General features: G+C 41.8%; 1 protein-coding gene and 2 long non-coding RNA genes across 5 annotated transcripts in view; 2 read left to right on the forward strand and 1 right to left on the reverse strand.

The window, feature by feature from the left end:
• tvp23b (trans-golgi network vesicle protein 23 homolog B (S. cerevisiae)) overlaps positions 1-11,957 on the forward strand; it is a 22,345-nt gene extending 10,388 nt beyond the window's left edge. The window contains exons 6-7 of the mRNA XM_060844248.1: positions 1-41; positions 8,040-11,957. The exon at positions 1-41 is cut by the window's left edge and continues 88 nt beyond it. Coding sequence (XP_060700231.1) covers positions 1-41; positions 8,040-8,069 — 71 coding nt within the window. The 3' untranslated portion in view covers positions 8,070-11,957. The remainder of the gene's footprint in view (positions 42-8,039) is intronic.
• A 46,656-nt stretch (positions 11,958-58,613) lies between these two features.
• On the forward strand, positions 58,614-206,372 carry LOC132827834 (uncharacterized). 2 transcript variants are annotated; one of them, XR_009646050.1, is made up of 3 exons: positions 58,614-58,733; positions 205,218-205,425; positions 206,237-206,372. It is a non-coding gene; the product is annotated as an uncharacterized LOC132827834 (long non-coding RNA). The 2 variants fall into 2 exon arrangements; XR_009646049.1 differs by lacking the exon at positions 58,614-58,733 and adding an exon at positions 202,642-202,777.
• Positions 180,404-232,923, reverse strand: LOC132827833 (uncharacterized). 2 transcript variants are annotated; one of them, XR_009646048.1, is made up of 3 exons: positions 232,784-232,923; positions 202,600-202,786; positions 180,404-180,706 (listed from the first exon to the last, which is right to left on the reverse strand). It is a non-coding gene; the product is annotated as an uncharacterized LOC132827833 (long non-coding RNA). The 2 variants fall into 2 exon arrangements; XR_009646047.1 differs by lacking the exon at positions 180,404-180,706 and adding an exon at positions 193,011-193,052.
• Positions 232,924-288,358: the final 55,435 nt, after the last annotated feature.

Below are 288,358 nucleotides of genomic sequence, written 5' to 3' on the forward strand. Positions count from 1 at the left end.
GCATGGCTACCTCCTATCTGGGCCGCCAGTTTTTCAAGACGGTGAGTTTATTCTGACACTTGTTGCTTCATGACATTACTGGTAAGTTTACTGTACTTATTATATTTAATTCGACTACTAATTATGACTATTGGTACAACTATTGACGGAGAGCATGAACTTTAGCAAGTACTTTAATTCTTGGTGACTTCCTTAAAGGAATCATACAAAAGGTTATTAAGTTTGCAGAATTTTACTGTAAGAACAAACTAAAATTACCATAGTCTAAGCATTACGTAGTAGGTAAGAAAGACAAGGACTAATTAGGGATAGTCTACGTGGCTTTGTACGTGGGAAATCATATCTCACAAACTTGGGTTTTTTAGGAAAAGTAACAAAGAGGATTGATGAGGGTAGAGCAGTGGATGTGATCTTTGTGGAATTCAATAAGGCATTTGATAAAGTTCCCTATGAGAGGCTGGTTAGCAAGGTTAGATTTCATGGAATATAGGGAGAACTAGCCATTTGGATACAGAATTGGCTCGAAGATAGAAGACAGAGGGTGATGATGGAGGGTTGGTTTTCAGACTGGAGGCCTGTGACCAGTGGAGTGCCACCAGGATCGGTGCTGGATCCACTACTTTTCATGATTTATATAAATGATTTGGATGGGAGCATAGGAGGTAGAGTTAGTAAGTTTGCAGATGACACCAAAATTGGAAAGGTAGTGGACAGCGAAGACTGTTACCTCAGATTACAACAGGATCTTGATCAGATCTGCCAATGGGCTGAGAAGTGGCATTAATTCAGATAAATGCGAGGTGCTGCATTTTGGGAAAGTAAATCTTTGCAGGCCTTATATGGTAAGGTCCTGGAGAGTGTGGCTGAACAAAGAGTCCTTGGAGTGCAGGTTCATTGCTCCTTGAAAGTGAAGTCACCGGTAGATAGGATTGTGAAGAAGTCATTTGGTATGCTTTCCTTTATTGGTCAGAGTATTGATTATAGGAGCTGGGAGGTCATGTTTCACTGTGGGAGGCAATGATTAGACCATGTTGGGATATTGTGTGCAATTCTGGTCTCCTTCCTACCAGAAGGATATTGTGAAACTTGAAAGAATTCAGAAAAGATTTACAAGGATGTTGCCAGGGTTGGAGGATTTGAGCTATAGGGAGAGGCTGAATAGGTTGGGGCTGTTTTCCTTGGAGTGTCGAAGGCTGAGGGGTGACCTTATAGAGGTTTATAAAATCATGAGGGGCATGGATAGGATAAATAGACCGTCTTTTCCCTGGGGTAGGGGAGTCCAGAACTTGAGGGCATAGGTTTAGGGTAAGAGGGGAAAGATATAAAAGAGACCTAAGGGACAACTTTTTCACACCGAGGTTGGTACCTGTATTGAATGAGCTGCCAGAGGAAGTGGTGGAGCCTAGTACAATTGCAACATTTAAGAGGCATCTGGATGGGTATTGAATAGCAATGGTTTGGAGGGAAATGGGACAAGATTAGTTTGGGATATCTGGTCAACTTGGACGAGTTGGACCGAAGGGTCTGTTTCCATTTTGTACATCGCTATGATTCTATGACTCTTAACGAACTAAGGGCCTAAACTCAAAGCCGCAAAGGAAATAATCTGTGTTAATATGCTGACAGTCCAATAACCCTGTATGATGTATACATGTTCCACAGGATTGAAGTCTTTCACAAAAAAATGTCCAAAATCATTCCCAACTTCCAATGGATTCATTTCTTCCTATTTGGCTGAAAAAGGTTGTGTGGCTTACTGAGGATTCAAAAACAGCCTTTAGCAGAAAAGCCCATTCAGGTGATTTCTTATCTCTGCCATGCCAGGATGAATCTCTGCACATGCCTCTTCGCCCAGAGGACAAAGTTTCATGAGCCCTTTGTCTGGTAGCTCACAGCGAAGAACATTTTCCCTGCTGTGCATGCTCTCGCTTGCTCTCTGCGCTTTCCCTGCTTTCGCTCGTTTTCTGCGCTTCTCTTTCTTCCCCAGCCCCCCCCACTCGCATGCTCACTGTGTAAGTCTGCACAAAACAAGAATATTTGCCTCAGTTTGTAAACCTATCCACATTAGATTTAAATGTTTTGTACTTAGTTTTCAGTTGTTAACCATGGCAATAACATTTAACCTGAGTCCCTGCTCTTGTTGTAACCTGGCCACGTGAGCTTCATCCTGCACAGAGTTAACAGGATGTTAAATGTTTGTTTTCACTTTGCCATTTTACTTTGAATTTAAAGAGACAGTCCAGTACAGCTATCTCATAAACTTTGCATTTTTGACACCAATGTATACTTTTGTTTAATAACATTTTTATGCAGCTAAGTTTGCTGGAGTATTTGTAACTTAGGTGATGTAACAACATTTTATTTTGTTAGTACCTGTTCATTTGGCAGGACAACAGTTACACCTCAGCAAAATTAAGATAAACTTAAATTCAAAATAAGAATTTCCACCATCAGGTGGTATTATGAAGTTAGAACCTCTTCGATGTTTGCTGCCTTGCAATGCACTGTAATTGATACACTAAATGTATTGGAGACTGCACATACGATACATTCCCTTTTGTGAATCTGGGTAATACTGAGTCACAGTAATGCTAAAGTTGAACAAAAGTAGAAAAATTCAAGATCTCACATTGACCAAAAATACTTGTTCTATTAATTTTGAAAATGGTCTCATTTACTCCCTGCAATCCAATCCTTTCTGTCTCCTAGAAGCCACCTGGTCTCTTGTTTAAACCTACCTACAGTCGTATCCCTTCCAAACTGTTGCGAGTACTTCTATCACATGGACTGTAGCTCAACTTCACTTCTGGGACACCTAAGTTTTTGGAAATAAATGCAGATATTTTAGCAACAGCCATAACCCAAGAACCAGTTTTACAAATTTCTCAGTTTTTAAAAAGACGCAGAATCATTCACCTTAACACCCTGATTGGAATCAGCTGCTGTCAACAGGACTGATTGTGGTGAATCTTGTTATATGAAACTGGAAAAAAAATATGGAAATAGAGAAAAGGAGGTGATGTTGAAGGTAATCCAATTTCTTGATTTTTGTCTGTTTTCATGAAAACTGGTGGTTTGATAACACTGAACCATTTTGTTACATTTGATTTTTTTAAAAACACTGATGCAAACATCAGAAGAAAGATTGCCATATCTCAAATTTTTTTACGGTCTGTGCAGTTTGTCCACCTTCATGGATTTAAGGAGCAGCGTAAATTGTTTTCGGATGTTGCTCGAGCTTGCAGTGCAGTGGAAAATGTACAGTGACCATTTGTTATCCAAAATGTAGCAGATTCCCCAACATGACTCAGCAGAAGATATTTGAAACATTTTTGGTTATAACTGCTTTTAGTTGTTTTCACATTTTGAATGTTTATGTAAGTGCAGTTACAGGGTATAAAAAGGGAAATTTGAGCTGCTTACAAAACAGAAAGCACAAGGAATTTTTGTTTTTGTTGAAATTATGATTTTTTTCCTTTCTTCTTTTCACCAGGCCAAAATGTGCTGGACTGTGACAGGTGGACCCTTCTTGTGTTCCTTTTAGGTTTTTTATTTCACTCATGGGATGTAGATGTCATTGGCTGGGCCAGCCTTTATTGCCCATCCCTAGTTTTGCTAGAGAAGTTAGTGTGAGCTCCCTTCAGTTTCTGATTCTCTGTGAGAGACATCACAGGTGAGCTGGTCCATGACGTTTGTTTTGAGACTTCTTTCCAGATCTTGTCTTGAGGTCAGTGCCATCAAACTTGCTCCCAACAAATCAAAGCATTAATTTGGTTGTGTTATCTGTCCAGCATTACCCGAAGGTTTAAAAAGCTTGTGTTATTCTAATGGCTTCCTGTGATTGAGCTATCCTCCTTGTATGGTTGTCTTTCATTTATGGAAGAAGAAACATTGCAAAACCATGGAACTTCGGCTGTGAGGTATTAATTAGCTTGCTAAAAGTAAACTGGTAATGTGGATGCAAATCATTAGAACAGATTATGTTTGATTTCATCATTAATTAGCAATTGCTTGATTACGTGCAGTGTCTCAGTGCCATACTTTGGAAAAAAAATATTTGTGGGTGTCTTTTTTCTGAGCTGCAAATGACCCCCAGCAGGAGGAATTCCAACCACAATTCTTCAGTGAGAGGTTTATTACAGTTTGATTTCAGAGTCTGCAGGCCTGACTGTCCACTAGTTTGGTTCTGTTGCTTTAGAAAGTGTGCCATTTATACTGATTGGATGTCATTGTAATGCCATGGATGATGCAGGTGCCTATGTCCAATGTAGTAAGAATCCTATTTATCGGATAGGATGTGAGATGGTCTGGTGATTGGAGTCATTAGTGCTGTCATGGGTGAAACTTCTAGGAGAAAGTGACAACTGCAGATGCTGGCAATCAGAGTTGAAGAGAATGTTGCTGGAAAAGCACAGCAGGTCAGGCTGCATCCGAGGAGCAAGAGAGTCAGCATTTCGAACATAAGCCCATCGTCAGGAATTTGATGATTCTTGGAACTTCGGCCCTATTGTAACTGCTAGAAACCTTGGCTTAGAATTTTCCTGAGAGTTGAATGGGCCATTGGATTTGGGATAGCTCTTACCCATCACATTTAGGTGTGCCTGATATCCAGGCTTTCTGAAAAGGCTGTTAGGTTTTGATCAGGAGTGGAAACACTGCCTGCTTTTTCTAAAACCCCTCTCGCCTACCCAGTTTTGCTGAGGTTTGTCCAAGCATCTCCAGTGCTGGGATTGTTCAGTCCTAACTCGATGCAGTGCAAGCATGTGGAGTCCTGGTCTGTGTGGCTGCGTATCACAGTGGACAATGCTTTTGATAGACTGAATCATATGGTGAAGTCCAAATTCCACTTTGTACATTATGGGTAAAGTATCTCCAGCAGGGCAGTGATGTGATGGTAATATCACTGGACCAGCAATTCAAAGGCCCAGACTGACACTCTGGATTCCTGGGTTCAAATCACATCATAGCAGCTGGTGTTAATCCGTCCAGAATAGAAAGCTAATTTCACTAATGGTGCCCATGGTAACTATCATCATGCATTGTAAAAATCCTTCTGGTTTCCTAATGCCTTGTAGGAAAAGAAATCTGCCATAGTTGTGTGGTCTGGTCTGCATGTGGCTGGTTCTTGAACCTGAAATGGCCGAGTGCCTCTCTAATTGCTGGAGTAATTAGGGATGGGAAACAAATGCTGCCCTTGCAGAGGCAGACACATACTGTGAAAAGATTTTTAAAATGAAGGAGGATTGCAATAGTTGTTAAAGCTGAAGACATTTTCACTAATAACTGCAAGCTGACTGCTTTAAACTGGTTTAATATGGTTGGACAGTTTCGAATTACACCTCTCCAACTCCTGAATCATAAGCTTGACATTATGTTGAGTGGAACAGGTCAAATTTAAATATGCCTTACAACTGCGTTCAGAACTGTTTCAGTATTGATGGGATATGATTACAGATGTGGAGATCAAGGTTGCAAATGATAATTTATGAGGAGTATATTTAGATCTATTGCAGCAACGGCAGCCCATTAATCTAGCAGTTACAGTAAATGGTTATTCTCTTATCCAAGGGATGGCACAAGGTCTGTTTAATCTACATAGACAAAGCATAACTGACCTTGACTGGATGCAACATGATGAGTAATATGCAGTTTACTTTTGAGAGCTAACCAGGTCAAAAAGATCTGTACAGCGTCCTATGCAAATAATCTGGAGTATGTGCATTGATATCCTCATTCTCAAAATGACACAATAATTGATTTATCCTGTTATAAGTGGTCCGGTCATTACTGGAGGTCAGCACTACTTATCTGCAGTATTCGCATAAAATGGCTCATAGAACTGATTTATTTTGCATCTTGTTGCCTGATTGAGGAAATCTGAAAGTGAGAACCTGACAACACCTGATGATAGAGCTGTAATAGATGGAGACATAGTCTGGTTGAGGTGCTTGTGGTGCAGTGGTAGTGCCCCTACCTCTGAGCCATGAGGCCTAGGTTTGAATTTCTCCTGATCCAGAAGTGTGTAATTCCTGAATAGGTTATTTAGAAAGTAGCTGGAGACAGTGTGTGCCAGATTTTGTTGTTTGAATGAAATAAAGGACAACATTTGTGTATTCTCATGAAAATTTGCCCTAATCAATGCCACTGGATAAGTAGGATGAAGGCTTTTTATTAAATGTTCATAGGACATGGGCATCACAGGCTAGGTCAGTATCACTGCCTTTCCTTAAATCCCCTTGAGAAGGTGGATTGTTGTGACCTTGAACCTCTTATAGATAAGAAAGCTACAGGTTTTTTTACCCAATGACCAAAGAAATCGCGATGTAGTTCAAGTCAGGATGGTGTGTGACTTGGAGGGGAACTTAGAGGGTGATGTTACAATGCATATGCTGCCATTTCTCTCCAGGTGATGTAGGTTACCGGTTTGGGAGCTGCTGTGAAATGAGCTTTGGTGAATTACTGCAGTGTATCTTCTGGCCATTACACATTGGAGCAATCTATATCAGTGGTGAAAGGAGTGAATGCAAATGGTAATGAATGGGATGTTCGGTCAAGCCAGCTATCTTGTGTGAATGGTGTTGAGCTTCTTGTGTTGTTGGAGCTGCACCCATCCAGGGATTGGAGAGAATTCCATCACACTCCTGACTTGTGCCTTGAGGATAGTGAACAGGTTTTGGGGAATTGGGATGTGAAAGACTCTTAGCCTCTCACCTGCGCTTGTTAAATTTATGTTGATAATCCAGTTTCGTTCAATATCTGGTCAATGGTAACCTCAGTATTTAAGACTTTGCAAGGTTAACACCATTAAACTTCAAAGGGAGATAGTTAGCTTTTGTCTTTTTGGAGATTATCATTGCCTGGAACTTATGTTAGGTTCTTCTCCAGAGGTTTCTCACACAAGCTGCAATTCGCACACACCAACTTCTGCAAACGTTTTTAACGTTTAATAAAGCTTGTACAAACTCAGTGACTCCTCTCAAACTCTTTGTGGGCGTGAAGTCGAGTCAGAAGAGAGATGCCGAACAGAGAAAATATATCCCCTTTATACAAGTCAGTTGGCAATGCTACAGCTATTCACTCTGTCACTCCCCCATAGTCACATGCCATTCAAGACCGCCCCCAGCCACTCTCTCACAGTTACCCCAGGTACAATGACAGGATAGGAGCATCCTCAGAGATGATGCTAATGCCCTAATCCTGGGGAATCGTTATGCAGACGATTTCCTGACTCTTTTGATTTCCCAAGACAATGCAGATGTGACATACCTTTGGACAGAAAGCATTTCTGGATGGAAGAGATTGAATTATAGTTAACTTGACAATAGCGCGGGTGTAATAGCAAATGACTGTCTGTCTAAATGAAGTGTGAATTACAATGGATGGTCATCCGAATTCTGCGTGCGTTTTGTGAGACAGAATGTCGCCTCCACCCACTTCCAGAACGTTCAGCTTTGCAGTCTAACTCTTTAATGTCCAGAAAGATATTCCCATTTAATCTTTTAACGTTATACTTGCATGTTGTGAACGTTACTTGCCATTTAGTCTAAGCCTGGACATTGTCTAGGTCTTGCTGCACACAAACGCACTTGCACCTGTACCTGAGGAGTTAGGAATAGTGCTCAACATTTTGTAATAATCAATGACTGAGATGATTAACAACTCCCCAACAACCATCGCCCTTTGTGTCAAGTGTGACATTAAATGGGAAGCTTTCATCTCTGATTTCCATTGACTGCAATTTTGTTAAGGCATTCTGTCAAATGCTCCCTCAATTTCACACAGTAACTTGCATCTCAGTTCTTGAGTTCATGTTTGGACCAAAGCTATATCAGAACTTAGTGGCACTGGCTGAACCTAACCTGAGCATTACTGAGCTAATTATCACTTCACAGTATGGTAGTGAAAGTGACTGTCTAGTTGTTGATATGGTGCTAAAAATACGAGATTGTATTCTGATTGCTACAATTTGTCCAACCAGCAGTAGAGTGTTTGTTTGAGGAACCTGACTGATGACTTTCTTTTCTTGTTTGTCGTTATAGGCCATGAAGAAAGAAAACCCAGAATCTTAAAAGAAACATGGAGTTTTGGAAAACCAGCTTGATGTGTCTTTTGTATTGTGAATTTTGGAACTCCTTTTGAAGACTTGCCTTTTCTCATGTTTTCCCTCTTTAATATTCATTTTGGGAAAATACAAAGATCAGATAAAACTGCAGTCATCTTACAATTTGTAGCTTTTCTTCCTTTCTGTTAATTATGAATCGGAAGCTACTGTTGTCTGTCCTAACTCAAACTGATTTAATTGTGCTCACGTCTGAAATGAGCAAAATTTAATTTTAGAATAATTCTGATTTTGTTTCTCTTGGTTAATAAAGCATATCCGGGGGGAAGATTGGATGAAAGGAGGTGACATCTTAATGTTCCTTGGGGTGGGGGAAAACTAGCTTAAGTTTTAAACTTTTATAATAAGCATCACAATGATATTTTCATGAAGGAAATTTTGTTTAGAAAATGTGCTTTCTAATAACATGTCAGTCTAAAGAGATCTGTGAGCATTTGAGCTCTTTAGGGAGAATGTATATACTTAAATAAAGAATATCCTTTATACATACATAAAACAGACAGAGGAAAGCAGTTTCCAATTTATAAATCATGGCAATAAGTTCATGTTTAAATGCAAGACATGTAATACACCACAGTAAATGGAAAATATTTGCTTTTATACAGATGTAATGATGGAAAAATTAAAACAATTTAAATATTTTTGACTGCAATTGAAGCTATTAGATTTAGCTGGGAAATGGCCCTCTCAAAGGGCATGCAATGGAGTTTCAGCTGATGTCCAGCCTAAAGATGAGTACCAGATAGTGTAAATCTGACACAAAAATAAAGTACTGCAGATGTTGGAAGCCTGGAAGTACTCAGCAGGACAGGTACCATCTGAGGAGCAAGATAGAGTCAAGGTTTTGGCTTGGCATGACCATTCATTAGCCAAGTTTATAGCAAGGGAATTTCAGGATGAAATTCTGGAAGAGTCAGAGGCCAAGCCAGTCCCTGTCCTTCAACACCATCTTCATGGCTGAATCTATCATGGTGAACAATTTCTCCATCAACTCCATGCACTTCCTCCAAATAAGGCATTACTGTGGGAACCCGCGTGCCTCTTGGTTTGTCTGCCTTTTTACAGAATGTGTGGGATATTCCATAAGTCCTATTCAAGCTTCCTCCCTCACTTCTTTCTCCAGTAGATTTGTGACAGAATTTATTTTGCCTCCTGTTCTTGTGATGAGCTGAGCAATTTTACTGATTTTCCTAATTCTATCCTTCCTGAACTTTCTTCTGTCTCCATTTCTGGATATTAGTTGATAACTTATCTTCACAGTGACCATGGACCTGACTGCATTTCTACTTTTGATTTGTTTCCTCACATTCCACTTCCTATAAGGATTTCTCACCCTCCCAATGGACTGAGGTTATCAAAAATACTGACAGGACTATATTCAATCTATTCTGTGCACTTCCTTTCTCATCCTTTCCTCTCTGTCCCAGAAGCCATAAAAGTAAAAGAAAAGGCTGAGAGATAGTCGACATGACTTTGCAGCTGCAATAGAAATGTGATTGTATATTATTGAAAGGGAATAGGATAGAGGGCATGAGAGATTAGAAACAAAGTCATGGAACAAATGGTAAAGGTAGTGTTAATGGTTGCAGTAAAGAGGCAAAGCAATCAACCAGTGTCAGTTAATGGCAGAATGGTAGACAGCTCTGAGAAAAAACCTACATGTAAGATTCCAGAGCAGAAGGAACAAATTTGAAAGAATAAAAGGTTTGTGTTTGGTTCTGTTGCTTCTAAACTGCCACTATTGAAATTAACTTTATAAAGTGTACACTGTTTAATGGAGTGTGTATTGAAAGATGAGGGTTTGTTATGCATCAATGATGGTTCACAGCACTAATTTATGAACGAGGTAGTGAGGCTGGAAGTGGGTCGAACTGTACAAATAGTTTGTACATTTATAGCCTGTTCCTGAACCTTACTGAGCCTACAGCTTAAACAGACTCCCTCAATCTACCTGAATGAAGAGAGATACTAAAAGAGCCCATTTCACTTCCTGACATTTATATGAGCAGTTTGGACCCAATGTTAGAAAAGTCAGTTGCATACTCTTAAGAGCACAAGGCACATATATATGCTTCTAGCTTAAGGGCAATTCCTCCTCTCCAACGAAATCTATTTCACAAGGGCATCTGTAGTTTGTACTTTTTCACCGGAAGTGATTGAACCTCAGTGAGCTATGCTGTCCTGACATCAACTCAAACGGAAAAATGTATCACCTAATTTAGTGGTTCTACATATGCCAACTGCCCCCATGAGGCTATTCTGTATGAGAGTTTGGACAACATTATCTGGCAATCAGCTCAGCAAGTAGAAGCAGCTGTCAGATCACCCATGTAATTAAATCTTGACAGGCTCTTGTTCAGTGTTCCCTCTGACTTTTTAATTCTTCTGTGCTGTCCTGTGAGGTCCATGCATGGACGTGATTTCAGGAAACTGAAGTCAATCCTGCGACTGACGTCGACTCACTGATCACTGCATAGAAATATACAGCAGCCTTGCAGAGCAGAGGGAGCTTTACACTCTTTTATGTATTGGTAGTGTTCCTACCTCTGAGCTAGGAGGTCCAGCTTCATGTCCTATTTGCTACAGAGATGTGTCATAACACGTCTGCACAGCTTGTTTAAAAAATATCTTTAATTAAAATGACACTTCAGTGTTGTATGATGGAAGTGCTGTTCTGTGGGAGGTGCTGCCTTTGGCACTGCCTGGTTGAAAAATATCCCATACCATTACTTGAAAAGAAATGGCAAAGTCTTCTTCATCACCTGACCAAAATGTGATTTTTTTTCAACCAATATGATCAAAATGGATGGCCTTGTTATTCACTTTGCTGTTTCTTATATCTTGCTGTGTCCATATAGCCCGTCAGCAAGTCCAATTCTTAGAAATATTTCTTAGCTATGAAGAATGCCATGATAATATTGCTGTACGCAGCTCTGACAAATTGCCAAGTGTGGACTTTTAAAAAGGCTTAACCCTCTTCCTTTGCAATGGGCTTCATGCCTGTTGAAGCAGGCTAGCAATACTACCAGAATACATCTGAGACAAAATGACATTGTGCCATAAAAGATTATTTTGTGCTCATTTTAGACATAAGCATCAGAGTTATTCTGATTGTCATTACCTGCCAATTGTTAGCTGCATTAAGGAAAAGAATTTGCCAGTGGGGTGCCATAAAACGGGCAATAGTGATCAGACGCCCATTTTAACCTTGTCTGATATTCTTTTCCATTAAGAGAAAAGCTGAACAAATTGAATGAAATAATTAGTTAAATATTCAGCTAAAATGTGGATTAACTGATATTAAAAACTATTCATGATGATATTCATTGTTGTTAAATAATCGCTAGACTGTTCTAATTAAAAGCTCAGTCCACACAGCGACTGCAACAGTGAAGATTCCAATTTAATGAGTCCTGCTTCACTACAAACACTAAAGAATGTATTGAACAAAACTAGAATGCATCATTAATATTAACATCAAAGAATTACAGTGCAGTATGGTTTTCCTCCTATTTATATTGTAAGGTGATTGAAAGTAACTGATGTGATTACAAGAGGCTGCAATCATCTGAAACACCCACTTCTTCGAGAATTTTTGAAATGTTGTTAACTCTCACACATATCTGAAAAATTGAGCAATCAAATGTCTTGTCGTGAGCCTGGTATAATCCTTGTTCTTGTGTGGTGATGTATATTGTGTACAGGGTTCCTGATTCTGCATTGAGCACATGACTCCAACCACACTGTTATAGTCTTTTAATGTGAATTGGCTTTCAACACCTAATGTATCACCAGGAAAAACATGTTAGTAATTACAGATAAAATTGTACATGGCTGATGAGTGAGTAAACCTGCTGTTATGTCTTTTTTCCACCAGAGTGCACTAAGTGAGTGGGTTCAGTGGCAAGTATGTCAGGTGAGAAAGATCCACTGGCAGCAATACACAGAGACTGTAGGTTAGACCGAACTTTCCAAGAATATGGCAGTACATTAGCGTGTGAGCAAACAGTCATTCAAAGGAGGACAAAAGCTACTCTTGGAATTGATGTATTGTATCCTATGTCACAAATATCCATGTTATCTGCATTTCATCATTTTAAAAATAACATCACTTCTTAATTGGATAGTCCCTTCAATTTACTTCCAAACAGAATCTTAAGATGCATTGTTATGGAACTGCTGTTTTTAACTTGGTTACAAGAGTAGGTGACAATCTATTAATAAAATAATAATTGAACAGTCCTCCAATACAGATTAAAGGATAAATATTTATATCAATGGAGGTTAATTGTGGAGTTTTCTGGGAATATGTTTGTGAAGATATTGTGTAACTTTATATTGGGAACATTTATTGTGACAAGCAACAGTTATATGTTGGCAGGCCATTGATTTGCTATTACTACAAACTTACATTTTCTTTATCTAACCATGGGATATGAATGTTACAGACAAGGCCCTTCCCTACATGGCCTGGACAATGTAATGGTGAGCCATCTTCTTGAATCTCAGCAGTCCATCTTGGGAAGATACACCCACAATGGTGTTGGGAAAACAAATTTAAGGATTTTGACCCAGCAACAATTTGAAATGGCGCTGTACTTGCACGTTAGGCTAGTTTGTGACTTGACAGAGGCTTTTCAGGAAGTTGTGTTCTCACGCGTCTGCTACCCTTATCTGTGCAGGTGGTAGAGCTCACAGATTTGGAAGGTACCATCGAAGGAGACTTGTTTAGTTGCTGCAGTGTTCTTTGCAGATGGCACAGACTATTGCTATTGCACATTAGTCCATGAAGGAATGTGATAATGTTTTCAAGGAAAATGTCCATTTTACAGATGAAGAAGTGTTGGATGACTTGAAACACATAAAAGTGGATAAATCCCTAGGACCTGATCAGGTGTACCTGAGAACTCTGTGGGAAGCTAAGGAAGTGATGACTGGGCCCTGTGCTGAGATATTTGTATCATCGATAGTCACAGGGAGGGGCCGTGAGACTGGAGGTTGGCTAATGTGGTGCCACAGTTTAAGAAGGTAAGAACAAGGCAAGGAACTATAGACCAGTGAGCCTGACGTCAGTGGTGGGCAAGTTGTTGGAGGGAATACTGACGGGCAGGATGCACATATATTTGGAAAGGCAAGGACTGACTAGGGATAGCTTTGCGTGTGGGAAATCATGTTTCACAAACCTCATTGAGTTTTTTGAAGAAGCAAGATGAGGGCACAGCAGTAGAGGTGATCTATATGGTCTTCAGTAAGGCGTTTGACAAGATTCCCCATGGGAGACTGATTAGCAAGGTTAGATCTCATGGAGCAAGGAAAATTAGCAATTTGGATACAGAACTGGCTTAAAGGTGGAAGACATAGTGTGGTGGTGGAGGGTTGTTTTTCAGACTGGAGGCCTGTGACCAGTGGAGTGCCACAAGGATCGGTGTTGGGTCCTCTACTCTTTGTCATTTATATAAATGATTTGGATGGGAGCATAAGAGGTATAGTTAGTAAGTTTGCAGATGACACCAAAATTGGAGGTGTAGTGGACAGCGAAGAAGGTTACCTCAGATTACAATGGGATCTTAATCAGATGAGCCAATGGGTTGAGAAGTAGCAGCTGGAGTTTAATTTAGATAAATGTGAGGTGCTGTATTTTGGGAAAGCAAATCTTCGCAACACTTATACACTTAATGGTAAGGTCCTAGGGAGTGTTGCTGAACAAAAAGATCTTGGAGTGCAGGTTCATAGCTCCTTGAAAGTAGAGTCACAGGTAGATTGGATTGTGAAGAAGGTGTTTGGTATGTTTTCCTTTTTTGTCAGAGTATTGAGTTCAGGAGTTGGGAGGTCATGTTGCGCCTGTACAGGACATTGGTTAGGCCACTTTTGGAATATTGCATGCAGTTCTGGTCTTCTTCCTATCGGAAGGATATTGTGAAACTTGAAAGGGTTCAGAAAAGACTTACAAGGATGTTGCCAGGGTTGGAGGATTTGAGCTATAGGTAGAGGTTGAATAGGCTGGGACTGTTTTACCTGGAGCATTGGTGGCTGGGCCCTGGGGTGGGATAGTCCAGAACTAGAGGTCAAAGATTCAGGGTGAGGGGACAAGACATGAAAGCAGCCTAAGTGGCAATGTTTTTTTACGCAGAGGGTGGTATGTGTATGGAATGAGCCGCTAGTGGTGGGGGCTTATACAATTGCATCATTTAAAAGGTATCTGGATGGGTATGTAAATAGCAAGGTTTTGGAGAGATATGGGCTGTGTGCTTGACAAGTGGGACTAGACTGGGTCGGGATATCTGGTCTGCATGGGCGAGCTGGACAGAAGGGTCTGTTTCCACACTGAATAACTCTATGACTCTACGTGGTGTTGAGTTTCTCAAGTGTTGTTGGAGCTGCATTTATCCAGACAAGTGGAGAGTATTCCATAACACTCCTGACTGGTGCCTTGAAGGTAGTGGACAGGCACTGGATAGTCATGAGTTGAGTTACTTGCAACATAGGTCCCAACCTCTGACCTGTTCTTGTAGCCACTATATTTGTGTGGCTAGACCTGTGCAGCTTCTTTTCAATAATAACACCAAAGATGTTGATTGTGGGGGACTCAGAGATTGTGATGACATTAAATGTCAAAAATAGATTGCTAATATCTGTTTTGTTTGATGTAGTCATAACTTGTGAGGGTTACTTATCACTGATCATTCAAGCTGGGTGTTGTTTAGGTGTTTCTGCACATGGTCATGGACTGCTTCAGTACTTGAAGATTCATGAATAATGCTGAACATTGTGCAATCATCAATGAACATCTCTTCTGACCTTATGAGCAAAGCCTATGGATAAACCAACTGAAGAATTTTGGGCTTCAGACACTACACTGAAGTGCTCCTGCACTGCTCTCATGGAAGTGAATTGATTGGCCTCGAATAACTCCAAACATCTTCCTTTCTGTTTGTTTTCCCTTCTCATTCCTATTGATTCTGGTTTTGCTAGGACTCCTTGACACCTCACTCGATAATTTAGTTTTCATTTATCCATGAGATATAGGCATCATGGGCTCAGGCAGCATTTGTTGCCCATCTCTAATTGTCCTGTAGAAGGTGGTGGTGAGCTGCCTTCTTGAACCACTTCAGTCCTTGTTGTATAGGGACACACACTGTGTTGTTAGTGTGCCAGGATTTTGACCCATTGTCACTGAAGGAATGGTGATATTGTCCGATGTCAGGATGGTGAACACTTAGGAGGGAAATTTGCAGGTGGTCATGTTCCCATGTATCTGCTGCCCTTGACCTTCTAGATGGTGGAGGTCATGGGTTTCAAAAGTGCTGTCAAAGGAGCCTTAGATTCAAAGATAGTCACCCTCATCTCGCTGCTTGAGTTCAGCTCTTTTATCCACGTTTGGATCAATTTGTAATGAGATCAGGTGCAGAGTAGCTCTATCAGAACAGACATTGAACATCAGTGAGAAGATATAAGAACAGACAAAGGCTACAGAAATTCAGCAGTTAGGCAGCCTGAAGAGCACGAGAGTTAACTTCTCAAGTTGTTAACAGTACTGCTAATGTTTCTCTCCACAGATGCTGCCTGACCTACTGAGTTTCTCCAGCATATTTTTGTTGTTGTTTTAGTTCAAGCAATGGCAGAATTTTGCTATTGTATTCGTGAGTAGGTTATTGATGAATAATTACTGCTTGATAACACCTAGCATCACTTTATTGATGATTGAGAGTGGACTGATGAGTGGGTTGTACAATTGACTGGATTGTATTTGTGCAGCTTTCAGTGCATGGGATTAGGCTCAGATATGCTAAATGCTGCTTCCTAGCATTCTGCTTTGTGTGTGGGTTGTGTGGCACACAAAGCAATCTTGACAAAAAAAACCTGTGAGAATTATTTCCTTGAGTTATTGAAGTAAATTTGGTGCCCTTGATGATGCAGGAGGCTCTAACTAACTAGCACAGCCATTTCTGTCCCATTCCTGGAAGGGAAGTGCATCTCCTTTCAAACTACCTGACTTCCCTGCCTCCTGACTAATTATTTGAAATGAAAAGTAGTTAAAGTGATATTGCCCTACCATCCTAAGTGCTTTGAATGTGTTTATGTGGAGCACTTTTCAGTCACATGTTCCTGCTCTCCTGAAGCTTGTTAAAATTGTATGAGGAGTCCTGTGGCCAACATTGCTGTGACTCTATCGGAATTATGGCAGGCTGGGATTACATTCCCTAAAAAATATATGTTCTTTAACCCTTCCTAAATCTGGCTAACGTCAGAGTTACACACTATTTTGGAAATGATCTGAAACCGAAAATTGCCTCAAATGTAATCTCTGAAAACAATGTATGCAGTTCAGTTTGCAACTGTTGGATTTCTGCCAATACAAGCTTCAAAGGCTGTCTCTACATTAATGCACATTAATTACGTCAATCGTTTTTACAAGCGCTCTTTCAATAGCTTGACCTCCTCTATATTTTATTGCTGCCCACTGTCACTTGGCTCATCCGCTTTGGTGCCTATTGCTACATTTCCAACGTCAACAAATTTTGAAGTTTCATCTTTGCTTGTAAAACTAGAGTGGCAACAAATAAAATTACAAATAAAACTGGCATGATGCTATTCAACCTTCCCAACTGCTTTAAACGCCCGAGTTTGAATGGGTCTCTGTGTAGCAACAGATTAAATTGGAACTGACTCCCAATGACAGAATCAAGCTGAGATCTCAGCCTCAATAATATAAACTTGGATTCATATTTCATTGGCTTCAATAAGTTTTGGTTATTCGTGGAGATAATACTTGAGGTGCAGCCTCTTCCTTCTTGCCTTACTCGAGGTCTTCTTGTTGATCGGCTAAGAAGAAACATTGGTGCCATCTCTGGAGTGAGCATCTTGTGGTTTAGACGAGTATAATTGAGAAAGGGAAATGTCAGCCTGACTATGAGGTACACTGAAGTGTATAGTGAAACAGAATGTATCATTCATGACTCAGTTAGTAGCATAAAGTCAGAAATTTCTGAATTTAAGTCACACTGCAAGGCAGGAGCACAAAAATGAAGGTTGAAACTCTGGCACAATACTAAGGTAGGGCTACACTGTCACAGTTTGTAACTTTTAGATGAGATATTAACTGAGGCCCTACAGATGATGCCACCCTCAGGTGACTGTCTGCATGCAACTTGCACATTCTCCTCAAGTCTGTGTGGGTTTTTTCTGGGTGGTACAGTTTCCCCCCCACAGTCCGAAGATATGCAGGTTGGGTGGATTAGACCCGGAAAATGCAGGGTTACAGGGGAAAGGGTAAGGGGCTGAGTTTGGGTGGGATGCCCTTCAGATGATCAGTGTGAATTTGATGGGCTGAATAGCCTGTGTCCACATTGTAGGGATTCAATGGTTCTATGATTCTGAGCAGTTCTTACCAGGGTGTAAAGATCTCAGGACATTGCTTAGAAGCAAGTCGAGTATGTGAGTTATCCTTGGTGTCCTGGCCTTAATCAATAACACAAATACTGGCCATTATCATAATGGTAACTGCAGGAGTTTGCTAAGTAGCAGAGGTTCTGCTAAGGGAGTATGAACAGCCAGGAGCTAAATTAAAAAGCAGAACCAAAAAGGTAATAATCTCTGGATTACTACCTGAACAACAAGCTAATTGGCATTGGGTCAATAAGATTAAGCAGGTAAATGCGTGGCTCAAAGATTGGTGTGGGAGAAATGGATTTGAATTCATGGGACATTAGCACCAGTTCTGGGGAAGGAGGGAGCTGCTCTATGGAATGGGCTTCATCTGAATCGTGCTGGGACTAGAGTCCTAGCAAATTGTATAACTGGGGCTGTAGGTGGGGCTTTAACTTAAATAGAGGGGAGTGTTGGTGGGGAGGGCTCAGTTATAGGGGAAATTACAAAACCTGAATTAAAGGAGGCGGTAAAATTGCAGAACTCAGGAGAGGTTATTAAAATCTCTAGCACAGACACAAATAGAATGGAGTGTATGGAAAGGGCTAGCAATCAAACTTCAAGCATGCTGGACAAACGAATGACAATGAGAAGAGGGGTGGTGGTGAAGGTGTTATATCTGAATGCACGCAGTATAAGGAATAAGGTAAATGGTCTTGTGGCACAGACTGAAATTGGCAGGTATGACATGGTGGGCATCACGGAGACATGGCTGCAAGGGGGGGGGGGGTCAGGATTGGGAGTTGAATATTCAAGGATATATGTCCTAACAAAAAGATAGGCAGGTGGGCAGAGGGGGTGGGTTGCCTTATTAGTAAGAAATGAAATGAAATTAATAGTAAGAAACAAAGCAGGGTCAGATGGTGTTGAATCTGTATGGGTAGAATTGAGGAACCCCAATAGTTAAAGAAAAACCATAGTTGGAGTTATGTACAGGTATCCAAATAGTAGTCAGGAGCTGGGGCGCATGATACACCAGGAGACAGAAATGATGTGTAGGAAAGACAATGTTACAGTGATCATGGGGGAATTTCAATACGCAGGTGGACTGGGAAAATCAGATTGGTAGTGGATTGTAAGTAAAGGAATTTGAGAAATGCCTGTGAGATGGCTTCTTGGAGCAGGTTGTGGTGGAGCCCACTAGGGAACAGGCACTATTGGATTTAGTGTTACGCAATGAGGCAGACTTGATAAAGGAGTGTAAGATGAAGGAACCCTTAAGAGGCAGTGATCATAATATGATTGAATTTACTCTGCAGTTTGAGAAGGAGAAGATATAATTAGAGGTAATGGTTTTACAGCTGAGTAAAGGCAACTACAGAGGCATGAGGGAGGAACTGGGTAGAATTGACTGGGAGAGGAAAGCCAGTGGAACAGCAATGGCAGGAGTTTCTGGGTATAGTTCAGGAGACACAACAGAGATTCAGCCCAGGGAAAAAGAAGCATGGTACAGGGAGAATGAGGCAACCAAGGCTAACTAGGGAAGTCAGGGATAGTATAAAAGGAAAAGAGAAAGCATATCATGCGGTGAAGGGAGTGGAAAACCAGAGGATTGGGAAGCTTACAGAGACTAACAGAGGGCAACAAAAAAATAAATAAGGAGGGAGAAGATTAAATACGAAGGCAAGCTAGCTAGTAATATAAAGGAAGACTCTAACAATTTCTTTATATATATAGAGCAAAAGAGAGGCAAAAGTAGACATTGGGTTGCTGGAAAATAATGCTGGAGAGATAGTAGATGGAAACAAGGAAATGGCTGTGAAACTGAATGATTACTTAACATTAGTCTTCACGAGTAATATCTCAAAAATTCAAGAAAATGAGGGGGCAGAGCTGTGTATGGTGGCCATCACCAAGGAGGAAGTGCTAGAAAAACTGAATGGCCTGTAGTTGGATAAATCACCTGGATCAGTTGGACTACACCCCAGAGTTCTCAGGGAGATAGCTGAGGAAGTAGTGAAGGCGTTAGTGGTAATCTTTCAGGAATCGCTAGAATCAGGGAGTGTCCCAGAGGACTGGGAAATCACTAATGTGACACCCCTGTTTAAAAAGGGAATAAGGCAAAAGTGGAAGATTACAGACTGATTCGCCTAACCTCAGTCATAGTTAAGATCCTGGAAACCATTGTAAAGGATGAGATTTCTGAACACTTGGAAGTGTATGGTAAAATAGGACAAAGTCAGCATGGTTTCATCAAAGAGAGCTCATGTCTGACAAATCTGCTACAATGCTTAGACCAAGAAGAGCCAATGAATGTTATTAAGAAAGTCTTTGACAAGATGCCCCACAGGAAGCTACTGAGGAAGATAAGGGCCCATGTTGTCAGAGGCAAGCTACTAGCATGAATAGAAGCTTAGCTGTCTGGCAAAAATCAGAGAGCGGAGATGAAAGGGACTATCTCAGGATGGCAGCTGGTGACAAGTGGTGTTCCACAAGAGTCAGTGTTGGGACCACAACTTTTCACTTTATACATTAATAATCTGAAGGAATTGAAGATATTTTGGCTAAGTTTGCAAATGATACAAAGACAGGTAAAGAGACAGGTAGCATTGAGGAGACGGGGAGGTTGCAGAAGGGTTTGGGCAGGTTAGGAGAGTGGACAAAGAAGTGGCAGATGGAGTACAATGTGGGAAAGTGTGAGATCATGCACTTTGGTACAAACAACACAGGCATGGATTATTTTCTCAATGTGGAGAAAATTCAGAAGTCTGAAGTACAAAGGGACTTGCGAATTCTAGTCCAGGATTCTCTCAAGGTAAAAACTTACAGGTTGAGTCAGTAGTTTGGAAGGAAAATGCAACGGTGACATATATTTTGAGAGGACTTGAAAATAAAAGCAGGATTATACTGCTGAAGCTTTATAAGGCTCTGGTCAGATCACATTTGGAACATTGTGTGCAGTTTTGGGCCCCATACCTTCAGGCATGATATACTAGCCTTGGAGCAGGTTCAAAGGAGGTTCACAAGAATGGTCACAAGTTTAACATATGGGGAATGTTTGAGGACTCTGGGTTTACACTTGATGGACTTTAGAAGGATGAGGAGAGAATCTAAGTGAAACATACAGAATACTGAATGGCCTGGACAGAGTAGATATTGGGAAGATGCTTCCATTGGTAGGAGAGACACAGCCTGAGGGCACAGCCTTAGAGTAAAGGTAAGACCTTTCAGAATGGAGATAAGTGGAAACTTCTTCAACCAGAGAATGCTGAATCTATGGAATTCATTGCCACAGAAGGCTGTGGAGACCAGGTCATTGAGCTTATTTAAGGCTGAGATAGATAGGTTCTTGTATATCAAGGGGATCAAGGGTTATGGGGAGAAAGCGGGAGAATGGGGTTGAGAAACCCATCAGCCATGATTGAATGATGGAGCAGACTCAATGGACTGAATGGCCTAATTTCTGCTCCCACGTCTATGGTCTTATTTGGTGTTCCATTAGCGACTTTAAAATGGTGACTTCAAACGTGCTACATAAAGTCCTGACTCTTTGTTTGTGCTGATGGTTTGACCCTGGCTTTCCAGACTGAAGACTGAAAACACTCACTGAGGCTTCATGTTCCTGAATGCCTACTTCAGGAAATGGAGACATTGACCATATGTTGCCAGCTTTTCATCTGAGCAACTCGAAATCTTGGGAAGATCTTCACATCCAGTTCACACCACATCAGATCACTCAACTATGTCCAAACTATAAAATATCTTGACATCATTTTTGCTGGTACTGTGGCCTACTGGAACAGAACACAGGGTGTCAGGCTGAGAATGTACTTTATATAGAAACAGGCTGATACCCCCTGGGGCAGCAAAGCCAACACATTATGCAGGACTGCACTCACCCTGGTCTTTCCAACAGCTACTGTTTAGCCTGGTCCAGGAACCATAATATAAAACAAAACAAGCTAGACATCCATCTCTGGGAATACATGAGGATTGTTTCTGGAATATTGGAACAATGCAGCTCAAAAGGCTTCCTGTACTCACATTCAACATCTTGATGTCCACAGGCAAAATATCCTCCTCAAATACAGTGCCAATTGACAGCTGCTGAAGCATCCCCTTTGACACAATAAAAAACCTGTGCATTCAACTGAAATCTCATAGTGTGGGCCAGAGAGGACATGGAACATGCAAAACACCTCAAATGATCATTGTCCACTGCCCTCATTCAAAACTCCTGCCATGGGATGTCCATTTATCAGCTGGAATCCTTTGAATGGAAAGGTAATTTTGACATTGAAGTATAACTGTTCCCCAGAAATAATAAAAAAATGTTCACAGCATCAAAGGTGAAGGCATGTCACATGTTGTTATGCATAAAACCATCCAACATGCTAACGGTGACAGTCACTTAGTGAGGAAACTGTAACTTGGATTGACAATACCTGGTTCCTATCAAGACTGAAAAACAATCTGCTGAGACCCCCTTATAAACAACTGATGAAACAATGGTTTGATGAATAGACAGTGTGAATTCAAGCTCTGGCCAATATAATGGCAGATGTACACTAATGCATGCTGAATTGTTCTATTCGTCACATTACCTGTGAGGAATCACAGTCTCGTGAGGGACAAAACCCTAATTTTTAGTTGTTTAATCTGACCACTAACTACCCACCTTGAGGCAGGAGGTAAGGGTATTCTGGATTTCCTGAAGTATCCTTACGTATAGGTGCAGCCATTGGTCTGGGACTCAAAGTGGGTGGGATTTAAGAATTGGGATCAAAGAGAGTGGCGCTGAATCTGCCTCTTTGGTGACATTTTGAATTTTCAGAGGACTGGGAGAGAAGGTGTGTGGAGGTGGGGAATGGGAAACAAGAAACAAACTTGTCACCAATGAGCACCTCCATAAGTTCAATAAAGAGCTTGGCAACTAGTCTGTTCCGTAAAGAATTCAATTTTCAGTTTATTTTGGTGCACATAAATCTTCATAATATGGTGGTAACATATTAGCATAGTTAGACGATTGGCTGGCTTGCAGAAAACCCAGAGTAATGCATAAACAGGCTTCAGTCTGATTGGCAAAATCAGCAAGAGGAGTCCCACGGGGAATGGTATCAGGGTCTCAATGTTTACAACTGACATGAATAACTTAGGTGAGATAGATAGGACAATACGTTGTGAAGAAGACACAAGGATTGTGCAAATAGATGTAAATCAGTTGAGCGTCATAGAGTCATAGAGATGTATAACACAGAAACAAAGCCTTCGGTCCAACTCATCCATGCGAACCAAATATTCCAACCCCCAAGCCAACACCCAGTCCATATCCATCCAAATCCTTCCTATTCATATACCCATACACGTACTGCCCTCTGTGTGAAAACTTTGCCCTTAGGCCTCCTTTATATTTTTCCCCTCTCAACCTAAACCTATGCCCTCCAGTTCTGATTCCCCCACCCCAGGCAAGAGACTTTATCTATTTATCCTATCCATGCCCCTCATGATTTTGTAAATCTCTATATGGTCACCCCTCAGCCTCTGACGCTCCAGGGAAAACAGCCCCAGCCTATTAAACCTCTACCTAAAGCTCAAACCCTCTAACCTTGGTAACATTCTTGTAAATCTTTTCTGAACTCTTTCAAGTTTCACAACATGCTTCTAATAGGAAGGAGACCAGAATTGCACACAATATTCCAAAAGTGGCCTAACCAATATTCTGTACAGCTGCAATATGACCTCCCAACTCCTGTACTCAATACTCTGACCAAATAAAAGAAAGCAGACCAAATGCCTTCTTCACTCTAGGTTCTCCCTGCGACTCCACTTTCAAGGAGCTATGAACCTGCACTCCAAATTCTTTTTGTTCAGCAACATTCCCTAAGACCTTACCATTAAGTGAATAAGTCCTGCAAAGATTTGCTTTCCCAAAATGCAGCACCGCGCATTTATCTAAATTAAACTCCAGCTGTCACTTCTCAGTCCATTGGCCCATCTGGTTAAGATTCTGTTGTAATCTGAGGTAACCTTCTTGCAATTCACTACACCTCCAATTTTGGTGTCATCTGCAAACTTACTAACTATACCTCTTATGCTCACATTTATATAAATCATGAAAAGTAGTGGACCCAGCACCGAACCTTATGGCACTCCACTGGTCACAGGCTACCCCCGGCACCAAGTTGGCAGCTCCCACCTTGACAGTTGGTCTTTGAGGCTATAAATCCTGGCCTTTAACATCATGTAAATATAGTACGCAATGCTCTACAGGGAGCCTGAATGCATATCATGTGAATAAATACAAACCTGACCTAACTGTCTAATAATAATCTACTAGTTTGATTGGTGACATGGAAGTCAATTTCTGTACATGCCGAATTTTGGTTCAGGAGGAGTTTAAAAACTAAACAGAAACTTTTTTAAAGAAAACTTTTTGTGAGATGGCTATCATGCTTATTCTGCTTTTTTTAGTATCCATTCCCCAGCTGTAATCTTTTAGTGACCTGTGCTTTCACTTAGATGAGTAGTCTGGTCATTGCCAATAGGACACTGAAGTTTCTTATTAGTTGCAAATTAGATACAGAACAAACGCCAAGAATACATAAGATTGCAGAAGGGTCGGTAAAGATCAAAGTTGGCAAATAGTTGGCAGACATGATTCAATGTCAAAAGTAAGACATTTTGAGGAAAGAATAGAGTCATAGAGTCGTACAATATGGAAACCCTTTGGTTCAACTAGTTAACGTTGAGCAATTTCTCAAACTAAACGAGTTCCACCCCCTGTGTTTGGCATCTATGCCTCCAAACCGTTCCTATTCATGTACTTATCCAAATGTCTTTTAATGTTGTAACTGTACCTTCCTCTGTCAGTGCATTCCACACGTGAATGACTCTCTGTGTAAAAAGGTGAACTTCAAGTCATTTTTGAATCTTTCTTCTCTCACCTTAAAAAGTTTTTATCTCCCCCACCCAAGGGAAAAAACCCTTGCTATTCACCTTATCTCCACTTTCATGATTTTATACAAGTCAATAAGATCGTACCTCAACCTCCTATGATCCAGTGAAAAAGGTACTAGCCTAGTTTTATAACTCAAACCCTCCATTCCTAGCAACATCCTGGTAAATCTTTTCTGAACGTGCTCCAATTTAATAATATCCTTCCCATAGCAGGGCGACCATAACAGCTTGCAGTACTCCAGAAGAGACCTCACTATAACATTCCAACTCCTAAACTCAAGATCTCAGCAATGAAGGCAAGTATGCTAAACACCTTCTTAACCACTATATCTACCTGTGACACACATTTTAAAGAATTATGTACCAGAACCCCTTGATCTCTCTGTTCTACAACCCTACCTAAGGCGCTACCATTAATTGTTTAATTCCTGCCCCCGTTTGTTTTGTCAAAATACAAAACTTGCATTTATCCAAATTAAATTCCATCTGCCATTCCTCAGCTCATCGACCCAATTGATCAAGATCTTTTTGTAATCTTAGATAATCTTCTTCACTGTCCACAATACCACCAATTTTGGTATTATCCACAAACTAACTAACCATGCCTCCTATATTCTCATCTAAGTTGTTTATAGACATAGTGAAAGGAGCTACCATAAAATTGCAATGAGTTGTATCACAGGATATCTGCCCACAAATTTGTGTTAAGCAGAGCTTCAAGATAGCCAAGGGTATTAGTATACAAACATAGATCCCTTTAAGGGTCAATCAAAAATTCTCAAGAGTTGATTGAGAGCAGGCAATACTCATTGGACTTTGTATTTAATAGCTGGGTTCTTGGAAGGAAGCATGTGCTGTCCATTGACACACTTCTGAAGCTTTTTGCAATAGATGGACACTTTGGAGGATAGAGGATGGGTCAAAAGGGGAAAGATGGAAACTGATGAATGTACTAAACTATAAATGTATAATAACATCTTTGTAAACCTCTGAAATGTGATGGCCTAGTAGTATTATTGCTTGACCGTTAATCCAGAGGCTCAGAAATATTCTGGGGATCTGGGTTTGACTTCTATCATGACAGATCATGGAATTTGAATTAACCAAAAAGAAATCTGGAATTAACAGTCTAATGATGAATCATTTGTTGATTGTCAGAAAAACTTGTCTAGTTCACTAACATCCTTTAGGGAAGGAAACTGCCATATTTACCTGCTCCGGCTTATGCATGACTCCAAACCCACATCAATGTGGTTGATTCTTCAAACCTTCAATGTGGGATGATTAATAAATATTGGCCTAGCCAGTAACTCTCACATCCTGTGAATGTATAAAATAATTTTATTGATATAGACATTGGCAAGTTAAGCAAGGAGATCCCTGTCTAACAAAACTTGTCTACAATATGCTTTATGTCAAAAAAAATCCCAAATAAAATCACAGTTTAGAATTTTTTTTTACTTTTCAATTGGTTCACACCTTGTAATGGCCTGATCTTGTAAAAGGCTTTGTAAACATTGGAAGAAAATGCCTGCTTGTTGATCTGTTGCAAGATATTCTGTTTGTTTCAGAATGATTGCTAAACTTCATGGTGGAATTTCCTGCTCCCCAGCACTGTCTGCTTTTCACTTTGTACAGCAGTTGTCCACGTGTATCACCCCATTTCCTCTCCAATCAACAGTGCATTTAACTTGCTCACCGTTATAGCCATATTCGCAAGCTTTGTACATCCTTACACTGGGACATCTTGAGGTGCAAGATGACTTGCCCAGACCTCCACAATTTCTCTTCTGGCTTAACTCTGCTCTGATTGCATGGAGCATTCATATGACAAGTGTTCACGGATTTGCTAGTTCAGAGTCACAGCCCATGAAATCAGGTTATTATAGGCCTCAATCAGTTGGATGTGATATTCTGCCAATGGAATTAGTTAATAACTTTGAATTACTGGAATTTTTGTTCTCTGAATTTAACTCATTGTGATTTCACTAGTTATTCACTATGACAGAATTTTTTAACACTGTACAGAAAAATGCGTACGGTTCTTTAAAAGGTGTAGCAGGAAAATTCTTCAAAAAGAGAATTGGGATCCTGCCTTTTATACATGCAATCATTGAAGGATAAAACAAGAAATTTCGAGTATTGATTTGGTACATTGAATGCAGTGAAGTCCATCTTTCAGGAAATATATATAATTTGAACTATAGCCACCCTTGATGTGTAACCAAATGTCTGATGGAAAACAAAGCACAATTTGTGATGAATTGATTTGATGTATTTTGAAGTTATTAAAACAATTAATTAGGGGGCTTCAAGATGGCGGCGACTCAGCAAGTCTGAGTCTGTAGTGCTCTGCCTAAGACTCAGGCAAAGTGGGGCACCTGTCTTCACCATATCTTTTAATTCATTTAAAATAGTTTTTGCCCAGCATACTTAGTCATTTTGCATCAAATTGAACAGTTTGGTGTTGTTCTTAAAATGACTAAGGGCAAAAATTCCCCAAGTTTGGAATAAGCACCCCTTCCAGCAGCAGCAGAGACGCCCGCAGCCACCTCAGGGGACTTACCTGCAGCGGTGAGCCTGATCTCCGTGATCAACAAGCTGCAGGAGAAGATCGATGCTTTTATCAAAGAATCCAGGCCAGATGGGGGTTGTTCTCGGAAGTGCTGCAGAAGCATCACAGGAAAATTGAAAAACTCAAACAAAGCACTGGAGGGGCAGAGCAAAAGGTCGCAACCTCAGAAACTGCTGCCGAGTCGGTTGTGGGCTGGGTCCGGGCTCTCGAGTAGCGAGTCCGGACCTTGGAAGAGCACATTGATGACCTAGATAATCAGGGTCGTCAAAAAAATATTCAGTTGCTGCGCCTTCCCGAACGGGAAGAGGAAGGCCATCTTGCAGTATTTTTGGAGCAATGGCTCCCTGAAATTTTAAAGTTGGAGTCCGGATCAGGCCAGATATGGGTGGAGTGGGCCCACTGGGTTGCTATATGCAGGCCTGGTCTGGACCAGTGCCCCGCCCAGTTTTGTTCTGGCTCCAATGCTATAAAGAGAAGCATTGCTCTTGGAAGCCTCCAGAGTCCTGGGGAAGGATCTCAAGGCCATGATGCACAAGGGTTCCAGGATTAGGTTATTCCAGCATTTTTCTCCAGCCATGGTCCGCAAGAGGAGGGCATTCAATGAGGCGAAGAAGTGCCTAAGAGACCTAAATATCCAATATTCCTTGTGTTACCCAGCGTCGCTGCGCTTCAGCCACGAAGGATCCATATACAACTTTGGATTTCAGGAGAAGGCTAAAGAATTTTTGGACTCTCTTAAATAGACTGTAAGATTCAAATCGTATGGATAATGATTTTGTTTTGCGCACCCCCCACCCCAGTTTACCCCTTCTTTCCTTCTCCGCCCCTTTTTTGTTCAATACCTTTTCCAGGGGTCGAGGGAGGGGGGGGGGGCTTATTTGTTATTCACTATGTGCTTTCTCTTTTTACAGGCCGTGCAGCATATTTGATTTGTGTGGGAGGGGGGTTTGTTTGGTCCTTTTTTTTAGAGTGGGGATCTCTTCTTCTGTCTCTTACTTAGTTTTCTAATAATTGCCAGGATTGTAACTTTGTAGTTTTATATATTCATATTTTGTATTATATTTGCTAAATGCACCTAGGTGTTGATGCCGATGGGTGGTGGTGGTAGGGGGGGATGTGGGTCACTCACTTTTAACTTTAGTTTCATAGATCACTTGAATTTGTCTACTCCATTTTATAATGCCTGGGTTGAGGGCAGGGCACTAGTTAGGAGAGGTTATGGTGGAGCCATTGATAGGTAGTTATGCCCCCGGGAGCAAGGGGGAAAACCTCCTTTCAAATGTGTTTTGTTCTTTTTTTACTTAGGAATAGTTTTTAATTGTATTGGTTTAAACGTCTTGAAGAATTTTTGCTTTTGTGAATTTTTCATGGTCTTTACTCAGGCTGTTTTGGGTGGGGTTCTTCCTCCTTGGAGGGGGGGGAGCGGTTCTTGGCCTTGCCTGGACGATCATGGCTAGCCATTCGCTTAGGTGGTGCACCTGGAATGTCAAGGGGAGTAATTCACCACTCAAAAGGAAGAAGATACTATCAAACCTTAAAAAAGAAAGGTTGATATAGCTCTTTTACAGGAGACACATCCACTTGACAAAGAGCATGTAAAATTACAACAGGGTGGATATGACCAGGCCTTTTCTTCATCTATTAGCTCAAAAAGTAGGAGAGTAATCATCCTCATTCGGAAGAATCTTCCTTTTAAAATCTTAAGCCAGATAAAAGATGAATCTGGACAGTATATACTGATCAAAGCCTTAATAAATGGAGAGGAGTATGGGATTTTGAATCTTTATTGCCCCCCCAGCACACTCCTTCAAACCTGTAACAGAAGCGTTCTCCAAGTTGATGGGTTTTGGGGCTGGCCATACAATTATAGGAGGTTTTAATTGTATTATGGATTCTGAGACAGATGGGATACCCGAGAGTGCTATGGGTATATCTCTTAGATGCAGGCAATTGGTGGATCTGAATAAGGAGCTAGGGCTAGTAGATGTGTGGAGGTGCCTTCATCCCAAGGGCAGAGACTTTACTTTCTACTCTAACCCACAAAAGTGTCATACTAGAATTGATATGTTTTTTTGCTTCCTTGACCCTTTTGAATTCCATATTGTCCTGCAAAATAGGTAACATAGCAATTTCTGATCATGCCACAGTATATATGGAAGTTAAGACTAGGGACGATGGGACAGGTTCCCGACATTGGTGTATGGATTCCTTTTAAATGAAGGATAACAAATATTTCTCTCAAGAACTCAAAACCTTTTTGGAAATTAATTTGGGTATGGCCAGTAACCAATCGATGATGTGGGACACCATTAAGGCCTATGAGCGAGGTTTGATCATCTCATATTCCGCGCCCCAGAAAAGGAAAAAGGGAGAACAACAGCACCTACTCGAGGCTTGCTTGAAAGCAGCTGAGATAGCGTATATTGATAGGCCCTCTATTACTAAGCTACAAAGGATCGCAGCACTTAGGACAGCCTTGAATACCGCACTTACCCAAACAGCAAAGAGGGAAATATTATTTGCAAAGCAAAGACTATATGAATATAGGGACAAGCCTGGCAGATACCTAGTGTATCTTGCTAGAAACAAAAAGGCTCCTCAAGCTATTGCATCCATTTGGGAAAGTGATGGTACTCTGACTTGTAATCGTAAAAGGATCAATACAGCCTTTAGAAAGTTCTATTTTGAACTGTATAAACCACAGGACTATGATTAAAGTCTGGTTGAAGATTTGTAGCTCGGGTATCCGAACACAGGACTATGAGGATAGAACTAAGAAGATGGAGTCCTTCTTTAAAAACTTGGCCTTTCTGGATTTAACCTCGGTGCAGGTGTCGACCTGAATGCCCCCCTGGTAACCCAGAAAGTACTCGATGCAATTAAACAGCTTCAGAGTGGCAAAGCGCCTGGACTAGACAGATTCCAGGTTGAATTTTATAAAGAATTCATAGGGGAACTGGCTGGTCCACTGCTCCTCAGATGCTGCGTGAACTGCTGTGCTTTTCCAGCACCACCCTAATCTAAACTCTGGTTTCCAGCATCTGCAGTCATTCTCTTTATCTGGTCCACTTACAGACATGTATAATTACTCACACAGTCAAGACTGCCTCCTGCCTTCATTGAGAGAAGCAAATATTTCTTTCATTCTTAAAAAAGGAAAGGCCTCAGAAGATTGCTCATCATGTTGTCCAGTATCATTGCTAAATATAGATTTTAAATTCCTTTCTAAAATGCTAGCATTAAGTTTGGAGAGGGTCTTACCATATATCATAAAAGAGGACCAGACAGGGTTGATCATGGGCCGTAGATCATTTAACAACACTAGAAGGGTCTTAAATATGATACAAGCCTGTCAACAGGAAAGAGTAGTGGGGATAGTTGTCTCCTTGAATGCAGAGAAGGCATTTGACTGGGTTGAATGGTCATTTCTTTTTTACACACTGGAAAGGTTTGGTGTTGGAGAGGTATTTTCTAAATGGGTCTCAATACTATACAATGACCCCAAAGCAGCCATAATTACCAATGGTTTAGGTTCGGATAGCTTCAGCATGGGTAGGGGCTGTCATCAGGGTTGTCCTCTCTCACTGTTATTATTCACGCTAATAATTGAACCACTAGTGGAAGCTATACGTACTGACCCTAACATAGTGGCTCCGAGGGTTGGTTCAGGTAAACATAAAATCACTCTCTATGCAGATGATGTCCTTCTGTTCTTCAGTAATCTGATATCCATACCCAGCTTAATTCAAGTAATTAATCTATTTAGTATGTTCTCAGGCCACAAAATCAATTTTACGAAATCGGAGGCCATGCCATTGGGTGGTCTCGCTAGTATATTCAATCTGTCGGATGGATCTTGTTTTCCCTTTCGGTGGTCACTGAAGGGTTTTCTATACTTAGGTATTTTTATCACACCCAGTATTTGGTCAGCTGTATAAAGCCAATTTTATACACCTACTAGAGAAAATAAGGATGGAATGTCAACGCTGGGGAGATCTCCCAATATCCTGGTTAGGCAGAGGAGCTCTAGTTAAAATGAATATTCTGCCTCCTCTCTTCTATCCTATGGGAATGCTCCCTTTGATGTTGCCGAGAACGACGTTACGTAAACTATATGGCTGCCTTGGTTCCTTTATTTGGAATCATAAACGGCGCCTTATCAAATTAGAGAAGCTGCAGCTTCCATTAGCAAAGGGGGGACTGGATTTTCCAGATTTTAGGGGGTATTAGTTGAGCTCTCTATTAGGCTATGTAGCTGATTGGCTCTCTTGTCATCCACAATCAATTTGGTTAGACATCGAGACCTCCCAGGCAAAGTGTCCCCTCATCAATCTTTTATTTTTAGATAAGATGAGAGCTATTATGGACTATTGTAAAAACCATATTGTATTAAATACAATTAAAGCCTGGAGGATAATGTGGCAAGATGAGAGTAATTTACAAAAAACCTCTCCTTATGTTCCTATAATGGGAGCATGGGGTTTTCAGCCAGGGCAGACAGATGCTACATTTAAAACCTGGAGTCCAGAGGTGGTTCTTGCTTAGGGGACCTGTTCGATGGGGAGGTTATGATGTCTTTTGAACAGTTGCACCAGAAGTTTGGACTGCCTAAAGGAGACCTTTATTGGTATTTCCAAATATGAGATTATATACAGAAGAAGACCATATTATTTGAGAGTCCCTACAAATCGGATAGGGAGAGAAGAGTACTATGGCCAATAGGTCCATTCTCGGTCAGTACGCTTTATCACTCATTACATAAAGAGGTATCGAAAAAAAATGGAACAACTGTTTAAAATCTGAAACTAGAAATTGGGGTTAGAAATCCCATCAGAAATGTGGGAGGACATCTGGGAAAATGCCAGAAAGATCTCTATTTGTAATAGAACTCAAACTATTCAATTAAAGATATTCCACATGGTTCATATAGCACTGGAACGACTGGCAAAATTTAGGGTAGGAATATCCTCAATGTGTCCTAAATGTAAAAAAGAAGTGGGCACTCTCATGCACTGTTTATGGACATATCATAAGATCCGCAAATACTGGGAATAGCCAATGCTCTGACAGAAATCTTGGAAATGGAGATTGGATTGGATCCAGTGTCTCTTCTCCTGGACTTTTCAAATTTACCCTCCCTGGATGTGCACGGGAGGAAATTATTCTCCATTCTCTCTTTCTGTGCAAGGAAAAATATCTTAGAACATTGGGTAGCTGAGGGCCCTCCAGGACTTTCGAATTGGCAGAGGTTAATCATGGAATGTATCTCCCTTGACTTCCTCACAAACATGGTGTACCAAAAAACTGAATTATTCTATAAAATATGGCAGCCCTTTTTGAACTATATAGACACAGATATTTCAGCCATATTGTCAAGTACTTTTGTCCAACTGTGGTAGTGGTTCTGGCTGGTCCAAGGCCCCCCCCCCGGGGGAGGAATCCCGTATAAATATGGATTTTATTATGACTTGATGCTAATCCATTTTGAGTACATAGTTAGTTATTTAATTATTACGTTATTTCTTACTAGTAATGTAAGATATGTTATTTTATGCTTTGGTTGTTTGTAGGATAGATTAGTAGTTAGCTGAGTTTCTGTTTCTCTTTTTTTCTTTTGTTGTTTTGGTTATTATTTATTTCTTTTTTTATTTATATTTAATTGCATATAAGTGTTTATATTTGTTTGTATTACTTTGTAATTTTGTAAAAAAATGTTAAAAAAAATCTCTTTTTTCTTTCAATAAAAATACCTATAAAAACCAATTAATTAGCACTTATGCATGAGGATTTACTTAACTAATAATCCAAGTGTAAATGCCAAGATTTATGCAGCATCTTTAAACTATTAGTTCCTTAGAAGGAACAGAATAAATTTGATGCGAACCACGTAAGAGTGAGATGCTGAGATGTTGCTCAAAGAGGTATGCTTTAAGAAGCATCATAAATGTGAGATGAAGATGAGAGAAATGTTGGTGGGGAGGGGGGGCTGGGGGGGGGGGGGTTGGGTGGGGTGGGGTGAAGGTGTAGGGAAGGGAAGTGGTTAATGGGAGATTTCCAGGACTTATATCAGGCACCAGACACCTGGAGGCACAGCTATCAATGAGGAAGCGCTTAAAATCATGATGTTCAAGAGGCCAGAGCTAAATGGGAGCAGAGACCCAGAAGGTTGAGAGGCTGCAGGACAACTCAAATAAATCTTTGACAGGAGGAAGTGATGCATTTCACCATCAGAAATGTTTTTGCTTTTCTTCTCAAGTCCCTGGTGTTAGCATGTATTGAGCATTGTGATTTGAAGCAAACAGATCTGTGGAATATATAAAACCATTTTGATTTCTGCTTGTAATTCTTTCTCTTGTGCTGCTGCAGTCATGGTTTTTAAGTAGTGGATTAAATTTTAGAAAGATGACTACAGAATTGGCAGCAGTAACAATACACATGGTGTTGGGAGGGAATTGGGTGCCTTTAGGAAGTTGTGTAAACTACTCAGCATAGTTTCCTGTTATACAGAACATACTGGAACAGTGCTGCCTGGGGAATCAGCTCAATAACCCCTCCCAATATGACTGACCTGACTAATCCTAGAGGAATGTGCTGTAGCAAATGCAATCTAGGAAAGTGACTCATAACATACAAATATGTAAACTGCAGGCTAAGTGTCATCAATTCAACATTTAAAACAATAGTATTTATTCTATTGCCTTTAATAGGCTGGGATTGCACACTACAGATGAGATTTCCTGCCAGGTTAATGGGAAATTGTTGCTCATTTAAAAATTGCAGTGATGCAAAAACACAAATGATTTTCGATAATCTGATCTGTTTTTGATCAAAGGTCACTACCTGAAATGTTAACTGTTTCCCTCTCCACACATGCTCCTAGAGCTGCTGAGTTCTTCCAGAAATTTACTTTCTCATTTCAAATTTCCAGAATTGATGGGATTTTGATGTGGTTTTAAAAATTGGGTTATCCATCTATTCCATGCATTTCTGCTGAAGTCAATGTCTCCAACAGAAATGTTGCCACTGCAATATTTTCCATCCACTTGCAGCAATTCATCTTGTTTATTCCTGCCCTTTAACCTTTACCACCAAGAAAACCAGGAGCAAAGCAGCTCAGGGAACTCCATCATTTCTTGTTCCTCTTCAATCCACTCACAATCTTGGCATGAGTCTACCTCTGTCTGTTTCTTTGTTCTTGCTGAGTCACAATGATGTAATTGTTATTCATCCCCACCATAGGGGCCAACACGACAATATTGCTGTTCAAGGAAACTTAATTCTGCTTTCCCTGGGCAACCAAAGATGGTTATAACGAACCAGAATTGGTCAGGGACCTCGAAATGAAGGAACCATTGGGAAGTAGTGACCATAATACAATAAGCTTCAATCTGCAATTTGAGAGGGAGAGGGTACAATTGGAAGTGACAATTTTTCAGTTGAATAAAGGGAACTATGGAGCTATGAGGGAGGACCTGTCCAAAGTCCAATGCTGCAATACCTCAGCAGGGATGACAGTGGAAGAATAATGGCGGATATTTCTGTGTATAATGCAGAAGTTGCAGGATCAGTTCATTCCAAAAAGGAAGAAAGATCCTAGGAGGAGGCATGGGTGGCGGTGGCTGATGAGGGAAGTTAAGAAACATATAAAGTTAAAAGAGAAAAAGTATAACATAGCAAAGATAAGTGGGAAAACTGAGGACTGGGAAGCTTTAAAGAACAACAGAGGATTACTAAGAAGGAAATACACAGAGAAAAATGAGGTACGAAGGTAAACTGGCCAATAATATAAAGGAGGATAATAAAAGTTTTTTTAGGTATGTGAAAGGAAAAAAAATGGTGAAGACTAAAATTGGGCCCTTGAAGACAGAAACAGGGGAATATATTGCGGAGAACAAAGAAATGGCAGAAGAATTGAATTGGTCCTTCTGATCTGTGTTCACTGGGGAAGACACAAGCAATCTCCCTGAAGTAACAGTGGCTGAAGGACCTGAACTGAATGGAATTTGTATTTGCCAGGAATTGGTGTTGGAGAGACTGTTAGGTCTGAAGGTCGATAAGTCCCCGGGGCCTGATGGTCTACATCCCAGGGTACTGAAGGAGGTGGCTCAAGAAATCGTGGATGCGTTGGTGATTATTTTCCAGAGTTCGATAGATTCGGGATCAGTTCCTGCGGATTGGAGTGTGGCGAATGTTATACCACTTTTTAAGAAAGGTGGGAGAGAGAAAGCAGGAAATTATAGACCAGTTAGTCTGACCTCAGTGGTGGGAAAGATGCTGGAATCTATTATAAAGGATGAAATTATGACACATCTGTGTAGTAGTAACAGGATAGGTCAGAGTCAGCATGGATTTATGAAGGGGAAATCATGTTTGACTAATCTTCTGGAATTCTTTGAGGATGTAACTCTGAAGATGGACGAGGGAGATCCAGTAGATGTAGTGTACCTGGACTTTCAGAAAGCTTTTGATAAAGTCCCACATAGGAGGTTAGTGAGCAAAATTAGGACGCATGGTATTGGGGCAAGGTACTAACTTGGATTGAAAGTTGGTTGGCTGATAGGAAACAAAGAGTAGTGATAAACGGCTCTATTTCAGAATGGCAGGCAGTGACCAGTGGGATACCGCAGAGACCATAGAACATAGAAAAATATAGCGCAGTACAAGCCCTTTGGCCCTCAATGTTGCTCCGATCCAAGCCCACCTAACCTACACTAGCCCACTATCCTCCATATGCCTATCCAATGCCCGTTTAAATGCCCATAAAGAGGGAGAGTCCACCATTGCTACTGGCAGGGCATTCCATGAACTCACGACTCACTGAGTAAAGAATCTACCCCTAACATCTGTCCTACACCTACCACCCCTTAATTTAAAGCTATGCCCCCTCTTAATAGCTGACTCCATACATGGAAAAAGGTTCTCATGGTCAACCCTATCTAAACCCCTAATCATCTTGTACACCTCTATCAAGTCACCCCTAAATCTTCTTTTCTCCAATGAAAACAGCCCCAAGTGCCTCAGCCTTTCCTCATACCATCTTCGTACCATACCAGGCAACATCCTGGTAAACCTCCTCTGCACCCGTTCCAGTGCCTCCACATCCTTCCTATAGTATGGCGACCAAAACTGCACACAATACTCCAGATGCGGCTGCACCAGAGTCTTACACAACTGCAACATGACCTCAGGACTCCAGAACTCAATTCCTCTACCAATAAAAGCCAGTACGTCATATGCCTTCTTCACAGCTCTATTTACCTGGGTGGCAACTTTCAGAGATCTGTGTGCATGGACACCAAGATCCCTCTGCTCATCTACACTACCAAGTATCCGACCATTAGCCCAGTACCCCATCTTCTCATTACTCTTACCAAAATGAATCACTTCACACTTACCTACATTGAACTCCATTTGCCACCTTTCTGCCCAACTCTGCAGCTTATCTATATCCCGCTGTAACCTGCCACATCCTTCCTCACCGTCAACAACTCCACCAACTTTTGTATCATCCGCAAACTTGCTCACCCAACCTTCTAGCCCCTCCTCCAGGTCATTTATAAAAATGACAAACAGCAATGGTCCCAAAACAGATCCTTGCGGAACACCGCTAGTAACTGCACTCCAAGATGAACCTTTACCATCAACTACTACCCTCTGTCTTCTTCCAGCCAGCCAATTCCTAATCCAAACCCCCAACGCACCCTCAATGCCATACCTCCGTATTTTTTGCAGTAGCCTACCATGGGGAACCTTATCAAACGCCTTACTAAAATCCATATACACCACACCTACTGCTTTACCCTCGTCCACCTCCTTAGTCACCTTCTCAAAGAATTCAATAAGGTTTGTGAGGCACGACCTGCCCTTCACAAAACCATGCTGACTATCCTTGATCACATTATTCCTATCCAGATGTTCATAAATCCTATCCCTTACAATTCTCTCTAAGACTTTGCCCACAACAGAAGTGAGACTCACCGGCCTATAGTTACTAGGGTTATCCCTACTCCCCTTCTTGAACAAGGGAACCACATTTGCTATCCTCCAGTCTTCTGGTACTATTCCTGTAGACAACGAGAACATAAAAATTAAGGCCAATGGCTCTGCAATCTCCTCCCTTGCTTCCCAGAGAATCCTAGGATAAATGCCATCAGGCCCAGGGAACTTACCTATATTCACCCATTCCAGAATTTCCAACACCTCTTCCCTACATACCTCAAAGCCATCCATTCTAATTAATTGTGACTCAATATTCACATCGGCAACAATGTCCTGTTCCTGAGTGAATACTGACGAAAAGTATTCATTCAAAGTCTCCCCAATCTCTTCAGCCTCCACACGCAACTTCCCACTACTATCCTTGACTGGACCTATTCCTACCCTAGTCATTCTTTTATTCCTGACATACCTATAGAAAGCCTTTGGGTTTTCCTAATCCAAAAAACTAAGGACTTTTCATGTCCCCTCCTTGCTGCTCTTAGCTCTCTCTTCAGATCCTTCCTGGCTACCTTATAACTCTCAATCGCCCCAATTAAACCTTCATGCCTCATCTTTACATTGTCCGCCCTCTTCCCTTTAACAAGGGATTCCAATTCCTTATTAAACCACAGCTCCCTCACACGACTCTTTCCTCCCTGCCTGACAGGTACATACTTATCAAGGACACTCAATAGTTGCTCCTTGAACAAGCTCCACATATTGATTGCACCCTTCCCTTGAAGCCTACTTTTCCAAGCCACACATCCTAAGTCATGCCTCACCGCATCATAATTTCCCTGCCCCCAGCTATAACTCTTGCCCTGCAGTGCACACTTATCCCTCTCCATCACTAGAGTAAAAGTCACCGAATTGTGGTCACTGTCCCCAAAGTGCTCACCTACCTCCAATTCTAACACCTGGCCTGGTTCGTTACCCAGAACCAAATCCAGTATGGCCTTACCTCTTGTTGGCCTGTCTACATATTGTGTCAGGAAACCCTCCTGCACACATTGGACAAACACCGACCCACCTAACGTACTCAAGCTATAGCTTTCCCAGTCAATATCTGGAAAGTTAAAGACCCCATAACAACCACCCTATTCCTTTCACTCTTCTCCTGAATCATCTTCGCAATCCTTTCTTCTACGTCTCTAGGACTATTAGGAGGCCTGTAGAAAACTCCTAACAGGGTGACCTCACCTTTCCTATTTCTAAGCTCAGCCCAAACTACCTCAGATGGCGAGTCTTCATCCATCGTCCTTTCCACTGCTGTAATACTATCTTTGACAAGCAATGCCACACCTCCCCCTCTTTTACCCCCACCTCTGACCCTACTAAAACATTTAAACCCTGGAACCTGCAACAGCCAATCCTGTCTCTGTTCTACCCATGTCTCCGTAATAGCCACAACATCTAAATCCCAGGTACCAACCCACGCTGCAAGTTCACCTACCTTATTTCGTATACTTCTTGCATTGATGTTTACACACTTCAAGCCACTTTCCTGTTTACAGGCACCCTCCTTCGAGATTGATGTCATGTTCCTAACCTCCGTACACTCCAGGTCCTGCACCCTAAAGCTACAGTCTAGGTTCCCATGCCTCTGCAGAGTTAGTTTAAACCCCCCCAAAGAGCACTAGCAAACCTCCCCCCAAGGATACTGGTGCCCCTCAGGTTCAGGTGTAGACCATCCTGTTTATAGAGGTCCCACCTTCCCCAGAAAGAACCCCAGTTATCCAGATACTGGAATCCCTCCCTCCTGCACCATCCCTGTAGCCACGCATTTAACTGTTCTCTCTCCCTATTCCTCAACTCTCTAACTCGTGGCACTGGTAACAAACCAGAGACAACAATTCTGTTTGTTCTGGCTCTGAGCTTCCAACCTAGCTGCCTGAAAGCCTGCCTAACATCCTCAGCCCTCTTCCTACCTATGTTGTTGGTGCCAATGTGGACCACGACTTTGGGCTGCTCCCCCTCCCCCTTAAGGACCCGGAAAACATGATCAGAGACATCATGTACCCTTGCACCTGGGAGGCAACATACCAAACGTGAGTCTCTCTCGCCCCCACAAAACCGCCAATCTGTGCCCCGAACTATTGAGTCTCCAATAACTATTGCTCTGCTCTTCTCAACCCTTCCCTTCTGAGCAACGGGGACAGGCTTTGTGCCAGAGACCTGAACCCCATTGCTTACTCCTGGTAAGTCGTCCCCCCACAAGTATCCAAAACGGTATACTTGTTCTTGAGAGGAACGGACGCAGGGGGACCCTGCACTGGCTGCTTCCTCCCAGTCCCCCTCACTGTCACCCATCTGTCTACAATCTTTGGAGTTACTACTTCCCTAAAGCTCCGATCTATGACCCCCTCTCCCTCCCAAATGATCCTAAGTTCATCCAACTCCAGCTCTAGTTCCCTAACACGGTCTTGGAGGAGCTGGAGATGGGTGCACTTCCTGCAAGTGTAATCAGCAGGGACGACCATGGCATCCCTCACCTCATACATGTTGCAAGAGGAACATTGCACTGCCTTCACTGCCATCCCTCTAAAAGTAACCTTTTATATAAAAAAAACTAGGTCTAAAGAATAGAACAAGCAAAATGCAGTACTTACCTGCTTACCACAACGGGTCTTATTATTAGGTTAGAGGAGGAGGGCGGGTGGGAGACACTACCTCTATAGTGCCTCGGGTTTCTCACCTGCGCGCTTTTATAGGGCAAAAATCCTACCCAGGTAAGCTTGCGCTACACCAGCTTCTGGGTCCGCTCCGTGCTTTTTTTAAAAAAAAACTTTCAAATTTAAACCGTTAAACAATGTCACCGAGCCTACAAGCAACCACTGCCAAACAGCCCTTACCTGCTCCGCTGAGAGATCAGTACTGGGACATCAGCTTTTTACAATATATGTTAATGTAGAAGATGGTATTACTAATAACATTAGCAAATTTGCTGATGATACTAAACTGGGTGGCAGGGTGAAATGTGATGAGGATGTTAAGAGATTACAGGGTGACCTGGACAGGTTAGGTGAGTGGTCAGATGCATGGCAGGTGCAGTTTAATGTGGATAAATGTATGGTTATCCACTTTGGTGGCAAGAACAGGAAGGCAGATTACTACCTAAATGGAATCAATTTAGGTAAAGGGGCAGTACAGAGAGATCTGGGTGTTCTTGTACACCTGTCAATGAAGGTAAGCATGCAGGTACAGCAGGTAGTGAAGAAGGCTAATAGCATGCTGGCCTTCATAACAAGAGGGATTGAGTATAGAAGCAAAGAGGTTCTTCTGCAGCTGTACAGGGCCCTGGTGAGACCACACCTGGAGCACTGTGTGCAGTTCTGGTCTCCAAATTTGAGGAAAGACATTCTGGCTATTGAGGGAGTGCAGCGTAAGTTCACAAGGTCAATTCCTGGAATGGCGGGATTACCTTACACTGAAAGACAGAGGGACTGGGCTTGTATACCCTTGAGTTTAGAAGACTGAGAGGGGATATGATTGAGACATATAAGATTATTAAAGGATTGGACACTCTGGAGGCAGGAAACATGTTTCTGCTGATGGTGAGTGCTGAACCAGAGGACGCAGCTTAAAAATACGGGGTAGACCATTTAGGACAGAGATGAGGAGAAACTTCTTCACCCAGAGAGTGCTGGCTTTGTGGAATGGTCTGCCCCAGAGGGCAGTGGAAGCCCAGTCTCTGGATTCATTTAAGAAAGAGTTGGATAGAGCTCTCAGGGATTGTGGAATCAAGGGTTATGGAGATAAAGCAGGAACAGGATACTGATTAAGGATGATCAGCCATGATCATATTGAGTGGTGGTGCAGGCTTGAAGGGCAGAATGGCCTACTCCTGCACCTAATGTCTATTGTCTATTGTCTGTAAATGTCTTCCAGCCAGTGACATGCACATCCTGTGAACAACTAAAAGACGAATTGGCATGAAACTATCTTTGCTCCTAACCAAATAAGAAGTCCATATAAAAACAGAACTAAGTAATTCTGAGAGAACTGTGTAATCGTGAGGATAGGTTACCACTTGATTGTTGTTCCATTTCACAGTTTGAATTGAAAATGTGAGTGGGTTTGAACAATAGGATGACCAAGAAAATGGATAGGGCGTTTTGGTTTCATTGCTCTTAAGTTTCAATTATGTCACAAATAGATTATTTTTGCCTTATTGCATATATTTCCAGCTACCAATTGATATGCATATATAGTGTTCTGCCTGTGCAAAGGATATAATCGTGTTGTACAGCAATTTAGAATAAGATTAAACTTCCTCAAAATTCTTGTAAATATTTTTTTCCACTCTATTTTAATGTTACCAGTTAGTCAATATTCCTGCCTCCATTTTTCCAATTCCCTTCAACAGCTTGACATTTCAATTTAGTATCTTCAGACTTTATTTAAATTGTCTAAGATTCCTTTTTTTTAGATTAGATTACTTACAGTGTGGAAACAGGCCCTTCGGCCCAACAAGTCCACACCGACCCGCTGAAGCACAACCCACCCATACCCCTACATTTACCCCTTACCTAACACTACAGGCAATTTAGCATGGCCAATTCACCTGACCCGCACATCTTTGGACTGTGGGAGGAAACCGGAGCACCCGAAGGAAACCCACGCAGACACAGGGAGAATGTGCAAACTCCACACAGTCAGTCGCCTGAGTCGGGAATTGAACCCGGGTCTCAGGCTTTGTGAGGCAGCAGTGCTAACCACTGTGCCATCGTGCCGCCCACTGTGCCACCGTGCCGCCCACAATAATTCCAATGAGTATAACTAGATTCTTCAAATTCCATTCTTTGTCCAGTAGATGAATAATCTGTAAAAGCTCCAAAAATTTTAATATTGAAAATAACTTGGGAATAAATTGGAGCAAATTACTGCAGATGCTGGAATCTGTACTGAAAACAAGGAATGCCTAGATCACAGTGAGTCAGGGAGCATCCATGGAGAGAAAGCAAGTTAATGTTTCGAATCCAAAAGATTCTCCATCAGAGCTCTGATGAAGAGTCATTTAGACTCGAAATATTAGCTTGCTTTCTCTCCATGGATGCTGCCTGACCTGTTGCGACCTCCAGCATTTCTTGTTTTCAGTTGAGAAAGAATAATTTGGAATCTATTATAACCAAACCGGTGAAAATGGAAACATATTGGTTTTACTTGTTTGGTTAGGAGGATATGACCTGAAAAATTGGTAGGATGGTTTGGCCTTGAAGCAAGGATCTAAACATTAAGCTGGAAGTGTAGGTGTGCAAACTGTGTGCTAATGACATACAGATCTGGACATAATCTGAAAACATTAATTTAGGGCCTTCTTCTTATAATCTTGCCGATATAGGATAGGTCAATTATGTCACCTTCTACATAGTCAGACTTTGGCATTCTCAGTCTTCAATGATGTGATTCCTGCTTGGTGATATCATTGCTATTTTTAAGAATATAAAGGCACTAGATAATATAGGCTGTGACAAATTGTATTACCTTGATCAGGTCAGACATGTGAACACAAAAACCCTTTGGCTGAAACATTGGCTGGAATGTAATTTCCTAACCCAAATTAAATTTGGTGTTGGGGTTGGGTGGGCACTTGAACTGGAAGGGCATGTGGGGACTCAGGGATGGATTCCACTATCCACTGCTAACTGCAACCCTGAAATGGACAATTGATGGATTCACCCAATGGCAAACCTAATGGATTTTCTTGTGGGCTTTGAGGGGCAGGGAGTCCCTAAGGGACCTGACATTGAGACAGCTTAATGTTTAGATCCTTGCTTCAAGGCCAAACCATCCTACCAATTTTTCAGGTCATATTCTTCTAACCAAACAAGTAAAACCAATATGTTTCCATTTTCACCGGTTTGGTTATAATAGATTCCAAATTATTCTTTCTCAACTGAAAACAAGAAAAAGTACTCCCTTGATCTTGCTACTGTCACTTGTGATCCCCACGCTATACTGCCCTCCTTCTTTGTGGTCTGTGTCCCTCAGTGATTCTTGGCCAAGGGATTGATGTTTTACCAACTGCTGCCACAAACTACTCAGTCAACAACCCCATTATTGTTATACAGAATTTTACAGGACAGAAAAAAGGCCATTCAGGCTATTAGGTCTTTGCCAATGTTTATTCTTCACAAAATCCTCCTCCACATACTTCATCTGACCCTGTCAACATATCATACTACTCTCACCTTCATGTACTTACTTGGTTATCTTTCAATTTACCAAAGTTTACAATTTACCTCAACTATCTGATGCAGCAGTGAGCATGTGAAACTCAATTCTTGGTGAGTAAAGACATTCTTCTTGAATTTCTTAGTTTCTATGTAGGACTTGCTTTTGGACTTTGCCCAAGTGGAAAAATCTCTATATGATCAAAATATTCATAATTTTATAGATCACTATTAGGTCATTTCTCAGTCTCTTCTTTTCTAGAGGATTTAACTCCAAAGTAGATTAGTATTTCCTGAGAGTTGGACTCGCTCTGTTCCACTCTTATCTGTTCATTTTCCTTAGTAGTCTCCAGTTCTTTTACATCCTTTTAATGATATTGAGATGAGAGCTGCACCTCTACCATATGCATGGTCTGACCAAGGTTCAATGTAACTTGAGTATAAATTCTCTGCTTTTGAGTTCCTTTAGAATTGAACCTCAGTGCTTTGTTTGCACTTTCTATGGATCTTTTTTAACCTTCATGGCTACTTCTAATTGATTTTGAAACTATGCTTTTAGATCCCTTTATCATTATATCAATTCAGACTTTTATTTTTCAAGATTCCTATGCCTACCAAGATACAGCAATTTATATTTGTCAATATTATTTTGCATTTTATAAACCCATTCTATGATTTTGCATATTGCCACACAATTACCAGGCTGATGGAATTAGAATTAGCTTTATTGTCACATGTACTCAAATGAGCTGCTTCTTACCGTGGTATCTTAGATACAAAGGTACCTCGAAATAGATTCTTAACTACAAAGTCTTGAGGAAATAAATAAAGAAATAAAATGTCCAGCATTATCCTTCATAGGAATAAATTAGAAAAATAAAGAAATAATATGTTCAGAATAGCAGTCCTTCCAGCCCAGTCGATACTGGCAGCTAGCCTCAAGTCCACTCTGGGCCTTGACTCCAGACCGTGCTGGGATTTACCTTGAGGCTCTTGAGGCTGGGAGACCACTCTGGAATCACCTCAAGACCAGAATTCCACTCTGAGGCCATGCTGAGACGCTGAGACACCAACATAATGGGTCAGGCGACGACCACACTGGGCCAGTGACCACCACACTGGCCAGGCGACCACCACACTGGGCCGGGAGACTGCTATGCCAGTCAAGACACCACCACACCAGGCTGAGACACCATCATGCTGGACCGGGAGACCACCGTGCCAGGCCAGGAGACAGCCATGCCAAGCCAAGAGACCACATGGCAGGCTGAGACACCACCACACTGGGCTGGGAGATCACCATGGCGGGTTGGGAGACTGCCATGCCAGGCTGGGAGATTGTCATGATAGGTCGGCAGATCACTCAGACAGGTCAGGTGACAGCCACACCAGGCTGGGTGATCACCATGATGGGCCGGGAGACAGCCACGTCAGTCTGGGAGGTCATCACACCACGCCGGGACACTGCCACACTAGGCCGGGACACTGCCATATCAGGCCAAGAGACTGCCACGTCAGGCTGGGAGGCAGCCATGCCAGGCAGGTAGACTGCCACACTGGATTCACCCTGAGGTCAGGTTCGAGTCCACACTGAGGCTGGGTGTTCGAGTCCATGCTGATGCTGAGAGTTCAATCTGCGCTGAGGGCGCATGTTCAGATTATTGCTGAGAAGGTAGAAAGGAGAAAAACCCACAAGAGAAAAGAAAAGGGAAAACAAGAAAAGAAACTGACGGATCTCTGGCTGAAGTGTCGTCTGCTGCCATCTTAGGAGGGAGAAGGCAGTGCAGATGAATTTTCATCATTTTCCATCCAGCAATTCCAATGTTCACAATCCAAGTTAAAGCAGGGAAGTGATTTGTAAGGTTTTACTTTACAACAATGACAAGTATAACGCTGCGGCTAGTGCAGGCAGTCCTGTTCCCCATGAAATTGGCAGGAATATGCATCTTTTTCCAAGTGAAATGGCTGATATGTTCCATTCTGCTTCTCCTAGTAAGGTTGGACAGGGTGTCCTTTGTGGTATTTCCTGAGGAAATTCAGAATTACTAATTAGAAATGTGATCTTATGACACAAGTATGGCAATAAAGTGCTTGGTTCAAATTCACTCTGTGTCACTGCCATTAACATCCAGTTGCCAAATTCTTGAGAGGTAAGATAATTTTAAATTTTGGTTAATTTATATAGCTAGAAACTAGATTTGAAATAAAATATGCTCACTTTCACAAAAGCACCATGTGTGGCTCTGGACACCTGAGCTGAACTTTCTAGAACATGCACAATTATAAGAGTCTAGGTTGGTGTTTATTTTATTCCAATCCAATGCTCAGGATCCAAGGAAAACACGAGAAAGTTGAAATCCATTTTTATAAAATATGTGTTGAACATTCAACTCTTATTAAAGATGTGTTGAAAATTGCTAGCATTTTTTACAGTATGACTATTCACACATGGCTTTGCAAAGCTTCATAGGGAGACTTAATTAGATTTAATTCCTCCACTCCCATGTGGGATATTGGGCAACAAAGCACCAGAACCAGCCCCAGTCCATTGGAATCCCTATTGTTTCACCCCAGGTGGTTATCCCCCTGCACCCACCCCCACTCATGAAGATCTATCTTCAATGTCTCTCAGCAAGTCTTCATTGGCTGGTTCTCTCTCTTTTCTCCATCTGGTAGTTTCCGTACAATTTCCATCCTGGCAGTGCCTAAATCTAGGAGATAAACTATACGTCCTGCCAGTTTCAGTTGTCTCTTTCTCACAATATCCTGTAGGCTCTACAAGAAAACTCAAATAACATTACTTGCAGACAAAAATACATATTTCCAAATTGATCCATTTCAGGTTCTGTAGCTAAATGTTCAATACATGTGGCCGTCTTAATTCATCCAATGGAAAGATTCCACTGTAATTGGAATTAATTGCAGTATCCAAGCAAATATTTTCCATAATTCCAAGATTTTTGAAAAAAATCAAAATGTAATTTTGTAGTTGTCATTTAATTGAATTCTGTAGTATTAATTCTAACATTGCAAACCTTAAGCAGGGTTATAACAAGATACCCTGTGGAAGGAGCTGAAACCAGTTTCTTGAAAATTTGATCATAGAGTCATAGAGATGTACAGAAAGGGAACAGGCTCTTTGGTCCAACTCACCCATGCCAACCAGATATTCTAAATTAATCTACTCCCATTTGCCAGCACTTGGCCCATATCCCTCCAAACCCTTCCTATTCATATACTCAGCCAGATGCCTTTTAAATGTTGTAATTGTACCAACCTCCATCACTTCCTCTGGAAGCTCATTCCATACACACACCACACTCTGCATGAAAAAGTTATCCCTTTGATCCCTTTAAATTTTTCCTCTCTCACCCTAAACTTATGCCCTCTCATTTTGGACTCACCCATCCCAGGGAAAAGACCTTGTCTATCACCCTATTCATGTCCCTCATGATTTTATAAACCTCTAGAAAGTCACCCTCAGCCTCCAATGCTCCAGGGAAAGCAGCCCCAGCCTGTTCAGCCTCTCCATATATCTCAAACCCTCCACTCCTGGCAACAATCTTTTCTGAACCCTTTCAAGTTTCACAACATCCTTCTGATAGGAAGGAGATCAGAATTGCATGCTTTATTACAAAAGTGGCCTCACAAATGTCCTGTACAGCTGCAACATGACCTCCCAACTCTTATACTCAATGCACTGACCAATAAAGGCAAGCATACCAAATGCCTTCTTCACTATCATATCTATTTGCAACTCCACTTTTAAGGAACTGTGAACCTGCACTCCAAGGTCTCTTTGTTTAGCAGCACACCCCAGCACCTTACCATTAGGTGTATAAATCCTGCCCTGATTTGCCTTTCAAAAACGTAGCACCTCACAATTATCTAAATTAAATTCCATTTGCCACTCCATGGCCCATTGGCCCATCTGATCAAGATCCCATTGTACTCTGAGATAACTTTCATCATTGTCCACTACACCTCCAATTCTTACTGGACCTTTTTCTTAGGAACGTACAAAACTAACCAATTACCTTGAGTGTGACATACAGAAGAGTGCTGGGAGTTGAGGGTTAAGAGAGACCAGGAGAAAGGAAAAAGGCACCCCATTGTTCTTGTTTTTATTCTTTCTTTCCTGAACCTACTCAGCCTCCATGAATTGGTTCTTCCTCTGTTACAGGAAAACAAGTGAGTTGTTTAGTGAGTAACAAAAGGTTTGGATCAGAGTTTATGAGCTGGAAATTGAATCATCGGGGGGGGGTGAGAGAGCATTGCCCACTTTCCCTTTATCAGGAGGCAGCAAAATCTCTTAAAATAGGGTCTTCTCGTTTGGTTTGTGTTCAGGGACAGGAAAGTGTGAAGTTGGAAATATATTGCTGTTCCTTCACTGTCACTGGGCCAAAATCCTGGAATTCTCTCCTAAATGGTATTGTGGGTCAGTCCACATGAGGTGGACTGCAATGGTTCAAGAAAGCAACACACCAACACCTTCTCAAGGGTGACGAGGGCTGGAAAATAAATGCTGGCCAGCCAGTTACATCCCACAAGTAAATAAATCATCAAAAAAATGTGTGTGACTGTGTAGAAGCAAGGAACCAAGGGAATCTCAATTATGCATCAAATTTTAAGTCCCTTCAGCCTGGTTGGATCAGATTGGGGGCTGCAGGTGGATAAGCCAACTGACTATGGTACCATGGTACAGGAAGTCATTCAAGTAGGGCAACACAGACAACATAGCCATCTGCACTCATGCTCTCTGCTGCAGTGATCAGTGTTAATCCTTCGAACTATATTGTTCCCTGTGACCACTACTTTTGGTTTTTCTCTCTCTCAATCTAAGGGAATCTTCCTCGCCAGAGAAGTGGAACTGACTAAATTATTGTAGCTTTAGGCTGGCAACTGACCAGGGTCATGATGGATTTCATCTTATGGTCTTAAAAGAAGTGACTACTGAGATATTTGATGCATTGGGGTTCATTTTCCAAAACTCTATAGATCTGAGAAAGGTTTCCTTAGATTGAAAGGTAGTGAATGTAACTCCTTTATTTGAAAAGGAAGGGGAACAGAAAGCATGAAACCACAGGATGGTTAGTTTAACATAAATCATTAAGGGAATGTTAGAATCTGTTGTTAAAGAAGTTACAACAGGTCTCTTAGAGAAGTTCAACGTAGTAAGACAGAGTTAACCTGGCTTTGTGAACAGAAAATTGAGTTTGACCAATTTATTGGAGTTTTTTGAGGATGTAATGTGCAAAGGATAAAGGGGAACTGATGGATGTCCTGTATTAGATTTCCAGAAGGCATTTAGTAGTGTGCCATATAAAAGGTTATTCCAGAAACTCAAACTTCTTGATATATGAGGTCGCATGTTGACTTAGATAAACATTCAGCTAGTCAACACATCAAAGAGTAGGTTTAAAAGGGTTTTTTTTCAAGTTAGCATGATGTAATGAATAGGGTGCTACAACATTCAACTGTTTACAATTGTATATAAATGATTTGGATGAAGGACGTGGTTGTCAAATTTGCTAATGGCATAAATGCAATTGGGAAATGAAATGTGAAGAGGATGCAAGGAAGTTAAAAATGATATAGATAGGCTAAGTGATTGGCAAATGGAGTATAAAGTTGAAAAATGTTTATATTGGCAGGAAGAGTGGAAAAGGAGTATATTAACTGAATGTAGGGAAATTACAGTGTTTTTAGATGTAAAAGGATTGTTCTGGTGCATTCATATAAGATCAGTATGCTTGTATAGCAAGCAGTTAGGAAAGCTAATAGAATGCTATCATTTACTGCAAAGGGAAATGAATACATAAGTTGGGAAGTTATGCTTCAGTTAGCCAGGGTGTGAGTGAGACCACATCTGGAGTACTGTGCATAGTATTGTTTCAAAATGTGTTTGCAACAGTTCAGAGAATATTTACCAGACTGGTACATGGAATATGAAGAAACATTAGACAGATGACATATCCACTGGAGTTTATATGAGAGAAAGGTAACTTGACTAAAAAAAAACCTGACAGGCTTTGACAGGTTGGATGTTTTCTTGATTACTTGATAGTATTTCAATATTAGAAAAAAAAACCAGTGAATATTTTAGGCTCAAATTAGAATTCCAACACCTGAAGCAGTACAAGATGGAATATTAAATCTGATTTACAAATATACCAAGGAAGTAGTTTTAGGAAAAAAAACCTTTTATCTCATCTGGTATGAGTTTCAGCTATGAATGATACTTCTTCGCTCCTGTTGTAGTGTTAGGTGCCTATGTTTCTCCTGTCGTACTGTGTTAGGTGCCAATGTTTCTCCTGTTGTACTGTGTTAGGTGCCAATGTTTCTCCTGTCGTACTGTGTTAGGTGCTTATGTTTCTCCTGTCATACTGTGTTTGGTGCCTATGTTTCTCCTGTCGTACTGTGTTTGGTGCCTATGTTTCTCCTGTTGTACTGTGTTAGGTGCTTATGTTTCTCCTGTTGTACTGTGTTAGGTGCCTATGTTTCTCCTGTTGTACTGTGTTAGGTGCTTATGTTTCTCCTGTTGTACTGTGTTTGGTGCCTATGTTTCTCCTGTTGTACTGTGTTAGGTGCCAATGTTTCTCCTGTTGTACTGTGTTAGGTGCCTTTGTTTCTCAAAAGTACAGATTTTATGTTTTCACTTCTATCACTTTTCCATCTTCAAATTAATGATTAAACAGCTGGATCAGTTCTTTAGCAATATGTTTACCAAGTCATAACCTTACCAGCTTTCTAAATGGTTACTCGTAGCAACGCCACATGTATTGACCCGGGTTCAATTCCCGACTCAGGCGACTGACAGTGTGGAGTTTGCACGTTCTCCCTGTGTCTGCGTGGGTTTCCTCCGGGTGCTCCGGTTTCCTCCCACAGTCCAAAGATGTGCAGGTCAGGTGAATTGGCCATGCTAAATTGTCCGTAGTGTTAGGTAAGGGGTAAATGTAGGGGTATGGGTGGGCTGCGCTTCAGCGGGTCGGTGTGGACTTGTTGGGCCGAAGGGCCTGTTTCCACACTGTAAGTAACCTAATCTAATCTAATTAAAGAGACAATCAGCTTCCTCAGTGGCTCAGTTGGTGAGTGGGGAATATATGAGCTGCAAAATCTCTGGTTTAAATTGCAATCTGGTTGCTGAATCTATGTTACCCTGTTAACTATGTTTCTCTTCACAGGGAAGCTTCCAGTCAAGGCAAGGCCAGGCTGGGTTGCAGTGAGCATTCAGGTTGGCTCAGAGGGAGTCAGTGATGTAACAATGAGCAAAGAGCCCAGAGACAGAGCGTCATCCAAAGTCCTTATGGCAGCATTACAGTAATAATTACTGATGCAGCCTGAGATGCAGCATTGAAGTGCAGTAATGTCCAACAAGTGGATTGGAAGTGTTCCATGAGAGTTCCTAGAGGGTGGCACATCAATACCCATTGCCATGGGGTGCACGTGGCTGGTGCCCACGGAGTGTGACCTGAGATATTTGTGCCCTGAGTCCAACATGAAGGTGCTTCACAGCAGACAGCAAGCTGCATTCGCCAGGTGCCAACCCTGATTTCCATGGGGCAAGTGTAGGCAGGTGGGACTGGTTTATTTTGGGAACATGGTCAGTGTGGATCGGTTGATGGAAGGGTCAGTCATAACTCTATTAACAGGTAATAGGTGATTAGTTACAATGGTTTTCTTCTACTCCTATCATCTTGTCTGATTTAAAGTAACCCTTTAACTCTGTTTACATTGAAGAATAAAATTGTTTTCATCTTGTTGGGAGAATTTGATATTTTAAAATAGGAGCAATATTTGAATTCTAAGCAGAAAGATCTCAGTTTAAGGCTCAGGGCTGTCTGTCCACAATAGATTAAATTCTTCACATGCAGAGACATTTCCCCTTCTGCACAAACTTTTTTCCCATTTCATATTTTGTATTACGTTTGATAATTTAAAACTCATTTGTAATGTTGACTGCTCATGTCAACTTATCATTCTATAATTACTCCCTCACATCTCTGTCTCTCAAAAAATCTGGAATTAAGAAATTGCTGATGACTGTGGAGTCATTGTTGATTATCAGAAAAATCCACCTGGCTCACTAATAGCCTTCAGGGACGGAAATCTTCCATCCTTACCTGTTCCGGCTTATATGTGACTCCAGACCCATGGTGGTGTGACATCATTGATGATTCAATAGATTCTTTCATCCCCAACACTTCTGGAATTATCAAGTCTGGAGCTTACCTTCTGATCAGAAGTAGCTCCTCTGTTCCTTGTTACGTTTGGAGTTAGATGTCTGTTTAAAACACAACTTGTTTTCCCGTAATTAACTCCTGAAATTCTTCTGCAAGGCAATCCTTGTCTTTTGTGCCTATAATGAATCCAGTTTCTCAGGCAGATGTCAATGCAGCTTTGTTTATGTAATCTTGCCAAGACATGGCTAATTGCTTTCAATCTCTGTGCAACAGCTTGTCTTTGTCACTGTCATCTCGAGAAACAATTTATATCAGACAGGGTTATTGCTGAATCTTTCAATCCATGAAATCATTAAAGTTGTGAACTTTACATTATCACAGCAACACCTGTTCAGCAATAACCTGCTCAGTAATGCTAAGCTTGGGTTGCACCAGGGCCACTCAGCCCCTAACCTCATTACAGTGTTGGTTCAAACATGGACAAAAGCGCTGAATTCTAGAGGTGAGGTGATAGTGACAGCCCTTGATATCAAGGCTGCATTCGACTGAGTGTGGTATCAAGGAGTCCTGGCAAAACTGGAATCGATAGGAATCAGGGGGCAAACTCTCTGCTGGTTTGAGGAAGGTGGTTGTGGTTGTTAGAGGTCAATTGTCTCAGCTGTAGGACATCGCTGCAGGAGTTCCTCAGCGTAGTGTCCTAAGGCCAAACATCGTCAGCTGCTACTTTAATGACCTTCCCTCCATTATAAGGTCAGAAGTAGGGATGATTGCACAATGTACAGCACCATTTGCGACTCCTCAGTCACTCAAGTAGTCCATGTTCAAAAGCAACAAAAGCTGGACAATACCCAGGCTTGGGCTCACAAGTAGCAACTAACATTCACCTCACACAAGTGCCAGGCAAAGATCATCTCCAATAAGAGACAATCTAACCACCACCCCTTGACATTCAATAGTGTTACCATCACTGAATCCCCCACTATCAATATCCTTGGGGTTACCATTGACCAGAAACTCAAGTGGGCTTGCCATTTAAATACAAGATTAGGTCAGAAATTAGGAATACTGCATCAAATAACTCACCTCCTGCCTAACTACGGGACATAATCCACGTGTGTGATGGGCTACTCCCCACTTGCCTGGATGGGTGCAGCTCCAACATCCCTTAACAAGTTTGACACCATCCTGCACAAGGCAACCCACTTAATTTGCACATCCACAAGCATCCATTCCCTCCACTACCAACACTCTGTAGCAGAGTGTGTACTATCTACAAAGCGCTCTGCAGACATTCACTAAAGATCCTTAGACAACTCCTTTTAAACCCAGGACCACTACCACCAAGAAAGACAGGGACAGCAGATACATGAGTAAACCACCACCTGCAAGTTCCCCTCCAAGCCACTCACCATCCTGACTTGGAAATATATTGTCTTTCCTTTACTGTCGCAGGGTCAAAATCCTGGAATTCCCTCCCTAAGGGCATCGTGAGTCTCCCCATGGCACATGGACTGCAGTGGTTCAAGAAAGCAGCTCACTACCTTCTTCTCAAGGGGCAACTAGGGACAGGCAGTAAATACTATCAGCCAGTGATGCCCACGTCCCACAAGTGAATAAAAAAACATCGACACTGGCACAATGGAACATCAATTTTATATTTACCGTCTTTTTAAGTTGAACTGTGAGAAATTCTTGTGCAACAACTCATTCAACCTTCCAGCTTATCAAATTACTGTAAGTTATCCAATTCTGTACAAATGATAGCTGCATCATTCAGCATCAAACACTATCAAGAAAGGCAAACATTACCACAACATCCAGGGAGCAAAGTCACACAGGAGTTTGGAACTTGTGGATGCTAGGAAATGTCTTCAGAAAATCTTATGCTGATGGCTCTGCCAAGACCCAATAGCTTGTAGGATCTGTTTGGATGTAATATGGCATACTTCTGGTGAAGTTGGAACTTGAACTCATGCCATCTGTGGTGCTCAGAAAACAAATTTTCTGGTGTTGGCATTCAAATGCAGTGATGGGATTTTGTCAGGCCAATTCAGTTTTCATTGTCAACCTTCAATATTACCTTTGGCTGTGTTATACTTTAGAGATTACTCGGGAATCTTGTAAGCCTTCAATTCACTGGGAAAGCTTTAGAATTATATGGAAAATGGAGGCAATTTCCATGGGTGAGGCATATCTTTGGGTCACATATGCAAAACATCTTTTTGTGCTTCACATGTGACCCATATTTGTTCTCCTGATTTCCTGCAAGACCACACCGGATAGACAGCTGTCTCATAACTTTGAGAAAAGGAACTGAAAAGTTAAAATCTTACTGTATATTTGAAGCCTGAATATAGCTGAGCAAAAGTCAATGCGTTTCTAAATGCTTTAACAATTTATTAAACAAGATATGAACGTATATTTTTAAAATATATTTCCATTCTGTTGTACTTTCATTAGCTATTAATGGCATGTGTCTCCAGAAAATATTAACTGGATTTTGCACTCAGCAGTGAAGAAGAGTACTTGACAGTTTTTCTGGCATGAAGAATGGAGCTTATTGAATCTGATGTGGTATTCAGTACTTAGTGGCAGTGATGTGCCCACCCATCAGCATTTATCAGCATTCTTTACCAGTCCTGCCACCTTTAGTGACTTATGGTTATTCACACCTATGTGTCTCTGCTCTTCAACACCCATTATTATACACCATCTCTCCATCTTCCTACTCAGAAAATGTATCACCTCACACTTCATCTGCTACCTATCTGCTCACTTCACCAACTTGTCCATGTCCTTTTTTTTATTAGATTACTTACAGTGTGGAAATAGGCCCTTCAGCCCAACAAGTCCACACCGACCCACCAAAGCGTAACCCACCCAGACTCATTCCCCTACGCCTAACACTATGAGCAATTTAGAATGGCCAATTCACCTATCCTGCACATTTTTGGACTGTGGAAGGAAACTGGAGCAGCTGGAGGAAACCCACGCAGACACGGGGATAATGTGCAAACTCCACACAGTCAGTCGCCTGAGGCGGGAATTGAACCCAGGTCTCTGGCTTTGTGAGGCAGCAGTGCTAACCATGTGAGCACCGTGCTGCCCATTCTATATTTTCTCTTCACAGTTTACAATTCTCCCAAATTTTGTATCATCTGCAAAACTTGAAAGGTCAGGGAAGACTGAAAGTTTGCAACCGGTGCCTTTGCCATTTCCATTCATCCTTCCTTCAATATCCTTGGATGCAAATCATCTGATCCAAGTTTTTTGACAGTTCTAAGTACCAACAATTTATCCAAAAGAGTTTCCTCCTTGGTCATCATAGTCTGGGGCAGCATTTACTTCCTTGGTAAATATGCAATGGCATGAACCGGTGTACGTGCCCACTAATTTTCAACTAGACACACCAAAAAAAGGTAGAGCTCATTCATTCATGGTAAATGAATTATTAAGGGAATGATAAGCAATAATTATTACCAAGTAACACTCTGGTCACTAATTTGACTTCCTTCATCACTGACTAAAATATCTTGTGTAGTGATTCTACATGGTAAGCATCTTCACAGATGTTTCTGAATGCCTGTATCAAAACATATCTACACCGCATGAAAATATACTGTACTTATTACAGAACAACCTCAGTTGTCCAAACATCAATTATCTGAATTTTGGATTATCTGAACAAGAGTTCAAGGTCCATGTACATGCATTTCAATTGAAGTAGGAAAATCCTATTCCTTATCCAATTTAATGCACCATTTTGTAAATTTGAGCAGGAATATAGATGCAAATATACTTTAACAAATAATTAACTTTAAATATATACTCAAGACATGATGTTAGAGTTAAGTCTTACACTTTTTATAAAAAGACTGTCCGATATTTATTCTCTCTAAGGACAAAGGGTTGTGACTGTGAACACACAAGAACAACATATGTGCAAGCCTGAGCTGTGCTCTCGAACAGCAACATTCCTTCTCAACATTAACTCGTTCTATTTTGCAAGCCAGCTCATTCTCCTGAGAGTTAAGTCAAAAACTTCGCTCACAATTTTGTTTCCGTTGCTTTTTTCTCCCGTTATCCCATGATGACCTTTTTTTCAAAAATAAAAAGTAGTTTGATATCTTTCAGCTGACTAGACAATTTAATATAACTTTTTTTTGATGGGGAGAGCAAATTGTAGTGAGTTAGCACACGTGAAAATAAACAGAAGGAAAATCTAAGGAAAACATTATCCTCCTAAAAAAATTGATGAGAGGACAGAAACTGAAGTCAGTGAAAAAAATCTTTCCTCTCTCTTGAATTCCCCCTGGTTTTGTGTGTGTGTCTTTCTCTCCCTCCCTAATGGCTTGGCGGTCACTGAGGAGGGAGGGATAACACTTGGTTTGTCTGGATGGTGGAACGAACTGAAAGATGCCGGCTGCTGTCCAGAACCTGGGTAAAACTGAAGAAAATGGCAGCGAAAATTTCACAGACTTCAGTCAAACCCTAGCCAAAAAATGATTTTATTTGTAAAGTATCATGAATTCTTAAGTAATATTGTGTTTTATACATATTTTATTGATTGAATGAAAAAAAATCGCTGTCAACATTTACTATCAGATCAGTTTTCCGAATAATCAGTTATATGAACAAAATACTCCCCACCTATCTCATTTGGATAATCGAGGTTCTGTATATTGTACCGACCAAGTAAACCACAGGTTATTAAAGAAAAGCTTGATATTCACAGCAATATGACCTTCACAATTGCATAATTGAGCTTTGATTCTAACAGATGACAATCAACAATATGGATTAAGCCCTTTGGTACTTAATATGCAAAATTCAGGCTTTCACATGGTGTCAGGATAACAATGCACATGCCTTGGTTTGAGACCTAGCAGTATTGTAGTCATCTATTCAGAATTATATGAGGGACAACTTTATTTTAAAGTGTCATCATTAAGCACGGCTTTCAGGACAACTATACTCTGACACACCAAAATGAAAGGAATGCATGTTCTGTGTGATATTTTGTAAATTTAGTTTGCTCAGTATGTTTTCAGAGAAAGATGTTTTAGGATTCTTTAAGCTTTTATTACATCTTGTTTAGACTCATACTGAGTAAACATCAAACTCGTTCTGGCTATTATTAATTGCTGGATCTCCTGCTATCGCTTCTTGTATACTGGTTAAAACAAGGCGCAATCCATTTGGAATTCTGATGGCCATGTTATAGTGAACCTGTAGAGGGAGCTCATCAGCCTTCAATCTTAAGTTGGGAGTGTGCGTAATGTAGCCCAGCCAACTTCAGGAGAAGTTTGATTTTCATCCAAAGAATGAGAAAGTCTTGGATATATTTTGACAAATGACTCCACTAAAATCTTACGATGAAAAGGAATGAGAAAAGAGGACACCTACCTTATTCTGAACTGGGTGGGGGTGGGATGGCAGCTGTGCCGTCCCGTTAATTGCTGTCTTTATAGTAAAAAATGACTCTACTTTGTAAAAAAGAACCTCTGTCCAGAAAATCAGGCCAAGAAAAACAAAAAAAAAGACATGGAAATGTCTACATCATCTTGTGCAATTACTGCAGACTCTTAAAGGGAGAACGGTGCATGATAATTGATTAATATCCAGCACAATTTTGACTATCATTTAGTTTGTAGAAGTGACGTGTATCTTATGACTTTAAATGCCAGCTCAGAAGCCGCCATGCAATTAGATCCTAAATCCAAATGGATGGCAGACATATACATATTGCAAAAATTCTTTTGCTGTCTGTGAGCATTTTAAAAAATGTTTTGTAGATATTTGAATACTGGTAGGTACAAAATTGGTAACCTGCCCTGAAATCTTTGCTTGTATAAATAGTATAATATTGGAATTATATAGAGACTGAAGAACAATATAGAGGTTCATAAAATCATGAGGAGCATGGATAGGAAAAATAGACAAGGTCTTTTCCCTGGGGTGGGGGAGTCCAGAGCTAGAGGGCATAGGTTTAGGGTGAGAGGGGAAAGATATAAAACAGACCTAAGGGGCAACGTTTTCACACAGAGGGTGGTATGTGCATGGAATGAGCTGCCAGAGGAAGTGGTGGAGACTGGTACAATTGCAACATTTAGGAGGCATTTGGATGGATATATGAATAGGAAGGGTTTGGAGGGATATGGGCTGGTGCTGGCAGGTAGGACCAGATTGGGTTGGGATATCTGGTTGGCATGGATGGGTTGGACCGACGGGTCTGTTTCCATGCTGTACATCTCTATGACTCTATAATATGTTATATAATGAAAATTAAACAGACTGTGGCTGGTCTTGGTAAGAGGACACTCCACTTCCAGGAGTGCCATGTGGCATGATGGTTGTGTCCATACCTCAGAGCTAGAGGATCTGGCTTCAGATTGGTCCTGAGATGTAAATGAACAGGTTGATTTAAGCTAATTACAAGTGGCCTCCAGCTATAATTTAGAGCAGAATGATAGCCAACTTTTAGCTTGATTATTAGTTTGTGAGCCTTTAACTGCTTGAAGAAAAGAAATCATATAGAAAATACATTGCTGGTGCAGGAACCCCTCTCAATTTCGTGAGAACAATCATGCCTCTGATGCAGGCTCTTCTTTGCTTCATTCACACACACTTAAGAGACGTCAGAAAAATAGTCCGTAAGGATTTTCAAATCACTGTGATGTTCTGCAAGCTGCTTTGATCAACAAAATGTCCCCAAAACCTCTAAACATTTCTTATTTTAACCTGGGTACATTTTAAACACAAAGAACTGATGTTATTTTCATCTGTGCCTGTAATAGCAGTTGTAGCCTTGGAATGGCTGTGCTGATTTCATGCAATCTTGTAAAGACCTGCTTAGTGCCTGTCAAGTGGCCTTCTGGAAAACATAACAGACCACAGCTGCACTGAATTCCAATACCTGAGTCTTCACAGCCCTTAGTATTCTCCCAGCCTCAGAGAGAAGGCTGAGCCAGCTTACTGAACATATTCTGTCCATTTCAAATATTTGTAGGAATTGCTTTGCAATTTTTTAATTCGCTATACAGACTCCTATAATTCCAAAATCAATAAAAGAATGAAATATAAACGAAGTGCATTCAGCAAACTAAAATCATAGACCCAGAACTACAAAGCAAGCAGGCTGTTTTCATTAACTAGTGGCCCCTAAAGGGGATCTTGCAGAATTTCACAATTGTTCAAGTTGTACACAGCTGCTGGTGACTTACTGAGTACTGTTTCAGAAGTAAAGGAGGGAGGAGATAGAATGAGCTACAGTATAAAACAGATAAAAGACAAATGTGAAAAAAAGAAATGCTAAAGAGCACATGGATGAAAGACCTTCTACTCAGTTGAGACAGCAACATACACTTTTCTTCAATCTGACAGTACGTGCAATACTTTATTAATTTATTAAATTCACTTTTAAAGCTCTGATGTTTTCCCTATGCACTTAAATGTGATGTAAATCTCGTGCTCACTGCTGCGATTATCATTGGTCTTCATTCTCGGGCCCATGTTTTGTATAATTAAGAACCCTTCCCCATGACATAAGAAAACATAAGTTGTCAGCTTTGAATTACATGCAGAAATAAGTAGATCTCTTGAACTCTTGTATTAAAATCTTCTTAGCATTGCAGAAATGATCCTTTTGGATAGAAATGGTCATGGAAACATGAAACAGCATTAGCTCATTTCTCATAAAGTTTAATTTACTTGAAATGTAGAGATGCATCCATTGTTATTTTTATAGTAGAATAGAAAAGGTTGATTTCACTTTACAAGCGTTTGAGCTCAACTTAAGCATTATAAATTAAGCACAGTCTATTTGAGCCAGACAGCTTTAGCTCGGTACTGCTTTTTAGTCTTGGTTGAAGTTTACCTTTGTATTAAGAAAGAAAGAAAATACACATAAACATGTCCCAACACGGCGGAGATGTCCTATAGTACTTCATAGCCAAAGAAATGTTTTTGAAGAGTGAACTCTGTTCACAATCAGGCAGGGATGCCAGGAATCCTCATTAAACTTGAATGGGAATCAAAGCGGTCTGTCCATCTTTTGGTTACTGTGGTAGCTCCAACATGTGAGAGCCTGGTCACATTCATGGACAACGTGACGATTGTCATGGAGACTGTGATCCATCAAAGTGATCAGTGGTTGCTGGATTTGCATTTGCACCAGCCTGGAGCCCTGTAGACCCTAAGGCCACAGTGGATACATGTGAAAGACCTCCTGGTCAGCAGGCTCCCTCCACCCCAAATATTAATTACTGAGTGTTGTTTCAGAAGTAAAAGAGGGAGGAGATAGAATGAGCCACAGTATAAAACAAATAAAGGTCAATATTTCACGCAGAGGGTGGTGCGTGTGTGGAATGGGCTGCCAGAGGAAGTGGTGGGGGTAGTACAATTGCAACATTTAAAAGGCATCTGGATGGATACATGAATAGGAAGGGTTTGGAGGGATATGGGCCGGGTGCTGGCAGATGGGACTAGATTGGGTTGGGATATCTGGTGGATGAATTGGACTGAAGGGTCTGCTTCAGTGCTGTACATCTCTATGACTATAAATAAGAAAAAAAATGCTAAAGAGCACATGAATGAAAGATCATCTGCTCAGTTGAGATAGCAGTTTTACTTTGATAATCCAAACACACACATTTTTCTTCAATCTGACAGACCTGCCCCCAAATATAAGGGTAGAAGGAAGGAAGAAGGATTCCTTTTAAGGGCCCCTCTTGGGAAAGGGTATTTGTCTGATGCACATCGATAATACACATTCTAAATATATATGCGCTTTCAACATTCAAACGTTTGATGTAGACTCCATTTCTTGCTAGGTGCTAACACACTGAAAGCAATGCAGCACCTTCTCCCATTTTAATCACATGCTACCCTTCTCTGGGGACTCCTTTGAAAGTCTCACTGAATCAGCAATGTGTATTCCTATACTCCCTCTCATATCCCAGTGAACCATGCAGCTTACATTTAGGCAGTGCAGACAAAGTTCCCGAGGTGGTGTTCAGGGATACACAATCTGTCCCCTTAGTTCAACAACAGCCATGTATTGGGCCCTGCACAGGCAATTCATGCTGAGAACTGACTTGTCATCTAGGAAGTGCAGGGGATTAAGGCTGGCGTGCCCATGGCCAGGTCAGACATTCTCAGTACATGAGATCAGTAAAACACAACTGAGAGGTCACTCTCACCATTTTTTTGTGGGAGAGAGATGGTCATATATAAGGGCTGGTAGTGGTACACCTCCTGATACTGGAAGCTCACTCACTGATGATGTGCAGCCATTGGGAGAGTGCAGTGTAGGTTTGTAAAATTCTACAGGGTTGTAGCACTAGTGAGCGCAGAATGGCACTAATGATATCTGGGAGGACATCACAGAGCTGGGATAACTTCACCTGGTTGATCAAACTTCTCTTCAATGGAGGGCTAGTCTAGGATCCTCTGTAAGCCCCTGTTCATGGATGTACTCACTCTATTACAGCTACAGGTATTCACACTTAATACAGAGCCTAGATGCCTCTCAGCTTCCTGCCTCAAAGTTATCACTTTACATGCACATAGAAGAACTTTATTTTCATTGATAACAAAGTGCAAATGAAATGGTTCTCTGACAGTGAGGTATGCTGAATAAAGGGCCCAGTGACCTCCAGGTCAGCTAGTCTATAACCAACAGAATAGTAATGGAAACACGCACATGTTCTCAATCTCCCCGGAACCAGGTGCCTGTGAGTTTATCCTCTCTCTCTGGCACATGGGATAATCGTCCTGGTGTCTTTGTGTTTGTCAAGACCTTAACTGGGCCACCTCAGCATCAGAGGAGACCTCTCTCTGCTCCATCTCATTCTATCCCAAAACATCCCCTCTATTGTCATGTCAGATTACAGAGGACACAACAAATGATCATAATGTGAGGCATTCTCTCTGGTGTGTACTGCTTTGCACCACTTGACTAGCTGAGATATCTGAATCTCACCTTCGGAAACCCCATGGGCTGCTCTGCAATGGCCCTATGGAAGCATTAGTGGGATTGTATCTCTTCTCGATCTCAGTCTGAGGATTCCTGACTGGTGTCTGCAGCAGAGGGTTTGAGCTGATAGACCTTGTCGGTGCCCAATTATCCCTGCCAGTGCCAAGGAAGAGTGATGACTGCAGGCTGACAAAACTCAGGCACACCAACCTCACACTGAGTGAGGCACAACATTTCTCCTTGAATGATTGGTGCAAGTCCTTGCCTAACTTGTCCATATTCCCCTTCATTGTTTCTGCTGCTCCATGCCGCTCAGACGTGACACTCCATGTTTTTTCACAGTTCAGGTTCCATGTGACTTATCTCTAAGCAACCCTTGGTGATGTGCACTTAGGTCTGCCGTTCAGGATTAAGCCTCTCTCTATTTGTTCTGTGCCAGCTAGACCTGGAAATGACTATAGAGGAATAGACTGCCTTGCTTCAGTTAGACTTGTCGATTATCCTCAGAGAACTGACAGTACCAGTGACTGTCAGCATCATTTAAAACCAAACCCAGGATAAAGCAACATGTACTTACCCCAAGCTGGATGGAGGCATGTGACACATCGGGTGCTCACATTGATATTTTGTTGTCAAGTTTCTGAAGTGCTGAGATTCTCAGTTAGGTGAAAGTTAAAAAGGAAAGCAAATATCACTCCAGTGAATTGTGGTGGTAATGAAACGCAAATTTAAGCAGGTGTCTGTTGAATAAATATTTGACCTACCACCTGAGGCGCTGGGGGGCGGGGGGGGGGGGGGGGGGGTGGGGTTGGGGGCGGGGGGGGGGGTGGGGTTGGGGGCGGGGGGGTGGGATTGGGGGCAGGGGATTGGGGATGGGCAGGGGAGGGGGTGCGATCTTAAATGCAGAGTTTTACCTCAATGACAAAGGTCAAATTTTTGACCTCTCACTGACCAAGTTCACCCAGCCTTCATTCTTCTCACCATGGCAGGATCTGGTAAATTCCCCATGATATAAGAAAAAAGTATTTCATTCACAACTTTCCACTTTAAAATACAAATGGCAGAGACTACAAGTCAAGACTCATTATATATTCTTGGCTAAGAGCTCAGGCATCCCCAGGGAAAATACTGCTTGACTGACAATTCTTGCCTTTTGATCTGTTCTATCAATTGCACAATACTTATTTATGGGAGGTTTCAAGTGCTCAAAATTTCTGTTTAAAAATTCTGGATGATTGATGTCTTTATTGTACTTTTCCCTGAGCTGCTCATTCCTCTAACCTGCACTGGGAATGGGATCAGGAATCCTGGTATCAGGTCCTGGTAAACATTTTCACACCTTCACCAATTCTCACCAACTTCAAGGAAATCCAGCTCGTTCACACTGTTACTCTGAAACTGTTGGACTTGCTAAGTATTTTGCATAGGAAGTCTTTTCTGATCTTGTTCAAATGGCACCAAATCTCCATGAAAAGACCCTTAGGTTAACATTTCATCCTAAAGGCAGGATCTCCAGGAGTGGTATCCTGATTTTTCACACTAAAGCCTTAACCTTGTTACCTAAAGTGTGGCTTGACTCCATGGTCATCTGACTCAAAGGCAAGTGTTCTGAAATCAGATTCCTTATTCCTTATTTAAACCCATTAATTTATTTGAACAATCTTTTCTCTCTGTTTCTCTGAGAATATTCTATTAGCATTGCTGCTTCTGATACATGTCAACATTTCAGTTTTCTCATCAACTTATAAATTCACTTCAGTTCACCGGTAGCTGACAATGTTCCTTTCTATTGTGGAATGAAAGGCAGTGTCATTCTAATGTCTGGAAATAACAGGAACACTTAATTGTTTGAAGGATATGACACTATTTTTGGGAGGATGTTTACACATCATCAGTATCCATTGAGTGTCAGATGGCTGCTACCTTGTGGGAATATTGACATTAGATTTCAGAAATTAGGGTAATTTTAATCTAATTGGGCTACCAGTGTGTCAGTTAATGAATTGGAGGTGTGGTAGATTACAGTAAACAGTCCATTTACTAGCAAGCACAGTTTACTTACATTCAATCTTGGTGTACTGCAACGAACAGAATTGGTGATAAATTCCAGTAAGATATCTGATAAAAGGAGGATTATTTCTCCAGAAATATGCAGTGAGTGAGGGATTGTTATATAAGACAAATAATACAATTGAAATCAACCCCAGGCCAGCATTTATTGTCCATCCCTAATTGCCCAGAGGCCAGTTAAGAGACAACCCCATCACTGTGGGTCTGGAGTCATGTGTAGGCCAGACCAGGTAAGGATAGCTGATTCTTTCCCTAAAGAACATAAGTGAGCCAGATGGGTTTTTCCAACAATCGACAATGGATTTACAGTCATCATTAACCTCATAGTTCCAGATTTTACTAAGTTCAAATTACACTATCTGCGATAGACAGGATTCAAACCCAGGTCCCCAGAACATTTCCTGGCTCTCTGGATTAACAGTTTAACAATAATACCACAAGGATATTGCCTCCCCTTGGAGACAATGTTTTGTTCCAGGATTTTGCTCCAAGTCTTCACGAATAGAAATGAAATATCGAGGAGTCTGCTTGAATATTTCATTAATCTCCTGCACAGACAACAGTAAAAACAACAGTATTGGAATTGGCAAATCCTGGAGTCTCCACAGAAGAGCACCATTGAAGGAAGGAATAAATCAATGTTTGCCTGCAGACCCTTTTAACAATTGAAAAATTAGAGACTGTCAGGCAAATTGGTAAATTCAGAAAAAGAGAAGATATATTTCAGACCAGCACAGAAAGGAATCAATAGTAGAATGAACAGATCACCTCAGTCAAATAATGCGCACAATCATTTAATCATAAAGAAGTAAAGAATGTGTAAATGAGGGGAAAGATGGGGGATGGAAAATGTATTGAATGCCCAAATGGTGTTAAAAATAAATGACGATATCTTTACAACTAAAATCTGCTATATCTGGAATACATTTCTATAGCAAAGCATTGCAGTATGCACTGGGAGTAACTGTACTTGAGGCTTGTGTTGATCTTGATTGGTACAATGTGTAAGAGGTTAGAGTGAGCCTGGGCACTGAGTTCAGATGATGTGCTGCAGGTAGCTCAAGGGGTAAACAGCAGGGTCCTCAAGTATGTTTAGTTTTGGCAGAACAGAAGCACCACCGTGAGCAGTGAATACCTCGCAGTAGAACAAATGAAGTCAACCTAAACTGTTGTCTCGAATTGAAGACATTTTTTGGGGGCTCTGTTGTATCAATATGTAAAAATGTTATTCAAAATCTCTTCATAATATAATTAAAGTCAGCAAGACATTTCTGTCTTTGACCTATAACATTATTAATGCAATACATCAAATAGTATAAGCATCTCTTCTCAGAAGAATCAGGATTTGGGAATTTTCCAATAACCATTCTGTTAGCCAGGTCTGAAGATACTTGCTTGATACACGGCCCATTCCCTCAGTTAAAATGATGGGCTATAAGTATTGACATATTTGTTGTTAGCTGACTTGTTTATCCCAGTCAATACATCAGCAGCTAAAGTCAGAAGATGTATTGAAAATCTCTGAGCTGGTTCTTCATTTTGTGCGATCTGAAGACAGTAGTACACAGCAAGATCAAAATGGAAATAAAATATTGAACATGCCAGATATAGATGTATAAACAATCTGGGTTTCACTTTCATCTGTCCTAAATCTAGCATAAATGTTATTAGTTGGAAAGGATGGAGCCCTGATATATTTGTCCTGTGAAGATTAATGATTTTTAACACTGATTTCAGTGAATAACTTTGGGATTCAAATCTGTTTTTCCTGGTGATTTACCACAACTGTGCATGTACAACTTAAGGGTCAAATACCTGAGTGGCAGAGCAAGGTCCTCCTACTCAGAGAGTAACAGGGGCATGGAACACACTGCCTGGAATAGTAGTAGACTCGCCAACTTTAAGGGCATTTAAATGGTCATTGGATAGACATATGGATGAGAATGCAATAGTGTAGGTTAGGTGGGCTTCAGGTTGGTTCCACAGGTTGGCGCAACATTGAGGGCCAAAGGGCCTGTACTGCACTGTAATGTTCTATGTTTCTATATTCTATATATCGCTGGAACTTCAAATGGAGAGAATGTATCTATTTTATCGCTACTGGAAGTATTGGATAGGAAATCTTGTAATGCAGTAGGCAGTATTCGGATCTCTGAACAAAAAGTTCTCACTCAAAGAATTGATGGCTATGGAAGTGTCTTCATAACATACCCATCAGCTTGTCTATCCTTCCAACACACACCATTGGCAGATGGTAAGTACAGGAGGGATTCCTGATTAATCATGTGATGACATGAAATTGGAATTTCTAATATCATTGTTCATTAACGCAGGATATGCCATGCAAGCAATACTATATGTTACCACAGGAGTCAGGGCTGAGGGGCCTGTGGCTCAATCAGTCAGTGGCTTGTTTGGATCAAATTGCTGCCAACACCACAGGGCTCGGTTTCCCTGTTCCGACTGGGCTGGATTCAGAACCTTGCTTTTGGACTGAGATTGTGGTGCTATCAGTCAGAACTGCCTTTGGAGAGCTGATGTGTTGTCGGAGTGACCTGTTTATTCATTCCATGTCAGTTTAGTTCTGAATATGCCTCTGTGTTTCCAAACGATGCCTTCATCATTAATATGTTACTTTCTCAATCAGCTGGACAGAGGGTGGTTTTAGCTTCGTCGATAATTTATTGAATGTGAAGCCTAATTTTAAAAATAATCCACAAACTCCGTGCTTATCTGGTACAATCTGTTCTATCAGGAGAAAGGAAAATTGGCATGGATGGAATTTGTGTCGAATTACGACTCATTCTGCCAAACTGACTGGCTAGAGGCAGTCTGTCTGTCATTTTGCCTTTGCTGATGTTAATAGAAATGTATTTGTGAGTAAAAGGTGATGTAATGCTGATGGAATTTAATTCCCAAATCATCGTGAAAAATATTGTAGAGTGTGAGCAGTGGGTCTGAACAACATTCCATAGCACATGATCAAGCTGGAAACTTTGCGTGTTACCCTGAGTCACCTCTTGAATCAAGAATTTTCTAACAAGTGGGAAGAGTTTGAAACTTTACTTCAGCATTCAAAGTGATTATGTTATGCAGGCGTTCACTGCCTGAAAATCTGCAGCAGTGCACAGATAATAACAAAACATGAGGGGCAGAGGGCACCAGAGGTGTGCAGCTGTATTCAAATCTCATTGTAAAACAATGCACTGCATTCATAAATTACTTGTATTGTTGTTAAATAGTTCCAAGATGCTCCACAAGACAGTAATCTGACAATAATCTCCCTTAAGCCAAGGAAGAGAACACTGGGAGAGGTATATTTGTGGGCAGTAAGGTGGCACAGTGGTTAGCACTGCTGCCTCACAGCGCCAGAGACCCGGGTTCAATTCCCGCCTTAGGTGACTGACTGTGTCGAGTTTGCACATTCTCCCTGTGTCTGCGTGGGTTTCCTCCGGGTGCTCTGGTTTCCTCCCACAGTCCAAAGATGTGCAGGTCAGGTGAATTGACCATGCTAAATTGTCCGTAGTGTTGGGTGAAGGGGTAAATGTAGGAGTATGGGTGGGTTGTGCTTTGGTGGGTCGGTGTGGACTTTTTCCTGTTTCCACACTGTAAGTAATCTAAAAAAAACTACATTGTAGAGTTGAGTTTTCAGGATATTCTTAACAGAGGACAGATAATTGGAGCATTAAAAGTTTTATGGATGGATTTCCAGAGCATAAAGAAGACAGCTAAAGACAGCTTCCAATGATGGGTTGAAGAATGTGGAGCTGTACCTGAGGTGAGGGTTGGATGAATGCAGAGTTTGCAGTATTACATATCTGGAGGAGATGTAGATCTGGGAAAGGCAAGGTTATTGAGGGATTTGAGGTTGAGAGTGAGAATTTCAAAATTGAGGCACTTTCAGTCCAAGAACCAATGTATATCAGCAAACATAGAGTTGATGTGACAGCAACGTTTGGCACAAGCTAGGATATGATTAGTAGAGTTTGGACGAACTTAAATTTATGGAGGATCAAAGGTTGACTAGGAGAGCATTGTGAAGTTGAGTCCAGAGGTAAGAAAAGGTTGGACAAAGTTTTCAACAGTAGATAAACTGAAGCAGGGGTGGTGCCAGGTGACATTGCAGAGGTGGAAAAATTTGTCTAAGCGATAGGAACGACATGGGGTCAGATATAGCCCCAACTGAGGTACACCAGATAAAAATCAGCTGCTCAAGCAGAATAGGGAAACAGTGCAAAACAAGGCTGAGATGAACTAATAAATGTGCTCTGAACAGTGAACACAGGAACAAGCTGCACTTTTCTGACATTGTTTCCAAGCATGTGTGCATCTCTGGCTCAACCAGTATATACTGCTCATATCTAACTACCCCTGAGAAGGTGATGGTTAACTGCACAATTGAGTAATTGCAGATTATGCAGTGGAAATACATCCCACAGTGCTGTTAGAAAGGGAGTTCCAGGATTTTGACCTAGTGTCTGTGAACAAACAGTGACATAGTCCCAAGTCAGCATGGTTTGGACAGGAAGTAGCAGGTGATGGTGTTTGCAGACATTAACTACCATTGTCCTTTCAGGTGGATCATGAGTTCAAAGGTGCTGTTATAGGAATCTTGATGAGTTGTTGCATTGCATCCTGTGATGGTACACATTGCTGTCACTGTGCATCAGTTCCAGAAGGAATGAGTGTTGAAGCTGTTAGATGCTGTGCTTTGTTCTGGAAAGTGTCAAAGGGACATGGTACAATTCATTCATGTTGGAAATGGCATTTGTGAGGCATGAATGCTTCTTGCTTCTAAACACCCCAAACCTGGATATTGTTCAGGTTTTTTTTTAACATTCATAGGATGTGGGCATCACTGACTAGGCAGCATTTATTGACCATCGCCAATTGTCCAGAGGGCAGTTAAGAGTCAACCACATTGCTGTGGGTCTGGAGTCTCATGTAGGCCAGACCAAGTTAAAGATGAAGCCAACATTGTCCCACTCTCTCAATATGGGGAGAGAGCCAACAGGTGGTACTGAGGGTCACCACAGTTTAAATGAGGGCTGAGGTTGAGAAGGACAGTCTTTCATGCTGACTTCAGCAGATGAAGGGGAATTGAACGTGCACTGCTGGTGCCAAAACAAAATTGCAAAACAGCGATCCAACCAACTGAACTAACTGACTCACAGGTAAAAGGAGCAGTTAGCTTTCCTAAAGTATTTACTGCATTCAGCCATGGTCTGGTAGAGGAGTCACAAATGCTGAACGCTGTGCAGCTATCAGTGAACACTCCCATTCAAGACTTTATGATGAAGGGAAGACAATGATGAAGCAGCTGACGGTAATTGGAACTAAGATGTTATCCTGAGGAACTCCTGCAGTGATATCCATCGGCTAAAATCATTGAAGAACCGTAACCATTTTCCTTTCTGCTCGGAATGACTCCAAGCAAGAGAGAAATTTCCCTTGAATAGAAATTTCCATTGACTCCAGTTTTGCCAATGCTCTGTGACACCACAAATTGGTCAAATGCTGCCTTGATGTCAATAAACATATGCCAGGCCACAAGGTTACAGATCGTTGTTGAAAACAATTCTGCTGCTGATGGACTCCATCATAAGGTCAGAAGTGGAATGATCATTAATTATTGCACAATGTTTAACACTATTCACAGCTCCTCAAACACTGAAGCACTCCATGTTCAAATGCAACAAGATCTGGACAATATCTGGACTTGAGCGACAAGTAGTAAGTAACATTGATGCGACACAAATTCGAAATGTGCCGTGCTGGAAAAGCATAGCAGGTCTGGCAGCATCCAAGGAGCAGGAGAATCAATGTTTCAGGCATAAGCCCTTCTTCATCAGAAATGTAGGAGGACAGGGGTTGTTGGGGTGGTGGTGTAAGGGGAGGGAGAAAGGGACCTGAGAGGTAAATAGGAGGTGGGGGTGGGGCTACCTTCCCACCAGCCCCACCCCCACCCTCCTAATTTATCTCTCAGTCCCCACCCCCCCACATTTCTGATGAAGGGCTTTTACCTAAAATGTTGATTCTGCTGGTCCATGGATGCTGTCTGTCCTGCTGTGCTTTTCCAGCACCACACTTTTCAACTCTGATCCCTAGCATTTGCAGTTCTCAATTTCTCCTTTGCCACACAAATGCCAGGCAATGACCATCTCCAATAAGAGTCAACATAACCATTGTCCTTTGCCATTCAATGATGTTATCATCAATGAATTCCCCATCATTAATATCTTGGTGTTACCATTGACCAGAAACTCAACTAGACTCACCACATAAACACAGTGGCTATAAGAGCAGGTCAGAGGCTCGGAATAGTGTGGCAAGTAGCTCATCTTCTCAATCTCCAAAGCCTGTCCACCATCTACAAGGAACAAGCCAGGAGTATGGTGGAATACTCACAGAAAGGCTAGTATCCCATTGCCCAGTAACCATTTATTTAGATACAACCAAGACTTTAGCACTGTCTCATACAGAGTCAGGTACCAGAGTGACAGTATCCCTGATACTCAGCCAGGGTTCCCTGACTGGATCAGATTAACAGCCCCAATCAGGCAAATTTTCTTCTATGAGGTCCAGCTGGCTGACCTCCTTACAGTCACAACATCACAGACCCTCTGACTCTGAGGACATAGGCCAATCCTTTTTTTGAAGAGCCTCCTGGGACATTTTAGCACTGGATCAGGTTCCTCTGATTTGGCATTCAACAAGGGTAGCAGGGAATGCGTGGGATCTCATCTCTTGCTTATGCAAGTCCATTTCCCTAATTCTTACAGCAAACCTTGCCTCTCTTGCTTGGCAGAGGCTTGCGTCTGGTATTAGTGTTCCTGATGCTGTTTCACTAGACCCCACCCCCGTACCGCTTCCCCCCACGCCAGTCTGGGAAGATGCAGAGTCTTCTACCCATTAGCAACTCTGCCAGGGCTATCCCTGTAGTTGCATGTGGGGTAGTCCAATAATCAAACAAGAATTGCGACCGGCTGCAGGCTGTCACCTCAAGTGTACTTTCAAAGACTGGATTGCTGTTTCTGTCAGACCATTGGATGATGGGTAGAAATGAACTGTCCTTACATGTCAAATCCTAGAATTACCAAATTCTGCTGGTAAACGATAGGCTATTATCTGTGACCAACATTTCTGGGACTCCGTTTATTGCAAAAGATGTGTGCAATTTTTCTATCATCATCCCTATGTTTGATGAATGGTCATTGCATACCCAACCATTTTGAGTAGGCCTCAACAATGATCAAAAAGATTGGACCCGTAAAAGGACCTGCATAATCGACATGCAACTGAGTCTGAGGTTTATCCAGCCATTCCCACAGATGTTGGGGAGCTGTTGGCAGTAATGTTTGTCCTAGATGATAGTCTGGGTACTGCTCCATGAAGCCTGTCCTTGTTCTTACTCTGGGTACTGCTCCACCAAGCCTGGTCACCAGGCGTGACTTCTCACCAACCTCTTCATGATGGAGACCCCGCGATGGCCGTGGTGGAGTTCAGCCAGTACTTGATATTGACCTTTGCTCGGGACAATCGCACTTGCTCCCCATAACAATATGCCATCCATTACTGTGAGCCTAAAAATGTCTTAATTTTAGTTTGTGATGGCCATTTGGTTTCCCCCATGAAAACCAGCTGCTACAGTTTGGACAGGAATGGATCTTTCTGTGTCGAACATTTGCTATTGCTAGCTGTGACTAGGACCATGTCAAGAAAATTCAATTTCATTACCGACTCTTCCATGGGGTTACCACTGGTGGTGTATCTGCTAATGGGAGGCAGCTCAATGTATTACATCCACTACTTGGCCTCCCAGATGGTGTTTGAATTTGTAAGTATCAGCACTTCGTATTAGAACCCTCTGCTGAATGTGGCCCAAAGCTATGGGTGGCACTGCCTTGTGCTTTTTGAATAGACAAAGTAGGGGTTTGTGGTCCATTATTATCTCAGATTTTTGCCCATAAATGTATTAGTGGAACTTGCTGACTCTAAATATGACCCAAATCCTTCTTTTTCTATCTGGCTGTGTTTACATTCTGCATTAGCCAAACTCCTGAATGCATAGGCTACAGGCCACCCATGAGCTAATACCACCCTGATGCCATATGGGGAAACATCGCACATTAATACCAGATTTTTCTTGGGATCATACTTTGCCAACACCTTAGAGGATGATAGTTGTTTCTTTCCTTCCTTGAAAGATAGGGCTTATGTATGTGATAATTTCCAAGGAACTTTCCATAATAGCTTACCAGCTCAAGAGATGACCTAAACTCCTGGACAGATGAGGGAGCCTGGGCACCTTTAATCACCCTCACTTTAACTTCCAATGTGTAACCTGATCTTGCCCACTTTGCAGTCAAAGTAGGTCACTTTTGAGGTCTGGAAGACACATTTTCCCTCCTTCGGTATGTACCAGCCTTGTAAAAAAATATCTTAGTATTTTTTTAATCAGTTTTCCCCATTGTCAGGACACCATCCAGGTGAATGGTGACCTGGGGTAGACCTTGAAAAATGTTCTCTGTGTCTCCCACTGAAAAATTGAACAGGCTGACAAAATCTCAAATGGCAGTCTGGTACACTCGTACAAGCCTTATGGGTATTGATTGCAATATACTTCTGGGATGCTTGTCTAAACACAATTGCACGTAAGCATAGCTCATGTCCAGCTTTGTGAAAAACAGACCCCCTAAGGGCTTTGCATATAAATCCTCTATCCCAAGGGATTGGGTAGATGCAATGGCCTGAAATTAGAGTTTGGAACATATAACACCCGCAAATACACAAACTGTGTGGGAGCAAACGTGCCCTACCCCTTGGAACCTTTGGAAATGCTGCTCAAACCTATGGATTCACCCTCTCCATTAAACCCTATAGCGTCCTCTGAATCTGAGATGGATGTGATGGAAGTTGCTGCCTCTTGCACCAGTAGCACCACAACAAACTTTTACTGTCTTCTTCCAGCAGCAAAGGCATCAGCGTGGCTACTTCTATCACCGAGCCATCGTGGATTTACACATGAACAGTCCTCAACTATAGTACTGCCTCATACAGAGGCAGGCACTGGAGTGTCAGTATCTCTGACACTTACCCTTTTTATATGTCAGTCAGAACTCCCTTAATGGGCCAGATTAACAGCCCAAATCATGGAACTCATATTCTATGAGGTTCACCTGGTTACAATCACTACACTCCCCACTTTCCTGGATGGGTGCAGCTCCAACAACACTCAAGAAGTTTGACACCATCCAGGACAATGTAGTCCACTTTATTGGCACCACATCCACAAGCATCCATTCCCTCCACTGCCAATACTCAGCAGTAGCAATGTGCACCATCTACAAGATGCACTGCAGAAATTCATATAACATCATTCAACAGCACTTTTCAAACTCATGACCATTTCCATCAAAAAGAACAAAGGCAACAGATACATGGAGACACCACCACCTGCAAGGTCACCCACCAAATCATTCACCTTTCTGAGTTAGAAATATATCCCCATTCCTTTACTGTTGCTGTCAACATCTCCCTACTGGAATCGTGGGTCTATCTACAGCACATGGACTGCAATGGTTCACGAAAGCAGGTTATCACCACCTTCTCAAGGGCAAATAGTGATGGACAATAAATGCTGGCCAGCCAGCGACACTCATGTGCATTAGTAAATAAAAATAAACTTCATGGATGTTCGATCTTGAGGTGTTATCTGAGCACTGTGCCTTTTGGGGTTCAATTCACATGCATAGTGGATTCTTTTTGATTTTTTCTGAAGTAGACCCAGAGAAATAATATCACTTTTGTATTTCCCTTTCTGACATTACTTATAATGTATGAGGAGATTTGTTAAAGATTCATGTACGTGAATCCACACCATGTACCGCTAACAAATTAGAATGATGAATTTTACAATGGAAAAACAAATCAATTGATGCTTGGCACGTCCAAGCCAAATTGCACAATGATTTTCCACTCAGGAAATGGATTTGTAATGCTGTTTCCAGATTCGAAGTATTCTGGTAAAGCTTGACTTTCCAGAGATTGATAGCTACCTGTCCTTCAATATGTTGCAGTTAGTGTTATTGATTCTGTTAATCATATTTTCAGATTATGTAGTGACTGTTTTTGCAAATATATATATAAACTGGAGATGGTGGGTGCTAGGGATTGCGTTTGTGGGAGGTGGTAGGACTGAATTAAATAGAGAGGTTTCTAGCTCTTAAACTCCAACGGGTTGTGTTAAATCATTTACTGACATTATTGGTTGTAAGGAGACCTAGCTAGGGCCAGCATGTCAAAGCTGCCTGGATGCAATGAGTCGGGCTTCCCAGGATCTATAATGGGTGAAACCTTGCTGTCAAAATAATAGTGCTGTCCATTGTTTATTGCACAAGTAGCACAGCAGCCAAGCTGAGGGATTCTGGTAAAGTTTGACTTTACAGAAACAGTCAATTTCCTATGTTACATTGTGGGGCAGCCACTGATATTGTTTGAGTTGATCACATTATATTAAGCAAAAGTACTGAGAAGGTGCTGCCTGGTGTGCACTGATTTGTTACGAGTGACAGAAAATTGCAATTCAAAATTGAAATACAGTGAGTACTCTGGATGAGCTATACTCATGCAATGCATTGGTGTTAAATTCACTCCAGAAAGCTGCGTCTTGCAATTTGTCACCTTTCTATTGATCTTGCAATTTGTTACCTTTCTGTTGACATGACAAGTGCTAATTATGCTGACAAACTACTCCAGCAAGAAAATTGATGGTTGCAAGTGTGTATTGCCTTTCCGGAGGAGAAAGTGAGGAGATCAGAGCTGAAAATGTGTTGCTGGAAAAGGTCAGGCAGCATCCAAGGAGCAGGAGAATCGACGTTTCGGGCATGAGCCTTTCTTCAGTTTGAATTGTTGTTGAAGGATATTCAATTTTATTTTATTCACTGAATATGTTCAAGACAGAGGTCAATAGATTTCTGGATATAACGATATCAAAGGATATGAGAATAGTGCAGGCAAACACTGTCGAGGCTGAAGATCTAGCTGAATAATGCAGCAGACTTGATGAGCCAAATGGTCTGTCTTGAATATACAACTTCAGCCACCCTCCGCAGTAAAGAAATCTACAGATTGACTACCCTCTGAGATAAGAAATTCTTCCTGTTCTCTGCCACATGTAGGCCACCCATTACTCTGAGATTATGCCCTCTGGTCTTAGACTTTCCTACAAGGAGAAACAACCTCTCTAAGCTTACCCTGCCAAGATGTTTAACATTGTTATATGTTTTATTAAGGTTGCCTCTCATTTTATGAACTCCAATGAGCATGGGCCCAACCTAATCAACTTCTTTTCATAAGAAAACCCTTCCTTAACTAGGATCAAACAAGTAATCTACCTCCAACTTTAGTATATGTTTCCTTCAGGGATATAGGGATTACAACTGTTAGCAGTATCATTTGCTCAGTCAAAATCCTGGAATTCCCTCCCAAACGGTATTGTGGTTGTATCTATAGAACATGGGCTGTGACAGTTTAAGAAGTTAAAAACCACACAACACAAGGTTATAGTCCAACAGGAAGTACTTGCTTTTGGAGTGCTGTACCTTCATTGGGTAGCTGTAGAGCAGGATCATAAGACACAGAATTTATAGAGAAGATTACAGTATCATGCAACTGAAACAAAATATTGAACAAACTTAGATTGCTGTTAAATCTTTAATCTTTTAGAATGGGTTGTAGGTTTCGGTTCATTGATATGTAAGTCCCAGAACTTGTTTTAAGTCACATTCTCCAGATAACAAGATTTTATAAAAAAGGTGACATCTCAGCTCAGACAATGCATTAAAGGTGTGAGGTTAAAGTTTGTCTGTATCCCAAACTTGAGTTAGATTGGTTCTATTTCCAAAGTAGGAATTTATAAAATGTTACATGGATTGACTGCCTGCAGATTGTGAGCTTTTTGTGGAAAAAAATGTATCTCCAACTACAATTCTGCAAATTCAACTTCACCTCAGAGACTTATGTGTGTGTTTGTGTGCATGAGAAAGAGAGTGTGAGTGTGAGTGCACATGAGAGAGTGTGTTTTGTGTGTGTGTGCTTGGTAGAGTGTGTGCATGATGGAGTATAAGCGTCTGAGAGGGTGTGTGAATGTGGGTTTTGTATGTATGTGTTTATGAGAGAAAGCGTGTGTATGAGAGAGGTTCTGCAGTTTAAGAAGGCAGCTCACCATCACCTTCTAGGGATGGGCAATAAATACTGGTCCAGTCAGCAAAGCCCAGATTCCACAAGTGAATAAAAAAAAGTATTCCAGAAGTGGTCTGACTAGTGCCTTGTATAATTTTAGTGTGGCCTTTCTATTCTTATACTCTATTGCCATTGCATTTCCTGAAAATGCCACCATTATCTCAACTCTCTTTTATTAGTTAGCCAATCTTTTATTTATGCTAATATACTATCCCTAACACTGTAAACTCTTTTCTCATTAAGTAGCTTAATGTGCAACACTGTTTCAAATGTGGTTTGGAAATTCAAATATACTAAACCTATTTGGTTCCTCCTTTATCTATCCTGCTTGTTACTTCATCAAAGAATTGTAATAAATTTATCAGACATGATTTCCTCATCAGGATGCCATACTAACTCTGCTTGATTATAATATGTATTTCTAAGTATTCTGCTATGACATTCTTTATAATACTCAGTAATATTTTCCCAATAACATTGGTTAAACAAACTCGCCTGTAGCCTGTTTTTTGTCTCCCTCACTTTTCGGTTAAAGGTGTTACGTTGGCACTTTTCCAATCCCCTAGGAATTTTTTGCAAATCTAAGGATTCTTGAAAGATTATGGCCAGTGCATCCACTATCACTTCAGCTACATCCTTTAAAATCCTGGAATGCAACCCAACAGGGAGAGGGATTTATCACTCTTTAGCTCCCAATTAGTTTTCCCACACCTCTTCTCTAGTTCTTTTTCAGTATCCAATCTGACAATTCAATGCATCCACTCAAGTTTACACTTCTTACTCAATCCTGCTGTTGGTAATGTCACTCTGATTTTTAAGGAGTTGCTTATCCTATTCATGCGTCTTTCGGATGTTTTGTTTCCCTCAGTGTCCCATTATCAGCTCACAATTATCTCTGGCAGAAAAATGTGAAAACCGAAATGTGCAGACAAGTTTAAACAATGACAAATGCAGTCAGATGCTCAAGTACATTTCAACTTGAGTCAAATATCTCAGCAAAAGGCAAACTCTAAAGCAGAACCTTAATGGTTTGGATAAGAAAATGTATAATTTTCTTGAGGCTGGATTAGCCTTCTCTGAATTCTGCTGTTTTGAGCTCACTCATGAACATCAAATTCATGTTGACTTTATTGTGACCAAGTCATTACACCATTTATTTGAAACAGGTTAAAGAGGACAGTTAGGGATTCAATGTGAATTTTAATATTTGTTTAAAACACAACACATTGAGGTAATCGAATCCTAAATGGCAGCAAACGCTGATGATAAACAAAATAGAAACTGATACAAACCAAGACTCTTCAGGATTTTTTTTAACAACAGGATTATTTGATGCTGAAATTATTCAGATAAAAAATCTGTCAGTAAGATTATTCTACATAAGCTTAATTAATTCATTTTGAGTAATTTAACACCTCTGTCAAAAAAACAAAGAAAAGAATAGTGTACAATTGTGTAAAGTACTCATCAGCTGGTTCTGCTATTTTATTGAAAGCTGGATTTGAGCCTGTTCTGGTCTGATTATAATATTGAAGCATTTTATAATCATGGAAATATATGTTTAATGTATTGATGATAGAAATAAATTGTAGTAATAATCATTGAAATAATTTAAGTAAAATAAGTCTCTGTTATGTTAAACAACCAATACCATTTCACTCTCAACATAGTTAAAAAGATCGGAATTTAATTTAGAAGTGGAGTGAAATGTGTCCTAAAAGCTTTTGCAAAACTAAAGGTCCTAACATTAGTTTAATGAGTGTATCCTGTTCAAATTTTCAATGTACCCCTTCCAAAGCATTTAATTTGCAAGTGTCTTTCAAATATACTTACCTTGATACAGAAAGACCTCTTTATTACTTAAATACATTACAGAGGATTTCCTCAATTTGTTATGTGAGATTTCTATTTCTTTTCGGGCATTCTTTTTCCTCTGGAGAAACTACAGTTGGAAACACAATTGTATTCCTGTACTGTACTCCTGTCCAACTGTATCTAAATAAGCAACCTGGACTTGCTACACAATAATCAGATAAAGTATGCAAAGTGTTAATCCATACAACTATTCAGTTTAATACAGCAGTTTTATACAACGGTTCTTGATTTCTGAGCAGGTCCATTATTCTCTAAGGTGGTCACATTGGTGCTGGAATGCTCCCAAATTTAACTGTCACCATTAGTAACTGGGAAGTGAGGCCCTTTCATCCCCAATATATGATCCATGGATCATAGTCACTTGAAATCCCAGATCAAGTGGCCTGGATTTTGCCCAGGGAAAGTGAGGGGTTTGTGTGGGAGTGGCAATGGCAATGTGTGGGAAAACTGTTGGCACTGTTGTGGTGGCTGTTTGACGGTGAGTTTACACAGCCAGCACTGTGGACACCCCTATCCCAACTGGCAGTCACTAAAATCAGCGAGACTTTCAATTTTGCTAGAATTGCAACTGCCACTTGAGAACCCTTTAAAAAATTATCACATCCTTCAATCCGTTGCTCCTGACTTTTATTTTTTAATAGAAATGGGACTTTTTAAAAATTCTGTCATGAGGCCTGCACATTCACTGTCAAGGCCAGTACTTGATGTCTATTTGGATTAGTGGTGCTGGATGTCTATTCCTAATTGCCTTTGAGGTGTATGGCTGGCCACACATTTTCTGTGGGAAGGTGAGACTCAGCCACATTATTCTGGTCCTAGAGTGATGTGAAGGCTAGGTAAGGGTGACAGATTTCTTTCCTACAAGGTACTAGTGAACCAGATGTTATTTCACCCCATAACAATCAATGATCATTTCATGATCACCACTGATACAACAGTTTTCCATTATTAATTATATTCAAATTTCACCATTTGCCACGGTGAGATTTGAACCCATTCCCCCTCAGACCATTAATTTGGAGCTCTCATTTACCAGACTAATGATATACCACCAAGACTGCCTAATTAGTCAAAATTAGTGAACTGACTCAAAAAGATATCTTGTTCTGGAATGCTGTTAAATGATTAAGTAGTGGATTTTTAAGCTGAATTTAAAGTTATTTTAAAGACTGTCAGAAGCTTTAGCATTTGCGTTCAGCACATATGTAAACCCTGATATTTAATTTCATTTAGCTGGCTGGGAAAGTCCTTTATGTGATTGGCTATTTGGATAACTCAATGACGCACAGGAACTGCCCAGTTAACTATACTGTGATCCAATGTTGTATCACTGCACAGTACTGGAAAGATAGCATTCTCATCAGAGAGATTGCTTGATTTCTCCACAAGGATGGCTTCTAGTTCTGTAGTGATGCCCTTTCTTTGCTACTGACTCCAGGTTTCATGTATTGCTAATGTCGCTCCACTTGAAGTGGAAAACACTAGACTAAGAAGTGTAGAAGTAAGCAGAGGATAATTGCAAATAAATACTACATATGATACTTTATTCAAACCAACTTTATTCCATTGATAGAACAATGTGTTACTATCCCAGAGGTCCTCATGCCGAGTGATTTCAATTCAGTTCAAAGTAGCCCAGGTCGTTCTACCACCCAGCTCCATAAGACTGACTGTTTCTAATTCTACTCTTACCAATTTGACCTTGGTCTGATCATCTCTAAAAATAGTTTCTCCTTCTATTTCACTTCCTCTGTCATTTCCCAAAATTCCAACCTTGGCTTTGTTGCATCTGCGGACATGAGATTAGCTTCCACTGACATTGATAACATTCCAATCTAACATACCATCACTTCCCTTTACTTCTCCATTGCTGGTCTGCCAGGAGTCTTTGGCTTCAGCACTCCCTTTACTATTGCCTTGGGTTAAGTCTGGAGCTGGGGCAGCACAGAGGCTCAGTAGTTAGCACTGTTGCCTTATAGCCTCAGAGACCAGGTTTAATTCCAGCCTCAAGTGACTGTCTGTGCACTTTCTCCACTGAGTGTTCCGGTTTCTTCCAAAGATGTGCAGGTTAGGTGGATTGTCCATGCTATTGCCTGCAGTGTCCAGGGATGTGTCGGCGAGATGGTTTAGTCATGGGAAATGCAGAGTTACAGGATAGCATGGGTCTGGGTGTGATGTTCTTTGGAGAGACAGTGTGGACTCGATGGGATGAATGTCCTGCTTCCATACTATAGGAATTCTATGTTGCCATCTCCATTTCAATGACAGATTACTTCTGCCTTCATTTTTTAAATCTCCTGCCCATCATCTGCAGAAATTTTCATTCATACACTTTCTGTTACTCCTTCCTAAACTTCTTTGCTTCTTCACTCTCATCTTCTTCTTAAAAAGCTTTCTTAAAGCCAGCTGCTTGATAAACCATTATTAACATTTCCTAATCTCCTAACATCTTCGTCAGCTTTGTATCCATTTAATACGTCATAGAAACACGTGTACCATAGAATCAGAGAATTGTTACAGCACAAAAGCTGTTTGAATTCCCATGCTGACACTCGCAAGGAGCAATTCCTAGGGTGGTGGTAGTGCATAAATTGCTCGTTAGGTTGGCCAGTGTGCATGTGATGGTTTGAATGGTCTTCTTCTATGCTATGATGATTTAATGATCCTAAGACTCAATGAATCACACATCTCGGTGGAATGTCATATTGTGTTTTTGGATGGTCAGGGCTCCAGACAAGTGCGTGTTGTTGTTAAGTGGTGGGGAAGGCACTGTTATAAGTAGGTCAGTGTAATAAGCAGCTTTGTTGCTGTGTGTACCTTGCTTGGAATGTTTTTTCCATTTTCTCAATCAGTTTAAGTAAATCAAACATAAAATGCAGGAAACAGGCATTTCACAGCTTGGATACAGGCCATTTGGCCCATCAGCCCTTTAAGAATATCCCACCCAGACCCATTCTTCTACATTTACCCCTAACTAATGCACCTGGCTGACACACCCCTGAACACTATGGGCAATCGGGCATGGCCAATTCACCTAATCTGCACATCTTGGGGTGTGGGAGGAAACGCACATAGACATGGGAAGAATGTGCAAACTCCACACAGACAGTCACCCAAGATTGGAATTGAACCCAGGACCCTGTGAAGCAGCAATACTAACCACTGAGCCACTGCGCCATTCCTTTCAGGAGAGAAAATGCCATGTTCAACTGAGCTGGGCACCAGGACAAACAGGTTGGTCATCATCTCTGTGAGAACTGAAACAACATCAATAGATGCCTTAAATTAGCAACAAAGGCTAATTAAAACACATTGCCAGCTCCTTTAAGGATTGAGCCCTGGTTTATTTATAAATCTATAAAAGCAACAAGGTTGGCTGAAAGCCTGGATTTAAATTTGAATTTTTCTGGCTTTAAATGATGTATCTCTCTAATTCTTAACCACATTGGAGAATGGATTATTGTATGAGTGTGGAATATTTTAACTTTAAAGAATCAAAGAGAAGGAAATAGCTGACAAGACAAGGAACTGCAGTGCAGAAGTGTGCTTCCTCTCTCCATGGAGTCGAGCAGAGATGATAGAAAAACAAGGAAGTTTTGCAATGGGAGTTAATTGGGAGCAAGTAAATAAGGGAAACTGTGGAAACAATTATGGGCAACTGCATCAAACAATATTTAACAAACTGGTTATTTTACACTGAGGTTTATGCCAATGACGTTGATTTACTGACTGACCTTGAATAAGAATGATCTTCCTTGAAAAATACAAAATAAACAAGAATGCATTCGTTTTAAAGAAAAACCAAGAATAAAACTGGGAAATGATTTTCATAATTTTACACCTTTCGATGGACATATCAGTATCAGTCGAACTGGCCTCAGTCTCAGAAATCTGGGGCCACATTCTGCTTTCTGATCAGACACTGTTTTTGCTCATGGCTCTTATGTGTCAACATGGTAAGACTTTCCATTAGTCATATCCCCTGGTTAAAAAAAAATCTCTTCAATGCTTTCTAGTGCATTTCTAGTTATGCATGACCAGTGTGACAAACTGAGTCACTTTTCAGGTATTGTGCCCATAAAGAGACAGGTCTAGATCCTGCAAGCAATATTATAACACTGCTGGCACCAATTCACTATTTCAGTGAAGGTGAAATAACACCCAATAAAAATTATTAGACATTGTGTCTGTATAAGTTCATCAACTTTCCAGAAAGTAAACGTGCCTTAATATTGCACATGGTTCAGATAAGATATTAAACAAAGGATTTATATCTGATTATTTTGGTGAATGTAACAGATCCCATGTCACTGCTTTGAAAAAGAGCAAGGCAACTCGCTCCAATGTCCTGGCCAATATTTTCCTTCACTCAACATCACAAAACCAAATTATCTGATAATTATCACTTTGCTGTTTGTGAGAATTTGCTCTGTGCAAAATTGGCTGCTGCATTTCCTGCATCCCAATAGTAATTACATTCCAAAAGAACTTCATTGCCTGTAAAGTGGCTTTCAGACATCCAGCGCTTGTTTTTCCTTTTCTTTTTCCAGGTCAGCAATAGCTAGGGCAAGGTCCGACCACTGTCAAAACAAATTGAGGATTAAACCTGTGACCTTGCTCTTCTGAATGGAGCTGTTCCTGCTTTTGCAAATGATGTTGAATGACAACAGTATGATCTTGGGGATTTATCAATGTTTGGGACATTGAGCTGAGAAACCTGAAATCTCAGGCATAATTGAACATGGAACCACTACAAGTACAAGGGATCCAGCAAAGTTCAGGCTTAAGATTGCCATATTTTATTACCTAGCATGTGTTTTGAGTTAAAGAAAACACAGTGGATGGTGGAAATCTGAAGCACACATACAAAATCCTGGAAATATACAAACAGGTCCAGCAAGATCTGGAGAAACAGAGTTCATGTTTCAGGTCAATAATCTTTCATGAAAACTGGGAAAAGTTAGAAATGTTAAGAAAGTTAAAAATTAATTATGGTGCTTGTTAGTTTAAATATAATAGGACCTTGTTGACAGACATGCATAGACAAAACTGTCACTGTCAAGTGGACTTCTGCCTGCAGCTGAGTATTTGTATTTGATGAAGCAATATTTATGTCAGCTCCTGTAGCATGAGAATTGGGTAAAGTAGTACTGAAAGATTCAATACTTGTTTATTACTGGTCCTTGTATATCCATATATTACAGTCAAAGTCACTACAGAGTTTTCAGCTATAGCCAATAGCACACTTTCATTTGTATGTCATACTTCAAGTGGCCCAGTTAAGATGGACTCTTGAGACTGTCATACATTAGATCACATGCTCTGATAAAGTGATTGCATCATGATCATAATACAGATAACTACCCAGCCAATTGTAAAACTACACTGTGTGCCTGTGAGGTTGAGCATGCAAAGGAAATTCTTAGCAAAAGCAAATTTAGGTTAAACAACGTCTGAATCTATCAATATTTCAGTAAAGGTCTTGATTAAGAATGAATTATTCCAGAAAATATATGTCGTATTTCCCCAAGAACATTCATTCAACCAGGGCAATGTTTACTTTCAAATAACGCAATCAGATTTCTAAATAAAACTTAAAAGTGTGTACAACAAATGCTGGAAACCTGAAATACAAGCTAACATGTTGGAAATACTCATTCAGTACAGTCTTACCTGTGGATAGAGAAACAGAGTTCATATTTTGAAGACTGTCACCTTCTCTCAGATCTGGCAAATGTCTCAGATGTCACATAATTTAAGGGCTGTTTTGTAGAACAATGACAATGTTCCTGCCTCTGAGCTAGAAAGTCTTGGTTCAAGACCCACCTGTGTCACAAGGGTGCCTCATGTCGGAGATAGTGGGGAGCTGATGGGATCTGTACAACGTAGAAGACAGGAGAGACTGAATGCACAACAGAATTATTGGAAACCATTGGGTAGTGATTCTAAACTGAAATTGTTGAACATGCCTAATTAAACAAGGACATGCTGTTTCTCGTTTCCCTGTAGTGAAATTCATTGGTGTAGTGACTGTAATGAGGTCAGCCATAGAATGACTTCTCTGATTGGGGCTGTGAATCTGGTCCATCAGGGAACTTTGTCTGACAGATGTAAACAGAAGTGTCAGAGGTTCTGTTCATTCTGAGAGCTGACTCTGAGGAGGATAGATCAGTGTCAATGACTCACTGTGTGTAAATAAAGGGTGACCTGGTGATGGGATGGTGGTCTCTATGGTACAGTATACCAGAGTGTTGTGAAAGAAACAGTCAAAATGGAATAATAAGATAGCAGGGGAGAGGAAGATGTATTGGCTGGTGGCATCAAGTTGGAAATGTCAGAAATAGCACAAATCGGTCCATTGAATGTAAAGTGTTCTGGTGGAAGTTGAAGACAAATAGAACTCTATTGTCATGCCGGAATGAAGACGGTAGTAGGATGGCAGGAGTCCAGAAAATGAAATGGACATATTTGAGGGCCCTGTTAACCAGAGTGATGAGAAATCTTGGCTAACAGAAAGGAAGACATATTGTGTGCACTTGCCTGGAAAGTGTAACAATTTGATCAGAATAGTGAACTTGAGCAGGGAATGAACAGGAAGTAGGTTGAAAAGAAGTGCAATCAAGAAAGCTGTGGGAGTCAGTGGTCTTAAAGTAATCATTGGATGACAGCTTATTCTGAGAACTGGGGAAAGAAAAGTGAAGGGAAATGTCAGAGGTGGATTTTGCAAAGGCGAGTCAGGCTAGAATTGGAAGCAAAGCTGCTGAAATGTTTCCTTTCAGGGTGAGACCAGGAAACAGCATGATACAGTCATCAGTGTCCAGGGAGCCGAGGGGAACAAGGGGACATAAGTAGAACTGGAACAAGGAATGTTCCACAAGAAAGTATCCAGCACAAAAGCAGCCATAGCTAGGACTCGGGCATTTCCAGCGCAACACTTTTTATTTTCAGGAAGTGAGTGGAGTAAAAAGAGAAGCTTGTTTAAGGTAAGCACAAGTTCATTCAGGTGGAGGAGGGTAGTGGTGCATGGGGATTGGTTGGCCCTCCATTCAAGGTCATCCAGATGGGGGAGGGAGTTATAGACAGACTAGATGTTCATGGTGAAAAAGAGACAGTTAGTGCCAAGACACGCTAAAAAAAGTCAGATTGGACTCAGCTCATGAAAACAACAAAGTCTATAATCAAAGTTTATTACACTCTGCTTCCAGATCCAAACAAAACAATATCATTTCCTACCATATCTGAGGTTTACCTTAGATCATAATTCACCCTCATCCACCTAGCTCAGGAAGTCTACATTATCAATGGTTTTATGTTGCACCTTTTATTATCTTTGGAGCTCCATAAATTTGGCATTCGGCATGGCTAACAAACAGCGTTAAAAGCCTTGATTCATTTCAGCAGCAAATCTCTTTAGTTTCTGAACTACAGATTTAATCTCACTTGAAATTGGGTTTATGGTGGCTTAGTGCGACTAAATCCTATGTCATTTTGCTGCAAAAGTTTTCTTGCCTCCCACAGTTAATTGGATTAAAGGACTAAAGTACTACTCCTGGACAAACTCAACGTTTTCCATCCTAGTTGATTATTCTATATGACCATTGAGTGTTGACAAGCACATATTGCAAGAATGCACAGTATTGTCATGATCAGTACCAGCGCAGAGAATAGAACTGAATGTCGGATAACTAGTTCTGTCTGGTTAGAAAATTTCAAACTGATCTGGGATAGGCTACCACTGAGGCAAAATTTACACTTGTGTTTTATGAAAATGTTTATTCTACTTATCTCACAACATCTTTTTTATACCTAAGGTTGGTGAAAAAGAAACCTTCTCACGGAGTTCTTTTTGATCCTTTGGGAAATAATGGGGATATATTGGAAGGAAAATGATTGACCTACTAACCCACATCTTGAACGCTCCTTCTTTTGTGAATTAGTTGGGAATGGGAATTAAACCTGAAATTTTTGTTCCAGACGCAGGGACACTATCTCCCCTTTCTCTATATCCATTCATGGATAGGCAAAGCTAGGCTGGTATTATTGCTTATTCTTAATTGCAGTGGTAAGATTCTTTCTTGAACCATGATGGTCCTTTGGGGTGCAGAGAGTACAACCAGGAAGGAAGTTCCAGGATTTGGACCCAGCAATAGTGGAGGAGCAGTGATGCAGTGCAAGTGTGTGGCTTGGAGGGACTTTGCAAGTGGTGGTGTTCCCACACCTATGCCCATCTAGATGGTAAAAGTTGCAGACTTGGAAAGTGCTGCAATGGAGCCTTGATGATGCTGCAGCAGCTTCCTGTTCAAAAGGCCCCGATCAATAAGTCAATAAAGGTGAACTTAAAATTTTCACTAGCTCCCACCAATACTTTAATGGATAAATCCACCACATGTTGTGCAATTGAGCACTCAAAATTCTGAGAATCCTAGGTTTGACAGCTGACATGAGTTAAATGTGTTCATGAGACTATTGAGTGTGAGGACTGGTGCACAGGGATAATCCCATTCTCAACTAGTAACTCCAAAACATTATGTAAAATGTACCATTCCTCTGGAGGATGTCTGAGAAGATTATGGACAATGAAGGGTGAGTGGAGATGTTGTTATGGTGCGGAAGTTGAGAGTCATCGAGTCATACAGCAGTACAGCATGGAAACAGACCCTTTGGTCCAATTCATCCATGCTTACCAGATATCCTAAATTAATCTCATCCCATTTGCCAGTGTTTGGCCCATATCCTTCTTCTCAACCCTCTTATTCATATACTTATCTAGGCACCTCTTAAACATTTTAATTGTACCTGTCTCCACCAACTCCTCTGGCAGTTTGTTTCATACACACACCACCCTCTACAAGAAGAATTTGCCTCTTAGGTCCCATTTAAATCTTACACATCTCACCTTAAGCCCTCTAGGTTTGGACTCCCCATCTCGGGGAAAAGTGTTCACTTTGAGGGACTCATCCTGTCATTGCTGGTATTTAAATAGCAGGAGGTTGGGCCAGGTCAATCCTGACAGATATGGCTGTAGTTGGGTTGGCCAGGGTGAGATAGTTTGCTATCTCAGTCACCCCACACCCAATATATGGACCTATAGTGAGCAAATTAGGGGGTCAGAGGTTAAACAATCACCTCCCCATCTCGTTCATGATCCATATTCTTTTCCTCACTAGGCCTTCCTTGATGATCCTCCACAAGGCCACCTCACTAACCTGAACTCGCTGAATCCAGCAGTGATCTTCAGCTACTGGTATCCTGAAATATTGGCAGAGCCCACAGCTGGCAGTGGCACACCTGGTACATTTCTCTATCAGCTCCTAGGCACAGGATACCCACCACTGATCAGAACCTGTGGAGGGAGATTGTCACTGCTGGAACAAGGAATCCTGACAATAAACAGTGGGAGGAGAAAGTGAGGACTGCAGATGCTGGAGATCAGAGCTGAAAATATGTTGCTGGAAAAGTGCAGCAGGTCAGGCAGCATCCAAGGAACAGGCGAATCGATGTTTCGGGCATGAGCAGCAATAAACAGTGGGATGCATGATTGGGTTGTAATGCAGATAGGGCTCCTGGGAATGGCCACAGTGGAGCTGAGATTGTCTCTCCAGCTGGTGATATGCTCACTCACAGAAAAATAATTTTGTTGACTATGTGCATGGGAGGGGAGGATAGGTTATACTGAAATATGAATCCCCCTGAGGTTGAATGGCATGCTAGTATTTAATGGGACTCCTTAATGTCCAAATGGGACTTAGGTCAATGTGATCGCCATTATTTAAAATATACTTAAGATTGTGTTAGTTATCTGGTACCTCAGCTACGCAGAACACAGAGATAAAATAACAAGGAATGTCAGAGAATTTGTACAGATCCATGCTGGAGCAATTGAGGGATGGGAAACAAAAGGAGCCTTAAGTCTTTCATTTAGGGTCTAAAGAGTCACTGTATGAAATATGGACTTTTGTATTTGCTCAGATGCAACCTAATGCCTTAGGAGGATGCAGCAATCCTGCTTGTTATTACTGCCTCTGGGGTGTGAGATAAAGGGCAATTCAAATCTATAGTACCAGTGCCACAAGGAAGAGCCATCCAGTGTAAGTCATAGAGTCAAAGAGATGTACAGCATGGAAACAGACCCTTTGGTCCATTCCGTCCATGTCAACCAGATATCCCAACCCAATCTAGTCCCACCTGCCAGCACCCGGCCCATATCCCTCCAAACCCTTCCTATTCATATACCCATCCAAATGCCTCTTAAATGTTGCAATTGTGCCAGCCTCCATCACTTCCTCTGGCAGCTCATTCCATACACATACCACCCTCTGTATGAAAAAGTTGCCCCTTAGGTCTCTTTTATAACTTTCCCCTTTTACTCTAAACCTATGCCTTCTAGTTCTGGGTTCCCCAACCCCTGGGGAAAAAAACTTTGTCTATTTATGTTATCCATGCCCCTCATGATTTTATAAACCTCTATAAGGTCATTCTTCAGCCTCTTACACTCCAGAGAAAACAGCCCTAGCCTATTCAACCTCTGCTGATAACTCAAATCCTCTAATCCTGGCAACATCCTTGTAAATCTTTTCTGAACCCTTTCAAGTTTCACAATATCTTTCCGATAGGAAGGAGACCAGAATTGCACGCAATATTTCAACAGTGGCCTAACCAATGTCCTGTACAGCCGCAATATGACCTCCCAACCCCTGTACTCAATACTCTGACCAATGAAGGAAATCATACCAAATGCCTTCTTCACTATCCTAACTACCTGCGACTCCACTTTCAAGGATCTATTCCAAGGTCCCTTTGATTAGCAACATGCCCTAGGACCTAACCATTAAGTATATAAGACCTGCTAAACTTTGCTTTCCCAAAATGCAGCACCTCACATTTATCTAAATTAAATTCCTCTGCCACTTCTCAACCCATTGACCCATCTCATCAAGATCCCTTGTAATCTGAGGCAACCTTCTTCACTATCCACTACATCTCAAATTTGGTGTCATCTGCAAACTTACTAACTATACCTCTTATGCTCACATCTAAATCATTTATATAAATGATGAAAAGTCGTGGACCCGACACTAATCCTTGTTGCATTCCACTGGTCACAGGCCTTCAGTCTGGGAAAAAAACTCTCCACCACCACCCTCTGTCTTCTACCTTTGAGCCAGTTCTGTATCCAATGGCCAGTTCTCCCTCCATTCCATGAGATCTCACCTTGCTAACCAGTCTCCCATGGGGAACCTTGTCGAATGCCTGACTGAAGTCCATGCAGACCTCTTTGTTACTTCTTCAAAAAATTCAATCAAGTTTGTGAGACATGATTTCCCACGCACGAAGACATGTTGCCTATGCCTCATCAGCCCTTGCCTTTCCAAATACATGTAAATCTCTCAGGATTCCCTCCAACAACTTGCCCACCACCGATGTCAGACTCACTGCTGTATTGTTCCCTGGCTTGGCCTTACCATCCTTCTTAAACAGTGGCACCATATTAGCGAACCTCCAGTCTTCTGGCACCTAACCTGTGACTATCGATGATACAAATATCTCAGCAAGAGGCCCAGCAATCACTTCCCTAGCTTCCCATAGAGTTCTAGGGTACACCTGATCAGTCCTGGGGATTAATCCCCTTTTATGCATTTCAAGACATCCAGCACTTCCTCCTCTGTAATATGGGCATTTTTCAAGATGTCCAGCCTCGTGTCCACACAAGTGAAACCAGACTCGAGCTATAAGCACCACATCCCGTATATGGAAACCCTAATTATTGTCACTGAGCATGTCTTAATCAAAACCAAACACATTTCAGGAACCCTGAGCAAATATTACTACTGAACATTAATATACAAGAAGGGGATTTTTTCTTACAAGAAAGAAATCAAATTGTCAAATTACTTTGTGTAATCTGTCCAATTTATAAAACAAATCTTTCAGAGATGTATCTTTCTAACTGGCAATATTCTCATAATGCATCAAGTTGTATTTTATTCCTTGCCCAGAAGTCACTTGTTGGTTTTGGTCTGGATTTACGCTAATGGGTCAGGGCGACAGATTTGGGAGCATTCTTTGCTCCACAGCCTTAACCATTAAAAATGGCTGCTTACACTTTTTTTTCGGAGGGGTGGTTGGGAAAGGGGGGGTGGGGGTTGTTGGTGAGAGACTGGACTAGAAATCAGGACAAATGACCATGGAAAGCCTTCGGAGGCTGTAAGATGTAAAACCTATTTATTATGTTTGCATTCCTTAAGCAAGATAAAGCCTTATATCATCAAACATTTCAATCAAGGGCAACAAGCACTTAAATTCATAGTCCCACATCAAAGAGTTAAAGATCAATCAAATGGTGACATAAAGCACCATAGTGAGGTAATAGAAAGTTGTGAATTTGACATGTAGCAGAATTCCATTTATAAAAATCCTCTGGCTTAATACAAAGTTAAAAATCACACAAGAGCAGGTTATAGTCCAACAGGTTTAATTAGAAGCACTAGCTTTCGGAGCGATGCTCCTTCAACAAGTGGTTATGACAACCACCTGATGAAGGAGCAGCGCTCCAAAAGCTAGTGCTTCCAATTAAACCTGTTGGACTATAGCCTGGCATTGTGTGATTTTTAACTTTGTACACCCCAGTCCAACACTGGCATCTCCAAATCCCGGCTTAATTCAGCAGACAGGCTAATCAATCAATTTTACACTTGAAGGAAGGTTTTTATTGTTTTAAAGAGTGGCACTTTTAAATACCTTAACACTTTGGCAACTCTCCACTCAACAGAGGAGCAGAGTGGATCATACAGCTGTTCCTGTGATTGCAGGCTTAGTTAAAGTTTTTTTTAACTATATAGCTATTATAGTCATTATAATTTACTAATGTAAAATTCTGTTTTCCATTTTGTTTTATTAAAATTCAAAGAAAACAAAAAAAAATCATGATTTACTTTAAAAAATGTTATTTGGATGGATACATGAATAGAAAAGGTTTGGAGGGATGTGGGCCAGGAACAGGGAGGTGGGACTAGTTTAGTTTGGGATTATATTCAGCATGGACTGGTTGGACTGAAGGGTCTGTTTCCGTGCTGGATGACTCTATGATTTTGACAACTCCCACTGACAGCTCGTGCTCCCTCCCAACAACTTCTTTAACATCTCCTACTTTCTTCTATTCCATTCCCCCAGTTTCTCCATTGCTGTCACATCTGTTCTGATGATGCCAACTTCCACTGAGGGGGCTCTCAGAAATGAATGAACTGTAGATCATTCAGGAGGCTGAGGGGGTAATTGAGAGGAGTTACTGGGAGTTGGTCACTCCTAAGGCTCAGGACAAGAATAAATGGTTTACAGTTAGTACAGTTAGGGGGAGGAAAGGGGACAGACAGACAGCGCAGAGATCCCCTGTGGACATTCCCTTCAGCAATAAGTATACTGTTTTGGATACTGCTGGGGGGGATGACCAACCAGAGGAAAGCCATAGTAGTCAGTTCTCTGGCACTGAGCCTGACACTGTGGCAAAGAAGGGAAGGGGCAGAATAGAAAAGTACTCGTGGTAGGGGACTCGATAGTTAGGGGAATCAACAGGAGATTTAGTGGTCCGGATCGGGATTCCCGGAAGGTATGTTGCCTCCCTGGTGCCAGGGTCCAGGACGTCTCCGATCGGGTGTATAAGGTTCTAAAAGGGGAGGGCGAACAGCCAGAAATCGTCTTACATATTGGCACTAATGATATAGCCAGGAAAAGGATTGAGGATGTAAAAAGTGATTTCAGGGAGTTAGGATGGAAGCTGCAAAGCAGGACGAGCAGAGTAGTGTTCTCTAGTTTACTACCGGTGCCACGAGATCGCGAGGCGAGGAACAGGGAGCGGGCACAGCTTAACACGTGGCTGCGCAGCTGGTGTAGGATGGAAGGTTTCAGATATGTAGATAATTGGGATGCCTTCTGGAGAAGGTGGGACCTGTACAAGAAGGATGGGTTGCATCTGAGCTGGAAGGGGACCAATGTCCTGGGTGGAAGGTTTGCTCGTGTAGTTCGCAGGGGTTTAAACTAGTATGACAGGGGGGTGGGAACCTGAGCTGTATACCAGAAGTGACAGTTGATGCAGATGAGGCAATAGCAAGAGGTAGACCAGCTAGTGGGAAGGGTTTTCCTGGCAAGGAACTAAGGGATCAGTTAAAGTGTGTTTGCTTTAACGCAAGGAGCATCAGGAATAAAAGTGACAAACTTAGAGCATGGATCAGTACCTGGTGCTATGATGTTGTGGCCATAACAGAGACATGGGTTTCTCAGGGGCAGGAATGGTTGCTGGATGTTCCAGGGTTTAGAGCATTTAAAAAGAATAGGAAGGGGGGGAAAGAGGAGGGGGTGTAGCACTACTAATCGGAGAGGGTATCACAGCTACAGAAGCTTCCATTGTCGAGGAAGATCTGCCTACCGAGTCAGTATGGGTGGAAATTAGGAACAGCAAGGGAGCAGTCACCTCGTTAGGGGTTTACTACAGACCCCCAATAGCAGCAGGGAGATGGAAGAAAGTATAGGTTGGCAGATTTTGAAAAGTGTTGATGTAATAGGGTTATTTTAATGGGTGACTTTAACTTTCCAAATATTGATTGGAACCTCCTTTGAGCAGAAGATTTGAATGGAGCTGTTTTTGTAAGGTGTATTCAGGAGGGTTTCCTAACTCAGTATGTTGACAGGCCGACGAGGGGAGAGGCCATTCGAGACTTGGTGCTCAGAAATGAGCCGGGGCAGGTATCAGATCTTGTGATAGGAGAGCATTTTGGTGATAGTGACCACAACTGCCTCACATTCTACATGGCTATGGAGGAGGAGAGGATTAGACAAAATGGGAGGATATTTAATTGGGGAAGAGGAAACTATGATGCGATTAGACATGAGTTAGGAAGCATGGACTGGGAGCAATTGTTCCATGGTAAAGGCACTATAGACATGTGGAGACTGTTTAAGGAACAGTTGTTGCGAGTGATGAATAAATATGTCCCTCTGAGACAGGCAAGAAGGGGTAAGATAAAGGAACCTTGGATGATGAGAGCGGTGGAGCTTCTCGTCAAAAGGAAGAAGGTAGCTTACATAAAGTGGAGGAACCTAGGGTCAAGCTCAGCTCTACGGGATTACAGGCAGGCAAGGAAGGAGCTCAAAAATGGTATGAGGAGAACCAGGAGGGGGCACGAGAAAGGCTTGGCAGAACGGATTAGGGAGAACACAAAGGCATTTTACACTTATGTGAGGAATAAGAGAATGGTCAAAGAAAGAGTAGGGCCGATCAGGGATAGCATAGGGAATTTGTGTGTGGAGTCTGAGGAGGTAGGGGAAGCCCTAAATGAGTTTTTTGCTTCTGTCTTTACGAAATAAACGAACCTTGTAGTGAATGAAACCTTTGAAGAGCAGGTGTGCATGTTGGAATGGATAGAGATAGAGGAAGCTGATGTGCTGGAAATTTTGTCAAACATTAAGTGCAAGGCCCGGACCAGATTTGTCCTCGGCTGCTTTGGGAAATGAGAAATGTGATTGCTTTGCCACTTGCGAAGATCTTTGCATCCTTGCTCTCCACTGGAGTTGTACCTGAGGACTGGAGAGAGGCAAATGTAATTCCTCTCTTCAAGAAAGGAAATAGGGAAATCGCCAGCAATTACAGACCAGTAAGTCTCACGTCTGTCGTCTGCAAGGTGTAAGAAAGGATTCTGAGGGATAGGATTTCTGACCATCTGGAAGAGCATGGCTTGATTAAATGCTGTCAACATGGCTTTGTGAGGGGCAGGTTATGCCTCACAAACCTTATCGAGTTCTTTGAGAATGTGACTAGAAAAGTTGATGAAGGTCGAGCTGTGGATGTGGTGTATATGGACTTCAGCAAGGCATTTGATAAGGTTTCTCATGGTAGGCTCATTCAGAAAGTCAGGAGGAATGGGATACAGGGGAACTTAGCTGTCTGGATACAGAATTGGCTGGCCAACAGAAGACAGCAAGTGGTAGTAGAAGGAAAATATTCTGCCTGGAAGTCAGCAGTGAGTGGTGTTCCACAGGGCTCTGTCCTTGGGCCTCTACTGTTTGTAATTTTTATTAATGACTTGGATGAGGGGATTGAAGGATGGGTCAGCAAGTTTGCAGACTGCACAAAGGTTGGAAGTGTCGTTGACAGTATAGAGGGCTGTTGTAGGCTGCAGCGGGACATTGACAGGATGCAGAGATGGGCTGAGAGGTGGCAGATGGAGTTCAACCTGGATAAGTGTGAGGTTATGCATTTTGGAAGGTTGAATTTGAAAGCTGAGTACAGGATTAAGGATAGGATTCTTGGCAGTGTGGAGGAACAGAGGGATCTTGGTGTGCAGGTACATAGATCCCTTAAAATGGCCACCCAAGTGGACAGGGTTGTTAAGAAAGCATATGGTGTTTTGGCTTCATTAACAGGGGGATTGAGTTTAAGAGTCGTGAGATCTTGTTGCAGCTCTATAAAACTTTGGTTAGAGAACACTTGGAGTACTGCGTCCAGTTCTGGTCGCCCTATTATAGGAAAGATGTGGATGCTTTGGATAGGGTTCAGAGGAGGTTTACCAGGATGCTGCCTGGAATGGAGGGCTTATCTTATGAAGAGAGGTTGACTGAGCTCAGACTTTTTTCGTTGGAGAAAAAGAGGAGGAGAGGGGACCTAATTGAGGTCTCCAAGATAATGAGAGACATAGATAGAGTTGATAGCCAGAGACTATTTCCCAGGGCAGAAATGGCTAACACGAGGGGGTCATAATTTTAAGCTGGTTGGAGGAAAGTATAGAGGGGATGTCAGAGGCGGATTCTTTACACAGAGAGTTGTGAGAGCATGGAATGCATTGCCAGCAGCAGTTGTGGAAGCAAGGTCATTGGGGACATTTGAGAGACTGCTGGACATGCATATGGTCACAGAAATTTGAGGGTGCATACATGAGGATCAATGGTCGGCACAACATCGTGGGCTGAAGGGCCTGTTTTGTGCTGTACTGTTCTATGATCTATGTTCCTCAACTGTAGATTCCCCATTCCTGAACTGTTTCCTGCACTTCTGCCCTCACCCTTTCTCTTCCCTTCCACAGCATTGGAAGGATACCTTGGAGCTTTCCTGCCATGCCACCAGTATCCACACCCAAAGGATCATTAGCCTCTATTTCCGCCACCTCCAGTGAGATACCACCATCAGGCACATATTCCCTTTCCTTTTCCTGTCAGCCATTTGCATGGACCATTCCCTCTAGGACACACTCCTCTACTCCCAACACATCCACAAATTCCCAAGGCATCTTCCCATGCAATCGTCTGTTTACCTCCTCCCTCCTCACTATCCAAGACCACAGAGAGACCTTCCAAGCAAAGCAGCCGTTTGTCTACACCTCAATCAATCTCGGTGTTGTATTTGCTGCTCAAAGTGTGATCTCCTCCAGACTGGGGAGCAAAATGCAGACTGGGAGATTGTTTTGTGGAATATCTAAGTTCTGTTTGTAAAATTAACATTGAGCTTCCAGTTGCCTACCACTTCAATACACCACCAGGGTCACATGCTAACATTTCTGTTGCAAACCTAGTATGGTGTTTCAGAAAGCCTCAGAATAAGCTCAAAGAACAACTTCAAAGTTCTCTTAAGTGACTCAGTCACGGACTGGATGAATGACTCCTCGCATTATGGTAGCTCATCCTCCTTTTCCTGATATTAAGCTCCTGTGGATTCTTGAAGCTACACTACTGGACCTAATGACAGGTACAACTCCAACTTAGTCACAGATGGTTGTCTTCGCCAAACTGCCACAGCCCCTCCATTTTACATAGAATCCCTACAGTGTGGAAACAGGCCCTTCGGTCCAACAAGTCCACATTAACTCTCCGAAGAGAAATGGACCCAGGCGCATTCCCCTATCCTGTTATCTGATATTTCCCCCTGACCAATGAGCAATTTAGCATGGCCAATTTGCCTAACCTGCACATCTTTGGATTGTGGGAGGAAACTGGAGCACCCGAGGAAACCCACGCCATCATGGGGAGAATGTTCAAACTCTACACAGACAGTCGCCTGAGGTTAGAATTGAACCTGGGTCCCTGGCACTGTGAGGCAGCAGTGCTAACCACTGAGCTACCATGCCACCCCACTGAGCCACTGTTTCTGAGCCCTAACCTTGTTGAGCTGCACAAAGCATTCACTACTACTGGGCTTCCTTTTCCTTGCTCTCAGCTGCCTCACACCATTACTGGGGTAAGGATTCTTCTGAGTCCTTACATTTCCTAGGGATTTTCCTGAGGACTAACCCCAATATTTGACTTCACCTTCTGGTTCCCTGAACTTCACCCAGAGGCCTAATGGCACAGGGCTAGCCACAGCAGCACCTTTTTGGATTGGATCCTCTTCAGTACCTGACTGAACATCATCTTGAAAGTAACAATCTCCTTTTCCGACTGCCTCCCCCCAAGATAATCAGAGGGTTAGATAGGGCGGACAGGGAGAGCTTTTTCCAAGAATGGTGACGGTGAACACGGAGGGGGGGGCATAGCTTTAAATTGAGGGTGATAGATATAGGACAGATGTCAGAGGTAGTTTCTTTACTCAGAGAGTAGTAAGGGTATGGAATGCTTTGCCTGCAACGGTAGTAGATTCGCCCACTTTAAGTACATTTAAATCGTCATTGGACAAGCATATGGACGAACATGGAATAGTGTAGGTTAGATGGTCTTCAGATTGGTATGACAGGTTGGCGCAACACCGAGGGCCAAAGGGCCTGTACTGCGCTGTAATGTTCTATGTAACTGACTAAACATATTGTTCAATAACTCCTGAACTGTTCTCAATGGCTTATTGGAGACTCATGACATCCCATCTTCCCATCTTGTTCCAAGGCACGAATAAATGTAACTGACATTTGGAACTGTTAACTGTAGCAGCTGTTTGGAAATCCATAGTTCCTGAATGTTACAATATTCACAAATTGCTGGCTAACATAGTACAAATGAATAGCTAGGTATAACATAGAACATAGAACAGTACAGCACAGAACAGGCCCTTCAGCCCATGATGTTGTGCCGACCACTGATTCTCATGTATGCACCCTCATGTTTAAAAATGCCATTCATGACAAAATTAATTAAAACTGATAGTGTAAAAGGAGAAAACATGCATCAACTTCAGGTTTGAGAACTGAATGCATCCTCTTCTATTGCATTGTATTGTTTCATCTCCAGACATTCAGTACCTGCCTCTCCACATTGTTCACTGCCAAAATCATGTAGACAGCAAAAGCTGTAAATAACCTTACTTAGTTGAAAATATTTAACGTGGAAATCTGTTTTGCTGCTGGGATAAGCCAAACCCACACACGGTGGATTTCTATTCATACCTCTCAGCAGTAGGGAGACAGTAAACCCCATTTTCTGCTCATGCCCTTGAAGAAACGTAATCTCTTCAAAAGCAGTTGGAAGAGATTCAGCACTTCGTTGTTTGAGCATATCTGCAATTTGAGATTGGTTGCAATTGTTTCAGTTATCTTGGGTAGAAAACTATTGAGCCTGAGTCCTGTGTTTCATATTTCATCTGTAAAAGCTTAATTCTGAATTAGTTTGAATAATTCATTCATACCAGTGGCAAATGAATAGCACATTCATTTAAATCAAAGGCTATAGTGGGCATTGGAACTAGTATCAGTAATAACTCTGATAAACATCAGGTACATGTTGTGTTTATCAATGCCAGATTTACTCTGTATACATTATATATTGAAATAAACTGATGTTTACAGTGGAATCTTGGAGGGGCCTGAACACCATGGCTTATGGTGAACTTTGTGGGATTGGCATGGTGATGGGTTTGGTGAGACCTATCTCGATATCTGGAGTGACTTCCTGCAGCTTTTATGCATTTGCTACTGGATGTGATGAGTTTCTCTGGAGGCAATGGTGAGTTGAAATTAAGGGGATTGTAGCTTGTTGAACACCTTATTATCACTACTACCCAGCTCATTAATATTCAGCTTCCTGTTGACCAAATGTACCATACAAAGTAGACATTGAGGACTGTTGGCATTGGAAGTCAGAGTGGCACCCAGTGTCTTCAGCTCCAATGGACTTCCACGTTAGACACCAGCATAAAATATCAGATTCAAAAACGTGTGGCCCTGGAAAAGCACAGCAGGTCAGGCAACATCTTAGGAACAGGAGAGTCAGTGTTTCAGGCATAAGCCCTTCATCAGGAATGTGGATGTGGGGGGTGTTCAACAGTGCTGTGAAGTAAATAGGAGGGGGTGGAGCAGAGGGGAAGGTTGGTGGCAGGTGAAAGGTCAGGGTGGATGGTGGAGCAGATAGGTGGGAAGGAAGATGGACAGGTAGAACAGTCAAGAGGGCAGTGTCGAGTTGGAGTGTTAGATCTGGGATAAGATTGGGGGGAGGCGAGATGAGGAAACTGGTGAAATCAACATTGATGCCGTGTGGTTGGAGGGTCCCAAGGTAGTAGATGAGGCATTCTTTCTCCAGGTGTCAGGTGGGTTGGATTGGCAGTGGAGGAAGCCCAGGACTTGCATATCCATGGCAAAGTGGGAGAGGAAATTGGAGTGGCTTCCTCCACTGCCAAATCCAAGCCACTCAATGCCTGAAGGAAGCACGCCTCATTTTCCGTCGTGGGACACTCCAACCCCATGGCATCAATGTTGACTTCACCAGTTTCCTCATCTCTCCTCTCCTCATCTTATCCTGATCCAACCCTCCAACTCGGCACCACCCTATTGAACTATCCTACCTGACCATCTTCCTTCCCATCTATCTGCTCCACCCTCCACTTTGACCTAACACCATCACACCAACCTCCATCTACCTATCGCCTTCCAAACTACCTTCACCCCGTCCATCCCCAACCTCCCATTTATCTCTCAGCACCCTTGGGACCCACCAACATTCCTGAAATGTTGACTCTCCTGCTCTTCGGATGCTGCCTGACCTGCTGTGCTTTTCCAGTACCACAATTTTTGACTGTGACCTCTAGCATCTGCACTCTTCACTTTCTACCAGCATTGACATCTTAGGCCATGCTTCGTGAATACTGAACACCCCATGTCCATGGACATTGATGTCTGACATGTGCAAGCATCTAGGGACCCTCTTGGCATATCTCCAAACCAGTTACAGGACAGTTAAGACCATAAGACCAAAAGAGAAGATAGGCCATTTGGCCCTTGAGCCTGCTCTGTCATTCAACAGGAGCGTGGCTGATCCAACATGGTCATGTCCATTACCCTGCCCTTTCTCCATAACCCTTGATTTCCCCATTGATCAAGAACATATCTCCATCTGTCCAGATGCTCACAGATTCCCTGCCTGGTATTGCCTTGCTTTGACCTTTTGTGCTTTGCCCCTTCAACCAGATTTTATTGGCTCATATTACCTCTGTCTTGCCTTGCCGTTTAGTGCAGTCACAAAGGAAGGAAACTTGTCAGGGTTGTCAGCGGCTCTCTGTCAAGCCACTTCTGAAAGGAATAATGTGGAAGCCACCACCAACTGGTTTGTCACAAGAGTTAAAGCAGCGTCAGCCATCTGAAAGAATGCCCAGTAATGTAAGAAGAAGGTTAATGCTCTTTTCCATTCCACAGCATCTGTGCCACCATCTTCTCTCCACTACCTCACACTCTTTCTAACTCTGTTATTGTGGAGCAGAAAGACACAAGATGGATGGTGGGTTGTCCAACATTCAGCAGCTCAGTCCTTATGTGGTGAGCATTCTGACTCTGGCCACCCCGAGTGGCTATATGACTGTGCCCAAGTATTCTGGAGTGGAAGTAGAGGTTGCACCTGGCTTACTGTATCAGGACGGCACGGTGGCACAGTGGTTAGCACTGCTGCCTCGCAGCGCCAGGGACCTGGGTTCAATTCCCGCCTCAGGCGACTGACTGTGTGGAGTTTGCATGTTCTCCCCGTGTCTGCGTGGGTTTCCTCCGGGTGCTCCGGTTTCCTCTCACAGTCCAAAGATGTGCGGGTCAGGTGAATTGGCCATGCTAAATTGCCCGTAGTGTTAGGTAAGGGGTATATGTAGGGGTATGGGTGGGTTGTCGCTTCGGCGGGTCGGTGTGGACTTGTTGGGCCGAAGGGCCTGTTTCCACACTGTAAGTAATCTAATCTATTGACCCCCTGAGTGAAGACTTGACTGAGGCCTGCTGACCAGCATGACAAGCTTCCTAACCTTGTGGCTAAACAGTGAGGCGCAGGCAGCAGTATTGTGAGCCTGGTTTCTCAGGCTGCAAGGGCAATGGGCACAATGGAAAAGCAAAGCAATGCATGACAAAGCTGCTGCAACCATCTGGCTTAGTTCAGAATGAGTGAGTGTTATGACAGAGAGTGAAGAACCCAGAGATGCAGCCTAATCCAGCCCATGTGCTGGGTATGTGCCCCTGAGCACACCGTGTCCTTGTCATGATGTTACAGTGACAGTGCAATCTGTGGGTGCAACATTGAAGTGTAGAATGTCCTTTAAGTGGATAGAAGATGTGCCATGAAGGTTCTTAGAGGCTGGCACATAATAGATGCCAATGTCCATGGACATGGATCTTTGTGACTGGTGCCCTTGAGAGTACCCTGTAAGGTTGGTGCCCAATGACCGACATAGATGTCTTCCAGATTGAGTACTGATTGGAAGTCATTAGGTACTGGCTCTGATTTTTATGTCTTATTTTCCCGATGTGTAGCTTGTTTGGCATGTCTGGCAAGATAGGAAGCAGAATATTAATGTGGTAGGAAGTCAATAAGGCCTTAAACAAGTCAAAATCTTCTTTAATTGGCAACTCATTACTGCCTAGCAAAAACCTTGACTCACCACCTCTGAGAAGCTGGAGCAAGAGTTCTTGAAGTGCAGTGGGTGTGTCCCTGCCTGAAGTCCAGGAAGCTCAGGTTCAAGTCACAGTTGCTCTGGAGATGCTACAACATGTCTGAACAACGCAAGGTTTGTGAAGGTTTGTAGCTCAGGTTGAGGTTTAGGGTGTAGGTTTGCTCGCTGAGCTGTAGGTTTGATATCCAGACGTTTCATTACCTGTAACATCATCAGTGGTGACCTCCAAGTGAAGCGAAGTTGTTGTCTCCTGCTTTCTATTTATATCTTTCTCCTGGATGGGGTTCCTGGGGTTTGTGGTGATGTAAATTACTGTTCATTTTCTGAGGGGTTGATAGATGGCATCTAGATCTATGTGCTTGTTTATGACGTTGTGATTGGAGTGCCAGGCCTCCTAGAGTCGGTTTTTATGTAGCAATTCATGCGTCAGTTAGAAACAACTTCTGTTTCTCCACAACATCCATTACCTTTCTTTTTGGGTATAGAATCATGAAATAATTTGTTATTTAATCCCCACCCTGGCCTTTGGCCTTCTTGTTGGTCTCTTCTGCTTCCCCAGCAATCTGACATGTCTATTTTTCTTCAGTTCCATTCAAAGGCTGTCAACCTGAAACTTTTACTTTGTTTCTCTCCACAAACAGACCCTAGCCTGTTGATTTTTCCAGACTGTTTTGTTCTGATTAGAGGAGTTGAGAGATTCTGCTTGGTTTCTTTGGCAAATAAAATTGGCAGTAGAAGGCTCAATGGCGGCCAATAACATGTACAATCCGCCTTAATTTTATTTCTTGTTTTCATGCGGAAGGAATGTCGTGGGCATTAGACATTGAGGGCAATGAATACTGAAACTTAACAAAATATGTTAACAATGTAATATGTTTTTAATAAACCCTCTGAAGTACTAGAATAACAGAGATATTCAAGAGAGTTGATGTTACAAAGTATCATTCTTTCCACCTTGAGTTCATTTTAATTTCATTTGAGGGATTTTTCATGCTTAAGAATCTTTGCAGTAATTTTACCAGTAGTGAATGAAATAATTTAACAAAACATTTACAGTTAACAGCAAATTGAACCTGCCTATATTCATAGATGCTAAATATCCTTCATATTACCAGAATGTTTGTGAATGGAGAGATATCACACAACTTCTGCTGATTATTTGGTATCATTTATTCTCTTAATTTGTTTGTATGCTTCTGCTGTTCAGAGTCTTGTACAGGTTCAGGGGCTGTGACTTTCATAATATCAAGAAAGAAGATATAATGATGAACTCATCCAGACTATTATCATAAAGGTAAAACTGAAACTGAGAAATGTTAAAAAATTAGATGTATTCCTTAATCCAATTGCAAGAAATCATAATATTGGATGTAGGATTTTTAAAAGTTATCCCAGTTTATAATGTAAAGAATTAATTAAGTGAAGCAACAAAACAACTCTGGAGAATTTACAAAGGTTATATGGCTTTGGAATGGCCTTTGTAATTTTTAGAAAGGTTATAACATGCCAAGAGACTGGGCATGAAATAACACCCACCAGAAACCCTGCAGGTTTCTATGGTTACCCAGTGCAGCGTAGTTTGTTGACTGAGTGACACAAATTTGTGCAAATTTCTAGAAACAGGGAAAATGTCAGAGCTGAACATCATCAAATCATTTGCTAACCAGGTTAGTTGCCTTAATGATGAAGGGGGACTCTCTAGAAAGACTACTTTTGAAGCACGAGATTTTATTTGAAGGAAATAGAATTTGTAGGATGTGAAGCTTGAAGTTATCGATGCTATCAGTCAATGCCAATAGAGATTGCGGGTATTTTTCTGATATTAACAATGATCATCATAACTGGTAGGATATGATTGTTTTTAATACATTATTTGGATTATGATAAATGCTAAAATGGATGAATTATTTGTAAAACTGAGTAATAGCTCAAATCCCTGTTATTCTCAACCATCAACCTGAGCTTTTTCTATAAATAAAATGTTTAAAATGTCAATGTCACTCTAAAGCTGCACCTGGGTTTAATTCATTAGGTTATCTATTCATCTCTCAATCATTCACAGTGTGCCTGAGATTGAATATTTGGCTATGAAGTTATCGGCTGCCTTAGCTTTCCTTATTCTGTGCTGTAAGACAGTTGATAAGCTACTTAAAGAGAAAACTGCCAAGATTAAAAATAAATATATTAGTTTAGATTTGTTAATCTCAGAACAGTGACTTTTATCATGATTCTTGTGATCCTACCAGGTACCAGATGGGAAAACAGAATTTAAAACATCATAGACAAGTGTGAAAAAAAGGGAAAAGTCCTGAAAGTCCTTTGCAGGCTGATTGACAGAAATGTTTCAAGAAAGATACCTGACAATGCAGTGAATATAACTGCAATACTGCAGAAAAAATAAATCTGTGTTATTCAGGTTTGCGAAGAATATTTAATTGAGATTAGTACTGGCTCTCTTCTTGTTCTTGGACAGAGCACTTCACTATTGAGAAACAATTCCTCTGTTATTCTGTTTTGTACAAATAAAACATATTTCAGGATGGAACTGATGAAAGTGAGCCTTGAACCAAGCCAAGAAGGACTTGAGTGCATAACACTTCATAGCAATATGTGGCTGCTTATCACAAGTTCTGAGATTAGTCATAAAATATTTCCTTCAGTGATGCAGTTAAGTCTTCACTCATTCAACCGGTTCACATTTAATTTAAAGTGAAATGCTGCCCTGACAAAACTAAGTGGCTGAGTGGAAAAACGTGACTGAAATGTAATGTGCCTGGGGTATGCTTCAAATTTGTCCTTTGTTGTTTTCACAGTTGCAGACTATAATTTTGACTTTGTTGTTCAAAGTTAAAAAAAATCACACAACACCTGGTTATAGTGCAACAGGTTTATTTGGAAGCACTAGCTTTCAAAGCGCTGCACTTTCATCAGATGGTAGTGCCTGATGACTACCAGATGAAGGAGCAGCAACCCAAAAGCTAATGCTTTCAAATAAACCTGTTGGACTATAAACTGGTGTTGTGTGATTTTTAACTTTGTCCACCCCAGTCTAACACCGACGTCTCCAAATCATGACTTTGTTGTTGAATGTTTGATATGTCAGTGTACAGGAAATTAGTAGCAGACTCTACTTTATAATTAAACCAACAGTATGCTCCATTCCTTTACCTGAGTCATCTGAATCTGCCCTATGTACGCATTCACATTTTTTATCGGCCCATCAAGTTAATGTAAAGATAATTTGAAACTTCTGGCATTTAATTGGAGTGTTTGGCACTTGATTGATATAATAGTGACTCCTCAATCCAGGTTTTACTTGCGAACATTTTATTTGACTTTGATACATTGCAATCACATCTACAATCAAATGTACAGATTTAAAATACACTTGATCAACAGATGTCATGCCATAATATAACCAACCTTCTTAAATTATTTTTGATTGCACTGCTTAAATGTCACAGAATATATTCCTTTTGTATTACCATGAATAAATGTGAAATAATTTGTGTAAAGTAATCCAGCTATAATGAGGCATTATACGGTTAAAAAAGTTATAAAAGGATTTTTTTTGAAGAAGTATAACACAATTTGTTCTAGCTACAGGGTTCCGATGAACTGACTTGCCTCTTTCGATAGCAATAAGAGAACTCGAATAAGATAGATCAACATTCCAAATAAGCCTTTTGCTAAGTATCAAGGAGGTGATTACAGTTTGCTGAGATGGCTTTATGCTGATGGCCCTAAACTCCAGACAACTGATCTTTGTTTGCAAAGCTAGCCATACCCAATATCTGAATAATCTGAAAGCACAGCCTAATAGTGGATGGTACTTGACCAACATGAGCCTTTGAAGCCTTCCTTTCTTTATAGAACATAGAACAATACAGCACAGAACAGACCCTTTGGCCCACAATGTTGTGCTGAACGTTTGTCCTAGCCTAAGCACCTATCCATGTACCTATCCAATTGCCGTTTAAAGGTCACCAATGATTCTGACTCTGCCACTCCCACAGGCAGCGCATTCCATGCCCCCACCACTCTCTAGGTAAAGAACCTACCCCTGACATCCTCCCTATACCTTCCACCCTTCACCTTAAATTTATGTCCCTTTGTAACACTCTGTTGTACCTGGGGAAAAAGTCTCTGACTGTCTACTCTATCTATTCCCCTGATCATCTTATAAACCTCTATCAAGTCACCCCTCATCCTTTGCCGTTCAATGAGAAAAGGCCCAGCACTCTCAACCTATCCTCGTACGACCTATTCTCCATTCCAGGCAACATCCTCTGCACCCTCTCCAAAGCTTCCACATCTTTCCTAAAGTGAGGCGACCAGAACGGCACACAGTACTCCAAATGTGATCTTACCAAAGTCCTGTACAGCTGCAAAATCACCTCACGACTCTTGAATTCAATCCCTCTGCTAATGGACTCTAATACACCATAGGCCTTCTTACATGCTCTATCCACCCGAGTGGCAACTTTCAAAGAGCTATGAACATAGCCTCCAAGATCCCTCTGTTCCTCCACCTGACTAAGAACCCTACTGTTAACCCTGTATTCCGCATTCTTATTTGTCCTTCCAAAATGGACAACCTCACACTTGACAGGGTTGAACTCCATCTGCCACTCCTCAGCCCAGCTCTGCATCATATCTAAGTCCTTCTGCAGCTGACAACTGCCCTCCTCACTATCCACAACTCCACCAATCTTCGTATTGTCTGCAAATTTACTGACTCACTCTTCGACTCCCTCTTCCAAGTCATTAATAAAAATTACAAACAGCACTGGGCCCTGAACTGATCCCTGTGGAACTCCACTTGTAACTGGGCTCTAGGCTAAATATTGACCATCTACCACCACTCTCTGACTTCGACCAGTTAGCCAGTTCTCTATCCAACTAGCCAAACTTCCCACGATCCCATGCCTCCTAACTTTCACCATAAGCCTACCATGGGGAACCTTATCAAATGCCTTACTAAAATCCATGTACAATAGATTCAATAAAGGGACAGATCTGACCTGGAAATGAACAATTCTCTAAGCTTTCTTATTAGAGATTAAACAGGGCTGGAACTACTTCGAAAATTAATGGCAATATAAATATAAAGTTCTGCACAAGAATCATACTCGATTTGAAACATTAAGTCTGTTTTCTCTCTCCACAAAAACTGCCAGATTCGCTGAGTTTCTCCTGCACTTTCTGTTTGTATTTCAGATTTCCAGCATCTGCAGTAGATAACTTTTATTTTAAGTAATATAAATCTTATTTGGAACATAAAGAGGCTGAATTTAATTGTATTTACAATACCACCTCCATACATAAGACATTTATTTCAGTTCCAAGAACTGAAACACTAATTATTTTGAGAACACACTTATGAAATTTAAATATGCTGAATATGTTCCAAAATTCCTTATGATAAAGGTACCATTTGACAACAGATAACACAACCAGAAATGGCTGGAGAAGTTCTGCAGATTTGGAAGCATCTGTAGAAAGAAAGCAGAGCCAATGTTACAGGTCCAGTGAACTTCTTCAGGACTGGACATATAATGTTAACTTTGCTTTCTCTCCACAGATGCTGCCAGACCTGCTGAGTTTTTCCGGAAATGTCTGTTTGTATTTCTGATTTCCAGCATTTTCAGTTTTATGGTTTTATTTGACAACTGTGATTAGGACATGAAAATTTTCTGTTTATCTGGGACAAAGTAATTTTGCTAACTCTGTAGTTCACTTGGGGATTAAGGTAAATTTTACTTTACCAGGTGATGGATATCCTATGTAAAATATTTTACCATAACCATAATTAAATTTAAAAATGGATTTGCTACTGGAAATAATTTGTATTTCCTCTTTGTTCCCAAAACTTTAAAATTGCAATTAGTAGATTTAATCACAATGTACATTGCTTATTTAGTTGTTTAATAAACATCTACATTCTAAATTGTATTTTCTCATGTAGTCTTCTGTATGAATCCAACTCCATACAGTATATACTCTATCCCATCTATGTCAAATGATAAGGATTTCTGGTGTTCCTTGCAAAGACATGAGCAGCAATGTTTCTCTGGGCCCACATGTTTGCTTAGGCCTCTGTTGCTCCCCTCAAACACTGATTCAGACAAGAGATTAACTAAAGTTATCCAAAACAGGCTAAAGATTTAGCTGAGACAATTTGTCACCTACCTCAACCCCAAACTTTACATTCTGTCACTCATCAAACCTGGAGCTTGTGGTTCCAATGCTTTCTTCTTTTAAAAATGTAAAAGTTCCACCTTTGTAAGGTAAACATTGAAAAAAAAAGGCCCTATTGCTACACAGGAAATATTGGAATTTTACTTTGTTTTCCTTCCCTCATACTGACCTGCCATGTGTTGGAGCTCAGCAGGAAACCACGAAACAGATGTCAGTGATGTTAGCCATCAATGAGGTGTTCTTTGGAGAGTAATTTGAATTGGCATCTATTCCAGTTCTGGATGTGAGGCATCCCAACTGGGGGAAGCTGATCTTTGGCTGAATATGCAGAACTGCATTTTTTTACTTAGACTAATAAAATTGCATTTTGCTAAGATAAAACAAACTCATAACAAAGTCCAAGATTTTTTTTTCTTTTGAACATCCACCATGAATGATAGATAGCATTTCATTTATCACAGTCAACAGGTTAAAGTTTCAATTAAAAGTCATTGATCAGAAATAGTCAAAATTTAACGATCTAAGAGTAGAAATTTTAACCCTGTATTTTAATCCTCTAATTTTCTGTCAAGTAGATCTAAGGAAGCAGAGTAGAAGCATTGATATATATCCTAATAGACTCTCTCTCCCTCTCTCAACTCCCCCCCACCCCCCCCCCCCACACACACACACACACACACACACACACACGGAATTATTTCATTCAAGATTCTTTTCTGTCAAAAAAAAACCTGACCTCAGCTTCAAGCATAGCCAAATTCAAAGCGAGACGTCACACATAATGTGCATTGCATGTCACACTCCTGTACATTGATAAAACCTTTAATTATCATGGGACAAAGAGTTGAAGGAATCTGGATTTTGCATTTTAATCAGCAGTCTGCCTCCTAACTGATTAAAGGATTCAATAAGGGCTGAAAATTTTAAAGCTGTTCACTTTTTGCTTATAAATACTAGATCTTATATCTCTCTATCATACCACACTTGAGGTAGGATCTGAGTTCTGAAAGCTTGCAATTTCAAATAAACCTTTTGGACTATTACCTGATGTCATTTGATTTTTGACCTTATCCACCCTAGCCCAACTCTGGCATCTCTACATAACGGTCAGTCAAGTATTGCTGTTGAGACAGACATATTGCTGAATATGTCTGATCAGGATAGACCCAAGAATATCAAATTTCAAAAATCACAATCATTTATCCTACATTACAAAAGGAGTGGTCATTGAGGCAGAAGTGAGTCAACTCTGATTGACTGAGAGTTGCAGGGATTATAGGGTCTGCCAACCTCCAGTTAATTCAAAAAGATGCAAGGCTTGAATCTATGTCAATTATTTGCAGTGAATATGTTCTTCTGTGTGAAAATCTGATTGAAGATTTGTAGCTCGGGTATCCGTTGTTGTGGTTCTGCTCGCCGAGCTGGAAGTTTTTGCTGCAAATGTTTCGTTCCCTGGCTAGGGAACATCATCAGTGCTGTTGGAGCCTCGTGTGAAGCGCTGCTTTGATGTTTCTTCCGGTATTTATATTGGTTTGTTCTTGCCGCTTCCGGGTGTCAGTTTCAGCTGCAGTGATTTGTATGTGGGGTCCAGGTCGATGTGTCTGTTGATGGATGTTCTTGCCATTTCCGGGTGTCAGTTTCAGCTGTAGTGGTTTGTATATTGGGTCCAGGTCAATGTGTCTGTTGATGGAGTTTGGGGATGAATGCCATGCTTCTAGGAATTCTCTGTCTGTTCTCTGTCTGGCTTAGGTCATAGGCCACAACCAAAAGGACTAGCCACTCTACCATACGTCAGGAGCGTCTCAGAACTGACAGCCAGACTACTGCGACCCTTAGGACTCATAACAGCACACAAGCCAACATCCACGCTCAGACAACAACTCACTAGAACAAAGGACCCAATACCCAGCATGAGCCAAACTAACGTAGTTTACAAAATACCATGCAAGGACTGCACAAAACACTATATAGGACAAACAGGAAGACAGCTAACAATCCGCATCCATGAACATCAGCTAGCCACAAAACGACATGACCAGCTATCTCTAGTAGCCATACACTCAGACAACCAGCAACATGAATTTGACTGGGAAAACACCACTATCATAGGACAAGCCAGACAGAGAACAGCCAGAGAATTCCTAGAAGCATGGCATTCATCCCCAAACTCCATCAACAGACACATTGACCTGGACACCATATACAAACCACTACAGCTGAAACTGACACCCGGAAATGGCAAGAACATCCATCAACAGACACATCGACCTGGACCCCACATACAAATCACTGCAGCTGAAACTGACACCCGGAAGTGGCAAGAACAAACCAATATAAATACCGGAAGAAACATCAAAGCAGCGCTTCACACGAGGCTCCAACAGCACTGATGATGTTCCCTAGCCAGGGAACGAAACGTTTGCAGCAAAAACTTCCAGCTCAGCGAGCAGAATCATCTGTGTGAATTTATTCTACCAAACATAAATGAACCGCATTATGAGATTGACTGATTATCTTAAATTATTTTTTAGCATAGCTGTTTGTGCACTAGGGATTATTTAGCAAGTGTTGTCATGGAATAACATTTAACAACTGACCTTCTGTTTTTCTGTTTTGCAAGTATAAGATGGCTGAGTGCAGTGTGTACTCTGCCTTTACTGACAGTAGAAAGAACGTCTTTAGATTGTAAAATATTTATCGAGAAGGCATTGCCAAGTAAACTGAATATCACCACCATAAAACATTACTTAGGAATTTAATACCTTTCCAACATTACAATAGTGCCTGGAGTTTCAAAGTATTTAATTGGTTGTAAAGTGCTGTGAAATATCCATTAGTTTGGTAAGTACTAAATGAACAAACAGACATGTCTTTCTTTATATTTGATACTTATTTCCTAACATTCTTCTGTTAACTATTGTTTGCAAATCAAATTATGTTGCTGTGCAACAGATTGGAACAACTGAGAATCAAATTTGATTATAATTAAGTTTAATTAACTCTGAAGGACAAATGAAGGCAATGAATTACACAAGTGACACTATACTTTTATTTTTCTGTGGCACTTACTATTCACTCTCTGGGAACTTGTGGGAATTAGATTTCAATTCAAATACATACTAAAGAGGCAGAATTCTTTCAATTCCTGCTGACAGCTATTATAGTTAAAATGTCCAATAAAACTTTTTCATATTATTTTTAATATCATGTGAGAGTAGCCCAACTGAAAGACCTTATAGGGAAACAAAAAGTGGAAAGTGGAGAATTTCTAACTGCCATGTATTGGTTTTGTCTACAGTGAAAGTCTTTTCTTTCTAAGAACACCCAACATCATTCTATATCCTTGAACTTGGGGTGCATCATAACTCAAACAGAGCCACGTGTTCATTTGGGAAAAAACAATCCACTAAATAACAGAGCTAGCTCACTCAATAATCCTGTGCCATATAAATGTAATAACTAATGTTTCATGAATCAATTCAGCTGTGGACTGTTTCAATTTGAGCACTAGTTTAGGGAGTAAGACTCAGAGAGTATCTTTTCAAAGCTCAGGCACAGCAATTGATGGCGTCTGCTGTCAGTGACTAGAGAAATATGCATTAAAGGTCAGAAAGAATTGAGCCAGTAAATAGAGTTCAGCAGGCACTGAAGCCAATTGTCCATGAGGTTAATGTGGTGTCAGCAACTCATTATATTCAGAAAGATAAACTGAAGAGGTGTCACTTTGAAGAAAAGCTTTAAAATGGTCAGTGAAGATAACTGCAAGATACATTACTATAAACGTTAATTACTTCACTTTGATTATATTGATCTGTATGTAATAAATTACCAAACTAAAAATATCATTCCATGGAGGTTAAAGGTTCAACCATGACAGAATCAGAAATTGCTGGAGAAATTCAACAGGTCTGTCAGCATCCGTGTGAATAAAGCACAGTTAATGTTTTGAACCTGGTGACTCCTCATCAGAACATGATCATAACTTAGCCAGTTTGAATCCAGTTCTGAGCACTGCACTTTTTTTGCTTATCTTTAGTTGAAAATGACCATGTTCATCATCCACTGTGTTAAATGGGTGTGTAGATGATTGTTGAGGCCATTTTGCACTGGAGTCTTCTGCAACATAGCATAGGCTACAGCAGACAACTGAGTTCTGGATTAATTGCTATTTCAGGATTTCCTCTCCTTGCAATTTTGTTCTGTTTCTGACATGATCTTGCTTTTGCAGGAGGTCACACCTAACTTTTATTTGGTTGTGTCAGATACAATGACCCTGGGCAAGCCTCTTCCAGAATTCGAAATTGATGTAAAAACTCCAAAGCAAAGCCATCAGAGTGAGTTTGTAGTATTTCCTTGTCACTGTTATGAGACCACATCGCAGATTTAAGTTCTTTCTAGAAAATCTACCTTTGCCATTGAATGTCAGGCATTCTGGCTGCATGACCGGTCAACTCAGTTTTGATTGTCTCAGTATGGTGTAGTCACTTTGCATACCAGCTTGGGTATTGTCTCCTGCTGTCTGATCTTCAGAAACTTCATAAAGGTAGCTCAAGTGTTTGAGCTTCTTGGCACAATGCTGGTATAGACTCCAAATTCTGTATGTGCGCAGCAGAATGAAGAGGATTATTGCTCGAGGGACTTTTAGCTTGATAAGTAGACTCACTCCTCTTCGTCATCGAATTCTGTCGAGAGCTACACTTGCTTTGGCAATTCTTGCATGTGTGTCTTCATCAATACTCCTTGGCAGCACGGTGGCTCAGTTGTTAGCACTGCTGCCTCACAGCACCAGGGACCCGGGTTTGATTCCAGTCTCGGCGACTGTCTGCATGGAGTTTGCGCATTCTCCCTGTATATGTGTGGGTTTCCTCTGGGTGGTCCGTTTTCCTCCCACAGTTCAAAGATGTGCAGGTTAGGTGAATTGGCCATGCTAAATTGCCCGTAGTGTTCAGGTATGGGCAGGCTAGGTGCATTAGTCAGGGGAAATGTAGAGTAATAGGGTAGGGAAATGGGATTGGGAGTATATTCTTCAGAAGGTTGGTGTGGACTTGTTGGGCCAAATGGCCTGTTTCCACATTGTAGGGATTCTAAATCTAAAATCTTCTAAATACTGACACCTTCAGTGATTGTGCTGACAAGTTCTGTGATGGACTGAAACCTAGGCTTGAGGTACCATTTATTTAAAAAGTAAGACATATTACAGTGATCTAATTGATTTCTATATGTGCAGCTTGTAAACCCAAGGCAGAGTGATCGTCAGGAAGAGTTGCAACATTGCTTGTACACCTGAAAGAAGAACTCTCTTTGAGGTAAGATACCCACATAACATGCCCTTCCTTCCAAAATAAAGTTTAACCACTTGCAGTAACAAGAGAGCAGTTTCTAGAAGACTTAGATAATTTGCTGATGTGTCCTGATCTAATAATAATGATTTTGTCCGGGAGTACCATTGATGCCACAGTCATCAGTGACATTGTGTGTTGTTCCTGCTTGTGTTGTCAAGCTCTTCTTTCATGGACTGTGGTTTTCCTCCCAGAATTTGTTGTCTTGATGTACTATAGGCATGTTTGTTTGGACACTGAATGATCTTGTTCCTCAGGCTGCTTCAAGTGGTTCAAATCTACTCAGCATTTGTTGCTTTGTTCCCTAAGAGCTTCCAGTTTATAATGAAGCTGCTGGATCTCCCCCTTGGGATTTTTCTAGTTCTATCAAAGTTTTAGTCTTCTGCAGGATAATTTCTCCTTCATAATCTGCTCTGATAACTGTTTGGCCTCTTTGTTTTCATTTTGTTTCCTTTGAAGTCTTGACCTTTTCTGCATATTATTTCTGTGGTCCTTTGTTTCCTCTCTGTTTTGTTTGATGGCACCATGGCAGTATTTATTTCTGAAAGGATTGCCTTGTGTGTGATTTGTAGTGCTTTGTTGCATGCACTATGCATCGCTAGCTGTTTAGATTATTAGATTAGATTTCCTACAGTGTGGAAACAGTCCCTTTGGCCTAACAAGTCCACACAGACCCTCCGAAGAGTAACCCACTCAGACCTATTCTCCTCTGACTAATGCACCTAACACTATGGGCAATTTAACATGGCCAATTCATCCGACCTGCACATCTTTGGACTGTGGGAGGAAACCAGAGCATCTGGAGGAAATCCCACACAGACACAAGGAGAATGTGTAAACCCCACACAGATAGTCGCCTGAGGCTGGATTTGAATCCAGGACCCTTGCGCTGTGAGGCAGCAGTGCGAATCGTTGTTTGCTCCAGCATTGCTTTGAGTTCAAGACGATAGCTGAAATTTCACAATCAAATCAAACAGAATTGCTCATATTTTTCAATTATAGTACTCCACATTTCTCGCTGGAATTCTAATCCTGGCTCCTTTGGAAATGCCGAAAGCAGTTGCAATTGCAGGATAATGGTGCGGACAAGTCAAACTATAATGGCATTATGGACCATGGTGAAATGTGTGGCATATTCAGGTGACAACCACAGTGAGGCCCATCTCAGTGTCAAGATCATCTCACTCCCTCTTTTTCACTTTTCACAAGTAGCGTGGCTAGGCAGCAGTGAGATGGCAATAGCTGGGGATTAATGTTGTTAAATGGCTCGTTAACTGCACCCTTCATCATCTTAATGTTCACACTCTCATTTTACTAAACTTGCTTAACAAGCTCCTCACTGGAAAAGGACCTCAACTGGTCCTCACCCTGAACAACTTCCTTCCACTGACACCCTCCTTTGACTGACTCAACTGGTCCTCACCCTGAACAACTTCTCTTTCCAATCCTTACACTTCCTCCAAACCAAAAAAATGGCCATGGGCACTCACATGGGCACCAGCTATGCCTGCCTCTTCGTAGGATATGTGAAACAGCCCATCTTCCGAATCTACACTGTTACCACCCCCCACCTTTTCCTCTGCTACATCGATGACTGTTTCGGCGCTGCCTCGTGCTCCCATGAAGAGGTTGAACAGTTCATCCACTTTATTAACACCTTCCACCCCGACCTCAAATTTACCTGGACCATCTCAGACTCCTCCCTCCCCTTCCTAGACCTTTCCATTTCTATCTCGGGTGACCAAATCAACATGGACATTTACTATAAACTGACCGACTCCCACAGCTACCTAGACTATACTTCCTCCCACCCTGCCCCCTGTAAAAATGCCATCCCATACTCCCAATTCCTTCGTCTCAGCCGCATCTGCTCCCAGGAGGACCAGTTCCAACACCCAACAACCCAGATGGCCTCCTTCTTCAAAGACCGCAATTTCCCCCCAGACGTGATCGACGATGCCCTCCACTGCATCTCCTCCACTTCCTGCTCCTCCGCCCTTGAGCCCCGCCCCTCCAATCGTTACCAGGACAGAACCCCACTGGTCCTCACCTACCACCCCACCAACCTCCATATACATCGTATTATCCTTCATCATTTCTGCCACCTCCAAACGGACCCCACCACCAGAGATATATTTTTCTCCCCTCCCCTATTAGCGTTCCGAAGAGACCACTCCCTCCGTGACTCCCTCGTCAAATCCACATTCCCCACCAACCCAACTTCCACACCCAGCACCTTCCCCTGCAACCTCAAGAAATACAAAACGTGCGCCCACACCTCCCCCCAACTTCCCTCCAAGGCCCCAAGGGATCCTTCCATATGCGCCACAAATTCACTTGCACCTCCAAACACTTCATTTACTGCATCTGCTGCACTCGATGTGACCTCTGCTATATTGGGGAGACAGGCCGCCTACTTTCGGAACGTTTCAGAGAACACTTCTGGGACACCCGGACCAACCAACCCAACCACCCCGTGGCTCAACACTTTAACTCCCCCTCCCACTCCACCAAGGACATGCAGGTCCTTGGACTCCTCCATCGCCAGACCATAACAACACGACGGCTGGAGGAAGAGCGCCTCATCTTCCGCCTAGGAACCCTCCAACCACAAGGAATGAACTCAGACTTCTCCAGTTTCCTCATTTTCCCTCCCCCCACCTTGTCTCAGTCAAATCCCTCGAACTCAGCACCGCCCTCCTAACCTGCAATCTTCTTCCTGACCTCTCCGCCCCCACCCCCACTCCGGCCTATCGCCCTCACCTTGACCTCCTTCCACCTATCACATTTCCAACGCCATCTCCCCCAAGTCCCTTCTCCCCACCTTTTAACTTAGCCTGCTGGACACACTTTCCTCATTCCTAAAGAAGGGCTCATGCCCGAAACGTCAATTTTCCTGCTCCTTGGATGCTGCCTGACCTGCTGCGCTTTTCCAACAACACATTTTCAGCTCCTCACTGGAAAACTCAGCAAAGAAAGCTGAGTATGCACCTGATGGTTACAGATGACTGCTTGCTCTGAACCACCTGCACTTTTTGACCAGACTGCAACTAGACACAGGAGCAACAGCCATACTCACTCGCTCACTCACTCACTCAATCACTCATTCAATCACTCACTCACTCACTCACTCACTCACTCACTCACTCACTCACTCAATCACTCACTCACTCATTTAATCACTCACTCCCTCACTTACTCAATCACTCACTCACTCACTCAATCACTCACCCATTCAATCACTCACTCATTCACTCACTCACTCCCATATTCACTCACTCAATCACTCACTCACTCAATCACTCACTCACTCACTCAATCCCTCACTCACTCAATCACTCAATCACTCACTCATTCAATCATTCACTCACTCACTCACTCACTAGCTCGCTCGCTCACTCACTCACTTGCTCACTTGCTCACTTGCTCGCTCACTCACTCACTCATTCACTCACTCACTCGTTCACTCACTCACTCGCTCATTCACTCTCTCACTCACTCATTCAATGACTTGCTCGCTCACTCACTCACTCCACCATGGAAGTTGGCATCGACATATGTCAATCAATCTCGACCATTCTAAAATATCAGGATAGTACACTCTGAAAGCACTGATGAACATTGTAGGATGCAACAGCAATTAGGACTGAAAGGCTACAGCAAAGACATTTAGACAGGTATCTAGCTCGCAGACTGGGCCAGGCTGCACTTTAGGCCTGTTCACTTATTCAATGACCTGCTTGTTCACATCATCCCTGCCTTGCTTTACCATGATATGCCAATTAGTGTAGTCACACCACCAAGCAACTTCGCTCACAGCGAAACAGTCCTCAGTTCACAGGGTACATCTGACTGTATCACAGTGTGCTCCATCAATCTCACTCCTGCTCCATGTGCCAGCAGCTTACAGGGTGAACACACACCGCACAGACATCAGGTAGGCAGCCAGGTCTCAAAGTCTCATGGAAGGCCATACAGACTCCCGGCAATCAGGGGTTTCTAGCACAAAAGGTCAAGGGCAGCGTCCCATACTAGTCCATGGGATTGACCATGGCCAGGGATTGAGAGGAAATGTGGGCTGGGGGCAGTTTGGGTTTGGTTGGAGAATCTGTGGCTATTGTCGCAGTCAGTACATTGACACTGCAGTGGTCAGTGCAAAGGGTAATGTGATTGAGAAGGTGCATAGTGCCGGTTGGTGTCTGAGCACATCTTGCCTTGGGCTGCCTGGCCATGTCAGTCAAAAGGATGGGCCACAGTCAGGTCTGTCAGGTCTGTCCAACACGACAGAAGCTTTGAGTCTTTACACCCTTGAAGGGTACAGTCCTGGCATCCTTGAATTGTATAAAGACTGTTGCAGTTGAATCTTAAAGTAACACAATTTGACCTTCCACTTTGATTGCAGTACAATCCACAAATAAATCCATTTGGCTTTTGGGAGCCATTTTGTAAAACTGCTGATATTCTTTTAAAGAAAGATCAGCTTTCTTTCCAAAATAACTACACATTAATGGCGTAAGTCCAAAGTATGTTTCTACTAACAAATGCAAGATTATTTAATATGTGTGAAAATAGCTATTCCAAACAGAGCTTCAAGTAACTGCAGTGACATTAACTCTTGCCAGCAAAACTCCTGGTGGAATGCCGAGTTATATAGCATTCAGCAATAGGACTGCTCTGACATACAACCTATTGGATTATCAGAATGAATATCTCCAGATTGTTCTGAAATAAAAAAAAACTGATCATTTTTATTCTTTGCTTTTTTTTGACATTTGCCTATTCATTCTGAGAATGAAACGATGTCCAATTGTGAATAATTTAGGGCCACCTGTCAAAACCAAACAACATTATAATTTTAAGTTGCAGATGTCAATGTGTAGAAATACCCAATCTTCACTTTTAGACAAAAGATCATTCAGTTCCTGAAAATCACATCGAGGCAAAACTCCCTCTGACTGACTCTAGTAAGTACTGCTGAAATTTCAGACAGAAGGTAGTGATTAACAATGTTTTCTGGTTAACCAACCATGCATTCGTGCCAGGATTAGCTTCTTATCACTAAAGAAAGCCATACCCTTGTTGCCACAAATTGCATTCTGGCAATAAGAGAATCTTTTTTCATTTCAGGTAGGAAGCTATCACGACTATGGCTACACTCAATCATAGTCTTTCACTGCAAATGTCTTTTTTCAAAGTGACTATTTTTATACTGAAATTGTTCTTTTATATCCTACTCGAATATCTTGCATCAAAAAGATACAGTTCAGCTTTGGAATACTCTTCTCTTTTGTTTTAATACCCATTAACCCATTTATTCTAACCCAATTTAAAAATTGTACAATATCACAAACAGATGTTCTTGTCTCGTGGTGTTACCAAAATTATAAGAATAGTCATTCTACTATAAAGTGTGTTTCATCAACACGAATTGACTATAATATGATGAATTGTGAATGTTGTTTGGATAACGTGAACTTTCTACTGAATGTATTTTGTGTTTTCTATAGCGATCTTCTATAGCATGATTTTCTATCACGTGAGGTTGCAGAGGAATGCAACTATCATGTTATAGCAGAACAACCTGAATATGAATGTTCATGGTCAGTGCAAATCCAAAAGAAAAGTTTATTGGTCTTCTGCATTGGGTGTATAACTTTTAGAAGTTGTCTATAGTTCCTAATAAAGACATTAGATGCTGGAATTCACTAATAGATCAAACCAAGCAGACAGTTTCACACACAGATGGCTTATTCTGCTCTTCTATGGTGACTAAAAGCTTACTAAATTATGGCTTGAATAAACAATAAAATTGGCATTGAATATAAGGTTTACTTTGTGTATTCAAAACACACCAGGACTGGTTTAATTAACTGTCAATTTTATATGCTTCACAGCTGGAATCAATTTGCCAAGCTTCAAGTGATGGTGAAGCTGTTAAATCTGCAGAAAATCTGCTGTGGTCATCAAGTGTCAATACACTGGACCACATTTAGGATTTACTTTGTGTAAAGGGCAAGGAGTACGTACAGGTCGTTCTGTTATAATGTGCAATTCGTCAATGTAAATTAGCTACCATGTGACTGACGAATTGTGGATGTTGTTTAGATATTGCAAATTTTCTACTGAACAGGTGTAGTGATTTTCTATTAGCAATCTTTTACAGGGCAATTTTCTGTAGCTCGTGGCTGCAGAGCAGCACAATTGTCATGCCATAGCAGAATGATTTGTAATGATGTGAGCTTGGCTAACATTCAGGAGTGGGCAGAATCTTTAGGTTTAGCCAGGTGTCCCATGGGCAGCCTGAGAAGTGGACATTTGTAAAGAAGGGTACTGGGTCAATGCTCATCAGGCACTTAAGAGGACATTGACAGGCCGATGTTTACTCAGAACTATCTTTCTCTCGACTGATATCATTCGGCAGTCTGAGACACAACCCACAGGAGATTACAGGTCAGTTCTTTGAATGGCATCTCTCCCTTTGCAGTGTGGTTGTCTAAATCTCCCTTGACACTCTTCGGATGTGACATTCCATGATTCCTCTTGAACTCATTGTAATTTCCATAGGGATTTTAGACAGCCACTGAATTTAAAATTTCAATCCTCTCCTTGGCCTGTATATCTTTTAACAAAATGTATGGTATGCTCAAATGAGAGTAATGATCAATTATCATGATACTATAGAAGGCAAACAATCCACAGCACAAGTTTAAAATAACCATTATGGGGTCTGTAAGAGAAAGCACTGCCAATATGTTTTGATAATACCCCTGCTCCTTCCACCCAATCAGAGATTTTGCAGGTGAGGTATGATTGTCAGATTGCTTGGGTATCTATTACCATCCTGTCTGCCCCTAACTGGCCCATAGTTTTATAGAGTTGGGTAGTATGGGCAGGAGTAGTCTGTCAAACTGACAAGTTCTTAGGTGAGCAATTATTGTTTATGAAAGAGCTGCCTCCCAACCAAACCATAATGTTGAGGTCAGTGGTGTGCGGAGGGATTTGAGGTTCAGGAACAAGGGGATAAGTGTCGTGAGGGTAAAGTGCAGCAGATCTTTAGAAAGTAAGGTATGCCTCTATCACTCTTCTTATGTTGATTTTGGGCATCCTCTGCTAGTTGTTGAACTCCCCTCTCCCGCTACCTCAGCCTTCTCACTAGTTCCCTCTCACTGTCTGCTCTTGGCATTATGATCCCCATCTTAATCTCACCAATCCTCCCACTCCCCATACCCTTATTGCCTATACCAGAATATCCACACCGACTTGGCTCTGGCATTCACACTGTTGGCATTCTTTATTATCCCTTGAGCGACTACTGCTTCTCATGAGAGTTTGGAGTCTCATCTCCAGCCAATGAGTGCTGCTCAGTGCTAAATGGCTACAGGACTGCTTTGAGGAGCAGAGGTGCATGCCCCTCTGACTCTTTAGATTAATGTGCAGAGAATTCCACTATTTGAAATATCCTGCCCCTGGACATTGTAAAGCAGGAACTTGCTCCAGTTCCTTTCTCCTTAGGAAGAAATTTTAAAGCCATTGGTTGACAGTCCCATAGCAGCAAAATCATTGTCAGTGCAATTGTGTGTCTCTCTTTGATAAGTCTGAGTGTTTACACCACTCAGATCCTTGTCACAGTTGTGTTGCTTTAGGGTTAGTGCCAATTGAAAATCAGGTGCTTCCTCTGAAAGAGAAAGAATTATAACTCTGTCATGAAGGTATTGTCTCCAGCCTTCAGCAAGAAGGCTAAGGTTCAAGTTTCATCTGCTCCAGGGGTGTATAGAACCATGTGTGAGCAGGTTGATTAGAAAATATTTACAATTGTCACGAATGACTTGAGTGGTGTTTGGTAGTGTCCCTCACTCTGAACCAGGATGCCTGTGTTCAAGACTCACCCGCTTCAGAGGTGTGTAATAAAGTCTCTGACGACATTGATAAGAAAATATCTCTATAACTGTGATATTTAAGTTCCTGTTAATGGCTACATTTAGAAGCAATTATCAATCTAGCCATTGGAACTGTACCCTGTTGAAGAAAGCAGATTTTTAAAAAAATATTACTTTTATACAAACAAGCTCTTCTGGTGACTGGATTCTGATTTATTTTAGCATCTACAAACAAACAGGTTTTTGGAGAGACAAAACAAATTTTTACAAACAAATTAGCATTTTTAGAAATGGATGCTTTAATTTTTTGCACTTAATGTCAATATTGGACTTCCATTGATACACAAGAAAGATCTGTCTATAAAATCCAGCAATGAACCTCATTTGCATAAGTGCAGCACTTTTGTCTTGATTTGATTTGATTTATTATTGTCACATGTATATTGGTACAGTGAAAAGCTTTGTTTTGCATCCAGACTAGGCAGATCACACTATACAAAGTGAGTAAGAGTATTAGAGCAGAGCAAGGAATACAATGTCATGGCTGCAAAGAAGGTGCACAAAGAAGGAGGCCAACATTAAATTTAAAGTTTGAGAGGTTCATTCAAAAGTCTAATAACCGTGGGGAAGAAGCTGTGCTTGAATCTGTTGGTCCATGTGTTTAAATCTTTGCATCTTTTGCCCGATGGAAGAGGTTGAAAGAGATTATAACCAGGGTGGGAGGGGCCTTTGATGACATTGACTGCCTTTCCGAGGAAGTGGGAAGTGTAGATGGGGTCAATGAATGGGAGGTTGGTTTGTGTGATGGACTGGGCTGTGCTCACAACTTTCTGGGCAGAGCAGTTGCCATGATTCACCTGGATAGCATGCATCTCTAAAAATTGGTCAGAGCCTTTATGGACATTTCTTTAGCCTCCTGAGGAAGTAGAGGTGTTGCTGTGCTTTCTTGACCATTGCATCAATGTGGGACCAGGACACATTGTTGGTGATCATCATTCCTAGGAACTTGACACTCTCGATCATCTTCACCTCAGGTCCACTGAAGTAAATAGAGGCATAGTCCCCTTTTTGCCTCCTAAAGTCAATGACCAGCTGGCTCTTTCATTTTGCTGACATCAAGGGAGAGATTGTTATCTTTCTACCACACCACCAAGCACACCATCACCTTCCTGTATTCATTTCGTCATTACTTGAGATCAGGCCTACTATGGTGGTGACATGTGAACTTGTAGATGGGGTTAGGCCAAAATTTGGCCACATAGTCATGAGAGTACAGAGAGTAAGGGGGTGAGTATGCAGTCTTGTGGGGCACTGATGCTGAGTATTGTCGTGGAAGAAGTGCTGTTGTCTATTCTCACTGGTAATTGTCTGTGCGTCAGGAAGTCAAGGATCCTGTTACCGACGCTGGAGCAAAGACCTATTTCTCAGAGTTTGCAGATTAATTTAGTTGAGTTTAGTGTTGAAGGTGGATCTGTAGTCAATGAGTAGGAATCTGATGTTGGTATCCTTGTTATCCAGTTGTTCCAGAGCCAGGGAGATGACTTCTGCTATTGAACTGTTGTGACTGTCGGTGAATTGCAAGGGATCAAGGTTGTTTGGGAGGTAATATGAGCCATGACTAACCTCTCAAAGCACTTCATAATTATGGAGGTCCGAGCCACTAGGTGATAGTCATTGAGGCATGCTGCATGAGTTTTCTTTGACTCTGGAATGATGGTGGTCTTCTTGAAGTAGATGGGGACTTCAGATTGCAGCAAGGAGTGGTTAAAGATGTCAGTGAATACTCCTGCCAGCTGATCCACACAGGATCTGAGTGCACAGCTAGGGTCTCCATCTGGGCCAGTCTCTCGGCATCGGTTCACTCTCAAGAAGGCCAAGCTGATGTCTGCAGCAGTGACCAAGGGAAAAGGTGCATCCGACGCAGTCAGGTAGGTGACACCATTTCACTGACCTTCTGTCTAAAGCAAGCATAAAATGCATTGAGTACATCAAAGAAGGATATATTTTTGCCTGCTATTTTGTTCTGCTTTATTTTGCAACCCGTTACATTACTTAGACTTTGTCACAAATGATGGGTTTCCATGAGGTTAGTTTCGGTCTCGAGCATTGTCTGGCAATGTCTCTTGCCATCTCTAATGGCCTTACGGAGTTCGTACCTAGATTTCTTGTAAAGATCAGGGTCATCTGACTTGAACATTCCACACCTGGAAATGGATCTCCTGGTGTATCCATGGTTTCCAGTTGGGAAGCATTTGGATTGACTTATTTGGCATGTAGTCTTCTAGATACTTGCTAATGAAGTCTGTGACAGTAGTGGCATACTCATTTAGGCTGGCTGATGAGTTCTTGAATATGGAGCAGTCCACCAATTCTAAGCAGCTCCTGCGAAGCTCTTTTGTTACCTCAGAACTGCACCCTATTCTTCTGACCACTCAATAAAATTGTCTATTAGTGTTTGATGAATCGCATGTTTTTCTTGTTTGTATACATTTAGAATTCCATTAAGAATACCTTTAAAATAGTATGTTTAACATAGGATCCACTGAACTGCAGATAGAGTGGACTCTATTCCTTTCATTTGGGTGTGATTCAACCAAGAGGTGAAAGGGAGTGTTGAAACCTATTGTTCCCAATCCCTTAACTGGGAATAAAGTGTAAAACTATTTATATCACATCCCTTTTCTATTTTAGAACTCTGAAAGTCAGACTTGCAAAAATAAACAAGACCATATATTATTTTCCTCTCATTCTATTGACAGGACTCACATATTTAAAGGAGTTCATTGTTTATAGTGTGTTGAATTTTTTTTGCTGGATGGATGGGAACAGGGTTTTCTTGAAGCTACCGATCTTTCTGTATCACAATTTGTGAATTTATTGTTTTTAGTGAGAGAATGTTGTTTAGTTTTGTATCATTTATCGTGTTTGAACATTGGCTCAGCATGACCCTCAAAAAGGATAACAGGACTGTCACAAAAGTTTGAAGATCAAAGTCTAAATTGTTGTTTATATTTTAGTGAATAAACAGTAGAGATGTTATCTCCTGTCTGATTGATAGGAATGTTCTTGCCCAATTATTCAGAAATGTGTTTTGTGAATCAAAGGTGAAGCTGTACCAGACAAAATGTTAAGTATTGTGGAAGTTATGATTAATTGCCAGTGTGTATTCTGTTCTGTGAGACTGTACTTGAACTCACAGAAGTTACACTTTGTATTGTTTTTGTTCATGAGTTGATAAGCTGGCTTAGTTTCCTGCTGTTGATTTACTGTGTACTTGTGGCATAGCTGTTGTGCAATTTTTCTGCCAGAGATTCTAGCAACAAATAAAATGCACCTCTACAGCGAATCAGTCCTTGTTGACTAATTAATCTATCGTTACAATTTATGGTCTTTTAAGCAGCTATTCAGCAATACGTTTTATCTTTAAGCTGGTATTAATTTATCGCAGTCTACATTTAATCTACAGAATAGGAATAATACATTGTGGCTAAACATTGGATTAGAATTTACCCCACTGACCCAGATGTCTTTAATACATCCTGATATAACAGAAAACAGGATTGACAGAAGTGGTTGTCAAGAAAACTACATTGAGGATAAAGCAGGTGCAAGAGAAATGTGTGAAACATATTTGAAAAGAACAAGAATTGAAAGATCTTCACCAAAAATCAATCACATTTTTTTCTAATTTGAATCTTGGTATTGTTTGAAAGGCTGACATGTTGGTAGCTATTATAGGCAAAATAATTAAAATGCCACATCAAGTCAAGAGTGATCTTGAAGCACAGCAGTCATATAACAATCATTGTCAAATTAGGCGCTCATTTCACAATCAATTTACATATATCTTCATTCAAAACATTGGACTGCCTACCAAAGTTCTTGCAAAATAATTATAGCAAAATCCTTATCATGTAGGATTCCATTTACACAGTAGGTTAACTCATAATTTGCATGAATGCTGTTTTTCATTTCTCCTGCAGATTTATAGCAGAGACGAGCAGTGTTGTTTTCTTTCTTAAGACACAAATCAAATTAAAGCAGCCAGGTGCTGGCAACTCTCGACTCATAAGTGGTGATCCAAGTGTTGACATGCCACAAATACCTTACAGGGAAGAAAGTCACCACTTGGGCTGTTTGAAAACATTCTGTAAAAATAGCTTTGGGTAAGTATTTATTAATAACTAGAGAGCTGTTTTTGCTAAGCACCATGCTATTCTTTTCCCTAATAAAGCCATCAAAGCTTTGCAAAGAACACCAGCTGAAGATGAGAGGGGTGTGATTCTGCTGATAAACAGTTGTCGTGGCTGCCTGCTCAATAAACAGTCCAGGTAAAATGAAAAACAGGAACTTCCAACAATGCATCATTCAGTAATCTGGCATACTCTTACAGTGCAGTCTGACTGATGACGTTTAAATATATTTAAATAAGAATTACACTTCTGAAACCTAATAGCAAATAAATGTATGTATTCAATAAAAAAAGGAATAGTAATTCATTGATTAGTTTTTTTTCGGACAATGCCTTGCCCAATCAGAATTAAACTACCTGGTTCAACATATTAAAATAAGCCTGGCTGTTAATGGTCCATCAGCATTAAAAGTTAATGCATTCTTCATGGCAATGTCTCTGACAAGCGGAGTTCACTTTCCAACCAATCAACACTCTCCTCTCATGGAGATTTACCTCTTGAATTTGTAATCTTGAAAAATGCCCTGATGAGTCCTAGAGAAAAGCTTTGGCAAAATATGTTGTTTTTCTGTGATACTTCTGTGATACACTTTATCCAAGTGACAACCCTGCGCAGCAATTCCAAGGACAGTTGTCATCCATTCAGGCTGTTGATAACATTCAGTTAGAGTCAGGGAAATTACTTCTGACATTTGATTTCTACGAGCGTCTTTGGGGATATGACTAAACCAAATGTTCCAATTTTTTTATATTGAGCAGGGACATTGCTAGGACCTTTTAAAGCAACACCATTTACTGGTTTTGAGAAAGATATACAGTTAGACTAAAATGTTTCCAAACTTAAATTTCTAATACTATTATGATTAGAAGTTCAAAAATGCTTGAGATCTGAAATAAAACAAATGAGTAATGCTGGAAATTCAGCGAGTCACAGACCCATCTCTTAAAAAACAAGATATTTGAATATAGACCTTTCTGGTGAAAGGTCCATATCCAAAATGCCAACTTATCTTTGCAAATGCTTTCAATCCTATTGTTTTTCTCTCATGAGTTTCTTTGATTATATTTAAAGAATTTAGAAGTAAATTAATGAGGCAGAGAATTGGCAAAGTCTAAGAGTAATGTACATGCTTACTGCTCTTTCTGAAAAGTTAAGCCATTGTAGCTGAAACTATTCCTTGTGAAGAGAACAGAATGGCTCCCAAATTGTAAATGTAGAATTCAAGGAATTGCCTTAATTTTAAACAGAAAATGCAGAAGCTTCACTAAATAATACATACAGACCCCAGACACTCTGCTTCCAATGACTGTAAGTATTTCCAGATGTTGAAGAAGGAAATACCGCAAAATAATGGACAACATTTCACAAAGGGCAAAGTATTAAATTACCACCTACTGCTATCAGCTTAGTGTTGGTGAGGCGTGCAGTAACAAACTGCATTGATTTATCTCTTTACTACACTTGCTCCCAAAGTAGCAATTAAACCTTTAAATGATTTAAAACTTCTGTGAGTCGGCAAGGCTAGGATTTTGTCATGTTTTTTGTTCTAGTTACAAAAAGACAAAACAATATTCTGTGGCTATGCCATAAATTTTGAAATTCAGAATTATCTTTGATCTTTTGAGCTTTCCGTCAACCAATCTGAATTTTGCATAAACACTTCAGAGGAAGGAAAAAGGTATTTTAAGGGAGGCACCCAGATTGAAAAACGTAGTTACTGGTCGTGCTGGGAACAGTCAGGAGCTGCAAAGCTGTGCTATTCTGTCACAACAGCTTTACACTCCGAGAGTTACTGTGCTTACTGCAGAATAAATTTGTAAAAAGGTCACTATCTCTGTTAAAATAGAGAGCAAATGAATGCAGTATCAAAATATTTAGCTTGAGATGTTATCTTTTGTGAAAAGAAACCTCCAGGTCATCAAAGAACTGATTCTAAACAAATTATTTGTAGGGATGAATGGTTTCCAAATCTTCTTTGTCATAATTTGGCGATGTCGGTTTTGGACTGGGGTGTACAAAGTTAAAAATCACATGAGCTGAAAATGTGTTGCTGGAAAAGCTCAGCAGGTCAGGCAGCATCCAAGGAACAGGAAATTCGACGTTTTGGGCATAAGCCCTTCATCAGGAATCTGAAGAAGGGCTTATGCCCGAAAAGTCGAATTTCCTGTTCCTTGGATGCTGCCTGACCTGCTGCGCTTTTCCAGCAACACACTTTCAGCTCTGATCTCCAGCATCTGCAGACCTCACTTTCTCCTTAAAAATCACATGACACCAGGTTATAGCTCAACAGGTTTAATTGGAAGCGCTAACTTTCGGAGCGCTGCTCCTTCATCAGGTTGTGGAGTACACGATTATAAGATACAGAATTTAAAGCTATGAATTCTGTGTCTTACAATTGTGTTCTCCACAACCAGCTGATGAAGGAGCAGCACTCCGAAAGTTAGTGCTTCCAATTAAACCTGTTGGACAATAACCTGGTGTCGTGTGATTTTTTTTCTTTGTCATATCTACCTTTGATTGGTTTGATCACTGTCATGACGATGGATCAGAATCTCAAAATGCAATGAATATTTTTAACTTTTAATTCCATAAAACATTTTATTAAAGCATTATCACTGCAGACAGAAAAAAATGAAGACTGGGTTTAAATTCAGTGCTGTTAGCAAAAGCCTGCCTGGGACTCATGGAATGTCCATACCTGTGAAGAGTCAGGAAAATGTCAACCAAAGGGGTGAAGATTATGGAGTTTTGTTACATGTAGGACACATAGAGTTCTTTTGGGATTCTCATCCACAAGGCTGAGTGGATTTTCTCACTGAATTTCACCAAACTTGTCACATTAATTGTTTTTCCCATCTGATGGCAAGGATAATGTCTGATTTTTGCCCCATTATGTGATTTTCCTAGAATGAAGAACCACTTACCGGAAAATCCAGAATTAATTAACTTCCCACATGCAGGTCCCATTTTAAAAGGCCTTTGTGCACCCAGACAAGCACTCTCAGTCGAGAGCTGCTCTGCATGGTTTCTGACATTTTCCTCAGAGCTGGCAGACAGAGGAAAAACAGGGCCTCACTTTGTGAGTTAGATCCTGGTGCCCTTGCTGGACAGGGTGATACGCATGTGGGACTTCCTCTTCCCCCAAGATCAGCAGTGGAAGCCACAACAGTGGACCAGTACAGCCTGGTCAGAAGTTGTTACCCAGAATAAAACAGCCTTAATCTCCTGAAGGAGTATCCAGCATTCACAAGGGAGGGATCCTTTTTAAATTAGTCTTGCTGCGACCGACTGAGGGGGCATGTGGATAATGAAGGATGCCAGTTCATCCCTCCTCACATCAGAATTGAATCCATCAGGACCTGTAATAACTTGTGGAACCTCTCACAGATTCTGGGCATACCATATTATCTTTTTATCATGTTTTCCCCCCTCAGTTCAATAAGGACTGCCTTTATAAGGCTTAATTCTTGACTATTTAGTCACAGACAGCAGATGTCCAGCAATTGTTTCTCCTCCTCTTCCTTGTTCACATCTTGCCCTTGAAGACATTAGAAAGATGTAAGCCACATATCTACAGGGCGCACCCACTGGCAAGAGCTGCTTGATTTCTAATGGTCTTACAATGTCCTTCACTCAGCTATTGACTATTTGGGTTACTGAGAGCAACATACTTCACTTTCAGGTCAATTTGTTGCTTGTACCATATCCAAGACCTCCTCTGCACAGATAAATCAAGGAGTGATTTGTGTACCTTTTAAGCTGCTATTCTTTATCACACTTCTTATTTCCAATCTGTATACATGTGTGTTGTATTTTATTTTCCTCTCATTTTAGTAACTAATAAACTCACTTTTTCTTTAATACATGTTATGGACCAGACTAAACTCCCTAAAGTATTCAGAAGATAGTCTGGACCCTAACTTTTTCTTATTTTCAAGGCAACTGTAAGGTGTTGCATTCCAGATGTAATTTGATTGGTCAAACTACTGGATTTAAAGCAAAACAAACTTTACTCATGCACCATAGTTAAAATACAACAAAAGAAAGAATAAATTAGAATAACAACTCTATTGGAAACAAACAGAATAATGGATACTGCAACAATTATTAATTAAATGTTCAGAGCAGCGAGGAGAGAAGGAGGAGTCAAGCGAGGGCTGCCGGGAAGGTAAGGGCTTAATTTATATTTGGGCAGTGGCGAAACCCGAGATACTACATGGGTAATATCTCCCTCCCATCCCCCTCCTCTAACCGGCAGAAAAAGATCCTGTAAGGTAAGGCTTTTATTTCTTAACTTTCTTTTTCATTTATTTAAGTGCATTGTTTAGTTTTAGTTCATATAAAGCTAAGCTGACAATGACAGGGGAGCTCAGACCCGTGGCAAGTGACTCTTGCTTTATTTGGGAGCTTAGGAACGTGTCTGACGTTCCTGACTCCTACACTTGCTAGAAGTGTGTCCAGCTGCAGCTGTTGTTTGACCGCATGATGGGTCTGGAGCTGCGGGTGGACTCACTGTGGAGCATCCGCGATGCTGAGGAGGTCATGGATAGCACGTTTAGTGAACTGGTCACACCGCAGGTTAGGATTGCTGAGGGAGACAGTGAATGGGTGACCAAAAGACAGGAAAAGAGTAGGAAGGCAGTGCAGGTGTCCCCTGCGGTCATCTCCCTCCAAAACAGGTATACCGTTTTGGATACTGTTGGGGGAGATGGCTCACCAGGGGAGGGCAGCAGTTGTCAAGATCATAACACCGTGGCGGGCACTACTGTTCAGATGGGCGGGAAAAAACTCATAGGGCCATAGTCATAGGGGATTCTATTGTGAGGGGAGTAGATAGATGTTCTGTGGCCGAAAACGGGACTCCCAGATGGTATGTTGCCTTCCAGGTGCTCGGGTCAGGGATGTCACTGATTGGTTGCAGAACATTCTAAAAGGGGAGGGTGAATAGACAGTTGTCTTGGTGCATATAGGCACCAATGATATAAGTAGAAAGCGAGATGAGGTCCTGAAAGAAGAATTCAGGGAGCTAGGAGAGAAGTTAAAGGGGAGGACCTCAAAGGTAGTGATCTTGGGATTACTACCAGTGCCACGTGCCAGCCAGTGTAGAAATGAAAAAAATAGGCAGGATGAACACGTGGCTTGAGAGATGGTGTAGGAGGGAGGGGTTCAGATTTGTTGGACATTGGGACTGGTTCTGGGGAAGGTGGGACTATTACAAAAGGGACAGTCTACATCTGAACCAGACCGGAACCAATGTCCTTGGGGGAGTTTTTGCTACTGCTGTTGAGGAGGTTTTAAACTAATGTGGCAGGGGACTGGGAACCAGAAGAGAAACAAGTAGGCAACGAGGTGAAGATTGGAGACTGTAAGAATTATGGAGATAGCATTAATAAAGGGAAGAGTAAGCAGAGAACAGGTGAGTACAAAAGAACTGGTGGCCTGAAATGCATCTACAAGGAATATAGTGTGTAAGGCAGATGAACTTTGGTCTTGGATTGATGCCTGGGAGTATGACATTATTGCCATCACAGAGACTTGGTTGAGGAAGGGCATGATGATTGGCAACTAAATGTTCCAGAATATAGACACTTCAGACAGGACAGGGAGGGAAGTAAAAGAGGGGGTGGAGTTGCATTGCTGGTCAGGGATGATATCACGGCTGTGCTAAAGGACTACACTATGGCGGTCTTGGGTAGTGAGGCATTATGAATGGAGCTGAGAAATAAGAAGGGTGCAGTTACATTGTTGGGGCTATATTACAGACCTCCCAACAGTGAGCATGAACTAGAAGAACAAATAAGTAAATAGATTATGAATAGATGTATAGGCAAGAGGATAGTGGTGATGGGAGATTTTAATTTTCCCAACATTGACTGGGATACACTTAGTGTCAGAGGTCTGAATGGAGTAGAATTTGTACGAAGTGTCCAGGAGAGTTTTCTAGAGCAGTATGTCAATAGTTTGATGAGGGAAGGGGCCATATTGGACCTGGTACTGGGGAACGAGCCAGGACAAGTGGTAGAAGTTGAGGTGGGGGATTTCTTTGTGAACAGTGACCACAATTCTGTAAGTTTTACAATACTTGTAGATAAAGAAGAGAGTGGTCCTAAGGGAAGAGTACTAAACTGGGCCAAGGCCAATTATATCAAAATTAGGCAGAAGCTGGGAAATGTGGATTAGACACAGCAATTTGAAGGGAAGTCCACATTTGTGATGCGGGAGGCATTCAAAGATAGGTTAACGGTAGTGCAGGATAGGCATGTCCCATTGGAGGCAAATGATAGGAAGGGCAAAATTTGTGAACAGTGGATGACAGGAGAAATTGTACAACTAGCCAAGAGAAAAAGGGAACCGTACATAAGGTCTAGGCAGCTAAGAACAGAAGGGGCCCTGGAGGAATATTGGAAGAGTAGTACAAGTCTTAAACAAGGAATCAGGGGCTAAAAGGGATCATGAAATAGCTTTAGCGAGCAGAATTAAGGAAAATCCCAAAGCATTTTATTCTTATATGTGTCTGCGTGGGTTTCCTCCGGGTGCTCCGGTTTCCTCCCACAGTCCAAAAAAAAATGTGCAGGTTAAGTGAATTGGCCATGCTAAATTGCCCATAGTCTTAGGTAAGGGGTAAATGTAGGGGTATGGGTGGGTTGCGCTTCGGCGGGTCGGTGTGGACTTGTTGGGCCGAAGGGCCTGTTTCCACACTGTAAGTAATCTAAGCTAATCTAATCTTATATAAGGAGCAAGCGGGTAACTAGAGAAAGGATTGGTCCACTAAAAGATAATGAAGGAAGGCTGTGTGCCGAACCTGAGAGAATGGGTGACATTCTGAATGATTACTTTGCATCAGTGTTCACTGAGGAGAGGAACATGATGAATCTTGAGATTTGAGATAGACATTTGATTAGTCTGGATCACGTTGGCATAAGTAGGGAAGATGTGTTGGATATGCAAGAGGTTATTAAGGTGGACAAATTCCCAGGACCGGATGGGATCTATCCCAGATTGCTGAGGGAGGCGAGAGAGGAAATAGGTGACGCCCTGACAAATATTTTTGTGGCATCCTTAAATACAGGTGAGATGCTGGAGGACTGGAAGGTTGCTCATGTTTTTGCCCTGTACAAGAAGGGTAGTAGGGATATTCTGGGTAACTACAGACCAGTGAGCCTGACATCGGTGGTGGGGAAGTTGCTGGAGAGGGTACTGAGAGATCGGATCTATTTATATTTAGAAAAGATTGAGCTTATCAGTGATAGGCAACATGGTTTTGTACGGGAGAGATCATGCCTTACCAACTTAATAGAGTTCTTCGAGGAAATGACCAAGTTGTCAGATGAAGGAAGGGCTGTTGATGTCATATATATGGACTTTGGTAAGGCGTTTGATAAGGTTCCCCATTGTAGACTAATGGAGAAAGTGAAGTCACATGGTGTGCAGGGTGTTCTAGCTAGGTGGATAAAGAACTGGTTGAGCAACAGGAGACAGAGAGTAGTAGTTGAAGGGAGTTTCTCGAAATGGAGAAAGGTGACCAGTGGTGTTCCACAGGGATCAGTGTTGGGGCCTCTGTTGTTTGTAATATACATAAATGATCTAGAAGAGGGCACTGTTGGTATGATCAGCAAGTTTGCAGATGACACAAAGATTGGTGGAGTAGCAGAAAGCATAACGGACTGTCAGAGAATACAGGAGGATATAGATAGACTGGAGAGTTGGGTGGAAAAGTGGCAAATGGCTTTCAATCCAGACAAATGTGAGGCAATGCATTTAGGCAAGTCTAATTCTAAAGCGAATTATACAATGAATGGAAGAGCCTTGGGAAAAGTTGATGGGCAGAGAGATCTGGGAGTGCAGGTCCTTTGTACCCTGAAGGTTGCTGCACAGGTGGATAGAGTGGTCAAGAAGGCATATAGTATGCTTGCCTTCGTCAGACGGGATATTGAGTATAAGAGGTGGCAAGTTATGTTAAAATTGTACAAGACATTGGTTCAGCCGCATTTAGAATACTGTGTACAGTTCTGGGTGCCACATTACCAAAAGGATGTGGACTCTCTGGAGAGGGTATAGAAAAAGTTTATGAGGATGTTACCTGGTATGGAAGGTGCTAGCTATGAAGAGTGGTTGAGTAGGTTGGGTTTATTTTCACTAGAAAAAAGAAGATTGAGGGGGGACCTGATTGAGGTTTACAAAATCATGAAGAGTATAGACAGGGTGGATAGAGACAAGCTCTTTCCTCAGGTGAAAGATTCAATAACGAGAGGTCATGCTTTCAAGGTGAGAGGTGGAAAGTTTAAGGGGGATACACACGGCAAGTACTTCACACAGAGGGTGGTGGGTGTTTAGAACACGTTGCCAGCAGGGGTGGTAGAGGCAGGGATGGTAGATTCATTTAACATGCGTCTGGACAGATGCATGAGTAGGTGGGAAGCAGAGGGATACAAGTGCTTAGGAATTGACCGACAGGTTCAGACAGTACATTTGGATTGGCTCAGGCTTGGAGGGCTGAAGGGCCTGTTCCTGGCCTGTAAATTTTCTTTGTCCTTTGTTCTTTAGTAACATCCCTAAAACACACCCTTGGCAAAAGGCAAATTCAGAAAACAGATTGCCACACATGCAACTTCAGTAACATGAAAAGAACCCTCAGTTTCTGGCTGTAACTAAGAGATAGAAAAAAACAGTAACCGCTGAAAGCTAAAACTAAAATCCTAGTTCTGTGGGAACTTGACCACACCCATTCCATTGCTTCAAATGTTTCAACTTAAAAAAAAAACCAAGGCCTCTTAAGCTGTTTACTCTAGTGGGTCTGGTAGACTGCTTGGTATCTCTGCCTTAAAACCTCTCTTCAAAAACATCCAGGACAAAATATATCTCTTAAATCCACATATAAGAAAGCCAGGTTAACTTGGGTCCTCTTAAAACATAAATACATTGGAATTTGGAAAAGCATCTATGAAGGAAAGGATCCTTCATTTTAATTTAACCTTGTTACAGTGAACAGAGGGAGGATTTGATAAAATAAGGGGAGCCAGTTCATGCCTCCTCACCTGTGATCAAAACAAAACAGGGATCCTCACTTGGGAACTGGTCATAACGTAAACAAGGTTTTGAAATAACCTATTTGAATGCTGTCTTGTGGTGGGGATTGGGAGGTTACAATTGTGTGAGGCCCATATCTGCTTCACCTATGGTTCTCTAGCTGCTTCTAGTATTATTAGGGTCCCACCAAACTTTATTCTCAATTTCAGTGGAGCTCAAAAATTGGGTACAATATTTCAGGCCTGTGACTTTACGTCATCTTTTTGATCAAACATCATAGATCCAACGTACGAACTCTGTTTTTCTTCCTACTAATGTTGTCAGAATTGCTCAGCATTCCCTCAAACTATATAGAGACTATATTGACCACCGAATGTATGAAAGAGTTGTCTGGTACTGTTGACATTTATACTAAGTGAACCTGAAGAATGCATGTGTTGTTTGTGTTTGTGGTTCACATTTTCACAAGCCACCAACTTTTATATTCCACCTTTATACCATGCATGATAAAAGGGAACTGAGGAATTTAAATTAAGCTCATTCATTTACCTTTTGGATCTTGATCTTTTAGGGCTGAGGTGGGGGGGGTATAAAAACCATGAGACAAATTCATTGATTTTTCCTAAGCCCTTTGAAGCAGAAAGAAAATAACGTGATGACTGACATCAGCATTGTGTATCTAGATTTTATTTTGTGTCCCATTTGCATCTCTTGGGTGTGATATGGGAGGATACAAGGGTCTCCCTGACAGGTACCAGTAATGTTGGCCAAGGGAAAAGAAGGAAATGGCTCAGCAAGTTTTAAAAGGTTGAAAGCGATGCTTGAGTGTCACAGGAGAACCTGTGCTCAGAATAGATCCTATACCCAGCTGAAAGTTTCACTGTAAGGAAATAACTTGGAGTAATTCTGTGAACTTGCCTCACAGGTACCTTACAATAGGTGAATAGGTGAATAAAGAAGAGGAGTTAGCTCATCTTCCTCATCTGGAGTCTTAACAGTTTGAGGCATCACTTCTGGAACCAGTACAAATTGGGGGAAGCTCATTTCGAGTCTGGTTGTAATAACTAAGGAGTCCTAAAGTGTTGGCATTTTTTAAATCATTGAGCAGAACCCAAAGGAATTGTAAGAAAAGAAAAAAAATGAATCATCAGTGGGAAGTTACCGATCTACTTTCTCAACTTCTGCAACTTCAAATTGTACCTGTTCTTCCCATGAGTCACTTATTAACTGGAGACTCTTCTTACATTATCTGTGGCCATCTCCAATGAAATGCTCCCTCTCTGTGTGGGAAATCTCATATATTCAAAATATCTACATCATTCAAGTACCTCTCTCCCCAGCCTCCCCTTGCCAACCCCTGCACTTCACATCTCATAGCAACTGCACAGTTCTTTTCCCATTATGTTTAAAATGATGTAAAATGTTTAAATTAAATAATGGCTGTAAGGGTAGTGCGAAGTTAGCACTCTTCCACACATCACATTTTTGTATTACCTAATGTAACATTTCTGTGGCTTGTGAGCTATCAGGGACTCGAAGCTTGTTTCAAACTTACAAAATGTCATTTGAATGGGCAAAGAACAGTGAGTGACAGGAAACAGTGCAGTGTAGCCACAGACTGAACAAAGAACCTCTCGGTTGCTTGAAGGTTCATAACTTACTTTTCTCCCCTATTGATTGTAAGTTGTTTTCTGGCCATATTTCCACATCCTTGGCACAGACTGTTGCTTATGATGGTCTCAGCCAATGCTTGGCTCAACCTTCATATTACTGCCATCATGGTTCTGAAAGAGTTAATGTTGAAGCTGCAATAGACTCCCCCCCAGTTTTAAGATGTCACAGAGGAGAAGCATTCTCACACAAGATCCCAGTGGAGTTTGACATTGCTATGTCTATTCCTGATGGTCTTTGTGATCATGCTGAACTAGTCAATATAACTTACCACTATGTTACCATGCAATAAATTACATCTTGTTAATAAGACGCCTCTTCTCATTAAATTTATTCTCTATTACTGCTATTTATTTGTCCCTTAGACTCAACATAGAAAGGAGAATTGAGGGCCGCCCGTGGTTGTATCCATACCTCTGAGTCAGGAGACCCAGGTTCAAGTCCCACCTGCTCCAGAGGTGTGTAAAAACATCACTGAACAAATTGACTAGGAACATATCAAAAGAAGAGAATTGGTGGCAGTATTCTATTCCACACACAACTGATACTGTGATGTGATCAATCAAACGCATTAGTATTCTATACGATTTTATGTTTCTTTTTCCACTTCCTGCCCATTGGAGCATAATCCAGGTCTTTTTCAATATATAATTTCAGTTACATCACACTGTAAACTTTTGTTTTAAATTCCGTGTCTTACAATCTTATACTCCACAACCACCTAATGAAGGAGCAGCATTCTGAAAGCTAGTACTTCCAAATAAACCTGTTGAACTATAACCTGGTATTGTGTGATTGTTAACTTTATAACCAAGAAGAAATACTATTGCAGTGCACATGTACATTGATTAGAAATTAGAGGTGAGTCCAGAAAATTACAAGTTAAAAAATATGGATCAGGCTCTGAGTTGCTCATGAAGAGCGGATTGTTTATTGTAGTAGCCATTGCAATGAAGGTTACCCTAATATTGATATTGTTAGGTGAACAGTCAGCTTCATGATCTTTTTGTAAGTCAGTTAAGATTCTGAGGGTCCAATGCCTTTCAGCCATTATTAAATTCCAGCATTTTTGAGAAAGCATCCTTTGTTGTGATGTTTCCTTTAGAACTGTTTTGAACCACTCAGAATTATAAAGGATCTTTACCTGCAACACAGGGGTAACTAAGGGATAATTCTTCAACTGTGCTGATCACTGCATGCTAACCCTCAAATCCAGACTGATACATGTTAGTGTTTAGTCTCATGAGTTCACTTCAGTAGAGTTGAACTTGACTTTTTAACTCCTTTACTCATGCATCCCTCAAAAGGGAAAACAAAGTCTGTCTGTAAATTGGGACATGATCCATAGGCACTGGTTTGCTGTTGAGCAAAGGGCTTTCATTATCTTTGTAATTAATTCTCTCCTTGCTTGAAGTTCCCCTGATAACTTAGATGAGTGGCATTCCATTTGCTTCACACAGGATTTTGCCAGACAGCCACTGAATTTAAATCTACAGTTTATCTTTTCTGTGGCAATTGTCCTTTTAAAAACAATGGATATTGGAAATCTAAGTGAAACATGTCCATAAATACTTTGGGGTCCTGATTCATCATCATAAGCCTGTACAGATGCTAATGATGATGCCAGTCTCTGAATATGTGAATGTGCCTCTGCCTATCAAAGCGATTAGGTGCCCCATGGCACATGTCAAACAGAATACCAAGGTGGCACGGTGGCTCCTCACAACACCAAGGTCCCAGGTTCGATTCCAGCCTCGGGTGACTGCCTGTGTGGAATTTGGACATTTTCCCCATGTCTGCATGGGTTTCCTCTGGGTGCTCTGGTTTCCTCCCATAGTCCAAAGATGTGCCGGCCAGGTGAATTGGCCAAACTAAATTGCCCATAGTGTTAGGTGCAATAGTCAGAGGGAAGTGAGACTGGGTGGGTTACTCTTCTGAGGGTCGGTGTGGACCTGTTGGGCTGAAGCACCTGTTTCCACACTGTAGGGGGTCTAATCAATACCTGATATCTCTTTTGAAATTTCAAGATTTGAATAGGAACATGTATAAGCATGGAAGAAATAGGCTATTTGTCCCTCCAAGCCTGTTCCACCATTTAGCAAGATCAAGGCTGATCCCTTTGTGTTTTGAATTCCACATTCCCATCTACCCGTTGATAATCTTTGATCCCTTTGCCTAACAAGAATCCATCGACAGCTGCCTTAAAAATATTCAATGACCCCTATTCCACTGCCTTCTGATGCAAAGACTTCTGAAGACATAAAATGCTCCGAGAGAAAAGGAAATCGCCTTGTCTCCATTATAAAAGGATTACCACTAATTTTAACACAGAGTCCCCGAGCTCTGGACTTGCTCACTTGCCCACCTGTCCACACCAACTGCTTTTCTTTCTTCTTTTCTCATTATTTTTCTTGTCTTTAGTTTCTTTCAGTTTTAATTCAATACTTACCTTAGAGAGGGAGCTCAGTCTTGGAGGCAGTGGCAGTGATGGTGGTGGCTGGAGGCCCAGAACAGGGACTTGGTGGTCGGCCTCGAAGTGGTTGGGGTGCCTGGGCAGACCTTTGACAGTTGGCAACATTGGAAATGGCTGGGGCCCTGGAGTGGCACCAGTGTGGGATTAGACGGGCTGTGGGGGGGGGGGGGGGAGGTGTGTGGTTGTTGAGCCCGAATGACAGTCAGCAGCGAGCCAGCAGTGTGGAGGTGGCGAGGATCAAGAGCAACTCCAGCACAGGAGAGAGAGGGTGCTGGTTGGCAGCGTGACAGCAGCATGGAGGTGTGGGGATCGAGATATCGAGCCCACCGCAGGGGACAGATTCAGCGCTTGTAGGGATAGCCCTGTGTGGGATGACTGCTCCTCCATGAAAATCCTCAACACTGATGCCCTTCAAAGATGTGTTGTTAGCTCCCTATTGTACTCCCTGTATATCTACGACTGTGTGGCCAAATTCTGAACGAATGTCAGCTGCACCTTTGCTGATGACACCACTGTGGTGGGGCGAATATCAAACAACAATGAATCAGAATACAGAAAAGGGATAGAGTGCTTGGTGTCCTGGTGCCTTGATAACAACCTCTCTCTCAATGTCAACAGAACAAAAGAATTGATCATTGACTTCAGGAAAAAAGGAGGAGGACACTCCTACCCCCTCCCCCCCCCCCCCCCCACCCCCCCATCTAAATCAATGGAGCTGAGGTGGAAAGTGTTAAGAGCACCAAGTTCCTTGGAGTGGCGATAACCAACAATCTGTCCTGGGCCTCCCACCTAGATGTGATGGTCAAGAAGACACAACATGCCTCTTCTTCCTCAGGCAGCTTAGGAAATTCAGCATGTCCACAATGACCCTCAACAACCTTTACAGATGTTCCATAGAAAGCACTCTATTCAGGTGCACCATAGCCCAGTAATGCAACTACTCTGTCCAAGACCGTAAGAAATTACAGAAAATTGTGCGCACAGCCTAGACCATCGCAGCAGCCAACCTCCCACCCATGGACTCCATTTGCACTTCTCATTGCTGTGGAAAGGCTACCAACATCATCAATGTTCCCACCTACCTTGGTAATGCTCTCTTCTCACCCCCTCCATCACGCAGAAGATACAGAGGCTTGAACACAGGCACCAACAGGCTCGAGAACAGCTTCTTCTCTGCCATTATTAGACTGATGAATAGACTCTCTCACCTCAAATAATATTGATCTGCTAATGTTGATCTTGCTTTATGCACCTCCTATGCAGCCATAACCTTATACGCCTCATTCTGTCTATGATCTGTATGTCTTTGTTTGCTATGATCTGCCTTTTCTGTTTGAAAAACCAAAACATTTCACTGTACTTAGGTACATGTGACTACAATAAAACAAATCAAATCAAGAAAGAAGGACTGTAATTTGGAACTTTAACTTTATGTCTTATTTATTACTTTAGACTGAGAAGAACTGTATGTTGAATCTTTAACTTATTTCTTTATTTTTCTACTTTTTACCTAACATTTGAGGCTTGCTGCCTTGTACCTAAGATTGAGCCATGAATGACAGCATTGTACACTTTTCACTGTACTCCTGTATCCCTGTATTTTAGTACACATGACAAAAAGCCTGATTCTAATTCAAATTTTTATTTGAGCCATAGAGTCATGGAGATATACAACATGGAAACAGATCCTTCGGTCCAACTCGTTCATACAGACCCGATATCCTAAATGAATCTAGTCCCATTTTCCAACACTTGACCTATATCCCTCTAAACCCTTCCTGTTCATACAGCCATCCAGATGTTTTTTAAATGTTGTAATTGTACCAGCCTCCACCACTTTCTCTAGCAGCTCATTTTATACATGCATCACCCTCTGCATGAAAATGTTGCCCCTTATGTCCCTTTTATAATTTTTCCCTCTCATTCCCTGAACCAATGCCCTCTAGTTCTGGACTCACCCATCCCAGGGAAAATACCTTGTCTATTTACCCTGTCCATGCCCCTTGTGATTTTATAAATCTCTATAAGGTCACCCCTCAGCCTTTGACGCTCTAGAGGAAATAGTTCCAGTTTATTCAGCCTCTCCTGATAGCTCAACCCCTCTAGCCCTGGCAATATCTTTGGAAATCTTTTCTGAACCCTTTCAAGTTTCACAACATCCTTCCTATAGCAGGGAGACAAGAACTGAATGACCTCCCAACTACTTTACTCATTGCACTGACCAATAAACGCAAACACACCAAATACCTTCTTCACTATCCTATCTACCTGCAACTCTAATTTCAAGGAACCATGAACCTGCACTCCGAGGTCTCTTCCTTCAGCAACACTCCCCAGGACCTTACCATTAAGTGTATACGTCCTGCCCTGATTTGCTTTTCCAAAATGCAGCACCTCGCATTCATCTAAATTAAACTCCAGCTGCCGCTCCTCGGCCCATCAGCCCATCTGATCAAGGTCCCATTGTACATCCTTTTCACATTCATCTTAACAAGAGCTTTCCATCAAATCAGCTTTTGCTCTTCTCAACTCAAGGGAAACAAACCCAGACTGTCCCATCCCTCTTCATGAGACCATCTGTTCACTTCAGGTATCTATGTAGTACGCTTCCTGATAACTGACCTTCAACACCTTTGTTAAATAAGGAGACCAAAACTGCACATGCCAAATAGAGAAAAGAGTAAAACTGGTGGATGACACATGCTAATCTGTCTCATGTTGTATAATTCAAAACAGACTTCTGGAATAAATATATGTTCATTTACAAGTATTACTTTTTTTTACTGGTTTTCCCTTCTGAGACAATATTTGAGATGTGGTCTCACCAATCCCCTGCATGACTTTAGTGTAACCTCCTTACTTTTGTGTTCAGCTCCTCTTATAATAAAGGATGGCATCTCATTAGCCTTCTTACCTACTTGCTGTGCCTACCTCCTTATGTTTGTGACTCATGTGCAGGAACACTTAGTACCCTTTGCATGTCAGAATTCTACAATCATTCACCATTTAAATAAAGTCAAGAGTGTGGTGCTGGAAAAGCACAGCAGGTCAGGCAGCATCCGTGGAGTAGGAGAATAGATGTTTCAAGCATAAGGTCTTCATCAGGAATGAGGTGTTTTTACAGGAAGTAGGGTGGGAGGAGGTGTAGTCTAGGTAGTTTTGGGAGTCAGTGGGCTTGTAGTAGATGTCTGTGGTTATCCGATTGCCGGAGATGGAGATGGCGAGGTCCAGGAAAGGGTGGGAGGTGTCCAAGATGGTCCAGCTGAATTTGGGTTCAGTGTTAGTAAAGGTGTTAACAAAGTTGATGAACTGTTCAATCTCCTCGTGGGAGCGCGAGGCAGCATTGATACAGTCATCGATGTGGTGGAGGAACAGGTAAGGTGTGGTGCCAGGTTAGCTACGGAAGATGGATTGGTCCACATACTTGACAAAGAGGCTGGCATAGCTGGGTCCCATGCGAGTGCCCATGACGACCCCTTTTGGTTTGGAGGAAGTGGGAGGATTGGAAAGAGAAGTTGCTAAGGTGGGGACCAGTTCAGCCAGACAGATGAGGGTGTCAGTGGAAAGGTACTGGTTGGGACCCCCCTGTAAAAATGCCATCCCTTATTGTCAATTCCTCTGCCTCCACCGCCTCTGTTCCCAGGATAACCAATTCCATCTGAGAAAATCCCAGTTAGCTTCATTCTTCAAAGATCGCAATTTCCCCTCGCATTTGGTTCACGATGCCCTCCAGCACATCTCCTCCACTTGTCGCACCTCTGTCCTCGAACCAACCTCTCCCAATCACAAGGGCAGAACCCCCGGTCCTCACCTTCCACCCACCAACCTCAGTATGCATTGCATCATCCTCTGCCACTTCCACCACTGACGAATGGACCCCACCACTAGAGATATATTTCCTCCCTACCCCTATCAGTGTTCTAGAGCGACCATTCCCTCTGTGACTCTCTTGTCAGATCCACGGCCCCCACCAGCCCACATCCCACTCCCTGCACCTTTCCCTGCCACTGCAGGATTTGCAGAGCCTGTGCCCACACCTCCCCCCTCACATCTGTCCAAGACTGCCAAGGATCCTTCCACATCTGACAAAAATTTATCTGTACCTCCTCTAATGTCATCTACTGTATCCATTGCACCCGATGTTGTCTCCTCTACATTGGGGAGACAGAACACCAACTTGCGGATCATTTCAGAGAACATCTTCAGGACACTTGTACCAACTAACCCCACTGCCCTACAGCTGAACGCTTGAACTCCCCCTCCCACTCTGCCAAGGACATGCAAGTCTTAGGCCTCCTTCATCACCAAACCCTTACCACCTGACACCAGGTGGAAGAACATCTCATATTCTGCCTTGGGACCCTGCAATCACACGGGATCAATGTGGATGACACCAGTTTCCTCATTGCCCCTCCCCCCACATTATCCCAATTCCAACTTGGCACCACCCTCCTGACCTGTACATCACCTTTCCCTTCTATCCGCTCCACCCTCCTCTCTGACCTATCAACTTCTCCCCACCTTGATCTACCTATCACACTCTCTGCTATCTTCCCCCAAGTCTTAATCCCTCCCATATATCTCTCAGCACCCCGGCCCACAAACCTCATTCATGATGAAGGGCTTATACCCGAAACATCAATTCTCTACCCCCTTGGATGCTGCCTGATCAGCTGTGCTTTTCTAGCACCACACTCTTCACTCTCATCTCCAGCATCTGCAATTCTCACTTTCACCTACCATTTAAATGAAACTGAGTTTTTATTCTTCTTGCCAAAGTGAACAGCTTCACGTTTTCCCACATTGCACTCCAGCTGCCAGACTTCTTCAAAACTCAATTAACCTATTTACAGTGGTCAAGATATTTTTAGGTCATCTTCACAACATTATGACATAGCCTACAATTGCTCAGTTATATTCATTTGGAAGGAAAATCTAGATAGAGGCCATGATAAGTAGAATCCCTGCTGTATGGAAGCAGGCTTTTCGGCCCATTGAGTCCACACTGACCCTCTGAAGAGCATCCCACCCACAATCAGTCTCCTACTCTATCCTTGTTATCCTGCAAATCCCATGACTAATCCACCTAATCGACACATGATGGGGCAATTTAGCATGGTCAATCTACCTAATGTGCACATCTTTGGACTGTGGAAGAAAACTCACACAGGCACAGGGAGAATGTACAAACTCCTCACAGATATTCTCCCGAGATTGGAATCAAACCCTGGTTTTTGGCGCTGTGAAGCAGCAGTGCTAACCACTGAGCCACTGTGCCACTTTATTATGGAGAGAATAATGGCAGGTCCAAATACAATTCTGTAAGTGCAAATTCATACCAGAGACTTAGATGTGTATGTGCGAGCAGGTGAGAGAGAGAGAGAGAGAGAGTGAGAGAGGGCCCATTTATTGTGCAGTCACTGACAGGGAAGCCCTATTGCCAGTAACATATTCACTTAAGAATACTTAGCTTTTTGTATTACATACCTTCGGTAATGCAGTGTTCATAGAAAGGCTTATAACAGTATAGCGAGGCAGACAATAGTCACCATCATGCACTACTATTCTTCCCTTGAGTTTGAAGAGTCCTTATATATTTAGGACTGAGTATTAGCGAGGCAGAGAAAAGGGAAGCTTTGATAAGATGAGGCATAATTTTTTTGTCTCTAAACGGATATCATTCATTTCCTTCCTTATCAATGCCTACAAGTTTAACAATTCATAGAATTCCTTTATACTAGATGAGGCTCATCTCAATTATGTTACAAGAACTGACATATGTATCACAACATGATAGTTGCAGTTCATCTGCTATAGTGCCTTGCTACCATGTCATTAGCCAAATATTCATACCAGTTCTAAGATAACAGGAGAAGGTGGAATAATTGGTAAGGTAACTACTGATGAGAAAATAATAAGTATGTAAGTTAGCTCGCTGAGCTGGAAGGTTTATTTTCAGAAGTTTTGTCACCATGACTAGGTAACATCATCAATGAGAGTCTCTGGTGAAGTGCTGGAGGTATGGCCCGCCTCTCTATTTATAAGTTTTGGTTTCTTAAGGTGGGTGATGTCATTTCTGGTTCTTTTTCTCAAGGGAAGGTAGATGGGATCTATTTCAATGTGTTTATTGATGTAGTTCCAGTTAGAATGCCATGCCTCTAAGAATTCTCATGCGTGTCTTTGTTTCGCCTGTCCTAGGATGTGTGTGTTGTCCCAGTCAAAGTGGTGTCTCTCTTTGAATGTATCTATGGAAACTAGTGATAGTGGGTCATGTCTTTTGGTGGCCAGTTGGTGTTTATGTATCTTGATGGCAAGTTTTCTGCTAGTTTGTCCGCTGTAGTGTTTTCTACAGTTCTTGCATGGTATCCTGGAAATGACCTTAGTTTTGTTGGTGGTATCTAATGGATCATTAGGTTCATTAGTTGTTGTTTATGTATGTTGGTAGGTTTGTGGGCTACCATGAGGCCAAGGGGTCTGAGTAGTCTCAAAGTCATTTCTGAGATGTCTTTGATGTAAGGTAATGTGACTATAGGTTTTGGTTGCGTTGTGTCTGCTTGTTTGGGTTTGTTTCTGAGGAATCGGTGGATTGTGTTTATTGGGAACACGTTTTTTTGAAAACGTTGAATAGATAATTTTCTTCTGCTGTTTTTAGTTCTTGGATGCTGCAGTGTGCTATAGCTCATGGAAATAATGTCTTGATGCAGCTCTGTTTGTGGATGTTGGGATAATTGTTAAGTATTTGGTCTGCGTTTGTTGTTTTTCTGTAGACACTGGCTTGAAGCCCTCTGTTAACTATAAGCTCAACTGTGAAATCTAGGAATGGGAGTCTGTTGTTGTTGTCCTCCTCTTTTGTGAATTTTATGCCTGTCAGGATCTTGTTGATGGTGTTGTATGTTTTGTGATGACAAAGGAATCATCCATGTAGTGGATGGGTTGGATATAGTCACAGAGAAACTAACAGAGACTCTAGATGCAATCATTGAAAGATATTTGGATCTAGAAATTGTGCCAAATACTGGAGAGTTGCCAATATAGTACCTCTATTCAGTAGAAGAAAGCAATTAACAAAACAAATTGTTGTCCAGCCATCTAATATTGGACTTGCAGTTATTGGTTTCTGTTCTTAACTGCATTTCCTACCTCCTTTTCTGGTCCTGACAACAGGGTGAGATTAAACCGGTCAGTTTGAAAATTTGGTGTCATATTTAATCCTGAGATGAGATTCCAGCTTTATCTTTGTGCCATCTCTAACACAGCCTTTTCCCACCTCTTTAACATTGCTCAGCTCTGCCCTTGTCTGAGCTTATTAGCTGCTGGAACTTTGCTCCATATTAGATTAACTCTAGATTTGACAACTCCAGTGCACTCCTCTTTCTACATTCTGCTCTTCATAAATTTGAGGTCATCCAGAATTCTGCTGTCTGTGGCTTAACCACTGTCAGTTCCTGTTCTGCTGTGACCCTGTGCTTGCTGTCCCTCATTGGCTGCCATTCAGCAACATCTTGACTTTAAAATTCTCATCCTTATTTTCAAACCTCTCTGTGGCTTCACAAGCTTTGATTTGATTTGATTTGATTCATTAGAAGTCTAGTAACAGTGGGGAAGAAGCTGTTCTTAAATCTGTTAGTACAAGTGTTTAAGTGTTTGTATCTTCTGCCAGCTGGAAGATGGTGGAAGAGAGTATAAGCAGGGTGGGAGGGGTCTTTGAAGACATTGGCTGCTTTCCCGTGACTGCGAGAAGTATAAATGCAGTCAATGGTTGGAAGGTTGGCTTGCATGGCGGACTGGGCTGTGTTCACAACTCTTTGTCGTTTGTTACAATGCTGGGCGGAGCGGTTGCTATACCAAGTTGCAATGCATTCAGATAAAACTCTTTCTATGTGCATCCATAAAAAACTGGCAAGAGTCTTTACAGACATGAGAAATTTCCTTAGCCTCCTGAGGAAATGGAGGAAATTGGCTTCTGAGATTTGAGCTTCTCTAATCCTAGTCTCCTGTTATTCCCGATCACCTTGGTAGCTTAGCATAATGAAACATGCCAAGGAGCATTGCAAAATAAAATGTGACACTGAGGAGATCTTAGGTCAGGTGATCTAAACCTTTGTTAAAGAAATAAGTTTTAAGATGTGTCCTCCTATGCATTCCCGATCACCTTGGTAGCTGTGCCTTCAATTGCTTGGATCCCAAGCTCTGGAATTCGCTAGAGCGAAAGAGAAAGGTGCAGTGAGCAAATTCCAGAGCTTGGGGTCCAAGCAACTGAAGGCACAGCTACCAAGGTGATCGGGAATGCACAGGAGGGCACATCTTAAAACTTACTTCTTTAACAAAGATTTAGATTACCTGACCTAAGATCTCCTCAGTGTCACATTTTATTTTGCAATGCTCCTTGGCATGTTTCATTGTGCTAATGGCGCTACATAAATATAAGTTGTTTTTGCTGGAGTGAGGAAGCTTGTTGAAGTCATTATACATTGCCCCAAAACAATGTATGATTTAATTAAGAAAAGCCAGTATGACATTTTAAAAAGGGGATGAACAAACCTAATGGAATCTTTCCAAGTTTATTGTTTAGAGTGGATCTTTACAAGGCTGTGGCATTGGAAGCTTGTTAATGCAAGTGAAGCACATGTTTCCATAGGCAATAGGGTGAAATTGATATAGTCAGCTAAAGAACATATAACAGGCAATGAATCTGTGGATTCCAGCAATGTAAATGATGGCATTCTACAGGAGTCACTGTTTGGAACAATGCTCTTGTGGATATTAAAGAACAATCTGGTTTTGAGAATAAGGACTTTTGTAACCGGCACAAAGATAGAGAGCTTGATTAAGTTTGGGAAGGACTGCAAGTCACTTCCAGGAGACAGAGTGAAGTTAATAGATTGATGTCAGAAAGAAAGGTTCATGCAGAGAAATCAGGGTGGGAGCAAAGTGAAGTTTCAGGAAGAACAATGAGAGGATGTAAATCCTAAAAGAAAATTGAGTAAAACAAAGTTCACATTAGATTTTAAATGCAAAGAGGAAAATTATTTGACAAAAATGGAAGACTGGAAAATGTTAGGAGAAGGGCAGGAGATTGATGTTGATTATGAAGGACATTTAAGAAAGTTAGCACAGGCATGGATCAAATATCAAAATAGTCTCTGACTGAGCTACAATACTGAAATCTGAATGCTTCAACCACATATGGCCAACTGCACTCCAGAAGCTTGAGAAATTCAAAAGTTCTGTATTATACTTTAACTCAAAAATAAATTGAATATGAAGGAGTATTTAACGCCCAAAATAGAGAGGTACAAAATTAAAAGGGTGGAAGAAAAAATATTTGGATAATTAGAATGCTTTTGTAAATGAGAGATTATTAAATATACTGTATTCTACTGACAATCAGGCAGACAGCAATCAGAAATGTTATCTTGTTGTTATTATACATACCTATACTTCACTGGGTTGCCATACCACTTGTATAGCTTCCTGTTTGACAAACACATTAACTAAACTAAATTAAATTGTTTAATCTAAAAATGCCAGTTAGACAAGCTGTGGAACGGCTAAGGTTTCCGTTCTCACAACAGGCCTTGACCGTCTGTCCACATAGTTATTGTGATGACATCTTGCCACTGAAACTTAAAACTGTCAAAACAGTAACATCAGGTTATAAACAATACGAGGATAATGATGTTACGGTCGTCCCTTGGGTCTCAATGATGCTTGTGGAAATGAAGTGTAAAGTTTACCCAGATAGTTTGCTTTATTATAACCAACATACTGTAAGGCCAGGCTGTGGAAATGCATTTTATCAGTATCTGAAGAATTTATTTTGTTGTTGGTAGCCTGTTGACCTCCAGTGGTGTATCTTCCTGGGTAGGGTTAACTGGAGGTTATTTGTGGACATTACATAGCAATTGTGTGCATTTTTTCCTGTATGCCTGTGTAAGGATGTTGTGGGTAGGTGCTAGATATCTGTGAAGGTGACTATTAACAGGATATCCCCTGTGCATAGGAAGATTAGACATTGCTGGAGCCAGAAAGAATGGCCATACAGTTCAGTAATGTTCCTGCAGCTTAGAATTAGACTCTATTTTACTGAAACTGCCTCCATCTATATATGTAAGGCACTTGCAACATTTTTGCTCAAGTAGAAAAGCTTCAAGAATCATTTCCTGTTAAAAAAAATAAATTAATCGTTTTTTTTGACATCACTGACCTGTTCTTATAGATAGATTGTATTTAAATGGCAGCTTTGGGAGCAAGTGCACAAGTACTTTATATCGTAGCATGCCACTGATCTGAATTTGACACATATCGAGTCATAGAGTCATAGTCATGTTCATAAAATTCCTGATGTTGTGCCTACTTTGGGTGTAGCTGGAAACGTGCCAGCAGAAAATTTTGGTGCAATCTTCTTGCAGAACAGAGAAAGGCTGATTTCTTGCAGCTTTTAGCTGTAATTTTTATTTCCAGGTGCCATTTTGAATTTGATTTGAAAAAAATTAACCTTCTTACATCTTTTACTTCCAGTAACTACTTCCTTGCCTTTTCCCCTTTCCTTCCACTACTGTCCTTTGATGTCTATGCTGCTGCCAATCAAGTGTGATCAAGCACAATAAGGAATGGCCACTGTGATGATGTCAGCTGATTTGCAGGAGAGAGGGGATGAGTACAATAGGATCGTGTGGGTGATACATCTAATGCTGGGTGCTGTCAACAGTCTTTGCAGTGACACAGAGCCTAATCTTAGAACATGTCACTAGTAGCAGAGAAGCAATAGACTCCAACTTCTTATTCGGCAGTCCCTCAAGACCAAGGATAACTTTCTTCCATCCAGGATGTGCAGGTCATAAGGTGATGAAATAGGTCAAGGCTCGACCACACATCCAGCCACAGCTGAGGCAATTGATGTTTGATGATGGAGTTAAAAACCACACAACACCAGGTTATAGTCCAACAGGTGTATTTGGAAGCACTAGTTTTTGGAGCGTTGCTCCTTCATCAGGTGTTTGTGGAGTATAAGATCATAGGACACAGAATTTATAGCAAAAGTTTACAGTGTGATGTAACTGAAATTATATATTGAAAAAGACCTAGATTATTTGTTAAGTCTCTCATCTTTTAGAACAGGCATGTTGGTTTCAGTTCTTTCATATGTAAATCGCAGAACTTTCTTAAAGTTACATTGTCAAGTAAACTTTAACAGTTGGTGCTATGTTGGCCCAGATAATGCATTGAAAGTGTGAGGTGCACTGGGTGAGGCTGTCTGTGCCCCAATTTTCAGACTGATTCTAATCTAAAAAAGGGATTTACAGAATTTTACATGAATTCATGCAGGTTTTGAGCAACATAAAATGTGATTCTGCAATTACAAATTCAACCCACAAATGTGTGTGTGTGTGTGTGTGTGTGGGGTTGGCGGGTGTCATATGAGCATCTGTGACAGAGTGTGTGTATGTGTATGTTTGTGTAAAGGGGTATAAGTCTGTGAGAAGGTGTGTGTGTGTGTGTGTGTGTGTAGTGCAATGGGGTCACCTGTAGTGTGACATGAACCCAAGGTCCCGGTTGAGGCCATCCCCATGTGTACCGAATTTGACTATCAGCCTCTGCTCGGCCACTTTTCATTTCATGATGAAGGGCTCTGGCCCGAAACGTCGAATTCCCTGTTCCTTGGATGCTGCCTGACCTGCTGTGCTTTAACCAGCAACACATTTTCAGCACTTTTCATTGTTGCCTATCCCAAAGTCCGCCTTGGAGGAGTCACCCAAAGGTCCAAGGTCGAATGTCCCGGACCGCTGAAGTGTTCTCCGACTGGGGGGGGAGAACTCCTATCTGTTGATTGTTGTGCGGTGTCCATTCGTTGCCGTAGCCTCTGCTCGGTCTTGCCAATGTACCATGCCTCAGGGCATCCTTGCCTGCAACATATGAGATAGACAACATTGGCTGAGTTACATGAGTACCTGCCCTATACATGGTGTAATAGATTCATAGAGATGAACAGCATGGAAACAGACCCTTTGGTCCAACCTGTCCATGCCGACCAGATATCCCAACCCAATCTAGTCCCACCTGTTAGCATCCGGCCCATATCCCTCCAAACCCTTCCTATTCATATACCCATCCAAATGCCTCTTAAAAGTTGCAATTGTACCAGCCTCCACCACTTCCTCTGGCAGCTCATTCCATACACGTACCACCCTCTGTTTGAAAAAGTTGCCCCTCAGGTCGCTTTTATATCTTTCCCCTCTCACCCTAAACCTATGCCCTCTAGTTCTGGACTCCCCAACCCCAGAGAAAAGACTTTGCCTATTTACCCTATCCATGCCCGTCATCATTTTGTAAAACTCTATAAGGTCACCCCTCAGCCTCTGACCCTCCAGGGAAAACAGCCTGAGCCTGTTCAGCCTCTCCCTATAGCTCAAATCCTCCAACCCTGGCAACAGCCTTGTCAATCTTCTGAACCCTTTCAAGTTTTACAACATCTTTCCAATAGGAAGGAGACCAGAATTGCACACAATATTCCAACAGTGGCCTAACCAATGTCCTGTACAGCCACAACATGACCTCCCAACCACTATACTTAATACTCTGACCAATGTCTCTTTGTTCAGCAACACTCTCTTAGATCTTACCATTAAGCGTATAAGTTCTGCTAAGATTTGGTTTCCCAAAATGCAGCACCTCGCATTTATCTGAATTAAACTCCATTTGCCACTTCTCGGCCCATTGGCCCATCTGGTCAAGATCCTGTTGTAATCTGAGGTAACCCTCTTCGCTGTCCACTACACCTCCAATTTTGGTGTCATCTGCAAACTTACTAATTGTACCTCTTATGCTCACATCCAAATCATTTATGTAAATGAAAAAAGTAGAGTACCCAGCACCGATCTTTGTGGAACTCCACTGGTCACAGGCCTCCAGTCTGAAAAACAACCATCTATCTTCTACCTTTGAGCCAGCTCTGCATCAAAAGGCTAGTTCTCCCTGTAATCCATGAGATCTAACCTTGCTAATCAGTTTCCCATGGGGTTGGTGGCATCCATGTTGAAACTCTGACACTTCTTGCAGCCGCAGTGACAAGGTTGCATATGTTGTCCTGAAAGCCAGGGAGTTTGCTACAAACAATGATTTGTTTGAGGTTTGGTTGTTGTTTAAAGGCGAGAAGTGGAAGTCTGGGGAAGGTCTTGGTGAGGTTCAGTGAGGATGCAGGCTGCGAAGTTTTTCGGCTCCTGGGAAGTACTGGACAACTAAGGGTACTTTGTCAGTTGCAGGTCGTGTCTGTCTCCTGAGGAGGTCATAACATTTTCTCACTGCGGCACGTCAGAACTGGCGGTCGATGAGTTGAGCATTGTACCCCATTCTTATGAGGCGATCCTTGAGTATTTCCAAGTGCCTGTCACATTCCTCCTGATCTGAACAGATCAGGTGTACGTGTAGAGCTTGCCCATGGGGAATATGTTTCGGGTGGAAGCTGGAGAAGTGTAGCATCATGAGGTTATCCATGGGTTTCAGTAGAGTGAGGCGCTGAGGTGCCCATCCTTGATGGAGATGCGTGTGTCCTAGAATGAGCCAGGTATAAGAGAGTAATCCATGGTGAGTTTGATGGTGGGATGAAACTTGTTGATATCACTCTGTCACTGTTTCAGTGACTCCTCACCATAGGTCCAGAGGATGAACGTTTTGTTAATGTATTTGGTATATAGTATTGGTTAGAGGTCCTGCATAGAGAAGAAGTCTTGTTTGAACCTGTGTATGAAAATGTTGGCATATAGGGGTGCAACTTTGGTCTCCATGGCTGTTCTGTGTGTCTGGATGAAGAACTGATTGTCAAAGATTAAAATGTTGTGGTCAAGAATAAAGCAGATGAGTTGTGGGATGGTGTTTGGAGATTCACAGTTGTTGGTGTTGAGTACTGAGGCTGTTGCTGTGATGCTGTCATCGTGGGGGATGCTGGTGCAGAGTGCTGACATGTCCATTGTGATGAGGAATGTTCCCAGTTGAACTGGTCCTTGGGTATTGAGTTTCTGTAGGAAATCTGTAGTGTCGTGACCGAAGCTGGGGGTCTCCTGTACAATTGGTTTCAAGACGCCTTCAATGTAGCCAGAGAAATTCCCACATAGGGTCCCATTGCCTGATACAATGGGACGGTCTGGTGTGTTGGCTTTGTGTATCTTTGGAAGGCAGTAGAAGTTGCCTGTGCGAGACGTACGTGGGATGAGGGCATGTAGGGAAGTCTGAAGGATTGCATTCAAGGTCTTGATCATTCTGTTTACTTCACGGGTGTACTCTTTGGTCAGATCGGCCAATAGTTGCCTGTAGTGTGCCTGGTGTTCAGTCGTCGGTACACTTCCTTGCAGTAGTTCTATTCTGAATGATGATGGCTCCTCCTTTATCTGCTGTTTTGATGACAATGTTGTGATTGATTTTGAGAGTGTGGATATCGTTGTGTGGTGATTGGGTGATGTTTTGCTCTACCTTGTGGGTGCAGCTGATGAATCTGGCATTTATATATTTCCTAACAGTTTGTGTATATATGTCAAGCCCAGGGCAGTGGCCTTCTGGTGGGTCCAAGTTGACTCCTTCTTTGGCGCTCTTCTACAGATCCCTGTGATGACTGTTCCAGTTCATCAGTGGGCTCACTGGGATCACTGCTGGCACCTTGAAAGAATTCCCAGAGTCTCATTCATCTGACAAATTCCTCCGTGTCTGCTGCAAGACCATGGGGTCCATTTTGGTAGTTGGGCAGAAATTGAGACCCCTGCTAAGAACTTCAATCTCTTCCAGTTGAAGGGTGTGTCCAATAAGTTGACGATCAACTTCTCTGCAGTGATAACATTATCAACTGTGGTGCCAGGTGGTGATGCCAAGTTTCTCCAGTTTCTTATTCCTGGTGTGCATGTACATGGTGTAATTTTGTCACCTTGTCTGTTTGGCAATGTCCTGTAACTGTACTACTGTATCCTGAGTGGAGGCTGAGAGTGTGGACTCCATCTTAATTTCAAGGTTGTGGCACCTGCTATACAGTTGGTGCACGAGATGATTGAAGAGTTTGCGAGAAGTATTGTGGTAACGTATCTCCGTATAGTTTGTGTTGTGGGTTGACTTGAGTGGGTTCCTTTTGGGATCTTTCCTGCTTTCCTGCATTTCTGTAGAAACTTGATGTCTGTGTTGAGATATGTGATCTTCTTGGGAATCCTCTCCACTATGAGCCGGCAGTTAGTGAGGTCATAATTTGGGGATGCCGGTGCTGGACCAGAGTGTACAAAGTTAAAATCACACAACACCAGGTTATAGTCCAACAGGTTTGTTTGGAAGCACTAACTTTCGGAGCGCTGCTCCTTCATCAGGTGGTTGTGGAGTATAAGATCGTAGGACACAGAATTAATAGCAAAAGTTGACAGTGTGACGTAACTGTAAATATATATTGAAAAAGATCTGGATTGTTTGTTAAGTTTGAGGAGGTGGATATGTGTAGGATCTTTAGATTCCCTTACACTAATTTTGCTGTTTGCACTTGGTCTGTACCTGGGCCTCCCAGATTAGCTGGAGATAATTGTCACCTTTGCTTCTCCAGTTTGGGTGGTCATGGGCAAGAGATTCTGATGAGTCGGTGTAGATATTGCATATTTTTCAGGGAAGCTTTGAGGGCAGCCTTGCTGTGGCTTCTCTGCTGACCTGGTCACTGCTTGCTGGGTCTGACTTAGAGTAGTCAACCTGTTTTGAAAGTCTTCTATCAGCCATGTGGATGATTTGGCCCATCCAAAACAGTGAATTGACTATAACCAGTGACTTGAGTTGGCCCGAGACAGGGTACTGATTTTGGGCATCTATCCTGCTAATGGTTTAGCAGATTTTGCAGAAACATCATTGGTGATATTTCTCTGCTCTACACTGTTCATGCCTCTAACATACACAGTGAGGGCAGGAAATACTGCTGCTCTGTAGACCATCTGTTCTTCAGATGCCAAGAGTCGCACATTGAGAATGATGGTGAAATTCCTTGCCAAAGTTTGTCTTAGCTGAATGGAAGTTCTCCAGGTATGAGACTTGACCCATGTTGTCCAATGGCTTGCCAGGGATGTTGATAGGCAGGAGATAGTATTGCACATGGGGAGGAAGCTGGTAGAGAATTTTTGTCTTCTGGATAATTAGCCCAAGGCCCATTCTCTCATATATTTCCATGAATGCTTCATTAATGGTTTGGAGTTTTGCTTCTGAGCGTGTGCATCTGCAAGTGTTGTCTCCATATTGCAACTCAGTGACAGAAGTTGGGATTCTCTTGGCTCTGGAGTGGAAGATCTGCTGGTTGACAAATGCGCCATTTATCCTGGAGAGAAGCTCAATTCCAGCCGGACGCTTTATGGAGTTGGGATGGAGTATTGTGGCGAGGAAGATGTAGAATAGCACTGGTGCAGTGACACAGTTTTACTTGCTTCCAGTGTGCAATATATTGTGTGGTGATGAATCTGAGGTGAGGATCATAACTTAATATGCAAATGGCAGAGAATGATGATGAACATCTGCAGGCAGCCACATTTTAGGAGGGCAATCCATAACCCAGGTTGACAGAGTCAAAGTGTTTGTGTGGTCAAAAAGGTCTCGTATAAATGTTACTATTGCCCTTTGCATTTTCCTTGAACTGGTCTTGCTATGAAGGTTGTATCTATTGTGCCTCTTGATGGACGTAATCTGTATTACCACTCTGTGGGGTAATTTTCAACCACTTGGAGGAGTTAATTAATGGCAAGGAGACCCCTCTGCTGTAGTTACTGTAATTTGTTTTATCTGTTTTCCTGAAAATGGTCACAAGAACATCTTGGAGACAAACTAGCATGCTCTCCTTTTTCCATGGCCAAGAATGCTTCCTTGTCGCATTTTAGTACTTTGGTGAAAATACCATTTATGCCCGTGACCTTATTAGTTCTCAGTTGTAAAATAGAATTATAGAATCTCTACAGTACAAATAGAGAGTATTCTGAAAGTTGTGTCTGCACTGTCCCTTCAAACAGCATTCCACTTAGACCCCATTGCTGCATTTCCAATGGCTAATCTACCTAGCCTGCACATCCCTGGACACGAAAGGGCAAGTTAGCATGGTCAATCTGCCTAACGTGCAAATCTTTGGACAGTAATCAGAGTACTCAGAGAAAACCCAAGCAGACATGGGGAGCAAACTCCACACAGACAGTCACCCAAGGTTGCAATCGAATGGCTTTGAATAACTTTTACAATTCCATGTTGGGCTAGGATTGTACCGAAGTGGTGAGGGGTAGTATTCAATGGAATGTGTTTGAGGGCACCCACATCAAAGAATATGTCTCCATTGAGGAGAACTTTAAAGAATACTTCCACTTAGCATTGACTGCCTCTCTGTCCTTGAAGATAGCCACTTCCTTCTTAGCTCACCATGGGCTAAGTACTTGGATGTTTCAGCTGGAGATGGTCTTGACTGAATTGAAGTAGCCATGCGCATTATGACAGTGGGCAAATTGTTCAATTTGCTGTGCTCTTTCTGCACAACACCTGTTAGTTAGGTCACATGCTTCTTTTAGTGGACCAAGGCATTAATTTCCTTTGAGCATTCATTGTGCTTCTGGTTCAAGAATCCTTTGCATTTGTGAACTAGTAGCTCCTGGATTACTCAGCAAAACTTGAGTTTTCCTGGTTGAAAAACCTAGAGTATCCATGAAAGTACTGATTTTCTTGGATTTAAGAGCAGAGAAGGTGCTGGGGACATTCTTTGGCTCCTGCCTGTTGAGCATCTCCAGGTTGACTGAATAAGTCTTTCTTTGTAGAGTCCTTACATCCACCAGCACCAAATTTCCTGTGGTAGTGCTTGAGCAATTGCTGTATTTGGGCCAGGTTGGTGAGAGTAGTGCATTGGATTATATGGTGGGTGATTCAGCAGTTGTCAGCTCCTTTAGTTAGTATCCTTTAGTCAAGCAGATGCCAAGGATCTTGCATGAGGTCTTATATTTCTCTCTGACAAAATAGGGTCATTTATGACCAGACCATTTCTTAGGCATTTTGCCAGCAGACTGTTGGTGTTTGCCTTACCAGAACTTTCCTTGTCAATCATGCTTTTTTGTGGATTTGTATCCTTCCTCCTCAGTCACTGAAATCACTGAGGAGAAGCTATGTGATTTAAATGGTTATATATTTGGAATTGTGGATGTGCAAAAGGATCTGGGTAGACCCAGCCAGTGAAAGTAGATAATGAGTGCAGTAGGCAATGAGGAAGGCAAATCCTATGTTGGCCTTCATTTCAAGAAGATTTAAGTTCAGATTGGGATGCCAGACTGTGGTTATACTGGGTCTTGGTGAGACCACTCCTGGTGTTCTGTGTGCAATTTTGATCTCTCTACCTAAGAAAGGATATACTTGCAACTGAGGGAGTGCAGTGCAGGTACATTAGATTGATACCGGGATACCAGGACTGTCCTAGAAAGGGAGATTGGTTCAACTGGACTTGTCTTCATTAGATATTAGAAAGATTTTAGGGGATCTGATTAAAATGTATAATATTCTAACAAGGTTGTACAGACTAGATGCAGGGAGAATGTTCCCCCTTACTGGGCAGTCTAGAACTAGAGGTCACAGCCTCAGATTATGCAATAGGCCATTCAGGCCTGAGGTGAGGGAAGATTTCTTTATTTAAAATGTAGTGAACCTGTGGAATTTTCTACCATAAAAGGCTGTGGAGGTCAAGTCACTGAATACATTCAGGAAAAAAATTGATACATTTTAGTTTTTAAAGGCATCAAGGGATCTGGGGAAAAAAACAGAAATGTAGCATGGAGGTAGAAGATCAGCCATGGTCACATTGAATGTGAAGTAGGTTAGAAGGGCAGAAAGGCCTACTCCTGCTTCTATTTCTTTTTGAGGTTTATTACTTGAAAATGAAACAGTGACACCAAAAACATACACAAAACCCAGGTAATGAGATTAGAAAGAAGGTGGGAGCTGGAGGGGTATGTAATCCCAACAGGAGAATAAAAGCAGTTGCAGTTTACAGTTCTTTCAGATTCTGTGAGTTGTAGGGGTGGTAAAATACAACACATCTGCACAGCATCTTCAAGGGTCATATTGAACTCAAAGCATTAATTCTGCTCCTCTTTCCACAGATGTTATCAGATCTGTTGAGCTTCTCCGCACTTTCTGATTTTATTTCAGATTTCCAGTATTCGCATATCTTGCTTTTCTTCAATCTGAGACTTGTAATCTCAGTAGCAGAGCTAAATTGCCATCCTGAGTATGGATTGGTTGCCTCCTTTTTGTCCCATCCTTTTAAGTCCAGTTTTGAGCAGGCTTTCCAACGCTCTTCCATTATACTTTCTGTTGATTTAATCCCCTACCCAGGCCGAATCTCACCAACTCACCTTTGTTTAAACTCCCCTATAGACTCCACAAGGCTGGCTGGTTTGGAAATGGCACAGCACTCCAGCAGGGACACTTTTCTGCAGTTGATGTAAAAGCAGTTTTAATGAGATAAAATAGAGAAATTAGAGACAGATTCATACTATATCTGGGTGTGTGCTGTTTGATCTGGAGGATGTCAAAAATGGAAATATTGGCAACTATAACAGCACTGAATAAATGTAATGTTGATATCTTTTTCCCAGTAGATCAGATCCAATTCTAACTGTGCTCTCAGTTCCCCTTGCCAAGTAGTCCTTACTTAATATGAAGCTGGTTTCCCCTTGTACAAGTTCTCTGTTGTACGAAGTGTACAAGAATGTCTTTTGAAATATTTTGTCCCTCTTGAACAAACTTACAGAACTATACTTAAAGAAATATATGAATAGAAAGTCAGCATTTAAAGGCAAGTTACTGCTATTGTTGATGTGTGATACTTCATTTCTGTAGTAATTGTGGTTATGAATGGAGTGTTCATGTTGTGAAATCTTACGACTAAATTCTAACATTATAAGTTCACTTCCAGGTTACCAGCACCTACTTAAATTGGCCTGTCTCCTATCAGTAGCATCTGCACTATCAGGACTCCTTTGTTTCCTTGGCATTAAAAAGAATATTGCCTTCCTTCCTCAATTTCCTGATTTGCTTTGCTTACATATGTGTTGTGGTGTTTAAGATACCTCTCACAGAATGACTGCGTACAAAAAGTAGCATTAATATCACTAATTCTTTTAAATTTCTTCATTTCTGACTATAAGTCATAATTATGAATGTAGAGGGAGGCTGGTGTACTATAGCAATTTATTCACATATGAGAAGGAATAGACTATTCAGTCTTTTCAGCCTCGACTCTCATCGACTGATTAAGGTTGATCAAAGGTTCAATTCTATTTGAAGTCATAGAGTCATAGAGATGTACAGCACAGAAACAGACCCTTTGAACTCATCCATGCTAAACAGGTATTCTACATTAATATAATTCTATTTGCCACCATTTGGTCCATACCCCTCTAAACCCCATGTACTTGTCTTTTAAAAGTTACATTAAAAGTTGTAATGTTACCCATCTCCACTCCTTCCTCTGACAGCTCATTCCACACACCCCCACCATCTGCAAGAAAAAGTTGCTCTTTGGTCCCTTTTAAATCTTTCCCTTTTCACCTTACACTTATATAGTCTAGTTTTGGACTTCCCAACCCTAGGAAAAAGACATTGGCTAATAATCCTATCCATGTCCATCATCATCTTAAAAACATTGATACTGTCACCCTTTGGCCTCTAATGTTCCAGGGAAAGTAGCTCCAACCTATTTAACTCTCCTTAAAGCTCAAAACCTCCAATCCCAGCAACATCCTTATAAATCTTTTCTGCAACCTTTCAAGTTTAACATTTTTTTTAGAGCAGGAGAGAGCAGAAATGAATGCAGTATTCCAAAAGTAGATTAATCAATGTCCTGTACAGCTGCAACATGACATCTCAACTCCAATACTCAGTGGACTGACCAATAAAGGCAAATGTATCAAATGCTATCTTCACTATTCTGTCTTCATTATTCTGACTCCACCTTCAAGAAACTATGAACCTGCACCCCAAGGTCTCTTTGTTTGGCAACACTCCCAAGGACCTTACCATTAATTGTACAAGTCCTAACCTGATTTGCCTTTCCAAAGTACGACACATCACAATTATCTAAATTAAACTCCATCTGCCACTTCGCAGCCTATCTGACCATGGTCCTGTTGTACTTTCAGATAACCTTCTCTGTCCACTACATTGCCAATTTTGGTGTCATCCACAAACTTACTAACCATTCCATTTAAAATCAGATCCAGATGACAAAAGCAGTGGGCCCAGCACCAATCCTTGTGGCACATCGCTGGTTACAGACCTCCAGTCTGAAGAGGAACCCTCCACCACTATCTTCTGTCTCCTACCTTCAAACCAATTTTAAATCCAAATGGCTTATTCACCTTTAATTGTCCGATTTTTGGGATTGAGAGATTTCTAGCTTTTTACTACCTTATTTTAGGGTGACATGGTGGCTCAGTGGTTAGTATTGCTACCTCACAACAGCAGGGAGCCAGGTTCAATTCCAACCTTGGGTGACTGTCTGTGTGGTGTTTACACATTCTCCCCGTGTCTATGTATGTTTCGTCCCACAGTCCAAAGATGTGCAGACTTGGATGGATTAGCTGTACGAAATGTAGGGTAACAGGGATGATGTGTGTGTGGGATGCTGTTTGGAGGGTTGGTGTGGATGTGATGGACTGAATGGCTTGTCTCCACACAGGAGGGATTCAATGTGACGAACTTCATTCTTGAAAGGCCTAGTCCTAGTTTCTACTTTGGAACCCCTTATGTATGCAATCCCATTAGGGGAAATATTTTCCCTTACTATCAACCTTATCAAATCCTTTAATCACTACTGAACTGGTCCCAAATAGAAAAAAGTTAAGTTGATCCCAAGTATAACTTCTTTTGATATGTTAACAATAAAACCAAAACAAGTTCATTCAAGGGAAAATGATGATGTGATGATAAGGTTGCTAAACCCAGTTCAATGTCCTGGGACAAAGGTTCAGATCCCACCCTGGTATTGAAATTGAACTAAACTTTTTAAAAAATGAGGAATTAAAAGCTAGTTGAATTAATTCACTGTAAAAAAAAATCTGATTCATTAGTTTTCTTTGGGGAAAGAAATTTGGCATCCTTACATGGTCTGGTCTATATGTGACTTTCCTGAAACATCGATTCTTCTGTTCCTCGGATGCTGCCTGACCTTCTGTGCTTTTCCAGCATCACAGTCTTGACTCTGATCTTCAGCAGCTGCAGTCCTTGCTTTCTTCTACATGTAACTCCAGACCCATAGCAATGTCGTTAACTCTTAACTACCTTTAAAATGGACCATTTAGCCAATAAGCTCAAGGCCAACAAATGCTGGCCTTCCTGATGACACCTACATCCCATGAAAGAATTAAGGGAGAAAAATAAGGTTTACTTTGGTAAGTTATTAGAGCAATTAATTTGCTTGGATTTAAATAGTGCACATTGGAATTTTATGTTAATATACAATGTAACAATAATGCTCTTGCAGTGAAATGATCTGGTTAATGCTCATTACATGGGATCTCATGTGAAGAAGAGTTCTGTCACTAGATGTAAGGGAGTGGTGCAGTTCTTTGAAGAGGAGAAAAGGGCAAAGAAACAGATGTAGCTGCTTTTGAGTCTCATTATTTCTATACATACTTTTCCTCTTCTATTCTCCCCCCGACTGGTTGCATTTGGATAAACACCCACACACAAATGGACATGACCCGCCCACTTGAGATTTCAGCCTGAATGAAGTGTACTGTTAAAAAAAAGCAACACAATTATTTTACAGGGTGCGTCTGTGAATAAACAGCTTTACTCTACATCATTGTGTTTCCTACTCCATCTGAGGTTAAAATAAGTTTGACTCATTGGTGGATTGTCAAGAGAGCACCTACAGTTTAATGTTCAGATCATGGAGCTGCAGGCTTGAAGGTGACAGCTCAGACCTCAACTGGGGATTGTGGAGAGGGTGGTTGAGTTGGAGGTAAGTTGCGAATTGGGAAGCTTGGATGTTGGCTCAGGTCAGATTGTGGATGTCATGTGTCAGAGCTGTCTGAGCTGGACATGACAATAAGTCTATTTCTAAATTATGTGAGCAATTTTGGATGTAGGTTTGCTCACTGCGCTGGAAGGTTCATTTCCAGATGTTTCGTTACCCTACTAGGTAACATCTTCAGCTGAAAATGTGTTGCTGGAAAAGCGCAGCAGGTCAGGCAGCATCCAAGGAACAGGAAATTCGACGTTTCGGGCATAAGCCCTTCATCAGGAATTCCTGATGAAGGGCTTATGCCCGAAACGTCGAATTTCCTGTTCCTTGGATGCTGCCTGACCTGCTGCGCTTTTCCAGCAACACATTTTCAGCTCTGATCTCCAGCATCTGCAGACCTCATTTTCTCCTAGGTAACAGCTTCAGTTGGCCTCAGGCGAAGCAATGCTGAAAATTCCTGCTTTCTATTTATATGTTTGGGTTTCTTTGGGTTGGTGATGTCGTTTCCTGTGGTGATGTTATTTCCTGTGGTGAGAAATCTTGAGAATTGATTTTCTTGCCAGTATATCCGTATATCCCTGAAACAGGCATTAGGCCCCTTAAGCTTTGGGTCGTATGTTAGTCCTTCCTCAATTTGGCAGGTGAATGCTTCCATTTGGAAGGAAAGCATTGAACATATTTCACCAATTTCCCAACATGTGGAAAGAATGGATTTCCATAACATTTTCATCTCTTATTAAAAATATAACATATTCCTTGACATCTCAAAAGGGTTTATACATGAAGAACTATTTAGAAGCACAGACATTGTTGTTAAACAGGCATTGATGAAAAGATAAAAGAAACCTGAAGGCAATGTTTTGAAAAAGATTGTAATTAGAAGACATCTTAAATGGAATTTGAAGTACTTTTGACAGCCAATCAGATGCTGGCAGCTCTAGCACTTGGAAGCACTCTACCTAAGCACCTCTTGGAGTTGAAGGATCAAAGAGCATCCTGTGGAAAAGATAAGTGTAGCTGAGAGGGAAGGTCGTAGGAGAAGAGGCCATGGTATCAGAAGCCAGGTCAGGGCATGTAACTGTGAGCAGCCACCTCCAATCCCATGTTGATGTGCTTGATCCTGAAGAAATGGTCACAGATCAAGGCCACACTACTCTGACCCTTCAATTAACGGGTAACCAGCCACTGGTCTTGCCTACAGCAGTGGAATTTGCAGTCCAGGCTGGAAAATGTCCACGAGTGATTGTTAATTATCTACTTCACAGCCTGGTTAGTGATTGGAACCAGGGTTGATCTCATTGACTATCCTTGATTGGGTTTGTTAATCCCAGCCATAAGGGACTCCTGGCTGACAGATATAAACAGGAGATTCAGATGTCATTGTTGCTGTCTTGTAATATTTGAAACTGGGATTTGAGATTTGTCCTCATTTCCCTGTAAACTGGTTGAACATTAGGGTTTGAGGGCCTGGCTTTGCTGCTCCTTTCCCTTGTAAAATTGTTGTTTTTTGTATACAGCTGTTAACGTTAACTGTTTCTTCGTAAACTGTTTTGTAATTGTTTAATAAAATTAAAAAAAACAGGAGATTCAGAAGGTCTCCCCAGTCTAGGGACTGGCTCTGAGTTGGCTGGTCCGAGCCCATGCACCTATGTACATGTAAATAAAGGGTGACTTGGTGACGGGATATCGGCCTCTGTGCGCTCTAAAATGGAGGGCGAGGGGTAAAAAAGATCACAATGGGCCTTCCTTTCTGAAACCTGCTTGCACAGAGGCAGGAATTAAGGCATTGAGTAAAGGTCATGACAACAACTCAGCTCCTTTCCATGACCTTTGGCCTTTATCATCATGCTCTGCAGGTCACAAAAATCCCACCATTAAATTCACCGACGGTGATGAGTAGCAGAATGTTAGAGCCAGTGCACATTGTGACATGGAACCCTATTCACAAAGCTCCCCCTTTCTTAAGGAGACTGATGTTGGTTGGCAGCATATTTTACATCCCACCCAGTACTTCTCTCAGTCTTCTATTTGTTTCTCTTGTACATTTAAATATGCCACCAGTGAATGAAATTTATTGGTGATATTTCTGAATATTAGAGGATGAAACAAATCCATGCCCTCCAGGTCACAAAACAAGAATGTCTGCAATGACAGTTCTTGACTGACCTTTTGAGATAAATGACTTCCTTCTTCCCCTTCTGTTATTGTAATGGGTGTACAGCATTAATGTCTCTGAATCAGCGTAACCTTCTCTCAGGGATTTCTGTTACGATGGTGGCCTGTCAGACAGGAATTAGGTGTGGAACACTAAGCCTGTGTGTTTATATCACAATGGAACAGAATTGTGGAAAGAGAGCAGTCCTAATTATTGCAGATGAGATGACAGAGTATTTATTTATGTATCTGGGAACTTCACAGTGCTTGCAGGAAACACATTGCATAAATGCATTTATTGCCAAGATGCAGGTTTCAAAGAGGCAGACAGGACCCAAAACTACTAGGGATAGCCAGCATGCCAGTTTCCCCCTGATGTTCTCAGGACTGGCTCTGCAGAGTGGGTCAGGGGGAGCATAGAGTGTGGTGCTGAAAAGCAGAGCTGAGGAGTGGGAAAATCGATGTTTTGGGCAAAAGCCCTTCATCAGGAATGAGGCTGGGAGCCTCGGGGTTGGAGAGATAAATGGGAGGGCATTGGGGCTGGGGGAAGGAGCTGACAGTTTGATACAAGGATGGAGATGGGGTAATGGTGATAGGTCGGAGGGGAGGGTGGAGTGGATAGGTGGGAAGGAAGATTGACAGATGGGATAGGTCATGAGGACGGTGCTGAGCTGGAAGGTTGGAACTGGGGTAAGGTGGGGAAAAGGGAAATGATGAAATTAGTGAAATCCACATTAATGCCATGGGGTTGGAGGGTCCCGAGGTGGAAGATGTGGCATTCTTCCTCCAGGTATCGGGAAGAAAGGGTGTGGTGATGGAGGAGGCCCAGAACCTGCATGTCTTTGGCAGAGTTGAGGTGGTGTTGAAGTGTTCAGCCATCGTTGATGGGGTTGATTGGTGTGGGTATCCCAGAGATGTTCTCTGAACTGCTCTGTGAGTCGGCATCCTTTCTCCCCAGTGTAGAGGAGATCGCATTGGGAGTAACAGATACAGTAAATGACGTGTGGAAGTGCAGGTGAAACTTTGATAGATGTGGAAGCCACATGTCATTTACTGTATCCATTGTTCCTGATGCAGTCTCCTCTACACTGGAGAGACAGGACGTTTTCTCACAGAACGCTTTCGGGAACATCTCCAGTTGATTTTCCTGCTTTTCTGATGCTGCCTGATCTCCAGCATCTGCAATACTCATTTTTGCTCAGGGGGAGCATAGCAGTACTCTCACATCCCCCATTAAGTCCAAATAAATTACTTTGCAAAACTCATTAAAGGTTCATCAAGTGGAATTGCAGGAGTACATTGAGAGTTTCACTCCATGCAGCCTACTTTGTGATGGTTTTTTTGTGGTGCACTGATAGTGTCTCTACTTCTGAGCCAGGAGACCTGCCCATTCATGCCTCATAACTTCTGTGAATATGTTGATTAGAAAAATACAGGCTACTCTCCGAAGCAAACCCATTGAAACAAGGGGGTGTGAAGTTGGCTCTGGCTGCAACAGAAGTGTAGCCCAATCCCATAACAGTTGATCCGCTGTACAGGAGCAGTTTGATACATTGATGCTTTTAGGTGTGGTGCAGAGTGGGCAGAGTTATGATCTCAGCTGCTTTTACCACTGGACAAATCTGATCTCAAAATAAAATAAACAATAATTTTGTGTCTTTCTAGTTTAATACAGTAGTCTTTCACTGAACCACAGGCACTCAAGATCTGTTTTAAACAATAAAACAATTGTATTACACACTAAAAAAAATTAAGATAAAAAAACAAAATGAAGCTATCTAAATTAAACACAATTTGAAAGATTTCAAAACACACAGCTATTTACTCCTCAATGCCATCACTTTATAGCTGATTAAAATCCAGAAAAAAATTACTTCCCTGTCCAATCTGTGAGTTAGACTTAATTACTGCTTCTTAATCCCTGTAATGAGAGCTGTGATTAATTTTCCCTGAAATTCTCACACAATTGACAGCTTGGATTTTCTCAGGAATCTGGAGAACTCACATGCCTGCTGAAACACACTGGTTTTTACTTAGGTTACTAACAGTGTGGAAACAGGCCCTTCAGCCCAACAAGTCCACACCGACCCGCTGAAGTGCACCCACCCAGACCCATTCCCCTATGTTTACCCCTTCACCTAACACTACAGGCAATTTAGCATGGCCAATTCACCTGACCTGCACATTTTTGGATTATGGGAGGAAACTGGAGCACCCGGAGGACACCCACGCAGAGAATGTGCACACAGACTGTCCACACAGACAGTCGCCTGAGGTGGGAATTGAATCCGGGTCTCTGGCGCTGTGAGGCAGCAGTGCTAACCACTGTGCCGCCGTGCCACCCCAGGTTTTAAAGCCTGGTTCCAGAAAGACTGATCTCATTAATTTCAATCCCATTCACAAAAATAAATCAACACTCATATGCTGCTAGACTAAACTCCAAACTCTTAAAAAAACACACATACATTATATGCCTTTTGTACGAACAGTCAAGGCTGAGAGAGTTTAAAGGACCATTGTGGTCCCAACATGATCGATGTGCTGTAGGTACACCCACAATGCCGTTAAGGAGAGAATTCAAGGATATTGACCCAGCGATAGTGGAGGAATGGCAATATATTGCGAAGTCAGGATGGTGCATGGCTTGATGGGGAACTTGCAGGTGGTGGCATTTCCATGTATCTGCTGCCCCTGTCCTTCTAAATGGAAATGGTCGTGAATTTGGAAGGTGCTGCCTGAAGATCTTTAGTGAATTTGTGCAGTACCTCTTGTAGATAGTTTGGATATGGTGCCAATCAAGCAGGCTGCTTTGTCCTGGATGATGTCAAGTTTCTTGAATGTTGTTGGAGCTGAACCACCCAGGCAAGTGGGGAGTATTCCATTACCTTCCTGGTTTGTACATTGTAATGTGGGCAGGCTTTAGGGAGCCAGGGGTTCAGTTATTCACTGCAGTGTTCTTGGCTTCTGGCTTGCCCTTGTAACCACTGTATTGATGTGGCATGTCCAGTGAATTTCTGGTTAGTGGTAACTTCAAGGATATTTATAGTGGGGAATTCAGCGATAGTAATGCTGTCATAGTGCAGTGATTAGATTGTCTGTTATTGGAGATGGTTATTACACTGCAGTTGTGTGGTTTGAATGTTACTTGACACTTGTCAGCCCAAGCCTGGATGTTGTCCACATCTTGTTGCATTTGAACATGGACTGCTTCAGTATCTGAGAAGTCATGAATGGTGCTGAACATAGTTCAGTCAGCAATGAACATCCACACTTCTGACCTTAAGATGGAAGGAAGGTGATTGAAGCAGCTAAAGATGGTTTGAGCTCAGACACTACCTTGACAAACTCCTGCAGAGACATCCTAGAGATGAGATGACTGACCTCCAACAATCATAATCATCTTTCTATGTTCCAGGTATGGCTCCAATCAGCAGAGTATGCCCCTGGTTCCCCTTGATTCCAGTTTTGTTAAGGCTCTTTGATGCCACACTGGATTGAATTTAGCCTTGATGTCAAGGGCTGTCACTATCACCTCACCTATTTTGTCCATGTTTGAACCATGGCTGCAATAAGGTCAGGAGCTGCCCTTGTGGAAACCAACCTGAGTGTCACTGAGCAGATTATTGCTGAGCAGGTGCTGTCTGATAACACTGTTGATAATACTTGCTTTACTGATGATCGAGGGTAGACTGATGGGGCGGTAATTGGCTGGGTTGGATTTGTCCTGCTTTTTGTACAGGACACGCCTGGGCAATATCCACATTGTCGGGTAGATGCCAGTGTTTGTATTTGAAGAGCTTGGCTAGGACAGCAGCAAATTCTGGAGCACAAACCTTCAGTACTATTGCTGGAATATTGTCACAGTCCATAGCCTTTGCAGTACCTAATACCTCCAACTATCTCTTGATATCATATGGAGTGAATTGAATTGACTGATGATTGGTATCTGTGATGCTTTAGACCATTGGATTTAGCCGAGATACATTATCTACTCAGCACTTCTGGCTGAATTAGGGTCTAGATTAGAGTGGTGCTGGAAAAGCACAGCAGGTCAGGCAGCACCCGAGGCCTACTTCTGGCTGAAAATTACTGCAAATGCTTCAGCCTAATCTTTTGCTCAGATACTTTGGGCTCTTACATCACTGAAGATGGGGTGATTGTGAGCTGCCCCCTCCAGTGAGTCATTTAATTGTCCACCATCATTCATGACTGGATGTGGCAGAACTGCAGAACTTAGTTCTGATCCATTGGTTGTGGGATCACTTAGTTCCGTCTAACATTGGCTGCTTATGCTGTTTGGCATGCAGTAGTCCTGGTTGATAGCTTCATCAGGTTGATACCTCATTTTTAGGTTTGCCTGGTGTTGGCCCTGGCATTCCCTCCTGCACTCTCCATTATACAGGGTTGATGCCCTGGCTTGATGGTAATGATTGAGTGGGACATATGCCAGGCCATGAGGTTATAGATTGCGCAATTCTGCTGCTGTTGATGGCCCACAGCACCTCAAAGATGCCCAGTCGTGAGTTTCCAGCTCTATTCTGTTCCATTTAGCACGGTGATAGCGTCACATAACATGGTGGAAGTATTCTTAATATGAAGGTAGGTCTTTGACTCCAACAAGGACTGTACGATGGTAACTCTTACTAATACTATATGGATAGATGCATCTGCAGCTGGCAGATTGATAAACACAAGGTCAGTGTATTTTTCCCTCTTGTTGGTTCCCTCACCACCTGCTGCAGACCCAGTCTAGGAGCTATGTCCTTTAGGACCCAGCGAACTCAATCAGTAATGCTGCTGCTGAGCTACTCTTGGTGATAGATGCTGAAATCCACCACTCACCTTCAATGCTTCCTCCAAGTGTTGCTAAACATGAAGAGTACTGATACACCAGCTAAGGGAGGACAACATGTGGTAATCAGCAGGAAGTTTCCTTGCCCATCTTTAACCTGAATCCATGAGACTTCATCGGGTCCAGAGTCAATGTTAAGGACTCCCAGGGTAACTCCTTCCCAAAGTATGCCACTGTGCTGCCACCTCTGTTGGGTTTGTTGTGCCGATGGGACAGAACATATCCAGGGATGGTGATGGTGGTATCTGGGACATTGTCTGTAAGGTATGATTCTGTGAGTATGACGATATCAGGTTGTTGCTTGACTAGTCTGCGAGACAGCTCTCCCAATATTGGCACTCGACCCCAGATGTTGGTAAGGAAGAATATGCAGGGAGAACAGGGCTATTTATGCCATTGTCTTTTCTCTAGTCATCTCTCTGGTTTCTTTTCTTTATTAAGATTTCACAGCAATTGATATAATTGAGTGACTTGCCAGGCCATGTCAGGATGCAGTTGAGAGTCAACCACACTACTGTTGGTGTGGAGTTGCATGTAGGTTAGAGCAGGTGAGGATAGCAGATTCTCTGAAGAACAGGAATAAGTCAGATTAGTTTTTTGGACAATCGATAATGGTTTCAAGGTCCTTTCATATGTTCTTAATTCCAGATATTTTTATAGCATTCAAATTCTGCCATCTGCTTTAATGGGATTTCAATCTAGGTCCCCAGAACATTCATTGTGTTTCTGGATTAATTATCTAGAAATAATGCCACTAGGCCATCCCCTGTCACTTGTTTGATATTCTTCAGTGGTTCTAATAAGTTGTTTTTATTTTCTGCAGTTTCTTTTATTAATCTCATGCTTAGATGTTTTGTAATTTGCTGAAAATCCCAGGATTGCCACATCAACCTCAGGACAAACTCTTCCAAATGGTGGGATATTCTCTTTGGGCAGTTGGGGTTGGGTGCGTAGTAACCTGAGAATGGTAGATCACTCACCCCCCCACTTTCACCTGCCCCATCCCACTGTTTGCTACCTACCTCATCACTCTCTGTTCTCAATCCATGCTCCCCAACCCATTATAGATCCTGCCTGATGTTCACTGCTGTTGTGGTAGGGAGGAGAACAGTTCCTGAGAACACCACAGATGCTCATATCAGTAATTGCAACTACCCTTCATCAACCTTCATAACTCAAGCTGTTGTTGACTCTTCGGAACTTGTCCCGTTTCCTTTTGAATGAATGAAGTGAATGTTTAAGCACTGCATGGATTAGAATCTATTCCAGAAGTTAATGATAGTCTTTAAATAAATGCATCTTCACATACAATATAAATCTATGTCTTCTTATTTTACCTTATTTAGCTTAGAAGCCTATAACCAACCAGGCAACATGCTTCTTGTTCAATTTGAAATCCTTAATAAAGGATCACTATATGAAGGACCCAAACTACTAAACTACAAAAATTGTAGGACTCAGACTACAATTACTTTTGACAGAGAACCAAGCCTAATATGCAAGAATTTGTCTTCAAAAAAAGATGGAATTGTTTGACCCTGAAACTGTATGGTCGGGGGTGAAAGGTGGATTGTTTGTAGTTATAGACACTGCAATCAAAAAGAAACTTTAGGACTGAGTAACTCATTGCCAATCGTCACTGTGTTGCAGTTACTACATCAATTGAATAAACAGAAAGTTTTGAGCGGGCCTACTTCACTATGGAGCTAAATAAGCAATTTGTAATGGATGCAGTATTGGATATAAAGTGCCAACTCCTAAACTTGTCCAAGTCTCTGATCTTGAGGGAGAGCCAACCAACAGTATTGTTTACTAATATTTAAAAACAAATTGGATTGGAGCAGATTATTTCAACTGGCACAGATGTCATGTATAATTTAGTGGCATCCCTTAGCTTCCAAATTATTGTAGTACCAGGACTTTCAGGCTTCCTCATTCGCTTGAAGTTGCAGATTTAGTTCAGCAGAGGAGAGTCCTTTCCTCCAAAGCTGTCAGTGTATTATCTGAGTACATTGGCAGGTGTAGCAATGGTTTGAATCAATCAAATTTTAATAGTTTATTGTACCAGCTTGCAATAATGGATTTTAAAACACCATGAATTTGGCAAACCTACTGACCAAAATGTAATGAATTAACTGGATATTCTGTCTTTTTTCAACAACTGAAAATAGAAAGCATCTTCAAAAAAACAGATCTCTGACACCCAGCAACTCCCTAATGTTTTAGGGGCAGAACTTGGTGGGCGGCACGTTGGCGCAGTGGTTAGCACTGCTGCCTCATAGCGGCAGAGACCTGGGTTCAATTCCTGCCTCAGGCAACTGACTGTGTGGAGTTTGCACATTCTCCTCACGTCTGCATGGTTTTCCTCCAGGTGCTCCAGTTTCCTCCCACAGTCCAAAGATGTGCAGTTTAGGTGAACTGGCCACGCTAAATTGCCCATAGTGTTAGGTGAAGGGGTAAATATAGGGGAATGGATCTGGGTGGGTTGCATTTCACCGGGTCGGTGTGGTCTTGTTGGGCCGAAGGGTCTGTTTCCACACTGTATGTAATCCATAAAAACTTGTGTATAGGGGTGTAAGAGCACAAAGAGTTAAAACTGAGGACTGCCTTATGCACCATCTACTGAGATGATGTCATACAGATTTGATGGGAGAGCTGTTTAGGGTCTTGACAGAGTATTCCAACCATCTATATCTTCCTCCTCGGCTCTATAAATATTTATCGCATTAATGCCATACGTGTCTAGTTGCTATCTCACAATAAATTGTATCTTGGTTAAGACAAGAACCTCTGGTGTTAGATAAAATGCATTTTATTGCATGATTCTCATGAGACCATCAAATGTTTTTTTCTCTAAACCACACCAAACCAAACAGCCTCTGTAGGTCCCCATTCAGGAAATGGTATGGTAGCAGCAGTTCTACCAAAGAGCTCAAACTGCATGATAAGCTATGCTGAGGATTCACTTCATTGCAAGGAAGAGGAAGGTAAAACTATCTTGAAAAACAGAATGAAAACAAAACTTGAAATCCAAGATGTTTCACAATTTGTGTGTTGGGTGCAGTAGCATCGTAGCTGAAAATGTGTTGCTGGAAAAGCGCAGCAGGTCAGGCAGCATCCAAAGAGCAGGAGAATCGACATTTCGGGCATGAGCCCTTCTTCAGGCACGTCGATCCTCCTGCTCTTTGGATGCTGCCTGACCTGCTGCGCTTTTCCAGCAACACATTTTCAGCTCTGATCTCCAGCATCTGCAGTCCTCACTTTCTGCAATAGCATCGTAGACTAATTATTGGGAAATATGAATTAAATCCACAAAGGCAAATATGCCTTAGAATAAAAACTAATATCAGTAATCATGAAACTATTGTTAAATGTTGTTGTAACCTGATATTTCAGAAAGGAAACTTGCAATCCTTATGTGGCTAGGCCTTTACATCACTCCAGGTCCACAGATATATGGTTGGCTCTGAACTATCCTCTATAATGGCCCACCAAATGACTGAGTTGTACCAAAAAATGTTGGATTGAATTTTATGTTTTTCCAGCAGTGCCAGTCCTGTCGAGTTTCACTCTGGGGCCTGGTATGATCTTTTACAATGCTTTACCAAACTTTTCTCATTAACTATCTACCCTGCTCCCACGGCACCCCTCTTAGTCAATTTGAGCTCCACACTAACCACCCATTGTTCCTGGATGATGCTGGCCATTTATTGGACATTTGCTGAAAGACTGGCATTCCTGGCACTCATAGCAACTTTTAATGGCTCTTGCACACCCCAGCAAACATTGGCATCCAGAAGCTACCTGTTCGCTGAAGGAGCATCTTTGCAAAAGTGTATGTGAAAGGGAGAATTATGTTATGACTCTCTGCAAGGGGCCTGGATATCCCGGTGGATGTTGTGGGCAAGGGGAGGAGTGTCCTGTTCCCGGAGAACTGGCAGAAGAGGCCATGTCACCAAACCCTACAGGAGTGTCTGACACTGCTATCATGTGATGTGAATCCTGTCCCATGCAGTAGGAGACTAGAAATATTTCTGCAGGGATGCCAAGATGTCCATGTCTCCAAAGCTCTTAGTGTATAATTTGCTCAAGGTGGAGGGTTGGATAAGCTGTTTATTAATAAGGTGAAGTGTATAGTTACTCAGGATGTTAACAAGCAATAATGCCCCTTAATAAGCAACTTACCATTGCCTAGCAAAAATCTCACCTTGATGCCTCAAGGTTTGTTTTAAGATGCACTGGGTTCCTTCCAACATCAAGACAGGTCTCACTTGACATCTCTTGTAATTCTGCTACATTTCTAACCATAGCCCACCTTGTTCAGGCCACCATCATGATAGATTATTGGCAGCTCACCACCAACCTCCCAAACATCATTGGGCATTGGCCACAAATGCTGGCATTGCCAGTGTTACCCATGTCCTGAGTAAGTAATTTTTTTAAAAAGTAACAATTTCATTTATTCCAGTACACTCAGTGAGTTTATATTATTCATGAACTGAGGGAAAGAAGCTACTGACTGTTTGGATTTTAAATGGTGTATTCCAGCCAACAATGCTGTGTGTTTCTCTAAGACACAGCTGCAGTACATTAGCGATAACCTCAGCCACTGGATGATTTATAGAGAGGAATGGCAGTCACTGCTTGAATTGCAAATGAAAGTCCTGCCTCTTATTAGCGACCTCCTGTCTGAACATTTCTGTCTGGAAGGCACATGTTTTCAGTCTGCATGTGTTTACTTAAGAAGACAACTAAAAGAAAAATAAAATGTTGTGCCTGAATGACATCCTGATGGCAATCCAGGCACACTCCAGAGTTGGTCTTTTCATTGATCCACCCATGTTTTCTTTGCTGCTTCTTTCTATGATTGAACTCCCAGAGTCTGGTCATTTTGGGTGGTTCCCCTGACAGCATTCCAATTGTACTTTTCACTCATCCTTTCTGGAATGAGCCATTCTATTCCCAGCTAGGGCTGTACACTGGACAGATCAACCTAATTGCTATTCACTGGGCTTCATTAATTTTGATGGTCAATTTGTTTAACATGCTATGCCTTGCACATTATTACATCTTGGCTGTTTCTTAATTCAGCTAACTTTGGATGGTGTGGATTGCTGGATGAGTTTCTAGCATAACTGGATCTTCCTATAGTGCGGGAGTGAAATTGTTTTAAGTTGAATATCTCAAGGGTTATAATGAATTATATGTTAAAAAAAAGTGGAACACATTATTACTAGATATATTGTTTGAAGAATGATACTCTTTTGCTTCAATGTATGGATGATTTTCTTGAATATTCCTGCAATTTAATAAACTTCCAGGTAAATATATCACCACTGCAATATAATATATATGACTGTCAAGATATATGCCTCTATGGTTCAGCAATTTATAGCATTATGCAGTGTGCAACTGAGTATGGTCAATGCGCTGCATTGGTCCAGCATCCAGGACAGGGGAATACATCAGAGCCAAATAACTGGGGCCTGGGTCTCAAGGCATCCATAGAGTTCAGGGTGAGGGCAGGGCAACTTTGCTTGAGCTGGAGCCAAACACACAGACTAGGAGCAGCACCATGGCTGCTGATTTCTGACTCAGTCTACGATAATTTATTTAATTTACCCGAGGTGACTGGCAAGAATGATCAGCCTAGATTTTTTTGACTTTGCGATGTTACTACATAGAAATGTCTCATTCAATGCCAGTATATTCTTAACAAATTTAGGGGAAGTTACTTTTGTGGATTTAAAAGCTCCGGCATTTGAGCAGTTTGAAAATCTAGTGATACTTTTGAGTTTCTGTCAAAAACCTGAAAGCCCAAAATTTTAAAAGGGGTTTCCAGCAGGTAAAAATTTAAATGGATAGAAAAAATGTAGAAATATTAAAATGATCAGAGTAAGCTTTCAGGAAAGCCCATGAAATTTACTCTCTTTTGCCTGAGAAATAAAGATAAAGTGATTATGAGACAGTATAAAAATGGTCTTACATGAAGTCATTATTTGAGACACTAGAAAAAAAAGGACATTCTGGGTGCCCACCTCAGGGTACAGCTGAGACTAAAGGCGAAGTAAAGAAAAATGTTTTAACCGCTGAAAGGTAGGGCATGTATGGGCCAAATGCTGGAGGTTACATGAAGTAACAGAGGGATTTATCAGGGTATTTACACCCCGTGCAGAGAATGGGAATCAGTCATAGAGCATAGGAGGTTAGGCTATGGCCCTAACTGCATCAGCAAATTGTGGTAAAGGCTTTCCTGAGAATGCAGATGAGGTTAAACAAATCTCAGAGTTACTGGGATTTTGCATCTAATCGTAAAGTGACCATATTTACTCAGGGTGAGATGAGTAAGCCTGTACTGATTCTGAGGATATTAGTTAGTAGTTGTTTGACTGTACATTTCACAGCACACTAGCATTCAAACTCAAGCTGGCACATAAGAACAGCTCATTTACACACTTTCTTTCACTGTTACTCACAGGCCAGAGTTGATTTGGCTTTTAAGCCAGTTCTTGAGAGGTATTCTTGAAAGGGGGTCTTACAAACATGTCCCTTGCCCAGGCTGCTGTCTTTGGTCCCAATGTTCACAGTGTGAAATAGGAGCTTACAGTTTAATGCAGTTCTGCCTTTTACGTCTATCCTTTTCATGTTTCCTTGGACTCTGCCTCTTTCCAGACAGCCATTAAACTTACATCAGCAGTCATCCTTTGACTGCACTTTCCAAATTTTCAATAATAAAAACCTGTTGTTAGTATAACTTGAAGATGTTGGTAAATACTATGGGGTTCCTCTTTCATCATGATAAGATGAGAGAATACTATAAACAATGGAAATGTTGGGCATGGTTTTTTGAAGATCCTTTCCAAGTGTAGATGTTTAGAGTGCTCAGTTTTGACATGCACCCCATTCCTATCAGAAAGGTAGCTCACCTAACTGCCTGCCAATCAGCTCATTAAGGGCTGCCAGGTCAGCCAAAGTGAACATCATGCCCTATCACAGGCCTTGACTCAGGCATCATGCTGCCAGCCAATCAGAGGTTGACTCTTTCTGGTCCTAAGGTCTGCTTGTCAAGATCTATACTTGGGGATCTGGAAGTGAGAAGGTAAGCTGTTTTTATCCTGCCATAAGGTGGGAACTGTGAGGAGAAATTGGTTTGTGAGTGTGCAGAATGTGTGTGTGTGAAGGGATGGTTGGGGTTCAATGGCAAGTTTCAGAATCCAGCCTCTTGATTCTAGATCTGTATCCCCTGAACACCCTCAGATTGGGACAACTGAGGAAATCCTCAACCTGGTGGCAGGTTTCCCTGTCAGGAGCTCACCAATTTTCTTGGTGCTGGGATTGTTGAGTTGAGGCCCTTAAGTATCCATTAATTGATCACTTAGAGTTTTCCCTGCCAGGAAATCAACAAAGGTATCCATTAACCTCCTCAACAGCACTTAATTGCTGAGGTAGGTGGTGAGAATCATATCAGTTTCTCTCCGGGGCCATCATGCCCACTTATTTCTCCTTATTGTTATATCTCTTGCCACTTTCAGGAAGGGGAAAAAAATCATCCTATAACTTGTTTGCATTTTTAAAAGCTTATAAAAATATGTTAATAGGGAGTAAAGCACAAAATTCTAGATTTTGACACCTATTTCTCTATAACAAGTATTGAGTACTCTCCCTCTCTCTCATTCACACATACACAGGTTATGGAGAAAGCATGTACAGTACACAATAATGATCAGTTGCATTGTTTCTCCTTTCCTCTCCAGGATGAAAGACAATTCTCACAATAAGCAAAATGAGCAACTTGAATATCCTTCCATATTACTCAATACCAGTTGACTGACAAGCAAAGTAATTACTGCCTCCCACCCACCAAAAGAGAACAGTGTGTTTACCCAAAAGGAAGGAAGAGTTAGCACAGGGATGGGCTGCAACATAGTCACAAGACCCTGAAATGTGCACGATTTTTATCAACTTGGGAGGTAAGGTATTCCATTATGGGAATTCTCAGCCCATGAAAACAAGAACACAAGTTTTAGATTTGGATTGAAATACCCTTTACTTGTAGTTTTTGTGAAGATAAAATTATAAGCCAACATCAGATTTGCCTGCTAATACCAATTTAAGACTACCACAAAGTATCAAAGTAGTACCTCCTGTTAAATTACTAGGAACACAAACTCCCACAACTAGAATCACAGGAGGTAGTATTACTCTGACCCATTCCCACCCCCAACTCTAACATTCAAGTCAGCACACAAACTTATCATCAGGCTGGGAGCTGCAGACTTATTTTACCTGGGAATCTCATGAACTGCAAGTTCGCAGGGCATCGCTGACAGTGAAATGAGCATTCACTCCTCTCAGACACCACATTAAAAAGAAAATCACACACAAACCATAACTCTAGGTTGTGCATAGATTAGCCCACCAGGAAACCAAGCACAGACCACAACCAAACCACGAGAAACCGAACATCTTCAATTGGCTGATCAAATATGAAACTAATTTGGCTTTGTTGGAAAATCATTTTTATTGGTTTAAATTTACAGTTCTCAAGCAGTTTGCTACCATTCACCAAGGTGATCAGAAACAGTGTATACATTAACCTGCAACAGCTTTAGACCTTATACCTCACCTGGGATGGCTTCCCCGAATACACAATTGCAGAGCTCCAGTGGCCAATGTCACGATCAGAAATTTAATTTCAAACCTGCAGTTTCTGCTTTTTAATTGTAAAATATAATAACCTGATACCCCAAACTAAGTCAAAACCAAAACTTAATCTTGGGTTCAGAAGTGACATATGAACAGCTGAGTTTTAATTCTGCAGATGTACCATGTATGCTTCCCAATTCTGCCACATTGTTGCTTCAAGCAATTTTATGAAAAAGAAGCATAGCATTTTTCCACAGCTCTCCTGCTTCGGGAGGAGATGGGATTGGAATGGGGAAAAGTACTTAATTGGCCAGGGTAAAATCTGGTAAGATGTCAGTAGAGTAAGGCTCCAGAGCCTGGGGCTACATCTGCTCCACCCACTCTTCTTTTGTTTTTTCCTTTTACTTGCCTTTTGTTGAAGAGCTTGGTTGTGGTGACGGCACTGGTGAAAGCGAATGAGTCCAACATGGAGTTGGACTGGACCCAACGTTCCCGCATTGACGAGGCGGTCCTAGCACCCACTCATGTCTGCTGTGGCAGAGGCAGGTTTGAGTTCCTCGTGATGTCTGCATCCATCACAGTTTAATGGAAGAGGTGGCGGAGGCAGCTTTGGGCCCTGTTCAAGACTTGGCAGTATTGGCAAGTATTGGTGAGGTGGGCCTGAAGCGGACTCATAATGGCGGCAGAGTTTAGGCCGGTGCGGTACCTGGCGGCATCAGTGGCAGTTGCATTGGCAATGTCCAGTGAGAACTCAGTGGTGGAGAGAAGGCACTGAAGAATGGAGACTCTTGATCCTGCGGTGGTGGCCACCAGACCCGTGGCCCATATTTTTCACTGTATTTTGTAATAACATACGCATGACAGTAAATAATTAGACAGATAAATAAGTTTGGTACACTGACCTCTACACCGCTGAAGCCAGACGCTAACTCGAAGACATCTCCTCCTACTGCCTCCTCGACTATGACCCCACCCCCCCATTACCAAACCATCATCTCCCAGACCATACACAGCCTCATCACCTCAGGAGATCTCCCACCACAGCTTCCAACCTCATAGTCCAGTAACCTCGCACCGCCTGATTCTACCTTCTTCCCAAGATCCACAAGCCTGACCACCCTGGCCAACCCATTGTCTCAGCCTGCTGCTGCCTCACCAAACTCATCTCTACCTACCTTGACGCTGTCCTATTCCTCCCTAGTCCAGGAATTCCCCACATACGTTCGAGACACCACCCATGCCCTCCACCTCCTCCAAGACTTCCATTTCCCTGGCCCCTAACGCCTCATCTTCACCACGGATATCCAATCCCTCTGCACCTCCATCTGCTATGACCAGGACCTCTAAGTCCTCTGCTTCTTCCTCTCCCGACATCCCCAACAGTACCCTTCCACTGACACTGTCATTCGTTTGGCTGAACTGGTCCTCACCCTTCACAATTTCTCCTTCAAAAACTCTCACTTCCACCAGACCAAATGGGTAGCCATGGGCACCTGTATGGGCCCCAGCTATGCCTGTCTCTTTGTTGGCTACGTAGAACAGTCCATCCTCTGTCGTTACACCGACACCACTCCCCATCTCTTCCTCCGCTACATTGATGACTGCATTGGCGCCACCTCGTGCTCCCGCGAGGCAGTTGAGCAATTCATCAACTTCACCAACACATTCCACATGACCTTAAATTTACCTGGACCATCTCTGACACCTCCCTCCTCTTTTTGGACCTCTCCATCTCCATTAACGGCGACTGACACTGGCATTTTTTACAAACCCACCACTCCCATAGCTACCTGGATTACACCTCTTCCCACCCTACCTCCTGCAAAAATGCCATCCTGTGTTCCCAATTCCTCCACCTCTTCCGTATCTGCTCCCAGGAGGACCAGTTCCACCACAGAACACAACAGATGACCTCCTTCTTTAGAGACCCCAATTTCCCTTCACACGTGGTTAAAGATGCCGTTAAAGATGCTTCTCACCCACATCCCGCACCTCTGCCCTCAAACCCCACCCCTCCAACCGTAACAAGGACAGAACCCCCCCAGTGCTCACCTTCCACCCTACCAACCTTTGCATAAACCACATCATCCAATGACATTTCCGCCACCTCCAAACGGACCCCACCACTCGGGATATATTTCCCTCCCCACCCCTTTCTGCTTTCCGTAAAGACCGTTCCCTCTGTGACTACCTGGGCAGGTCCACGCCCCCTACAACTCACCCTCCCGTCCTGGCACCCTCCCCTGCCACCACAGGAATTGTAAAACTTGTGCCCACACCTCCTCCCTCACCTCTATCCAAGGGCCCAAGGGAACCTTCCACATCCATCAAAGCTTTACCTGCACATCCACCAATATGATTTATTGTATCCGTTGCTTCCGATGAGGTCTCCTCTACAATTGGGAGACTGGACGCCTCCTAGCAGAGCACTTTAGGGAACATCTCCGGGACATCCACGCCAATCAACCCCACTGCCCTGTGGCCTAACATTTCCACTCCCCCTCCCACTCTGCCAAGGACGTGCAGGTCTTGGGCCTCCTCCACCGCCATTCCCTCACCACCTGACGTCTGGAGGAAGCATGCCTCATCTTCCACCTCAGAACACTTCAACCCCAGACATCAATGTGGATTTCACCAGTTTCCTCATTTCCCCTTCCCCCACCTCACCCCAGTTCCAACCTTCCAGCTTATTACGGTCCCCATGACCTGTCCGACCTGCCTATCTTCCTTTCCATTTATCTGCTCCACCCTCCTCTATGACCTATCACCTTCATCCCCCACCCCCTTCTCCCCACCCCCTCTCATTTATCTTTCCACCCTGCAGACTCCCTGCCTCCATTCCTGATGAAGGGCTTTTGCCTGAAACATCGGTTTTCCTGTTCCTCAGATGCTGCCTGAACTGCTGTGCTTTTCCAGCACCACTCTAATCTAGATAAATAAATAAATACATACATAAGTGCTGGTATGCCCAAAGACTCCTGTCTTCTGCTCCTACCAGAGTAAAGATCTAGCAGGAAGGCTCATGATTGACCTTGCAGTCTCACATTAATGAAACCTTTAAGCAGTCATCTTTGAACGACATAAGAACTTCAGCCTGCTATTGCTGGGATAACCCTAGGTACGAGCAAGCTTGTTCCCACACAAAGAATTCCCAATAGCTGCTACCCTGCAGGCAACTCATCACCTTGAGATGGAATAGTTGGGTCCATCGATCAAAGGCAATCAGTGAGTGGTTGGGTCCCTCGTTCTCCATGTATCTCAACAAGATAACTCTACTAGTCTTTTACTGTAACAGCATGCGCTTGCCCACAGGAAAATAGGAAAGCTTATTAATTGTTCCTTTCCTATTTGACATATAAACGTTGATGCATACATTACATGGACTGCAAGTGTAATAAAATAAGCCCTTTCTAATTGTCATTGTTACTTTTCATAATTTTTCTCCCATTACTGCGTTGCTCTGAGATTAATCACCAAGTGTTCAGCCAGAAGTATTGAGTCATAAGATCAATGTTAAGGAAACAGGAATCAGACATCTTCAGGAAAAGTCACAATAAAAATTCAGCGCAGTCAAACTCTCAGCATTTCTCTCAGCGTTTCAGACAGATGTTTTCACATTAGAAATCAGAAGGTTTTTCAAACATTCAATATTGAATCAAACTTTATTGTGTATTTTAAGACAGCACAGCACAAAATTACGAGCCAGATCTGCCACTTAGAATGAAATAAGGTGAACTAAAAATACTACAAGTGGAAAATCAAGAAAAAAAATTAACTGAACTGTTGAACCCTGCATGGATGAAGGGCATTATAAACATTTTTGTGACTTTCACTTTGAGATGAAACTGTGGAATCTTCCAAAAAGGGGTTCCTATGTAAACCTCAAATGTTGAAGTTTGACTCCTCAGAGAGCCCAGTCGAGGGTTTCCTCTTGTCTGCTGTTAATTTAAAGTCTGTTTTGATTGGTTTCTTGCGATCATACCACTGACCTGTGACAGGAAATCTCTGACAGGAAATAGCAGTTCAGAAGAGAAGTATAAAAGATACCTCCTCCCCCTCTCTCGCTGCATTTGAAACAAAGAAAGCTTGTGTCGAAAACAGGAAAAGAAAGTAATGCTTTGCCCAGAGCTCTGCTCAGAAGAAATTTTTAAATATTGTTTGAGCTCATTCAAGAGAATAAAAGAAAGTTTTTGAAAGTGCTGTGTTCCTGCTGCGTCTCTTTATTTCAGCAACATTCGCATTTTTTTTGGAAACTTCAAACTAAAATGAACAGTTAGAAAGCCCTAATATTCACAAGGAAAATGCGAAGTCCTGAATTTATACAAGCATAACATGAGCCAGAAATTGGTGGGAAGTCATGCCATTAGAATTCAGCAATTTACAGAGTAACTGATCCATGAGCTCTGATTCTCTGTTAATTGTTGGACAATTTGTACCATTCACTCATTAACTAAGTGGCAACAGTCCACATGAGGCTCCCCATTGAATTTAATGGAAATCATGAAAAGGTTGGATTTACAACATTATGACAAACTAAACATAATTTTTTAAGGTTGAAAATAAAAGTTGCAGCAGGCAGAATTCAAAGTGATTTATAGTCCTCCCATGACCTATAATCAAGGAGACTCTATGCAGCCTGGCTGGCACTTAGTAAATTGCTCCTGAAATTTTTTTGAATTGGCGATCTATATGCATTCTTCCCATATCAATTTTGCCATTTTACCAACAAGATAAGCTGTAACAAAGACTACAGCTATGGGTGGTACAGTGGCTCAGTGGTTAGCACTGCAGCCTCACAGCACCAGGATCCAGGTTTGATTCCAGCCTCGGGCAACTGTCCGTGTGGAGTTTGCACGTTCTCCCCGTGTCTGTGTGGGTGTCCTCCGGGTGCTCTGATTTTCTCCCACAATCGAAAGATGTGCAGGTCAGGTGAATTGGCCATGGTAAATTGCCTGCAATGTTAAGTGCAAGTTTCAGGGGAAATGTAGAGAAATAAGTGAATGGGTCAGGCTGGGTTACTCTTTAGAGGATTGGTGTGGACTTGCTGGGTTGAAGGGCCTGTTTCCACACTGTAGGGATCCTTCTACGTTTTAAGGATGAAGGCAGTGGGATAAAGTGGTGTAGTGATAGTATCACTGGACTTGTAGATGCACGGCCCAAGCTAATGCTGTTGGCACATAGCTTCAGTTCCCACCTTGACAGTAGTCAATGTTGAATTCAAATCACAAAACTGGATTTTCAAGCTCAGTCATATATTTCTATTCATTCACACGATGTGGGCAAACAGCCCATCCCTAATTACCCAGAGGGCAGTTGAGAGTCAACCACATTGCTGCAGGTCTGGAGTTACATGTAGGCCAGACCAGGTAAGGATGGCAGTTTTCTTCCCTGAAGGGCATTAGTGAATGAGGTGGGTTTTTCCTGACAATTGGCAATGGTTTCATGATCATCATTATACTGTTAATTTCAGACTTTATTGAATTTAAATTCCATCATCTACCATGGTGAGATTTGAACCCAGGTCCCCAGAACATTAACTAGATCTTTAGGTTAATAGTGTGGTGATGATATCACTACGCCATCACCTTGTCTCAATGGTAAAGATGACCATGAAGCGATCATTGATTGTTGTAAGAACCCATCTCATTCACCAATGTCCTTTAGGGAAGGAAATCTGCCATACCTACCTGGTCTGGCCTACATGTGGCTTCAGACTGCCAGCAATGGGATTAACTTATAACTGCCCTCATGCTATGATCCCAGCTGATTTTATTATTGGAAAGTCAGATGCTGAACTGAAATCTGACTTTGATAGATTAGGTTTTGTTTTGCTTTCATTTAAATGAGGTATTCTCTCACCAGAACACAATTTAAAATCTGCAAAATTGGGCACCTAACAATTAAACAGAAGTTAATTAAACAAAAGAGGTAAAATGGAATAAACCAATCTTTTTAGACTTAAACATTTGTAAAAACATGATAATCCCATTAATCCCAAACACTCTGTTATGGATCCCAAACACTATATCCAGTACCTAAAAGCGCCGCTCACGGAATACTCACATCAGAGAAATAAAAAATGTTGACATCTCAATAAGCTTGACTTAACTGTGACTTCAACTCCAGTCTGGAAAATCCAGTAGTTTCTTCCTGGAGCTATCACTTATTTGAGCCTAAATATACACAGCTCCAAATGAACTCTTCAAAACTTTATCCAAACACTTTTGATTTGATCTGGGCCTATTACGTCTTCATTACTCTAAAGTAATCAAATGTTTACAAATCTAACTATGATCTCACTTTCTCAGGAATATAGCTTTCTACATCCAACTTCATCCAAGAACTTTTGCAGAAACCAATCCCACCCAAACTTGAAACTAAAACTGAAAAATGTTTCTCTTTAAGCTTATGTGTATTTCCTCTCCACTTAAAAAACAAGCCCAGAAATTTCTAAGAGACCTTGATGCACAATAGTTACCTTGCTAAGTCATAAACTACCATAATGCACACACACAAAAATATTTTTGAAACCTAGCTCTCATAAACTGCATTTTTAAAAATCACCATGGCTTATAAGTTAATTGTGACCTTCAGATATAATGAGAAAACTCACATATCACTAATTCAAAATCCAAAATACAAACTTTAAATAAACTATATTAAATATATGAGAATCCCAGATGGAGGATGGGAAAAATTTCTGGCTGTAGCAGCTGCTCCTTTTTTGAGGTATTTTAGGTGTTGGAGGTGATTTCCTCGAAGCCCAGGAGCAGCAATTACTGTTTTATATTCTGTTGCATTGTTTTGGAACTTTGGAAAAAGAAAGTCAAAAACAACAGCACTTTTATAAGGGAGATGAACAGACAAAGGAAGCACATGGTGAGAGGGAGAGGGTAGAGTCGGAAGGGACAGTACTTCTGTTGAATAAAGGGAACTATGGAGCTATGAGGGAGGAGCTGGCCAAAGTTCAATGGTGCAATACCTTAGCAGGGATGACCATGGAGGAACAATGGCGGATATTTCTGTGTATAATGCAGAAGTTGCAGAATCAGTTCATTCCTAAAAGGAAGAAAGATCCCTGGAGGAGGCATGGGCGGCCGTGGCTGACGAGGGAAGTTAAGAAACATATAAAGTTAAAAGAGAAAAAGTATAACATAGCAAAGATAAGTGGGAAAACTGAGGACTGGGAAGCTTTTAAAGAGCAATAGAGGATTATTAAGAAGGAAATACGCAGAGGAAAAATGAGGTACGAAGGTAAACTGGCCAATAATATAAAGGAGGATAGTAAAAGCATTTTAAGTATGTGCAAGGCAAAAAAATGGTTAGGACTAAAATTGGGCCCTTGAAGACAGAAACTGGGGAATATATTACGGGTAACAAAGAAATGGCAGAAGAATTGAATTGGTACTTCAGATCTGTGTTCACTGGGGAAGACACAAGCAATCTCCCTGAGGTAACAGTGGCTGAAGGATCTGAACTTAAGGGAACCTATATTTGCCCGGATTTGGTGTTGGAGAGACTGTTAGGTCTGAAGGTTGATAAGTCTCCGAGACCTGATGGTCTACATCCCAGGGTACTGAAGGAAGTGGCTCGAGAAATCATGGATGCGTTGGTGATTATTTTCCAGAGTTCGATAGATTCGGGGTCGGTTCCTGAGGATTGGAGGGTGGCTAATGTTATACCACTTTTTAAGAAAGGTGGGAGAGAGAAGGCAGGAAATTATAGACCAGTTAGTCTGACCTCAGTGGTGGGAAAGATGCTGGAGTCTATTATAAAGGATGAAATTACGGCACATCTGGATAGTAGTAACAGGATAGGACAGAGTCAGCATGGATTTATGAAGGGGAAATCATGCTTGACTAATCTTCTTGATTTTTTTGAGGATGTAACTCTGAAGATGGATGAGGGAGATCCAGTAGATGTAGTGTACCTGGACTTTCAGAAAGCTTTTGATAAAGTCCCACACAGGAGGTTAGTGAGTAAAATTAGGGCGCATGCTATTGGGGGCAAAGTACTAGATTGGATTGAAAATTGGTTGGCTTGTAGGAAACAAAGGGTAGTGATAAACGTCTCCATTTCGGAATGGCAGGCAGTGACCAGTGGGGTACCGCAGGGATCCGTGCTGAGACCGCAGCTTTTTACATATATGTTAATGATATAGAAGATGATAACATTAGCAAATTTGCTGATGATACAAAGCTGGGTGGCAGGGTGAAATGTGATGAGGATGTTAGGAGATTACAGGGTGGCCTGAACAAGTTAGGTGAGTGGGCAGATACATGGCAGATGCAGTTTAATGTGGATAAATGTATGATTATCCACTTTGGTGGCAAGAACAGGAAGGCAGATTACTACTTCAATGGAATCAATTTAGGTAAAGGGGCAGAACAGAGAGATCTGGGTGTTCTTGTACACAAGTCAATGAAGGCCAGCATGCAGGTACAGCAGGTAGTGAAGAAGGCTAATAGCATGCTGGCCTTCATAACAAGAGGAATTGAATATAGAAGCAAAGAGGTGCTTCTGCAGCTGTACAGGGCCCTGGTGAGACCACACCTGGAGTACTGTGTGCAGTTCTGGTCTCCAAATTTGAGGAAAGACATTCTGGCTATTGAGGGAGTGCAGCATAGGTTCACGAGGTCAATTCCTGGAATGGCGGGATTACCTTACACTGAAAGACTGAAGCGACTGGGTTTGTATAACCTTGAGTTTAGAAGACTGAGAGGGGATCTGATTGAGACACATAAGATTATTAAAGGATTGGACACTCTGGCAGCAGGAAACATGTTTCCGCTGATGGGTGAGTGCCGAACCAGAGGACACAGCTTAAAAATACGGGGTAGACCATTTAGGACAGAGATGAGGAGCAACTTCTTCACCCAGAGAGTGGTGGCTATGTGGAATGCTCTGTGCCAGAGGGCAGTGGAGGCCCAGTCTCTGGTTTCATTTAAGAAAGAGTTGGATAGAGCTCTCAAAGATAGTGGAATCAAGGGTTATGGAGATAAGGCAGGAAGCGGATACTGATTAGGAATGATCAGCCATGATCATATTGAATGGCGGTGCAGGCTCGAAGGGCTGAATGGCCTACTCCTGCACCTATTGTCTATTGTCTGTTGTCTAAGTCAGTGTAGGAGAGAGGGAAAGAGAAAGAAACCCGCATTGCTAACTGACACACAACAGTGAACCTGTACAGTTGCTGCCTTTGTTGCTTGAATTCGTGTATCGCTAGACATCGGAGTGCATCTGGGAAAATTAACGAACAGTGAAATTCACAACTAATTTTGGAGGAACCTGTCGGGGAGATGTCGCAATACAGATAATTGAATATTTTAAGCGTGCCCTTACAAAGTCTGCAGTCGTGAGTAAAGAGGGTTCTTTCTTGATTATATGTTTTATTGAGTTATGTTTATTGATTAAACTTAAAATAAATGTCATGAGTACTAATTTAACCTGGAGCAGTGTTTTGTAGAGGAATAAGACAGTGCTATTTTCTGGGTCTGCAGATTGAAAGAAACAAAAATGGCCTTTAGTAGAATGATATGGTCTTCTTGTCAGATGTGGGAGTTTGGGGAGAGTTTACGGGTTACTGAGGACTATATCTGCAAGAAATGCCATTGGCTGCAAATCCTATCATACTGAATGGATCGGTTGGAGAGACAGTTAGAGGCAATGAGGAATTTACAAGAACAAGGGATATGATGGATGGCAGTTATAGGAAGAGGGAAAAGTCACAGATACAGTCAGATAGATGGGTTAACTCCAGGAAAGGTAAGAGAGGTAGGCAGGTCGTGCAGGAGCCTTCTGTGGCTATCCGCATTTCAAACAGGTATGCTGTTTTGGAAAACGTAGGAAGTGATGAATTCTCAGGGGAATGTAGCACTAACAGCCAAGTTTCTGGTATTGAGACTGGCTCTAACGCAATGAAGGGTAAATCAGGTTCAAAGACATCGATTGTGTTAAGGGACTCGCTTGTCCGAGGTTTAGACAGATACTTCTGTGGCCAGCAGCGAAAAATCAGAATGATGTGTTGCTTCCATGCTGCCAGGATCAAGGATGTTACAGAGAGAGTACAGAATGTTCTCATGGGGGAGAGGGGCCAGAAAGAGGTCATTGTCCACATTGGAACCAACAACAAAAGTAAGGGAAAAGATTGAGACTCTGAAGGGAGAATACAGAGAGTTAGGCAGGAATTTAAAAAGGAGGTCCTTGAGAATAGTAATATCTGGATTACTCCTGGTGCTACGAGCTAGTGAGAGCAGGAATAGGAGGACAGAGCAAATGAATGCATGGCTGAGGAGCTGGCGTATGGGAGAATGAGTCACAGTTTTAGATCATTGGAAGCTCTGGACGGATTGCATCTAAATTGGAAGGTGTCTAATATACTGGCAGGGAGATTTGCTCGAACTGCTTGTGAGGATTTAAACTAGTAAGATGGGGTGGGACCCAGGGAGATCAATCTGAGACGTGTACAGCTGAGAACAGAAGTGAGTCAAACAGTCAGGGCAGACAGGGACAAGGTAGAACTGATAAATCAAACTGCATTTATTTCAATGCAAAAGGCTTAACAGGGAAGGCAGATGAACTCAGGGCATGGTTAGGAACATGGTACTGGGATATCGTAGCAATTACTGAAACATGGCTCAGGGATGGGCAGGACTGGCAGCTTAATGTTTCAGGATACAAATGCTATAGGTAGGACAGAAAAGGAGGCAAGTGAGGAGGGGGAGTGGTGTTTTTGATAAGGGATAGCACTACAGCTGAACTGAGGGAGGATATTCCTGGAAATACATCCAGGGAACTTATATGGTTGGAACTGAGAAATAAGAAAGAGATGATCACCTTATTGGAATTGTATTATAGATCCCCTAACAGTCAGAGGGAAAATGAGAAATAAATTTGTAAGGAGATCTCAGTTATCTGTAAGAATGATAGGGTGGTTGTGTAAGGGGATTTTAACTTTCCAAACATAGACTGGGGCTGCCATAGTGTTAAGGGTTTAGATGCAGAGGAATTTGTTAAGTGTGTATAAGAAAATTTTCTGATTCAGTATGTGGATGTACCTATGAAAGAAGGTGCAAAACTTGACTACTCTTGGGAAATAAGTCAGGGCAGGTGACTGAGTGTCAGTGGGGGAGCATTTTGGGGCCAGCGACCATAATTTTATCAGTTTTAAAATAGTGATGGAAAAGGATAGAGTAGACTTAAAAGTTGAAGTTCTAAATTAAAGGAAGGCCAATTTTGACGGTATTAGGCAAGAACTTTCGAAAGCTGATTGGGGGCAGATGTTTGCAGATAAAGGGATGGCTGAAAAATGGGAAGCCTTCATAAATGAGATAATGAGAGTCCAGAGAAAGTATATTCCTGTTAGGGAGAAAGGGAAGGCTGGTAGGTAGGGGGAATATCGGATGATGAAAGACATTGAGGTTTTGGTTAAGAAAAAGAAGGAAGCACATGAAGGAAGACAGGGTAGATCGAGTGAATCCTTATAAGATTATAAAGGCAGTAGGAGTATATTTAAGAGGGAAATCAGGAGGGCAAAAAGTGGACATGAGATAGCTTTGGCAAATAGAATTAAGGAGAATCCAAAGGGTTTTAAAAAATACATTAAGGACAAAAGGGAAACTAGGGAGAGAATAGCGCCCCTCAAAGATCAGCAAGGTGGTCTTTGTGTGGAGCCACAGGAGATGGGACAGGCCCGAGACAAGTATTTTGCATCAGTATTTACTGTGGAAAAGCACATGGAAGAAAGATATAGAATGTAGGGAAATAGATGGTGATATCTTGGAAGATATGGGAGTTTTTCTGACAATCAACATTAGATTCATGATCATCAGTTTCAGGTATTTATTGAGCGTAAATTCCATCATCTGCCATGGTGTGATTTGAACCCGGGTCCCTAAAATGTTGTCTGGGTCTCTGAATTAACGGTTTAATGATAATACCATGAAGACATTGCCTCCCCTTCTATGAACCACTGTTATGACTGTACTCTGCCACCACTTATCCAACCTTCCCTAAGAGTCTACATGCAACGACATTGTCAACAGGGCTCTGTTGTACTGAATGCATTCCACCAAGGAGACAATTGATCACCTTGATGTGATGCCAAATGAGGACTTTTCAGATAGATAATGGTGACCTTTGAAATATTCCTGAGATAAGGAGGAGAACATGCATTTAACATGTACACAGGGCTTTAGACTTCATCAATGTGATTTTGTTCCTGCAGCAGCACAATGTCAGATGGCAATTTCATTTATGGTTTCTTCAGAGTTCAAGGGTCCATTACCAGATCACATAAGCCATTGAGGAAGCTATCAGATTCAGAATTGGTTATGTAATTTCTACCAAATTTTCATATCTTGTGACAACAAACTGCACATCCTGTGAAGTAATATAAACTTGCAGAATTGCCTTAACACTTGGTCACTTCAACATCCATAACTCGTTCAGCCAGGAAGGAGAGCTGTTGGCTGGATTCAAGGGGGCGATGTACACTCGCTAAAGCCGTGGTCGATAGCTCCCATGCCAATAACCAACCACACAGCACAAGGAATGTACAAATTGGTGGACAGGACAACTGGGGTGCTTCAACATATTTCAAGCTTGATAGGGGTGAATTTCACAATACTTATCCAGCAAAGTGGCAAAGACTAGTGTTCAGCCAAACATTCTGAAATTATTCCTTGCGTTCTGATATGCCTCTAGCCCAGGTTCCTAATGGAACCTCTTGATCGCCAATGCAAAATTTCTGCTTTTCCACATAAGTCATCTTTTGGTTTCCTGAATGTGGTGTCAAATAGAACTTAACTATAGGCTTAGCTTTATAGAAGGTTCACGCTGAAAAGGAATTACACTGAGACTGCCAAACCTCATTTCATTTTGAATTCTAACAGCTTAACCTTGCAGATAAACCTCCCATTCTGAGGACAGGCAGTTGGTTCATGACCAGTTTGTGTTTCAGTTGCTGCAGCTGTGCATTCATTCTGGTCTTCAAGTGTGCGAGGTGCAGCAATGTGTTTTTTTTCCTCAACCTGCTGAGACTTTAATTAAATGCTGCCAAAAATCACATCTCAATACATTATTCATCAAATATAGGTCAGTTTCTTAGCATTTCCTCTGCAACATTTGACTCAGAAAGAACACTGTCCTGTAAAGCGAATTGCTTAAAGTTTAGTCAGAGAGGATAATACACTGATTGCCTTCCCCTGGAATTAAACATACTGCAAATGCCATACAGATTTCAAGCTGGAATAACAAAATGTGTTATGAAAGTTTGCTCTTCACTAGATTTTGAAGCATTTCAATGGTAAAAGCTTAACAGATGGAAGCACCATTGCCTCTTCAAATAGACGCTGAAATTATAAGGAGCAAAGATGGGGGCACTGGATATTACTCACCACACCCCTGGCCCAGCTGCAGGACAATGCAGTGATGCTTCAGTTTCCTGTAGAATTTTATCGAAAATATTCCAAGAAAGCTGCTTCAATCCCAAAAGGGTGGGAACAGAAACAGGAATAGGAGAAGGTCACTGGATCCCTTGAGTGTTTAATTAGATGATAGCTGATGAGAGAAGGGCATCTACTGTGAAGGGAAATCGCCGTGATAATGGAATTCTGTATCTATATTTGCAATATATTTGGCAGATGAAAGCAGGAGATAATTAGGCAGTGAAAATAAACTGATTACATTGAATAGAAGCAGATCAAACTACCTTGCTTTATTTTTCCAAAATGAATGGGAAAGGGCTTTGGGGAGGTACATTCCCCACCAAATTGTCTGCCTTTTCTTTTTCAGGTTAGATGCCTCCCAAGGATTTTACATCATCCATCACAGTGCATCACCCAAATAACCGTGACTCACGTCTGGGTTTTACCAGAAAGTTTTGGCAAGCCAGATCATTCAAATGATTATCACAGAGAGCTCAAATCCTGTTCCCATCCGATAAGCAAACACATTCCCGGAGAGTTCACTGGTTACAGAAATACTGAACCACCTTCTCCTCTCTGACCCTGTGACTGATGCTATTTATAAACCTCCTGCTGTGCCACGGGCTAAAATCAGCCAGCTCACCCTGACACATGGATTAAACCAAAGGCCATTGTGCCAATATATTTATTTGGTGTCAAACCCCCTAGCACATTCTGAGTCATGATAGACACCATATAAATGCATGTCTTTCTTTCGTTTCTTCCTGTTCTTTGACACTAACTGAGTAAACTTGGGGATCCATTGGAAAAGTTACAAAGTACTGCTCTGTCAACTTTATTCCAAAATCAGTTATACATTTAAATAGACCAAGATCAGTAAAGGACAACTGTTCTTATTACTTTTGGACATTTCCCACAGCAAAGAAACTAAACGTTTTGAAGTGTCAATGTTCCTAAGGTCAATTAAGGATGGGTGAGGAATGGCCTTGTGAGCGGTGCCCACATCCAGTGAAAGGATAAATAAAAAATACCGAAGAGCTTTTGATACTATTGCAATGTTATCCTGTATGAAAGCCTTATAGAATTACATTTTAATAAACCAGTTATTTCTCTTTCCATCAGGAATTCCTCCAGACAGAGGAGGAATTAGGAGCTAGGATTAATTGAATTAAGTAGCCTAAAGATTGGATTCACGATGAACATTTCACTTATAAAACTGCACAGGATGTCCGAAATGACAAACATAGAGTCCTGCCAGTAATTTTCTGAACAAGAATCAATTTTCAATGTTGTTCCAGCAATGAGTTGGCTAGCTCAGATTCACACGCCTGTGTGTGAACGTACATTTCTTGAATATATCTCATCTTTTTCTACTGCTCAGCAAATTGAACCATTGCAATATCCAAGAAACTTACAGCTTCAGCCCTAGAATCAACATCATGCCCACTGTAAATTCGCTCATGTTTTCTGTCAGCTTGAAAATACTTTTGATAATTTTCATCCTTTCACTGTGATGATTAGAGATGTAACAGTAGACCTTTCAACACAATCTATAGCTTTCATCTAACATTTACTGATGACAGCTCACTTGGGACAAGATGGAAGAGAATAAAGTTAGGCTAATTTCATCATGTCTGGGTTGTACTTTTGAGCTAATGTGAAGCTAGTCAGTTGATTATACTTTTTATTAACTCAATTAGATTCCAGCAATAGGCTGTTGGAATTAATAAATGTTTGAATTGGAACCATTATTGGTTCTCTGGCAAGTGTTATACTTACCTGAAAGTCTCCCAGTTGAGGACAGTACTTATAAAGGCCTAAAGCATGAGTTGCAAATTTTACATGAGGCCACTGTGAGAATCATTTTTGAATAAGCGCAAATGTTAAAATATTCAAATAAACATAGATAAGATTTCCAGAAAATCTGAATCAAAATCAGGTCCTGCTGGGAAAGAATTAGGTTATGCAAGTTACGTTGTATGATAAATCTTGTTTTGGCCGCATCCCATTCACTCCTTGTTCAAAAACTGTTATCTCACTAACTGTTCAAGTATTCTGATGAAAGGCCACAGACCTGAATCATAACACTGTTTTATTCTCTGCCACAAATGCTGCTGACCAGCTGAGATTTTCCAGCATATCTTGTTTTTGTCTAAGATGTTAGGTTATTTGCTTTATTGTCATTATTTAGAAGATGTAACTCTATGAAAAGCTGGTTGCAAAATGGATTGTGCAAATTTCCAAACAGAATGTTTTCAGAGACATATCAGTATCAATTTACAAAACCACTTTTTGTGTTTTAATTTTATTTTTAAAAATCCTCTCAAACTCTGTTTATTTCATAAAATAATTCTCCATTCACTAAATTGCAACTGGACTGGCCTACATTGTTAGTAGATAGCAAAATATATTACACATACTGCGGGAATCAATGATATTGGAAAGAAGGACAACAGAAAGGTAACAATGAAAGTTCCAAGCAAAACCTGAATTATTCATCAAACAGCCAGTAGCAGCAATAGTGGAATCAGTTCTGACGAAGGGTCACTGGACTTGAAGTGTTAACTCTGCTTTCTTTCCACAGATGCTGCCAAACCTGCTGAATTTCTCCAGCAATTTCAGTTTTTGTTAGTACTATCGACTTGTTGGTGAGATAGCTGGTTTGCGATGCTGTGAGATGCCAAAAGTAGTTCAGTCCCCATTCTGCCTGAGGTTGCTACGAAGATTCCACTTTCACAATCTTACCCCTCACCTGAGGCATACTGACCTCCAGTCATCTCTCTCTCTAATGAGACAGCAGCCCTATGGTTCTCTGAGACTATGACAACTTTAGCTTTATCTTTAGCTTTAGACATGGACAAATACAAAGATATGGAAATTGATGCACAGGAGGAAAATAACAAGTACACTTCAACAAAGACTTAGAATTTATATAACCCTTTCAACATAGCAAATCAGTCTAAGGCACATATTATTGCATCGATACAGATAGAATTAGTTTTGACTGGCATTATGGTTGGTGCAGATGCGATGGGCTGAAGAGCCTGTTCCTATGTTGTACTGTTTTATGTTCTATATTCTGTTATCAAACTGATAACGTTTCTTCAAGGAGGCAAGATAAAAAGAGTGATGGAGAGGTTGAGAGAACTAATTGCATATCTTGGACTGTAGCAACTGAAGCAATGGCTACCCCAATGGAAAAACCTATCTCAGGGATGCACAAGAAGTCAGAATTAGAGCACTCCAGATGTACAAGGTTACTGAGACAAGACCTAAGTTGTAATGCTTGGGATTTTGAAATATGGGTAATGATAAGGCTATCAGATCACTGTCATTAAGGCATATATCTGGTAGTGTCCTTCAGCATCTAGACACATACTGTTAAACGTTGATGTCCTGACATTGCTCTTAGAATACTCTGCTCTTCCACCGCTTTTTATTTTTATTATCCCTGTTTATAAACACTGTATGAAGTTGCTGTTTTGCCAATTAGTTATCCACTAAACATGCCAGAAAAATCTAGGTGCATTCTAAATAAATGAAATTTTAAACGGCATGTCCACTGCCAAAAATCACCTGTAATGCTGAAAATTTATTTGCAGTCATGCAAAGTCTCATTCCTTCAGAACTTGACTTTGTTGATTCTTAATTAAAAAAAGTTTATACTTTTTAAAATCATTTTCTAATTTTTCTCAATCCCATTTTGCTTTCCCACTTTCTATGCAGATTTTTTGAAGATGATTTTATATCAATATATGTTAAATTTTTTTCTTCATGGCCAAGGCTTGAATGTTTCAGTGAATATTCTTCAATCTGATTAGTTAAAAACTTTCATTGTTTCTTGTCCTGCTTGAACAATGTTCTAGATTACCTGCAGAAGAAACATAAATGGAAACAATACAAGCTGCTGCTCAAAAGCTTGCCAAAAGCAACAATCAATAGAATGAATCACAAGTGTCATTTATTTACCAGTAATCAGAAAATCCAGACCAGTATAGTTTGTTTTTAGCATTGTGATAAGAATATTGATGATATTCAGCGTGAACCTGCTGATTGATGTGATGTAAAACAATATCTGCCAAATTCACAAAGTATTCAAAGCATAATGTCAATAGATAGTGTATGCTACAATGTTCAGTAAAAAACGTTACGTGCCCACGACTAATGGCTTTACCACATGTTTTTCAGAAAACTCATAAACATCTGTATTACAGATGCAGTCCAGTGTTGTTTCAAATTTCCACCTCAGTATTAGAACTTGAACCAAGACCATGATTCTAATCTTAATTATGCCGCTAGGGATCAAGGCAGAGCCAAGTCTGGATATGTCTCAACAGAAATGTGGTAAGTTAATCCCTGAGTCAACCTGGGCCAGCATTGCACCCACCTTTACAGGCTGTTATATTCCAGTAACTTGACATGCACCTGGGAGTAAAATATCTGTTCAACCTTTGATTAGAGAATGATCATTTTTTCATTTGTTCACAGAAAGTGGGTGTCACAGTCAAGACCATCTCTAAGTATCCTTAAGATAGTGCTGTTAAACCACTTTCTTAAACTGCTCAGTTCAAATGCTGTGCACAGAATGCATTTTTATTCATTTGTAGGATGTGAGTGTCAAAGACAAGGACACCATTTGTTTTTCAAAACTATTTTGGCGCATAGATGCAGGAATAGGCCATTCAATCTGTCTAGCCTGCTCTGCTATTCAATTAGATCATGCCAGATCGTTTACCTCAGTGTGTCAGAACAGACAAGATTGTGAGCCACCAACCTACTGCATTTCTTGTGCTCCAGCTAAAACTGCAGTATTGTTAGTGAAGGTGTTGTGGGAATTTGATCGAGCTTTTTTTACTTATTCACTTGTGGGATGTTTGTGCTGCTGGCTGGCCAGCATTTATTGTTTATCCCTAGCTGCCCTTGAGAAAGTGGTGCTGAGCTGCCTTCTTGAATTGTTGCATCCACATGCTGTGGGTTGACCCACAATACCCTTAGGGAGGGATTTTCAGGATTTTGACCCAGCGACAGTGAAGAAACGGTGATATATTTCCAAGTCAGGATGGTGAGTATGATGGAGGAGAACTTGCAGATAGTGATGTTCCTATGTATCTGCTGCCCTTGTCCCTCTAGATGGTTGTGGTTGTACATTTGGAAGGTGCTGTCTAAGGATCTTTGTGAATTTCTACAGTGCATCATGTAGACAGTACACTCTACTGCCATTGTGTGCTGGTGGTGGAGGGAGTGGATGTTTATGGATGTGGTGCTAATCAAGCAGGCTACTTTGTGCTGGATGGTGTCAAGCTTCTTGAGTGTTGTTGGAGCAACACACACCCAGGCAAGTGTGGATGTTCCATCAACCTCCTAATTGTATCTTGTAGATGGTCACAGGCTTTGGAGAGTCAGGAAGTGAGTTACTTGCCGCAGTACTCCTAGCCTCTGACCTGCTCTTGGTCAATGGTATCCCCAAGGATGTTGACAGTGGGGGAATCCCCTCGCAAATCTCAACACCATCTAGGTGGACACCCCGTCCACTGCCTTTAACATTGGACTTGATATTATAATATTATGGGTGGGAATTACATATACTTGCTAGTAATTGGTAAACACCAATTTACTAACAACAGGAGATTAAGTTATGGTTATGTCTTTAAATGTGAAGGGGATACAGTTAGATTCTCTCTTGTTGGATATGCTCACTGTCTGGCACTATGAATCTCATTTGTCACTTGTCAGCCCAAGCCTGGATATTGTCCAAGTCTTGCTGCATACAGATAACAAGTAGTTTAACATCAGAGGAATTGTGAATGAGATTGAATATTGAATATCATCAGCAAATATCCTTACATCAGAACTTATATTAGGGGGAATGAATTAGTTGATGGTGGTTGGGCCTGGGACTGTACACTGAGGAACTCCTGCAGAGATATCTCTGCACTGAGATGATTGACCGCTAACAACCAAAACCATTGTCCATTGTGCTGTGGTTGATTCCAAAAATGTTTGGACTGATGCCACAATGAGGTCAGAAATGAAGTGGCCCTGGTTGAATCCAAACTGAGCACTGAAGGAAGGTGAATAGGTGATGCTTGATAGGAGATTGGCAACATCTTCCAAAATTTTGAGGGGCAGGACAGAGGGGTTTCATTTTTCCTATCTTTTGGGAGCAGGACACTTTGCTGGGTAACTATTAATATGGTAGCAGTGCTGGCCAATAGTGCAGCTAGCTCTGGAGCACAAATCTTCAGTCCTATTGCCAGTTTGTTGTCAGGTCCATAGCCTTGGTAAGTCCAGTGCATTCAACAATTTTTTGACATCACATGGAGTGAATAAATTGTATGAAAATTAATATTTGTGATTCTGTGGACATGATGAGGAGGCTGAGGATCATCCACTTGTCCCCGGGCAGAGGCTGGGATAGCCAATGTTTCAAACTGGTCTTTTGCCCTGATATTTTGAGCTTTCCCATCATTGGGGATGGGGATATTGTGAAGCCTCCTCTTCTCTTTAGCTGTTTTATTGTCCACCATTATCCACAAAGTAGATGTGACAGGACAGTGCAGTTTTTTTATTGGATCTGTAGGATATGGAAATGTTTAGCTCTGTCTGTCACATGGTGCTTTTCCTCTTTAACTTGCCATAGTCTGGTGCTACAGCTCAAATGGCTGACGTCTCATTTTTAGGTCAACCTGATGCTACTCGAGGTATGCTGTTCTGAACTCCTCAATAAATCAGGATTGATTCCCTGTTTGGTGGTAATAATAGGTGACATACGCTGAACTTGTGGTTATTAATTCAGGGTGAATACAATTCTGCTTTCACTGATAGCTACAAGTGCCTCATGAACAATCATTTTGAGCTACTCAATATATTCTATTTAGCATGGTGATAATATCATGCATCATAACAAAGAATGTCCTCAGTGCGAAGAGTGAACTACATCTTCACAAGGACTGCATGATAGTCACTCCTATCGGTATTGTAATGAATAGATGTATCTGCAACAGGCTGGTGAAAATAATGTCAAGCAGGAAATGCTGCTACTAAGCCTCTCTCTGTCACAGATATTATAATCTCCTATTCAGTTCCTGTCTTTGCAACCCTCCATGCGTCTTTTAAATGATATTTTACATGAAGCACAATGATTCTTCAGCTGTGGGAGAAGATTATGTGCTAATCAGCAAGAGTTTTCTTTACCAGTGTCTGATGTGAGACATCATGGGGTCTCGAGACAAAGTTATGGAGTCCTAATACTATATCACTGTGCTTGCCATGTCGGTTTTTGGAAAAGTCTGGACAATAGCTGTAGAGTAAAATCTCGTGAGCATGATCTTTGACTTTGCAACTTTGGCACAAGTCTATAAATATTAGTGAGAGGTCACTGCAAGATCAATTGGGCAGGGTATGCCGCAGTCATTTTTTGTTTATTCTCATTTCATTTTTTCTACAGAGGTTTGGAGTGGCTCACTAAGATGTACTAGAGAACATTTAACAGCCAACCACATTTCTTCAGGTGTGAAACACATATAAGTCAGCGTGGGTATGGTTGACATATTTCCTTCCCTTTAGTATCAGTGAACCAATGTGTTTTTAGTGTTGGCTTGGAGGTTTCAGGGCAGTTATTACTTAGTATTAATTAGTGGAATTTAAATTTCTTCAGTTGCCACAGTAGGATTTGAGCACTTTCCTCTGAATGATTGGTCCAGCAACTTTATCATCATGCTGCTGAACCTATATCCTGTTTTATGAGAACATTGGTTGTTTTGTTAGGGACATTTTGGAACCTTTGCAGGATGAGATAGTTGAGTTTGGACAGGATGGACTTTCAGAACATACTTAACCCAAGTTTCCACTTCAACTGAAGTTTCCTTTCTTTCAACTTTAATCTGGTTTTTCATCTTGAATGGCAGCATTGGACTTACTTTTACTGTGTTTCTTTTCATGTAAACATTTGTAATATTTTTACATTTTAAGGGTAAGATTGTAATTTTTTAAATAGTTCTTCCACCCAAGAGGACATAACAAAAAATCAAGCCTGCAGCTCCTGGTTTTTTTTAGTCAAAAAATTCAGTCCTCTGACAAAACGCAGTTTGACTCAGAGCATCATGATCTCCACCATGAGTAGGTCAACGGGGGTAAGCTGAAAGGGGATAGAACCCAGTACTGTTGCCACCAATCTGGTACACACGAACATAGCCAAACTGCCCCTCTAAAGGAGGTGGTGTTGCTGTTCTGGCAACATGAGCTATTACTGTATATTCTAGCTTGGAACTATAGACAGCAATGATGGGGGCTCTCCAGTCCCTTCACATGACCTGCCTGCCTTCTTAAAGTTAATGGTGGGAAACTATAGTGAGCACAATTATACATCTTCAATATCTTGGTGATTGAATTTCTATCTAAGTACTCAGATAAATAAAACTCTTTTAATCATTGATTCACTTTATTCAGTGGATACTGTTAGGATCTCAGTAGAGATAAAATAAAGCATTTTTTAAAATAGTAGAGAAAATTTGAAATCCCAATCATTTGCTGAAAAATAAAAGGTACAGAATTCTATGATTTAACACAGAAAGCTTTTTTTAAACTATAGAGTAGCCAATACGGCAAATGTTAAATACTATTTCTCCTATACTCTAACACCTAAAAATAATATTAGCTGCACATGAATTAACAGGCACATTGTAGTCAAATTTAAAGCAAGAACTGCTAGGCACTTGTCTAACCAATTCAGATTTTACAAGCACAATCTACAATATGAATGACATACATTCTAGGTTAGAATGCAGGTAATGTCAGTAATTAAGAAGGCTAATGGAATACTATCCTTTACTACAAGATGAAGAATGCTATGCATTAAGTATATAGGGTATTGGTGAGCCCACATTGTCAATATTGTTTGTAGTTTTGAACTCCTTATGCAAGGAAGGATGTACATATGTTAGAGATTGTTCAGAGATTTACTAGGTTGATATTTGGAATGAGTGGTTGTCTATGAAGATATTTTGGACAGATTACGCTTGTTTCCACAGGGATTGCATCAAAATGTTTGTCTGATTATGAATGCTCTCAACTTTACACAGTGTTTGCAGTGGCTAATATCTGATTATGTTAACAAGATGCCAGTCCCACAGTTTCCACTCGCCCTGTGTTATCATACAAACTTGGCCAAAACACAGAAATAAAAGTAAACACAAATTAAATCATTTCAACCCCAATATATACATCAAACTATGCTATGTTGCATTCAGCTGTCAAACACTTATCCTTCTGTATTCCCATGGAGCCAGTCTTCTGTATAACATTTCTTGCTTACATGCAGTTCTGCCCAGAAGGTGAAACATTCTTGATGGAAAGCTGCTGATGGTCAGTGGGGCACATTCAATCGTTCTTGAGTATATTCTGAAGCAGCTCTAGTATGCACTAGTAGAGTCTTACTTCAGTTGTTGGTAAAGTGTTGGAAAAGGTTATAAGAGATAGGATTTATAATCATCTAGAAAAGAATAATTTGATTAGGGATAGTCAGCACGGTTTCGTGAAAGGTAGGTCATGCCTCACAAACCTTATTGAGTTCTTTGAGAAGGTGACCAAACAGGTAGATGAGAGTAAATCTGTCGATGCGGTGTATATGGATTTCAGCAAGGTATTTGATAAGGTTCCCCACAGTAGGCTATTGTACAAAATGCGGAGGAATGAGATTGTGGGAGATATAGCAGTTTGGATCAGTAATTGGCTTACTGAAAGAAGACAGAGGATGATGGTTGATGGGAAATGTTCATCCTGGAGTCCAGTTACTAGTGGTGTACCGCAAGGGTCAGTGTCGGGTCCACTGCTGTTTGTCATTTTTATATACTACCTGGATGAGGGCGTAGAAGGGAGGGTTAGTAAATTTGCAGATGACACTAAGGTCAGTGGAGTTGTGGATAATGAAGAAGGATGTTGTAGATTATACAGAGAGACACAGATAAGATGCAGAGGAGATTTACTAGATGTTGCCTGATATGGAGGGAAGGTCTTACGAGGAAAGGCTGAGGGACTTGAGGCTTTTTTCGTTAGAGAGAAGAAGGTTGAGAGGTGACTTAATAGAGACATATAAGATAATCAGAGGGTTAGATAGGGTGGACAGGGAGAGCCTTTTTCCAAGAATGGTGACGGCGAGCATGAGCAGGCATAGCTTTAAATTGAGGGGTGATAAATATAAGACAGATGTCAGAAGTAGTTTCTTTACTCAGAGAATAGTAAGGGTATGAAATACTTTGCCTACAACGGTAGTAGATTCACCAACTTTAAGTACATTTAAGTTGCCATTGGACAAGCATGGAATAGTGTAGGTTAGATGGGCTTCAAACTGGTATGACAGGTCGGCGCAACATCGAGGGCCGAAGGGCCTGTACTGCGCTGTAATGTTCTATGCTCAGCCCTGATCTGTGGTATCCCAATGTGGTTGAAAAGGGCTGGGCTACCTGGGCAGAGGGCACCGGCAGACCATCGGCTGTGGGAGAAAAGTGCTGTTTTCCTGAGAAAGAGGAGCAAGGTTGTGTTGCATAGGGCCAAAGCCACTCCAAAAGGTTTACATCTCAGCAATTCCCATAAGGATAATGCTACTGGAGTAGTAATGGAGAAACTCAGACTAATAATACTCTTGAGAAATAACTTCAAATCCCATCACAGCAGCAGGGAGAATTTAAATTCAATTAACTAACATATCTGAGATTAGATACCTGTCTTATCTTTGCTAGGCTTGTGAAGGTTTATAGCTCAGGTTGAGGTTTAGGGTGTAGGAATGCTCGCTGAGCTGTAAGTTTGATATCCAGACGTTTCATTACCTGCCTAGGTAACATCATCAGTGGTGACCTCCAAGTGAAGCGAAGCTGTTGTCTCCTGCTTTCTATTTATATCTTTCTCCTGGGTAGAACAAACTTAAAAGACCCAGTACAACCCATGGACAAAACCAAAGTCGTCTACAAAATCCCATGCAAGGACTGCCACAAATACCACGTAGGACAAACAGGAAGAAAGTTAGCCACCAGGATACACAAACACCAGCTAACCACAAAAAGACACGACCCTCTTTCCCTCGTAGCCCTACACACGGATGAAAAAAAACACCATTTCGACTGGGACAACACATCTATCCTGGGACAGGCCAAGCAAAGACATGCCAGAGAATTCCTAGAGGCCTGGCACTCCAACTACAAAGCCATAAACAAACACATAGATCTAGATACCATCAATCAACCCCTCAGAAAATGAACAGGAAATGACATCATCACAAACCCCAGGAACCCCATCCAGGACAAACATATAAATAGAAAGCAGGAGACAACAGCTTCGCTTCACTTGGAGGTCGCCACTGATGATGTTACCTAGCCAGGTAATGAAACGTCTGGATATCAAACCTACAGCTCAGCGAGCAAACCTACACCCTAAGCCAGTCTCATTATTAATAGTCATAAAATTATCAGATTATTGTTAAAAACTCATCTGGTTCACTAATGCTCTTTAAAAAAGGGAACATGCCATCCTTACCCAGGCTAGTCTATCTGTGATTCTGGAGCCACAGTAATGTGCTTGCCCTTTTCAATGCTCTGGCAAATCGTTCAGTTGAGGCAGCTCAACCCTCTGCTCAAAAGTATTAGGGGATGAACAATGAAAGCTCTCCAAGCTCGTGACACCCAACTCTCTAGAATAATGAAAACAAGTTGCTGACTGATGTTCCTGTATGAACACTGGTGTCTGTACAGCCAGGACAACAGCAGTCTGAATCTTAGAGAAAGCGAGGACTGCAGATTCTGGAGATCATTTTTTGACAGCAGTCTGAATCTGTGTGGCACCAAACTGGGTTTACATTCTGAGCTTCCAATCTCACAACTAGATGTTGAATGGATTCAACTTGATGCTGAAACTAGTCAATAGACACTTCAGCAGAGTTGTGTCCTCAGGTATGCTAATAGATTTGGCACCTCATCTCTGTCAGAAAGGAGTCTCCCAGCTCTACACACAGCTGGTGCTGAACTCCTCCATGCTCCTTGACATTGATGGCAGGGTTTCCCGTGGACATGTCAACACCATACATTTTGTTGTGCCTAACAATGGGGTTCTTCTATACATCATTTTATCAAAATGCTCATCTGAGTCCTTGGCAGCAAGTGTGCAACCTCACCCTTTTGTGAGCTTCATCAGCCTTGTCCTCTGCTCTACAGAGTGCTCGTGCTTGGCATTTCCTGCCATGCAAAATCCTTTCTCTGTGCTATCCTATAAATTCCATACAGTGCCTGCTGCCTGTGTGTGAATGATCAAGTGATGGTGTTTCGTGGTTGTTGTTGTCTTCTTGCTCTTCTATCCATTGCTTTTCTACCTTTTCTTGTTTTGCTGACTATTCTAGTTTCAGCAAGTGATTATGGTGAGGCGGGTTTGGAGCAATTTCAAATGTGCACTGCTTACCTCCCACTCTATAGTGCCTCTTAAATTTCTAAATCTGAAACACAATATTTACATAACTTTTTTAATACCTGGGATATTACTTATAATGCAGCATGCAGAAACTGGTACATGTAATTTCTCAGCCTGCACATTAGATGGTGCAGTTCTAGGAATCCATGCCTATTATCATAGGTACTTAATAAAATATTCATTTTGCTGCAGAATCTTTAGTATGTGGTGCTTTGTAGGTCATAGATTAATTTATGTATATGCTTTTGAAATAGATAAGCTGGAAATTATTGGTGCTTTTAATGTTCATAATTCCAACAACTCTAAAGAGGCTTTGAAATTTAATGACTTTATTGTTGCCTATTTTGTAGAAGTACTTACTTTGATAATTTGTATGCACTTTCATTAACTGTGAACTACATGAAGCCTATATGTTCTCCACAATCTAATGGTCAAATGAGCAAAGAGCTAGCATTTTAAATCACAAAATTACGTTTTTCAATAGAAGAAGTTCCCATGGTAATGGCTTTTATAGCAGATCTTACAATGCAGCATTATTTTTCCAGTATTGATTTATTTATTTTGTGAATACTTCCATCCGGTTCTATTAGCTCATGAATAAAATGCATTTTTATTGCATTAATGTAAATGGTATTTTCACTGCCAGATAATCTGATTATTATTCACAGAAAAATGTTTAAAAATCAATAATTGCAGGCAGTTTTGTAAGAGGGCATAGATCACATATTTTTCTGGTGCAGTTATGTTTAATGAATAGAACATTGCACTACTTGCAAGGCATTATGTAGAGTTTCATGAAAAAAACAACCAAAGGGCACTTTATGATTTATGGGTCCTTTCTCCTCCTCATAATGCATCCATTAGTAGAGCCTATCATGTGAAATCATTGTTCTAATTGAATAGTTTGTTTTTCAGATTCTTCAATGGAACTAATACATATTAGTTTGTCCCAGAGATCATACACTTACCTCTGAGCTAGAAGGTTATGCTTCAAGTCCAGCTACAGTCATTTCAGCTGATGCCCCTGTGCGAGGCTGAGGGAGCGGTGATTGGTGGATGTGCCATCCCCTTCAGATGAGATGTCAGACTGAGCCTTGCACATTTGCTCAAGTGGATGTTAAACATCCCAAAACTTTGACATTGCTGGTACGTTTCCTGGTTTAAATGAGATGATAAAAACACAGAAATTAACTGGGTATTTATCCCTTTGGAATCTTTTCTGTGAAGATGATTGCATGGAAACCTTATGAAAACGATAACTGCACATTACAGTTCCTTTGGTGTCAAGCACTTTGGCACATTTCTGAGATCTATGATAATGATGCTGTATAAATAGTATGTCCTTTATTAAAAATGTGAAGTGTAAATTTGGATTAAATATGTTATCAGTTAATTACTGTGCAGCATCCAGATAGTTTTTCTTTGATATATGTTATTTCTTTACATTGACAATGAGTTATACGTGAACAGAGAATGGCATCAGAATGGGACAGCTGCAGAAAGCAGGTCATGTCATTTATTTGGACAAACATACTGATGGAGAACCACTGTTCCTGAATATAGATAGGGATCCCAATACAGCAACAAAAAGGAGCATTCAGAGTCCCACCCTGAACAAGTGGTGTATTATTAAGCATTAGACTGACTCGATTTTTCCAGATATGGATGTGGGCTTTTTAAGATCGTTGAAAGTGAGAGGATTTGTATCGAGTCTACTTTTAGAAATTAAATAATGGGAAAAATGTTATTTTAATCTGCTTTTAGTTCTCCATTTCACTTGAAAAATATTATTCAAAGGATAGAGGAAACATTGATAAGTGATTAAGGAAATATTGTTAATCATCAATATGTGGAGGAGTTTACCCCAAAACGAATTGAATATAAAGTATCTGATTTTTTCTCCTATTCATTCATGGGATGTGAGTGTTGCTGTTAGAGCCAGTAATAATGAACTTTGGGAATTAGGTATTCTTGGTGATGATAACATGGTTAGGACATCACCTTTGCTCAAATATGACACCAAGATTGTGAATAGGCTGACTTAACTTCAGAAAGTAGCAACAAAGAATTATTTTGGTCATGAGAATGCATAATTTGTGATGTCAAAAGTTCACAGGCAGGATGTTTAATAGGTAGGATTTCCTGTGGGATTTGGGACCAGAATGCTGGGACAGTCTGAACAGCTCAGCGAGTTTATCAGGGCCTAATTTCTACTCAGTTGCTTCCATGCTCATACACCCAATTAAGAAAGGCAACAATCAGTAACTTTCATGATTGTTTTGTTCTGAGGTCAGCTCAAAAAAGAGGGAATTTATTTGTTTATCCACCTCCTCAGGATCATAGGGCCTTTTTATTGAGTAGCAATATCTAAGTGTCTGTTTTTCTCAGCATGGAGGTCTAACTCTCTGGTTTAACCAGCTATTTCTAATATCTACCTTTTTAGATTAGATTAGATTACTTACAGTGTGGAAACAGGCCTTTCGGCCCAACAAGTCCACACCGACCCGCTGAAGCGCAACCCACCCATACCCCTACATATACCCCTTACCTAACACTACGGGCAATTTAGCATGGCCAATTCACCTGACCCGCACATCTTTGGACTGTGGGAGGAAACCGGAGCACCCGGAGGAAACCCACGCAGAATCCTCATTTGGGATTCTTAGAACTCAGATCTAGGAGCAGCACTGGATGGATCTTCTTTAGTAAAAGCATAGTTCCCAAGAGGAACCTTTGACAAACTGTCTATTTGTGCAGCTGAACTTAAGCATCCGGCAAAGCTGAAAACAATTAGTTCTTGGATAAAATTCATCCATACTGGTGTAATGTTGATCCATATGTTTTCAACTGTAGTAAGCTTATGGAGTTTGAATTGCTGGGGGACTAGACTAAGCTTGGATTTACCTATCACATTCATTATTAGAAGTCGAGCCAGTTTGTTGTAATTCTCACATATTTTCAATGAGAAAAGCAGTTTTTCATATGAAGGTTCCATTTGCAGAATTGGTGAGGTACGTTATCAATTGGGTTTTACAGAAAAACTTGTCACTAGGTACTGAACCACAGGAGAAGTCAGAGTTCATCATGGAATTATGAATGATTGCCTGTCCATAAAGACACAACAATTTCTCTTCCATAAATCTTCAGGTTTGGTCTTGAATATGTTCTCATGACATGTAAAATTGTGCATTATACATTGAACGTTTATCCAGTAAATTGGTTTGAACATCCACAAAGAAGAAAAAAACCTGCATTTGTAAAGTACTTTATCATGGCCTTTGAAAGCAACAATTCTTTTGTGTTTGATAAAGTTTATGGAAACAAAATGTACAAAGCAATTAATCTTTTAGATAAAAAGAGCTTTTATCCAGGACCACACCTTGTTTCCTGAACACCAGTGATTCCTCACTGCTTTTCATTTCTATTCATTCTACTAGCTCTTTTCATAGTGTTCAGCATTTATTACCACTTTTTACTGTAGTCTTGTTTTTATTAGAATTGACAGCTTGCCAAGTTTCATCCAGGTTATAGGCAAATACTTGACTTTGACTCTGTACTATTTGATCTTACCTTTCATATTTTGCAGACAATCATCATCAGAGTCAATGATGGATGGAACCTGAACATATAAATGTTGCTACTGGACTGAAGAATGCTGAATGATTTGTTGCTCACTTGTAAAGGAGGCTGTCATTCAGGGGCTGCCCATTATACACAGTGATTTTCCATTGCAAGGGAAGTGTTTATTCTTTCCAACGACTGGCATATGTACTTCCTCATAACGTGTAACTCAGGTGCAGACCTTTCTTGTATCGGAAACGTTAACCTGTCTGTCCACTTCATAGATGCTGCTTAACTTGCTGAGTGACTCCAGCACTGACATTTTTTAGCAGATTTCTAGCATCTGCATCTGTTTGCCTTTTGCTGAGGTTGCACTGCAGTTAATCACATTGAATTTATCATAGAAAAACAGACTGTTTGACCTGAACGGTCTCTGCCAGATGTTATACTCAGCTTAAGGCCCCTTTGGGTCTACTTCATTAAATTGTACCTGTCGATCTTTTTATTTCTTTCTTCGTTCTTGAATTTTTCTTCAATCCATTATTAGGTGAATTAGTGACTATTTATTGTATGAAATCCTGGGGTTGAATCTTACCAGAAATTGTTGAGTTTCATGGGTGGTTTCTTTTCATGAGGCTAGGTGTGTTTTTCTTGCGCTATTGTCCCAGATTTCGCCTCATTAACTACATATCATGTACCAATGGTGTCTGTCTCATCCGGTGACAACACAATCCTCCAGCTCACCGTCGCTGTAATTACACCAGTGCTATATTTAAAAAGCTGCTGTGCACTCAGTTGGCACTGACAGGCCAGAACTGTCCTGCAGTTTGTGACACTTGCCATGGGCATGACAGATAAGGGGAAACAAGAACAGCAATTGCTGGAGAAACTCAGAATATCTGGCAATATCTTTGGAGAGTTCTGAAGAAAGATCACTGTACTCAAATGTTAACTGATTGCTTTCTACGGACTTGCTGAATCTCCAGCAATTTCTGGTTTTGTTTCAGATTTTCAACTTATGCAATTCTTTGTTTTATTTTACAGACAAGGGGAAATTGATGTGCTATTTTGGTGGATAGAGACCATACCAGTCTGCTCTGAGGTTGCACCTGAGCCAATGTGGTCTCAACCACCAAAAGGAACACCCACCAAGTCTGCATGAAAGTTAATGATCTGTGCTCCACCTTGGTAAGTGCTACCATTTTTGCTCTGCTAGCTCATGCTCACCTCAACGTTGCTACTGCACCCATTGTCCATCTCATATTCTACCATTCACTATCACATGCAACCTTTTCCCTTATCTCTCTCACCCACTCCATCAGCCCAAGTACTAATCCCACATGGCATCTGCAGCTGTTACTCACTCACTCAGGATACCTCAACACCTTTCCTGCACCTGCAGCAGCACTAACAGCAATGGCTGCCACTTCTACTTCACTCAATCTCTCCCATTGTCTCATTCTCAGGTCACTAAGACCTACAGTAGGGCAGGAAGAGCAGATAGTGGTTGCCTGGAATTTGGTTCCTTACCCCGCTGTGAGAACAGGATCCTGACTGTGACTGCTCCTAGTGGTTGAGTGACTGTGCCCAAGCTGCTGGTCTGATATTGGACAAAGCTCTGAGGTGACTGTACTACAAACCTCTCTTGCTGATACCAGCCCTCCTTGAATTGACAGAGGAAACTGGGACATGGATATTATATTATAAACATAGCTGCTGTTGGTGTAAGCTTGACATAGGACAGTGCTGTATGGTAACAAATCCACCATCTTGACTGATTGCTTTATCAACGATGACAAACTGCCTGGCCTTGTGTTTGCTTTAAATGGCGAGACAAGATGGAAATCCTATGGAGCCTTTAAGGTGTGGCTGGGGAAGTAAAGACAAGGCAGGTATGCTGTTGACATCCAGATCGGTATGAGTATGTGCTAAGAGAGTCAGCATGCAGCCCTGAGCTGCAGCCTGATCCAACCTGTAAGATGGGTGCCTGGCTCTGTGTTTAAACTGTCCTTCTGACACTGTTGCAATAAAAGGTTCCTATTTTCCAAAGGAAACCATTCAAGTGCAGAAGTGAACTCTACATGGATCAGGCTTGAGCTAAGATGATATAGTGAGGCTGGTAGGTGTCTGCTGTCAATGTCCCTGGAGGTGGGGTGTGTGACTGCTGCCCATGCAGGGTGCCATAAGACATTAGTGCCAGGTGTCCAAGATGGAGGTCCGGAGATCTGAACAGAGAGCTGGTGTCACCAGGTCACCGACCCGACTTTTACATTGGGAATTCTCGGCATCTACACTCCATCCAGAAGGTGGGAGAATGGGATTCTCATATTATGAGGTGATATCAGGTTATAATGAGGGTGATAATGATAATCCCAGTTAATATGCCTACTGACATTTACTAGTAAGAATCTTATCTCCACATCCAGGACTGGCTTGGGATATGCAAATTTTGATCTCAAAATTGAAAAGCGTCTTACTTGATCTTTCATCAAATTTCCATGTCGTAACCGATAGCATCCAGGGGCAGGGAAGATTCCACTCCTTCACTGGGTCTTCTCGGATCTACATAGCGATTGATGTGATGAGAAGCATCCAATTTTCAACTGGCCTAATTGGATTCGAATGTTCACCAAACAGGTTTTTGTCATTTCAAAGTAATCAGTAGACTAGAAAATGTTTTTCCAATATTGACTCTATATCATGCTGCCTGGGATTGTTATATAGAGCAGCAGATGCTTTAAAGAACTGTTGAGATTTCCAATAGATTCCAATAGATTGTGTTGTATTGCAAGTTCATTAATAATAGAAGTCAGTCAAACATTTGGCGTCGTAAAACTATGTAAGTGCATCATATATACTTGATAGCTTAAATGCAGCACTAACTCTGTAGGCATTAAAATGTAATAAAGTATTAATGTAGTCTTTTATTGCTCTGCAAATCCTGTGTCTCATTTCAGTCCTTTTGAAACCTTAACAATGAGGTGTTGTGAACTGCAGATCATTGCTATCTGTACTTTGTAATTGAACATTAGTCTCTATTATTGCAAAACATAAAAGTATCTATCTGCTGACACATGAAGCATATGGACAATACTTGCCAAATACACATTGAAAGAATGGCAGAGTAGCATAGTATAGGAGACACCTGTTTTACATGGTTCTGAGAAGGGATAAAAAGGTTAACACCAAGGATTATCATAAACACAACTCACTATGATCATATCATATGAGCTTGTGGGCAGAAAAGCTTAGGCTCTCAAAGGAATAAGACCTAACATCTGATCCTCCTCAAGCTGTCTGTAACAATGTCTATCTTATTCGTATAACTTGTAACTAGTTGCTAACAATCAATAAACTACATATTATTGACCATAAGCTACCTTCTTGTCAGAACAGGAAGTGCATTTTTTTGATTACTCTCAACTCATGCCCTTAAAGAGGATGGTGACAGCAAATACCATCATGAGCAGTAGTTGAGCAGTGTGATGAGCCGAAAATGGTAAGCAGCAGTGCAGTGTTTTGACTGGGGAGCAGCACTGTGGGATCTTCCGACTCAGCTTGAAGTCACCAGTCTTGAAAAATACATGATTTGGAGATGCCGGTGTTGGACTGGGGTGTACAAAGTTAAAAATCACACAACACCAGGTTATAGTCCAACAGATTTAATTGGAAGCACACTAGCTTTCGGAGCGACACTCCTTCATCAGGTGATAGTGGAGGGCTCGATCGTAACACAGAATTTATAACAAAAATTTGCAGTGTGATGTAACTGAAATTATACATTGAAAAATTGATTGTTAAGCCTTTCATCTGTTAGAATACAGTGATAGTTTCACTGCTTTCATGTGTAAATCACAAAACTCTTTTTTAAAAGTTGCTTTCCCGGGTTAGCTGTTAACAATGGTGATAGCTAGACAATATGTTGAAGGTGTTAGGCCCCTGTGTTTTCTGTCTATGACCCGATGTTTAGATTAATTCTAATATAAAAAGTGAGATAACAGAGTTTTACATAAATTCATGCAGTTTTTGAGCTCAGAGTTCTACATGAATGTATGCAGTTTTTGAGCAAAGTGCAATGTAACTCTGCAAGTACAAATTCACCCCACAAAATATATGTGTGTATGTGGGTCTTTGTCTGTGTGTGTGTGTCTGTCTGGGTTGAAGGTTGTGAGTGTAAGAAAGTGTGCGTGTGTGTGTGTGTGCGTGCGTGCGTGTGTGTGTGTGTGTAGTGAGTGCAGAGAGTCTTAAGTCTGTGAGGGGATGCATGTGTGAGTCTGGGAGTGTGTGTGTCTATAAGGGTGTGTGTGGGTGTCTGTGTACGCATCTGTGTGTACCTCTGTCCGTGTGTATGTGAGAGTGTGTGTGTGTGTAGGAATATCTGTGTGTGTGTGTGTGTGTGTGTGCGCGTAGTGCAATGGTGATCACCTGTAATGTGACATGAACCCAAGGTCCCGGTTGAGGCCCTCCCTATGGATACCGAACTTAGCTATCAGCTCTGCTCGGCCACTTTCCTCTGCTGCCTGTCCCGAAGTCTACCTTGGAGGATGGTCACCCGAAGGTCCGAGGCTGAATGTCCTGAACCACTGAAGTGTTCCCCAACTGGGAGGGAACCCTCCTGTCTGTTGATTGTTGTGCTGTGCCCATTCATCCGTTGTCGTAGCCTTTGCTTGGTTTCCCCAATGTACCATGCCTCCGGGCATCCTTGCCTACAACGTATAAGATAGACAACGTTGGCTGAGTCACATGAGTACCTGCCATGTACAAGGTGGGAGATGTTCCCACGCGTAATAGTGGTATCTATGTCCACAATCTGACACGTCTTGCAGTGTCCACTGTGACATGGTTGTCCTGAGAGCCGGGCAGTTTGCTACAAACAATGATCTGTTTGAGGTTTGGCAGTTGTTTAAAGGCAAGTAGTGGAGGTGTGGGGAAGGTCTTGGTGAGGTGCTCATCCTCATTGATAATGTGTTGCAGGTCACGAAGAACATGGCGTAAGTTTTCAGCCCCTGGGAAATACTGAACAACAAAGGGTACCCCGTCGGTTGCAGCACGTGCCTGTCTCCTGAGCAGGTCATTACGGTTCCTTGCTGTGGCACGTCGGAACTGGCGGTCGATGAGTTGAGCATCGTACCCCGTTCTTGTGAGGGCATCCTTGAGTACTTCCAGGTGTCCGTCATGTTCCTCCTCATCTGAGCAGATCCAGTGTATGCGTAGGGCTTGTCCATAGGGAATGGCTGTTTTAATATGTTTTGGGTGGAAGCTGGAGAAGTGTAGCATTGTGAAGTTGTTTGTGGGTTTGCGGTAGAGTGTGGTGCTGAAGTGTCTGTCCACAGCAAGGAACCGTAATGACCTCCTCAGGAGACAGACACATGCTGCAACTGACAGGGTCCCCTTTGTTGTTCAGTACTTCCCAAGGGCTGAAAAATTATGCCATGTTCTTCATGGCCTGCAACACATTATCAATGAAGATGAGCACCTCACCAAGACCCTCCTCACACCTCCACTACTTGCCATTAAACAACCGCCAAATCTCACAGATCATTGTTTGTAGCAAACTGCCCAGCTCTCAGGACAACTCCATACAACCCTGTCACGGTGGACGCTGCAAGACATGTCAGATTGTGGACATAGATACCACTATTACACATGGGAACACCTCCCACCTTGTACATGGCAGGTACTCATGTGACTCAGCCAACGTTGTCTATCTTATACGTTGTAGGCAAGGATGCCCGCAGGCATGGTACATTGGGGAAACCAAGCAAAGGCTACGACAACGGATGAATGGGCACCACACAACAATCAATAGACAGGAGGGTTCCCTCCCAGTTGGGGAACACTTCAGTGGTCCAGGACATTCAGCCTTGGACTTTCAGGTGACCATCCTCCAAGGTGGACTTCAGACAGGCAGCAGAAGAAAGTGGCTGAGCAGAGGCTGATAGCTAAGTTCAGTATCCATAGGGAGGGCCTCAACCGGGACCTTGGGTTTATGTCACATTACAGGTGATCACCATTACACTACGCACACACACACAGATATTCCTACACACACACACACACTCTCACATACACATGGACACAGGTACACACAGACGCAGACACAGACACCCACACACACCCTTATAGATACACACACTCCCACACTCACACATGCACCCCCTCACAGACTTAAGACACTCTGCACTCACTACACACACACACTTTCTCACACACAACTCCCACCCCAGACAGACACACACACACAGACAAAGACCCACATGCACACATATATTTTGTGGGGTGAATTTGTACTTGCAGAGTTACATTGCACTTTGCTCAAAAACTGCATACATTCATATAGAACTCTGAGCTCAAAAACTGCAGGAATTTATGTAAAACTCTGTTATCTCACTTTTTCGATTAGAATCAATCTAAACATCAGGTCATAGACAGAGAACACAGGGGGCTAACACCTTCAACATATTGTCTAGCAATCACCATTGCTAACAGCTAACCCGAGAAAGCAACTTTTAAAAAAAGGGTTTTGTGATTTACACATGAAAGAAGTGAAACTATCACTGTATTCTAACAGATGAAAGGCTTAACAATCAAATTTTCAATGTATATTTTCAGTTACATCACACTGCAAATTTTTGCTATAAATTCTGTGTTACGATCGAGCCCTCCACTATCACCTGATGAAGGAGCATCGCTCCGAAAGCTAATGTGCTTCCAATTAAACCTGTTGGACTATAACCTGGTGTTGTGTGATTTTTAACCTTGAAAAATACAGCTTTGTGGGAGTTGGAATCTCACCTACAATTAACAAATCATATAAACCTAATTTCTGCAGACAGAATGAACTTCCCTCCATCATAAGGTCAGAAGTGGAGATGTTTGTCAATGATTGCACAATGTTCAGCACCATTCATGACTCTTCGGATACTGAAGCAGTACATGTTCAAATGCAACAAGATCTGGACAATATCCAGGCTTGGGCTGACAAATAGTAAATAACATTCATGCCATGCAAATGCCAGGCAATGACCACCTCCAATAAGAGGCAATCTAACCTCCATCTCTTGGTGTTACCATCATTGAATTCCCCACTATCAACATCCTGGGAGTTACCATTAACCTGAAACTCACCTGGACACTCACAATATAAGCATAATGACTACAACAGTGGGTTGGAGTATAGGAATACTGCGATGAGTAACTCACCTCCTCAGTCCTTAAAGCCTGCCCACCATCTATAAGTCACAAGTTAGGAATGTGCTGAAATGTTCCCCATTTATCTGGATAAATGCAGCTTCAACAATACATAAAAGGCTTGATGCCATCCACGATACAGCGTCCCTCTTCATTGGCACCACATCCATATGTGCCCATTTCCCTCCACCACTGATGCTGAATAATAGCAGTGTGTACTATCTACAAGATATACTACAGAAATTCACCAAAGATCTACCACATATCATCTTCCAGACCCACAACCATTTCCATCTAGAAGGATAAGAGCAGCAGACATAAGGGAATATCATTACCTGCAAGTTCCCATCTAAGCCACTTACATTCTAACTTAGAAACATATCGCTGTTCCTTCACTTGGTCAAAATCCGGGAATTTCCTCCAGAAGGGCATTCTGGGTCTACCTGCAACACCTGCCCAAGAAGGCAGCTCATCACCATATTCTCAAGGGCAATTAGGGACGGCCAATAAATGCTGACCAGCCAGTGACACATGTCCCATGAGTGAATTTAAAAAATACACAAGACAAGTTGAAGTTGAAGGAGCTGTGATCACAGATGAGAAACTCTCTCTTTGTCTGCCTCCTGGGAAGGTAATGTGACCAGTAACAGTACTGGTCCATGAGAATTAGAAATAAACTTTGACAGAGATTGGAAAGAAACATCAAAACATTGAGATCTCATAGGATAACTCAAAAGATTCACTCCTGCTAATGAGTGAAGACAACAATTAAACAGTCTTGGTCTCAGGTTAAAACCTTATGTGGCAAGAACACCCTAAGTGTGTGCATTCATTTCATCTTTCTTTTGTATACAAAACTATCCCTTTATGATTTTGGACCTGTGTATGTGTATGGCTGATGTGGGCGGCACAGTGGCGCAGTGGTTAGCACTGCTGTCTCACAGCGCCTGAGACCCGGGTTCAATTCCCGACTGAGGCAACTGACTGTGTGGAGTTTGCACGTTCTCCCCGTGTCTGTCTGGGTTTCCTCCAGGTGCTCCGGTTTCCTCCCACAGTCCAAAGATGTGCGGGTCAGGTGAATTGGCCATGCTAAATTGCCCGTAGTGTTAGGTAAGGGGTAAATGTAGGGGTATGGGTGGGTTGCGCTTCGGCGGGTCGGTGTGGACTTGTTGGGCCAAAGGGCCTGTTTCCACACTGTAAGTAATCTAATCTAAAAATGTCTTTATTTTTTCTCTTGGGGCCAGCAGATAGTAAATTTGCTCTTCTATTCACTCAAGACGTTCTTGTAATTAGCCACTTATTGTTTCTGGTGAAAATAGTTTACTTTATCTATTTGAAGAAAGCATATAACTGTCTGCTAAAACAAACCTAGATCTTTGTTATGACTAATTGGAAATAGTAAAAACAGCAAAGTTGACTCATCCCTCCTCACTTAGCCATGACACAGATCATAGCAACATACTACATTTAAAAAGTCCTCCTTATCTCTCCTTTATCTCTTGTATTAAAAGAGGACTAAGGAGATTGGTAATTATAAGAGCAGCAACAATTGGCAGAAAAAAAAATGAAGGTTTAAGACATCTTCGGATCTAACCTCCTAGATTCATTTCCAGCTTTGCGTCATTATTGTTGTACTGTTATCATTGATAGAAACAAAGCAATAAAATGGAAAGTGTTGATTTGTGTGTCATTTTGCAATGCCTGGTTAAGATTAGGTGATTTTTCCTGCTGTTTCATTGGCTTCTGTGTAAAATAGCCGTGCTCAATTACAGATGAAGATGTGACGTTGTGTGACTCTAATTCACCTGTTGTGTCAATTCCCATCTTAAAATGGAAGGTGGTTGTTGCATCTTTGGGGTGGGGGAGGTGGCAGAGTGGGAGGAAGGATCAATTGTTGGGATATTGCTTCCATATTGGCTGGGATCAACTAACCCAGCACAGTATGGAGTTCAGATTTGGTGTGTTGCTGGTTTGTATGGCTCTCTGCCTTAAATAGCCAAGTTTTGAGGGAAGCGTGAGAACAGTAACTTTGAAAAAAATGGATGTGGAAGTTTGCATAACAACATTTGTTTTTATCATTAATCCAGTTGTGGTGGAAGCTTACCTGCAATTGGCTATAATGCATTAAAGTCTGGTGGTTAGGCAGCTTATCAATTACTGTGACTGGCAATTTTAAAACTAACTCCTATAACGGTTAAGCACTGAGCCACCCTTCGACTTTTATTCAGAATCGGCGAGTATTCCAGTTCCAGATTAATTGCCATTTTTAAATTCCAGGGTGATGACAGAAGTTCTCGTGTTTATTTTGAATAACATACTCTGTGTCTGAGTCTGCTCGGTGTTAAATTCTTCCAGATTCCTGGCTCCTTAAGTACGTTGGGATGTGGCAGAGTCTGGGACACGAGAGTAGATTTATAGTTTTGCATATATTATAATCACATCTGTTTTCAGAGAAAATTAATCTTCTTTTATTTTAAAAGTGCAAATTTTGGTTTGGTGTAAATAAAGACATGAATTCTATAGAAAGTAGTCAAGCCACTATTATAGGCTGGTCAGTTTCAGAATGATTGCAATTAGTCTCTCAGTAATATGCCATAAACAGCAGAGCCATACTCTGTTTTAATGCAGCATCATTTATTTCCTTGGCAAATGAATTTGGCTCTTCATTCATTAAATATATCATTGCTATCAACAGACAATAGACAATAGGTGCAGGAGTAGGCCATTCTGCCCTTCGAGTCTGCACCACCATTCAATATGATCATGGCTGATCATCCTTAATCAGTATCCTGTTCCTGCCTTATCTCCATAACCCTTGATTCCACAATCCTTGAGAGCTCTATCCAAAAATGAATCCAGAGACTTGGCCTCCACTGCCCTCTGGGGCAGAGCATTCCACACAGCCACCACTCTCTGGGTGAAGAAGTTTCTCCACATCTCTGTCCTAAATTTTTAAGCTGTGTCCTCTGGTTCGGCACTCACCCATCAGCGGAAATATGTTTCCTGCCTCCAGAGTGTCCAATCCTTTCATAATCTTATATGTTTCAATCAGATCCCCTCTCAGTCTTCTAAACTCAAGGGTATATAAGCCCAGTCACTCCAGTCTTTCAGTGTAAGGTAATTCTGCCATTCCAGGAATGGACCTCGTGAACCTAAGCTGCACTCCCTCAATAGCCAGAATGTCTATCAGAAGTTCTGTAGGGTTTTGCACAGAAGTTGTAGTTACTGAATATCCAATACAGTATGGCATGGCCTATAGGGAGATAGAGCTTACATGAACTGGACCAACAACTGTCTATCTTCCTGATTAATCCCTTCAGAGATGTGATTACACATGTCTAGAGCAGATCAGACTTGGGCCTCCTGGTTTAGAAGCAAGGACACTACCACTACTGCTGCAAAAACTCCTACATATATTTAATTGACCTGTTCAGACACATCGCTGGAGCAGATGGGACTTGAACCCAGGCTTTCTGGTTCAAAGGTAGATGTGCTACCACCAGTCCACAAAAATCCTCCTAATCAATCAGATTGATCAGTTATTAATGAGTCACACACACACACACGAGTTGGTGAGAGGTTGAGTTTTCACTTACCTGACCAGCATGGAATGCATCCGTCACAATGTTATACAGAAGCTGTAATTAGGGTCTTCCCCACATACTGTGATGCTTCAATTCTAATACTCATTAATATCTACACATTTATAAAAGTTTACTTTTGGTACCAGAGTCATTACTTGGTTGTAATAAAAAATTATCACACTTCCTAAACAAAAATGAACACTTGATGAACAAAATCTAAATGTTCTGGAGAGTTTAGACAGTATCTATTGGATAAGTATTGCATCCTCATGCTATACATGTTTTTTGAAATTGAGTACCTCAATTAAGTCCTCTTGAAAACAGAGCTTGCAAAGATGCAAAGTGAATGGGATTGACTGTATATCTAAACTACAGCTTGAGAAAGGCTTGCCAGTGAGATTCCACTTGAACCAGGATTCTGACATTTTGCATCGTTCAAAAAAACACTCGATCACCCTGTTTCCCAAGTCCTTCAGAGGGGCCTACCTTATGAGGCTCAATACCTGTAAATGTTCATTTGAAAGTGAATCTGAAGACTGTGCCTCTTCAGGTGGTGATCGTGATCTGTATGTCATGCTGAAGAATAATATCAGTCTCCAGGCAAGTGGGACACGATGCCACTGGCACTCCAGGTCAGTGTGGCTCTGAATTTCTACATCTCTGTAGGGACCTGGAGGGATTCACTGTGGGTATCTGTGGGATCTAGCAATGATCATCACTTTGCTGCATTGAGATAATAGCTCTTACAAGAGGGTTGGTGAGGTCAAGCTGAGAGAGCGATTGGGTTTGAGGTTGACCAGATTTCCCTGAGTGCAGAGTGTGATTGACTGGATGCCATTAAGGCTCTCCTTACATACCAGTCATCAGCTTTCACTCACAGGAAGGCCCTTCATTCACTCCAAGTGCAATTGGCCAATGACCATCGCAGAAGAATCTTTCAGGTGGGTATAGATTCCCTGGGAAGCAGCAACAATGCCAACATGTTTCGCTGGTCTCAGGTACCACAGTATTCCTGGGCCATTCCTTGCCTTCACAAATGGACACTGGGTGACAAAGTGCTGCCTGCTGCAGTAACTAACACCTGGGAGGAATCCATGCACTGATGCAATGGAGAGGTATGACATTTATCTGAGAGCTATGCAAGTTGTCACGCAGGCTATGAGGCTTCTGAAGGGCCAATTGAGGTGCCTCAATTGACTTTGAGGGAATTGTTCAACATGCTTCAGTTATGGGCTCATGTCGCATTTTGGTTTACCATATACTGCACAACATTGCACTGTAGAAGGCAGAGCTACTGAACAATGAGGGAATTATGTATCTTGATGGCTCCTCTGGTATCAAAGATGAAGAGGAGGGTCCTCAATGCAGGATAAAGGATCCCTGTGAATCTAGGTTAGGCAAAATGAGAAACATACAAGGGAAGTTCAGGAGATGCAAAGATGTAAGAAATGATCTTTGGATCATATCAATAGAGCCATTTTACAGATCCACTTTCACCAATGGAAATAAAACAAATCCTTTTTAAATATAATTTCTACTTATACTCCATGTACTGCCAAATGTGAAGCATTGACAGAATGCGGCAGGAAACCTCACAGCCAGCTCTGTGACGGAGCCAGGGTGTAACAGAAGTACAAACGTGAGTAAGGATTACAAATTAATTTTGAACAATAAGACTAATCCTTTAGTGGCTGGCTCAGCAACACAAGGCTTAACATTTGTGCTCGGGGTGCTGCCTCCAAGATTTAAGTGTGGTATGCTGACCGCCTCTGTGAACTTTGGTCAGGTTCGCTTGGTCAGGTAAGCAGGAATCCTCCAACCATGCCAGAGGGAGAAGGACCTCCTGCCTTCTCCTTGTCTTCTATAGGGAAGCATCACTGAACCATAGAGGCACCCAGGATCTACCTTCTGCCACTCTGGTTGCAGATTTCCATAAAATTCCTATCTTTCCATGACATTCAATACTGGCAGTCCTTTAAACATGGCACTACCAGCTACCGTGACATCACCCAATGCTCCCCCTGCCATGTCATGGCCTGTCTCTGTGTTCCCATTGGCTGGCCATTCCATCTCTCCGTTTTTAATTGGCAGATGACTGGAAGACCATATGCGACCAGCTTATTCCTGTCTATAGAGAAGGTACTTTGCTTCCAGTTCCTGATCCTGGCACCTGCAGCCAAGCCAAAAAATTCAAAACAGGATTTTGAAAAGTTGCAATCCTTGTAATTTTGAATGCAAATATGGCACTTTTTACAATGCTGGGAGTCAACTGTAGATTTCAAAAATAATGAGCAATAAACCATTATTACATAGCTCATGTGAATGCAGATAAAATGCATTCAGGTCAATATATTCACACATGGAAGCAGGCTGTTCGATGTATCATGTCAAATTACAAGGAGTTTGCAGATGCCTTTGCACGAAGTTTAATGACGGTTTACGTGTTTGGTATGTCAGCTGGGCACGTTTTTACTCTGCAATGCTTTCACTTAATAGAATACTGTAATTAGAGATGGAAACATTGCTTTCAGGACAGTATGAACCTTTTCATTTGTTTGAATTTCTACTTTCTAACATTTGCATTTGTAATGCCGATTATATGCTTATCAACACTCGGTAGGAACAGATCTTCATGATAGATTATATCAATCCTTTACACAGATGAATGGACATTTCTAGAAAGTAACTTATATTTAGAAGTTTAACCAAACAAATTATTAAAACTCTGGTCTGGCATAACTACTTTAAACTAATTGGGACCAACAAAATCTTATTAGAATTTGAATCTGATTTGAATTGAAGCTTGTTGGACTAATGATATATTAATTCCAAGTTTAAGCAGAGTTGGTTACTATTAAATTTGATTTTATTAGATAACTACAATTATCCCAATTAACAAAATGATTTCATGGGAAGATGTAATTTCAACAATATGTCATAATGCCAGCCCCAGAGAATACCTGCAACTGCATTAACTGTCACAATTTATTATCTCAAATTTTATCCTTTTGGACTTTATGCATAAGCTACCAATTTGTGTTGAATTATGAGTTACAGATATGGGTCTTGTGTGAAATTAAAATCATCAGTTCCTGATTCTTCTAAAAGCAATTTCTTCTCTTCAGCAGACGGGAGCTTGGTTTTAACTCTATGGCTGCAGCCTCCACAAATTTACTTTTTCTAACATTGGTTCAAGTTTGAAAAAAAAGTTCGGGGCAAATTTTCTGAAAATCTTACTGAGTATTATTTACTTAGTACTACTTGCACTTGAATGGGGATTTCTGTTTTACTGTGTACAGTCATATCAACAAAGGTCTTTGACTTTGTAAACAGAAAAAATGTTTATAGTAATCAATTTTGAATAGGATATTCCTCATGCATTCTCTGTGCAATATTATGATTATGTGACATTTGACCTAAGGGGTTAAACTTTTACTGAAAATAAGATAATTTGTATAGTTTAGAAAATATCAGTTGCGCTTTGGCGGTGTACAGTGCATCATTAATCTCTTAGTTAAAATCTGTGTTTGCAAAAATTTCACTCGTGCCATTTTTGCACGGAGATCAATTAGCTAGAGTACCACAGCTGAAAGATCTAAAATTAGCATTTGCATATCACAGAGCACACGAGTTGAACTGAAACTAAAGTCCACATTCCAACATGAAAAGAAACCTTGTGCCAGCTATAATTAACTACAAAGGATAATATGTTATTACTTAGATTTTTGTGACTTTTACACCAGAAGGTCAAGAAATTATTAAGATCATAAGACATAAGATTCGTATGTAAAAACGGAAATAGGTCATTTGGCCATTGAGTCTGCTCCACTGTTCAATGAGATCATGGCTGATCTGATCATAGAGTCATACAATACGGAAACAGACCCTTAGATCCAACCAGTTCATGAAGAACATAATCCCAAACTAAACTAGTCCCACCTGCCTGCTCCTGGCTCATATCCTCCAACCTTTCCTATTCATGTACTTATCCAAATGTCTGTTAAACATAGGAATGGTGCCCACACCCATCACTTCCTCAGGACATTCATTCCTTATGCAAACCGCCCCTTGTGTAAAAGATTTACCCATCATAATTTTTGAAAAGTTCTCTCCTCTCACCTTAAAAATGTGTCTACTCTTGAAATTCCCCATCCTAGGGAAAAGACAACTAGCATTAACTCTATCTATACCCCTCATTGTTTTATAGCGTCCATCAGGTCACCTCTTAACCTCCTAGACTCCAGTGAAAAAACTCCCAGCCTATCCAACCTTCCTCTATAATTCGAACCTTCCATAGCTGGCAACATCCTGGTAAATCTCTTCTGAACCCTCTCCAGCTTAATTACATCCTTCCTATAACTGGGCGACCAGAACTCTGTTTTCCTGACTTATCCGTATAACTCTTGATTTGCTTACTGAGCAAAAATCTGTCCATCTCAACCTTTGAATGCATTTATGATCCAGGCTCCACAGCTTCTGTGGTGAACAATTCCAAGATTCACTATATTTGAGAGTAGAAATTCTTCCTCATCTTTGTTTTAATGGACGACCACGCTCTTACATGATGCCCTCTGTTCCTAGATTCTCTCACAAGGGGAATAAAAACTTTTTGCTTCTACCCTTTCAATTTCCCTAAGAATCAGATATGTTTCAATAATATTTCCCCTCTTTTAAATTCCAATGAGTATACCAAATCTATTCAAACTCCCTTCACAAGGAAGTCCCCCCATAACCAGGATCAACTTAGTGAATCCTCGATGAATTATCTCCAATATCTTTCCTTGGCCAAGGAGACCACAACTGATTACAGTATTGTAGGTGTGGCTCGAGTAGTACTTCATATAATTTTAGCAAGACCTCACTATTTTTTGTACTTCATCCTGTTTGAAATAACAACCAACAGCTCATTTGCCTTCCCTAAGACCTGTTTAACTTAGATGTCAAAATTTTTTGGATTCTTTAAAGCAAAAGGTTAAAGCAATAATAACAATTCTCTAATCTATTCCAAATAAGTGTCATCCAGTTCAAGTCGCCAACACTCCTGGCATACCAGAGATGACAGTCTTAGAAGTAAACAGCGTGAAATCCTTTGTGGAAGGAAAGTGGATAGGATGAGAAATTCTATGACCACCAATCACGATTTCAATTGATTAATATGTTTCAAACTGGGAGCAGTAAATCATCAATGCAATTGATTTAGAAATAACAAAACATTCAACATTCTGGTATCAATGAATTTCAATAATTCTAAATGGATGTTCTAAACATTCTTAGGTATCATACTTAAACAATCAAATTAGATTAATCTTGGTAGTTTCTGGTAACTAAAAAGGCCCAATTAATTTATCTTTGAATGTCAAATATTATCCTTTCCCTTATTGGCGTAATGTATATTTCAGAAACCCTAGTTTAGCAAATGATGAATGCACAATTTCAGACTAACTAAAGAATTAACTGAAGGCTAGAACTCCAGGTGAGGAAGCTATCTGAAGGGAGTTTCAAAAGTTGCAGAGGCAGATACTAAGATCTTGTTAGCCCTGGGTCCATAGAAACTTTGGACTGGAAACATTAGTCTTAGTGGCAGACTTATAACTGCACAAAGATATGTGACAGATCAGATGAATGGTCAGAAAGTAAAGAGCAGAGAAGGTTAAGTAGGAGGGAAAAAAGAATGATATGAGATGAAGCTAGTAAGCAATGTAAAAACAGATAGCACAAGATTCTACAGGTTTTACAAAGGAAAAGAGTAAATCAAGTCAGTGTTGGTCCTCTGGAGAGTGAGAATTGTGAGTTAATAGCAGTAAGGAAATCGCAAATGAAATGAACAGCTAGTTTGTTGTTGTCTTTACTATAGAGAATACCAATGACATTTCAGCAACAGCTATAAATCAGGAGGTGGAAGGGAGAGAAGAATTTTGGGTGGCACGGTGGCACAGTGGTTAGCACTGCTGCCTCACAGCGCCTGAAGACCCGGGTTCAATTCCCGACTCAGGCGACTGACTGTGTGGAGTTTGCACGTTCTCCCCGTGTCTGCGTGGGTTTCCTCCGGGTGCTCCGGTTTCCTCCCACAGTCCAAAGATGTGCGGGTCAGGTGATTTGGCCATGCTAAATTGCCCATAGTGTTAGGTAAGGGGTAATGTAGGGGTATGGGTGGGTTTCGCTTCGGCGGGTCGGTGTGGACTTGTTGGGCCGAAGGGCCTGTTTCCACACTGTAAGTCTAATCTAAAAAACTTAATAAAACTAAAATTATGAGGGAAGTGGTACAAAGCAGATTGATGGAGCTATGAGCTGAAAAGCCTCCGGGTCTGGGTGGACTTCACTCAAGGATCTTAAAAGGTGGTTAATGAGCGAGTTGGTGCATTGGTATAAAATTTACAATATTCTCCAGATTTAGGAATGTTCCATCAGATTGGAAATTATCAAATATAACATCTCTATTGAAAAAGAGAGGGAGGCAGAAAACAGGCCAGTAAGCAAATATTTTTCATGGGAAAGTGTTAGAATTATAGTCATTGAGCCATAGAGCCACTGAGCACAGAAACAAACCCTTCAGTCCAACTTGTCCATGCTCACCAGATATACTAAATTAATCTAGTCCCATTGCCAGCATTTCATCCATATCCCTCTAAAACCTACCTATTCATAAACCCATCCAGATGCCATTTTAAATGTGGTAATTGTGCCAGCCTCCATCACTTCCTGGGTTACACCCGAAATGTCAACTTCTCCAGCTCCTGATGTTGCCTGGCTTGCTGTGTTCTTCCAGCCTCCTGCCTGACTACTTTGGCTTCCAGCAACTACATTTTTTTGTCTCCACCACTTCCTCTGGCAGCTCATTCTACACCCCCACCAACCTCTGCATGAAAAGGTTGCCCCTTACGGCCCTTTTAAATCTTTCCCTTCTCACCCTAAACCTATAGTTCTGAACTCCCGCAAACCAGAGCAAAGACCTTGTTTATTTACCGTATCCGTGCCCATCATGATTTTATAAACCTCTATAAAATCATCCCTCAGCCACTGACAGTCCAGACAAAACATCCCCAGCCTATTCCGCCCCTGAAATTGTGGCTGTATCCTTGGGAGACATCAAGGTAAAAGGGAAGATTCTGTATTCTTTTGTTGGGAGGAAATTATGTTTTCACTGTTATGGACCAGATCAAAACCCCTTCGAATATATCTAAGAGATAGCCTAGACTCTAACTTTGATCTTATTTAAAGGCAAGTGTAAGGTTCTGTGTCCAGGTGTAGTTAAATTGATTACACTACTTGGCTCTAAGCAAAACAAATTTTATTTTTGCCCGACAGTTAAAATACAAACAAAAGAAAGAAGTATTGGTATAACTTTAATTCTGTTGGAAATCGTAGCAGAATACTAGATTGTTTAACAATAAAACATTAACTCTTCCAATATAGTAACAGCTCATAAATATACTCTTGGCAAAGGCAAAATCAGTAAAACAGATTGTCTTATATGTGAGTCTGGCAGGAGAGAGAAAACCCAAGCTTTTAGCTATAACAGAGAGAGATATAGCATCTTCCACAACCAGCTTCACAACCCCAAGAACTACTGAAAGCTAAACTAAAACCCTGGTCTGTGGGAGCCAAACACTATAAGTTCAAGATGCCTCTATTGTTCCAACTTGTGAAAAAAAAACCCTGAAGTCCTCACAAGCCGCTTACTTTATTGGCTTCAAATAGACAACACATTGCCTCTGCCTTAAAAGCTCTCTTAAAAAAAAAAGGACAAAATACACCTTTTAAAGCCATAGTATTGTCACATTACCAATTTATTGGAGTCACTTCATAGAGTAACGTGGTGTAGAGAAAAGGTAACATGTTAAAGTACTGTATTTGGATTTCAAGAGTGCTTTTGATAAGATGTCACATCAAAACATTTGTGGAAAATCAAAGTGTAGCACATTAGCATGGTTAGAGGATTGGTTGGTTGTCAGAAAACAGATAGTATGCAAAAATGGGCCTTTGTCTGATTGGCAGAATATGACAAGTGGAGGGTGATAGCAGTCTATCACTGGGCCTCAACATTTTGCAATTTACATTAATTGTTTGCATGAAGGAGTAAAGGTATGGTAGTTAAATTCATAGATGACACCAAATTGGATATGACATTATAAATTGTTATAGATAGGTTGAGTGAGTGAACAAAAATCTGGCCGAAGTGGTATAATGTGGCAAAATATGAAGTTGTTCACTTTGGAAAGAAGAACAAAAACACAGGGTATTAACTGGAGACAGACTTCAGAAATTGGTGATGCAGAGTTATCTAAGTATCCTGGTGCATGAGTTTCAAACCTTTATGTGCATGCATAGCATGTGATTTAGAAGGCTAATGGGAAGTCATTTTTTATTAGGAGAGAAGTTGAACATGAAAGTTAGGATGTTGTCCTTCAGTTTTACAGGACATTGGTGAGACCATTTCTCAAATACTATGTGCAGTTTTGGTCTCTTTAGTTAAGGAAGGATGTAAATGCATTGGAGGCAGTTCACAGGAGGTTTACTACATTGTTAGGTTGTGCAAGCTGTGTTTGTTCCACTCGAGTTCAGAAGATTGAGGGATGACTTGATGTGAATAAGATCCTGAATAATCTTGACTATGTGGATGTCAAAAGGATATTTACTTTGTGGATCAGTCTCGAACTAGAGGACATTGTGTTAAAATTAGGGAATCCTGGATTGTCCATTCAGGAGATATATAAGATTAGATTAGATTAGAATACTTACAGTGTGGAAACAGGCCCTTCGGCCCAACAAGTCCACACCGACCCGCCGAAGCGCAACCCACCCATACCCCTACATTTACCCCTTACCTAACACTACGGGCAATTTAGCATGGCCAATTCACCTGACCCACACATCTTTGGACTGTGGGAGGAAACCGGAGCACCCAGAGGAAACCCACGCAGACACAGGGAGAACGTGCAAACTCCACACAGTCTGTCGCCTGAGGCGGGAATTGAACCCTGGTCTCTGGCGCTGTGAGGCAGCAGTGCTAGCCACCGTGCCGCCCACTATGAGGAAAAGATTTTTCTCATAGAGTATTTTCTGATTTTGGAAATCTTTGCCTTGGAAGATGGTGGAGGTTTGGTCAATGAGTATTTTTAAGACAAGAGGCGGATAGATTCTTGTTAGGCAGGGGTGACAAAGGCCATTGAGTATGGGTGGGAATGTGGAATTCAACACACAAACAGGTCTCATTGAATGCCAGAGCAGGCTCAATGGCCTGAATGGTCTACTTTCGCTCCTATTTAATATATTCATATATTTGTATGATTGACATGGAATGCTGAGTTCATGATAGGGCACAACATTAGAGACAATAGACTCTGACAATAAGCATAATAACTGTAAGTTGCACAATGGTATGAATGCTTTGAAGTACTGCATCAGGATTTCCTCTGCAACCTGTGATGTTGGGCTGCAGTACTCCATTGTTCCATGGATTAAAAAAAAGGTTTATCTATTAAGCACCTCTGGAATAGTAAAACACTCCAAGGTGCTTCACAGAAAGGTTATCAGACAAAACTCGACAATGGTGTCACAATAAGAGATATAGGAGAGTTCACCCAAAATTGGTTAGTCATAGGCTTTACAAAACCACTAAAAAGAGGAGAGAGAGTTATAGAGGTGAAGAGACTGATGTAAGGGATTACAGTTCATATAGCCTAGACAATTGAAGATGTGGCCCCCAGAATTAGAGTTTTCAAGTCATAGAGATATAAGCACAGAAACACATTCTTCGGTCCAATTTGTCCATGCCAACCAGATATTCTAAATTAATCTAGTCCCATTTGCCAGAATTTGGCCCATATCCCTTTAAACTCTCCCAATTTATATACCCATCCAGATACTTTTTAAATATTACAATTGTTCCAGCCTCCACCATGCCCTCTGGCAGCTTATTCCATAACACACACCACCCTCTGCATGAAAAAGTTGCCCCTTAGGTCACTTTCAAATCTTTCCCCTCTCACCTTAGACCTATGCCCTCTAGTTTTGGACTCCATCACCCCAGGAAAAAAACTTTGTTCATTTACCCTATCCATGCCCTTCGTGATTCTGTAAATCTCTATAAGGTCACCCCTCAGCCTCTGGTCCTCCAAGGAAAATAGAGTCTAGATTAGGTTGTACTGGAAAAGAACAGCAAGTCAGGCAGCATCCAAGGACCAGGACAATCGACGTTTTGGGCAAAAGCCCTTCATCAGGAATGAGGCTCTCCACCCCGGAGGCTCCCAGCCTCATTCCTGATGAAGGGATTTTGCCCGAAACATCAATTTTCCTGCTCCTCTAATCTAGACTCTGATTTTCAGCAGACGCAGTGCTCACTTTTGCCTTTTTTTAAAATTCCCTACAGTGTGGAAACAGGCCCGTCGGCCCAACCAGTCCACAGCGACCCTCCGAAGAGCAACCCACCCAGACCCATTTCCCTCTGACAGATGCAACTAACACTATGGGCAATTTAGCATGGCCAATTCACATGACCTGCACATCTTTGTGTGCTATTGGAGGAAACCAGAGCACCCGGAGGAAAGCCACACAGACATCGGGAGAATGTGCAAACTCCATACAGGCAGTTGTCCAAGGCTGGAATCGAACGTGGGACTCTGGTGCTGTGAGGCTGCAGTGCTAACCACTGAGCCACCATGCCTTGCGTATTCATTCTCTCCCTATAGCTCAAACCATCCAACCCTGGCAACATCCTTGTAAATCTTTTCAGAACCCTTTCAAGTTTCACAACATCTTTCCGATTAGCAAGGAAACTAGAATTGCACACACTATTCCAAGAGTGAACTAACCAATGTCCTATACAACCATGCATGACCTCCCAACTCCTGTACTCAATGCACTAACCAATAAAGGAAAGCATACCAAGCACCTTATTCGCTATTGTATCTACCAGTAACTCCACTTTCAAGGAACTATGAACCTGTACTCCAAGGTCTCTTTGTTCAGCAACACTCCCCAGGACTTTATCATTAAATGTATAAGTCCTGCTCCGATATGCTTTCCAAAATGCAGCACCGCACATTAATCTAAATTAAACTTCATTCGCCACTCCTTGATCCATTGGCATAACTGATCAAGATCCCGTTGTACTCTGAGGTAAACTTCTTCGCTCTCCACCAGACCTCCAATTTTGGTGTAATCTGCAAACTTTGGAATAATACAGAGTCCTTAGATGCTTAGAGGACTGGAGGCAGAAATAGCAACCCTCTAGAATTGACCCAGAGCCTCCAGCAATTGTAGATCAATCACCAGGACAATAATGTGTGCATCTCTAAAGAATGATTTTAAGGATATTCAAAAATATTGAATAGTTCTGTCACTTCCTTTGAACACTTCAGTTTACCAGATATAAAAATCTTGGAGTTAAAAAAAAAGGCTATTTGGCTACCTGACAAGTATCATTCAAATGGGTAATGGTTTTCGGTTTCTTGATTGACAACAAAAAGCAGTGCACCTAAATGTGTTAGCTGTCTAATTGCTTGGTAATGGGGGAAAAGCATGAGATGAAAGATCTAGGAATAGAGTTAATCTCGGTTGTCAAACATAGGCAGAGGAAACCGCCAAGAGTGGAGGCATAGGGCCAGGGAAGATTTGGACCCAAGGATGCAAATTCTAAATTTGAGGCATTGTTGAATTACATCCATTCCAATGAAAACAATTACAAACAGAATTATGTGTGAGTCAAGATTCGGGCAATTTTGCGTGAGATGAAGTCTGTAGAAATATAAGCTGGGACTCAGTTCCAGGATAACATTTGCACTGTCAAATCTCAAGATGACAGAAGCATGTAAGGGAGTTTTAGAAAGAAATGGGCTAGGAGGGGCAGAGCTGGGAGAGTATTACAGCATCTTCTGTGATGGACAGGATCTGGGGTTGTAAACAGCTCAGGATCAGAAAGCAAATTTGTGAATAGCCCAAAAAGTAATCACCGATTAGAATATCTACAGTGTGGAAACAGGCCCTTCAGCCCAACAAGCCCACACTGACCCTCCAAAGAGTATTCCACCCAGATCCATTTCCCTTTGACTAATGCACCTAACACTATGGGAAATTCACCTAATCTTTGGAATACGGGAAGAACCCCAGAGCACCCGGAGGAAACCCACACAGACACAGGGAGAATGTGCAAACTCCACACAGACAGTCACCCGAGGCTAGAATCAAACCTGGATCCCTGGTGCTGTGAGGCAGCCGTGCTAACTACTGAGCCACCGTGCCGCCCTTAAAACCTTTGGCTCAGGAATGGACATTTGGGACTCAGGTGAAAGGAAATGACTTTGGTCTTTCCCAGTACTTAATGGAAGGTATATTTTGTTCATCTAGTATTGCATGTTAAACAAGTGGTCAAACAAATGAGATTCAGAGAGAATGGTAAGGTGATAGTGCTCAGTGTTGTCAAGCTGGAGGGTTTCTCTACATGAGGTCTAATAAATCCTCTCACAAGATTCTCCCAAAGACACCACAGTAACTACTTAACATACTCCCAAATGCTGCCTGCCCAATGCTATCCCAATTCTACCACTTACCATAACTGGAAGTAGTCATCACTGTTTAGATATCCCAACATATGTTCATACTCCTGGTGCCAGTGCCATATCTAAAATGCCATATAAGTGCTGGCATTCTGGAACTGCCCTGCACTTTTTCACACATCCACTCTTATCATGGCAGATAAGGGTAAATTGGCACCCCTCTTTGCCAACAGGTATCTAGAAGTCCTGCTGGACAGGTGATACAGAAGGAGGACCACTCTTTTCCCAGAGGACCACCAGAAGAGGCCACAACACCAGCCTGCAGCAGCCTGTTCTCAGTTAGCACCTGGGTCAATGTGGCCTCCACAGTTTGGCGAAACACCCTACATTGTAGGGCGAAGATCAACGATCATCTCCTCACTGCAGGGTAAGTTCCATCATATTCACCCTATCTCTGCTCCTACACCCACCTCCCTCCAAGGCTCATACTTTGCCACTTTCACTATTACATTCAACATCTTCACTCAATGGCTCTCACTCAGCCAATCTCTCCAGATTGCCCATCACTCAATCAAAATACATACCACCTTTCCTCCCTCTGTGCCTGCACTAACAGCTCATATTATTCTCACACTGCAGGGGAACCAGCCCATCATGGTGTCAAAGGGGCCAAGACAGATGGTAAGGTGCCCACCTCATGGCTCTTCACCCCCTGTAAGGTCGAGATCTTGACCACTCCATTCCCTCCATTCCCAATGGCTCTCACCAGCTCCAGGCACATCAAATAAACATCCTGGGCCAGCTTATTCCCATTGACGCCAGGGGGTTGCTGATTGCTGCCCAGTCCACTCACACCTTACCCCTTTCCCTCCCATGATTTATCCTCCCACCCCCTTATATATTGAGTAACCCGATCCCATACCCTCACCTTCAGTGCTGCTATCCCCTCCGCACCCCAACACTCTACCTCTAATGCCTACAATTGATTTCCCCAGCCTCCCTTCTGCTCTGCTGGCCATTGTGAACTTTCCCTTGACTTATCATGGACTGAACTTGACACAACTTCTCGCGCGACTTAGCCAGACGATAAATGGCCAGACCCCGACTGATCTCTCCCCACCGTGTTTCTGCAATTCCTCAGACTGGTTGCACTGGGCCCAGAGGATGGACTGTGACCTATTCCCTGGACTGAAGAGTACACGCTCCCTCTTTGACTAGACACCTGACAGTGCCCCAGCTCCTGGATGGATTTTGGAGTCCACACTTGACTTACTGAGTGGGGACACTATGTCTGAAGGATGTCTCTCTTGACTTGAATGAGAACCAGTCCCCTTAGACTCTGAGACATGGCAGTTTTCTTGAAGCACATACCTTGTATTTGGTGCATAAGTTGCAGGAATAGTGGGGTTGTGATACTAATGTAATGTAATGAGGATGTAATACTGTTCTGTGCAGCAAGATATTTATTGGGCGGCACGGTGGCTCAGTGGCTAGTACTGCTGCCTCACAGTGCCCTGGACCCAGGTTTGATTCCTGCCTTGGAGTTTGTGTGGAGTTTGCACATTCTCCCCATGTCCATGTGAGTTTCCTCTGGGTGCTCTAGTTTCCTCCCACAATCCAAAGATCTGCAGGTCAGGTGAATTGGCCATACTAAATTGCCCATGCTGTTAGGTGCATTAGTCAGGGGTAAATATACGGTAGGGGAATGGGTCTAGGTGGGTTAGTCTTCAGAGGTCCAGTGTGGACTTGTTGGGCTGAAGAGCCTATTTACTTACTGCAGGGATTCTAATCTAATCTAATATTCAGCAGATCATTGCTGACGAGTCTAACAAGCTGCATGCCTTGGTGACTGTGCTAAATTAACAAAGCAATACAACAATACTTTAAGCTCTGGCTGACTGGAAAAATCGTAACAAGGGAAGGAAATCAAGACAGGGACACTGTGAGCGCTCAGGTCGGTGCTGAGAGAGCAGCCCTGAGATGAGGTATAATGGTGTTGGATACCAGCATCTGTGGAGGTGGGTTGCATGCACTCACTGTCCATGGAGCATGCCTTGAGACATTGGTCTTGGGTGTCTAAGTTAGAAGTCTGGAGGAGTGAGCGATGGAGGTGGGGGGGGTGGGGGGGGGGGGTGGGTGGAGGGAGGAGGGGGGAGGGGGGAGCTGGAGTTACCAGGCACTGACTTCCATGTTGGGAATCCTCAGCATCTGGTTTCTCTCCAGTGGGGTGGTAGACAAGGGGACTTCACATTTCTGAGGCAAGATTGGGTAATAATGAGGTGATAATGAGCGATAATCCTTATCAATCAGCATCTTGCCACTCACTAGCAAGAATATCGGCTCGACGTCGGGAACTTAGTTGGAAAGTGTGCCTGTTGCACCCAGCATTGAGAAGGGACTTGCTCGATTTCTCACACAGTTCTTCCAAATTTCACGCCACAGCCCAGCTGACAAAAGGCCTGCTAAAGTTCTGCTCTTAGGAGTCACTACTACTGTTCCCTTAGATTTTAAAATTAGTTTAAGATAAATATACAATGGATTGCATTCAATGGGCTCTGATGTGTAAAGTTCCTATGATATCATATGTAGCTGAAAATCTATCAGATGAATGATCATGTGAATGTCGTCAGAGATATCCGGAAGAGATAATTCACAATGATTTATATTTGGCTCAGGGTAAAAGATAGAAAAGGCAGACTGAGGAATTTCAGCAAATAGATTAAGAAGGCATTTAATAGGATGACAACAGGGACTGAAGCCAGGATGTGATAGAGGTGATTCACGTTGGTATGTGTAAATATGAAGGAAATTTCAGAGGTGGACTATCCAACAAGGGACACCCCGTCACATCCTTGCTTGTCATTGGTTGCTGGGCCACAACTGAATCCCATTGGATGTCGCGTGATGGGTTTGTGCCTTCATAGTGAGGTGCCCTCTCTTTCCCCTCCCAAATTACCAGCTCTAATCTCACTTGGTCAGATAGCCAATTGTTAATGGTGGGCAATATCCTCGGGAGTCCACCCACTGTCTCTAATTGAATGGCAATCTTGCTCCAAGTTGGTCTGGCCTTTTAGTAAGCCTGATGAGCAAACATACTACGTGGGCAGCCAGGGTTGAGAACTAATCCTAAATTTGGGATCCTGACCCGGTTTGTGGCATACTTTGTACCACTGCTCCCTGATGTGTGTTCTGTATTTAACAAGGAATCTGAAGGATGCATTGATACTCCCAATGGTTTCATGTAAGCAGCCTCTATAGTTTCTCCAGATTGTACTCCAGGCTGCCTTATAGATTCCAGTAGCAGGAATGCAGGATTCAATTCACTGGGCCATCTGGTGTGCTTGGATTCCACATTCTATGACCTTTGTGAGAGAATTATGTACTGGATATCAATTATTTAGCTCTGTGACCCGCAATGCACAAATCATTCTGTAATGTCATTAGCCGCAGCTGGACAGAATGAAGTGCTGATCCTGGCCCTTCAATTTAGCACAGCACAGCTATTCCCACTGAAGCGTCACCCAGCAAAAAGTAAATCCTGTGTAAACTGTACATTTCTACAGTAGTTAGACAGTAAAATCAAGTTGTAGCAGTGTGACAAATTTATATAGTCGCAATGGGTATGAAATCATATTTAACTGCACCTATCAAGCTACTTGTATTTATCCATTGCTTTTTCTTAGGGAGTTAAATAATGTTAAGAAGCCCTGGTAACAGCCATAAAATGGTGCAAGTGTGATAATCATGTCTTCAACAGTTCTGGGGCAAAGTTGAATCTGTTAGTCAAAGTTGAAGCAGGCAACAACAACTTTAATGCAGTGCACTGTCTCAAGGTATTCTACAGTAGCATTATCAGACAAAGTTTTATAGTGAGCCACATAAGAAGGTCTTAGGATAGGGACGCTTGTTCATTTGAAGAGGCGTGTTAAGGGTAAGAGAGGGAGAAAGAGAGACAAAGAGGATGAGGGAGCAAATTTCAGAGTTTAGGAGGAGGCTGTTGACTGCAGGATACATAAGAGGCTTAACTAGAAAACAGAACCCAGATCACAGAGCTGGAAAATGTTGCAAAGGTAGGGAGAGATGAAGCTGCAGAGGAGATTGAACAACAAATTGGAGAATTTTAAATTCAAATTATTGCCAGAATTGGAGCCATTGTGAATTAGTGAGGATTTCCAATTTAATGAATTTAATGAACATAAATGATTTAATGAATATAAAACAGTCATGTTGTTGTTTTTAAATCTGAATGTTTTACTTTTGCAACTGGCCAAACAAAACAATTGTGGAAATGAAGTACAAACTGCCTGGCTGATTTCACTTACGTTAATAGCTTGTGGTTTTGAGGACATAGTTCCAGTTCGATTCAGAATGTTGTCACAAGATGCCGTTTAAAACATTCCTATTATTGTACTCCATCATTTCTTTTATGCCGAATACCACATCCTCTAGCTCTCCCGGGATACAGTTCCTTCCTTTTTATTGTTGTAAACAATTTTAAGTGGCTACGCAGTTTGGTTAAAGCATGGGGGTAGCTTCCTCTGAGTCAGAAGGTAGCAGTTCAAATCTTGCTGAGACACTTCCAGTGAATAGAGACTTGTGTGAATTTGTCAAGAACAGGATATTTTACCTGATGCAGCAATGGTCATATTATTTTCCGTAACAGAAGATTAGATTAGACTTACAGTGTGGAAACAGGCCCTTCGGCCCAACAAGTCCACACCAACCCGCCGAAGCGAAACCCACCCATACCCCTACATTACCCCTTACCTAACACTACGGGCAATTTTAGCATGGCCAATTCACCTGACCCGCACATCTTTGGACTGTGGGAGGAAACCGGAGCACCCGGAGGAAACCCACGCAGACACGGGGAGAACGTGCAAACTCCACACAGTCAGTCGCCTGAGTCGGGAATTGAACCCGGGTCTTCAGGCGCTGTGAGGCAGCAGTGCTAACCACTGTGCCACCGTGCCGCCCACAAGAAGAAACAGTTCTACATATTGTGATCATGTAGAATCAAACAGATATTTATTATAATTAAGTATGATATGCAAAGTTTAGACTTCCCAGGCACGTAGGTGTCTAGGCTAGTTTCACACTGTTATTTATAACAGGAGCATTTTTTTAAGAGTGTCATGGTTTAAGTGATCTGATTTAAGATGGAGCAGGAGATCTTTATATCCTCAGATCATGTGTTATGGTTAGTATCATCAGCATGTCTCCCAAAGTCATACTGACATACTGACTATGAGATGTAATATAGTGGATCCGAGGATATGAACTTTAAATGCGAATATGAAGTTACTCACATTTCGAGGAAGTGACCACTGACCCAGTGGTGATTTTCCCACCTCTAAACCAGAAGGGTTAGGCTTAGGGCCCTTTTGAGACAATTCTGGTGAGAGAAGAGGCACGATCCAATTGGCCTGATGAATGTGGGAGACGTCCCTATTACAAACAATACCTGCAGCCCTTCAGTCATAGCTGTAGCCCATCTTGGACAAGACACTGATGATAAAAAAAATTGCAAGGGAAGGCAACAGGAGAGCACTTCAGTGTAGTCAAACATCTTACATGTGATACTTGAGTTCAGATCTGCCCTGGGGCAGACGGAACACCACGTACAGGCACAATGGTTTTGGTGGAGGTAGTATATTGGCATGAGTAGGGAATAGCTCATGGGCAGGAAACAACAAGGGGTTCTTTACAGATTGGCAGCACATGACTGGCAGGAATCTACAGGAATCAGTGCTGGGACCGTAACTATTTACAATATATATTAGTGACTTGAAGGAAGGAAGTAAATGTACTGTAGCTAAATTTGCAGGTGACACAAAAACAATTGGAAAGGCAAGTTGTGAGAGGGATATTGATAAGTTAAGTAAGTAGACAAAAAATTGGCAAGTAATTATAATGTGGGAAAATGGGCAGTTGTTTATTTTGGAAGGGAGAACAGAAGATCAAAATATGATTTAAATTGAGAAAAACTGTAGAAATTACAACAATAAGGAACTTTGGGGTACTTGTGCACAAATCACGGAAAGCTAGCACACAGGAGCAACAGATAATCATAAAGGTTAATGGGAAGTTGGCCCTTATTTCAAGGGCATTAGAGTATAAAAGAAGGGAAATTTTACAGCAACTGTACAAGGTGCATGTGAGATCACATCTGGAGTACTGCGAGGAATCTTATTTAAAGAAAGATATCATTTCATTGGAGACAATTCAGAAAAGGTTCAGTAGGATAATCCATGGTATAGAAAGATTGTTTTATGAGCAAGGGTTAAACAGGTCCACTCAATGGAGTTTAGCAGAGTCATAAGTGATTTCATTGAAATGTCTTGTATTCTTAAGGGACTTGACAGGATAAACGTTGAGAGCATATTTCTGCTTACGGGGGAGTCGAGGAATAAAAGGCACAGTCTCAGAACAAAAAGAGTGCCAATGTAAGAGTAATTTTTGTTCTCAGGTGGTTGTGAGTCTTTGGAACTCCTTGTTACACAGAGTTGTGAGGACAGAGTCCTTTGTTCTATTTAAGGCAGAGGTAGATTCTTGATATGTCGGAGAATCAAGGGTTATGGGGAAAGGGCAGAATAGTGACTATGAGGAAAAGCAGATCAACAACAATCATATTGAACAGCAGAGCATGCTCAAGGGGCAGAATGACCCACTCCTGTTCCTTTTTCTTATGGGGTCTATGGTCTTTCTGCTTTAGTGCAGGTGACATTATTCTCTTTTAATGTATGGATCCTCTCAATAATAATGTATGGGCAATAAACATGGTTACTATCCACATTGTTGGATGGGTTTCCTCTTTGTGTCTGAGCCATTAACAATATTCCATAAGTCACAGCATGCACTAAGAAAGGTTATCGTATTACAGTACTTAGAACTGACAGCTGTCCATTTTAACAGACAGCACAAAGCACATTTCTATTTCTGCTGTTTCAACTCTGGTACTATCCCACTTTTCTATAATAGTTAACCCTACCCCAAAATAATGGAGAAATGAAGGTCATGTGAAACCTTAAATGTTGACCTGCTCAAATTGCCAAAAACAATCTAGGATTGATGTCAATTGCATGAATTAATTCATTGTTGTGGTTCTGTTCGCCGAGCTGGGAATTTGTGTTGCCGATGTTTCGTCCCCTGTCTAGGTGACATCCTCAGTGCTTGGGAGCCTCCTGTGAAGCGCTTCTGTGATGTTTCCTCCAGCCTTTATAGTGGTTTGTCTCTGCCGCTTCCGGTTGTCAGTTCCAGCTGTCCGCTGCAGTGGCCGGTATACAAACCACTATAAATGCAGGAGGAAAGATCACAGAAGCGCTTCACAGGAGGCTCCCATACACTGAGGATGTCACCTAGACGGGATGAAACGTCCGCAACACAAATTCCCAGCTCGGCGAACAGAACCACAACAACGAGCAGCCGAGCTACAAATCTTCTCACAAACGTTAATTCATTGCATTAACAAAGAAATCTAAATTTGCTGAAATATATGGGAAGGGATGACTTGTACCGGATCCAGAGAAAGACACAGGTGGGTATCCCCTTAACATTCACCCTAATAAAACCCAATCCAGCTGAGAGTTTACAAAGCAACACTGGAAGCAAAACTTTAAAAGGAGACTGCATTTGAAAGGAAACTGTACTTTTTCTCTCTTTTGATTGTGTTGTGGTGTTTGATTCGTATGCAAATAAATTCATTAACTTTTACTGCTGTCCACAGCACCCTATTCATAGCTTCCAAAAGGACCAGCTCCTCTGAGATCCTGAAAGCATAGCCGTGTAAGTACATTTTTTTTTCCCAATTCATTAATTCTACGAGCAGTGACAAACCTTTTCTTTCATTTGGAATTTAGCAAGGCTGACAGCCTTGTTTCAATTTGTCAAAATGGAAATTAAGAACTAATGTCCAAAGCTGTGTTACGCAAGGAATGATTCTGCCAATGACCGGAGCTTTAAAAAGGGCTCTGACAACAACATCCCTGTGAATCTTAAGAAAAAAATTGAATGTTGCGCTGTGAAGTGATAGGGTTTTTCAGGACATGATTGAACACAGAATGAAATGTGTTTTCCATAGCCTATCTTGGGATTGTGGTAAATAAATTTGCAAAAGATTTTGCACCAAGTTTCTCACAGCAGAGGGGCAATTTCAGAGTAATAAATTATATTACACATCCATCTGGCCATTTGGTGAAGATATGATGGACTGAATGGCCTCATGTAAAATATATTACAAGTTAGTAAAACTCAAGTTTCATATAATGGGAAATACAGTGGGACAGAAGTATTAAAATATTTAATCTAGGCTATATTTGGTGGCTATTCCAAAAACGGAAGCCCTAAAAATATTTCTTAGTGTGTAGTATTATTTTTCTGAAATAATGGCCCACATTTTTCAGTCTCCAGATTGATGGAAACCATATGTACAACTCAAATGTGCATTGTAACCACACAAATAGTTGGATGCTCTGACTGCCATGAAAATTGCACGTGAAATTTAAACATTCAATGGCCAATTTTTCTGCTCCTCAGGCCTTCTCTGAATGTCTCTAACTCTGAGTTAGAATCAGAGATTTTGGACAGTTCTGATGCACTTACATGGATAGTTACCCAGGAAATGTTTGCCTGATTAACACCTGGATAACTGACACCCAGTCACTCGAACTGAGCCCCTGACTCTCCAACTACCACCCCAACTGGACCCACTGACTATTGTACCTGGCACTTCAACTAACCTCTGACCACTCCTTCTGAAAACCCTATCACCATCCTGTCGTGGTCCTGACTACTCACCTGCCCTTCCTCATTCCTGATGATACATCTGATCCTCACTGACTGCCCTATTGATCCCTCACGAATATGCAACACCTCCCCAATCAATCAACTACTTTCCCACCCAGACCTGAATCAACCCCCAGCAAACAACTGCCACACCGTTAGTCAACCATCTCACCATCTGATTTTCTATCTACCTGACTTCTAACCCACCTGCCACCGTCCCCACCACCACCATAACCACTTGACACCTCACCCACCTACCACCTCTCGTATCTGCCATCTCACCCACCTGCCTGTACTCACTTGTCTCTCTCCCATCTGCCATACCATCCATGTGTTATCTCACCCACCTACAACCTGGTGTATCTGCCACCCTATCCATTTACTACCTAACCCACTGTCTTCTTCTACCTGCCATCCTACCCATTCAGCCAACGTAAATTATCCACCCTTATCCACTTAGCTCATCCATTTATCCACTCACTATCATTCAACATCTGGACTTTTAAACTCATCCCATATAGTTAGTGTCATAAAAAAGTGTCATTTCTTTCCTTTGACTCTAATCCACTCTGATGTCTCCAAAGGGTATGCAATCACCATTTCTGGGAAAACTAGGCTTGGAAGAGCTGGCCAGAAATGCAGAGCAGCTGGAGAAATGATTGAGTGCAGTTACAAGATGTTTCATGGAAGATCTGGGCCAATAATTTCTTGAGGTTTAGTATTGTGGTGATAGTGCGTTAAATAACAAATCTTTTGCAAGGATTAATTTTTATTTTTAAAATGAGGCCTGCACAAAGATGAAGGGCTTATGCTTGAAACATTGACTCTCCTGCTCCTCGGGTGCTGCCTGACTGACTGCTTTTCCAGCACCACACTCTTCCACAAAGGTGAAGTTGCAGATTATTGAATTCACAGTCATAAAGGATAATGAATGAGATCCATGAACATTCAGAAAAGAAATTAACCGTGTCACTGAAATAAAAAGGTGTCTGTTCAAACAAGGAGCAGAAACCTAAATTACTTAATGAACTGGATTGGTATGTTCAAATTATCCTGTTGTGGAGATGTCATTATACATCTCTGAAGTTGAACCCAGGACCCCTGTCTCAGTTAAACAAATGACTGCAGATGCTAGAAATTTAAAACAAATACAGACAATGCTGGAGAAGCTCAACTGGTCTGGCAGCATCTGTGGAGACAGAAACAGAGTTAATGTTTCAAATGTTTCATAATGACCCTTCTTCAGAGCTGATTTTGATTTCCCAAGAAGGTATGCATGGCGAAACTGAACAAGGGGGAGAAATAAAGTCAAGATTGGCAGAAATAAATTCAGAGGGGCAGGAACAGGCTGAAACCATGGGTCTTCATGGGCTGTCTTGTTTGTCGATTTTAGATGGAAGCAAACTGTGCTGAACGGGGGTGACTATGAGGGTGAGAAGCTATGGAGGGGGGATCTCCAGAAGATATTAGGTCAGTGACAATCCTGGAACCTATAGTTGGTGATTAGTGATGGGGTAAAGGCCTAAGGGGAGATTGGAGAAGCTTCTGAACATTGTCACTCAGCTTCTGCCAGCTCTGAAGAAGGGTCAGACTGGATTTGAAACTTCAACTCTGTTTCTCTCTCCACAAGTGCTGCTAGATGTCCTGGTTCAGTAGGAGGAGGACCATAACTGTGCCACAATCGTCCTAATAAACTGGATGGACTGAAATACAACTAGCCATTGATTATCATGTCAGAAAAGACTATCAAAGTAACAGCTTGAGTGATTGGCAAACTGCTCCATATTTCAATAGTTAGCAAGCAATATAACAGATGACTGTTTAAAAACATATCTGAAAGAATCACTGATGAAATTTGACGAGCCACCTCTTATGAGCCTTCACAGGACAGAGTTCTCACTTCTGACAGAGTCTTTGGTAAGGCAATAATTTATGAAATTAGCAAATGGAGGACTATGCTTGACAATGGCAGCTGTGTTATTGATAATGCCTGGCACTAGCCACAAATTTATTCTTTCATTACATCCCAGTTTATGCATATAAAAGTAAAACAAAAACACACAAAGGCCACAGCCTGAAAAGTCCCCATTCAGCAAATAATGTACTTTTAAACCTGAAAAGAATTCCTGTAAAGCTGCCCAAAGCTTCCCCTGCCAAACAGCCAGAGGTTATATGGGAGGCATCATGAAACATTGCCTGTTTATTTCAGTCCAAATGTGTGAGATTAACAACCCGTGGGTTTTATTCATCCTATAACAGCTTTTGATATCACTATTAAACTTACAATCACTTTGTAGTGTTCTTTTTATAAGCAAAGCTGTTGTATACTGAAAATAACCGAAAGTTCAGCAGTCTAGACAGGAGGTTCAGTTAACCAGTTGTCTGTGCTATTCAAGCTGCAGTGTGACAAAGAGACATAATGATTGCACAACTATGATGGGAAACATTAGATGACATTTTCAACTTCAAACTGCTGACATTCGTGTACAAAGGGAGGAGATGGACTGTTAATCCAGAGAGGAGAAAGTGAGGACTGCAGATGCTGGAGATCGACGTTTCGGGCATGAGCCCTTCTTCAGGAATGGGCTCATGCCCGAAATGTCAATTCTCCTGCTCCTTGGATGCTGCCTGACCTGCTGCGCTTTTCCAGCAACACATTTTCAGCTCTGATCTCCAGCATCTGCAGTCCTCACTTTCTCCTATTGTTCCTGAGACCCAGGTTCAAATCCTACTATGGCATAATAGAATTAAGAGTCTACACTTAAAAGACATTTAGATAAGTATATGAATAAAAAAATGTTTGGAAGGATGTGGGTCAAGCACAGGCAGGTCAAACTAGTTTAGTTTGGGCTTATGGACCCACAGCAATGTCACTGACTCTTAACTGCCTCTGGGCTATTAGGAATGGGCAATAAGTGCTGGCCTAGCCAGTGATTTCCTCACCCAGTGAATGAACTAAAGAGTTTTTTTTTCATTTTCACTACAAAATCCAATGACCTACTTGGAGTTGCGGTTAAATCTTCAAAATGTTGAAAATCAACAAATATATGTATTTTTTAAGTCATATGTGAAAAGACTAAATTAGTTTTAAGCAGCCAACCCTCAATGAGGCAATATGACAGGCAGCCAAAATCTAACATGATGAGAGTACAAATTGTCAAGGCTGATTTTTATGGACAGATACCACACAGCCCGGAAACCAACTGAAAAAATAAGGCACAGGAAGTTCTGACAGATGGAAACTGCCATGAGTTTGGCTCATCTTCACTTTTGCAAGCGATTTTCCCAATTTCAGTGCTGAAAACCATAGACACCATGTCAAAACAACTCTTGCAGGCTTTTGAAAGAAATGATCAAACCATTTTTGCAAAACTATCTTTAAATGTGTTTCTTTCAAGTAGTAAATTGTATAATTATAGAAGAAATGTGTTGGTATTTATCTGAAGATCTGTAATGTTGTAAAGTGAACTTGCTGATCCTATTGGAACGCTAAAGACAAGCAACAGTCGCATTATATTCAGTGTTTGTGTTCCAACGCAGGCCCTGTGTTCTTAGTCTTTGCTTGTCCTGTAAATGTTCACTTTGTGAGGTTTTGGAACTGTTAACTGTTGCTTGCCATGCCATGGTGGCACTTGAAAATAAACAGGGCAGGATGCATGCTGTTTTCTTTTATCCCTGTATTAAGCCCCACAATGTTGGATTAGGATGTTGTATGAACTGATTGAATGATTATTCATTCTCTTGGAGAAGGATTATGCTTCCTAACAACTAAGTAGGATGTCACTGCATGGAGTTAAGAGTACAGACCAATCTCTCACAATGTAACTAGCTAAGCAATGCCATATATGGAAGGTTAGTTTACACACGGATGAAAAAAAAAACCAATTCGACTGGGACAACACAGCTATCCTGGGACAGGCTAAGCAAAGACATGTCACAGAATTCCTAGAGGCCTGGCACTCCAACCACAACACCATAAACAAACACATAGATCTAGGTATCATCGATCAACTCCTCAGAAAACGAACAGGAAATGACATCACCACAAACCCCCAGGAACCCCATCCAGACAAACATATAAATAGAAAGCAGGAGACAACAGCTTCGCTTCACTTGGAGGTCACCACTGATGATGTTACCTAGCCAGGTAATGAAACGTCCGGATATCAAACCTACAGCTCAGTGAGCAAACCTACACCCTAAACCTCAACCTGAGCTATAAACCTTCACAAACCTTGCAAAAAAGGATAATTTTCATCACTGTCTATAGTTTGGCCCAGCAGAATGACTTGTCACATGTAGACAAATAATTTGCCATAACAGGTTTATGCTGGTATTTACTTTACTCAATCCTCCTTCCACCTTAATTTACTTCACCCTTTCATTCCCTTTTCTCTCATTTACTTATCCACCTTCCTCTGTGTATGTTTGCCATTCACTTCAGTCACTTCCATGTTTTCACAATCTTCCAAAGTTTCTCCTTAGTTCTTAATTGGATTTAGTAGTGACTATCTGATCTTTATAGCTCCCAATTTTGGATTCATTCCAGGTAGAATCATCCTCCCTACATTTGCTAAATTAAAATCCTTCATAATTTCATAATTTTTTTAAAGGAGGCTCAATATTAAAAAATCTTCTTTTGGTGAATACGGTAATTTTTGCAGCTTCTCTAGCCTTTATATTTCTTTTGAAAAATGGCAACTAGAACTGTGCTTGTATGAAAAACATGATCTGGCCAATTTTCCATATGCCTGTAGCACAATTTACCTGCTTTCAAAAGGCATCCCCCTAGAATTGAACTCCAGTGCTTTATCTGCACTTTTTATGGCTTTGTTATCTTGTTGCCTTTAATGACAAATTAGTTGAACCATTAAATTTCTTTGCCCCCTACCCACTTTTGACGTTTTTCCTGCCTACCGAAATGCAACTCACAATTAATTTGGTATTCACATGATTTGCAAGTTCGTTATTAATGCCTTCATTGCTACGAAGAGAGGTTGAGTAGGTTAGGACTGTTTTCATTAGAAAAAAGAAGATCGAGGCGGGATTTGATTGAGGTCTACAAGAGGGTGTTGGTGACTGGAACGCATTGCCAGCAGATGTAGTAGAAGCAGGCACAGTAGATTCCTTTAAGGTGCGTCTGGACAGATGCATGAGTAGGTTGGGGAGCAGAGGGATACACATCCTTAGGAATTGGGTGATAGGTTTAGACAGTGGATTTGGGTCAGCACAAGCTTGGAGGGCCAAAGGGCCTTTTTTAGATTAGATTACTCACAATGTGGAAACAGGCCCTTCGGCCCAACAAGTCCACACTGACCCGCAACCCACCCAGACCCCTACATTTACCCCTGACCTAAGGCTACGGGCAATTTAGCATGGCCAATTCACCTGACCTGCACATCTTTGGACTGTGGGAGAAAACCGGAGCATCCAGCCAAAACCCACGTAGACACGGGGAGAACGTGCAAACTCCACACAGTCAGTCGCCTGAGGCCTGTTCCTGGGCTGCAAATTGCCTTTGTTCTTTGTTCTTTGTACCACCGGAGTATTACGGCAAACAGTAAAGAGGAATCAAGCCATGAGGGATTATCAAGGATTTTTCCATTCTGAGCCCAATAAAGAGACAAACAGACAATACTTTATACAAATAATGATAAAAACATAGAGAAGCAGGACTGGATTGCAGCAGTAATTTTCCTATTTTCCTCTGCTAATGCTGCCACTTCCAGGGACTGCCATACAATGACAGATGATAGGTAGCAACCGAAAGCCCATTGTAGCCATGCAAATGAGAAAGGCCCATTAATAAACCCCTCCTTTGTTTGAGACCTTAGCTTATTCCTCATGTTCCAGTCGTTGGGTACTCTGCCCCTTCAGAATGCCATTCCACAACTTCTGGTGCTGCAACAACACCTTGTTAAAAAATCAACACAGCCTACTGCCTGGATGGTAGCGATCCTGCAATGAATCCAGGACAGTGGGTTGGATGGATGGAAAGAATGAAAGTAAATCTATGGGTTTCAATTTTAACAAATGAATTGGGAATTTGTAATGAATAGGCTTGGTTTCATTACCAGGATTAAATTAGAGTTGGCGAGTGTATTCACTGATGTATAACTACACCATAATGTTAACTGTAAGGAGTGTTGTGGTTTCCTCCCTCATTTGTGGAAAATTCATTTCACCTGGCTTAGATTTTGATTGAAATCTGCAGCTTGATTGTGGTGTCTTTTACAGAAACAATAAATTATTTGCAATTAATTGAATGTTGGCAAGAATGTGAACCTCAGAGGACATTGTGTCAAACTTGTCTTTTTTACAAACACAGCACCTCCTGCAGCTGTACGGATATGGGGAATTGATGGTGCTGGCATCATTGAAACAGGGAATTGGCACCCACTCTACCAATAGGCATGATGGGCGATTCTGGCATTATTGTAATGCTTATGGTGCCACTCAATACCTCGCTCCAACACTCAGTTCACCACTCTGCCATCCCTGAGAAACAACCACAGAAATGTTTGCAACTAGAGAGACATTTGAATAAAAGCACTTGGAATGATTCCAGCAGCTGGTAAAATGTCCTTGAATTGCTCAATGTTATGGATGGCTCCAATCTTTGATGCAGGAAGTAGCATTTCTGGCAGTGAAGTCACAGGCACCACTGTTTATTCATCCACAGGACATAGGCGTCACAGGCTGGGCCAGTATTTATTGCCCATCCATACTGCCCAGAGGGCATTTAAGAGTTAACCACATTGGGTGGGTCTGGGGTCACATGTAGGTAGACCAGATGGGGATGGCAGTTTCGATCCCTAAAGGAAATTAGTGAACCAGATAGGTTTTTCCTGACAATCTTCAAAGGTTACACATTCATCTTTCTCGATTATTACTGAATTCAAATTCCACCATCTACCATGGCGAGATTCACACCCAGATCCCCAGAGCATTACCTGGATCTCTGGATTAATAGTCTAGCGATAATACCACTAGGCCATCGTCTACCCTACCTGCCCTGGGTGGTGACATGCATCCCTTGTGGTTGTGGCACCATTATTCAAATTCCAACTTCACAGCCTTGAATTGGAGAGAGATTGATAAGTGACTAAACTTTCGAGAGAGCATGGTACGTGGACCTTCTTACATGCTGAGAATCTTCTTCCTCAACCCAATGGAAAGAAAGAAAACTAAATTTCTGTAGGGAAAAGGGTAAAGTTAAAAAAAGAATGTCTTCACAAATTTGGTTTAAGGAGGAAAATTCTCAGCCCACAGATAGAACATAGAACATAGAACATAGAAAAATATAGCGCAGTACAGGCCCTTCGGCCCTCGATGTTGCGCCGATCCAAGCCCACCTAACCTACACTAGGCCACTTTCCTCCATTTGCCTATCCAATGCCCGTTTAAATGCCCATAAAGAGGGAGAGTCCACCACTGTTACTGGCAGGGAAATCCATGAACTCACGACTCGCTGAGTAAAGAATCTACCCCTAACATCTGTCCTATACCTACCACCCCTTAATTTAAAGCTATGCCCCCTCGTAATAGTTGATACCATACGTGGACAAAGGTCTCATGGTCAACCTATCTAAACTCCTAATCATCTTGTACACCTCTATCAAGTCACCCCGAAACCTTCTTTTCTCCAATGAAAACAGCCCAAAGTGCCTCAGCCTTTCCTCATACGATCTTCCTACCATACCAGGCAACATCCTGGTAAACCTCCTTTGCACCCGTTCCAGTGCCTCCACATCCTTCCTATAGTATGGCGACCAAAACTGCATACAATACTCCAGATGCGGCCGCACCAGAGTCTTATACAACTGCAACATGACCTCAGGACTCCGGAACTCAATTCCTCTACCAATAAAAGCCAGATAGATCCATGCAATATGTGGTCAGTCTCTCATTAATCTCTCTCAGATACAAGGCTATGAAATTTGTTTCTCAATACCATATTTCAAATTGCTCTGATATTGATTGTAGAATCATAGAATCCCTACTGTGTGGAAGCAGGGTATTCGACCTGTCAAGTCCACACTGACCCTCCGAAGAGCATCCCACCTATTCTCTCTCCATCCCCGTTACCCTGCATTTCCCATAGCTAACCCACATAGCCTGCACATCCCTTGACACTATGGGCAATCTAACACGGCTAACCCACCTAACCTGCATATCTTTGGATTGTGTATTCAAACTTTTGATTAAAACTAGTTCCAGCATTCTGTGAGAATATAACTTTCAGGTTCTACTCTGTTCCAATAGACTGTTTCAAAACATAGTAACATCCAATTCTGCCCAACAACATTGCAAGGTTTTCAATGGGCCACTCAGAAAATTTTGGGGATCACTGAAACTGAGATCAAAGGTTACAGGCAGTGAATGAGTATGTGTGAAGGAGGCAGAGGTTGGATTCACATGACAAGTGCTGCAGTTAGCTGTAACTGCTGTGATGGAAGCAGAAATGCATGGTTCTGTTAGAGGACACAGTAAGACATCAAGAGCAGTTGGATGACAGTGCTGTTGGAACTCAGTAAGAAGTTCTAGAAATTAGTAGGAAATTAAATGTTGGATTGAGGACTCCGAAAGGCCCTGGAGAGCGGAGAAGATAGAAAGGTCATTTGCTCTGGGGTGGTGGAAACTGTAAGGAGCTCAGAAGAAATCTGGAAACATTAATACATTAGTGCAACTGAGAGAGTGGGGTGGGGGTGTTATAAGTTCACAAGCAGTATTTGCTCGATAAAATTATGCAGCTGCAGGATTGGCTTGGTGATGTTAGCTATCAGTAAAAAGCTGACATTATGTTTGTGAATGTGCAATGGAGAGCAGACTCAGAGTCAAGGGGAATACAGTGACAGGAAAATTAAGTGATCAACCAGAAAAGGAGTAGCCATTGAGGCAGATCATGACAAAGTGTTTGTAGAGAGTGAAATATAAGACCAGGAGATGAAGAATTGTGCAAAAGTGCAGAATTATGATCCCTGTGATATTTAATGAGATTTGATGACTCACTGTGTCATTGATTCTTTATGCATTCTTCTTCTGACTGACAATGAGGAAGAACTGCTGAGAAATCAGTGAACGTATATTGCTTGAATTTCTTTTTGGTGTACATTGTGGGGTGTTTGATTATGGCCTATTACCTATAAGAATTGGTGGCACAGTGGCTCAGCACTGCTGCCTCACAGCGCCAGGGACTTGAGTCCAATTCCAGCCTCAGGTGACTGTCTGTTTGGAGTTAACACATTCTCCTGGTGACTGCATGGGTTTCCTCCCACAATTCAAAGATGTGCAGATAAAGTGAAATGGTCATGTTAAAATTGCATTTAGTGTTCAGGAATGTGCATTAGTCAGGGGTAAATGCAGAGTAATAGGATAGGGGAATGGGTCTGGGTGGGTTACTCTTCGGAGAATCAGTGTGGACTTGTTGGGCCAAAGGGCCTATTCTGTACTGTAGGAATTCTATGAAGATTGTGTTAATTCTGGCTGTATGAATATAAATTGTACAATTATTGTTCTAACATTGTTTGCAAAAGTTTAATGTTTCTTCAGTCCAATGGAATCTCACGTCTTTATTCTCCTAGAAGTTGTCTGGATCTCACTCCTTGTCTACTTTTTCAGAAAAGTTACAGCTCCCCAGCCAGGTAGTAACATGCATTTGGCAGTCTGCTCCAGGATCGTAACACATTGTAGACCAGACAGAATTCTGAACTGACTACAAAAGTCTCCCAGTCAATTCATTCTGAGTTCGAGCCTTGGAAGGCTTTTTTCATGTTGGCCAAGTTTCAAAATCATTAGGATTCCAATTGTCTTTCATTGTGTCTGGATGGTTACAGCTTGGCTTCAGTGCCCCAGGCTGGAGATGGGTCCCTGCTTTAAATAGGATCCAGTGAGTGCGGCTGGAACAATGCAGATGCTCATTGGGTCCTGTACTGGGCTGATTTGTGATGGATGGGCTTTTTAGCCAGGAATTTTCTTGGAGGCACTCCCACTCTGCATTTGTAACTTTGTCAGAAAGTGCAGTGTTCACTCAAGATAAATGGGATTCCTGGCACACTGCCTACATGAACCCAACAACACATGAAATCTGATCAGGAATAGACCTCAAGTCCTCTACCATTCAATATGATCTTGGTTGATCTTTGGTTTCAATTCTATTTTCCTACCCGCTTCCCCTATCCCTTGATGACCTGAAAGCCCAAAGATCTGTTGGTATCAGCGTTCATTGTATTCCATGATGGGGCATCCCCATTCCTCACAGGTGGAGAATCTCAAAGATTTGCAACCCTTTGAATGAAGAAATTTCTGCTCATCTCTGGCTAAATGATTGACCCTTCCTCTGGAGACATTACCTCCGTATTTTAAATTCACCAACCAACAGAAACAATGGCTCAGCATCCACCCCTTCAGAACCATCTTTGTAACTAAGTCCACTTCTCATTCTTCTAAATTCCTACAATTACAGTCCAATTTACTCAACCTCTTATCATATGATAAAACCTCAATTCCAGGGACTAACCCCTGATGAACCATGACTGAGTTGCCCTCAATGCAACTATATCTCACTTCTTAAACATGGATATCATAACAGCATGAAGTATTCCAGGTATGATCTCATGAAATGCCTGTACAATTAATCTTTATTTCTGTACTCCAATCTCCTGCACTAAAGGCCACCATGCCGTTTGCCTTCCTAAGCGCTCCCTCTACTTGCACGTTATACTTTCTGAATTTCTTATACATGACACTCAAGTCTCTTTGTGCATCGCATTATAAGTTTTACACTTCACGTCATCATGTTCCTGTGCTTCTAACATTCAATGAACTTGTTAGAAGGAGACATGGTTATCATTGATATGTGATTATTGCTAACCTACAAGATAGTTAAAATGTATTTCAAAAATTTGAAAGATATTGTTACAAATATTTTTCAGAATGTATGATGTTACACTGAAGTCATTAAAACATAATGCAGTGCAAAAATCCAAGGCAGACTTCGGGACAGGCAACAATGCAAAGTGGCCAAGCCTACACTCATCCAGACCCTCTCGCATACACAAGCTCTCTCTCACACACTCACATGTGCACTCATACAGACATACACACACGCACCCTCTCATAGACTTATAACCCTTTGCACTCGCAGTCACAGACATACACATACACACACTCTCTCACAGACACTCAACCCCCCTCCCCCCCACACACACATAAGTTCTGAGGTGAATTTATACTAGCAGAATCCATGTAAGATTCTGTAAATTCCTTTCTTAGATTAGAATCAGTCTGAACATTGGGGTACAGACAACCGAACACAGGGCACCTCACACCTTCAATACATTATCTGGGCCAGCATGCACCTAATGATAAAGCTCACTTGAGAATGTAACTTTAAGAAAGTTCTGGGATTTACATATAAAAGAACTGAAACCAACATGCTCATTCTAAAAGATGACAGACTTAACAAACAATCCAAGTCATTTTCAACACACAATTTCACTTATATCACACTGTAAACTTTTGTTATATACTCCACAACCAGCACTCCGAAAGCTAGTGCTTCTAAATAAACCTGTTGGATTATAAACTGGTGTTGTGTGATTTTTTAACTTTGTTCGCCCCAGTCCAACACCGGTACCTCCAAGACATGCAAAAATCATGTTAGACATAAACCAACATCCTTTAATGTTATGGTGAATGCAGAACTGAACCACTGTAAATATGAAGAGCACTTCCACTGCTGAACTGTTGGCAGCACCAGCTTCATGAGATGAGGTCCCTTTTCAACACCAACTGAGGCAAACTCAGCACTGGCAGCAATGGAAAAGTTGTGAAGCTGCTAAAAATATGGTTAAAATGTGCCTCTGGAAGCTAGCAAGTTGGAAAAGTTTACGGCATTGCCTTTAGAGAGTGCGAAGAATATTAAAAGCATTTCCCAGAATGGAATGATGCTATTATTTTATGGGAACTCAATGGCTGGATTTTCTGAGGAGTGAGAACCTGATGCAGATTACTGCTCTTTCCATTCTATTTTACAAAAGATGGGAGCTTTGCATTTCTGAAAAGAGATTCCAATCAGGGGTCCTTCAGAAATATGAAGCTGTACTTCTTTCTGGCAGTTCTTTCGTAACACAGAACTTTCAGAGGAAAGCAAACCATCTCCCCTTTTCACAACACTCAGCTGCTATATTGTCAATTGCTAAGTACGTTAAGGTCAGTGTGATGTTAAGGCGCAGAAAGGATACTGTGTCAGATGGGTAGCAGTTAGGATGCCTGGTAAAATGGGTGCCAAATATTGGATGTCAGGTAAGTAGGGGACAAAATGCACATGTCAGGTGGTAAGGATGCCATGTAGGAATACTAGGTGCCAAGTGGGTAGGGTGCCAGGTGTCAAGGTGGCAAAAGAACCAGGTAAGTGATGCAGTATTTAGGGTAGGTTGGGGTGAGTGGGAGAAATCAGATCTGGAGGTAAGTAGGGAGGGTGGTTTTCGGTTCCGGGGTGGGGAAAGGGGCATCAAATTTAGTCCAGTGGTGGAGAGGAAGGGCTATTGAATCAGGTCTGACAGTGGAAGATTGGGAGTCTGGTCTTAGTCTGGTCTGGCAAAGTGGGTAGGAATTGGGTCATATTTCAGGAGGGGGGTTGAGGGGGTAAAGGTGGTGTGGTTGGGGTGAGTGTGAGGTAAGCATGGGGCCTATTTAATATTTCCTTAGGTATTAGACTATGTACTTAACAGCCCTATTCTTTCTGAATAATTATTTTGTTGGATTTCACTGGAACCCTTCAATCTCTCCAGTATAAAAGGGCACTTTCAGAGGGTTTCAGGTGTACAAAAATTACTCAGTAGAATCTTTAATTTCCCCAGCAAATCCTTCGGGGTTTGCTATGATGGGGATTCTGCAGGGTCCCTTTGCACATCTCTTATCTACACTGTGGCTGTATGGCAAGTGGAAATTCTGGACCATTATCTTCTCAGCTTTAGAATAGCAAGTCTATGACACAAAGTTATACACTAATACATGTTTACAAGGACCACTTCACCAAGTTAATTCAAAAGACAAAGAGAAGAAATGGCCTCTGACATAAACTTGAAAAATCAACTTTTGGAGCTGAATGATGAGCAACTCAACTCCAGATCTCTCCAATTGAGTTGAGTAGCATTGTATGTCTGTGTGATTAAACCCTTCCTCTACAAAAGTAGCTGATGTATAAAGTAATGAAACAGTAGGAATAACAGGATCTTTGAAAATACTAATAGTTACTTTTTCTGTTCAATAGATGTCCTATACCCACAGGGCATCTTACTGCAGCAAAGGATCTCATTGAGGCATTACAATTTTTCAAAGATACATAGGAGGTTTCTCAGCACCAACCTATCTGCAGAAGACCGAACAGGACTATGCGAGCAAACACTTTCACAGCAGAGGTGACCTGGTCAAATATTTTAAGCTAGTGATAGACAGATTACCAAAGGGATGAAAGATTATCAAAGAAATGTAGTAATATACCATAGATGTTAAATTCAGATCAGTCATGTACGCATTGAATAATGGAGCAGGGCTGGGTGGTCTACTCTTATTTGTATATTTGCATGTTTATGGCAAATTGAATGTGACTGGCTGTTCCCTCTGTAAGAAGTGTCTTCCTCATTGTCTAACCTGATGAGACAGACTTCCTGACTTCACATTGTCAATACTAGTGTAACCTCAACAATTTTACACATTGGCTGGTAAGCTGTGTGTGAAGAGCCCTGTGTGAAATTATGACGCAGCCAAGGATAAGCCACAGCTACTCAATGACTGTCAATTTCATGCTTATCCGTGGCTGCTCATGTACAATCTACAAAAGGCACTGCAGAAATTCATCAGTGCTCATTAATCAGCACCTTCCAAATCCACAATCTCCATCATCTGGAAGGACAAGGGCAGAAAGTGCATGGGAACACCTTCAAGCTACTCATCATCTAGACTTGAAAATATATCACAGTTTCTTCAGTGTCATAGGGTCCAAATTCAGTAATTCCCTTCCTAACACCATTATGGGGCAATCCACATCAATTAGACTGCAGTGATTCAAGTAGACAGCTCACCACCACCTTCTCAAGGGCATCTAGAGATGGGCATCAAATGCTGGCCCAGTCATCATTGCCCACATCCTGTGAGTGAATCCCAGAAGGGGGGCTCCTTTCAGAGCTATTAATTGAGGGCAGTGAGTTGGGAAGGTGCAGCTGGTGATGGTGTGCAAAAATCTATGGCGCCTTGGTAGTAAGGCAGAAAATGCAGGCCAGTCGATGACTTTGTTGAGTCCCTACCTGAGCGATTCAGGCAATCAGCAGCACAGTCCCATAAAACTCAACAGTACAATCATTCAAAAAGATGGCAGCTCTGTGTTTGAAAGCTGCAGGAATGGATATGGATAGATTACAAGTTGCAAATCGTCATACTTGAACATGAAAATAGACTTCAAACAACTTCTGGTCCATTGCAAATGGGACAGTCTGGTTAATTGCTTCACCACCTCAACCCCTCCACACCCATCTCTGAGTTTCTGCTCTTTTATTTATAATTAGTCCTGATCTGAAGATAGTTACATTCTGTTGGACCTTCAGAGTTAAAAACTGGTATCCATGCAGATAACCTCAAGGAATCTGGCCCCAAAAATTCAAAATAAACTTATGTCCCCATTAAACAAGATAAATATTTCAATTAAATCCAATTCAAGTAATGTCGAACTATAACGAAACATTGAGGAAATAAAATCACAAAAGAAGGGTAAGGTTTGAAATGGAGATGATCGATGGCTAGAATTATCCCTTATGATAGTAACACGTGGAAATTTGACTGCATTGTGGCCATTTTTTTTAGCAGCTAGGCCTCCAATATTCTGATCATTTGCTCACTATGAGATAGACATATGCCATCCACCAAATTGGTCAAAGCTGAATAATTGCTGATGTCTGTGCACATTCCAGCTGTGCTGGCAAAGCCTATTTCATTTTCATGAGAGTTGCTGTGACATTAGGTCTGACTCAATTGTAAAATAAGTTCGCTGTGGAGATGTTTGTTATGCAGTACAATTCTGTGGCATTTATGAAAATAAGGCCTAAGATCTAATATTATGGAAGAGCCTTGTGAAGTCTGTGAGAACAATATAAATAAATAAATAAGAATTGATATGTTAATAATGATGTAACTCTGACATCAGCAGACATATGTTATCGTGTAACTTCTAAGTGCCTGGGTTATTTAGGGGTTCTCATAGTCTAGTGTGTGTATGAGGGCAGCTACATTCTGGTCTAACAAGGCGGTCTCGTAGAGTAAACAAGATACAGCTTATTTCATCTCTGCAAATAGTTACAGGTTCTAAGAATACTTTTCTATAAAGACTCAGGATTCTCTAACTTTGGTTCTTATCTCCCAAATATTATGCTTTCTTTGGACTTGTAAGAATGACAGTTTGTTTGAATTATTTATCTGACTGTCTAAGGTATGAGATTCTCTTCTGTCCAGGAGGCCTATAATCTCTTGTATTTCCTATATAGAGGATGACATCCCTGCTAAAGCAGGCATACTTTTCATAGTGGTGTCTTGAATCTTTATGGGTTGTTTGTATCTTCTTAGTGGTACTGTCCATGGAGTTGTATGCACCAGACCTTCAATTTGGTGGAGTTCAGTTTTATTGTGAATATGCCTGTAGATTTGTGCTGAAGCAGCTTGTTGATTTATTTGGACTTGTCTCTTTTCCCATAGCAACTGGATTATTGGTGAAACAGACTTGTTCCCATTCTCACTTGTATTATTTGAAGATTCCTTCTTGCTTGACATGATGTATCCATTGTGGTTGTGAAAGATTCATTTTTGGAAGATGGGAAGTCAGAAGCTCCACTTGTATGCGTCCCTTCTAATTACCTCAGTACCTAATGTGTAATCTGAATTTGTCATACAAGTTGTTTATTCCTGCAACATTAATCATTTCATTTGCAGGTACTTCAATTGTCTTACACGGTGTGTACTGTTCAGTTGCTGCCACTTTGTTTATCTTCTTTCACAAAGATTGTTGACACTTAGAATTTGAACTCTCTCCAGTTTTGATAGCAGTGGAAAAAATTTCTGCCAAATCATTACATCATATCTTTCCATCTCATTGAGCATGAAACAAATTTCTTTTTCATAAGTATTTCACTTTAGGGGATTTTGCTTTTGTTTAGGTTCTGTCTTGACCTATGGTCTCCATAAAATCTATCAGCTGTTTCTTGTTGACTTTTATTGTTTAAACCCATCCTTTTTCAGAATGATATTAAGGTCAATATATGCCTTTCTATTCAGGAGTAAGAGTTTCTGGTTATGAAGCATATCTAAGTTTTCTAATATTTAGTGTTCTTATGTTGCTTGTAGCATGTCTTCAACATTAAGTGTGATGCCCCCAAACCATGCAGCTGAATTTCTAATAGCTGCATACACTTATTTGTCAATGAAAGCTTGCTACCTAATAATATTGTGACACTTGCTTCTATGTCTAAATTGAAATTCATGACATGCCCACAATTATAAATGGTAGTTTTCAAGAATGTTTGGCCTGGATTTTAGTTTTCCCTGGAAAAAAACTTCTGGAGATTGTTCTATCTCATTTATATCTTTAATATGTGGTTGTTTTTGGTCTTTTTCTTTTCTGTGCCTGTGTCATTTTTGGCACAATTTTCGCAAGACATTTATTGTTCTACAATAAAGCCAGTTAGCTTGAATAACTGAGCAGTGTTTGTGCCTGTGAGGTTCTTTTCTCTATAGAGTTGTCAAAGAATTTTAGTGTCTGGTGTCGCCCCACCAGCTACATTGGCCCTGTATAATAAAAATTGAACAAATTTATGATGAATTGTGGCAAGTTTGATCTTTTCCTCTTAGAGACTGATCTATGTTATTTTTAGACTTCTGCTTCATTCACCATCTGAATGGTTTCTTCAAAGTCAGGTCTTTTTTGGACTGCAATAAATTTGACAAGTGACTATCAGTGATGCTTACAATAATTCAGTCTCACTAATTTTGATTTCAAGTCAACATAGTTTCATCTCACAAATTAGAAAGAATTAGAGAACCCAATAGCGATCATTAAGTCATCCATATCTATATATACTGTATTCTTTTGTTAAATCTTGCTTTTTAACTACAGTATTTATCAAAGTCTGACAGTATCTTGTTGAATTGTAATTTCCTTCTTTTATCACTTGGTAAACTGTAATCTCATCTGCTCTGTGTATTTTGTAAAGATGTATGATTAATAGTTCAGTTTTTGATTAGATACCCAATCGAGAAGCTATGCTATATCTCAAAACTTATTTAATCCAGAGTATCCAATTTTGCATTTTATTTGGCTCATCCCTGAAGTTTAATTTCCCTGGCATTTCTGTCTCTGATGCCATAGCTTCTTAATGTGATGAGATATTTTAGGCCTTTAAGGATTTTTATTTTGCAGTAATTGTGTTGTTCCCACATGTTCCTGCTTTTCTAGAAGTTTTTTCCCACTCTTGGTAGCTTCAATAGAGAATGCCTGCTTTTCCCAGCTTTAATGGAGGCAGACAAAGTAAATTTTGTATGAGGCCAGAATTGTTCACACTTTAAATTGCCCAATACCTATCGGCTTTAAATTCTGGGTTCCTGATTTCCCTGACGCTCCACTCCCAGATTATGTATGTTTCGCTGTTGGCCCTCCTAGTTTTGTGTTCTAACTATGTCTTATAGTATCTGCAGGCTAAGACAATGATACCTGATATCAGTTGCAACTTAATTTGTTTAATCTTCACCCTTATAGACCGAATATTTCTGCCATTTATACTTTCCCCTTTGTACTAGGGCCTGGTAACTAGGCATTATTAGTCTTGGCTCACGCAGTCTCTCATGCCTGTTCACTCACTGTCTGATGTCACTCTCAGCTTTTCTTATCCGTCCACGTTGAAGCTGCAGATTTCTTCTGTTCCAATGCATCTTTCATCAAGTCTGATGTGCTTTCTGTGTGGTTCTTTGAAATATTCATCAGTGCTGAATGTTTTCACAAAGGCTTAATTGGTCTATTATGTGTGAAAGTAGTCACCTTCTATTCTAAAGGGAGGTGTCTTGCAGAGTAAACAAAATACAGTTTATAGCTTCTCTGCAACTATTTACAGGTTGGAAGAATATGTCTCACATTATGACAAAGACTGTTAGGAGTGACACAACCTCAGGTCAATCTCCCTCAAAATCCTATAATATTCTCCCACTTAGTCCTCCTGACATCACCACAAAGGGTGGTGGTCATTGCATGCAAGCAACAATTAACCCATTCGGAGAAGAACAGAGAACTATTATGTAGAGCTGGAATCAATATTCTGTATATTATATACTGTACAGAGAGTTAAACAATAGCTATTTTTGGATAAGGTAAAGTTAGAAATGCAGCAGCCTCTGAGTAAGACGAGTATCATGAAATAAAGCAGTCCCAGAAGTGCAATACTGCAGTACTGACACCCAACACCCAATGCTCATGTTAGGCAGAATCCAAGTGAGCAGAATAATGCAGGTTTGAGTCCTTAATGATAGCAATATCAGCATACATGACCAGGGACTCATTACTTGGGAACAATGCTTGTTTCTTCTGCACATTAAATTTCTGAATTTCTTAATAAATAGCTTTCCATTCTTTCAATGCTAACTATACATTGCATAAAGTTCAATCAATCAACAAACATAATGGTTTATACTTTAAAGAGATTCCCTTATTTGTTTCTAGGAGACACTAAAGTGACTTTGTCTAGACTGTCGGTTCCAATGTGACTTTGCTATAGGATATAGTATTACTTGCCTCGTTGTTATCATGTAAATTATATTGATTGAAATGCAGTACTGAGCTCCTATCAATTCAAGTGACATCATTCTGAATCATGTTTTGCTTCAATGCCTGTGTTTAGATTCCATTGGCATCATCAGACACTGTTGTGATTTACAATATACAAACTGTGAAGTACTGAGCTTTTTTGCTTCCTTTGTATCTTATAACTGTTTGAAATATTTTAGAAGTGATCATTTGAGAAGATAATGGATTTAAAGATATGGATCCATGTTTACAATTATTGTACAGGCTCACCTAATATACTAAAAATAAACTTAGTTATGATGGAATATACAAATTCAGGTAGGTTAATCACTCAAAGCCTTCTGCCCAGCAAATAGAGTTATTCCAGTTGGAAAAAGGAGGGAAAAGCCACTTTTTAAAGTGTTTAGATATCAAAATGTTGAATAATGCTTCCTTGGAATTTGAACCTAAGTGATAAACCTTGTACCATTTCTAAGAATGAGGTGTTTGCATTATTTAATTATCAAGCAATTAAACACAAGTATGGATTGTGGCTGTGACTATTAAATATCCCTGTGCCCGAGTAGAAACATTCTGAAAGATAATGTTATTGTTAAAATCATATTGGAGCCCATTAATAGATGAACTCATGCATGACTCTTAAATTGACTTATTGAGATGTAAACCTGAGAGTTAGTTTGTTCCAAACTGTTCATTACATTTTCCATAAAGTCACTTGAGGGAGTTCAGTTTCAATAGCTTACAAAACCATTTTTGTTTTTGTAGAAAGAAGAAATTAACTGCTCCAGGTCACCATCAATACCACTGGAACCAACTACTAAGGCTGTGCTAAAGAGGAGATTGGTTGCAATTGTGTATTTCCTCAAAGGAACCTTCCACACCCATTAATGTTTCACCTGCACTTCCACAAATGTCATTTATTGCACCGGTTGCTCCCAATGTGGTCCCCTTTACATTGAGAAGACTGGCCGCCTTCTCACAGAGCGCTTCAGGGAACATCTCTGGGACACCCACAGCAATCAACCCTACTGCCCTGTGGCCCAACATTTCAACTCCCCCTCCCACTCTGCTGAGGACATGCAGGTCCTGGGCCACCTCCACCACCACTCCCTCACCAGCTAATGCCTGGAGGAAGAACGCCTCATCTTCCGCCTCTGACCCTTCAACCCCATGGCATCAATGTAGATTTCACCAATTTCCTCATTTCCCCACTCTCTACCTTACCCCAATTCCAAACTTCCAGCTTAGCACCGTCGTCATGACCTGTCCCACCTGTCAATCTTCCTTCCCACCTATCTGCTCCACTCTCCTCTCTGACCTATCACCTTATCCCTACCTCCATCCACCTATTGCACTCAGCTACCTTCTCCCAAGCCCTACCCCCCCTCCCATTTATCTCTCCATGCCTGAGGCTTCCAGCCTCATTCCTTATGAAGGGCTCCTGCCTGAAATGTCGATTTTCCTGCTCCTCGGATACTGCCTGACCTGCTGTGTATTTTCAGTACAACTCTAATCCTGACCCTAATCTCCAGCATCTGTATTCTTAATTTTTGCCTATTTCCTCCCTGTGTCTAAGTACCATGTCAGCTCTAGACTGTCCCAAATGAGTCTTTAACCATGCTTTGTGGGAGACTTTAGTGATCTGTACATGCACTACTATTTATCCCTGTTGGATTGTCAATCTACTGTAACTCCCTTTGTAACTCAAACTTAACGATTTGTAAATAGCAGTTTTTTTGGGACACTTGTAGAAAATTGCACATCACATTGCTCTAATATAGTACTAAAAAGACACAGAGGTGGAAATCATGCTGCAAGACAAGCTCTTATGTTGCTGATCCTGTGGAAGACACTAGAAAATTTCAAATATCCTGTTTATTTTGCACCCAAAACATTATTCATGTCAGGCAATAAAAATTGAATAGCGTATTGGTAGAAAATCCTGTTTAACATCAAAAACATTTTTTCCTTTACCTTGATCCAGCTGGAGCTGTGGAAACTGGAGCTAGAATTCCAAGCAATATCAAAAAAGGAAAGAGAAGAGCGACAGGAAAAAGAGAATTGCGAATTTCAGGAATGAACAAGAGAGTTTTCCAGAGAGAAACATTTGAAAGGGAGTTATAGACACAAACAAACCAGCAAATTGTGCTGAATAAGGGAAGGTTAGCTGTCCTCAGCAGAGGTATAATTAGTGAGCTATTGGCTTCTTTAAAATCATATTATTGATTCAACTTAATGCTTAAACTTAGAAAGCATGAACTTACATTGGATGGGTGAACACTGCAGATTTGGCAGAGCCCTTTAGTTTCCATCAGATAGGGGGAGCTAGTGCATCTTTGAGCTGAAATTAAATGGACACTGCAGGTGGAGCAGGCAAACAATACAATCTTCTGCTCACTATCAAAACCTCCCTTTGCTCAAACCCATTGAACTCTATTTCAAGGCGGAGCTCTGAGTGTAACAAAGTAAGACCTTGCCTAAATGTCTCCACGGGGACTGAGTAGCATCATTAAGCACTGCAGATTAGTTTTCAAAGCAGCTGTATGTGCTGTATGGAAGAAAACATTTGAGAAAGATGCGTCTTATTCATTTTCATACAGCCAGTCACCCCACTGAGACAGCTTGTAAAGATAGTTTGGGAACTGAATGTATTGCTTGATACAACGTCAACTTGCTTCCCTCAGGTCCGTTCTAATTGGCTTCTTGCACTTTTTCAATATTGTCTGCTCCTGTTCCACCTTCTCCACTCCCACCTCTGACACATATACCCCTGCACCTCCGAGGCTTAACCTTACAAATGCTCTTCTCATTGACCTCCCTGTTTTTACCATTCTTAAGCTGCACTTCATCCAGAATGCCACTAATCCCAAAAACAAAATACCGTGGATGCTGGAAATTTGAAATAAACACAAAAATGCATGAAATACACATCAGGTCTGACAACATCGATTCATAGATATCCATAGGGTGGAATTTTATTGGGAACAGGGTGATGAGGGATATAGCATGGTATCTGACAGAATCAAATGGGTAGTGCTTCTAGCCCCATCCTGTTCTTACAAGCATCTTGCTGCATCTTTTATGCTCTTGTTGAGCAGTGAGGCAAGTTTCTCACTAAACAACAGCGAGTTGCCAATTAAGGGAATTGTAGCTTGTTAACCATCATTTTGATCTGCAACCTACCACATTAATATTCATCTTCCTATCTTACCAAACACATGGAACAAGCAAGATATCAAGAATTCTCGACATGGGAATTTGAACAGGTTCCTGGCTACTTCAATGGATGCCTGAACTGCTGTGCTCTTCCAGCACCACTGATCCAGAATCTGGTTTCCAGCATCTGCAGTCATTGTTTTTACCTTACTTCAATTCACTACTTGCTCCAAGGACCTCCATGTTGGACAGTGGGCACTCACATCTCAGGGCATGCTCCAGAAGATACAGTGGGAAGCTACTTTTGCCCCCACAGTGAGAAAACTTCCCTACTTTGATTTTCCAAACACTTTGTATTACATGACAACATACCATTTGCCTTTCTGATCACTTGCTGTATCTAAATACTAACTTTGTTGTATATTGGCTCAGACAGATCCTTCCCCAGTACTGGTAGCAGTACTCCAGGAATCAAATCACATTTCCTTTACACCAACCTTTGAACCATACATTCACTTTGCTAATCATATTTATTCATGCCAATTTCCTCATGGTTTTGGTAATAAACTTGGGATTTGAGGATCTGCTTTTAAATTTAGCCCCCAGATGTTCATAATCCTTAAGCAGAAACTCTTCTCTAATCCTATCTATATATTATTGGGAGCCACAGGGACCAGCACAATTGGAAATTGCCCACTCCCAGAGAAAGTTTCTCTTTAGTCCCAAGCATATGTGCCAAACCCTGGCACTGGGCAGGCAACACAGCCTTCTGGAACACGTTGTCAGCTGGAGACAACTGCTTCTATCCTTCTGACTCTACTTGGGCTGTAATCATTTTGTTTTTTTTACCTTCATGCACACTCCTTTCCCCTTTACAAAATAGTTGGGAATCACAGAATCCCTACAGAACAGAAGCAGGCCATTTGACCCAACACGTCCACACTGACCCTCCGAATAGCATTCCACCCAGATCCACGTTATCCCTGTAACTTTGCATTTTCCCATGGTTAATCCACCTAACTTCCATATCTTTGGACTGTGGGAGAAAACCCACGCAGACATGGGGAGAATTTGTAAACTTCACACAAAGGGTGGAATCAAACCCGGGTCCCTGACGCTGTGAGGCAGCAGTACTAGCCAATGTGCCACCTCTCAAGTGTGGAAGTTGAGGAATGCTGGAAAGATTTCTAGGCTAACTATCCATCAGTTTGATAAACCTTAAGAGGAATATTCCTTTCAACATCCACCTTGCCAAGTCCCCTCAAGATTTTACATGTTTTAATTAAATCACCTCTGGCTCTTCTAAACTCACAGGAATACAGGTCTAGCCTGTCTAGCCTTTCGTCATAAGGCAATCTGCTTATTACAGGCATTAGTCAAGTAAACCTTCTCTGAACTGCTTCGAATGTATTAACATCCTTTCATAAGTACAATGACCAGCATTTCCCACAGCACTCCAATTGCAGTCTTGCTCACTCCCAATATAGCAATGTAGTTGCTGTTGGTAATGTAGAAACAAACAATTGAAATACAAATATCATCAATTTGTTTCTGATATTTCTTGGCCATTGGTTTAACAAAGATCTTTCAGCCTCTACCATTCTAGTCATGGCGGTATGTTAGATTACCTTTGAACCAGCTCCTGTTTTCAATCCTGCACTCTATGTGAGCAGACTTGAGTGTATCTGGTAGAAAACTGGTGTAAGCATCCATCATCAGATCTGGCTGGACCACATTAGGCTCAAGTCTCCTTTGCCAAATCTACATACAAGGTCAGACTGGAGGATAAAGATAACTTCCAATGTATCTTCTACACTATTTGGCTTCTTTTAAACCTGTCTTGTGCTCCCCTCATCCTTAGCTCTAACAACAAAGGAAGAATTTTAATTAGCAAGATTCGGCTGGGCTAATTGGTGGGAGACAAAGCCAAAGAGTGCTGGAAAAGCACAGCTGCTCAGGCAGCATCCGAGAATCAGGACAGCCAAAGTTTAGAGCATAAATTCTTCGTCAGGAATGGGGGGGACTGTGGCTCAAGAGGCCTGAGAGATAAAAGGGAGGGGGAAGCCACACAACATTCGCAGTGTTAGGCCTAGCTGGTTCTCGTGCACACACCTCAATATAACATGTGTAGGTCGGCTGCCTATGGCCCAATTTGCTGGGTGGTCTGCCCATTTTTGGATGAGATTTTCAGTGACCCACCTCCCGACACCTGGTTAAAGTGCGTTTAATTCACCTCTTAAAGGGAAGTCACTCTAACGTCTGTCAGGCTGCTGACTAACAAAGAATTGATTCATCCAAATGAGTCACTGAGCTCACGGGGTCCAGGAGAATGACCTGGGCAGGGTAAAGGGGGGACAGCCTCTGGAATCCAAACACCCGCCTTTTTGTCCAAATCCCAAACCCACTCTCCCCATGATTCCAACCCCAGAAGCTTCTCCCCACCTCTCAAAACCTTTCTAGACAGTGATCCTCCCTGTGGGGCTATGGGATGTGATGTCTCATCAGAAGCCATACTCTCTGATGTGGTGCTGCTGAGTTCTGGAACATAGGCTCCAGGCTCATGGTTGGTAGAGGGAGGTCGGTGGGGAGAGGAGGGGTGGGGGAGTGGGGGGGCCGTGGAATAGTGATTTCCTGCATTGGGATCATAAATCCTGCAGTAAATCTGCTGGTAACCAATCAGCTCCCTAATTGCAAGAAATTTCAGCATGTGGCTTTCTTACTGGCGGGTGACGGGATTCCCTTCAGGAAAGTCTACCTCTTCTGGACTTGGTCTATCTCTAATCCTTTCTCTCCTTCAGCAACTCATAAAATTCACTTCTTTCCTAATACCTCCTTCTATGATTCAGTATCATTATTCAATCCTGACATTTTTGTATGTTAAATGTGTCAGTTAAATGCACATTGAACAAATATTATGGAAGTTAATGGGGAGTCAGTTGGTCTAATTCTAAGCTCTTTTTTTAAAATTTACACTCTCCCATCAACATTTTAACTACCACACCTACACAAACCAAGGAGATGGACAGGTAACATGCGTTCAGGCCTGTGTCATTGGAGCTATTAAGTTGCATCCTAAGAGATACATTAGAGTCACCCAGCAGTGATCTTCAATTCTCTTTTGTGAAGAACTATATAGGATCTGTTTGAAGCCCTAGTGACAGTGGAGACTTGCTTGGATTCTCAGACCTTCAGGATTTACTGGGAAATGTCCTGCACACTGACCATTGGTGGGCCAGTGTGCTGCTATAGCACATTGGAAAAAAGAAGGAAGAGAGGGGACCTAATTGAGGTGTACAAGATAATGAGAGGCATAGATAGAGTTGATAGCCAGAGACTTTTTCCCAGGCCAGAAATTGTTAACACGAGGGGTCATAGTTTTAAACTGTTTGGCGGAAAGTATAGAGGGGATGTCAGAGGCAGGTTCTTTACACAGAGAGTTGTGAGAGCATGGAATGTGTTGCCAGCAGCAGTTGTGGAAGCGAGATCATTGGGGATATTTAAGAGACTGCTGGACATGCATATGGTCACAGAAATTAGGTTTACCTTACATGAGGGTCAATGGTCAGCACAACATCGTGGGCTGAAGGGCCTGTTCTGTGCTGTACTGTTCTATGTTCTATGTTCTAGCACACCACATTGTTACATTGAGCTGTTGTAAAATGTTTTCAACACATCTTAATTTAAAGTAATGCCATTTTCTCGTGGACCACAGTGGGGATGTCACTGGAAGAGTAATCCAGAGAAGCACAATTAATGCCTGTGGGACACAGGTTCAAATCCCAGTAATTTATTAAATTCAATTAAGTCAGGAATATAAAACTAATCTCAGTAATGGTGACAATGAAATAATCATCAATTGGTGTAAAAATTCATCTGGATCTCCAATCCCTTTTAGGGGTGACAATCTACCATCTTTACCTGGTCTGGCCTACAAATGACTCCAAACCAACTGCAGTGTGATTGATTCATTTGGGGCTGCACGGTGGCTCAGTGGTTAGCACTGCTGCCTCACAGCGCCAGAGACCTGGGCTTGATTCCTCCCTCGGGTAACTGTCTGTGTGGAGCTTGCACATTCTCAAGGTGTCTGCGTGCGTTTCCTCTGGGTGCTCTGGTTTCCTCACACAGTCCAAAGATGTTCAGGTTAAATGAATTGGCGGTTCTAAATAGTCCTGTGGTTTCTAGGGATGTGCAGGCTAGGTAGAATGCAGGGTTACAGGGGTAGGATAGGGGGTGGGAATGGGTAAAATGCTGTTTAGAGGTTCAATGTTGAATCAATAGCCAAATGGCCTGCTTCCACATTGTGGGGATTCTCCGGTACCTGCACCATGAAATGGCCGAGCAATCCACACTGTTCCTGGGAAATTAGGGGTGGACAACAAAGCAGGCCTTGCCAGTGATGCTCAATGGTATGAAAGAAGTGAAGGCAATAAACAGCAGAATTTTGGCTTCTGAACTCAAGGCATACAAAGAGCTGAAATAACATAGGAAGTTCCCAGGACACATTCAACTTGTGCATAAGCTGAACCACACTGCCCTGAGCATGGTGGGAAATGTGTTTGCCATGAGCTGTCACTGATCCCAGCATGCCAAGCACCCTGCACTGAACTGTAGCCTGGTGGAGAGAAAGATAAACAATTCTCTTTTTAATGTGGCTGCTAGCTGTCAATAATCATTTCACTTTCATTTTTGATGCAGGCTCCCCAGAGTTTGTAAAGAAATTTGGAAAAATAACACAACAGCTCAAAATGTTCAGCCACATTTCAACAATCTGCTTTTAATTGAAAGTGAAAGCTCCAGGAAGTTGTGTTAAAAGTTTGTAAAATCAATGCTCCAGTGAGAAGAGATACTAAATCAGCTGAGCACAATTTTATATGGTATGTTATTGCGCACATTTGAAACAAACTACCTTGTTTGGGTTATAGAATGGCTAAGGATACATATTTCTTCCAAATGTGCTGATCCCTTTTCCTACTTTAGGGCTCCAGATATATTGAATGATCATCATGTGTTGTGGTATTTCCTTACCAGCACTCTTCAAATCTTGTTCCAGTTCCACTTTGACCACTTATCCAAAGAATGACAGTGCTTCAAATACACTGCACCAAAGATTAAGTCAGGCATTTAAATCAATCAATCCGGCTTCCTCTATAAAAAACACTCGAGTATACCAAAGGTTTATAATATCATGTGACATCCAATCACATAGTTAATATGGACCTCAGCACAGCCTGGGATTATTTTTGTGCTAAAGACAATTTTAAACATTGGGATACAGAAAACAAAGATCAGACTGTCTGAACCCGTGATGTCACCCACAGAATTCATATTCCAGCCCACTGTTAGGGTTATGTACCACCACCCACTCTCAACATTCACATCAATGTACAGATCCCTGGAAGTGGAAGAGAAAACGAGGATGAAAGAAGAATTGTGCTCCAAGCTTTGAGCCTTAACAAATTTATTATATAACTTTCAGCAAATATGTGGTCCAAGTAAGACACAGAAAATAGAGCTTAACAAATTGACAAGGTAGTTACTTAAATGATTTATAAAAAACACAATAAATCAACCCAAACTGATCTCCTGAATCTTAACTTCCAAAGGTGGAAGGATTTCGGATTCTTGAGGCATAACTGAAAATCCAAAAGAAAATGTCAAAGTTGCCTTGTTATGTTTTTGAAATGAATTCCTGCTAGTGATGCAATTATTTGTTGCTAGTGAGTTAAAAATGGCAGCAACTCTATCTTTTATATACTCTGGCTATACTGTGGGTCGTGGATTAACACAATTTTGACAGTAGTTTCCATAAGTAGATTTAGCCTCCTAGGAACTGCGACCCATCAGCTCTCTGCTGCATTAATTTTGCAAGGTATTGGTCTATTCGTTGACAAAGATCATTGTAGGTTGCTCTTTTCAGTTATACAGCATGGTCAGCACTTTGCACCACTACTGAAAATCATATTGTACAGGACAAACTACTGTCTAGGTTAATAGTCAAATGTACAGCCTTACAAAGTAAAGTCACCATTGCCCCAATGGACCATAGCGCTTTTCTTGCTTTATAGAGAAACAGCTTAGAACATATAGAACATAGAAGGATACAGCGCAGTACAGGCCCTTCGGCCCTCGATGTTGCGCCGACCGAATCCTACCTAACCTATACTAGCCCAATAACTTCCAAATGCCTATCCAGTGCCCGCTTAAATGACCATAAAGAAGGAGAGTTCACCACTGATACGGGCAGGGCGTTCCATGAACTCACAACCATGAACTGGTGGTAAGTTTAACCTCAGGGCCTTATACTTCAGGCAAGGGGCAAAGGTAGAAGTACAGCACCTTCATGGTGACCTCAGCCAGTATGGGCTAACCAATTCACTGCCCTGCCCCGACCTTATGTACGGATGTGTTAGAAACATGGTAGTTGCTCACCCAGTGTGGTGTGAGGTGTGTGATTTATATGCATTTTAGTATCATTTATTTTTGAGCTTGGAGTTTTGAATTTTTAACCGGTGGCATGTAGGATTTGTGTGTCTGAAGAGGTCGAATTATTGTTATGCTTCACTGGAGTAGCCAGCTGGAAATTGATCCTTATTATTCTTTGAGTCATCATGAAAGTTACAAATATTAAAAAGTACACAGAATTCCACAGATTACCTGTCTTGCAGGCCAAAGCTGAGAGAAAGCAGTGCCCATGTTTCTGTACTTTCTATAATTACAGTTTTATTAGAAATAAATAAATATTAACTACAGATTAGCAATTATGAATTGTTGATATATAATTCTACTAGTTAAAACTCTATCCACTTTAAAACTCCCTCTTCACACGCACATACAGACAAACACAGGGAGGAAAAGTAGTTGTGGTTCTGTTAGCCGAGCTGGGAGTTTTTGTTGCAAACGTTTCGTCCCCTTTCTAGGTGACATCTTCAGTGCTTGGGAGCCTCCTGTGAAGCGCTTCTGTGCTGATTCCTCTGGCATTTATACTGGTTTGAATCTGCCGCTTCCGGTTGTCAGTAGCTGTCCGCTGCAGTGGCCGGTATATAGGGTCTATGTCGATGTGTCTGTTGATCGAATTCGTGGATGAGTGCCATGTTTCTAGGAATTCCCTGGCTGTTCTCTGTTTGGCCTGTCTACCTACTTTAGTCTACCTAAAGTACACAAACCAGACATCCCACTCAGACCCATAGTATCACTACCAGGAACACCAACACACAAACTGGCTAAGGAGCTGCACAGAAACTGAAACACCTGGTTAGCGGATCCAGACACTCTATACAGTCAACACAAGAATTTTTGGACAGCATTAGAAATATACACATAGACAAGGAAGAAACCATGGTCTCATTTGATGTAACGGCACTGTTCACTTCTATTGACAAAACCCTAGCCAGAGAAACAATATCCAACTTGCTGGACATACAGAACAGACAACAGGACGCTGAACCTATTAACAAAGATGGCATACTTAAACTACTGGACCTGTGCCTCACAACACACTTCACATTCAACAACCAGATATATGAACAAATTAACGGAACACCCATGGGCTCACCGATCTCCGGACTGATAGCAGAAGCAGTTATGCAAAGGTTAGAAAAAACAGTTTTACCGCAACTACAACCCAAACTATGGATCAGACACCTTTGTAATCATAAAAAACACAGACATAGAGAACACACACCGCATCATCAACGCCACACTCACAGGAATCCGATTCACGAGAGAGGAAGAAAAGGACAACCAGCTCCCATTCCTGGACGTAATAGTACAAAGAACACCGAACAGAGAATTCACCACGAAGGTATACAGAAAAGCCACACACATAGACCAAGTCCTGAACTATGAAAGCAACCACCCCAACACACACAAACGAAGCTGCATCAAGACATTATTCAAAAGGGCCACAACACACTGCAGCACATCTGAACTAAAAAAGAGGAAGAAGAACACCTATACAAGGTATTCAACAAAAACGGATACCCACGCAATTTCATTATCAGATGCCTCAGGGAAAGACAATGAAATGAGGACATGCCACAACCCAAAGGACTGGCCACACTCCCATACATCAGGAGCATTTCTGAACTGACAGCCAGACTGCTGCGAACACTAGGACTCATAACAGCACACAGACCAACAGCCACTCCCAGCAACAAAAACTCCCAGCTCGGCGAACAGAACCACAACAACGAGCACCCGAGTTACAAGTCTTCTCACAAACTTTGGAGGAAAAGTAATTTGAGTGTTTTGGGTAGAGGGAAAGACTGGGAGAGTAGTTCAACGCCCTCTATCCACAGAGTTTGCTGTGCGTTTGTTTTGATTCTTGCGCTGATCAGAATGCTGCTTCTTGATACTCTTCACCAGATACTTTCACATGTCTGCAGGAGGCAAACATGATTGGTTCACACCTTTATGAAGGTCTTTGACTTATTAATTAAAAGTCACAAATTATAGCGACTGGAAAGTGGAACTAAACTGGTGATCTTCTGACATGAGATGCCTTCTACTGTAGAATAAAAACAGCTCCCTCTACCCTACAGACTCTTGGCCTCAGACTGCTGGACTCAGTGTTAACCCAGCAAGGCAGTCTCTCAGCTTAGTATGGTAATTTCCCATCCCAGTATGGCAATTTCTCAGCAGCCCAGCCCGGCACTCTTTCAGCCAAGTGTAATGTCCTCCCGGCCCAGTGTGGTGATATCCCCTCCTGGTGTGGCAATCTCTCAGTGGCCAGTATGGTAGTCTTTTGGTGGTATGTGGCCATCTCTTGGTTGGGCGTAGTGGTCTTTCAGCTTGGATTTCCAGTCTCAAGGCAAATTAAGAACGGTCTCCTGGACCCGAGGACTTTGAGGTGAAGACTGGAGTCAAGGCCCTATGCAGACTGGCAGCTAAGTACCATAGTGGACTGGGTTGGAATGACCGTTGTTCTGGGGTTCTTTTTTTCTGTATTTTCTAAGAACTTGTACTGAAGATGCTGTACCTAGGTACCTTTATCCCCAAGATGGCGCCGTAAGTGGTGACTTATAAACTTTTCACTCTACTCATTTGAGTACATGTGACAGGAAAGCTAATTCAACTCAATGATTACTGCCAAAACATTAACACCCCATGCTGTTCAGCTAATTGGGAGCCAATCGCATAGTTGTTGGCAGGGGAAGGTCTTCATTATTGCTAACTGGTTACTAGTCCATTAACCAATCAGCTACCTGTTGATAGCCATAGCTCCATTTGTAAAAAGTAAGTTGGCTCAAGCTTGTCTGCAAACTACACTTCCATCACTGCTTGAACAGACAGCTGTACAAAACAATATCCACAATGACAGTCACTTTAGTTTTAAGAAGTTTAATGTTCTGGGGTGTACATGTAATAGGAAGGATAAAGGGAGGCAAGAAAGGAAGGGGTGTGGTATTTTTGGTTAGGGAGAACATTACATTATATAGGGAGATTGTCCAGTGAGGTTAGATGGGTGGAAGGGATTGTATTGTAGACACCCCAAAGTCAGTGGGAGCTTGAGAAGCAAGTTTGTAAGGTCTCAGATATCTGTAAGAAAAATAGTGTTGTAATGGTAGGGGTTTTTAACTTTCCAGATAGAACTGGGATTGTCATAATGTTAAGGGTTTGAATGAGGAGGAATTTGTTAAATGTGTACAAGAAAATTTTTTTATTCAAGGTGAATGTTCTTACTAGAGAAGGAGCAATACTTGGCCTTCCACTAAGAAATAAGGCAGGGAAAGTGACTGAGGTGTCATTTTGGTGAACATCTTGGGGCAAGTAATCCTAATTCTATTAGCTTTAAAATGGTTACAGAAAAGGTTAGGACTGACCACAACATTAAACTTCTGAATTAAAGTAAGACAGGAATTTTCACGAGTTGGTCGTGGGAGATTATTAACAAGTAAAGGGATGGTTGGGAAATGAGAGGCTTTTAAGAGTGAGATAACAAGAGTTCAGATATAATATGTTTCTGCTAGTGCCCAGGGCAAGGCTGATAGGTGAAGGGAATGCTGGATGACAAGTGAAATTGAGGCTCTGGTCAAGAAAAAGAAGGAGGCGTATAGCCATAGCTCCATTTGTAAAAAGTAAGTTGGCTCAAGCTTGTCTGCAAACTACACTTCCATCACTGCTTGAACAGACAGCTGTACAAAACAATATCCACAATGACAGTCACTTTAGTTTTAAGAAGTTTAATGTTCTGGGGTGTACATGTAATAGGAAGGATAAAGGGAGGCAAGAAAGGAAGGGGTGTGGTATTTTTGGTTAGGGAGAACATTACATTATATAGGGAGATTGTCCAGTGAGGTTAGATGGGTGGAAGGGATTGTATTGTAGACACTCCAAAGTCAGTGGGAGCTTGAGAAGCAAGTTTGTAAGGTCTCAGATATCTGTAAGAAAAATAGTGTTGTAATGGTAGGGGTTTTTAACTTTCCAGATAGAACTGGGATTGTCATAATGTTAAGGGTTTGAATGAGGAGGAATTTGTTGGTTGTGGGCGGCACGGTGGCACAGTGGTTAGCACTGCTGCCTCACAGCGCCTGTAGACCCGGGTTCAATTCCCGACTCAGGCGACTGACTGTGTGGAGTTTGCACGTTCTCCCCGTGTCTGCGTGGGTTTCCTCCGGGTGCTCCGGTTTCCTCCCACAGTCACAAAGATGTGCGGGTCAGGTGAATTGGCCAAGCTAAATTGCCCATAGTGTTAGGTAAGGGGTAAATGTAGGGGTATGGGTGGGTTGCGCTTCGGCGGGTCGGAGTGGACTTGTTGGGCCGAAGGGCCTGTTTCCACAATGTAAGTCTAATCAGGTATAGATAGCTGGGACCAAGTGAATCCCTAGATGAGTATAAGGACAGTGGGAGTATACTTAATAAGGAACCCAGGAGGGCTAAAAGGGGACATGAGATAGCTTTGGCAAATAAGGTGAAGGAGAATCCAAAGAGATTTTATAAATATATTAAAGGTACAAATGTAAATAGAGAATAGGGCTCCTTAAAGATCAATGTGGCCATCTATATGTGGAACTATAGAGATGGGTGAGATACTAAATGAATATTTTGCCTCAGTGTTTACATTTGTTCTTTTCTCATTTCAGTCCACAGTCAAAACTAAAAAAAATGGTTTTTACATGATTACATGTAAGTATTTCTGTAGCCATAGTGATTTCTTTTTGATGCCTCCAACAACTAATGGGCTTTTGTTCACATTGGGTGAGGTTGAGTGAACAAAGTGCACAGTACATTAAGCTTTCTCTTGGAAGATTCTGAACCCAAAGCAGAGTCTGGAAAGGAGCCTTTCAGTTTTAGTTTCAGTTTGGGATGGTTCTGCAGAAATGGAGATATAAAACTAATTACCCATGAGAAAGGGTGAATGATGGTTTAGATTTGTTAAAAATATACATTGTTTCAGACTAAGAAGTTCAGTAAGTGTTCCATGCAAGATGTGTTTGGTAAAATCCCAAAGGGATTATTTGAAACTAAGAAAGCTTAAAGTCAGGCATATGAAGGCTCCCAGAAGAGTCCATCAAATTCTTAAGATGGAGAGTTAAAGCCAGAGTTAACTTGAGCTTAAAGACGTATAGAGAAGGGGGCTCTGTCTGGTGTGAGTACCATCATGGAATAGGAGAAAGTGAGGACTGCAGATGTTGGAGATCAGAGCTGAAAATGTGTTGCTGGAAAAGCGCAGCAGGTCAGGCAGCATCCAAGGAGCAGGAGAATCGACGTTTCGGGCATAAGCTCCAAATTCAGGAATGAGGAAAGTGTGCCAAGCAGGCTAAGATAAAAGGTAGGGAGGAGGGACGTGGGGGAAGGGCGATGGAGATGTGATAGGTGGAAGGAGGTCAAGGTGAGGGTGATAGGCTGGAGTGGGGGTAGGGGAGGAGAGGTCAGGAAGAAGATTGCAGGTTAGGAGGGCGGTGCTGAGTTCGAGGGATTTGACAGAGACAAGGTGGGGGGAGGGAAAATGAGGAAACTGGAGAAATCTGAGTTCATCCCTTGTGGTTGGAGGGTTCCCAGGTGGAAGATGAGGTGCTCTTCCTCCAACCGTCGTGTTGTTATGGTCTGGCGATGGAGGAGTCCAAGGACCTGCATGTCCTTGGTGGAGTGGGAGGGGGAGTTAAAGTGTTGAGCCACGGGGTGGTTGGGTTGGTTGGTCCGGGTGTCCCAGAGGTGTTCCCTGAAACGTTCCGCAAGTAGGCGGCCTGTCTCCCCAATATAGGGGAGGCCACATCGGATGCAGCGGATGCAATAAATGATGTGTGTGGAGGTGCAGTTGAATTTGTGGTGGATATGGAAGGATCCCTTGAAGCCTTGGAGGGAAGTAAGGGGGGAGGTGTGGGCGCAAGTTTTGCATTTCTTGCGGTTGCAGGGGAAGGTGCCGGGAGTGGAGGTTGGGTTGATGGGGCGTGTGGACCTGATGAGGGAGTCACGGAGGGAGTGGTCTTTTCGGAACGCTGATAGGGGAGGGGTGAGAAATATATCTCTGGTGGTGGGGTCCGTTTGGAGGTGGCAGAAATGACGACGGATGATACGATGTATGTGGAGGTTGGTGGGGTGGTAGGTGAGGACCAGTGGGGTTCTGTCCTGGTGGCGATTGGAGGGGTGGGACTCAAGGGTGGAGGAGCGGGAAGTGGAGGAGATACGGTGGAGTTCATTGTCGATCACGTCTGGGGGAAATTGCGGTCTTTGAAGAAGGAGACCATCTGGGTTGTACGGTATTGGAACTGGTCCTCGTGGGAGCAGATGCGATGGAGACGAAGGAATTAGGAGTATGGGATGGCGTTTTTACAGGGGGCAGGGTGGGAGGAGGTGTACGCTACGTAGCTGTGGGAATCGGTTGGTTTATAGTAAATGTCCATGTTGATTCAGTCGCCCGAGATAGAAATGGAAAGGTCTAGGAAGGGTAGGGAGGAGTCTGAGACGGTCCAGGTAAATTTGAGGTCGGGGTGGAAGGTGGATGAACTGTTCAACCTCCTCATGGGAGCATGAGGCAGCACCGATACAGTCATCGATGTAGCGGATGAAAAGGTGGGAGGTGGTGCCAGTGTAGCTGCGGAAGATGGACTGTTCCACATATCCTACAAAGAGGCAGGCATATCTCGGGCCCATGCGGATGCCCATGGCTACTCCTTTGGTTTGGAGGAAGTGGGAGGATTGGAAAGAGAAGTTGTTCAGGGTGAGGACCAGTTCAGTCAGTCGAAGGAGGGTGTCAGTGGAAGGCTACTGGTTGGTATGGTGGGAAAGGAAGAAGCGGAGGGCTTTGAGTCCTTCGTGATGGGGGATGGAGGTGTACAGGGACTGGATTTCCATGGTGAAGACAAGGCTTTGGGGACCGGGGAAGCGAAAATCATGGAGGAGGTGGAGGGCGTGGGTGGTGTCCCAAATGTAGGTGGGGAGTTCTTGGACTAAGGGGGATGTGAGCGTGTCGAAGTATGCAAAGATGAGTTCTGTGGAGCAGGAGCAGGCTGAGACAATGGGTCGGCCGGGGCAGTCAGGTTTGTGGATTTTGGGCAGGAGGTAGAAACGGGCGGTGCGGGGTTGTGGCACTATGAGGTTGCAGGCAGTAGATGGGTGGTCCTCTGAGGTGATAAGGTTATGGATGGTCTGAGAGATGATGGTTTGGTGGTGAGAGGTGGGGTCATGGTCAAGGAGGTGTCCATGAGCTGGCATTTAGCCTCAGCGGTGTAAAGGTCGGTGCGCCAAACTACTACCATGCCTCTCTTGTCTGCAGGTTTGATAGTGAGGTTGGGGTTGGAACGGTGGGAGTGGAGGGCTGCAATTTCCGAGAGCGAGAGGTTGGAGTGGGTGAGAGGGGTGGAGAGGTTGAGGCGGTTAATGTTGCGGGGGCAGTTGGCTATGAAGAGATCGAGGGCAGGTAAGAGGCCATCATGGGTTGTAGATTTTGGGCAAGAGGTAGAAACGGGCGGTGCGGAAATAACAGCGCCAACTCCAAACGGACCCCACCGCCAGAGATATATTTCTCTCCTCTCCCCTATCAGCGTTCCAAAAAGACCACTCCCTCCCCACACTGTTGGTTCCTCAACTGTTCCAGAATCTTCCATCGGCCTCTGAAATCACTCTGATGCCATTAACCATGCGGCCGCAACAGCGTCCGTGGCAGCAACCGCTGCGGTGAACAATGACGTCACTTCCGCCCCCACCAACTATGCAGCCTCCATGATCGCCACCCAGACAACTGCCTCCAGGATGGCCAGGTAGACCATTGCCACAGATTCACAGCCTCCGCCGGGTCCACGGCTATCGGGAATAACACTGTTTCTGTCGTCGCCACAGCCACTTCAGCCCCCGGGTTGCTGTCGCCGCAGTCACTTCCGCCCCGAGTGACATCACTAACCTGCACAACCACCACGCCGTATGCGTCTCCGCCCCCACACCAATCACCGCCAACACACCTAACTCCGCCCCCACACCGATCTCCGCCCGCACGCCTAACCCCGCCCCACGCCGATGTCCACCTCCAATCCGAGCTTCAGCCCCATACCAGCTCGCGGACACCTCCACCTACTGCCCCCTTGACCATGACTCCACCTCCCACCACCAAACCATCATCTCCCAGACCATCCATAACCTCATCACCTCAGGGGATCTCCCATCCACTGCCTCCAACCTCATAGTCCCACAACCCCGCACCGCCCGTTTCTACCTCGTGCCCAAAATCCACAAACCTGACTGCCCCGGCTGACCCATTGTCTCAGCCTGCTCCTGCCCCACAGAACTCATCTTTGCATACCTTGACACGATCCTGTCCCCCTTAGTCCAAGAACTCCCCACCTACGTTCGGGACACCACCCACGCCCTGCACCTCCTCTATGATTTTCACTTCCCCGGTCCCCAATGCCTTATCTTCACCATGGACATCCAGTCCCTGTTCACCTCCATCCCCCATTACGAAGGACTCAAAGCCCTCCGCTTCTTCCTTTCCCGCCGTACCAACCAGTACCCTTCCACTGACACCCTCCTTCGACTGACTGAACTGGTCCTCACCCTGAACAACTTCTCTTTCCAATCCTCCCATTTCCTCCAAACCAAAGGAGTAGCCATGGGCGTCCGCATGGGCCCGAGATATGCCTGCCTCTTTGTAGGATATGTGGAACAGTCCATCTTCCGCAGCTACACTGGTACCACATCCCACCTTTTCCTCCGCTACATCGATGACTGTATCGGCGCTGCCTCATGTTCCCATGAGGAGGTTGAACAGTTCATCCACTTTACTAACACCTTCCACCCCGACCTCAAATTTACCTGGACCGTCTCAGACTCCTCCCTACCCTTCCTAGACCTTTCCATTTCTATCTCGGGCGACTGAATCAACACGGACACTTACTATAAACCAACCGATTCCCACAGCTACCTAGACTACACCTCCTCCCACCCTGCCCCCTGTAAAACGCCATCCCATACTCCCAATTCCTTCGTCTCCGCCGCATCTGCTCCCAGGAGGACCAGTTCCAATACTGTACAACCCAGATGGTCTCCTTCTTCAAAGACCGCAATTTCCCCCCAGATGCCCTCCACTGCATCTTCTCCACTTCCCGCTCCTCCGCCCTTGAGCCCCACCCCTCCAATCGCCACCAGGACAGAACCCCACTGGTCCTCACCTACCACCCCACCAACCTCCGTATACAGCGTATCATCCGTCGTCATTTCCGCCACCTCCAAATGGACCCCACCACCAGAGATATATTTCCCTCCTCTCCCCTATCACCATTCCGAAAAGACCACTCCCTCCGTGACTTCCTCGTCAGGTCCACATGCCCCACCAACCCAACCTCCATCCCCGGCACCTTCCCCTGCAACCGCAAGAAATGCAAAACTTGCGCCCACACCTCCCCCCTTACTTCCCTCCAAGGCTCCAAGGGATCCTTCCATATCCGCCACAAATTCACCTGCACCTCCACACACATCATTTATTGCATTCGCTGCACCCAATGTGGCCTTCTCTATACTTGCGGAACGTTTCAGAGAACACCTCTGGGACACCTGGACCAACCAGTCCAACCACCCAGTGGCTCAACACTTCAATTCCCCCTCCCACTCCACCAAGAACATGCAGGTCCTTGGACTCCTCCATCGCCAGACCATAGCAACACGACGGCTGGAGGAAGAGTGCCTCATCTTCCGCCTAGGAACCCTCCAACCACAAGGGATAAACTCAGATTTCTCCAGTTTCCTCATTACCCCTCCCTCCACCTTGTCTCTGTCAAATCCCTTGAACTCAGCACCACCTTCCTAACCTGCAATCTTCTTCTTGACCTCTCCGCCCCCACCCTCTCTCCAGCCTATCACCCTCACCTTGACGTCCTTCCACCTATCACATTTCCAACGCCCCTCCCCCAAGTCCCTCCTCCCTATCTTTTATCTTAGCCTGCTGGACACACATTCCTCATTCCTGAAGAAGGGCTCATGCCCAAAACGTCGATTCTCCTGCTCCTTGGATGCTGCCTGACCGTCATGGAATAGGCAAAGGAGAATTGTTGCCATTGATGTATTTACTTGATATATATTGATACATCCAAAATCTTTAAACTTGTGCTATATGTAAATAGTTTGATTTATTCTTGTTTATTTTCATTTTTTTTATTTTAAACTTCAGTTTTATTGTTAAGACCAAATCTGCAATATTCTGTTCTTATGTTTCAGTGAGAGACTACCTCATTTAAACCAATCAAAACCCCAAAATATGTTCCATTCAACTAAACCTTAGTCTGGGTTCTGACTTGTTATGATTCCAACTGGAATCATAACACTGGCATTTCCTGTAATTATTCAGAAAAACATAGGGATAATATAGATGTTGACACAAATGTAGTGCTTAAATGGAATGTACGGGAGCAAATTGGACCTCTATCCATAAAACAGCTCACTTGGTTTCATTTTATGTTCCCTGTAATGTGCAAAAAAAGTTACTTCAACTTTATTATGGGTTGAATCTTCCAGTCACACATGAAGTTAGGTAGGAGGTGGAGATCTGGAAAAATTCAGATAGGTTTTCTTGGGATTGAAACTGCTGCCTTCCCATGTACACCCAAGGAAGTTTTGGATGGTGGTGCCCATGTGCAATCCTTCTGCACCACCTACGCTTAAGACCATTAAACTAATTAACAGCTACTTTAGATTAGGTTAGATTCCCTACAGTATGGAAACAGGCCCTTCGGCCTGACAAGTCCACACCAACCCTCCGAAGAGTAACCCATCCCCCTATATTTACCTCTGACTAATGTACCGAACACTGTGGGCAATTCAACATGGCCAATTCACCTGGCCTGCACGTTTTTGGATTGTGGGAGGAAACCGGAGCACCCGGAGGAAACCCATGCAGACGTGGGGAGAATGTGCAAACTCCACACAGTCAGTCACCCGAGGCTGGAACCGAACCCATGTCCCTGGCATTCTGAGGCTGCAGTGCTAACCACTGAGTCACGCAGCCCTAATGATCAAGAAGGACCTATTCCCATTTGGGATGGAATTTTGTCATCTCTCGGCAGGAAAATCAAAAGGGGACCTGCCAAATAACAAAAACTGTGTGGGTTACCTGTCATTTGGAGTGGGGTGGGTATTTCAAACCGAATGAATTTTTACGCAATTGATAGCATGGACATAGGGAAGGGAAGCTACTATAAGTCTAGTACCCACTTTGCTTGTGACTTTTATCCCATTCTCCCTCAACTTGTGAACTCCACTACCCCCAAAAATGCACCTCCCTTACAGCTTCATCCATATGATCTTGGTCGTCTTTGTGGCAAACACAGATTCTCAATGGCAGTGCAAAAGCTACTGGGCCCCTATTGGTTAACAGCTCTCACTGAGCGGAACTTCCATCCACAACAACTTCAGTTCAGATTAAGGCCCTCAGTGCTACCTCTCAACTGCCTGATTGGATGAGGATACCATGGGCAATTTTCTGATGAGGTAACAATTGCATCTTCGGGTAAAAAATGAGGTCTGCAGATGCTGGAGATCACAGTTGCAAATGTGTTGCTGGTTAAAGCACAGCAGGTTAGGCAGCATCCAAGGAATAGGAAATTCGACGTTTCGGGCATAAGCCCTTCATCAGGAATCTAACAATTGCATCTTGCCAGCTTTTGCCTAAAATAAAGTGGATGATTTCAGCCTATGGGTGTGAAATCTACCCCCCAATTTTGTCCATATGCTCCTTTCAAGTGAGACACTATGCCCAAGAGCTAAAGACTCTGAAGACTCTGCTAATCTCTGTGACCTTCAATCCTTCAAGATTACTGCATTTTTTGCAGATTCCAGCCTCGATTGCTCCAGCACTGGTGTTTTTTACCTTTAGCCACCCAGACTCTGAATTTTGGAGTACATTCCTTGTTACACCCTTGTCTATCTTTCCCTCTCAAGAGATATTGAGGCTTTGGTCAGAAAAAAGAAGGAAGCATGACTTCAGTACAAGCACCTGGGATCAAGGGAATCCCTGGAGACATACAGAGTAAACATGAATTTTACTGAAGAAGGAAATCAGGAGGGCAAAAAAGGGGCAGGAGATGGCCTTGGCTGAGAAGATTAGGGTGGATTCCAAAGAGATACTTTACATATATTAAAGGAAAATTAATAACTAGAGATAGAATAGGGCCCTTGAAGGACCAAAGTGCACATGTATGTGTAAAACCACAGGAGATGGGCAAGGTTCTCAATGGATAGTTCTCCTCTGTATTTACCGTGGAGAAAGCTATAAAGACTTGGGAACTTGGAGAAGTTAGTGGTGAGATCTCAGGGACAGTCCATATCATAGTAGAGGAAGTGTTTGATGTATTAGAGTGTACGAGGGGGCCTACCAAACAGATACATCCAAGAACACTGCAAGAGGCTACAGAAGAAATTGCAGGGGCACTGGCTGATATTTTTGCATCACCGTTAGCCATGGGTAAAGTCCTGGAAGACTTGAGGGTAGAAAATGTTGTGCCATTATTCAAGAAGGACTGCAAAGAAAAGCCTGGGAACTATAGACCAGTGAGCTTCACATCTGTGGTGGATACATTATTTGAGAAGATTCTGAGGGATAAGATATACATGCATTTGGAAAGATAGGGTTGAATTAGGAATGGCCAACATGGCTTCCTGAGTGGGAGATCATGACTCACAAATTCGTTAGAGCTCTTTGGTGAAGTGACCAGGAAGATTGACGAGGGCAGGGTGGTAGACGTGTTGTATACGGATTTCATTCAGGCCTTTGATAAGGTTCTATATGGGAGGCTGCTCTGAAAAGTTAGATCGCATGGAATCCAGGGTGAGCTGGCAAATTGGACACAAAGTTGGCTTGATGGCAGGAAGCAGAGGGTAATCATGGAAGGATTCTTGTCGAACTGGAGGCCTGTGACTAGTGGAGAGCCTCAGGGATCAATGCTGGGCTATTGTGTTTGTTATTTATATTAATGATTTGGATGAAAATCTACAGTAAGTAGGTTTGTAAGTTTGCTGATGATACTGAAATGGGGGTATCATGGACAGTGAAGAAGATTATCAGAAATTGCAGCAGGACTTTGGTCAGCTGGGGAAGTGGGCTAACGAATGGCAAATGGAGTTTAATACAGATAATGTGAGGTATTGAATTTTGGAAAGCCAAATAAATGTAGGAGTTTCATGGTGAATGGTCGGACCTTTAGGAGTGTAGTGGAACAGAGGGATCTTAGATTTCAGGTTCACTGTTCTCTGAAAGTGGAGTCACAGGTAGACAGGGCAGTGAAGAAGGCTTTTGACACACTGGTCTTCATCAGTCAGGGCACTGAATATAGAAATTGAGAAGTTGTGTAGCAGTTGTACAGGACATTGGTGAGGCTGCAGTTGGAGTATTGTGTTCAGTTTTGGTCACCTTGTTCTAGGAAGGATGTTATTAAACTGGAAAGAGTCCAGAAGAAATTTACAAGGATGTTGCCAGGGAATCAATGGTTTGAGTTACAGGGGGAGGTCGGACAAGCTAGGACTTTTTTTTCTTTAGAACATAGGAGACTGAGGAGGGACGTTATAGATGTGTATAAGATCATGAGATGCATGAATAGCATGAATGCACTCAGTCTTTTTCCCAGGGTCAGGATATTAAGGACTAGCTTAAATTTAAGATTAGAGGGGAAAGAATAAAAGGGAACCTGAGGGGCAACTTTTTTATGCAGAGGGTGGTACGCATATGGAAATTAATAGATAAGCTCAACAGGTCTGCCAACATCTGTGAAGAGAAATCAGAGTTAACATTTAGGGTCCAGTGACCCCTCCTCAGAACTGGACCCAAAACATTAACTCTGACTTTTCTTCACAGATGCTGCCAGCCCTGCTGGGCTTCTCCAACAATTTCTGTTTTCGTTTCTAATTCCAACAACAACAGTTCTTTCTGGATTTTATTTAAAAACAAGATGATAGGCAGGAAGAGTTTCCTCTTTAGTGTCCACAGGTGGTGAAAAGTGGTTGAGGCAGGTACATTAACAACATTAAAAGGCATTGGACAAAAATATGGGTAGTAAAGGTTTGGAAGGATATGGGCCAAGTGCAGAGAAATGAGGTTAGTGTGGATGGACATTTTGGTCAGCATGGAGCAGTTTGGGTTGAAGGCCCTCTCTACATGCTATAGGGCTCTTTGACTCGTGATTCACCTTCAAAACCTACAACTTTGGGACTCTGTATCAAGTTTTGATTGATAATACACCTGTGAATTATTTGGGACATATTAATATGGAGAAGGCACTTTATAAATGCAGGTACTTGTAAAAACAGAAAAAGGAATTGAAATACAAACAGCTGGCAACATCTGAGAACAATTTAATTAATGATTCAGGTAAATTACCTTTTATTAGTGTTGTGACCAAAGGTCATTGACCTGTAATGTTAACTCTGTTCCTCCTTCCACTCGGGGTCCCACGGTTTGCTGAGTACTTCTAATAATTTTTGTATGTATTTCATATTTCCAGCATTTGTAGTTTTATCATAAGCATTTGAAGTCTAAACATTTTCCTTGATAATGTGTTGTTACATTGATCATCAGAACAACAGTGAGTTAACAACGTGTGATTTTTAATTCCTTTGTACAAAAGTCTCATGGTAACACCTGAGAAATCGAAATTACATTTTTGTCTGCTGTATTATTTCAGCCCAAGCTGTGAATGACCTTTCAGCGAAGAGTTAGGTGAAGGTTTTGAGACAACTGTTTCGATTTCCAAAACGAGCATGACGACATAAAGCCTTACATTTTCTGTATTTGGGCAGTCCGTGCTTCAGTACTGCATGAACTCAGTACCTGCAAAACTGACCTTAAGCTAAAGAGGTTCTTATGGCAAAGTGGTAGTTCATCTGCCTCTGAGCCAGAGGGCTTGACTTCAAGTCCTGCCTGACCTGGAAGTGTGTTATAACATCATTGTATATAACCATGGTGACTCAACGGTTAGCACTGCTGCCTCACAGTGCCAGGGACCAGTGTTCAATTCCAGCTTCAGGCGACTGTCCGTGTGGAGTTTGCACATTCTTCCCATGTCTGTGTGGGCTTGCTCTGGGTAATCTGGTTTCCTCTTGCAGTCCAAAGCTGTACAGGTCGGGTGAATTGGCCATGCTAAATTATCCAATGTATCCATGGTTAGCCATGAGAAATACAGGGTTATAAGGTGGGGGGGCGGTGGATGCTCTTTGGAAGGCTGGCGTGAACATTAATGTCTGAATGGCCTGCTTTCACACTATCTGGATTCTACTGCCGAACAGGTTGATGAGAAAATATCCAGAACACAAGCTGCCTATTGCTGTCTGTCCATTAAAACAAATGGACAGCTTGGAACTCATAGCCAGCCTATGCTGGACTTTGCAATGGTCATTTCATCCCATCCAAGACACCATCACCTGAATCTAAAGAGGAAACTCTTCCTGCCTATCATCTTGTTTTCAAATAAAATCCAGAAAGAACTGTTGTTGTTGGAATTAGAAACGAAAACAGAAATTGTTGGAGAAGCTCAGCAGGGCTGGCAGCATCTGTGAAGAAAAATCAGAGTTAATGTTTTGAAGAGGGGTCACTGGACCCTAAATGTTAACTCTGATTTCTCTTCACAGATGTTGGCAGACCTGTTTAGCTTGTCTATTAATTCCTATTTTTGAATTGCTATTAAGCAGTTCTGTAGCTGTTCTTTGGCTTTTGTCAAATCTATGAACAATCATATTAAAAACTAACCAAAATATATTCTGTAAAACAACAGGCTGCAAGGATTATAGAGATATTCTTCAATATATTTGGCACAGTTGCAGTTCCCAGTTTTTTTTATTCATTCATGGACAGTGGGTGGTGCTGGCTAGACAGCACTTAATTGCCCATCCCTAATTTGACCAGAAGGCAGTAAAGAGTCAACCACATTGCTGTAGACCTGGAGTCACATCTAGACCAGACCAGGTAAGGATGGCAGTTTCCTTGCCTAAAAGATATTAGTGAACCAGGTAGGTTTTTTTTCCTGACAATTGACTCATGGTCATTAGTAGACCTTTAATTCCAAAATAATTTTTTGTTGAATTCAAATTCCACCATCTGCCACAACAGCAATTGAATCTAGAACATTGTCTCGGTCTCTGGATTAACAGTCCAGCAATAATACCACTAGACCATCATCTCCCCCACAATTTTGAGAGACCAACCACTACCCAGACAACATTTAAGATATTATTTCTGTCTTGAATTATTTTCTGTTTAGTGATCTCTCTCGAGCAGTCTCATTTGCAAAAGTTTAAAATCTCACAGTGCAACGTTTCCTTCATTCCACTTTTCTTGGTTCATTGCAGCAAAATATCTGCATTGAAGTGAGTGTTGGTGGCAATAAATACCCCAGCAGTGGGAAGGAATCTGAATTTTGTGGGCGATTTCATGGATTCCAACAGTCTAAGCTTTGTTTTCCATACTTGTGTCTAAAACTTGACTTTTGGAAACAAAAATAATCATTCAACTAGAAACAAAATTTTATTCCTGGCAATTTAATAGATTTAATTAATTTAACTGTACTTTTTCTATGTGGAGCTGTAGAATAATTTACTGATTGCTGTCCCGATTTTTGGGAGTAATTTTAAACTATCAGATGCTCCCAAAAATGTAAGTCACCCTCCCAATCTTCTTTGAATTGAGGTATTTAAATGATTTTAGAGTGTTGTTTCATTAGTGGCAGGTTACTAGTACTCTTGACATTACTGGTGCATGACAACGTAAACTTCTAGACACAGTCTGGGATCTAACTTTTAATAGGGTCCATGAACAGGCATTTGAGCTAGTGTAATTTGATATCTTCTTCCTATAAGATTTTTTTAAACAGACTTGCTGTATCACTAATGTAAGCTGGTAAGTTAAAGAGGTAGGGATGATGTTAGATGTTATAATTATGATTAAACAAAAAAACCCAAAGAACTGGATACTAGAAAAAGGGTCTGAAGATGAGTCACTGCACCTAAAATGTTAACTTGTCCCATTTGCCTGTGTTTGGCCCATATCTCTCTAAACCTTTCCTATCTTTGTACATGTTCAAATGTCTTTTAAATGTTCAAATTTCATCCTCCTCTACCACTTAAATTATTGATTTTGCTTAAAATTATAATTGTTTTGTTTCCTCTTTCATTTGTTACAATAATGGTAAACATGGCATCTTTATTATTTTTAACCATCTGATTTTCCAATTGATTTGTAGCTTAAAATCAACCAAGGTTATCACCATGTCTTTTCGGCAAGCTCTCATTATTTACACTTTTATGTCACATCCTGCTGAATGGTTACTATTCGGGGACCTGTTCTCCCACAAATGACTTCTTGCCTTTGTCAGTTCTCATTTCTCACCAAAATGTTTTCACATCTTGATTTCTTGAACTTAGGCCATCTCATATCAGATGATTCAACTCTGGCAGCTATGACTGCCTCTGGGTGCAAAGAGTCTGGGTAACTTTCTCTCTTCCTGATACATCACAGTTCAATCTTCAGCTCATGAAGTCTGGTATGGCATGAACTTCAAACACTTGCCGCAAATGTATTTGCGCTGGACCAAATTAGTATCCAGGAACTCCCACATACTGCAGCTGTGACATATCACCTGTCCTACTATCCTACCTGTGTTCAAATAACCAATCTTTTCTTGTAATTAACTTTATTTTTCATTTTTTAAGATATATTTTAAGAATCTATTTGGGAATTTGAATAAACTTCAATCAATTACCAGATACTCACCAATCAATCAGATTCTTCTCCTATAGCAGAAGGCTAAGAGAGGTTAGGCAAAAGTAACAATACACCTCTTTCCCCTCCTCCACGTAACTCCCTGAATCATTTAGCTCCAGCACATCGATTTAAGTCCCACACAAATGTTAAATTGCATTAAGGTAGCTAATTTATTATGCTTTCAATACTGAAGGCTGATTTTACTACTTAATAAGGGTCCAGTAACAACTGCTTCTTAATTAAGCTACACTCTCACTGGAAGCTTGCTTAATACTGGCAAACACAAACTTTAAACTGTAATGCTAATGACAAACCAAAGTAGATTTGTATAAAATGAAAAATTAGACTTTCTTATCCAACAACTCCCCAGTCCCCCAATTCCCTTACAACCTCGACGAATCCCGAGCCTGACAACTGTTCCCAATCCTGGTCCACCTACCAGTTTGTCTGCTGACTCATTGATCACAATACCCCCCATCAGCCGGCCCACCGGGAATCCTCCACCTTTACCCATTTAGCACAACTCACTGAGACACTAACAAAATGAAAAGCAGTTTAAACATTCTTAAACTTTTTTTGTAAAGTGTTGTAAAACAACGTAGCATGGCTTGGTTCTCTAATAGTCCAGCCTTGTCAGCAAGGATTTCAATTTAAACTGCAGCCCCACATTTCTGATGAGACTGATATCAAAAATCCTGGTCAGAAATTCAGAGCTGCATCAGGGTGGAATAAGCTAACAGCAGCAGTGGCAAGCCAATGTAACTGCTGCTCCCAAAAGATTTGGCCCATTTTCAACTCAGTTTAACTGGCTCAATATGGTAAAGGAATAACTGTTGATGTAATTTGCTTCTTTAGAGCGCATTTGGCTTTGAATCAAATCACATTTAGCTTTTAAAAGCACAACAGTAAAACTTCACCCAGCTAAAGCTTATAAAGGAAATACATTATGGAAATAAAAGCTGCAACGTTTTTTGTTAAAGAGTCCTGTATCCAAAGACAATCAGACCAAACTGCTTCAGATATGGGCAGAAAACAGGTTGAGATTGTGTTTCCAGATTCAGCGGGTTTCAACAACAGAAAGGCAAAAGCCCAAACCCTTAATGTGATCTGTGAATCACATACACAGCTGAACAGCTGAACTAGGAGCAGAGAGGTAGGCTATTCTGCACTCCGAGCTTACTTCATCATTCAATAAAGATCATGGCTGGATTACTGAAAGCAAACTTACTGAAAAGAAAACACAACAAAACAAATAAAACCATTAGGCAATTGCTTTAAATTATGGCTTCATTGCAGTCGTAATGTATATGAATAGTCTGCATATGAAACCAGTGTTTCTGAGGTCTGACCACTCACAGTAATTATTATGGCAGCCTTGGTGAAGGATTTGTGTGGGGAATATGAAATGTTCCATCTGCCAGGATAACATCCAGGAACCGAAATGTATTAATATTGACATATTAAGGTGTAAATCATGCGGAGAAAGCTCCCCAATGTCCACTTAAATAATTCCACAATGACCGATATCCCATCACCAAGTCACCCTTTACTTACATGTAGAGATGCTAATCCAGCTCCCTCAGAGCCAGCTCTCAGAGTGAACAGGATATCTGACACTCCTGTTTATCTTTTTTCTTCTTTGTTTTTTTTTTCTTTTCCCCCACACTCCTGCCTAACTGCGGTAGTGCTTATTTTTTTCCCCAGCACCCATGTTGTGTGTGTGCAGGTGTGAGACACAGTGAAAGACACAAGGTGCATGAATCTTTATTCAGTTTCCACCACCAGGAAGAAAGGAAACACCCAAGTGGACGGGATACTCCTGTTTATATCTGTCAGCCAGGGCTCCCTGATTGAACCAAGTTAATAGCCCCAATCAGAGAACTCATATTCAATGAGGTACACCTAGCTGACTTTGTTACAAGGAGAAAGTGAAGACTGTAGATGCTGGAGATCAGCGCTGAAAATGTGTTGCTGGAAAAGCGCAGCAGGTCAGGCAGCATCCAAGGAGCAGGAGAATTGATGTTTCGGACATGAGCTCTTCTTCATTCCTGAAGAAGGGCTCATGCCTGAAACATCGACTCTCCTGCTCCTTGGATGCTGCCTGACCTGCTGCGCTTTTCCAACAATACATTTTCAGCTCTGACTTCGTTACAATTACTACATCCTTCCTCCCCTGAGTCCAAGGACATAGGCCAGCTGTTTTTATTGTAGCTCCTCCTGAGGCATTTTAGCACTGGGACAGGTTCCTCCAATTCTGCCTTGTTTATGGGCAGTGTGTAACACACAGTGACTTACTTTTTGGACTAGGAACATCTTGGAGGAAATTCATTCTCTTCTTCAGGTGACAAAGCCGTTGAAGTGGTGACATCCACCAAATCCATCTCAGATTCTGAGGTCTCTTCATCCTTGACAGAGAGGGAGAATGCATGGGTTCCACCAGACTTTCCAGTAAAGGGTCATGAGGAACCCGGCATATTCTGCCCCTGACCTGTTTGCAAGTTTACTGTTGTTATATGGTTCATGTACTTGTTCAGGACCATCGCACCTACCCAAACATTGTATGTCACAGAACCTGACCTCACATTGACCATGCCTCTTACCCATGCATGGCCATTCCCATGCTTCTTACGTTCCCCAAAGTAAACTGTTTCTCTCACTTTGGGAGACTTGTGTCCAGCATTGGCATTCCTGATACCATTTCACCCTGCCATCCCACCACACCACCCCCTCCACCACCTACCCCCCTCCAACCCCAGGTCCAGGAAGATCAGATTTAACCTGGTGCAGAGTCTTCTCTTCATTAGCAATGCTATTGGAGCTATCCCTGTAGTTGCACGAGGTGTGGTCCTACAATCAAATAGAAAACCAGGATAGTTTTATATTTAGTGAAGCTGTAGCCTGTTTCTTTAAGACCTCCTTCAAAGTTTGTCTCCAGTTTGCCCCTTCAAAGTTTGGAATGTTCCTTCTGTCAGACCATTGGATGATGGATGTTAGGGAGCTGTCCTTATGTTTCCGTTCTGGTTGGGACAGCCCTTTGGTTTCCCTCATCACTGCCAGCTGTTTCAGTTTTGCCAAGACTGGATCTTTCTGCATCCAAAGCCTGATAGTGTCAGCTGTGACTGGAAATGTGTCCAGAAAATTTCAAACCATTGTGGACTCTTCCAGTGTTAGTGCCACCAATGGTGTATCAGCCAGTGGGAGGCGGCTCAATGCATCCACGTTCACATTCGATATTTGGCCTCCTGGACAGTGTTCCAACCTGTGATTATAAGCAGGAGAAAGTGAGGACTGCAGATGCTGGAGATCAGAGCTGAAAATGTGTTGCTGGAAAAGCGCAGCAGGTCAGGCATCCAAGGAGCGGGAGAATCGACGTTTCGGGCATGAGCCCTTCTTCAGGAATGTGATTATAAGCACCTAATATTGACCTGAAGCTATGGGCAGCACTGCCTTGTCTTATTTAAGTAGATCTAACAGGATTTTGTGCTACTTTATTATTACAAATTTGCATCCATAAAAGTATTTCTTAAATTTCCTGATTCCAAATATGATTGCCAAACCTTTCTTCTGTCTGCGCATATTTGCACTCTGTATTTGCTAAGGTGCTGGATGCATAAGCTATTCGGAGTTCCTCTCCATTGGGCCATCCATGAGCTAATATTACCCAATGCTGCACAGGGAGGCATCGCATGTCAATGTCTGATCTCGCTTGGGATCATAATTAGAGGATGATAGCTGTTTCTTCTCTTCCCTGAAAGCTATGTCTTGGCTTGGCCATGTGACTATTTCCAAGAGTAACCCTGTGTAGGAGTTGATGCAAGGTGTCAGGATGGATGGAGGGTCATTTATGAACCACGTCTAATAATTCACCAAAGCAAGGAAAGACCTAAGCTCTGGAACAGGTATTGGAGGCAGGGCAAATTTAATTGCACTTACGTCTGTTAGGCCGGAATCTCGGGATTCCGGTCTTCGCGAGTTCTTTGGAAGGAAAGACCGCACCAGCTTCTTCAGTTAGGAGCAGAGCACCGTTTATTTTACAGAATCACGACTGGCAAACTATACAACGAATTCTACAGCATGCAATTCATTGGAGAAGGCGTTCTGACTTCCCCTTCGGACCTGGCTCAATTATACTTCGCGCTGCCAGGAGTTCCCGGTCAGTTCTCCCTCGTTCGTCCCCCTCGTTGGTTGGTACACCTGAGAGCGAGGGGGTCTGCGCCTCCATTGGCCGTACCGAGGTGCCTGTCCAGCTCCTGCTGTGCCGGACAATGGTACAGCCATCCTGGGGTCGGCAGTTCCGACCCTGTAATCAATGGTCCATTGTTCCGAGTATCGATCTCATTACTATGCGTCTGACAGAGTCAATGATCTTCCGCAAGCGAATTAACAAACATTATCATTTATCATGGGTTTCGATGGGAATCTATTCTGATAGGTACATTAACAGATGCTTTAGTAATCATGTACTCCGACAGCGCAATTCACACCGTTCGACAGTTACCGGTTCCTTTATTAGTCATGAGTTCTCAATGGGACAGTCTGATACTGGCTGACATGATCTAATCAGCGAGGAATGTTACTTCAGACAGGTAGCCCTGCAGTTGCCAGGTTCTCCCCCATGGCTGCGATTAACTGTTTGGGGACTGGAGCTGGTAATGCCTGGTGTAGCAATAGTGCTACCCTCCCTAGCCCCACTCTTAGGCAATCTAGGGGCTATTCTCCCCAACATTCCCTCCCTTGGCCTCTTGTAGAGGCCACACACCCCCCATCGCGACCCCCACGTAACAAGGTACATACAGAGAATTTAAACAAAAGCATGCAAGTCTAAACTAAGGTGTTGCTCCGGGAGGGTTCTTCTGCAGAGGGAACAAAAGGACAAAGTAATCAGTTATGGTAAAACGACAGAGAGAGGTCGGGAAAATGGTGAAGGTATGAAGGTATCACGGATTAGTA

The sequence above is a fragment of the Hemiscyllium ocellatum genome, chromosome 25 (assembly GCF_020745735.1).
Source record: "Hemiscyllium ocellatum isolate sHemOce1 chromosome 25, sHemOce1.pat.X.cur, whole genome shotgun sequence".
Taxonomy (NCBI): domain Eukaryota; kingdom Metazoa; phylum Chordata; class Chondrichthyes; order Orectolobiformes; family Hemiscylliidae; genus Hemiscyllium; species Hemiscyllium ocellatum.